This window comes from Lagenorhynchus albirostris, chromosome 5, assembly GCF_949774975.1.
Source record: "Lagenorhynchus albirostris chromosome 5, mLagAlb1.1, whole genome shotgun sequence".
Lineage (NCBI taxonomy): Eukaryota > Metazoa > Chordata > Mammalia > Artiodactyla > Delphinidae > Lagenorhynchus > Lagenorhynchus albirostris.
In genome coordinates, this window is record NC_083099.1 from 118,298,259 (window position 1) to 118,586,616 (window position 288,358).

At 34.4% G+C, this 288,358-nt stretch overlaps 1 long non-coding RNA gene across 3 annotated transcripts; it reads left to right on the top strand.

Annotated features, from left to right (window-relative positions):
* The first annotated feature begins 26,267 nt into the window (after positions 1 to 26,267).
* Positions 26,268 to 232,362, top strand: LOC132520674 (uncharacterized). Of its 3 annotated transcripts, none has more exons than XR_009540599.1 (3): positions 26,268 to 26,343; positions 97,260 to 97,336; positions 175,881 to 175,924. It is a non-coding gene; the product is annotated as an uncharacterized LOC132520674 (long non-coding RNA). The 3 variants fall into 3 exon arrangements; XR_009540598.1 differs by lacking the exons at positions 26,268 to 26,343; positions 97,260 to 97,336 and adding exons at positions 121,064 to 121,148; positions 232,300 to 232,362; XR_009540600.1 differs by lacking the exons at positions 26,268 to 26,343; positions 97,260 to 97,336 and adding exons at positions 121,153 to 121,262; positions 232,300 to 232,360.
* The last annotated feature ends 55,996 nt before the right edge of the window (positions 232,363 to 288,358 follow it).

Genomic DNA, 288,358 nt, shown 5'->3' on the forward strand with positions numbered 1-288,358 from the left:
TTACAGCAGTTATTTGAATAACCATTCAGTTTCTTTTGTAATGTGTTGTAATAAATGCACATCTCCTAAATGAAGAACACTCATGAGGACACAAAACTCAAACATAAACTATGTTTAGATGCTGCATTTCAGTTGGTTACTCCATAGGATTAAACAAAGTTCTTTTTCTCTTCTCTTCTCTTTTTTTTTTTTTTTTTTTGTAGAAAATAAATTCCCCAAAGTAAAATGCAGTTTGTTCCTTTTTCACCTTATTGGTGGATATCCAATATATTCTCTTGTTAGCAGTTTTAAATATATAGAATGTGAAATATTAATAAGTTTGAGACTGACTTCTAGGTTTAAAAATGAGAAAGTATTATAAAAGTTACTTTGGGAACATAATTTTTCTTTTTGATTCATCCTGTCTTATCATAGACTCTGGAGAGTACAATAGGATGGGGTTTTCTTTCTTGAGTATTCTAAGTGTACACAGAAAACACAAGAGAGGAACTAGAACTCTGGTAATACTGTGAGCCACATCCATGGGCATTTGAATCCTATAGTAAAAAAAACAAAACAAAAAAAAAACAAACAGAAAAAACTAATAAATCCAGTCTGCTTCTCACATAATCATACTTGACAACCATAGAGACACTGCTGGGGCTAGCACGGGTATCAGTTAGCATCTTTGACTGCTCTGGCTCAAGAAGTCTTTTATAACTGTAATCGGTTTCTTCATCACTCCAAGCTGTGCCAACACCCCTAATTAGCCATAGTCTCATTTTAAAAATTAAAAACAATCCACATGCAATAACATCAACAACAAGAAGTACCCACAGCCATATAACTACGTTCTTTGTGTGAACTCACACTACATACAAGTTGCATTCAGTTCCTAGCCTCTGAACTATAAGGGCCATACATGGGGTTAATCAACTGCCCCAATGGGAGGTGCACACACAATTAGGATGACCAGATCCCACTCTGGTGCTACCAGACTTTGGTAGTGTTTGTTATATTTTACTGTGTTTTTTTTCAGTGATGTGCTTGTTCATATCAGCCTCACTGTCTTACTGCTAATTGTACAACCCACTAACTAAGGCAAGCAGCAATAAATGGAATTTAAAAATGATTAGCTTGGTGCTCTGTGGCGACCTAGATGGGTGGGATGGGGGACAGGGGAGGGAGGTCCAAGAGGAAGGGGATATAGGTATACATGTAGCTGATTCACTTCATTGTACAGCAGAAACTAACCAACATTGTCAAGCAATTTTACTCCAATATAAAAAAAAAGATCAGAGGTAGAACATATTTACTCCAAGTTAGTTTTAGTTTATGTTGCTCAAATAAGTTTCACATTCCATGAAAATTGTCCTTTTCCAGGGGTTACCTTCCTGAAGCCCTTCAGAAAGTGGGCAATGACTACATTAAAAAACATAACCCATGATAAAACAACGTGATAATGTGCTTGAGGTGCTTTAAATTTTACTTAATTTAGAATGTAGAGAGTAACAATTTTCTGTCTTGTAATATATGCATACATGTCTAAAGACATATACTAGCCTTCCTATAATATTCACCTTTCCTGGGGCATTATTCTGTGTTGAGTCATATGAATGGCTGTGTTGAGCCATACCGCAATCTGTAACTTTGATAAATTTTTCTAATATCAAATACAGGCCTCAACAAGTAAAACGTGGATAAAACAGATTCATGAATGCATGCCCTGTGTCTTACCTGGGGGCAGGCAGCCATCACTTCCTGCTCCAGGTGCCTAATGTTTGCAGGTGAAATGAAACTGTGTATGTTTTGCCCTTTGTTCCATTTGGCCTATTGTTTTTATTTGCAAATATGATTGAATTGAAAACTCATTTGCTCTGGAATCCAGGAGTAATCTCCAACTAATGATTATTTTGCAAATTACCTATCCATCTGTTAGCTAAGAAAATAACTTTTCTTTTTAACAGCAAAGTCTGGCTACTTAAGATTTTATCTCCAAGGATGAACATAGAAAAAGATCAAGCTCTAAATCACTCTTTGGGTGTATCTTCTAATTCTCTCTTTAAATTACTTAGGATGAGATGTGACATTTATAGTTTGTCATATTATTCAATGTCTCATTTTAAAAAAATAATTTTAAATAAAATAAAAAATCATAAAGATATTAGGCACTAAAATGTGCTATAATCTTGCATTATTGAAATATAAAAGAGTAAAATTATGTAGAGTATCTCTGGAGGTACATATCTTTCATAAGGTGTCACGTGGCCATGGAAGGAAGCTGTGTGAAGACAGAGCAGTCACCTATATCTAATTAAGTTGCAAAATGATACAGAGAAAGTTTACTAGAATGAAGAAAAAAATCTGCCTTTTTGGAAACTGCATTAAAAACTTAATTTGCTTTTCAAATACAGACTTTTGTTCTGGGGATAACTTCTAACAAGCTCAAGATGTGGACTATTCAATGAATTATTACAACATATAGCCTAGAGTATGGCCACATTGTAAACTGTCAAAGGTACAGAAACAGCCGAGCAGGCCATGTGATTTTAGTTAACACACTCAGAGTGAAGTGAATGTAGGCAATTCTTAAACTTGATTTTTACATGTGCAGTTTTGTTCTTTGGTTTCTTTCTTCCTTTCTCTGATCGATTCCCAGGCAAAGCCAGAGTTCTTCAGGAGAAGGCTGAGATTATAACAATGTCAGCCTTTGCTTTTAGCAGAGTGATGAGGTTATCAATAATGCATTGGAGATCTCAGGAACCTTGTACATACGGACATCACAGCTGACCAGCATTTATTGTAGGACTTGCAGATTTGAGCTGAGATGTCACCACATCTGCTTTTGAGCCAGCCATCGATGCATTCTCAAGAAATCTTGGGGGCGTAGGGAGAGCTGTAGAGATTATGTAACTGAAACACTGCATTTGAGGAGGTGATTCAGGGGTGAGAATACATCTATGAAATTGCTTTTTTAAAGAAGCCTATTCAATACTCCTCTAATAACCTTCTGCCTCCCCAGTTCCCTTCTAACGTTTATAAGTTTTGTTGTTTCTCTGACAAGCTTATTCATATCCTAACAGCTTGCCTGGCAGCAGGGTTCATGTTCTGTACTTGGGCTTTCTGGTCACGGTGGTGACTGAGAGTAATAGAGAGGAGGAATAAGAGAGTGTGGAAATGCAAAGCTGTCTCTTGTTACATTTTATCGATCTCATTCTGGTGTCATTCAATTAAGACAGAAATGTGATGGATAGTCTCTGCACAGATTCCTGGGTTGCTCTCCATCCTTTGCAGATAAAGCTTTTGTGTTTTATTTTTGAGTGGGGGAGGGGTGAGGAAAGGGCATGGGCAAATGGGAGAAATCAAAGATGCTATGTGATCTGAATTACAAATCAATGTCTCTCCAAGGGTGCTCCAAAATGTCAAACATACTATGTTTATATTTTCACTTATTTTCTCATACACAGAATACTTCTGTTGATGTATTGGATAGGTTACTAGAATTTAAGGTAGGGCTAATTCTTGCTTATTATTTTCAAAGACTGAGGAACTATCATCATCCTCCTGCCAGCTCAAGATAATTAAAAATGAGCAACATGGAAAAAGACTTGAGTCAACTCATGCCATCTTTGAAGTCTGAGAAAATGAAAAATTCTCTTCTCATTTTTTTTTTTATGGACCTGTGATTCTAGGTTGTCCTTTTGGCAAATATATTTTAAAGACAAAAATAGTACATAAAGGGTTTTTTTGATAATAAATAAATCATTCTTATTATCGCCTATGCTACAAAGAAGTATGCTGTCGTGAGTTAGATATCAGAATTTAGTACTACAATATAAATTCTGATCCTTACTCCTGGTGACATGCTTCCCCTTAACTACATCACTCCCTCATATTTGCTGCCACTATTATAATGACAGTGATGGTAGTTCATGGATGTGAGAAGCTGTAAAACCAATAACTCATGTATGCAAAGTGTTTTATTTTTTTAAAGAATTAAAATAATTAGTGCAAACAGATATCATAAAAGCAGGTTACACTAAGCAAACTCTCTTGGTTCCTCCCAAAGCAATACCAGATTTAAAATGAGCATTCATGATTTTCTAATCAAGGTTACAGCTTCTGATAATTAATGCACACTGAAAGGCAGTGTGGAATAAAAATATAAGCAGGACTTTTAATATCAGACAAATATGTTAATGTCCAGGCTCCCCTAGGTATTTGGCATGAGACCTTGGATAAGATACCTACAACCTCTAGTTTAAAACTTAATTACTTTATCTGAAAAATAACCAAACAGAATTACCAGATTAAGTATATGGAAATGTCTACTCCATTCTTATCCTATGTACTTGGCACACAGGAGGTATCAAACACGTTTACTTTCATCCTGAATCCCCCTATATGGTTTTGACACTGAGTAATTTGATCCTCTAATAAGCTTGCTCAGTCATTAGGAATGTAAACTAAGAAAAGTCCAAAGTGGTTGGACCCTACCATACCACTTTGAGTCCAAAATTTTTTCCAGATCCTAATTCATAGAAGCTAATTTACCAATCTGTGATATTTTATTAAAGAAATTCCCAATTGTTCACTAGAAGTTTGTCCTAAAACTTTCTTTGTGAAAGGAACTCTGTGTATTAGATCTTAATGCAAGTTGTATTTGTCAAAGATGTTTTAACTATCATGTTTTAACCTTAAAGTTAAAGAGCAGCAGTAAACTAAAGCAGTTATTTACTAATTTCATAAAGGTTAAGGGCACCCGGAAATGATTTATTTGGGGATTTAACTGATAGTTAACATCATAACACACTCAGTAAGCTAAAAAACACAAAATCTTGTATTGCTGGCGCATGCGTAGCCTTATAGGCATTGTTAAAAGTTAAATGTATGTATGTGTGATGGGATTTGACTCTCTTCATTTTCACTCCCTTCTGAGATCATGCATGCTTAAATAGAGTGTTTAAAGAAAATCATCTTCATGAATCAAGGCTTACCACAAATACACATCAAGGTGTAATTGGCATTTATTAAAGACAAGTACATCTATAAAGGATAGGTAGTAAGAAAAATATATTTTTCTCCATGAACAAAACATAGTGAGTAACTAGATTCTTTCTGGTGAAAGGAAAGTTTTATCCTAAACTTTGCACTTTTTTTTTTTCATTTATCTGCTTTGTGTGTGCAGCCTCTTATATCCTTTCTGAAAACTACCAACGCTTTGCTTGAAGGTATAATGAACTAACAGATTCCTACAGTCTCACACAATCATTGTGCATTGAATCAGCATTACACGGGAATATATGTATTTGTGTATTTGGATGGGTGACTAAGACAGTCAATTAACTCATTTCATAGACGGTACGAGAAGTGCTCCTTGATGTCCTAGGGTAATGATCAGTTTTCCCCCCAGTAAGGTAGGAATTACCATGCTGTGTTTGGTCATTCTCAATCACCCTTTGAGGTATTTCAGGTCCAATTCGGGGGATGGAGTGCTTTTCTACTTTCCTGGGTCCAAGGAGGTGCTACTGAAAAACAACTTTCGAAGTTGCACCACATTCCATGGCTGACCGACAGAATTAAAGTATTTCAGAAGGTAGACTTTTAAAAAAATTACAAGTAATTATAATTTACAGAAGCAGAGACCCCTGTACTGAGATCTTACCTTATGCATTATAACTTTCCATGTTCAATTCCATGAGAGCATATAACCTAAGCCTTGTGGCAATATTGCCTCCTCTTAAATTCTTAAAGAACTGCAATTTACAAGATAGTTAAGCACCAGTGGCCAAGGACATTTTTTTTCTTTAAAAAATTCTTTGCTGCCTTCAGCTAAATTGAATTCCTCGTTGTTGTTGTTTACCTTCTACTTCTTTATAGGCTCTCTTTTTTATTAGAACGTGAGCACTGTGAAGTAAAAAAACAATTGCAAATGATCAAAGAATATCTGTTAAAGTAATCATGCTGACAGTACTAAGGGTGTCCTCAGGAAGCAAGAATGTTGCTGTATTGTCTCCATTCCTATTTTATGATCATTAAAGGGATTTCAAGGAAGATGCCACCCTTAGTCCTTGGCTGTCCCTTCTCTTCAACACTCACACTTAACATTACAGATTACGGAACAGGAATCTACTCTATAAGCATGCAGTTTGAAGCATCTGTTCTACATTTGTTACTGAACTCACATGATGTTCTGGGCATTTTGTTGATTGCAGGGTGTGAACAGTTTCAAATTGATACCTATATACAAAGTAATACTAATGTTTATCATCATTTTGTGTCTATTGTTAGATTTTTCAGGATCTGATCGGTATCTCTCTCTCTTGGTCTATCTTCTTTTTCCTGGTTCTTAGAGAAACCTTAACCTTTATGCATGGCTTTCTGGCTGTAACAACATGTTTTAGAATGCTTCTTCAGCAAGCAGTCCATGACCACATAACTCAAATAAATCATTCTTTTCCAACTTAAAAAGTCTTTCCTAATAGTATTTTTGTTAATGTTCCAGACTAAGACAACTCCAAATTGCTGTTCTCCAGCTGAAACTCTGTTTCAGTTAAATCCATTTTCTAGGTTGGCTCATTCTCATTCACGCTCGGTTTCTTTTTCTCTTTTATTTTTCATGCTTTACTCATCACCTCTTCTCTAATTATGTTGGCAACTCTTTGGAAACGTAAAATTAGAGTTTTAGACTTGGCATGAACCCGAGGCCCACTAAGGTCATAATTGCTCATATTAAAGAGAAAATTTAGAAAATGTCCTAGCCTTGTGAAAAAACCTAGATGCCTTTTTAAAGAATCAACACTATCATCTTATCTTGGAGTTTGCAGACAATTCCTCGTCCTATTTATCTTTCTGTTCATGGTGCCTAGCACACAGGAGGGGGTCAGTGAATGCCTGTTGAAATAGCTGTGAATCTTTATACCGTATTTGAAGATATTTTTAACACAAGATGAGTTAAATTTTATCTTCCCAAACACAGATGTGGTAATTATGCATTTTTCTGATCATGAACAGGAGTTTGAATGTTTTATAACTATGTCTTGATAATTCTTCATCGAGATTCTATTGCTCTAGAGGAAAGAATCAGGGCCCTATTTTTTCTGTTTCCCCTCAGACCATTTCTAGACAATTAGTATTAGCATTAATATTTTCATGATTTTTATATTAGAAGATGCAAACTTGTTTGCTGAGTATGATTCTCTTTGAGAACTCCTGGTGGTTTGCTACACATGGGAATGTGACAAGCTATTTTGATAGTGGAATTTTGAGAAATATTATGCTAAGGATATAAGATATACACCCAAAGCACACACATTAAAACATACTAGAGAAGAAAAATAGAAATCTTCCATGTTGACAAAGCTTCTCACTGTACTCTCACCAAGGTCTTTTACCATCTCTCTCACCAAAATCTAATTTTGCCTTGTAGGTTTTTCTGTTTTGTTTTGTTTTCAGTCACTAATGAGAATAATATCAGCTATTTGGCTGTCCACTTGAATTACTCAGTTTAGTATTGAACCAGATTGGTCTCTGACCACTAGGCACAGCACGCATCCTAAAAGATGGACTTATAACAGATTGAATCAAAAGTGTGGGAAAGGGAGGGGGAATTATCTGGACATGCTGTGTGACTTGAGAAAAATAATTTTGGTGTTTCTATACATAATTGGAGAAGTCTTAAAATATAGACATGTACTTCTTGCCTCATTTCTGTCATGTTAGATATTTCATGGTTTTTTGTTTTTTTTTTCCCCAGTGAAACAGGTTCATAAAGATGAAAGCTCGCTCACTATTTTAGGCTGAACCTTGAAAAGGATTTGCACCTCAGTTGGGCATAAGTGTTCCAGGGCTCTGTTGTATTTGGTCAAAAACATATTTGATCATTTTATCCAAAGGTTATAAAGTCCTCTAAGCTTAACTCTTACAAATTCAAGTTTATAAGAGACTTTTTGATAGAAAAAAGCAAACTACCATGGATATATAGACACATATACTATGTTTGCTGGTCAAAGATTTTCTTCTCAGTATAATAGACAATTTGGGAAACGATATTAGTGTTTGTATGAAGCTTACAGATTATAAAATCAAAATAAATAGTGTACATTAACCCTAATGATATACCAGATAATTATGACCTGAAGTTCCAGTCAGGTGGCGAGGAGTCCTCAACTTGGTTGGGGAAGAGTTTCCTTCAAATGGACTCTGTTATCGCCTCCCTTTTTAGTATTCATTTAGATCATTCACCATTTATAGATGAAATAAATCATAAGAATGCTGATGTAGCTGATGTAGCTCAGTAACTTTGAAAAGTAAAACTCCAAAGAACAAACCAGTCGCCAACAAATCAAAGCATTTCACTGGCACAGATGTATATTTTGATCCTTTTTGTTTGTTTGCCTACTTGTCTGTTTTTGATTTAAGCAGGTAGCAGTTTACCTAGCAAAGTTTCAAATACAAAATAAACTTGGATTAGATTATCTGTAATATTGCTGCCGGAGTTTATGATTTCACAAATATATAACAAAAGTCACCAAACAACTATACTATTTTGTGTCCTTTCTGAATTTTGGAAAGTAGACTTTCTGATTTTCTTTTAATCAGCAGAAACGAATCAAAGGCCTCTTATGTGAGCACTATGGTCAGCAAAGGGTGATTATGAGTGTACAGAAGTCATCACTCTTAAGAAGCTTGCAATGCTCCTAGGGAGAAAGCACCTAGAAATAAAAGGAAAGCTAAGAATTGTAAGTTGGTTCTAAGTGCTCAAGAAGGGTTACAAGGGATACCTTCTTCAGACTTAAGAAAGATTTGGGCTCTTTTTTAATGTGACCTGGAGCCGTCAGAGAAGGCTTTTGGAATAGATCTGTTTTGAAAATTGTTCTGAAAGAAAATTAGAGATGGAAAAACCACCACCACCAACAACAAAATCTCAGCGAACTGTATTTCTGTTCCCAACCTCAGGACCATGGGAAAACACACATTTTACATGGAGAAAATGGGCCTATTAACAATTGCCCCTGGGCATCATAGAGATGATCTATGAGCAAAAAGAAGATTAATATTCATTGCATGTTGCTTCTCTGGCTGGACTTAATCACTGGTTTGATGATCCAAATCAAACTATGTGTCCCAATGAATAATTATGTAAATATAATATAAAATGGTAGGGGCACTTGTGTATTTGTGGGTGAGTGGATATGAATAGAGACACGTTTTTTCACCTCTTGCATAAATATCTCCCTCTCTCTCTCTCTCTCTCTTTATATATATATATATATATATATATATATATATATATATATATATATATATATATATATATCTGCCAAAAACTTTTAGGTCTTTTCTGATTTAGTTGAAATGTTACAGCCTCAAGATGGTACGGAGACATGTATAATATGCCATAAGAAGTAATAATGTGTATGAAACATGCTTCATTTCCCACTTATCTACTTCTAAAGTCCTGCTCCTTTCCAATTTTCCTTGTCTCAGTCAATGGTGCCAACATCCACCAAGTACCTCAAGCATAAAACCAAGGTGTGATCTTGGATTTCTCTCTTTTTCTGATACCCACATCTCTTCCATCAGCAAGTCCTGCCAACTAACTCTGTTCCAGTATAGCCACTCGCCCCTAGCTCCAAAGCCTCCAGTCTTCCTTGAGTCACTGTCATCTCTTGTGGAGGCTGTTGCAGTGGTCTCTAACTGGTATTTCTGTTTCCACTCTTCCCCCTAGAGTTAATTTTCCAAGCGACAGTCAAGGTGATTTTTCAAAGCCCTCCAGTAACTTCTCAGAAAAGAAAAAATCCCAACTCCTTACCCTTGCCTGCTTGAGCCTGCATGATGAGATCTCTCCCTATACGCTGACTTCACCTCCTACTACTTTCCCACTTGTGCATTCTGTCCTCGTGATGCTGGCATTCATGGAGTTCCTCTAAAATGCCATGCTCCTTCTAGCCTGGAACACTCTTTCACACAACCTTCATATGAATTTCTCCTTACTACATTCAGACCACTACTAAACTATAACTTCCTCAGAAAGGCCTCTGACCTCCCAACCACTACTTCCAACTCATTACTCTCTATTCCCTTACCCTAATTTGTTTTATGTCATTAATACTTGTCAATACCTAGACTAATGTTATATATTTGTTTATTGTCTCTTTCCTGGATGTAAGCTCCATAAGAGCAAATAATGTCTCTCTTGCTCATCTGTAGCATCTAGGAGAATTCAGGGCACATCAGAATTATTCTATTAGTATTTGTTGAATAAATTTGTTAAAGAAAGTGGAGCATAGTTTGCAAGACTTCATCTAAGTGAGAAATTGTTCTATAGCCAGGAAAACCTGGATTTAAATCTCAGTTTGGACTCATGCATAACTTCTGGATTGGGGGAAATCACCAAACACTTGAGTTTTCTTTTGCAAAAATGAGAATAACTTTACCTATCAGGATAATTTGTAGAGAGGATTAGAGGTAATGAGCAGTATAAACACAATAGTTGGCCAATACAGATGTTTACTAATAATAGTAATAATAATGGTGATGATGATAAATATAAGAGTAACATGAACGTTCCCTGAATTCTGGCCAGTCTCTCACCAAAGAAGCAAAAACCCAAAAATACCCACCCTTCAGTTTATTATCAGGCACTTCTATTAGGCACTTGAATATGCACCCTTGGGAAATAGAATAAGAACCAAAGCTTAAATAGTTTAAAGTCATATGGGACAAAACAATGAAAAATACACAAGAGAGAACAATCTTACACTGGAAAAGAAATTGATCCAATGACCTAATGTATCTTTTTACTATTTCTAGGCAGAGCATGTATGTTTAATTCATAGAATTCTTCACTGCTTCTGTGTTGGAATACACTTAGATGAAAATTGCATTCCTATCAACAAAATTGGATTAAAAAAACCTCACACACCAAAGATTTCAGTATTGAAAAGTTTTTCTATACAATATATTAAAGTTCATTGACTAGATTAATCCCCACTTGCACTTTGTGTGAATTATAAAAAGGTGCCCTTTCCTCTATGCAGAGGCCACATGCACATTTGCAGGTGTAATTGGACTCGTGCTTGTGGTTTGGTAAGCAGAGTATGAGCTGGATTTCAGCTTCACTCGCTCCCTAGCCAGTGTCCTTTTTAGAGAACCCCACCCAAACAACCATAGGCAGGGGCCCTGTAAATATTAGACAATGAATACGATGACAGAATAGGATTCTGAATAAGGTGAACTGAAGATAGGTCCATGGTTTCAGCTCAGTTACGCTCTCCTTCAACTGGAAATTTGAACAGTCTGCTGAATAAATGAGACATATGGTTTCTATAACAGGAAGACAATTATAATCATGTCCTATTTAATTATAGCTCACTGATTATTGTTAATTCAAATTCTAAAAAAAAAAAAATGCTATTACCCAAGTAGCATGTTTGTGAATTTTTTTGTTGTTGTTGTTGCATTGGTTCTTAGTTGCAGCAGGCAGGCTCCTTAGTTGTGGCAGGGGGGCTCCTTAGTTGCGGCAGGTGGGCTCCTTAGTTGCAGCTCGCAGGATCCTTAGTCATGGCTCACTGGCTCCTTAGTTGCTGCTAGCGAGCTCCTTAGTTGCGGCATGCGGACTCTTAGTTGCGGCATGCATGTGGGATCTAGTTCCTGGACCAGGGATCGAACCTGGGCCCCCTGCATTAAGAGTGTGGAGTCTTAACCACTGCGCCACCAGGGAAGTCCCATTTGTGAATATTTTAAGGCTAAAACATATTTGGATAAATTTGTTGTGGTAAGGAGGTCAGGGTAGGAAAGGGAGGAGTTGATCAGGAACTGAATTTGAGTCATCCCTCTGCTTAGAGAGTACCTTCAAGCTCAGTTTAATTCTGTTGATCTTTATTGAGCATCCACTCCTCTGATGGAGAATACAGTTGTTAACAGTTTCAGACCTTATGAAAGCAACACCTGGGAGCACAGTATCTGTATATGTATCAGGGTACAGTCATATCAATGCCTTAACAAAGAATGCAGGTCAAAGGAAGAAAAGTCTACATACTAACAGGTAGATCAGAAAAGTTTTATGGGTGAAGCAGTCTTTCATTTGGAACCTTTCAAGGCCAAGACCACTCTGTCTTGTTAATGTTAACATCCTAGTTGTCGACATTAAGGCTGGTCCTTTGAACAACTGGAAAAACAAAAATGTTCAGCTGGAGGGAAACAACATGAACAAAGGCAGAGATGAAAAAACAAAGGTACAGCTTCTTCAGGGAACAGTAGACAATTCATTCTGGCGTGAGGGCAGGGAACATACCTGGAAAGAAGGGCTTGAGTTGAGCTCAACAAGATACAAAGGAGTCATGATTTAAACTAGATTCTATAAGAGTTTGCTTTTTTCTGTTTTCCTTTCTTTTTCAAAGTAATATATTTTCCTTGAAGGCTTTCGAACATGACCAGGTCTATAACTTATAATGAATGCTTTGTCTTATGTATGTAGAATGGATCACTTGAGTGAGGGAAAGTGAGGATGGTATTTAGGAAAAAAATTCTTGTGTAAGGCCTTGGAGAAGCAATAAGGACTTAACGTGAGATAAAAGTGAAGATAATGAAGATGAAGGCTTGGCATCATGTCGGAACTGTTCAGAAGAAAGAAAAAATGGAGAAGAAAGAGTTAATGAGGATTCTGAAATTTTGTACCTAAGTAAACAGAAAAATGATTTTGTGATGAACAGATTGGGTAAAGCTAAAAACCATCCTTGAGCTCAGTTAATTTATAAAATAAATTTTTTCTTAAGAACAAGGGCAAGAAGGTCTACAATGTTGAGCAAGTTTGCCTTTAGATTTATTGTGGATTCTTAGCTCCTTTATAGTTCTTTAAGATAATATTAATTCCTATTTATTCATTAAACTTCAAGACATTTTATGTAGTCATATATTTATTCACATATTCCTGTTTTATTTCAGATAATTTAATCAGATTTGATTTGCAAATGTAAGTGAACTCATACATTTAATCAAGAATAAGTAAGACATAATACTGAATTAAAGCCCTTTAATGCTCATATTTGAATATCTGTCTTTTTCAGATATCATGTATACATATTTCCCTTTTAACTCTGCTGTAGCAATGATGATTTACTTTTTAGCTTTTTTTTTTTTTTTTTTTTTGCGGTACGCGGTCCTCTCTCTGTCGTGGCCTCTCCCGTTGTGGAGCGCAGGCTCCGGATGCGCAGGCTCAGCGGCCATGGCTCACGGGCCCAGCCGCTCCGCAGCATGTGGGATCCTCCCGGACCGGGGCACGAACCCGTGTCCCCTACATCGGCAGGCGGACTCTCAACCACTGCACCACCAGGGAAGCCCATACTTTTTAGCTTTTTATTTTGAGATAATTTTAGGCCTAGAGAAATGTTACAAAATAGTGCATAGAGTTTCCATATATCCTTGACCCTGCTTCCCCTAACATTAACATTAATATCTTATATAGCCATAGTTCAATTATCAAAACCAAGAAACTAACATTGGTACTGCTAATTGATCTTAATGCTATTAGTCTCTCAATAATTTTTATAAAAAATTAAAATGTATATAGAAAGAAGAATATTATAGCCGACTATTTATATGCTCTGAATGCTATTTTAAGCTTTTAACAAATGAGAGCTAATATGATGGACTATATACACTGTTAGCCAATAGTTATGAACACAACCTATCGCAGATGATCCTAGCACTCTATAATGCACAGTTTTTATGCTATTTATTTAGGGTTCCAACAAACAATTTTGACCGATTTTAGCTGACATAAATGTTTGCAAATAATAGAAGTTTGCAAAAACCAAAAGTTAAAAAAAAAGAAAAGAAAACAGAGTATTGCCGGATGTAAAATGTCCAGTTTACTAGTGGCCAGGAACACCATCAAGGAGATGGTTAAGACAGTGGAAACACATCAGTGGGCAATTAAGGATTGATGGAAATTATTTGACATTATTAAGAGCATTATTCATATCCCTGGAGCCTAGGAGGAGTGGCCAAAAATCTGTAAGGAAAAGAAAATGAGGTTTATGTTTGGTGAGGACTTTTATATCCATCTTTTGGCCTAGAATTGACCTACTCCAGTGAGACTTCCAGCCTTATTTCACCACCCAGCCTTGTTAAATATCTTCATCCACCCAAATGCTCAAGCCAAAAACCCAGAAGTCATCCTTGACCTCTCTTTCTGTAATTTCGCAAGTCTGATTCATCAATGAGTGCTATTACTTTTACCTCATAAATGTATTTTTTTTTTTTTTTTTTTTTGCGGTACGCAGGCCTCTCACTGTTGCGGCCTCTCCTGTTGCGGAGCACTGGCTCCAGACACGCAGGCTCAGCGGCCATGGCTCACGGGCCCAGCCATCCGCGGTATGTGGGATCTTCCCGGACCGGGGCACGAACCCGTGTCCCCTGCATCGGCAGGCGGACTCTCAACCACTGCGCCACCAGGGAAGCCCTCATAAATGTATTTTTAAACCATCTCATTCTGTTCATCTTAACTGCTACCACCCCAGAATGTGGCTCTCTCCTCTCATACCAGAACTATTGCAATAACACCCCAATTTTTTTCTTGGAATTTATCCTTATCCCTCTCTATCCTCTTCCCCATAAATAAGCTGGATTTATATTTTTAAATCATAAATCTCATCATGCCACCCCTCCCTTAAGATTTTTCGAAGTCTTTCCACTGCACACAGATTAAAAACCTTCTTTTTAAAAAAAGACCCACAATACATCCAGATAATGGAATACTATTCAATGCTAAAAAGAAATGAGCTATCAAGCCATGAAAATGCATAGAGGAAACTTAAATGCATGTTACTAAGTGAAAGGAGCCAATCTGAAAAGGCTGTATACTGTATAATTTTGACCTTATGGCATTCTGGAAAAGATTAAACTATGGAAACAGTAAAAAGATCCGTGGTTGCCAGGGGCGAGGGATGAATAGGTGGAGCACAGAGGATTTTAGGGTAGTGAAGCTATTCTATATTTTGATACTATAGTATGTATAATGACATGTATCCACCATTATAGCATCATACTATAGTATCACACATATACTATATATATCATATATATCATATAGTATGATACTATAATGGTGGATAGAAGTTGTTATACATTTGTCCAAACCCATAGAATGCTCAACACAAAGAGTGAATCCTAATGAACTTCCAGTGATAATAATGTGTTAATGTAGGTCCATCAATTGTAAAAAATGTCCCACTCTGGTGAGTGATGTTGATAATGAGGGAATCTGTGCATGTGGAAGCAGGAAGTATTGGGAAATCTCTGTACCCTCCTCTCAGTTTTTCTGTGAACCTATAACTGCTCTAAAATATAAAGTCTGTTTTTAAAAATGTCCTAAAGGCATTGCATCAACTGGCTGCAGCCTATCCATCTAAACTCATCCCTCCTTTTGCCCAGATGGGATCTGCTGCAGGTAAGATGTCCATGGCCCAGGAAGCAAAAGGGAGAACCTTCTCTCCTTCCCCACCTAGGGCTTGCATTTCTCCTTTAGCATCTTTCTAAGGGCAGTTTCTAAAGCATAGGAACAAAGTTGCAGTAGGGAGAAGAAAGAGTTATCAGGAAGTTCTAATTTGACTGTTATTGTATTAAAGGGGCTTCCCACTGTCTAATGTGGGTAGTTGTCTTAAGCTCATAGGGTGCTTTTGGACGTGTGTCAGACGTCCCCATTGGGAACATTCAACTGCACTTCCTGTGTATGGGGTAATAGATTTTTCTCTCTTAGCTGCACCATCGTCAGCTTGCATTTTTGGGGATCTATTTCACACACACTCTCGTGGTCTCCACCTCCTCCTTCCAGGTGCTCCTCTAGGCAGCTTCTCTTCATGCTGGAACTGCATTGTTCCATGGGCCATATTCACGCATTTTTTGCAGGAACAAACTCTGGAAATTCAAGCAAATATCAACATTGTAGAAAGCTCTCCTTTAATCTGACACTAGGGCAGCTAGCTCATCCATGTGAGCTATTTATCCATGTGAGCTAAATTGTGGACAATTTATATTGTCCAGCTAGGAGTCAAAGGCAATTTCACTCTGTCTCCAAACTTCAGCTCTCCAAGTGTTCCTACAGAAATTCCCTCACTAAAATTGATTGGAGGGCTTCCCTGGTGGCGCAGTGGTTGAGAGTCCGCCTGCCGATGCAGGGGACACGGGTTCGTGCCCTGGTCCGGGAAGATCCCACGTGCCGCGGAGCGGCTAGGCCCGTGAGCCATGGCCACTGAGCCTGCACGTCCGGAGCCTGTGCTCCGCAACGGGAGAGGCCACAACAGTGAGAGGCCCGCGTACTGAAAAAAAAAAAAAAAAAAAAATTGATTGGAGAGGCAGAGACAGTGCTCCCCAAAGAAATCTTTTTCAGAAAACTCTCTCATAACTCCTCATTCCGAGTCTTTTCAGTGTGTTCAGAGTCACCTACTTTGATATTCCTACAAGGAGGTCTGTCTCAAAACTTACTTTGTGGTCTATTTCATATGTAGTTACCTCAGTAAAAACCTTTTAATGTAGTGAATTGATATTTACATAAAATAGATAAGATCTTATATAAGGTGACAATTTTAATTCTCTGGTTTTTAATTTGATTTATCAAATTGGACATTTAAAAGGCATTTCAGTATATAAAGAGAAGTATAGATGACATATTGAAAAACTTTTTAATGGAAACCAAAATATTGAATGCATTTATAAAAGTATACTCTTGACATTAGGTGAAAAATTCTACAGGTAAGCGTATTAAGCATTCCCTGTAGCATTATTTTCATCTTTTACATGGTTTAATATAAATCTGTAGGAAGGGGTGAATCTAGATATTATTCTTTTAAGAGGTGAAAGATATTTGTTTGTTGAGAAATTCACTAAAGGGAAGCCCCAATTAAAAATGTCAACTATAGCAATTCCATGGTAATTTTAAAGCATGTTGCTATTAATCATGTGTTTTAATATCTAGAATTTACAGTCCTGTAATGATTTATCTTTAAGGGGCTGATAGAGTACAATAAAACTTGTGATTAAGTATCTCAGTCAGCAGAAACACCTTGTAATTTAGCTTAATAGTAGTGTTTTATTAATTTCAAAGTTGTGGTTTTGGTCATAGCTTACTAATATTGATTCCAACTGCTTATCCAATATTTAGAGCTCCTTTTGGTTTTAATGAACATATTTTATCTTTCCAAAATCGATCTAATCAGTTAAAAAATTCTTAAAACTTAAATGACATATTAATTGAATATTCCTGGTTATTGTTCAGTAGAAAATAAAATCATATTTATTTGTAACATAAAGAAGTAATCTATATATGTGTGCTATTCAATTCATCAGTTAATAAACTGAAAATACCTGATTCAATCTTTTGAATGTGTTGTGATGCCCTTAAAATTTTCAGTTGAATATTTAAACAGCTGATACAATTAAATAAAATAATCTCATTGGTGAACTATTTTACCATGTGAATAGTCAAGCTCATAGGATGCATGTTCTTGATAGAGAATGTTACATATCTTGGCTTCCAGAAGCAGATGCCTTACCTGATAGCCAAAATAACCCAAGTTAGCACTTGCTTTTAGGAAGATACTTGTTTCATTAGCTCCTGGGAACAAAACCCATAAACTAATATCCCAAGTGTGCAGTTTTCAGTTAAGAACATTTAGGAAGCCTGAATTATTCCCTAAATGATACAGGATTGTTCTTTTGATATTGTTAACAACTGCTGCTTAATACATTAGGTTATAAGTGATGGTCCCAGAATTTAGGGAGGTTAAAAAAATTTCATATTGCAATGTCTCATTCCGGAGAGAGTCTACTGCAGGAGGCAACCACTACTCTGGGAATAAGATCCAAACTCCTCCCCATGCGCTTGTAAGTTCTCGAGTGGTGAGTTCCCTGCTCCTCCATTCCAGCTGGCCTCAGGTCCCTCCTCCTCTGATCTCTGGCTGTGCTCTAGTAGCCCTGATCTCTATTTATTGCTTCAAATATGCTGCATATCTTTCTGCCTTGGGCCCTTCACATTCTAGTGGAGAAAGTAAATGCTGTTCTTCCCATGACTAGGTCATTCTCATTTTCTAAATCTCATATCACACATCGCCTCTGGAGACCTTTCCTCTTGGCCTTTCCTGACTACCTTCTCCATGTAGGAACTTTCTGCTCCTTGTCACTTTCATTATTCTCCATCATAGCATATAATCACTTTTTAAAACTTTGTAATTACATATTTAGCATCTGGAACATTGCTAAATAGATATGCAACGAATATTTGTTGAATGGATAATGTCCTCAAAACCTGGGAAAGCACAAAGGCAATAAAAAAATGTTAGTTGACTAAATGAATGGATTTAAGACCAAAAGACTACTTGATATAAAATATTGTCAATATCCATTTCACTTTATGAGTTATTTCAGAAATGATTTTTTTGACAACAGACCTCTATTAAATGATTCACATCCCCAAAGAACAGTTACCAGTTTACTGAAAGTTTTCATGGCTTATCATATTAATCTTTCAAACTGTATATAACTTTTTTTGGTCTGAATCTATGGAAGAAATAACACTCTCTAGAAATACTGTCATGTTCCAACTTTTAATCAGCTTTTTTTAAGTAAAATATGAGCTTAAATTTCAATTTATTTTCCATTTTCAAAACAACGTTTCACAAATACACGCAACTGAAGAGTAGTGGCTTTTGATAGCAAAGACTATAATACTCCGAATATCTCAATTGTATTTTTCAAATCAGGTAGAAATTGAGAAGTGTGTAAGCCAGTGCACTAGGCTCCTAGAAACAGATTTGAACTTGAGGCTTTACTTTGAGGAATAATATTGACTAAGATATATTTTTTACTAAAACCACAGTGACACATATTTTCTTTGATTAGAGAACAGTATAGCTGATAGATTGGGTTACACCTACAGTCCAGATTAACAATGAAAGCATATAAAGTTTTTTTTGCCCACTTAGGATATATTTATTATATTTATATGTAAAATTTGAAATTTATCAAGTGCATAAATTTTATCAAAATGTAATTCATCCAGTGTAAAGGTAATGGTAAATTATAGTGATTAGATTTCTTTAAAATCTCTTCAATATATAAAGTATCATTGGATATATTTAAACTGAACTTCCATGGACAAATTTTAATGTAGAAAGGAAAAATAAATTACATTTTAGCCCTATTTGTTTTTCAAATGTTAAAGAAAAATGAAGAAACAAAGGAAATACAGTTAGTGATACTGATCTTCCTTTAGCAAATCCTGCATTCCAGATAAACTTGGATAGAATGTGAAGGATGAGCCCATTTCTGACTTGAATATGAAACTTAAAATACATAAAATATTAACTACTGTGTCAGGATGCAAGTTTAAAAGCCATAGTTTTTAGGAACCCCCATATGACTTCAGGAACATTTAAAAACAACATGAGAGTTAAAACCAAAGCTAATAAACATATACAAATCAGCACACAAGGGTTTTTAGTTTGCTTGCCCACATTTAAACATAAAGTGATTCTCATCTTCCTTTTATGTTTTGACCCACCTACTTGAAATGACTTTTTAAGAAATTGTATTGTGAATGGCCCAAGCTAATTGTCACTCTAAAATGGCTCTAAAATGCCTTAGTCCATCCTGGTGCCTTTCTTCTGAATTGCTGTCTGAGGCTTGGCCTACCTAACTTTTACCTTCCCATTTCGAATTTGCTCCAAGTTCGTGGGGACCCAGAGCGTGATTTTTGCAAGTCATCTTTGGGTGTGGTGCCTGCTCAGTCTGAAAAAGGTAGCCTGGCAGGTAGATAAGAAAGAAGGGGAATAGAGTTAGATGTTCTCAGTGGTGAAGGCCATCAAGCACAAGGAAACACAACTCAACAGTAGCCCCACTCAAAGCTATTTAAGACTATCAGAAATTGAGTTCTGGAGGTGAAGAAGAATGTCTTCTAGGCAGTGACAGTCTGGAAACTTTGACTTTGGGTTCATTGGCCTGAACTTGTTTATGCAAGAAATATAGCGCAAAAGATACCCCTTTCTGGTCAGAAATATTTAGGACCCCTTAAAACATAAGAGAGTACCTTCACATCTCAGACCTTATTTACAGGCTGTGTTGGAGGAAAGCCCAGCTTTAGGAACAACTTTCTATCACTAGAAAGGGAATTTTATTAATCATAGTGACAATAAAATCATCACTGGCTGGTGACAGAGAAGCATGTCCTCATAATATTTTGCAGAAAAAAAAATATTGAAACAAAATTTGAATTGTATTTTCCTTAGTGGAGAAAACTTTCCCAAAGTCCAAAATGTCAGGGTCATGTAATTTGCATAAATGACATAGTGTTTTGATAAAACAACCAAAAATTATTTGATTTAAATTTGAGTTACCCTTTTATGTGTACCTTTTATATGGAACAGGTAGAATACATTTGAATAACAAATATGTTTTAAAAATTATACCAGAGAGAATTGTAAATTGTGCTCTTTATGAAGAGATTCATTTATCATATATTTGAGGAAATCAGGAGATATGTAAATTGAAATGCTTGAAACTGATGTGTAAAAGGAAAATATCCTCACTTATAAAATAAAGGAAAAATAATTCATTCAACTACCAATAGTGTTGGTGTACAGTGGCTTATCTTGTGCTTTCAAATAATTTATGAACGTAAAGATTATCTTAGTTTTGATATTTAAAAATAATTGAAATGATGGTTCTATTATATGTAAATGGAATACACAATTGGCACGTTTCTTTTGTTTACTGAGCTATGCTTTGTGCAAGAGAACTCCTAAAAGCAAATATTTTGGTAATTTTGAGGCAAGATAAAGTTTATCAGAATTAAGTCGTTTATTGAGAGATGAGAGGAAGGTGGCATTTGTACTAAGGATTTCATATACTAATTTCAAGGTAGAAGTTTTGCTGTGCATAAATTTTTGGGGGGAATATCAAAATGGTTTTATAGTAATGTCTTGCTCACATTATAGTCAATGAGAAAGAATCCTTTTTTGTAAGGTTTTCATTGTTTAAAAAGAATGATTTTTTTTAATGCAACTTTGACAAAGATTGTACTATGAATTTTTGGTTGTATCCTATGTTGCAGTACCAGTTTAGGCATGTTTGCTTTAAATGACCATGTACACTAATTAGAAAGAAAACAATTCACCAGGAGCTATATCAAATACAGCCCTGCAAATGGTATGAGCTTTTTCCAAGGATCCATATTGTCTTTGGACTTGGCTGTTGTATTATACTTTAAATGGCATTGATTGTGTGGTTGTAATGAAAGTAACAGATTGATTTCTATCCAGTGTTACAAACAGTAAATAGAAAAAAGTTCCTGTCTTGACCTGCATTCATAACCGATGGGATTTGCTGGCTTTAGACCCAATCCTTAATAAGAGATAAGATGCAAATGTAATAAAACTGGCTTCAAAGTTTAAGGATCTTTTCAATGCTCATCAAAGATGTTTCTTTTTTGCATTTAGATGTGTTGTATTGATTAGATCACAATCACCTAGGAAATGTTACATTCTTTAAATGCTATTCATAATTTATCATGTAATTAGCATTCATATGTGCCTTTATAAACACATTAAGATTATTGAAGTGGAGGTTATAACATAGTGGTATAGTTTTTAATTGTCTTTAAAATTGAATTGCCTTTTTTGGTTATTTAAGTGAATGATGATGGTTTACTTTAGATTTGACTGATTATTTTTGGTTAATAAAAATTTTTGGCTGTGGAGTAAATTTTTACATTCCAATATAATAGGTAAAGTGTAATATTAGTATATTGTAGTAGTGCATTGTAGCAGTATTTTTTCTGGAGGACTATTCCTGCTGAATATTCATTCAGATTTATAATTGTATTATTTATTAAAATATGAAATACTTGTTTCCAATAGTGAACTCTTAGTCTTTTCGCCTCATTCTTTTCTTGATAATTTAGAAGATAAGCAAACATGAATATTATAATTGCAATTTTTACTCTGGTAGTCAGGATTTTATAAGACGTTTCCCCTATTCACCCTTTGTAAATAAAACTCAGGCCCACAAAACAAAGAATTTAAAATACAAAGTACAGTTGGGAACTTCACTTTGCTATAAATGAAGGAATGAAAAAAAAAAAGGATAAAAAAGTAACAATTCATTTGTAAGCAACAGTTTCTTCACACATTATGTGACTTTCTTTTGGATTTGTTTTATGTTTTGGGTAAAACAGTTTAGTATAATGATGCTTAGATGAGATAAAACAAAAGAAAACAAAATTAAAAAAAAAAAAAAAAACTAACACATCCGACTGCCGATGTTTCTCAGTTGTAGCTTCCAAGAGCTCTGTATTCTTCCCAGCCCACTTGATACCCTGCAGGTTGTGGCAGACAATTCACAGGAAAAGCTTAGACATCGAGCTTGCATGCTTCTTGACTCCATTTTAAACCTTTTGTTCACACCAGGGTGGCATTTTTTCACACTGCATGTGGCAGTTTTGACTCCTATCCAACTTGTCGTATAAAATCAAAGTCTGTGATTTTTTTTTTACATTCACAGGACTGCTTCCTGAACTGTACTGCTGTTTGTGTCTTTCCTAGCGATTGGTGCAGAAGTTTATAGCAAAATGTGTTTTAGGGAGGGGGAGGAAGAAGAGAGCAATATGAAAAATGTCCTGGCCTAAAACACAGGAAATAAATTTTGAATAAGACAGAGGTTGACTCTGCAGAGATAGTACATGAAAATCAAATACACTTATCACTATTTTAATTATTTTTTGCAGTATACAAGTTACAAGTTGTATATATATACAAGTTAATTAAAAATATATTTAATGATATCACTTTCAGGTTGCAAATGACGTTTTTTAAAAAGCTGTCATGTGATTGCAAAAGAAAAATCTCATTCTCAAATTAATATAATTATTTTCTTATTATTTTATAATATTCAATGAGTACAAATGAATTTTACTTTTAGATATCATCATTCAACATACCTTACTATTTGATTTTAAGTTTAATCATGAATAAAATAAAACCTATTAAAAAAATTATACTATGGAACACAACATTTAAATAATTTCTGTATCAGCTTTATCATTCTTAGTTTTCTTCTTTCCCCTTTGCTTAATTAAAAATATCATTTTAGTCCTCATTAATTTCCTTCATAATTTCAAATAATAAATTACACAGATATTTCAAATGAATTATATAAAGTCATACTTATGAAATAATAGCAGAAGTAGAAAATTTTACCAAATGCAAAAGTTGTGTGCCTTGGCATGTTTCTACAGAGTAATTATTAAGAAAGATATGAAAACTATGAATAGGAAATTTCTGTACATGATCTGGCAATAGTAAATATATATATATATAGTTATACTTGTCCTTTGGAATTCTTATTTTGTTTAAAGATTATCTTTTATTTGTATTAAGTATATAAAAATATTCTAAAAATATTCCATAAACATGAAATAATCCCTAGAAATATTTCAATATTAATTTTGTAGAGGGTATAAGGAAAGATTTCCATTTTAATCAACAGATAAATAATGACTATAAGATTTCCTATATTTTCTGAACTTATACAGTAGTCACATTCTTTTATTTTTAAATTACTATATTTTGAACAGTAACAATTCGATCACAACATAAGGAGAAATGAAAATTCAGTTAATAGAAGGAAATATTTAATGCAGTAATAAGTATTTCTTAACAGTGTTAACAAATTTTAAGGTAAAAAATCTTATTGCAAATTTTATTAAATTTTTAGCTACAAAGCCAACTTAATTAATTGAAATAACTTTAGTTAATTCAAGTTGTATACTTGATATATTATAAAGAACAATGTTATTTTAAGAAAAAATATATAAAAGGAGTAGCTGTAGATTATAGTTTTTATTCCTTCTTCTAGGGAATACCTACATAATTTTAGTGCATCTAAATTATTCATTAAAGTATTCGAAGTACGAAATGTATCTGTTATATTGAAAAAGACCTCAATTTAGAATTTAGATTTTTCTTTCACTTTCTGGAACAACAAACTGTGATTGACAAGAACATAGCAGAGAAATAGCACTTTATTGTAAGTTCTGTAATAGTAGATTACTAGCGGACAGAACAACCCCTTGCTTTTCCTTTTACAGATAGAAAACTACTTTAACTACAACTCCTATAAAGTATTTGAAAATAAAGCAAAAAAGAAAAAATATTTCAGGAATAAGTAAATCCAAATTGTTGGTGTAAATAAAATGCTATTTAAAACAAACAAGATGCAATGGATTTAGTAGTCTGGAATTTTCTTGTGATGCATAGATATTTTATCAAGCACAATTTTTTTTTAATCTGTCTTTAGTTAATTAAAATCTGTCCTCATTAGAAAAAGAAAGAAAATAAAAAGTATTTATACTTGAATACAAAAGTTTTATAAAGATCAAATAAAATTCTGTCATTAGAAACAAATGACTGAAAACAAATAAAATATCCAAATAAACACATACCTATTTAATTGAAATTTGTACTAAGTCCTAATTTAAAACCTAATGGCATCTGGAAATCTAATAAACCATTTGAAATTAAGAATATGGAAAAGAGAAAAATAATCATCATCTAAAGAAATTTTTTATGAAATAAAATTTACCTACTTTTGCAGCTCATGTTTGTTGAAAAAAACGTATGACTTTATTTCATGTGCATGCCAAAGAAGGTAGAAATATATTTAACTCATCATTTTTCATTATCTAGCAAGAAAACTCCAACTTTTATTGCTTTAAGTTTCTTATTTCCTACCCTCCCCGCCTACTCCCTCTGTTTCTTCAGACGCTCTTCTGTCCAGCATTGCTTCTGTTTGAGGTGAACAAAGTAAGACTCCCAAGCAGACACACTCAAAATAACCACCACCCAGCTGAAGAGAAATAGGTTTTCTGCCTTTGACTTGTCCTTATATGTTAATAAAATCAGCTCATACATTCTGCCACCAAATTCAGCTTGGAAGTAATCCTCTGCTACTTAAGGCTGAATGAAAAGAGTACTCATTGTGAATTATGTTTCATCTGTCACAATAACCTTCTTTATTCTGTCATGGACCTCCCCTTTGCCTGTGGCAATTAGAGAAAATAGGTATGCCTTGAAGTATGAGATAGTGGATTCTTAAAACAAAACAAAAACTGATACACACAGACAATGCTTGCTAAGCAACATATTGAAAAAAAGCATATGAAGCATTTTGAAGTGATTCTGATTTTTTTAAGGACTCAGTAAAATAATACATTTTAGAATAAGCAGGTGGGATTGTGGCTGTCGGTTATTGTTAACATCAGTTATTGATGAAAAGCAATGAATTAGAATTGCATTAAAAATTAAATGTCAACATATTTTTGTATTGTATACTTTCTAATTAAATCATGCCATAAGATACATATTACAAATATATGGTATTTATTTAAAATACCAAATGAGAGTAATAAATTTATGTGCCTTTTAGTATATTTCAGTACTCCAGACTAACATTTTCACAAATTTTTAAAAGGAGAAAAACAAAGAAAAATTTTTCCCTTAACAGAGCTTAACAAATATTTTATTTAACTTAAAATCAATGTGATTATTTGATTTACTTACTCTTACAAATCACTGAAATTACCTTGAGGCAGTTCAAGTTCACCTTTCTGGAATTAAATCTGTTAAATGATAGACATCATCTAATCATCTTCTTGAAAAGATACCTCAACTTTTTGGCTTAACAGGATACAGTTATATCACTTCTAGTTACAAATGAGTTAAGCTAGATCTTAAGCTACAAAAGACAAAAAAAAAAAAAAAAAGAAAAAAAACAAACATAGTTGACAAAAAAGAAAATGCTCCTTCTCGTACCAAAAGAAAGTCACTGCTGATGAAGTAATTCAAAAGTCATCATAACAGTTGCTAAAATTGAAGCACATAAACAATTTAAGCTATCAAGAAATTCATAAAGTCTGAAGAAAAAATTCTTGAGACTAAAAGGAAAACCTTTTGGCCCACTGCACAGGTTGGGCACAAAAGTGCTTGCTAAGCTATCTATTTCACACATGCAACGACAGAAGGTTCGATATTCATTCGATCGATGAGTGAAAAGGCACAATGGCAAAATCAGACAGACTTCTTTTGAAATACAGATCTCCAATGTCCCCCTACAGTCTACAGATGCACGGCTGGTGGCGTGGCTCAGACGGAGCAAGGGTTACATCAAGGCTGTTCTCTGGACCGTGCAAACAGTCTAGACCAATGACCTGCAGCATCATGCCCTTTGAAGAAGAGGCAAGTTCGGTCATGATGAAGAAAAATCAAGGCGTACCCCTTTTAACAATAGGGAGCAGCTCGAGGCTGCAAAGAGGTAAGCAGGGGTAAGAAAAAAACGGCATCTGCTTCCATGGTTACAGGCCAACTATGAGAACCTTGCTTTTCAAGGGAGTCTGTTCTCAGGCTCCCTCACAGGGTATGTCATGCATTATAAGCAAAGGCAGGTTGAGCTGAAATCCGCATAGTTATTTCAGAGTAAAATGATACGGAGCACATGGCTGGCAGAAAAAAAAAAGTCACATGACTATTAAGAACCAGACTTGGGCTATTTCAAAATAGAATTTTTTTTCTTATGCCAGTTTAAGTAAAGACAATAAATTTGTATAAAACAAACAGTGATGATAAACATGATTTTCATTTCTCAGGCTCTTATGTAAGTAGAGGTCAAGGGTCAAGATAATACCTCCCACACCATGGCAGGACCATACAGCCTATTGTTAAAATAACTTTATGATGGATATCATTTAAAAATATTTCCATTTTTTTGCTGGACTATAAGGTAGAATATATGATCTTGTGAATATCTTTCTCTGTTCTGATTCTCTTTGATTTCCTGCCCTGGATCTTCCCATGTTTACGTTCATTTCTGTGGTTAGACCTCGTGAGGAAAGGTAGGAGGTTTGGTGAGAAACTTCCTCGGTGTGGCAGTGAAAGCTAAGAAAGTGTGGAGTTTCCTCTGCCTTTATAAATATAGTGAATTCAAATCTATGTCAAAATCATGAGCCTTTGATAGTAGTTCTATTTCTAATTCATGCATTTATATTTTATTCATTGCTTGATACATCGATGAGTCTATAGATTTTTTTTTCTTTTCCTGTGAGATGGTTAGTTGTTAAAGTTGAATTTTGTGATATGATACACTAGCAGCTAATGCTATTTGAATAAAAATTTGACAAATATAAAATGCAGCATATTCTGTAATATTAAGGATCAGTCTACTATAATAACTATGAAAAATGCAGACATATGAATAATTAACATAGATAAAACATTCCTGTAACAATGTGCCATAACTGAATATTAGAAGAGCTCATATTTGGTTTTCTTCCAGTGATGTACAATTAACTCTAGATGTCCCATGCGGTTTATCCTCGGAACAATTTTTGTTTGCAAGTGTGTTTTTAAAATTAGGGAATAAAAAAGGAAAGAAGGTTCCAAAGGGCAAGGTATAAAACAACTTTCATTACATTTATTTTTCAGAAGTTATGTATGTTATTATAAATGAGCACCATATGGTCTTGTTGTACGCAGATATTCATTTCAAATACTTACCTTGAAAGAAAATTACCTTGTAGCTTTGTGAAAGCAATTAAGTGTTGGTGATCATGATAGCAACAATTTTGTGCTCCCAACTGAGAAATCAGACGGTAATTTTCTGATGTGTTCCTCCGTACTGATGGTGTGTTTTAAGCTAGGTTCACGACTAAAGGTATGCATGTGGTTTTGTTTCTTTCAATGTGATGAGATACATTAATTTCTGTGCTTGCATGGTGAGGAACTCATATAGGGTAAAAAATGAACTACTGAAGTGTTACTATTTTAGTATATAAAAATCCATACACTATTAAAAACAGTGAACACATTATCTTAAGCAGTCATGTTGTAGTTTCTTTAAATAATTTACATACTGCTAAGATAATTCACCATCAGAGTTTCTTTGATGAAACAACAGATCATACCTGCTGCCAAAGGTCAAGTGCCAGCTATTTCTTCTGTGGAAAATCTACCTCTCAGTTCTCCAAAGGAAAACAACAAAAAAGCAAATGCACAAAGGTTTACGTATTGCATGATAATTTGTGGGTTGTGGTTAAAGGAAAGAGAGGCTATTGCATGGAATCTGTTGCAAAATAGCTGGATTCTTGGGGGGTTTTTTGGTTTGTTTTTCAGTTAACATTGAACCATTAGTCTTGCTCTTTTGTTTTTCAAAACATACTCAATTTTATGAATATTTATGTGTGTACATAAATTACACTAACTTGCCAAATGTGGATATATGTTAAACACTTGGAGATATTCTCATAAACTCAGATGGATAGTTATTAAAATGCTATTACTTTAACACATAAATATGCAGATAGACATTTAATATTGAGTACTTATGGGGAAAAAGGACAGCTTCTTTCCTTAAGAAAGATTCTCTATATCTGAGTATTAAATATCTGAGTCCATATTACATATGTCCATACTACATGTAGTTTGCAACAAAAACTCCACTTATAGAAAAAGGCATATTAGATTTAAACATTCCCTAGAATTAAACGTTAGAATAATTAGTATACGCTGCCCTCCCCACTACAAAATCAAAAAAAGAAGGACTAAAATTGGCCTTGCCTAACGGAGACTTACTCATGTAAGTGAAATAAAAGGACTGAAATTTTCAGTGCTTTGAACATAGTAGATGCTCAACAAAATATCTCTCTAATAAATGAATAAACCTGTAATTGCACTGAAGAATCAATTACCTAAGTATAATTCAATCTCATGAAATGAGGAACAGAAACTTCTCTACTTACGTGTGTATGGTTTTTTTTTTACCTTTTTCTTATGACCTTTCTATACAAATAAGTACTTTTTGTCAATAATCTGAGATTACTGAATGCCTACTATATGTCCAGTGAGACTTGAAGTGTGTAACCAGAGCCACATTTCCCTAATGGGATTCTATGAAACACTACTATTCTGAAAGATGTTACTAGATGTTCTGGGACAAACAAAAATCCAGAAGTCAAATAGATATGAGAGGGGTACCATATTAAACGATGTTAAATAGATTTCTCATATAAAATACTTCTCAGGGCATTCAGAAAACGAAGTATATAGTGTATCCGTAAGAGGAGCGTATACTTGACACTACTTTCCAAAGTTATTTAATCAACTTTGTTCATAAAATAGTTATTAACGTAATATGACCTAATTTCAAAGATATGCCAAAGCTGGCTAAAACCAGCTTGGATGAGCCAATTGTTAACTATCTCTTCCTAAATTCCGTTTTTAAGAGACATCATTTTCTTGCTTGAAATCAGCTATGGCAGAAGTATTTGCATCATAGAAATCATCAGATCAGAGCCTTTTTTTCCTTTTTTTCAGAACTGGTTGTTAAACATTTACTGGCACACCATTATCTAATTTCTTCTCTCACTCCATCTCTGTAGGTAAGTTATGACCACTAACAGGTCAATAGGTTCAGAAGTTTTCTATTTATCAACCTGTCTAAAATACAAAACTTTTTAAATCAATTATGAAGACTAGACATAAAAGAGATAGGCAGCCATGGAAAATAATAGACACTCCATTTTTTCTTTAAAGTTTTTATATCAGGAAGTAGTATAGTTTATCTGTCTGCTTCTCTAATTTAGCTGAGTAAACATCTATGTATATATTCCTTTATACTTTTTCTAACAAAATATTTATATAGTCTGATATATAATTGTCTAATCATTTCTGAGTGCCTGACAACAAATTTCTGAAAATTGCCAGACAGTTTTTAAATGTGTCTCTTAGACTTGCTTCATTATCATCCAATTTTTATAAAACTGAGACAAGGTATCATGAAGTAATTTATACTTTTGTATTGAATATCATTTAATTTCAGGCATTTTATCAGTCGTATTAACCCACTTGATCTCTTGAGTGAGATTATTAGGAGGAAACAAAAATGCAAAATCTATGAGTAGAGATATTGAAATACACGTTTTTGACAGACAAGCCACTTAGTTCCCATTTGATATTTTACCTGTTAAATTACTGTGAGTAGGTTATAGCTGAAATCTTTAAATATTGGGTGGATTACAAGTATAGATATTTGGTTAAATAATATATGACTTAGAATCATAAATTGATTAGTCTTTGGCTTTATTGCTTGAAGAATGGGTTCTACGGTAACAGGTTTTGAAGGGTTTCTGGGATCTACTTTGTGACAATAAGTAGGATGATTTATAGTATGGTTCTAATTTACCTTTCCAATCACATGCACCCAAAACACTATGCACTTCAGCTTATATGGCTCTCAAATTAGTTAATTAATCTGAGTGTCTATTTTGGGGCCACGTATTATGCTATTCATTGGAAATCCAAACATGATTAATACATGGTCTCTGCCCCTCTGGAGCCCACAATCAAGTATGAAAAGAAAGCAACTAAAATGTGCTGGTATCATGAGGGAAAACCATCTGAATATAACTCTGTCTACTTTAGATCTAACATGCATCTATATCATGAATGCCAAGAATTCTACGAACTTAATCCCAGCATCTCATAGACTTTCTATATTCTACTCTCATCACATAATATGTGTCACAGAGAGCTTCATATTCACAAATATAATTATAAACAGTACACTCAAGATTGCCAGGACATGATTCTTAATATATAACCAAGTAAAGAGTAAGTGGAAACAGATAAATTACAGTAACTAGCTGTACATTCTATTTATAAAAACTAGGAAGTAGTATACACAAAGTCAAGATGCTCAGAGAATATTCTGCCATTATCATAAGATAAACATCATTATCATAAGATATCAGACATTCAACTTAGACAATATTGTGTGTGTGTGTGTGTGTATATGAAAAGAAATATGTGTTGAATACTCATTGAATAAGATATTTCTTGTAGTTGAAAAAAATCATTTGAACATACTAATATCATGCTTCTGAGAAATCGAAAGCTAATCGAAAGTTCTCAAAGGTTTTACTTTGTTATCGTATCAACCATATTGGACATAATACACAATTTTAGCATTGGAAAATTCTCTTCCCTATGCCACATAATATGGAACTCTTTTCTCCTTCAAATATACTTCACAATTGTGAAAACATATTAATGCAAAATATTTACACATGAAAGGTTTCCAAGTGACTTATTTAATATAAGGTATTTAATGAAAATACTTTTGATTTTTGATAGATAATTTATTAGCACTATCTATAAAGTTATAAGCACTATTATCTTTTAATTTTAGAAGGAAAACTTGTCCTTTTATATGTTTTTTAAGAAGCTGTCTTGCTTTTTTATAACAAAAAAGTTGTTTTTTAAAAATTTCTATCTATAGAATTTAATTCATCTTTCCGGACCTAGCTCAACTCTCCTCCCTTTTGTAAGTTTTTTCCTTCTTTCTGGAACATCTTCACTTCCCACCTTTCCCTCCTTTTTATCCACTCACGTTCTCTTTCCTTCTGTTCCCTTTATATTTTTGCTGAGGCAAAAAAAGAAAAATAGATGGCAATGGGAACCTTTTAAAACACATGCAAGTAGCACAGGGAGATCAGCTCGGTGCTTTGTGACCACCTAGAGAGGTGGGATAGGGAGGGTGGGAGGGAGGGAGATGCAAGAGGGAAGAGATATGGGGACATATGTATATGTATAACTGATTTACTTTGTTATAAAGCAGAAACTGACACACCATTGTAAAGCAATTATACTCTGATAAAGATGTTAAAAAAATAATAATAAAATAAAATGAAGTAGTAAAATAAAATAAAAATACATGCAGGAATCTTCACACTCCAAAGCTGTAGTAATTGAGTATAAAACTCAGCTCTGAACTTTCAATCACTTTTTAAAAAATGATTTGTCTCTATCTTAAAAATGCAAAATAAAATAACCTCTCGCCCTTCTGAAAGGGGAGATGAACTTCCTGCTCTTGTCCATTCTTTGATCTGAGGCATGAGGGGTACATGTGTTTATTATAAGCCGTGTTTAGGCTCCATTACTGCCTTGCTTTCCAAAAAGTAGTGTTTGTTATTACTAACATAAGATCACCAAAAGCAATTTCCCTTAATTAGCATGTCACAGACTTCATATTTTCATTGAACATCAAAACCATTCTACTTAGCTATTGTATGTGTGTGTATGTGTTAACCCCCAGATGTTAGCATGTGTTGAAACAGGCATCTTTCAATACCTTGTTTTTACAGATGGCTGCCAACTATTGTGCTTGCTATATTACTTTGTGTTCCCTTTGGTATTTTTTTTTCTCAAAGACATGATAGAATCCCTAATATGCCCAACAGACTGCTCAGATTTGTGTTAATTAAAAAGAGACTTTCTTTAAATATATGTTTTTCTTTAAGGGCCATGTTCATGAACCTAAACTATGTTCCTAATTTATATTTATTATAATACTGAGTATTATTTATAATAATTAATAATAGTAATTTGTTTCTCTCCAAGGGTAACATTTCTATATGATGATTCTGTTGCTATATATTTATGTATATATCTCCTATATTATGCTATATATATATACCTATATTTATATCTATGAAGGCATACAGATCTATATTCAATTTTGTATCAGGTAAGCTGTTAACTTTAAGATTACTTCAAATCACCAGGGGATATTGTTAATATTCAGATTCTGATTCAGGTGTCTGGAATGGAGTCTGAGATTTTGCATTTCTAATAAGACCCCAAGGGTGACAATGCTGCTGGCCTGTGGAACACAGTGTCAAGGAGTTAGAGAACTCCTAAAAAGGACTTCAAGCTTTGACTTTGACCCTGATTCTGATCTTAACCTAGATACTTAATCCTTTTGATCTTGTTCCTTATTTATAAAATTGGTGGAATCTTGTTTCTCCTGCCTTTTCATGGACTTGTTCTGTGGTTCAAATTAAATTAATTTAAAGAGTGCTTTATAACAAAAGAGCACAGGAAGAGGTAATACAGACAGATATTTCCTCTTATCCTTTGAATATTATACTGTAAACAAATGACCTAATTTCTGTTGTTGTCTGCCCATTTGGATTGAAACGATGGACCTAGTTTTAAGGTTATCTTCTAATACTTCCTTGTTCTCATATATTCTTCTCTTTTTGTTCATTTAGTCATGTATTAATCCAACAGATATTTATTGAGTAGCTACTGTGTACCGTGCATTGTGCCAGCCTCTGAACATAACAATTGACTCCTTCCACTTCTACTTTTCTTCATTCTCTCAAATAATTTTTTTTACTGATTTCAGTCTATGGTTTATTTTTCTCTTATCTTTCTTTGTCCCTTCAATAGAGTGCTGGGATCATTAATCTGAAGGTTATTTTTTTTTCTCTTTGAATAAATTTTATCCAGGTCCACAAATATTTGTTAATTCTCCACTATGTGGCAGATTCTCTGCAAAAGGAATATAAAATTGAAGAATTTACAGAAGGGACAGTCCCTTATCAAATCATTTGTATTCTACTTGGGGAATGGAATATTTAATAATTCCTTAAATAACTATATTACAAGACAGAATGTTACTAGTGTCATCAGACTTTGAAGAATGCTATGTGAAAGGAGAAAAATCAGAGCTGGCTTGAGGGCTTTGCAAAGTCTTCTTAAAGATGGCTAAATTGTGACAGAAAGAAATGAGAGATAGAAGAGGGTAGATATTAAAGATGGAGCAAATCGTACCTTCTCCCTCTTTGCTATTGTTCATGTTGAATGACTTAAATAATCTGGCAAGGGTAAAAAGATCTTAAAATATTTGTTTAGGTATGTATGAGGTAAAGCTGGAAATTCTCATAGAACTCACACTGTGATGGCCTTGAACGACAGCTACCAGAGTCTGAAATGGTTTGGGGGTTGTTAAGGAATCTTTGAAAGTTAATGTTACTGTTGGCTTTCCTGCCACTCATTCGAAGTCAACCTTTAATTCAGTGTGTGGAATTTAAACACAAATCAACTGTATGAACTCAGTTCATATAGAGCAGATTGGCAACCTCCTGGTAATCTTTTGCGAGTTTTCAGCAGACCAGCATGGCATCATGGGCATGGTGTAATGGACTGTGTGAGGACACCTGGCTGCTAGGTAAGCCCTGTTCACTAACTTGCTAGTCTGTTGACCTTAGAGAAGGAATTCACTTCTGTGAGTCTTAGGCTCTTTTTCTTAATGATTGAAATAATAAACTCCGCTTATTTTCGGAGGTCATGGTGAGAGATAAATATGGTAAATAAACTTGAAAACATAAACTTTGAAAGTATAAAGCTCTGTACAAATATAAGCATTCCCCCTTGAATTTTTTCTGTTCCTTCCTATCCCTCTTTGGGTTGAGGTATTGGAGGAAGTGATCCTTTCTTCCTCCTTTAAATGAAATACCATCTTTTTACTCCATCGTTTTAGGACTCACTCTGCGCTTTTTGAGAACACATCTAACAATTGACTTGTTTTACCTGTTCTTTTTTAAAACCCTAAAATCATCCACAAAGCTGCTCTTTCTCTTTTATCCTGTAATGAGTTTTTATTTATGTGCAGACTATACTAATTGCATTATTATTATGACCTTAGTTTTTATATCACCTCTTGATATATCCACCACTGACTGGCCACAGCACCCCCCATGGGGTCACTCATCATCCTCCTTGATTTGCTTTATGGCACTTTTCATTACCTTAACTTACTTTCTTCTTGTATTTACTTATATATTGTATGTCTCTTGAGTCAATAAGATTTTATTAGTTCATTATGTGACATGACAGTGTGATATGAACTGGTGATAGGAACATAGAATCTGAACCAATGTGTATGTCCTTAAGGAGACAGACAGTAATAAATATTGATAATAATATCTATATTTGTGTATAAATATCAGGTGTTTAAAAAGAAGAATGTGCTACAAAGAATAGAGCAAGCTGAAGGATTAAACAGGAAAAGTTGTTATGCCATTCTGTGTTACACAGATACTCAGGGCAGGGTCCCGATTAGGTGCTACTTATTCAACGACCGGAAGGAAGTAAGGGAGCGAGACAAGAACACATGTAGGCAAAAAGGGTTCCAAGCAGTGAGAAGTGAAAGTGTTTTTTTGTCTCTCTCTCACTCTTCCTTTTTTTCCTTCCTCCCTCCCTCCCTCCCTTCCTCCCTCCCTCTTTCTTTCCTCCCTCTTTTCTTCCTCTTCCTGCTACTTTTCTCTTCCTTCTTCTTCATTTCTTCCCTGCTTACTTTCGTGTCTGCTTTCCTTCCTCTTTCTCTTCTTTCTCCTCCTTCCTTTCTTCCTTGCTTGCTTTTCTTCTTTCCTTCCTTCATCTGTCCTTCCCTCCTTCATTGTTTTCTTTCTTTCTCTCCTTCCTTCTTTCTTTCCCTTTCTTTTATAACATTATAACTACGTATTTGTTGTTTATAAATAAAGCTGTTGAGAAACATTTACCAGCACGTCTCTGAGGAGCCATTTGAAGATCATTGCAGCAGTCCCAGTGAGAGATGATGGTGGCTTAGACCAGGGTGGTAGTGAAGGAAGACATAGGAAGTGGGCAGGTTCTGGAAGCAATCTTCAAAGGAAGCACTGACAAACAGCTTTGCTGAATGATTGAGAAAATGGTTGAGAAAATGATGCACCAAGGGTGCCTTCTGGGTTTTTAACCTAAGTAATCAAAAGTATAGCTGCCATGGATTGAAATGGAAATGGCTTCAAGAAGAACAGTTTTGGGAGTGAGTGTGAATAATTTGGTTTTGCGCACATAAAGATTGAGATGTTTATTAGGTCCATCCAAATGGAGGTGTCTTGTAGAAAGTTGGATATTTGAGTCTGACACTCAGGAAAGGAATCTGGATTAAAGATATCAATTTGAGTATTATCTGTAAAGAGAATGGTATCCCCCCATTCTTCATAATCTAAATGGGGACTATTTGCATATCAGTTTTTCAAGGTTTTCATGCAGAGTAGAAAAGCCATGTCATTACATAGCTATTGCATCTTGTTGAGACTGCTGAGTCAGATGTTCTCTTGATACATTTGTTTTATACTATAATGTCAGCAACTAAGTAAAATTTGCTATGAATTGATTGAAGCCCTATTTGCTTTTTTTCCCAATTCAATTTCATACTTATGCTTCTTGCTTCTTAGAACTGATCAACTATAGTCATCACTTCTCAAAATCTGGTTCCAGGACTCAGAACTGCCTGCATCAGAATTAAATGGGTCTATTTTAAAATGTAGAATCCTGCACTCAAATACTAAGTCATGTTAGTCCAGCGGCCTAGGAATCTGCATTGTTATTAGCATGCAGGTGAAGATTTAGCCACTCCTGCTATAGTGTGTAAATAAAAGTATAGTATCTTTTTAATCTTTTTTTAGACTCTCTCACTGCAAAATTTTTTTTTAATGATTTTTTTATATTTGTATAGTTAAACCTGCCCACTCATATTCTAGGTTGCTTAGATTAGAATAGAATTGATTTCAATCATAAAGATTAAATCATTAGTTAAGCAACTTAATAGCAAAACTAAATTTAATCATTCCTTCTTTTTTCTTTCAAAAAGTGTAATTTTAGGATATACTGCAGCTTTAGGATATACTATTCAGACAAAAACTTGGTTTCAATGGTAGATATTGAATTGCTGTGGTAATTTTAAAGGGTTGTTAAATATTTCTGATCCTCCCTTGTTCTGGGCACATAACAGAATTGTATTGTATTTCCTAAACCCCTTGTGATTTAAGTGTGCACAGAAAAGGAGTAGAGGCCAATAAGTATTATACTTAGTGCCAGAATATTTAATAGCCAGTGTTCCTTTATCCTTCTCGTATCTTTCCCTGTACTTGAGATGGAGGCTGCCCTGTTATCCTACTTACCTGAGTTACTACAATTAGCAGAAGCTCATCTGCTAACCTGCAATAACACAGTGTGAATGGGAAATGCAACTTTGCAATTTTAAGCCACTAGGATGGGGATTGATTACTGCAGCACAATCTACTTTCTCTAGCAGAACTGAGTTACTTGGGCATGAGTTATCTCCCATTCAATAGGCTGATATTGTGAATTGACTTAAGCTAATTTATTCTTCAACAACCGTCAGGGATTTTTGCCAGTATACATCTCTTCTCTTATAACTATGATACCAGAGAGTTTATTTAAAAAACAAACAAAAACCAAAGTAAGTTACAAACCAATTTCTGCAAATGTACACATTTTTATTAACAGTCAGGTACAAAATCCATCAAACAGCCCGTTCCAATAATCTGGGGGTGGTTTCCCCTTGTCCTTTTCAGCATGTCATCCAGCACACAGTAGGAAAAGTTCGCTGATGCATGACACAACATCTTCTGGTGTCAGGAGAATGAGCCTTGTAGTAGTACCAGGTGAAGGAGTCACCTTCTAAGTTAAGGGATGGGTAACAAATTCAATAGGATCCTAAATCTAGGGTGTCAAAGATTTTAGCCTCTTGGCCTTATACTGGCACTTTTATACTTTGCTCACAATGAGGAGATGATTACCCAGTTCTAGCCAGTCATACATCTTGATCACCATTGTGTCACCAGTGAAAAATTGTCAAAACTTTCCGTAAATCACCAACCCCCCACGTATAATTTCACAGAGCAATATTTGGAAATTCCAAGCATTTGTCACAGTTACCCCTGGAGTGCAAACTATAGATTGGACACTTTAAATCTTAACCAACTTGAGAGTGATTCCCTAACTAGAATTCTTCAAATCTTAACTAATTTTTCTAGTTTGTAAATTAAAGGCAAACTAACGTACTTCATACCATACTTACTGGAGCATTTTAAAGTAAATTACAGGCACCAATAGAATTAATTATGGATTTTAGTTTTTCCCCCCATGTTCTACTAAGAGTACAAAAAACATAAAACTGACCAGAAGCGTACAGTATTTTACTTAACAAATGTAAATCTATTAGTACATGATTTTTAATAGTTTACGTTAGACTTTGCCAATATTTTTGTTATTCATCTTGGTTCCAAACAGATTAAGAATTATTTGTAGTTATTTAAATGAAAAATATATAATTAAACTGTTTACATATTGTGTAGAGTTTTTTAAACAAAAAATAGACTACATTGACTTAATATGAAAATCTTGAAATATTGGGTTATAAATTTAGATTCTGCTGCCTTCTTTCTGCATGCTCATGGTCTGGAAAGGAGACTAGCCTCCTTAATGTTTTAGTTTCCAAATATTTTGCCAACTATGAATGAACTAGGTCAAAGGTGGAAAGCATTCTTTCTACAGCCTACATGAATATTCTGCTGTTTGAAAAACTGGACTAGCCCATCAATCATGTTAATACTGTAGATTCTCACAGAGTTGAAATATAGCCTGTAAAACCTTATCTTATGTAAGCATATGTTTTCCAAAATCTTCAGCTCATTTCAAATTATTTTAGTTACTGCTATGGATAAATAATTTCTGGATGCCTAGGACAGCAAATAATATTGGTAAGAAAATTAATTGTAAATAGAACATATAAAATGACTTATTTTAAAACACTTCTAAAAAACTTAGAATAGTTTTAAATATTAAACTTTTAGACATTAGACTTATTTTTGATGATATATTTTAATATTAACATTTAAAAATAAAACTGTATTTAAAATGTAGCATTCTACTAATAACCCCTGTGATTCAAAAAAACATTTTTAGTATAGAATTAGAAATATTAAACAAGTTAATTGGTGGTGTTTTGCAGGTTCACCCATATGACAATCTTTTGTCTCTAAAATATTTGTGGTATTTTGGAAACAACTATAACAATAAAAATAGCAAGAGCACAATTTGACTTCAAAGTCAATTTATGTAAACTTAACTTTGGCTGGACCTGTTTAATATTTTTGCTAACTTTAATCCCTGTGAATTTTGATGTTTGGAAGTTGTACATTTCCAAATTTATTTATTTATTTATTTAATAAAAAACATTTTAATGATTAATGTTTAAACATTATTTAACATTGTGGGTATATCCAGATGAGCTAAAGCACACTTTGACTGCACACTATTGAATGTTATAGTTTCTGTATTGAAATATGTAAAGACATTCACAAACTAGTACCTAGGAAGACATGCATTTAAGCAGACCTACAATGAATTGGATTGATTATTCCTAGCAATGTACTTTATTGATATTATTGATATTGTTATTGTGCAGTAATTTTTATGGAATCCAAGAGGATGACTACTTTTCTATAGGGAAGGTGGTTCCAGTTGACAGCATGTAAACTGCAATATTTAAATTTTTTAAACTCCCATTTATAAAAAGACATTTTGGCTTTAAGATTTTTTTAAATAAGTGTAAATTGAACACTTCGTATGTTAGTTCAGGGAAATTTTTTAAATTTCAGTTTTGTTGAGGTATAATTGACATAAAATTATAAGATATTTAAGATATACATCATGATGATTTGATATGTGTATACACTGTAGGATTTCCCCATCTAGTTGATAAACACATCCATCTTCTCACATATTTATCTCATATTTATTTATTTATTTTTTGGTGAGAACATTTAAATTGTGCTATCTTAGCAAAGTTCATGGGAAGTTTTAATGATGACCATATCCTCCTTTATTCATTTTCCTTTCAGGTTATTGATCATTAAAATGCCATTGTAAAGGGATGACTCAGAAATAACAGTAAGTTGAAAGACATATCATTTTAATATTGTACTATAACATATCATACCATATGTGATGATTTTTTTCCTTCTAATTTTGTACACTAGTGTAGGGCATAGAATGTGACAAGAACCCCTAGACCTTAAAGTATATTTTTCTGTGAAGCCAAAATATTTTTTAACTAAACTCTGCTGGTCAGTAATTTTTGGATTTGGCAAGTTTCAGTGCAGTCCTGTTTTTGAGAAAAGTCAACAAAAGTATTTCCCTTCTAATTCAATATTCTTTTTTCCCTTAAACAGTTTTTCCTTTTGGTGCAAATACTTATGAACTCAGTATTTTGACAGTAACAATAATATATTCTGTGTTTTTTTTTTTTTTTTTTTCTGTACTGAAAGTAATGTTTATGCTGGATTTAAACTTTTGTCAGACAGATCTACTTATTAAACCAAATGAAATAGGTATGATAAGAACGCTTTCTTTGTTTTATTGAATTACATGAGCCTTGTTAGTAATACACTTACATCTAATATTTATATATTACCATTGCTGTTTCAAGCTATGAATCTTAATGTTTCATATTTTAATAAACTATTTTGATCAGCCACATATTTTCTTCTGAAATGGACATACATCATATGCAATGGACTGGAGGAATTATTTTGCCTTTTCTCATGATTCATTAGAATAAATAAAAATTTCTGTTCTGGAAAAATTATCAACCAATACTTTAATGAAGTGCTATTTTAATGCAACAGATTTACTTCCTCTCCTGACATTAAGATATACTTTTTTGCTTATAACATTTACTACCCAAAGATAGCTGATACAAAAAAATACTGAATAAAGACAGCCTCAGGAATAAAACACAGGAAAATAATGTTAAATTAAAAACGACTTGTGAATTAAAATATACATATATGTGTGTATTCACATACAAATACACACGCATAGAGATATATAATAATATATCATCATATATTTACAGGTATGTAATTATATATTATGTAAGTATATAATAATATATAATTGATTTAAATAAATTATATAAGTATATATAAGTAAATTATGTAAGTATATATAAATATTTAAATCTATATAATTATACAGATAGATAATTGTAAAAGCAATATGTAGTAAAACTCAAAACAGATTCATGTAAGAGAAAGTTGCTAACCCTTTCCACTTCTCGGTCTCCCTCCTGTCCCTGGGGTAGCCAATGCCAAAGCTGGTGTGTGTTCCTCTACCTCACTCCTGTGAGCTTCCCCACGCTCAGAAAGCACAGATGCACATTTTTATGTCTTTTTTATCAGAAAGGTTTATTTTTTCTTTTATTGTTTGTTTTTATAAACAAACTACCAAGAACATTGCTCTTTAGCTTGTTTTTTCAAAGGTGTCCCTTTAAGTTAATATATGTAATATTCCATATTATGGTGCACTAACTTTTAGTTAAAGAAAATAAAAATCTGGATGTTTAGTGTCCTCCTTCTATCACAGCCCTAGATTAGAAGGCATAGATACTGCCATAAATGGCAAATCTCACTGATATTTTAACTCCAAAACAGATAGCCAAATGAAAATGACTTGAGGCCTATATTAGAGCAGGATATCAAGATTTAAGAAGCGAATAGTTATTCAGTAAACAATGAGTTCTTGAACTGATTTATTGTACATGTGATCTGGTGTTATCCATCTCCAACAATATATGATCCCCAAAGCAGAATACATGCTGCTTTGCTATGATGTAATGGTTGCATTCTTCAGACACTACATTTGATGAAAAAAAAAAAATCACAATATAAAACCATGTTTCAGTAGAAAGAAATGAGTTAGGGGATGGATTTGCTAATTTTACTAACTTCCATCGGTGGTTTAAATTCAGGATTCTCTTTATATCAAGATTAGGCATAATGAAGAGAGCAAACATAAATTAAGCCATGGACTTATATAAATGAACATAAATTTAAAAAAACATAATAATATCTGAGAGTAAATAACTTTACTTATATAAAACACAATTAGCAATTTTGTTTAGAATGGCACAGGTCATCAGAAAGCTATATATATATCATATAAAATATCATAATACATGTCATATATATTCATCATTTTTATACATTACATATCTGCTGATGATACTGATGTTATACTGATGTTATGTCTATTATATACTTATTTATTTTTATATATTATACTGATATAGTATACTCACCATGCTGATAGGTGCATCTGACTTTGCCCCCTTAAATTTTGTGTAGAAAAGATATTTTTATTTTACAAAATTTAAATACTAACACAACAGCATTACAAAGCTAGAATGTGCATTTAAGAAGTTTCTTAACTAACAAGTTTTTAAAAGTCTCTACGTAAGGGTGTGTTGTGTGTGTGAGTGTGTGTTCATCACTGAGCCTAGATTTGGAGCTAACAGTGTGGGTCAGGCAGTTTAAGCCCAGCCGACTGTGAAGAGAAACTTGATAAGAGTGATTCAATTCAATCCATCAATGTTTACTGAGCACTTGCTATGCACTAGGTAATCTTCTAAATGGTAGAGTTACAGTAGTGAACACAAGTTCAGGCAAGCATAGCTTTTACATTCTAGTGGTAGTGATGGGGCAGAAGGGGGGCAGGCATTAAACCAACAACCAAATAAAAAAAATGTTATACTGTTTTTGATAGTGTCAAATAATGGGAAGAAAAATAAAGTTGGGTGGGAGGTCAGGGAGAGGATATCTTCTATTTTAGGTTGGGGAAGGCTTTTCTGAGTTGGTAGCATCTGAGGAGAGACTTGAAAAAGTGACGGAGTACGCTTACCATAAGTTTTCTGGGAAACAGCATCTCAGGCAGAGGGAAGAGTCAGAATTAAGTTCCCAAGGAAAGAGGATTGTTTTTGGAGAGCACTGTCTCCAAGGAGAAAGCACATATTTGAGCAATACCAATGAGGCCAATGGGATGGGGCAAAGTCTTGTAAGCTCTTGTTGGCCATGTTAAGCATATTGGGGTTTTCTTCTAAGTCAAATGGGAAGCTGTTTTGATCAGAGATGTGAATTGACTTACATTTTTAAGAGTGTGCTTTGCTCTGTGAAGAATAGCCTGAGCGAAGGGTGGGAAATCATTTAAACACTTACAGTACTTCGAAAGAGTGGACTTATATCCACTTGGTGCTTTTAAACAGAATGATCTGAATACCATAATGTTTGATTTACACTGTATTTCGTATTCATAATAGAATAGAATAATATTTGTAAAATCTTTAAAACAATATTGGCATACAGTAAGTTCTATGTAAATACTCTTATCTTCATCCTCTTTGTCATCATCATCATTACTGGCATGATCAAAAGGCATAATAGATGCCCTTAGGGAAAATGATAGTTCCCTCCAATGTTTTTACAAGTATGACCCTCTATTCCTCACTAGAATCAAACAGAAAGGATTTTGGGGTGTACTATACCACACAGAATTGTTTAAGAATAATATGTATAACATCCAATACTTTATATTCATTTTGAATTTACCTCGTAAATTATAACTAAAACCTCATTTTTTAAAATAACAGCTAAAATAAACCTGCTTGCATTATTTCTATTTACATTTTAAAAATTAAGTCTTAAACTTTTATGAAAATATCATCTGAAAACCTAAATATGTACATTCATTCTAAGCTGACTTTTTTGAGCACCAGTTAATTCTTAGATATGACTGTCTTCTGTGTATTGATGTTTTGTATAATTTTTTTCACTACTTGGCCTAAATTGATATAGATGACACACACACATACACAACCTGCATAACATTAGCTGTACACGTTAAAATCCAAGGCTTAGTATGTGGAGAGAAGCATAGTATCAAAAATAATATTTTTGTTTCTTCTTCAACTTATCAGTTCTTTAGTTTCCTGAGGACTGCTTTTTAACAAAGGGTACACAAATCTGTTTTGTGTGGTTTTTAAATTTTTGGTGCGTAATTTTTTTGTTTTGTTCTTTGGGTGGGCTTTGTTTGTTTGTTTGTTTTAGACTGGAAACATGATGAATAGTGCTAATTTTAACTTGAGTTTCAAACACTCACTGAGTGATATTTTAAGACCTACACCTTTGATATGGTAACAAAATAAACTAACAAAATAGGCCAATAAGCCAAATGGAGAAATGCTGGTACAGATAAAATGTTTTAGTTTTCTGATCTAGGTCTGGCAACCCAATTTATATACTTTAGAAACTTAGGTATATTTACCTATCCTGGTGTGTAAATAAACTGGATAATTGCAATATAGTCCACATTTTGTGCATTAAACTAGAAGAAAAAAACATGGAACATATAAAATCATAAAAGATATTAGTAATGCTCAGAAATATAAACTAACGCTAGGAGTATGTCTTTTAGTAAACATTTCCGATTTAATGATATATAAATTTGCATACCTAAGGCCAGATCTGAAATAGTCTAATGGTGAAATTCAATCTGGTTTCAGCTAACTTACATATGATTAACTAATAAAAGTTGACACTGAGCTCACTTTGTATTTTAACTATAAAACGTATGTTGCAAAAGTTAGTGTGACATATGTCAAACCCCTCAAAATATATGTATCAATATTTACATAGTATTCCTTCATAAATCTTTATGGAATGATCTTGAAATTAAATTACTGGTCTTTAGAAAGTTAATAGGACAATATCTAAACAGAGTTGAGATCTCAGACATAAAAACATAAGTTCTGATCTATTTGCCTTTGGCCTAGCACCAAAGTACCTTCTGAAAGAGTCACCATAGAAAGCTGTTTGTGTGTCTTTTCATCCTGCTACCAAGTAAGCATACATAGCTCAGTTGATGTCTAGAAGCTGTTAGATTGTGCAAGCAAAGACAAGGGTTCTGCTTTTCTTGCTAACAGTATAAGTTGCCATTGTTTAACCTCTAGATCTGGCCCTGGAACAGAGTTTGGTCATCAGTACTCAATCTGGGGGGAAAAAAGGGCAGAGTAGTGGTGGGAGAGGGATATACAGAGAAAGAAGGCAAAGGCTCAAGTGAGCGCCAGCTGCAAGAAAAGAATTAGCCTCTGTGACAGGAAGCATCAGATCCTGAGCGCCCATCTTGGGCCGTGTGTACATCCAGTGTTTAAATAGAAGATTTTTTTTCATACTACATAGTACCTAAATGGGAACCAACTATAGTAGTCTGGATGACCAAAGGAACCAAATTTAAAAAGAAAAATTAAAAATCCTGCCTTTGTAAGACTCTTATGGAGATCCCAGTTTGATCTTCAAACTGGCCCCTTCCTCAGGAATTTTCAAGGATATATCTGACTAGTCTTGTTTTTCACTATGTGGGGTTGCGTAAAACCTAACTAACTCCCAGTAGATGCAGCTTCACTCTGCGAGGAAGCAAGGAAGCAATCTAGAGCAGGGCTCTATGCAAAGTGCGCCACTGGGCAGGCCCTTTGCCTATCAGAACTGTCTAATACTAATCAGAAAACATATAAGAATTGACAGTAAGCATTAGAAATTTTTATAAAGATTTGACAGAAGTATTTTGTGTCTGTTGACTCAAATAATAGCATATGCATGTTTTAATGTTTTATAATTTAATTTTCCCAGATACTCATTTTATTGTCCATGACTATTTGGGAAAAACAGCTAGCTGTCTGGCTCTTCACCACAGTTACTTAGAGAAGCACTGGGCTAGCACTTGCAGTTTAACACAGATCATTACAGGACAAGTCTGAAGAATAGTAAGATCTGTTGTATATCTACTTCCTTGAAGCATCAGGACTAAAATGAGGCTGCATAATTGTATCCCCAAAGGACTTTATCTTTTTTTTTTTTGAAGTTTAGAATTTTATTTATTTTTTTATACAGCAGGTTCTTATTAATTATCCATTTTATACATATTAGGGACTTTATCTTTTGATTAATGAAATCCTTCCTTTCCTTAAGATAATTGTTAAATATTTATGTGAAAACATTCTGAATGCAAGAAGTCATATTTAAACACTAAATAAAATGCCAATAGAATTGCATTTATAAAATCCTATTATCATTTTACTATAAACCCATTTTTTCTCCTTGCTGTTATTGTTTCACTTCATAATATGGTATTTGCATATGATGCTCTTCAAATATTCAGTAGCAAAAAACTTAGTAAAATATGAATCTATCAACCCAATATGTGATTTCTCATGAAAATCTTGAATTTCTGCATTTAAAAATTATACACACATAGTCTTTGATAGAGAAAAAAATAGATCAAAACTCCTTAAAAACTAGAAGAGTAAAATGAGTTATTGACAGTTATGCTAACAAAGTATCTTATTTTAGCAACCACCTGTCTATTTTCAAACACTTAGCTGTAGAAATCATTCATAATAGCTGATTCTTATAGCTGGGGTAAGAGTTATGCAAACAAGACTGCTTTTAATCTTGAAAAACAAACATAACGAAATTTAAACATAGACATCAATAGAGAAAAGTATTCTCAAATTTGTCACTAAGTCATTGCTCCCTATATTAAGCCCAGCAATGCCCGAAACCCTAACACAAAGAGTCACTGTCTGCTGTGCGTGTGGCAAGCTTGCAGTCGCTTTATACAATGTATTATTAAGTTGCCGTTGCTGCCACCTAGTGGGAAGAAATAGTACCTGTCATGTGTAAATCCTAAAGTTCTAGGAGGAAAGGGAAGGCCACTGTTTGTGATTTGTCTGTATCCTAAGAAGTAAAATAGCAAACTGGAAGACACAGCCTCATGGATATTGAAACATGATAGACTCCTATTCACTGAATAAGTTAAAGAGGTTTGTGGGGAGAAAAAATGGTGGGTAGGGACACATGCATCTGTAAGATTCATTTTGCAACCAAAATTAAACATAAAATGTTATTTCTCACTGAATGCAGTGAGGTGATCTGAACCAAGGCATTTTTATTACTTGTACACTTATTTTCATTTTACCTATTGAAATGTAAATTAATTGCATATGCTCATTAAGTCTTGAAAATGAATACAGTTGAGATTTGCTCTTCTCAAACTTTAAGGTACATACCAAAGCATCTGGGAATCTTGTTACAACGCAGATTCAGACTCTGTTGGCCTGGGGGTAGGGCCTGAAATTCTGCGTTTCTAACAGCCCTCAGGTGATGCCCACATTGCTGTTTATGATCAGGCTATACTTTGAGCAGTGATAGCCATTGAGTAGTTTCTCAAAGGGGAAGAGTTCAGAAATGAAGCAAGTTCCCCACAGAGTATACTTCACTGTGTATTATCTTGTTACAATGTAGTAGAGCAGCTCATTCAACAACCTAAAGAGTCAAATTGCCAGATTCATTTCTTGACATTGTTGCTTACCTACTATGTATGTAACCTTGGGCGAGACACATCTCTAAGCCTCCATTCACCATCTGTAAAATAAAAAGCATTCATACTAGCACCCCATGGTGCTCATAAGGAATAAATGAGCTAAAAAATAATCTCATAATGAGCCATATGAAATTGCCATTTTTATAGATAAAAAACAAGCATCCGACAATTTTATACAGTTAACACCAAATATTGCTTAACTATTTTATGTATAGTAGTTTGTATCTATTAATCCTATAATCTCCCATCCCCCTTTGGTAACAATAAATTTGTTTTCTACATATGTGAGTCTGTTTCTGTTTTGAATATAGATGGATAAACAATAAGGAGCTACTGTATAGCACAAGGAATTATATTCAGTATCATGTAATAACCTATAATGGAATATAATCTGCAAAAAAAAAAACACCTGAATTACTATGCTGTACTCCTGAACCCTATGCAATATTGTAAATCAACTATACTTCAATTTAAAAAAAAAACACAGAAAAACTAAATATATAAATTATGTAACATAATGTCTAGCACCCAGTGGCCAATAAATGTTAGTATCAGCAACAAGTGTCAGAGAGTACATTTATGGACACCTGAATATATTCACACCCTAAAAAGTTTAATTCAATAAAAAGAGAATTTTGAAATTTCCGTAAAAGAAGCCTGATATAAATCTGTGAAAGGTGTTATCTTGAGGTTTCATCCAAGGATAAAATAAATTCGTGAATTATTCTGTAAGGAAATCCAGTTGAGTATGGTAAAAGGAAAGAATTGCTCTAGATAAAGAAGTATTGGGATTATTTACTTTTGCCTTTTTGTATTACCTGGAGCCAAGCCTAGAATGGAAGGTAATGCATTTATTTTTTAGAGCAGTTTTAGGTTCACAGAAAAATTGAGAGGAAGGTATAGAAAGTTCCCATATGCCCCCGACCCTCACACATGCATAGCCCCCCCATTTTCCATTCCCACATCAGAATGGTACATTTGCTGTTGTGCCTCCATTGCCACATCATTATAAGACAAAGCCCATAGTTTATATTAGTGTTTACTCTTGGTGCCGTGCATTCTCTAGGTTTGGACAAATGTATAATGACCTGAATCCACCATTATAGTATCATACAGAATCATTTCACTATCCTAAAAGTCCTCAGTACTCCACCTTAACTCCTTGGAAATCATTGATCTCTTTTTTGTCGCCATAGTTTTGTCTTTTCCAGAATGTCATATATGTAGTTGGAGTCATACAGTATGCAACCTTTTCAGATGGGCCTCTTACACAGAGAAATATATATATATATATTTTATGGCTTCATAGCTCATTTCTGTTTAGCACTGAATAATAGTATATTGACTGGATGTACCACAGTTTGTTTATCTGGGTAACGTACTTTTACTCAACATCAAATTCATATCATGCGGCACATATACATAAAGTGTGAGGACAAAAAGGGCAAAGATTTAATATTTAATTTAAATGTAATAATATTATAAGCCTATTGTGGGGAAAATAGGCCATGAAAATACCTATTGTTTTCTAAATTATTAGAGCAAATCATATTTTACGTATTTGAATTCTCTGTCATGTCTTTCTTATGCTATAAATATTTTACATGATTTAATAAGGTATGTTATATTCCTTAGTTGTATGCTGAATTATAATAATATGTGGTAAATAATTCATATTTATAAAGTTTTGCTCCAAAAATAAGAAGATTTTAGCATTGTGATTGGATAAAAGGACAATAACTTCTATCCATTTGGATTGAAAACAGTTCTTTCTTTTGAGCAAAGCTAGTGTCATTGCTTATACAAGTAGATATTTCCTAATTTTGACCCTCAGGTTTTAAGATTGCCTGAAGTTTATTTATTTTGGCTTTTATAAAGTATTGTTCAGAGAAGCATGTAAAGAATTTAAAAATTTAAAATTGTAAGTTAGAGTCAGATGTTATTAACTTTAATTGATGTTAACAGGTGTTGATTTATATATGCTATCAAGTGAGAGATAACGTATTTTAATTTTCTTTCTGAAAATTCCCTTTCTCTAAAATTTGAGAATTTGAAATCTTTTCAACCTTTTAATGTATAGAAAAGATGAGTTATAAATCCAGTTTTATAATGAAAATAATTTCTATTACCATGGAGTTTAAAGATTAATGTTCTAAGTTGCAGAGACAGTGGCAAGAAGAATGTAAGCCAGTGTAATCTATTCAGTGTGGACTGCCTAATGCAGTTAAAGAATAAAATTATTAGACTATATTTATTGGATGATGAAATTCAAGTGGATGTTATATAAAAAGATCAGGGGATTACTGAATTCTATTCCCCAAAGATGCAATACCATTTTTCTGTTGTAGAAAAAAAAAAAAAAAAAGGTTAACATATTCTGGATACAAGAATATGTTACAAGCATACAACATGTTTTCAAAAGAATTGAAAGCAGGAACTTGAACAGGTATTTGTTTACCTATGTTCACAGCAGCATTATTCACAATAGCTAAAATGTGGAAGCAATCCAAATGTTCATTGATAAATGTGTGGAAAAACAAAATGTGCATATGCATATGCTGGAATAGACTTAGAAAGGAATGAAATTCTGATACATACGATAGCACGGAGGATCCTTATTTCCTATGCTAAGTGAAATAAGCCAGACACAGAAGGACAGATATTGTATGATTCCAATTGTATGAGGTATCTAAGATAGTCAAATACATAAATAAAGACAAAGTAGACAGTGGTTACTAGTGGCTGGAGGAATGAGGAAATGGGGAGTTATTGTTTAATGGTTACAGAGTTTCAGTTTGGGATGATGGAAAAGGTCTGGAGATATGCAGTGGTGTTGGTTGCACAACAATGTGAATATACTTAATGCCACTGAACTGTCTATTTAAAATGTCAAATTCTATAATATTATGTTTATTTTAGCACAATAAAAAAATTCTAGAAAAGGCTATCAAACTCCCAGGCATCATACTGCATAAAAATATTTTTTAGGAACCATACAATTAGTCAAAAAAGAAAAATAATTAGTCTGGCCTCATACCTGTATTCCTAAATTTGCAGGGGAATTTATGTTTGCCACATCTTAAGTTTTTTTAAAAAGCAAGTGATTTGGTGAATTACTGTTAGGTTTGTCTACAAAAGTCAAGCTTCTTTAGTCTGATAGGATAAAGAATTAGAGTGAATATAATCACACACAAAAAGAAATGTGGAAATAAGGTAAGTAAGCATCTATCTGTATTCCCTCAGGCAATGTTAATTAGCACTCAGTGTCTTAGTTTCCTCTTTATAAAATTGGTCATTGTGGGAATTACAGGAGAATTAAAGGTACCTATCATCGTCTTAGACACAGAGTAAGTTCTCAATGATGGGTGGTTATCATTGGTTTTTCTCTGTTGTGATTGTTGTTGTTGCTTGAGCTTTCAAGATGTAAAGTTATAAATTTGATATAAATAACAAAATTTCAACTAAACACTGTTCTATAAATATGTGGAGTATGGAGGCATAAAATTGGGCTTTACGACCATACAAATATGTTAAAATAGATTAGAAACAAGTATAAATGCTAGAGGGTCACACCTTCCCTTTCCCACACCCCCCAGTACTATTAGAGAAAGAGAATTAATAATAGTATCACCAAAATAGTCTATACAAGCATTTTCAGCTTACCAAACACTTTCATATGTGACTTCACCCTCACATCAACCCATCCAAAATTCCTATGACAAAAAGTTTAAAAATTCTAAAACAGAGATTGTGACTGGCAAAGTCACAAAGTAATGACACAAAGTCCAAGTCCAGCCCCTTCCTTCATGCCTTGCTGCATATTGCAGAGTTAGGCATGGATCACGTATTGGACATCTTACGCTTTCATCATATTGGATTCTTAATCCATGTGTTTATTCAAGAAAAAAAAATGGTGACGAAGAATACATTAATCCACAACTTACAGTGTCTTCAGTCAGAAATTCTTGGACATAGGTGCTCAAGTCAATTGATAGTCATACTTTTTTCTTAACATCTTTATTGGGGTATAATTGCTTTACAATGTTGTGTTAGTTTCTGCTGTACAACAAAGTGAATCAGCTGAACATATACATATATCCCCATATCTCCTCCCTCTTGAGCCTCCCTATCCCACCCCTCTAGGTGGTCACAAAGTACCCAGCTGATCTCCCTGTGCTATGCAGCTGCTTCCCACTAGCTAGCTATTTTACATTTGGTAGTGTACATGTGTCCATGCCACTGTCTCACTTCGTCCAAGCTTACCCTTCCCCCTCCCCATGTCCTCAAGTCCTTTCTCTACATCTGCATCTTTATTCCTGTCCTGCCCCTAGGTTCATCAGAACCTTTTTTTTTTTTTTTTTTTTTAGATTCCATATATATGTGTTAGCATACGGTATTTGTTTTTCTCTTCCTGATTTACCTCACTCTGTATGACAGACTCTAGGTCCATCCACCTTGCTACAAATAACTCAATATCATTTCTTTTTATGGCTTAGTAATATTCCATTGTATATATGTGCCACATCTTCTTTATCCATTCATCTGTCGATGGACACTTAGGTTGCTTCCGTGTCCTGGCTATTGTAAATAGAGCTGCAATGAACATTGTGGTACATGACTCTTTTTGAATTATGGTTTTCTCAAGGTATATGCCCAGTAGTGGGAGTGCTGGGTCATATGGTAGTTCTATTTTTAGTTTTTTAAGGAACCTCCATACTGTTCTCCATAGTGGCTGTATCAATTTACATTCCTACCAACAATGCAGGAGAGTTCCCTTTTCTCCACACCCTCTCCAGCATTTATTGTTTGTAGATTTTTTGATGATGGCCATTCTTTTCTTCAGCAGCCTCAGTTTTGACGTTCCTATGGGGCAGATACTCTAAATTTCTGTAGAAATTTAGATAGAATAATTTTTATCCTTAAGTCTTAAAGAGTATCAGTAATAAATCTGGTAGCAGGAGTTGAACTGCATACCTCTTACAATGCCACCATGGAGAGACTTAACCATGCTTACACAATTTTTCATACCTCCTTTTTAAATTTTTTCTATGCACATATATTTTCCTCATACAAATTTGTTTATACAGTCCATTAATTGTCTTCCTATTCCAGTTACCTAAATTTCAGTAGATTTTTTGTTTCTATTTACCAACATTTTGCTTTGTGGAGGTGTATGTAGATATTTACTCCCATGGCTCCTTCTGAAATTATCCATGTTTGGTCAGTGCTCTGAGCTAAAACTCTGATCGTTAGCCTTACTTCACTTTAGAAAACAGATTGGTTTGGTTTTATGTGGAAACATTGTATAATTGGATTGCTGTGTTAATATAACATTACTACAGAGCAATGGTTTAAGACCACATTTATTGTATAAAAGTTTATTATATTTATTTTCATTCTTCTTTACAGGGTTAGAATTATTTTTTTAGTATTGGTGTATAGAGAGCATGCCCTTTGTTTTGTTAATTGCTATATGCCACTTTAAAGTTTATTATTCCCCCAAAGGAAATGGCAACTTTGTTCTTTAAAAAGACCTATGTAAAACCCAAATGACTTAACTTGCTTTTAGAGTACTATATTTTCCAGATGGATAGTGTGAAAAACCTGCACCTGTATAGCAAACTTGTTTTAGGTAACAACTCCAGGGACCAGCAAAACTTGGCCGCCTAAGAAAGATGTATAGTTAACTAAAAATTGAACAAAAACTGTCCTTGAAATTTAGAATACATTTAAAGCAGCTGTATAAATCATCAACCATCTGTGTAGCTGATGCCAGAAAGAAAAAAAAAGAGTAAAAGATTAGCTTGAAAAATGGACATTAGGAAAGATCTTAAGGAATAAAACATGCAAGTAAAATTTATTTCTTCAGATTACTGACGATGTAAAATACTACTAGGTAGTTTGCTAATTATATGGCACTGGGACAATAACAAGGGTAAAGGAGCGTGTTGTCACTCAATAGGTTTTTAAATAATATATTTGTTGCCTGAATGGTAAATGTTTATTGTGAAAAATGGAAAATGCAGATAAATAAGAAATAAGAGAAATTATTCACAATCCCAGTTTTGAATATAAACTATGCACATTTTGATATATAAATTTTCCTACATTTTTCTATGCATATATACATTTTTAGATATGTCAATTGAATTCTTCTGTAATTAACATTTTAACATATTGGAAATAACTTTTCATGTCAACAGTTTTTGATAATTTTGAGTATTAATTTTTAATAAGCAATGTACTTAACATTTAAGAGTTTAGCTCCTCCCTGTTGATTTTCTCAAAATACCTGTTTGGCAATGACAGGAAACAACATTCCGACCCAGTGTTTCCTATTAGCTCCACACAAGCTCCTAGCGTGCAGTCCAGGTGACTGTGGGTATAACTTTTGCGCCTGGCGTCTGTGTTTAAGCCCTGTGGCCTCAAGCATATTCTAGAACTAGTACAGACAGATGAGACTGGGCATGCTGGGGAGCTGAGACCAGGCTGAGGTATAGAATGAAGAAGGATATGGGAATAGGCTGGATTCAGCAGCAAGTGAACAGGGCTAGGAAATACTTCGATCTAGGGAGGGTGGGCTCAGGAACAGGTCTCAAAGATTGGAGAAGCATTAATTGTCAGAGTAAGCAGCACTTCCATAAACTAGAGGATAATTAAGACTAGGATCTAAGAAACTGTGATATGGATAAGGTTATAAAATCAATTTCAAAATGACATACATTGACATATTTTAATTCTACTAATATTTATAAATCATGGGATGATTTTTATCCTTAGCTTCAAACAGTTTATAATCTACATGATGTAATAAGACATGATTGTCAAGTGCTACAGTACAAGGCAGTATATAAGCCATGTGGGCCAAGAATAAGTGCTACAGGAGGTCATATAGAGGAAAGGATACCTCTGACTTTGGTCTAGAAATTTATGATGATAATAGCAGCTGATATTGACAAGTATTTCAGAGACTTGATCTAATTTTATCCTCACAACAACACTTTGAGATAAGTTGTTATTATCAGGAAGACAGTGTGTACAGTGGTTACAGTCTCGGAGCCAGAATGTCTAGGATTGAATCCCAGCCACTTACTGTTGTGGCTTTTGGCAATTTATTTAACTCTGTGTTTCAGTTTTCTCATCTATAGAAAAGAAATAATGACAGTATCAACCTCGTAGAGTTGTTGTAAAGACTAAATGTGTTAATAGACATAAACTACTTAGAACTAATAATGATAGTTATTTATATTAGTTCCATCTTTGTGATAAAAAAATTAAAGTTTGGACAATTTAGATAATATACTCAAGTTATGCAGACAGTAAATGGTGGAGCCAGAGGTGAAATCCAACTCTGCTCTCTTGTGAATCTGAGTTCTTTAATTTAACCACTTTGATGCCTCAGATTTTAAGCATGAAAAGAATGAGTCAAAGGTTAAGAATTTTGATCATGGCTGACTGGAATTATTAGTGAAATAGGGCAGAGACTAAGTAAGGTTTTTTTGTTGCTATTGTTGTTGTTTTTGGAAGGAGGAAAGGTTCAATTTGAAATGTCTTGAATTGGAACTGGTGCTGAGGCATTCAGGGTGAAATGTGTAACTCTTAGCTGGAAATCCTGGACTACACTCTGGACTGAGCAGGAGTGGAAATTGAGATTAGGGAGAAATATCTACGTAGAGTTAACAGTGAATGCTGTGAGAGTAGATAAGATTGACAGGGAGATAATATTTTAAAAAGCCAAAAAAAAAAAAAAAAGAAAAATGAAGGCCAATGTCAGAAGTCATTGACTTTTAACTGTGGGGAAGAGAAGATACTAAAGGATACACAGGCAAAGTTGACAGTGTTCAACTGGAGATAATGATAGTCTATTTTCATGGAAGAACAAATTGAAGAATTTCAATAAGGATAGAGTGGGACCTCCCAACTATGTCGGCGGAAAGGAAAGGCACTTCCAGTGTGTTGATCCTGAAATTGCTCATGAGTTTCAGGCCTCAGAGGTTTTGAAGACTCTGACATGCTTTTGTTTTTGTTTTTTCTTTCTGGGGTGAGGGGATATGGGATGGGTGGGCAGAGAAGCATTTTTAGAGCACTCAAACATGCTAAGTTCCTCTTTATTTTGGTCCTTCCTAGGGCTGATTGTAATTTATTTTTCTATGGTTATCTTGAGCCATGTCAGGGTTATCTGCAACTGTGATGTGCTGTTCTGGAGTTATCATATTTTTCCTCTTTCAGACCACACTTTCTGGGAAATACTAGAGATATGGAAGCAGAGGGACGTGAGCAGAGAGCTTTATAACCCATGCTTTTACACTAGCCTAATGTGACTATTCAAATTTAACTTGATTAAAATAAAATAAAATGTAAAATTCAGCTTCTCATTTGTATTCTACACACTTCAGATTTTTAATAACCAGATGAGGCTTTTGACTATTTCAATTTCATGAAGAATTGTAGAATATTTCCATCATATCAGAGAGTTCTGTTGGACAGTGTTGCTTTAGACAGTGTATGTCTTAAGATTTCTGTGATTTTTAAACAATCTGGCAGTCATAAGACTAGTTTTTACATTTTGAAGATTTTCAAACTAAATAAACAGCAATAATAAACAATAATTAACAACAACAAATATTTTTCTTCACATTTTTTTTACTAGTTGTTCTTGTCATCTATGATCAAAATTTATCTTTATCTCACTCATTTCATATATAAAATTTTAACTTTCAAAAAAAAAACCTTTCTGTTTTGTATCATAGCCAGAAGATGGTCACATACCAATATCTTGAGCAGTCTATCAGTGTGATGATATAGAAATCATATTTAAAATCTAATTCATATCTCAGAAATAAAATGACTATTGAGTATAAGATTTTTTTTCTTTATGAATTATTAACCTAAAATTTCTAAACTTGGATTACATAATTATTGTTTGATTTCATTTGAAAATGTAAACGTTAACTAGAACTTCTATAAGATAAATATGATTTTTCCTATTCTATATATATATATATATATTTTTTTTTTTTTTTTTTTTTTTTTTTTTTTTTTTTTTTTGCGTTATGCGGGCCTCTCACTGCTGTGGCCTCTCCCATTGCGGAGCACAGGCTCCGGACGCGCAGGCTCAGCGGCCATGGCTCACGGGCCCAGCCGCTCCGCGGCATGTGGGATCCTCCCGGACCGGGGCACGAACCCGCGTCCCCTGCATCGACAGGCGGACTCCCAACCACTGCACCACCAGGGAAGTCCCTCACATGTTATTTTACCTTCACTAGTGTTCTATCACTGTGGCTTTAATATCAGCCAAATTCAGTTCCAGGTGCTTGATGTTGAAAACTTGAATTTAGAATCACGTGATGTGTATCTAAAGAAACTGTTAGATTTTCCTTATAAGAGAAGATACCTCTGAAGTTTTAAACATTTTCCTGAATGTTGCTAAATCCATTTTGGAATTTTACTATGGCTAATAATGTCATTAAATATCGGGTGGTAGTAGTATTAGCATGACCTTTAATTTTAGATAATTTTGGGGTAAAAATATCATTCCCATGCAGCTAGGAAATTTTGAGTTTGGAGACAGCTTGGTTTGGTGAAAAGAACATCAATTTCAGTGTCAGACTGCTTGTGGGTGGACAGATCCAATGCTAGCACTACCACTTACTAGCTATAGACTCTCAAGTAATTCAATTTCTCTGAGCCTCAGTTTCCTCAAGTAGAAAATAAAAAAGCTTTATTGCCAGACTGCAAAAATCTCAAATGAGAAAATGCTAAAAAACTTTCACTGTCAGTGGTAGAGTAGGATCTTAATAAATATCAGCTGCCTCTTCTTCTCATCTCTGCCTTATTCCAAACTGTAATAGTCTTATAACACCATCTTAATTTTTAATGCAAACAGATTCAGAATTTTACTATCATCCAATTCATCCATGGTCATTCAGTCAGTTCCTGTGTAGTTTGTAGAATCATAGCAGCTTAGACTCGGAAAGGCCTTAAATATCATCTAGTCTAATCATTACCTAAAGGCAAATAGTCTTTCAAATTATATTTGAGTATTTCTAATACTGAGAACTCTACTTCACTAACAAACCCATTATAATTTTCAGAAATTTAACTTATATGATGGCCCACAGATTCTAAATAAATATTTTAGACCCTCAGACTGGACACTAGAGAAAGTAACCTGACCATTTCATCTTTAAAGGGGTAGTCACTGACCACAGGAACCCAGAAAAGCAGCCTGTGAGAAGTGGCACCAACACAAGTTACAACTGTACTAATTTAAAAAGATACTGTCTGCACCTTAAGTTCTCTTCCACTTCTCTTCCCTAACCATGGGCCAGCATAGTGAGTGGGGAAAAGGAGCTCAAGGTGTGAATTCTGGAAAGAAGTAACTATATATACCCTTCCCTCTTTTCTCTACCACAGCAATTTCTGAGCCTGAGTGAAGCCCAGCTAGAAGGGATGAAAGTATTAGACTGCTCTGTAAAGTTTAATGCAGGAAGTTGTCTACAATATCTGTGGCTCTTCCCAAGACTGTTTTTCAGGAAGAAAGCATGTATATTCAGAGTAGCATGAATGAAAGACATTGGCTAAAAAAATAAAGTTGGTTTATTTTGGACTTCAGTCCCTACCAAGTCCAGCTTTTTCAATAAACCTGTTCACAAAATTTTATTTTAGACACCATGCACATTTTCCTTGCCATTATACTTAATGCAACATTGAAAATCTTAAAAGAAATGGGTACTGGTTTTGAAATATTCATGTGTATACAGACGTTTTGATTGAGGCAAAAATGCTTAATGAAATCAAACCTTCCAGACTTTAAATTGCAATCCAAGTCACATGAATACGAATGAGCTTAAAAATAATATTGCATATGTATAAAACGTCAAATAAGGGGAATATAAATCAGCAGCTATACTTGTATCTGTTTAATTTTAAGCCATGATAAAAGAATTGCTCTGCTGAAGCTCATTAACACACTACTAAAAAACAAACCGAAAAAAAAAAAAAAAAAAAAAACCGTAACTTTTTTTCCATTTTATGTAACACTTTATTTTGCCTGATTATGTGTTCTCATAAAATAGACCTCTGTGACTTATATAAATGTTGAAAAGAGTTATTTCTGAGAAATATTATTGGCAATAAGAAATTGGCGTAGGTAAACTATTTTAGAATCACTAGGGGCCCATATGGGTATCAAATTATATCACCGTGTAAATACATAACATATACATTTGATTTCATAGCTCTGTTGTTATTGTTCTGTTTCTTGTGTACATAACCTAATACATTCTTTGCTCACATTCTCCAGTTTCCTGATTCCCTTCTCTTGATTTTCTGGAAGATTTAGATAAATTGAATGTTATTAGTGGTAGTGATCTAATTAGAATGTTTTTATGAATTCCGTAAAACATTATGTTGCTAAGGGTAAATTATTCAGAACATGATGCAGGCCAAAAAAAAAAAAATCCCTTCAACTCCAAATTTTCTCTCAATCATATTGGGCTATAAGTGGTATTTTGATATTTATAAATATTAGTTATGAATATAAGATTTAGAGTTGGTAACTAAATCATAATATTTAGCAATATGAAAGATCCACTAGCTTATTTTAAGATTAATCAGCACAGTTCTGTTGTCAAGTATATGCTAAAATAAATATGAATTTGAAACCAAAAGTGCATGAAGAAATCAGCTAAAAGTGCCAGACTTAGGAAGAAATGATTAAATACATGATGAATATTTATAGAATTTTTATTTTATATTAACAAGGACTGAGACCAAATGTGTAGTTTCGTCTTTGTAGTGAATATTGTCTTTTAATTTATTTACATGTAATATTATGGGGAAGTTCTAAAACCTTAATCAGTCTTCAAGAGGGGTAAAAGAAAGGTATTCAAAAGCAGATTTGAATAAATATTTCATATTTACTGTTTTGAAGCCTTTGTAGTGAGATCCATAAAGCTGTGTCACCCAGAATACTTATTACTAAAATTTGCCCAGTAGCAGTAGATTGATATTAACAGGGAAAAAATAAATGTAATCCATTTCTCAAGACACTAAAATATGCCGAATGAGGCAAAAAAAGTAAAATAATTTTGAAAATGTTAAATACTGAAATGTAAGTTAATTTTATCTTAGTCATCATCACCATTGTTATTGAAGAAAGGCAGATTTTGTATAACAGATTTATTTTAGTTTAGATTAAAAGCTGCTTCCTGTCATATGAACTGACTCTTGTATCTACTTTTCTGAGACATTATTGACTGAAACATGTTGATTACATTTTGTAGTAACTCAATTACAAGATTCATAGCTGATAAAGCCTTAATGTAGTTTATAATTTTATAATATGAACTGACAGTTCTCTAGTGCTAGGCAGTTTCCAAAATGCTTTCATAAGCATGATCTCTTTCGAGTTCTACAACAATCTCTGCAGTAGGAAATAGTATCCCTCTTTTAGAGATGAAAAAAATTAAGTTTCAGAGACATGAAAGCACTTAGCTATTAGATGGCTGAATCAGAACTCAATTCATGTCAAGAGAGAGAGTCAGTCAAGGTTAAGAGTCTGGACACTGGAGTCAGAAGGTCTGAGTTCAAATTCAAAATTTCCCTTTTACTAGTTGTGAGCTCTTGGGGAATTACAAAATCTCTTTGTGTCTCAGTTTCCTTAATTATTTAAATGGGGCTAATATACATATTTTCCTTGTAAGGTTGTTGTGATGATTAAATGAGTTGGCACCTGAAAAGTGCTTTGAATTTTTATATATTTTTATTGGACACCACTAAAAATCTGTTGCTTGTTGTTGGTTAGTACCAATTCAACCTTGAGATTCTAAATTGCAGTTATTTGATGTACTGGTCAGAACTCTTTCAGCTTTAGTGAGAGACATCTCACTTAAAGTAGCTTAAGCAAAAAAAAAAAAAAAAAAAACGGTGAATTACTAGACCTCTGAGTTGGGAGACTTGCTGTAGTAACTCATACATTCAGATTCAGGAAGACCTGAATCTCAGGTGAGATGGCACTGGAGACTCAGTTCTTCCCCGATCTATAATCTCCATTTTTCATTTCTGCTGTCTCTGATTTGCCTCATGGGTTTGCCTCATTCTCTTCTACAGTAAATAGGCTTTATTCTTGCCTATCACAGGGAAAGATTCAGATTGGTTCTGCTTAACTTTTTTGCCCACGCTTTTTCTTCTACCAATTATTGCCAGGGAAACAGGGAGGTCTGTGTCATATGTGCTCCTCTGTGTTAGGGGATTGGTTTGTTATTCAGAGCAATTGAATGGAAAAAAATATGCTGGTCAGAAAAAGAAAAAGAAAAAAGAAAAAAAAAGATATGAAAAATTGCACTATATCTGACTTCTTAAAAATCAGGAAAAAAACCTCTCGTAAATCACTAAACACTAAATACACTCTGTAAGGTTTTCATAAGGTCCTCTTTTCACTTTAGATGATGATTATGCCATAATACCATCATGCTTGCTAGCACCAGGCAGAGGCCTCTGAACCTCGCCCGGCCTTTTGGTGAAGGAGAGGATATTTGCTTGTACAACTCCATATTAGCCTACAAACTAATGACGGTCTGACATCAAAAACGGATCAGTGTGGATATGCAGCCATCTAATTAATGACATATTTACCAGACATTCATATGTGGTACTAAGATGACAGCAGAAGTTTTATTCGGATAATTGCACAAAATAAGTTTACAAACCTAACTGTAGTAGTTACTTCGTTAGTTTGTCACCAAGGTAGCACCCCTATATCACCTTTGAGTAAGAATTCTTGTTGTTAAAATACTTAAAAGTCACGAGGTTTAATTTTCAAAGTGTGAAATTTGAAAAAAAGTATTTGCCAGCCCCTCCAGCACCTCTGTAGTTTCTGGGTGATACTTTGCAAACCCCCAATTTATGTAGATTTCAGGGGAGGCTGAATTACAGATCTGTTGAATTAAAGAGTTAATTTGGAATAGTTAAAACGCCACTTCAAAGAAAAAGAACTGTATATTTAACAATACAATTATTTTAAGTTGACCCAGACTTCAAGTTTTTCCTCACTGTACACCTGGTTTAATGCTTAAACACTATTTCTGCTCTGTACTTGGTATGAATTCCTCCTTTTCTTGCATTACCTAAGTTCTGAAGTTATCCTCTATATCCAAACTTGAAATCATCACCCTTACCCCAAACCTTCTCTTTCTCCTAGTATTTCTAACTCAGTAGTTGCCCAAGTTTGAAGCCTAGATGACATCCTTGACCTCCTTCTCAACTCCTTAATCTATATTTAATGTTGATTGAATCTGACTCCTAGTGGCCCTTCATTTTTACTATGTATTTATATTATTACTTTTATTCCTCTACATTAGGCCACCATCTCTCTGGTGAATTACTGAAATGATCATTTTTTTAGTTTCCTTGTTTTCAGCCTTGCCTTCCCTTATCTACTCTCCATATTTCAACACAGTGATCTTTCTCAAATGTAATTCTCATCATGCTGACAACTGTCAATGGCTCCATTACACTTAGAATGAAGCTTTATTTCTTGACTTGGGATACTAGGCCCTTCGTGGTTGGTTCCTATTTATCTCTGTAGCAGCATTATCCTCTGGATCTGAATTCTTTCAAGAAACAGTCCAAATAGTGCTTAAACATTGGTTGGGATGTTTAGTTCTTGTGATCTTCATTCCATAGGATCTTCAGACTAAAGAATCTCAATGTTATGCAGATAGTAGCATCTTAACAAACCAATTTACAATGAATCTATAATGGTTAATAAAGCTCTTTAATATAAAATATACCTACTTTAACATATTTAGAGAACTCCATTGATTAATTTCCATGACATTATGTTACCTGGTATAAAATAGGAATTCTTTTTGCCTGGTAGAAGAATGCTGATGAGTATTAATATATAGCTATAAAATATACAATTGGTGCTTGATTAAATTACTTCTTTTTATGGTCATTTCCTTTTGTTGCAACTGAGAAGTCCTCGCATTTGCTTCCATTTCTTATCATAGTTAATATTAATTACTGCTTTGAGATACAGAACTTTCCAAGGAAAATATTTCCAAATAATAATTATACTATAGTATTCATGCTATTTTTGTTTTCTTGTCATATATACAGCAGCCATTAAGTGCAGTGTCTGGAGATACACTGTCAAGTTGACGTTTTGATAATTTAGAATAGTCTGTCCATTTCCTGAAGTAGGAAGACTAGTACACGACCAGTTTGTATTAAACATAGGACTCAATTCTATTTTTCTGTGAAGTTTCAGTGTAATGATCTTTCTCACTGATCATTAGTAATCACTCATGTCCTCCTGCATTTCTCCTGGTCCTTGTATAGACAAACATGCTTTTCATGTAAATATAGAAAATATTCAACTTCTCTGAATCTTTCACTGTTGATTCCTTGGAAAATGAAGGCTGATGACTGAATGCAGCCACAAGACATGTATGGATAAAATACACTTTCTGCTTGCTTAGCTTCACTATTGTGCCCTATACCTTGTGATGGTGTATAGAGACTTCACAGCACAAGATTTTCCCAGCTCCAAGTACAGATCATTCTTTACTCGTTTAGCTGTATTGCTTAGAAACGTTAAAACTCATCTCTAATGACACTTGTTTGGTATTTTAAAGTTTAGGATGATTGATAAATGAACTGTTAACAATAACTCATATCAAATATAAAAAAAAGATATTCAAAAAGGTATTGTATTGTTTCTGATCTCATGTAACCAGTTTCATTTGAGACATAATAAAGTTTGTTGGTAACCAGTAAGAGCTATTTCAAAACTTATATTTTAAAGTGTTTTGGAGAAAAAGGAAGAAAAGCCAGGAAAGAAAATTAACAGTGTCTTGGGTACTGTTATTAGCGGATTTTTTTTCTTTAGAGTATGTTTCACTAATTAATGATTTTTCCCCCTATGTTTCTGGTGAAAGATAACCAAAGTGCAAGGTTTTGAAGCATTATAAAATAAAATAAAATTATTGTGAAGAATTTTAAAACATAGAACTACCCATAATTTCATCAATTAGAAAAAAAATATTAATTTTGTATTTTATTCATTCCAAACTTTTTTACAAGTAAATATTTTACACTTAATGGAAAAAAATGGGGAATATATTATCCTTTTGTACCTAATATAATTACATGAATATTGTTGAAATTTTATTTTATTGGCTATATAATAATATAATCTAATACTTAAGGGTCTATCACCATTTATTTTATCATACTCCAATTGTTGAAAATATTGTGTATTTCCAGTTTTCACTATTACAAATAACACTTCAATAAACATGTGCACATAATGTCTAAATTCTGCTTCTTTAACATAGTTTAGTAATACTTGAAAAGGAAATTAATATTTCAGAGGTAAAGTTGTCAATATCTTTCTTCTGAAGAACATTAAGTGTATATAGTCAAGAAAGCTCAAATTGCGACCCCAGTACAAGTACTATGATATATTTACATTTCATTTTTCCATTTAATATTTTCTTTATGTCACATAAAGCAGACCTTAATTTTTATGTAGGTACTATAAAGGTGATGCTCTGTTGTTGGTATAAAGAGATCCTAGAGTTGAGATAATTGACTCTAGGTACTGTCTTCTTGATTATAGCTTGTATGATTCATGTCCGCAGTTGATTGGTTAGATCGTTCAGAACTGCTCCCAAAATTTACATAAGAGATTGGCTTCATTTAATTTGTTCCAGAATTTCTCAGAGTATCTCTAGTACTTTTTTTAAAAACAAGATTCTATTATGTATCTTCTAAATAGAATGCCTATATAAATAAGTTCAATTTAAAATATATTAACAATATGGCTGATATCGCTTTATTCTTAAAAGAATCAGAAGAATTTTGATGACATCACTTAATAGGATAGAATCAATCAATCTAGTACATAACAAGTTCTATTATTGGATAGTTGTATTTGGAAACAGTTGCAGAATACAGAAATTCCACTTCTGAAATTGGTACTATTAACATTTCCATTTAAAAGTTGATTTGAGTACAGGGTAGACATTCCTAGCTATTGATTAAGCATTCTAGAATCCATTAGTTTTTCTAGAGGAGAATAATTCTTAATTTAAGAAGGAGTTATGACAAAATGATGTACATTTTATAAAAATACTTGTGCCCTGTGGTTGGAAGAGTGATACTCGTGCGTTTATAAATATACAAGAACATAGATATGGTTGAAGCAGAGGAAGCAAAAGGAAGACTAATAGGACAGATGGTCAGAGAGGTAACAGGTGATGTCTTGTAAGGTCTCAGCTATTTTAAGGATGTGGCTTTTTAATTCTGAATGAGTTGGTACACCACTAGAAGTTTTGAACAGAGAACTGACATAATATGATTTACATTTTAACAGCTTTACTTTAGCTTCTGAGTTAAGAGTAAGAAGTAGGGAAGGATGGAAATTGGATGACCTGTTGGAAGGCCACTTCAACAAACAACATGTAAGATGGTGGCACATTGACCCCGGTTGTTAGTGTAGAGGTACTGAGAAGTGACAAATAAATTTTGGAGATAGAGCCAAAAGTTTTGCGGATGCATTGGGTGGAGTTAGGGATGATCCACATCTTTAGCCTGAGCAACTGGCTGAACATTTCATCATGTCAATATGGAATTGCAATCATCTAAGTTGAGGATGGATACCATGGACCAGGTTTTGGGGAGAAGAGCATGATTCAGATTTGAACATATTAGGATATGTAGCAATGTTTAGTTGGCATTGTATTTGAAGTTTGGAATTTAGGGGAAAGGTCCATGCTGGAGATATGTATTTGGATTTTGTCAGTATGTGGAGATTATTGAAAGCCATAAACTGAATCTGATTATCATCATAAGTCTCAGGAAATAGTAAATAAACATAAAGAAAAAAAATTGTTGTATGTAATCATATAGTTTTATTAAACAGACAATTAGGGAAAACAGGTTTTGAAAAAGTATTTATACTATTCTAGATTCTGTGCCATTATTATATTGTTCCATAATCTGACATGGATTTATAATAAATGTTAACATAAAGGAGATATCAAAAACAATGGTAAAATTTAGAATAATATTATTTGAGTTAGTCAAGTTTTTTTTCCTGTATCTTCTGCATTAGTGTGGAGGTAATGACGTAATTTTCAAACTTCACGTTTTTAGTCTTGCTTTCCTAACTTTCCTATGTGCAACACAATCCTATCTGTAATATCTGTGAGCCAATGCAGTCTTCCCCAACTAGGGTGGAAATGTATATATGAAGATCCTCTCAACCCACATGTTTAACCTCCTTTCCTAACCCAGCTTAACCCTCACCTCTGTAACAGATCTCTGTGTAGCTGAAAATATCACTGGTGCAATGACTGGCTATTCCTCTACTACAATTATCAAAGTTAGAGAGACTCTTTAGTTTCATGGTGTTTGGCCCTTAAACTTAATCCATATTTTTTGTGTTTGGCTGAGAATACTATGTGAATTTTCCCCCCTTTTTTATTATTAGATGTTGAATATAAAAGCCCAGGACTAACACAGATATGCCCAATATTATTTAGTTGGTTTGTAGCTATAACCTTACTTCTAAAGTGCTTTCAGATATATCTCCTCATTGAACGCTCATAAAAAATCTATGTGAGGGAGGCAGGGCATATTTATACACTGCAAAAAACTGAGGTTCCAGTTGTTTGGACCTATTTGAGATACAGAGCTGCATAATGAAATAAGAACCCAGGCCTTACTGCTTCTACTAAATATATATGGGGGTTTATGTGTGGTGGATGCAAGCACACATGTACATTTGTGAATGTGTATATATTTCAATATATATCCATGTGGTTATATCTCCTCCTGGCAAGACAGATGGTAATATATATAATGAAATGTGTCAAAAGAAAAAATTATATATGGTATCTGCTTATATAAGAACAAACAAAACGTGTGCAATTGTCTATAAAAAAAGAAATTGTTTATGGTTTTTAATTAGCATTCAAATGAATTGAGATTATGTTAGATGATAAATTTTGTTCCTTTAAGTTTTAATAGCTCAACTGTTAGTATTTTATATTACTCTGGAATCTTATATTAGTAAGCCTACCTATTTAGTCATTAAAATCAACATAATTATTTAGAAGATGCAGAATTAATAAAATAACCAACTTTGGCAAGTTATATTGAAGTATTTACTTAAAAAACAAGGTTTAAAGATGTGTGTTTAAAAAGTGATGGATGACATCAGCTGTAACTGTAAACAAAACTAGTCTTTACAGAGTTACCTATGAAATGTGGCCATTCACCTGAAATCCTATTTGATAATTCAAGAATAATATTCAACCTAAATTTATATTTCATTTGCATTAAGTAAAAAGCTCAAAATGTGCATTTTATTCAACTCTGTGGTATAACTCTCTTTTTTGAAAACTACCACTTGCTTCGATAGTTAATCATGTGCATTCCACAGTTGACTGACTTTTGAGACCACTTGCACTTTTGAGATGGGAAGTAATAGTATTTTGTTTCAAGGGTCCTTTTATGTTATGAATGAATCTAATGTCTTTGAAGAGTGGTAGTGTCTTACATAGTTGAAAAAGGGAAAGAAGTCTAAGATTGGCTCCTCAAATTTAATCTAATGCAAATGAGATTTCTTATTTAGTTTTGTGTAAACAGAACTACGTATGTAATTAGTGTTGAGCAGCATATGGAATCCATCAGGAATGTGTTTTTATATATGCATCTCAAGGACACCAGGGGAATTTTGCTTACAAATATATATTTTAATATAACTTGCTGCTACTGACTGCAATGTCTTAAAATATTTCACAGATGTCTGTTTCTTCATGTGTTTTAATAATATTTTCCCCAAACATTGAACTTGATGTTTTGAACTCTGCTTGGCTGTCACTTGGCCTATACCCTTGTTAAATAATTTTAAAATGTTTAGTACTATTTTATTTATTATATCTGTAAGTGAGCGTATGCTAGCTCCGTTCCTGACACTCCATGTGCATTCAACAGATGTTTGCGTGCAGGAGGAAGGGGTGAACTCTTGTAAAGCTTGAAAATTCTCCTCTAAAAACAGCTTCATTGTGTGGATTCTTATAGCTCTAGAATTTCAAAAACACTTTGTCCTTAATCAGTTTTGGACATTAGGTTTTTAGCTTGGGCACCAGGTCCCTCCCATTCCCATATTATTCCATTTTATTGGAACTTGACTGTGCTGTATTTATGTATTTGTGAAATATGAAAAAATATTATCTAGGAATCATATGATTAATATATAAATACATGTCAATTGGAGGTTAGGATAACACCCTTTTGATTGTGGAGGAATATGATAGCCATTGGTTGATTTGGTAAAGGGTTTGAGATGTAATAAAAATAAAATAAAAGATTACAAGATTACTCTATGTATTACTATACATAGAGTAATACATACATAGAGTATAGAGTATTTAAAATGTATTATAAATACATTTTCTATAAATAAATAAAAAGATTATCCAAATTTAGATAATAGATTCCAGATAAATTATATACAGATCACACCCTAATAATTTTGTAAAACAGATTCATTGTCTAAAATGAATCAATGCTACCTCACTTATCACTTTGTCATGTAAAGGTCACCCCTAGCAATGGAGTCATCTTCCAGGTATGCAAATGACTAACTTACTAGAGTGTACACAGTCTTTTGTAGGACCTAGATTTTAAGGAAGCAAGAGATGAGACGAGACTGTCCCTTGAGTCCCAGCCTTGTGTATGTTCCTGTGAGTATGTACCTGTAATGAAGAGTATAAGAAAGGGGAAGGGTTGTAAAGAGATCACAATTAAGAGTGTGTTATTTTTCCATCCAATTGACACTAAGTATTAGGTTGTGGATTCTAAGGAGTCTTGGAAGAATGTCTTGATAATTTAAAGATGTCACAGGTTTCCTTGAATAAAGGAAAGGTTTTGGGTCACCATTCTTTCCTTTTTTCTGTTGAGCTTGATGAGTGAATAGTTCTTTGTCTTTCTATAACCTCGGGTAATGTAAGCAGAAACTCAAATTCTGACAGAAAGATGAGAATTTATGATATTTTTCTTTGTTTAAAGTTGTATTCATAATGTTTACATGAATCAGTAACCTTGAGGAAAGTAGTGTTGCCATCATTGGGGGGAGTGGGAGAGTAAAGCTGGAAATAATCCTAAGACAAGGTTTTTTCCCCTAGGTTTTCTTAAACCACTATATGTTTACACATCTTTATGTAAAAAAGTAAATTTAGGAAGTTAATAACACAATTAACACCATAAACTAAAGGTGATAGTAAGAATGTTCGAATCTGGATTGAGTCTAATCTTAGACACTTAAACTCTGGGATTTGAGTGACAACTCTCAGGTGGCTGAAATAAATGAAGAAAACAGGAACAGTGCCAGTTAAAACACTGGAAGAAACCCAGAATTCAATCCTTTAATGATGTGATTAATATTGCAGGGCATGTTATTGTGATATATTTTACATCAGAGTGCTAAATATATTTGATCATTTGCAATGATCTTCTCTGCCATCATTTTATAAAATATTCATGTTTGAAAGATTCATTTCATCATACATATTTGTCTGTTCTGTAAACTTTGAATCCATTAATTAGGATGGCTAGTTTTGAACAATCTTTTTGTTTTTCAGTTAATAGTACTTTCTAGCATAAATTTCATCTAAACTAAGAAATAAATCCAAACTCCAAAATAATACATTCAGAAAGATTATGCTTTTTAGAATCCAAATGTATGTTTTGCAATCAAATTTGATATTAATTTACAAATGAAATTTTGAATGTGGAAAATATTTAGGTTTAAAAGGTATTCACTATTTTCTAGGTCTCATAATTTTTTGTCAATATTCAATTTCAAAGAAAACTAAACAATTTGAAATGACGGTTTAAAATATAAATGCAAAATATTTGCTATATAAGTAATTAGCACACCAGATTAAAATTATTTTACAACTTGTAGTTTGCATTCTTAATTCTGTAATTGTAAGAGTTCTTATGATGTATCATTCTTATAGTGAGTCATATAGAAGGCATTTATAGTATAAGACTCACTTTTAGTCCATGCATTATAATGTATAGAGCTATCATTTTAATGAAGGCTAAAAATAAGAAAGTTTAGATACCTAACGAAAGATGTCCACATACAAAAAGAATCATCAGCTGCTTCTTCTTAAATGAGAACTTCACATTTTCAAAAAAACAAGTTTTCTTTCTGTATAAGAGTTTTGTTTCTTCTCGATTACAAAAGAAATTGGATGACTATCATCTGGAAAATAAGTTAAAATGGAGGAGTGGCTCTGCCAATACAATATCAGAAAAATAAAGGACCTGTTTTATTCCACAAGTGAATTGAAATACAAGAGTATATTAATATAGAAATATAATTTTACCACAGTCCTATTACTCTCTGAATTGGAGTATCTAAAACAAATTGGGGGATCCCTATCTATTTATAAGAATATAGGAAGATTGATTCTGGAAGAGGATCGCCTCTTTACTGATATGTTCTGCATAGATTAAAGAATAATTTAGTCATGGATAATATTTAATGATTGCAATGCTGTGTGTTGAATATAAAACATCACTATTTTACAAATTAAAAACTTTATAAATTCAATTTATAAAATCAGCTATTGCCGGCACCTTCAATAACAAAGCCTTAATTACTTATTGAGATTGATTAAATTTAGTTGAGCTCTTAATCTTGATCATTCTGGCAACTTGATTTTGGTGAATATTTTGAGAAAAAAATTCATTCAAATTACACCATGAATTTCAGGTACTGATAATTAGTAATATTTCAATATACTCTTGAGGTGTTCTTGAATACTCTTAGAGCTGATGATAGCTAGGTTGGTGGATAGGATACTAGAAATTACTTATTCATCAGAGTAAATCTGGCATTGAAACATAACGTAATGAAATGCTGAGTAAGTCAACTCATGACTCCAAATGTCCTCAATTATAAAATAATAGTCTTGCATTTCACAGTCATTCAGCCTCATTTCAATTCTTGTATAATCATTTTGGGGAGTGGTGATTTTATTAAATTGGCATGTAAAACAAAGAATTTAGAATGTCTTCCACAGAAGCTTTCAATTTAGCTCAAGGCAGGCATTGAATATACACATAAAATGTAATTCAATGTCTGTGTTAAATCTAGAGACTCAAATCTTGTATGTCCCAGAAGTGTATGGACCTATGACTCATGTATTGTCAAATTCTGAACCACAGTAATGCTTTGTATCAACTGGTAGCTGCAGAAGTGTTCCCTGTGGTCTCTGGATGGAAGAGGCAATCAAACAACTGGGTCTGAACAGTCTTCTAAGAAACAAATCAAGGAGCCTCATTAGCAAGGCTGTTGGTTGCCTTTTACATTATCTTTAGAATGAACAAAACCCTTGGGCCTGATTGGCAGTTTCTTCTTTACCTCCCTCCACTTCAAGGCTTTCCACAAAACAATTCCCAAAAGCCCCAAATGTATTCCTCATGCAGAAAGATGACTGGAAAAACCTTTGCAAGCTTCATACAGAAAAAGACAAGAATTGTAAAACCATTAACCGGTCATAACTAAAGTATTAGGAATATAGTGAAACTCTCCTTCACCAAACTGAAAGGCCATATGAAAAAATTTTATGTACTTGTAGATATCTTTTTTATTTATGACATATAAATTCAAGTCTTTCAAGGAAAAAATTCAGTCAAGTGAGATCCATTGGTAGTTTGAGTTCAAAGTCAGTGAGCAAATGGAAATCATTGCAGCATCTCTTTCATTTCCCTAGTGGACATTAGACCACTCAGAACGTGTCACATAATTTACAGTCCCTTGATAGTAATTGAATATACACATTGAGAGTGCACTGGCAGAACACTTAAGGAAGATTGAGTATATGAGGACCTGCTTATGTTATTTTTGGCTCTACCCTGGTTTTTGCTTTCAATTTTTTTTTTCTTGAGATTAATTTCAATTTGGTTCTTCCATCCTATCCAAACAAAAGCTTTGGGAAAAGAGATTAGCAGCATCAAAGACATTGTGATTTTTAGTTTCAGAGACATTATGATGTAATGACAGAAGGACAAAATTTACCATAAGTAACTTACCATAAGTAATTTTTAACCTGCAAGAGTAGTAGAATTAAGCAATCAATGAGAAAGGTGACTTTTGAGCTGTTTCCTAAATATAGAGTGGGATTTTCTAAATTTTAACTTAATATTTCTATTTTAATATTTAATATATCCATTAATATGGAAATGAGATAACTTTGTAGTTAAAAGTGTGAGATATAAAATTTTTTTCTTTTTAACACTAATAATTCTAAATCTTTGTATTTTTTTGTGTTCTAATACATTTAAAATTTTTAGTCATATTTTATAGAAAGTCATTCTTTAAATGGTTTGTTTGCCATGCAACATGGAATCTTCCTGGGTAGTAACTTTGAATATTTAAGAGGCTACAGATAAAGTAGTAAGGGTTTCAACTTGATTTTATAAAGACTCCCAAGTATTCCAAACATGTAATAGGGAAATGGGACCTGACAAAAATGGCTATTTGAAAAACAGTTTTTATTTTCTTTTTTTCTCCCCATTCCTTCTCCATCTCTCTCTCCATGTCCCTGCCCCTCTTCTTTTTTTTCCTTGTAGTGTGTTATATCCACCAAAGATCGTCCAATCGACCTCTATTTTCTCACACGTGTGAGTCAAACTTGATGTCACACTCATGGAGACCAAGTTATTTTTTTCTGACCACTAAGATTACTTTCATAAATTGCGTTTTTCATTTGATTGAGACAAAGATGTGGAATTAATGATAGTTAATAATAAAGTGTTCATCAGTGAATATTTTCCCATGCTGAGGCTAATTTAGAACATATGCAAGTAATTTAATTAATAACAACTTAAATTTATTTGAATATTTGTAAGGGAAAATTCCTCTATGCTAAGATATTTACAGGCCTTTCAATTTCAAGAATACTATATACATAAAAGATTTCTTTTTAAAGACACAGTATTCCTTTTTCCTTTTCTGCTACTTAATAGGTTGATAATCATGTGTTCAACGGTAATTTTTTGCCTTTGGAGATAAGACAAAACAAGATGAAAACACAGACCCTTAAGATTAAGAGATTACAAAAGCAATCTTATTTCATTTACCTATTTACTTTCTCCATTATCTTTATTGCTTACTTTCACTTTACTCTTGTTTTTTTTTTTTCTGATCTCCCTTACCCTTCTTATCTTTAAAATCTTGCTTAATCTTTTTTCCTTCTAAGTCAACCTTTCTATTTTTCCTTCTACTCAAGTTTTTTGTGATTCTTGTTAAACTTTTGTCTCCAAACCAAACTGTATATAGTATTGTATGTGACATAGTACCATATTAAATAATTTTACACATACTTGCTTTCCATAACGTATTGATGTTTCTATGGTAGTTGAAAGGTGTTGTTAGTGATATTTGTCAGTAAAGATTTATGATTTTGTGCATGCTATTCATATAGCATTTATATAATAAAAAAATAAGACTAGAAAGTTCTGAGAAAATGTCATCACCCCCTCAAACATTTTTTTTTTAAACAAAACCAAATTCTCCTTTTTAATCATGTTCATTTTGCCTTGGTCGGGCTGACATCACACATTACTGTCTTTAATAAAATATTAATGTATAATGCACACTATAAAGTTGAAAAGTAGTCCCCGTCTCCCTCTCTCCTATCTTTGGAAAAACTGTGCTACCTTATTTGTAGAGATTTGCAGTGAAAATCAAAGATGGAGTAGACTTTAAACTAAGTCAGTATTTCCATCCTATTTCCTGTTACTTACATTAGACAGATTGACTCTTTCCATAAAGCCATGATGATGAGCCAAAGGGGAATCATGCAGAAGTGGGTAATACAAATCCTAAATATAAAATATCCATAAAAAAATAAACTTTTGTTCAGATAAAACAAAAATAAACTATATTTTATCAACTATTTTATATTTATGTAAAAAGAAAAAAAATAAGAAAAAAGTTACAGGTATTTTTAGCACAATGATATGATGCCTAAAGTCTTTTGTTAATGATGTCAACTTTGTTGAATGGAAAACACTGAACTGACAAGTGACTCTGTTTCAGTCAAATCCTACGTTCTACTAAAATGTTGTGTCACTCTCCGATTACTCGGACCTTCTTCTCTAATCTATTACAAAATATGGAGACTCTCAGGAAGAAACTAAGAGAGAGTAATAATAGCACATTAGATGAAAGGCAAGGGCAGGCTTCCAAACATTTTGTAGAGTAAAGCTTCAGTTAACTCTGATTGAATCAGTTCACAAATCTCAAATGCACAAATGAACATATTATTTTTTTATTTTTTGTGTTGAAGTATAGTTGATTTAAAATGTGTTAATTTCTGCTGTACAGCAAAGTGATTCAGTTATACATATATATGCATTTTTATATTCTTTGTCATTACGGTTTATCATAGGATATTGTATATAGTTCTCTGTGCTATATAGTAGAAACTTGTTGTTTATTCATTCTATATATAAAAGCTTACATCTGCTTTTATCACAAATGAACATTTTTATACTAGATTTCTTCTACCAAGCCAAACCTATACATCATATATACAATCTTTGTTAATAGTAGAATATGTGAAAATATGAAGCAGGGTTCATGAAGGAGAACCTAAATGCAACAAGAAAAGCAAAACCAAAAATAAAATATGGAGCACAATAGTAGACATTACTATGGCAACACCTGGTTCCTAGTAAGAAGTTAGTGACCACTGAGATTTTTCTGAGCACCCATATGCTTTTGTTCTTTCACTCACCTAATCAATAAATATTTACTGAGTATATATCACTCTAGATGATGGGAATTAACTGATCATGGTTCCATGCTCTTGTCTTATGATGCTAAATGTATTTGCAAAATAACAGAAGAAAATCACCCAGGGACTAAAATTATTTTTCAGTTATTAATTCTTTTTGTAGTACATGTGAAGTGAAGGGGTCAATGTTATTGTCATGTAATGTTATTTGCATTAAGATTCCTAAAAGCAGGGAATTTAATTCGAAGATCTATGGGAGAGAATGCCTCACTCTCAACTTAGTGGCATGGCTTATTTTTTTCACTTTGTCTAAATATAGCTTTTTTCTTGTAGTGGTAATCAGAAACAGTATAAGCACAGACACTGCATTATCAGCTTTAATTTGGGCATGGTCATGCTTCAGGGAATTAAGTGGCTATAAATTATAGCAGTATTTTAACACTTGTGTAAAGACCTATGATATGTGCTCGTCTGTTCTACAATTTTAAATTTCACAGGAAAAGTGGTTGAATAAGAGTTACATATAACCCTATGAGCCTGAATTTTTGGTATTCAAATATGTGGGAATGCGGAGTGAACGTATTCTAATCAATATACCATCATTCACCTCTTCCTGTCCACTTTGCTACTGATTGGCAATTTTCTCTTCTAGATGCTGAAAATCACCTACTGAGTCCTATGAAAGACTGTTAGGGGCTCAGAGACATGAGGTATCAGGTCTACTACCCACTGTTTCATGCTTCTCATCACTATTAGCATAAGTGATCTTTCCGGAGAGCACTGAGGCTTATTAAGCAAAACTCAGTTCTCTGAAACTACAGGTAAAGGACATACAGGCATAATTGAGGTGAAGTATTGGGTTACGGACAGACACCTCACCTGGAACTTAAGAGAGTGTTTTGGATCCTAAATGGTAACCTTCAAGACATTGTGTGTAGAATATGCCATACACACACACACACACACACACACACACACACACGTTACATAAAGTTAAGTGTTTCATCCTAGAAATAAAAGTAAAAAATAATAATTTTAGTGATAAATCAGAAAATTCAAAGCTAAGTAAACACTTTCAGTAATAAACTTATAATGTTTCAGGTACTCTTTAGATAACTAACTTTATTTTCACAACAACTATATATTTGGTAGTAGCATCATTGTCATCTACAGATAAGGAAACTAAGAAACAGGGAGATTAAGTAATATAGGTAAGTATACACAACTTGTGTTAAATTAATTAAACAAGGAAACCATTAGACTGAGGTGGCTTTAAAGCCTAGATAAGCAAACCAAAACCTAAGCCTGAAATGCCTCAGGGTTAGGAAATTAAAACCCAAGGACAACCAATCACAAGCAGTCAATTAAGCTTTCCCAAATAAGGCAAACTTCTTGAGCCACAGTCAAGCAAATGATTTCCTTTCTTTGCTCTGCACCTTCTCTATAAAAGTCTTTCCCTAGCTCATGTCCATGGAGTGCTTCTAACAACTTCCTGTTTGGAGGTCCCCGATTAATTCAAATTTATTCTTAAAAATTTTAATATGCCTCAGTTTGTCTTTTAGCACTACTAATGCAAGACCAGAATTTAAACCTGAATAATCTGATTCCAAAATCTGTATGCCTAATCACCACTGCCTGACAGTTCAACCTTATAGTGAAATATGAGTCTTTATATTAAAGTGGTTGAATGACCTAAGACAAATACTATGCTTAAAGAATTTGCATACTAGGGTGAAAATGAAAAATAATTTGAATATCCATGAAATCTGTGGATATAACTACAAGATTCAAGACCTTGAGTAAAGTAAATGAAATAAAAATAATTATATTTAAGAAAGATGATTCTAATAAATTTAGACTATAAAAGAAGGAAATCACTGGGAAATATTTAACAGAAAAGGGAAAGTTCATACTAGAAGTTCATCAAATAAACAATTCTCTATCTCAAGAACAAATTATACAGGCACACAGAAAGGTAAAAAGAGTAACAAGATACTAAATTGGCTACAATCAGAGACCTGAAAGTCAAATTGAAAAGCCACAAAGAGTGGAATCCAAGCCAGAACCTGAAGGAAAAAATAGCACAGTGAGAAAGACTTGGCAAAAAGCTAAATGAGAAAGGTGATGCAACCATAACTAAGGCATAGTCATAGCACACATATCCACACCAAAAACAAAGAAACCTTAATACAGCAATAACAAATTATCTATCTGCTAAAATTAGTTGGTGTACAGCCTCAATTATTTACACCCTAATTTAGAAATTATCAAAGCTGAAATGATATTGCATTGAAATTTACTTTTTTTTTTAATTTATTTTTTTAAAATTTTGGCTGCGTTGGGTCTTTGTTGCTACACGTGGGCTTTCTCTAGTTGTGGTGAGCAGGGGCTACTCTTCCTTGCAGTGCACAGGCTTCTCATTGTGGTGCCTTCTCCTGTTGCGGAGCACGGGCTCTATATGCGTGGGCTCAGTAGCTGTGGCATGTGGGCTCAGTAGTTGTGGCTCACGGGCTCTAGAGCACAGGCTCAGTAGTTGTGGTGCATGGGCTTAGTTGCTCCGCAGCATGTGGCATCTTCCCGGACCAGGGCCCGAACCCGTGTTCCCTGTGTTGGCAGGCGGATTCTCAACCACTGCTCCACCAGGGAAGTCCCTGAAATTTACTTTGACTTAGCAAAACTTTTGTCATCCTAAGAAAAAAAAAAGTAAGGTAAACATTTAAGAAGAGACTTTAAATATTCTAGGAAACCTATTTAAGAATTAACAGTTGGTATGCAAATTAAAACTGAATGAACTACTTAATTAACAGATTCTCATTTGTTAAGCTGAAGTCAAGTGATAAGTTTAATGAAAAGCACATCTATACTGGAGCAGGGAAACTCTATTTGCGTCTTTTCATTAAATCAGACAGAACCTAATCAATGAATATGTGTGACGTATTGCTGTATAAATCTGATTATATGCTTCCTGGGTTTGCTAAAATGCTGAACATTTTATTCTGATCTTATACTGTAACAATTGAAGAGCAAGAATGGCTGTCTATAATTCAAATTCAATTGTCTTTAAATTCTAATCTCTAAATAGTCTCTCTTAAATAGAAGCCATTGATTCAGTGATCTATAGTTAAATCAGTGACATTCAATCAATATCAGAGTTTAAGGGTTTAACCAGGAGTTCTCCAATAAGTTCATGTCAAGTACACATCTTGTAAACCGCCCTGTCTATATTTTTAAATTATTTCAAAATGTTGAATTTGCAATCTCTGTGATTCTACAGGTCTTAGGCATGAGAATTTGCCTGGGGGAATGGGGGAAGGAGAGCATGAACCTTGGTAACTAAAAAAATATGATGCTCCAGGTTTGTTTTTCCTCACCTAACATTTTTCTCTTTGGCATGATGAAGGGCAGATCAACGTTGATTGTAAAAACAAACACAATTAGCGCTAAAGCAGCATATGTTAACACTGCTGCAGCCCGATGATGAATGAGCTGTAAGTGATGCCAACACCTGTTCTTGACTATGGTGCGTGACACCCAATCCCAGTGGAGTAATGAGTGTGCAGACACATTGGTGCACATTTCATCGATTACAGTGGTTTATGGAGGAGTTCTGGTAGCATCCTCTCTCTCTCTCTCTCTCTCTCTCTCTCTCTCTCGCTCTGATTACTTCTCTGTTCGTTCATGTATTCATGCATAACTTCACAGTCGGCATTGAGGTATGTATATTCAGATATAAGTGAATATAAGATACATGGGACAATACTAGGTTACCCCAAGTCCTGGGTGACTAGAAGTATGCTTCTAAATCAAAATAGTCAACTTTAAATCACCATTGTTAAGTTATCTTATTTGGGTCTGAAGTTGATTGAAATTATCAGGCATCTCAACTAGATTGATTCTGAGAATGGCTGAAGGGGTTATTAAGTTGCACTGTTTTATAAAGACAATCTTAAAACAAAATGAGAGTAGCTGAACATATGTGATAGTGTGTTATAATTACTATATAAAATACTTTACATAAGCATGAAAATTTCTATGTAATGTGTCAAATAACTATATAGTTTTGATATTATCTTCCAGTATTATTTCAGCAAAGAATAAATGATGTATCTATGTGGAACTTTAATACCACGTAATGATCTTTGTAATGTTACATATGGTTCCATGTCCCATAAGAAAATTCTGTTAATAGGGCTAAATAATGTGAATTACTTATTCTGTCCTTAATTTTTACCTCATTTTATTTCTGGTCACCCCCCTTTCTCTTTGCTTTGAAACCTAGACAAAAGTTTCTTTCTTGTCCTAAAAATAATTCCTTTACCTGTAGTTAGATCATCCCTACCTGGAGGGACTCATATTTATATGACTTCTTCCTATTTTTTAAACTCTGTTTTTACTTTCCAACTGACACTTTTGCTCTGTCTCTAAATTTATTCAGAGCTTTCCATTCTTAAAGAGAATTTTGTTTCCAATTCTTGCTCCTACTTTTGATATTTCTAAAAAAAATTTTATTGAAGTGTAGTTGATTTGCAATGTGTTAATTTCTGCTATACAGCAAAGTGACTCAGTTATACAAATATATTCTTTTTTGTATTCTTTTCCATTATGGTTTATCACATAGCCCAGCCAATAAGACCCTGCTTGACCTGACCCTGCTTATTTCTCCGAGCTCATCAGCAACCATGTCTCACCTAGCTCATTCCTGCCTCTGACACTTGTTATTCCCCCTTGCAATGCTTTTCCCTTGAATTCTCACTTGGCTGACATCTTCTAATCATTCAGGCTCTGTTGAAATATCCTTTTCTCAAAGACATCTTCTTTGATTCACCTCCTTTCCTCGACTCTTATATTCCTGCTTTATTTTCTTCATATCACTATCTGAAATTATCTTCTCAATATATTTGTTTACTTGCTTATTATCATCTATATTCCACTAGAACCAAGTTCCATGATGACCGAGACGTTGCCTGTCTGATTCATCATTTGGGCTCACTGCTTGGTACATTATAAATTATTATTAGCTATCTGTTAAAATGCATTCATAAATGAGGCTAGAGGCAGTAGCCATATCACAAAGAGCTTTGTATATCATGTTGTAGAGACAGAATTGTATCCCAAAGGCTACAGAAACCATCAAGAGATGGTAAGTAGAAGACTGGCATTTAAGAAAACTTTAGAAGACGTACCTGAGTTAGCACTTGAAGAGCAGGTGAAATTTGAAAGAAGGGAGAGGTACATTCAAATGAGACATCCTAGAATGATAAGATGGTCAATGATACCATAGGGATGATGTGTGTTTGGGATATAGTGAGTGAGTAGATGAGTTTACTTACTGCAGAAGTTTCCCTTAAGCTAGTAGTGGTAGAAACACTGAAATGGTGGAGATGAATCACAGCGTGCTATTTTGCTTGGCAATATGATTTGGAATTGTATTCTAACAAGTGCTGTTCTTTGAAAAGTGGAGATCAACTGGAAATCAACATGATAGAAATCAGAAGAAAAATCATCCTTGACATGTCAAAATCCTTCTGTTTCTTTAGAGCCCAGCTTAAGGACCAAATCCTTCATATGTCCCTTTCTTATGAGAGTAATAGAAGGATATTCCTAGATGCAGTCTGGTCCATTCCTTTCATTTTACAAGAACTCAGACCCAAGGAGATAGTGACATCCCCCAGATCACAGATAATTAATTTAGAGTTAAGACCTGTAACATATATTCAGAGGATAATATTCTTAAACTGAACTCCCCAAATTTAAGCCAGCGTTCAAATTTTTTTTTAAACAGTCCCATTTCCCATCTAAAATTTCTCAATAAAAGTTATAGCAACAGTTTCAAAACTGCTTTACTGTGTGATTTTGAATTTTATTATATACTAGGCATTCTTTCTGTGATAAACCTAATAAGCATCTTATTCATAGAGGAAATATAGGGATATTAATCTAGGCATATCTGTCAAACTAAAGTATCTTTGCCTTTTTAAAATCTTTATGGGGATAATAAATAGTTCTTCTGATAACAAATACTGGCTATGGAAAATTGTTAGGACCCACCCACACTGTGTAAACAAATATTACAAAACCAACGTTAATGTTTATATTTGCAATTTTTAAAATTTTATTGGAATACATGTGAAATATAGAGTAAGAAAAGATTCAAAATACAACATTCTTCCATTTCATTTAAGGGAGAAAAAAAGGACATATAAAAAGCACTATTACAAAAACAAAGGGCTTTTGGATATATTTATTAAGTGTAAAGGAATTTCTTGACAATGAACGTCTGCATGTCCTCTAACCAGCAGTGTCCAATATAAATTTATACAATCTATAATGTATTCTAATGCTCAATTTAAATTCTCATGCAAAAGAGCTAAATGGATTAATTAAAGACATCAAAAAATCTCTTAAGTTTAAAACAAATGATGACCACAAGTTATTTGAAATCTTTCCTTTAAACTATCATTTTAATTAAAGATTAAAAAAAAATTGTTTTCCAAGTTTGCTCTGTTTCATCAGTTTGTTATTTGGTCCTTCATTTATTTTTTTCCCAAGGGTATATAGTTATGGTTTTAAATTTAATTTGGGGCTTCTGAGTTTCTTTGCTACATTAACACAGTAGTTGTAGGCATGTGATAATCAGTATGCAAAGGTTGGAACTCTTTTGAAAAGATTGAAAATCCCTTTATAAAAATTTCCTTTGGAGAAAAAAATGATTATGCCGGTTTTAATAGCATGAAGTGAATGCCTCTTCTTTCTTCTGTTTAGTGTGATTCTCCCTTTCTTCAGTGTCATTTTTGCTAAGTGCAAAAACAGTACAACTGCCTTAGTCAGTTTGCGCTGCTATAACAAAATACCAAAGACTGGGTGGTTTGAACAGCAGTCATTTGTTTTTCAAAGTTCTGGAGGCTGAGAAGTCCAAGATCAAGATGCTAGCAGACTCAGTGCCTGGGGAGGCCCTCTTACTGGTTTGCAGGCAGGTGCCTTCCTTCTGTATCCTCACCTGATGGAGAGAGAGAGAGGGCTCTTCATCTTCTTTTAAAGACACTAATCACATCCTCAAGGGCTCCATGCTCAGGACGTTATTTAAACCTAATTACCTCACAAAGACCCCGCCTCCAAATACCATCAACAAGATGATTAGGGCTTCAACATATAAATGAGGAAGGAGGTAGTTTGGACAAATATTCAGCCTATAGCAAGAACTAAGCACATAAAGTTTTCTAAGTGTTTTGGATTTTTCTTCCAGTTTGAACTTTATGTGAGGTGTCAAACCTTGTCCCCAAGAGCCTGAGGACTTTGCCACTAAGTGACATGGTGACACAGAAGGAGTGAGGACAGGCTCAGCCTACTCTGGGTCTGATTCTAATGGAACACTTTTGCTTTTATCCTTTTTTATATTGGGATTGGGATTTATATTGGGATTTCTAGTAACATATTATTTAAGCAAAGAGTTCTATTATTCAAGTTAAATGAAACAAACATTTGAAAACCACTGGTGTAGCCGGACTTACAAGAACTAGGCAGTAGTGCCTCAACTGGGATCCGATCTGTCCAGCTTTTCCATCCAAGGCTGTGTGATCTTGGGCTCATCTTAGAAGCTCTAGAAGCCTATATCTTTCCCTTTAATCAGACTCTCTCATAGAGCTGCTAGAGGTGTAAATGTCTATGCACTTCAGATTGACCTAAAGAAGTCTGCAAGGTGGGTATTTGTAAACCCTGGCATTTTAGCCATTTCATCAGTCCTTTATTTTTGTAAGGCAAATGACTGTGATGAAAATGAAAATGGAACTGAGTCCATCATTATTTTAGTATGTGGCCTGACACAGAATAGATGCTAAATAAACATTTTGTAAATGTATTTTAAAAATGAACAAATGCGGTGGCAGTAAAAATGGAGAGTGGGGAATAAATATAGACTTCTGGACTTAAAATGTCACTGATAGTTGGATATCCCCAAATGGCTAAGAGGTGCTTTCTTGCTATCTCACAGGCTTCTATTCCAGGGGTATCACAGTTGCCAAGAGGTTAACAGGCTCCCTTGGGTTTTGGCAGTAGAGAGAGGATGTGTTGGGGAAAATGGCCCTTGAGCTGAGCCCTTTTGGAGCTGCTGTAGAGGATCTGTTTACCTACTGGTTAAATATGAGTGGGGAAAGAGCAACGACTTCGATAAACCAGGACAATGGTATGAAGTTTGGATATACCTGAAAAATGTCTTAGACTATTCAGTGTGCATCAAGGGAGTTTTCCATCTAGCTGATAATTTTTACTGCCACATATAGCGTAAGGGATATCCATTCTCAGAGGAGACATATCTGTCTTTTGTGGGCCAGGTCAGTGTGTCATAACCCTAGGAGTACTTCTGAGATGGTAATTGGCTTTCTGGCCCTTTCCTGGGAGTAGAATCTCCTCCAAACTCTGGCCTTTGTTCTTCTGTCCTCTGTTTGGCGTTCTGCCTCACTTGCAACTGAAAGAGTGAGTATCTTCCTTAAGCCCCAGCCTCTGATTTCAACATGTGTCCTAACTATTCCTCCTACTTCTTTGTCAGTTGTATTGATTCTATATTGCGGGCAACCAAATCATTCATATTTTAAGCCCTTTCCATGACAACATCACATCAGATAAAACTAAGGTCTGAGAACTTGTGGTTTTTAAGTCCTAAAGTGGCATGAGCTTTGAACCTCATATTGTATAGAATATATCATATTCACCTTCTTGATAATTTAATCCGCAACAGTAGACACTATACCAGACATTACTAAATCATTCCTATTTTTGGTTGCATGTTACTTCTGCTTAATGCTACAGTCTAAGTTATCTTCCACTTTTCTCCTTTTCCAAGTCCATATAGCTGTTTTGGAGTTAAATTCATTATTCACTAGGATTCTAAGTAAAATTCTCTCCCCCAAATAACAGCATATATCCATTGTATCACATTTTTATCTTTACCTTTGCAGGTTCTCATCAAAGTCTTCTAACAGCCATTGGTGGCTGGTATCATCACCATCGATATTTTATAGATGAGGTAAAGGAGACCTAGGGAGTTTGGATGGCTTATCCCATATTCTTCTGATAACAAATATTAGCTATCGAAAGTTACTTGGGGCCACCTATGCTATGTAACCAACTGTCGCAGCATCAGGGTTTTCTATTCACATTTTTAATCTTTATTTTATTGGAACATCTGTGGAATATAAGGTAACAAAAGGCTCAAAATAGAACTTAGCAGAGTGAAGATGAGACTGTTCATCAGCTCTAAAGAGCATTCGGGTGCCCCGTCTTCTTCTGCTGCTCAAGCAACATTTCCCTGATAACTGACCAGCTCACTCTCACTTTCAAAGAGCCAGTTCTTTCCCCAGAAGAAAAAAGATCTTTCAGTATAATTTTCTACACTGACTACCTGTCTTTTTCCATATTTAGATATAATTTGTGCTGCTAAATAAGGTTGCCCCCTAGCCCTTCAGACTAAACTCTGAATTTCAAACAGACACTTTGTTTATAACTGCTGTAAGTCATCAGTTCTGAGGATAAAGAGACTGGTTATTTTAAGTACAAAAAAATTTGGTAAACAGACAAGAGAGAACTTTTCCTTCTTTACTTAATGCCCATGGACGAAACCTCAGGATGCTGCCATTTGAATTTCACTGCCATTCTGTCATAGCCTTCACCAGATGAGCTTTCTGAGCTTGTCGGTGAATGAAGATTGGCACCCCAAGGTCGTAACCACCAGGCCCGCAGATGGCGGACTGCCAGCACCACTTCTGAGGTGCCCAGGGTTTGCGGGACTCGACTGCTTTCCATTCCTCCTCCTTAGTGGGTTTCCTCCTTCACCACCTCTGAGAAAGCCACAGTGTCCAAAAGAAGGAAGCGGTCCAGCATCAACAGTCAGGGGCCTCTGCAGCCTCTCACCACTTTCCCTCCACCCTACCCTCAATCTGTGAGTCAAGGATACAGAATTCAAAAAAAAAATCTTCCACTAGACCAAGTCCTGCCTATGCTTTTGGCTTTTCTACATGCTGTTACCTTTTTGGAGAAAATATTCCTTTCTTATCCCATTTCCCCCTTTTCACCCTGCTCCCAAACTTGTGTCCTTCCAAGTGGTGAACCAAAGCTATGTAGTATGTGTTAACCCATGACTTCGTCTATCACAGCATTATCTCGCCTTGCTTCAGAGAAAGAAAACCACTTGCTCACATAAAATACGTGTGTACCAGTTAGCATTCTTTGTGATTTTTTAATATGCATTGCATGATAGGATGATAGGTATATAGGTGTGTGTGTGTGTGTGTGTGTGTATATATATATATATATCCACAAAATGTGTATACAAATATATATGTGTGTATACACACACTATACATGCAAATATATAAATTCATATTCATCTTTGATTGTGTTAGGTGAACAGCTATTTTAGCCTTCCCTTCCAGAGTCTAACTTGTGGTAACATTTTTGATTCCATGACAGAATTATAACAGTCTGCCTATTTAGTTCAATGTCATTCCAGTTGTTGAGTGAATGGCACTATTCTTTTTTTTTTAATAAATTTATTTATTTATTTATTTATTTATTTATGGCTGTGTTGGGTCTTTGTTGCTGCGCACAGGCTTTCTCTAGTTGCAGCGAGCGGGGGCTACTCTTCGTTGTGGTCTGCGGGCTTCTCATTGCAGTGGCTTCTCTTGTTGTGGAGCACCGGCTCCAGGCACGTGGGCTCAGTAGTTGCAGTAAGTGGGCTCTAGAGTGCAGGCTCAGTAGTTGTGGTGCACGGGCTTAGTTGCTCTGCGGCATGTGAGATCTTGCCGGACCAGGGCTCAAACCCATGTCCCCTGCATTGGCAGGCAGGTTCTTAACCACTGAGCTGCCAGGGAAGTCTGAGAACGGCACTATTCTGACTTCATGCTGGTGATTTGAAGGTTTAACAATAACTCAGCTACACCAACTGTTTTATTCTGTTTATTTTGTATTACCTCAGAACTAGAAATTGGAAATTTATAAAGGCTAAGAGATAATAGAGAGGGATGTGATAACCATTTCTGGATACATGAATATGTGAATCCCTAGTATGGAGAGACTGGGTAAGATGAAGCCAGGAAGTGTGCTTAGAAAGAATGGAATAAAATTTAGAGGCAAAGTCTGAATCCTTCCACCTGTTAGGAAGAGGTCAGGAATTAAAAGGCCCTTGAACGCGTTTCTTCTATATAGTTCAGATGTAGCCTAAGAAAGTTGCAGTAAATCTCAGAACAAAGAATGTTATCCTAAAATAAATACTGAGGGAGAGACTGAATAAATGTATAGGTCTTAGTGGAGGTAACAATAGGAAATATTTGAGCGAACACTATATTATAGGTAATACTATTAGGCTTGGGAAGTACCAGGATGACTAAAATATTGTTCTAACCCTGAGAAAGCTCACATTCTGGTGTGGGAGAAAGAAATAAATCATCACAATCCAGACATATGACCCAAATTCTTGAAAATATTGCACAAGAGCCATTAACTTGCTTGGGAAAGTGTGTGTGACGGGAGGAGCTGGGGCAGCACCCTGAAGAAGATTTCCCTTCCTCTAGATGCCAGAATTCGATGGTTTTCTTAACCAGACTTTTTTCTTATAAATGCAATTCAGAACAGCTATTTCTGCTTCTGCCTCCAAATCCTGATTGCTACTAATTTTAAATACTTTTCCTAGAACATCATTGTTCTCTCAGCTATTATTTACGTATTATTTCTCTTGGCTTCTATCCAATTTCTGTTTTCTTCTACCCATTAAAAGCAAAAGGTGATAGCTTATCAAATAATTTATTTTTGAAAACACTTGCAGAGATTTAAACAGTTCTATATACTTTTCTATCTTCATATTTATGATTTCTATTCATTTTCAGGGTGATTACATTTTTCAAGTTATTGACTTATGTGTATCCTAGAGAATATGTAATTTAATTCTCCCAACCTTATTAATGAAAACTGTTCTTGGTAATATTGTTTGATGAAGGCAGTCAAGACATACTTTTGTCAAAGCATTGTTGAATTAGAAGTTCTTGTGGAACATGTGGCATACTTATCCAGGAATAACATTTATTCTGCCAACATCTGTAAGAGGAATTTTTTTACTTTGTCCAAACACTCTGAACCCCAGTATGGAAAACATCATTGAGGTGGATTTGTATACAAAAAAATAGAAAAAGATAGTTGAGGGAAAAAAACAAAACAAAACAGTAGGCTATATTATTTAAAGTTTTCTAAATAGTTAAGCATACATGAACTTTCTTTAATTGCAACTGATTTAAAGTTACATACCCTCTATGTAGTCCTAATTTTACTACCAATTCCTCCATTTAGAGTATTGATGAAATATTTAGCCAGGAGTTGCTGAGACACACACACACCCTCCCACACACATACACAGGCACACAGCTCATTGTTTCCTATAGATAGCTACGTGAAACTTGTTTCAGTGTTCCCAGATGGTCCTCTTTCTATGCCTAATGCCAGTTCTTGTGCTATGGTAATTTCCATTGAACTGACCATTTGCTTGCATATAAGTTGATATATTTGATATATTCATTGCAGAAAATTCTCTCTGACTGCAATTGCTCAAAACACATTAATTGTATTTTGGTTTGTTTGGTGTCTTTTATTCCTATTAGCTACTAGAAGAAAAATCCATTTATGTGCAATTTAAAGAGGACTGTCTCTTTTTCAGAGCTTCTAACTAACTTTTTACAGCAGCTGTCGGAGCCATGAAGCAGGAGTGATAACAGACATGAGAGGGTATATATCATAACTGCCTTGAAAATTAGAGGGAAAAAACCTCCATGTTCTAAGTGAAAAATCTTCCCACATTACCTAGGAAATAATCAGAGGGTAAATGACTTCTACATCTGGATAATTCATGTCCATATAAGTGTATATTCAACTAATTTAACTTTCTGAAAATCTAACATGACTATAGATTTTACCCTCTCAATTTTTATTGAAATGCTCTCAATTAGATATTATCTGTCAAAAATAATGACAATAAAAATAAAGGTTTAATACAAATCAGGCACTGTTGTAAATATTTTATATCTAAGAACATAATATAGAACCCAGATGATACCTAGTGAAGTATACTAAATGTATTGTGCTAAGTAATGTGACAAGTAGTTTGATGAATTAAAAATAATATTTTAAACAAAGTTTTCATCTTTAAAACTAATATTTTTTATTATTGTCAAACAATTCTAATTTTGGGGGGTTATTATTGACTAATTAGTTTAGTTTAAATACTAAACTCTAGTTTCTAAGCTGAAATCTGTGTCAGTTCAGAGGACATGGCTATCCTTTGTGGCTAGGCTTTTCTATTCTAAAACCATGCCCATTTGTGTAACTAAGGACCCTTCTATTTAAAAAGAACAATTACTACAAGATGGAGTGCTTAAAGTGGAGTGAACTGTAGTGCTTCGTGCCTGATTGCTGCCATGTCTTAAACAAGAGATATTAAAAGAAATAAATGCCAGGTGGTCTCACGAGGACATTTTGACTTACGCTTTTGAACCTTTGGTACCCACATAACAAAACGGCTGGTGGCTTTGATGTTGTTTCAACATGAGAAAATCCACAATTTTATTGTTTGCAAATGTTAGCCTCTTCCTCAAATACCCATTTTCTCTAATTATGAAGAATTCTTCCACAGGGAAATAGTCTTTTTATAAACTGCAAATTAAAATTTAGTATGTTTTTAGGATAATACCTCTGAACAGTAGAGCAGTGGAGAAAATTCTAAAGACTCTTTTCATTATTTTTCCCCTAAATCAAGACTTTGGCTACATAGAATTTAAAACATTTGGTTAGGAGAAAGTTAATAATAGTAATGTGTACTCATACTTTGTTCATAAAGTGCCTTTTAAGATAAATTTGTAGTTTACATTGACTAAATGTATTTATTTTCAGGGATAGACTTTCACCAAGGGTTTTGATTCCAGTTATCTGAAATACATGTATACAAAGTATAGATGGTATTTTTGTTAATTTATATTAAAATAGCCATTATAAAATGGTTCTTAAATAATTTCTTTTAAAAGTACACATTGTAAGGTAACCTACAGACTGGGAGAAAATATTTGCAAATGATGTGACCGACAAGGGATCAATTTCCAAAACATACAAACAGCTCATACAGCTCAATATCAAAAAACAAAAACCCAATCAAAAAATAACCAGAAGATCTAAATAGATATTTCTCTAAAGAAGACATACAGATAGCCAACGGGCACATGAAAAGATGCTCAGCATCACTGATTCTTAGAGAAATGCAAATCCAAACTATAGTGAGGTATCACCTCACTCCAGTCAGAATACCCATCATCAAAAAGTCTACAAATAAATGCTGGAGAGGATGTGAAGAAAAAGGAACCCTCCTACACTGTTGGTGGGAATGTAAATTGGTGCAGCCACTCTGGAGAACAGTATGGAGGCTCCTTAAAAAACTAAAAATAGAGTTACCATATGATCCAAGAGTCCCACTCCTGGGCATATATCCATAAAATATGAAAGCTCGAATTTGAAAAGTTACATGCACTCCAATGTTCAAAGCAACACTATTTACAATAGGCAAGACTTGGAAGCAAACCAGATGTCCATCAACAGAAGAATGGATAAAGAAGAAGTGGTATATGTATATAATGGAATAGTACTAACCCATAAAATATTGTCATTTGTAGCAACATGGATGGACCTAGGGATTATCTTACTAAGTGAAGTAAATCAGAGAAAGACAAATGTTATATGATACTACTTATATGTGGAAACTAAAAAATGATACAAATGAACTTATTTATAAAACAGAAACAGACTAACAGGCATAGCAAACTAATTTATGGTTACTAATGGGGGAAGAGGGGGGAATAAATGAGGAGTTTGGGATTAACAGATATACACTACTGTATATAAATAGATCAACAACAAGAACCTACTGTATAGCACAGGGCACTCTATTCAATATCTTGTAATAACCTATAATGGGAAAGAATCTGAAAAAAGAACATATATATATATATATAACTGAATCACTTTGCTGTACACCTGCAACTAACACAACATTGTAAATCAACTATACTTCAATTTTAAAAAAAAACTCATTAAAAGCACACATTGTAAATGGATAAATGGTAAGAGTTTGAAGTAAGAACAAATTGTAAATGATTTTTTCTTTTTTTTTTTTGGTTAGCCTAGGTGAATAAGTATATAGCTGCTAAAACTTTAAAGAAATACAAATTTTTAAGTAAAGGACTCCTTTTCCATCATAAAAGAAGAGGTGTCAAGTGATAGATAATTTGCATTTTACGGAATTGCTTTCCTCCCCCCAAATAGATGGGTTAACATACACCAAAGAAAACGATCTCCTCTGTTCCAACAAATATTTAGTATGTAGCTAAAAGTTGTTTTATTGAAATTGTTTTTAATGGGAGATTACAAATGCTACCTTTCTGATTAGGACAAGAACAGGGACTTTCAGTATCAAAGCAAGTTTTTCTAAATTGTGTTCTGCCTAGAATTAGAACAGATATATCTAGGACAGATTTATTATTCTCTCTGGAATACAAACATATGATCTAAAATTTGACATTATCTCTTTTAACTTCGCCTTCCTCTCCTAAAATACCCTCTCTCCTATGTATGACGCAGGTAGCTTCCAAATGACTGTTTATCCATAAAGATTTCGCAATGTACCATACTGTTTTACCATTAAGTATTTACACATCTCTATGCTAAACCTTGTGGTTGGGAAGCACTTTTAATAATATGTATTAGTACATAGAGACATGTATTTTAATCTTTTTTGTTTTCTTATTTTTGTTCTTCCTTTCCTTCCTTCCGTGTTTCTTTTTCTCTTCTTTCTTTCCTTCTTTTTTAAATTTTTTAATTGTTGACTTTTCAGTTAGCATCCCAAGGAATTCTGTTTCTGTGAATTTATTCTGTATTTTTTTATTTGCTTTGCTTCTCGGTAAGTCTTTTTTAGATACACTAACATTTTTGTTGTTTGACTTGAATTTTTCATGTTGAAAGTTGACCCAAATGTGATATATTAAAGTTATAAAATTAAACTTGCATTCAGTGAAATTGTATGTATGGATATTACATTTTTTTAAATGCCATAAAACTTAATATAGCTTCATTCATTCTACAGTAGCCTTTAAAAATGCATTCTTTAATTAAAAAGAGAACATTTTAAATATGCCAATTAAAATGTTAAGCATCCTAAAACCTTAAGATGTCTAAATAATATTCAAGACAGTTTACATATTTTAAATTGCCGTAACTCTTCTCAAATTAATCATGGTTTAAAAGTAGCCTTTGTACTACTTTCTCTTTCATACTTTGGTATGAAATTTTCACTACTGATAAATGTTTTACCATTTTAATTTGATTTCTCAGGTTGTCAGAATATTGCAGCCCTGAACAATATTCAGATTAGTCTCAAAAACTCTTTTCTAAGGAGGTGATGTATGAAAGTAAATGTAATTACTCAGATTTTAGATTTAATTGGTAGAAACATGTATTGGAATGAAACAGGAAAAAAAGGCTGCCATTTTATGACCACTATGTTGCCATTCCAAACACAAGTACGTTAAATATCATTATTTCAAGTAACTATATATTCTTGTGATTTGAGTGTTAAACTTCATAAATTCTCCTATAGAAAAAAATAGTATGCCTCCGGTAATGATTACTCACCATTTGTTGGAAAAAGGCATCATATTTCATGTACTTTAATTACTGTAGGGATTTTTACTCCTAGTAAAAAAAATCAAAATGCCCTTAGGGTTCTAATATAATCACTTGTCACTCACTGTACTATTGACAGCCCAAATGCTGACTCACTTTATTATTGTTTTTTTCAAGGTATTTTGTTTTTGTTTTTTACATGTTACATGAGCATTTGCTCATCACATTACATATTTTATTATGTTTTATTAATTGCCCAATATTCTATCATCTGCTATATCAGCATTTAATCATTGTTATTGAACCATTAAAGGCTTTTGAGAAGATAATTATTTGACAAAGCGCACCCAATGGCAGAATTATCTGTGTTCACAGAAGAGATTTTTTTTATGATGGTGGTGTTTCATTCATTTAATTTATTGAGCACCTATTATGTGCCAGGTACTTTACTGGGAGCTGGCAATACAGAACTAAAAGAAAAAGATGAAACTCCCTGGCATCGTGGAGTCTACATTTTAACAAAGGAAGTGGGTAGTGAACAATATAAGCAGGTAAATCACACAGTGTGTTAAATAATGAAAAATAATAAAGAGGAAAAAATAAAGCAAGAAAGTAGGGGCAGTACAGAAATGTCAGAGATGGGATAAAAATTGTAGGCAGGGTAGCCAGTGAGGGGCCTTACTAAGGCACTAACTCTTGAGTAAAATCTTGGAAAAATGTGAGGTGCTAGTAGTGTGTATCAGGGAGGAGATCCAGGCAAGAGGAACAGAAGGTTGATCCTTCACTAGTGGTGGCTGCCCACCGAAGGTTTGTACTTATCTTTCAAGTTAAGGAGTAGGAAGCAAGAAACAAACACTCGTTGCTCTGACAAGAAAGAAGGCCTCACTTTGCTTTAACAGAACTGTTGTTTCTGTGTTCTAAATAACATTACCTTATATTTATCTAAGAATTCCAGGATTTTGAAATAAAGTATTATTCCATTCTGACGGTCAAACTTTTACTGAAAGCTTTTTCTAGATACTATGACAAATAATATTTCTTCCACATGAGTTTGCTTGGTATCCTAGAGAGTGAAGATTAACTAAAATGGTGAGGAAAAAAAAATGTGTAATAGCAACCTGGAGAGAGTTGGAGTGACCTTAGATGCATTCTTAGTAGAAGCAAGAACAATCAAATCCAGTATTTACCTCAAGACTCAGATAATTCCAAAACATTTTGCTTTCTAAATAGAGGAGGCTGTCCCAATTAAGTAAATTATAATCTGTATGGGAGGACTTGATTATAGAAAAAGTTTACTTTTTTTTTTCAACACTAGTAAATCCCCCAAACAAAAAATTATATTAAAATATACATTATGCTTTTTTTTTTTTGAAGGGTGTGTAGTGTCTGTCATATGTTTGGCAATTCTGATCAAACACTTGAGAAAAGATAATCTTACTTTTTGTTAATTAAGGTGACTATAAACCAAAAATAATTATGATTATGTAAGCAGCCTAATTAAAGGGCAAAAAACCCCTTAATTAACATATGTCTGATTAAGAAATATAATGGCAGATATAAGTGGCTTTAACCTCAATCCCTGCTACAACCACAAAATACTTAGTTCTCAAATAAACAATCTGATGACTATACATTGACATTGTGAAATGACATATTGTTTTTGGTTGAGTATCATTTCTGCTGATCCTGACCCTAATGCTGGACATTAACATGCTTCCACTTCTCAAGCTACAGAACTGTAATACGATGTGCATAGAAATCTCCACTCTTTTTAAGATCCAACTACACGAAATTACTAAACAGTTCCAAAGTATTGATGTTATATAATTATATTGTATGGATGTAACGTGTTATGGCTGCCTTGTAGTAGGACCTAGAGATCTGTGAGGTAATGTTGATCTTAAAATAAAGTGGGCCATTATTTTACCGGCAAAATAAGTTTATTTGGGAAAAGGAGAGCACTGCAATTCAGGACAAGCAACATATGGTGAACCATAGGCATGTCTGGAAAACAGAGGAGAGGGGCTTGCTTTTATAGAGGAAAAAAGGAAATTGGGGAGGGCTGTGGCAGTTCTTCATTGGCTGCATGTGGGGGAAGCTTGCTATTGCTGGGTCAGGAAATCTTTCTTCCTGCTGGGATCTGCAAGCTGGGGTGAGTGATATGCATGAGAGCTCCTCCCAGGACTTCCAAGCTCCACTTTAAATGAAATTTATTTATTTTCACAGTACATAAATATTTCCAAACTGCTACTAGATGTCTTGTATTTTATTTTCTTTGAAATTTATCTAGCGGTTTGTGTTCCTGACTTTCTCTTGCAGTGTTTCTTTTGTTTTAGTGTTAACATCATCACTTAAGTGACCACAACATCATCATTTAAGTGACCATTTCAAATGATTTAACCATATTATAAGAGCAATAAAATTCAGATTTCCCATTAACAAAATAGCTTTCCCCCAAAGAAGGTGACAAGAAAGGACATATCTGTTCATGATTGTTTTTCTCCCCACTAATTTCTATTTTAAAAGAAGAGACGTTTTCCCAAGGAAAGAAAATTTTCCAATAGATGATATTAATTTTAAAAGTTGACATTACAGTAACTACAGGGATCAGAAATGAAGCTGTTTTGGAAAAGCTCCTCTTTCCTCATAGACATTTCATTAAGCCATTCCATCAAGTGTGTGATAGGCTTAAAATTAGGTGAAGCAGAGATGCATCTGGTGCAGTTTTCAAATGTAGAACACTTGTATCACTAGATTTCTATTGGGATTTGTGTAACAATGCATCTTAACTCTCTCCTCTTAAATGCCATATTTCTCATTAGCATTTTCAAGGTTCTGATAACTCCTGTAGCCAAAAAAATCTGATTAACCTTCCTTAATCCAATGTTTACCAAACTTATTGGCTGAGGGAACACGTTTTCATATCAGACCAATTAACATATTCTGGGACTAGTGTTTCACAGAGCAAATACAGTTAAAATACCTTAGCAGTTGCTGCTAGAATGAAATCCATATCCAATTAACAAAGAGGTTTTCAGTTTTGTAAAACTCAGTGAACAGTTTAATACTGGCCTAGGAACCTGTTGGGCAATCTGAATTATTGATCTTTTAGAAGTGGGCAGTGGATAGTAATTGACTACTTAGAAAACAATACACTCAACATATTTTAAGATCCAGCATCTTTGGAATTTGCCAGTACTGCTTTGGAGTGGGCAACTAAAATGCATATTTCATATTTCGGGTTCTATGAAAATATGCTGAATTTAGGGAAAGAAGTGTATTGAGCAACATTTAATGGAACTGTTCTTAAATGCGAGATGGGTTAGTGTTTACACAACACATAATTTTCTGGGAGCTCCAAGGCTCTCTAAGCCCTAACTGACTTGTTCACATCCTATCACTCAGTGAACTTCCAACTCTGGAGCTCCTTGCCCTCTCACTTGAATTAGAGAATCAAAACAATCCTGTCATTTTCTATCCCATGACTTTGCTTAGGCTTTTTCTTTTCTACAAAATGCCTCTCTCCTTTATGCCTCAATCACTACCCATCAGAATTCTCTGCTGCCTTCAAACTAACTTGCCTCCCTGTTACCTTTCCTCATCTTGTCCTTGATGGACAACTATTTGTCCAAGCCTCTGTGAGGTTATCCAAATTATTCCTTTTTTCCTATGTCTCAACAGGACTTTGCTTGCCTCTTTGTTATAACACATTCTATGAAATACTGAGAAATGTGTAATAGTCCACCAACATTGATGAGGCACTTTTAGTAGTCAGAGACCATGTTTTACCTATGATAGTGTCTTGCACAGAGTAGATACTCAAAATTGGGTGGCATGGCAACCTCAAAATTGGCCTTGATCATCTTTTTTACATTAGGAAAGTCACATGAAAACTCCGATTGAAAATCACATTCTGCGTTTCTATTTATTAGTCTTCTACTGAAATGTACAGGTTACTCCAGTGTGAACAAGGAATTTCTTTCTTTAGGACCCAGGCGTTTTGCTATATTTTATTATAGTCACTTAATTCTGCACACTTTACAGCTGGTTGAAGTTTTTTAAAAAAATTCAAAAGAGGTATGATACATACAGCTACATAGTCAAATTTTGGTCTCTTATTCCCACTGGATGTTGTTCTTCACCCATTTCTTTTCATAGTTAGAAATTGTCTTTTTTAACTTTTTACATTTAAATAATTTCAGACTTACAAAAGAGTTTGAAAAATACTACAAAAATTCCCTTGTAATTTTCAACCAACTTCCCCAAATGTTAACATCTTACATAGCAAGGATACAATTATTAAAAACAGAAAGTTAACACTGAAACAATTCTATTACCTGCTCTATAGACCTAGTCATGTTTCTTTAGTTGTTTCACTAAGGTCCATTTTTTTGGTTTAGGATCCAATCTTCAAATCTCCTTGGTCTCCTCCAATCTGGCGTCTCCTTAGTCTTTCTTTGCGCATCATGACATCATGATCTTGATACTTACAAAAAGCATGTGTGCCAGTTATTTTGTAGGATAGCAATGTCAGGTTATCTGATGTGTAAGCAGTGATTATATCTTTGAGAAATGTATTCGCAGTCTTAGGAATATTTGTGAGGATTGTTTGGGTGGAAAACATTTGTTTCTCCAAATGTTTTGTTGAATCATATAGCCTTATTTTCCATGTGGTAAGAGTGGCTATTTTAGAGTTTTTTAAAGAAGGCAGCAAATGTCTTATTTTTCTTCTTTGCAGGTGTTTTGTCCCGTATAATTCCTTTGAAACATTTATAATGAGTTTGTTCCTGAGCTCTGTAAGTCTCTGTTGACATGAATATGCATCTTTTATTAAAAATATTTTTAAATATGAAAGTTTTTTTTTTTTAAATCACACTCAGTATATGTTTTCTTTCTTAGTAATCGGTAGGTAGGTAGTACTGGACAACTCAATATACTGAGATTTCATTGGTTGAAGTGATCTACTCATTGCCCAGGCTGGAAAATCTTAGGCTTGATAGATGCACCTCTTCAGTGAATATCACAGAGAAGCCACATTTGAAATGTACTATTTTAAATTGATATTGCTAAAGATTTTTTTATGTATGTGCTTCCTCCTTTTCTAATGTTGCTTACTCTCTGGAAAACTTTCCCACCCTGCTTTTTCGATAGCTTCTGCACTAATTTTGACCATTTCCTGCATTGATCAATTTACTCTAACCAATTGGAAGTCTGGTTTCCCTCCACACCACTTCACTGAAACTGCTCCTTTAAAGAGTGCAGATGACTTTCTAAAAGTGAAACCTGCTACTTGTGTGCATCCTTTAACAATGTTGGCTACTCTGTTCTTTCATGAAATGCTTACCTTCTCGTGATATCTTAGATACATTCTCTCTTGGTTCTCCTGCTGCTTCCCAGAATGTTTCTTCTTATTCTCATCTTCTTACTTGTGTTTACATATTGGTGTTCCATAGGTTTATTGTTTAACCATGCTCTGCATATGCTCTGGGTTATCTCAAATGCTCCCAAAGCTTTAGTTATCACCTTTATGCAGGTGACTCAATCTTTGCCTCTAATTTGGATATCCATCCTGAGCTTTAGATCAGAATTTCCCATAGATACTTCAAACTCAATTAGTTCTCAAACAAAAATCATTGATTCCTCCTTTAACATGAACTTCTTATGTCTCCTACACCTATTCCTAGACTTGGGCTGAGGTTAAACCCACTCATTAGGCTCTTCCATCACACTTTGTCCTCTGCCTCCTAACCCATAGTATTCTTAATCTGGATGGCTCTCCTTCTCTCTTTCCATGTTTGTACATGCTTATTTTTCTTTTAGGTACAGTTCAAATTCTACTTCAGTGATGCCTACCACAATCAATTCAAAAATAATTTGATTCTCATGTTTATAGTTACTTTATTGTTTCATGTTTTATCATTAGTTGTAGACATGTCGGCATTGCTTTCTTCCCTGGAGTATAAATACTTCAAGTGATGTCAGTGGTCCTCATAAGCTAGCCCAGTGCCTTACTTACATACTGATTTGTTGAACTGACTTGAAGTGAATCACTCCTGGTTGTTGTTGTCATTATGGTTGTTTGTTTTATTTTGTTTAGCCAGCATGTTTTATTTTGTTAACAGCATGCTCCTCCCAGGTATGATAATGTCACACTGTAACACAGAGGCCATTGGTATTTCTTTTTCATTCATTCATCCATAATAGGGACAGGAATAATTAGAATGAAAGCAGCTGGGACTCCCTAGAAAATAATACACTCCATCTCAGTCACTCAGAGAAATATCTTGGGCAGTTACTAAATTAAAACTGTTTTTAGCAAACCCAGTGTGCTGAGGTGGGAAACACAATCACGTTACTTGCAATTTACTGTTGCTCCCTTAGTGATCTACAGATCAAAAAGTATCTGTTCTGACACCACTTCTGAAACTTAATGCTGTGTTTAATTTATCTAATTAGGACCTCTTAGCACCTCAAATAGGTACTTTAAAAAACACCACCACCACCCAGCTGTTAGCCTAGGGACAAAAGAATAAATGCAAATTTAACGCTTTTCAAAGGTGAATCTGCACATTTTGATGTCTTGACAGCATTCAATAAAAATCAAGTGTTCTTAGAGACAATATACTAATTTGTTGATTGTTTCTGGACCTCAATAAATATTGAAAATAGTTCTTAAAACTGATCATTATTTGGGTAAATATTTGTGTGGATATGCGTAAGTATAATCTTTATAACATAAACTACTTTTCAGGAGTTTGTCGCTGCTTCTGAGACAAAGAACTCTTGATGTCAAGATTTGAAGAGAGAAGAAATGAAATACAGAATATGGTAAGCGACTTGCAGATAGACTATTTCAGCCTCATCTAATCTAATGCTCCATTGTGTAGTTTTCATTTGTAAGTTGCATACATATAAATACATACTTATGGTAGTCACTGTTGCAAACAGTTGTGAAATATGACCACAGTTGAATCAAACTTTGTCCACTTTTATAAGCTTATTTTGATAAACTTGGTGTAGCAGACACTTGGCTATCAACCATGGTGGGAGACTTTAACTTTTCAATTTCTTGAAATTTGGTTATACTTAAGTTATTCAGATTATTCAACAGTGATATGCAACAGCTAAATAAATATTTCTTGATGCTTAAAGGGCTTTTTTATTAGTTTACAAAAGCAAGTTAGTTTTACTGAGTTTATAAGAATCTCTAGTGTTTTGGCTTGTTCTCTTTTCTTGTTGTGTTTTCTGTAATGGATAAGAGTTATTTTCTCTTCTCATCCTATTCAGAAGACCCTCTCTAGGGCTTCTCAGGGGATAAATTATAGAGCAGTAGTCTCCAAACTTTTTGGCACCAGGGACTGGTTTAGTGGAAGACAATTTTTCCATGGACCGGGGGTGGGGGGAGATGGTTTGGGGATGATTCAAGTGCATTACATTAATTGTGCACTTTATTTATATTATTATTACATTGTAATATATAATGAAATAATTATATAACTCATCATAATGCAGAATCAGTGGGAGCTCTGAGCTTGTTTTCTTGCAGCTAGATGGTCCTATCTGGGGGTGATGGGAGACAGTGACACCTGAAGTGTGTTGCTTATGTCCAGTCTACTCCATAAGATGCAACTTAATTGTCACTTGTCACTCACTGATAGGGTTTTGATATAAGTCTGCAAGCAATTGATTTGTTATGGTCTCTGTGCAGTCAAACCTCTCTGCTAATGATAATCTGTATTTGCAGCTGCTCCCCAGCACTAGCATCACTGCCCCAGCTCCACCTCAGATCATCAGGCATTAGATTCTCATAAGGAGCACACAACCTAGATTCCTTGCATGTGCAGTTCACAGTAGCATTCAAGTTCCTATGAGAATCTAATGCCGCTGCTGATCTGACAGGAGGCGGAGCTCAGGCAGTAATGTGAGAGATGGGGAGCAGCTGTAAATACAGATGAAGCTTCCTTGCTAGCCCGCTGCTCACTTCCTGCTGTGTGGCCCGTTTCTTAACAGGCCATGGACCGGTAGCAGTCTGTGGCCCAGGGGTTGGGGTCCCCTGTTATAGAGGGTTGAAAGAACAAAGGAAAGATAAAGGAAGAGAGTTCCAGAGTCATTTTTGGAGCACAAGTAGAGACATGCTGCTGGCATTGTACTCTGTCCATCCCCATGCCATCCAGTGCCCAAGAAAATGTTGCAAGTTTATGGTGACATGGTGGCATGAACTAGATTTTTCCTGCTAGTCGATTTTCAGAAACCATTAGTAGATCCTACTTTATTTAGTTAGGGCCATTCTTTTAGACTAGAACTTCTTAAATTGGGATCAGAAAGTAAGCTTTATATAAGATTATCAGTAATCCCTCTGAAATTATATGCAGTGTATTGTGTATAGTATATTCTTTTTTCTATGGAGATGACCAATGGGTTTTATCAATTTTTAAAGGATCTTGATGACATAAAAAGTTTTTATCCAGCATAGTTATATTAATTTAGAACAGATGTGATTAAAATAAAAAATTTGAAGGAAGTGTGGAGTTTTTCTCTATATATTTTTACTAATATTCCAGGTGGTGTTGGCTGTAAAATTTGCACCCTCGTAACTCCTTTTTAATTATAAATGTTTTTAGAGGAATAAAAACTATTCAAGAGTTTTGTTGGTACTTTCCCTTTCGTCATTCTCTAAAATTTGAACCAAATTTGAATAGTTATTCTTGCAAATAGGAAAAATATACAACTCCATTCGTATTCCTTTTATACTCACTTTACAAACCCTTGCATAGACTTTTAGTTATTCTATGACTAAATGTATATTTTTAAAAGTCATCTATTATTTTTAGATATTCTTCCGGTATTGGACCCTGTTATATGAATATTGATCATTATCGCCTCCAGGGTTTTGTTCTGTTTTTGTTTGTTTCATTTGTTTGTTTTTGCTCACAGTTATAAGTAGGAAAACTATTTCTGACCTGGTCATAATTTTTCTTTATCTTAGCTGGAAACTCTAAAAAGTATTTTCTCTGTTTCCTGCATCGTATATCTATCCCTGCTAACGTGGACATTGCCTCCCACTTCCATTTACACTCATGAAGATATTAATTCTCTGGTATTCCAGCAGCCTATTTTATTTTCACTAAACTCTATTAACAGGTTCTCAGCCTGTGGCTATACCAAATGATAACTAATTTTATCTTTTCCAAAAGATATACAAGTTGTAGAGGAATAGTCCAGATATTTTGGTAATTTTTTTGGTGGGGGAGGGGAGAGATTATCCTGGCTTCTGATGAGCCTGAGAAGGCTTCCCATGCCAGCCCATGTCTCCATTTGATAGTGAGTGTGTTTCCCACCTAGAAGATATCTGAAGCCTATTCGCTTTAGTCATTGTACCAGAAGTGTTTTTTCTTCTCTTAGTGAATCATGTTTCCAGAAGAAAAGTTGAAATTTGATAAGATCAACGTAGAAAGCCAAAAGTTGCTCTGAGTTATGGTGTTATTTCTCAGCCAGAGGCTTGTCTCTTCTGCCCAGCTGCAAAATTTCTCTGTACACAGGGGTCTCTTTAGTGCCAAAGGGGATAAGCAAAAGAGGATGAAAATACATCTGCTGTTGCATGGATGACCCCAATCACACTGACTCCTTCAGCAAGTTTTCCTTAGAATCCTTGGAGGAAGCTTTGCCTAACCACCTATCCCAACATTCAGGATTTACTTTTAAGATGGTCAGTTAATATTTCTTGAATATAAACTATTGGCTAGAGTAACAGGAAACTTGAGTTTATTAAACTTATACATACTTAACTATGGTCTACAGGGTATTTTAAACTCAGCCATTTGGCTTCAGATCTACTTTCTTACCCCCCAAAATATACAGCGTGAAATGTATGAGAAGTAATTGGATATAGCATCTTTTCCAAGTCCTCAATATCTTATTTCTTCCAGATAATAGGGAAAAAAATATACAGTATTCCCATGATTAAACATACTAGACATAGCTATAAGCTTGAATTTCTAGGAAAATTAAACAAAAGTGGTAATGAGTTGGAACTTAGGCCCCTAAATACCTAAGGTAATATATATTAATGTGTGAAAACCTAACTTGAGAAAGGGACAACAAATTATGGAATATTTAAATGACTTATGAGACACCATACTATGGAAAAACAAGTAACTTTAAAAAATATATGGTAGGACTATGAATGACAGCTTTGGTGGTGAAATGGTGAACTAACTACATACAGATTGATGGGAAGTTCTGACTTGGAAAGTTTTCCGTAATGTATTTTGGGGAAAAAAGTGAAATCAATCAAGTTATAGCATAATATGTATGGTAAAACCTCTTTTCTCACAGAAAAAAAAACCTATATCAATCATGTTATAGCACATATACATATGTACAAACTATAATTTTAGTCCATTTGTTTTACAAAAACAAGACAAGTCAGCGTACATTGGTTCATGCAGTGAAAATGTCTTGAAAACACACACAGGTTAGTAGTTATATCGGGGAACAGAATGATAAAAGAAGGAAAGCCATCTTATTTTATGCTTTTCGTACTTCTATATTACTAGATATTTTTAACCTGAAGAAAGTATTACTTTTATAATTTAAAAGTCAGGTATGATATTTACTGAACAATTGTTCAAATGTTTCTTTTGCATGGCTTGCTATTTGGTGGCATTCCATTTAGTAGTGTTAATTGGAAAGTCCCAAACAATTTTTTCAACAGAAATGAATGAAGTAAGATTGGGTTTGTGCTATGTTCTTAGATTATATAAAGCTTTATTCTGGTACGAATCTGTGTTGTATTTTTCTCTTCCTATTTCACCGTGGTTAGAGTGACTCATTTATTCTTTGACCTGCTGGTTTGGATTCCTGAGACATTACTTCCCATCAATCTGTATGTAGTTAGTTCACCATTTCACCACCAAAGCTGTCATTCATAAATTTGCCAAAGCCTGACTTGAATGTCCCTACCATGACTCTGGATCACCCCTTAGAGGAAGTGATCTCGAACTAACACTACTTCTTATTGCTCCTCCTGGCTACAGTGTCTCATTCACCAGCCTTCATTCAGGTTAAGCTAAAATACTCTCAGAAATTGATTTGTTTTCCATGCAAGGCAAGATTTCAACATGGTCTAAATCCCACTTATTGGTCCTATACCTACCTTCCCTTGGGGACTGAGCTTAAAATAGTTACAATATTCATATATAACTTCCTTTTTGGTATAAGGAACATGCATTTTATATATATATATATATATATATATATATATATATATATATATATTCCTGGAGGAGTAGATGGTAGTCATACAGTGGTTTTAAATACAGTTTACCTACTATGTTATCCTGGGAAAGTTCCTAAATACCCCATACCTTAGTTTTCTGCTTCTGTTAAAAGCAAATATATAAAAATATCTAATCCATAATATTGTTTTGAAAATTAAATGAATTATTATATGCAAAGTACTTAGAATAGCATCTGATACAGAAAAGCATGAAATAAATATAAATTAGTTTAGAGAAAAACATAAACCATGGTATTCCTTATTAATGAATATTTTAAATGAATAATTAGTAATAGTATTTATGATATATATGGATGTGCTTTGCATTGATGTCCTATTGCAAATATAAGTAAGTAAAGACATTCTGATAAATAGAAGCTGTTTATGACAGGTTACGTATTTTAGTAATAATAATAATAATGATAATGATAATAAATGTAGCTCATTGTGATTCTTCCAAATGCACTATACACATCTTAAATAGGTGACAGATTACTAAAGTGGAAAATATAGACTTAAATCTTAGTTCAATAAGTATTTTTCTAATTATAGATTTTTTAAAAAGTCATCAGCAGAAGAGAATATTAAGAGTATAAATATTGCCAGCATTGGTGAATGAGGAAGTTGAATTTGCCTTGGGAAAGACAGTGATTGCCTTAGTTTAATCCCTATTTGGATGCCAATTTATGGATAAGTGACTATACAAAAAGGGAGCCACATTACTGAGCCAGTAAAGAGAGAGAGGGAGAAAGGAGTGTGGGGGCGGGGAGGGAGGAAAGGAGAGAGGAAAGAGAAAGAATGAAAGGAAGGAAATGTAGGAAGGAGGGAGAGAGAGAGAGAAGGAAGGAAGGAAGAGAGGAAAGAAGGGAGGGAGGGAGAGAGGAAGGAGGGCAAGCAATGGAAGAAATTTGAGTATAAACAAAAGGTACTCAGAAGGTTTCCAGTTTAATACATCTCCTTTGTATATTCCACAAATTAGACTGTCAAGAACTCAGCTTCTCTCGGAACTTTAGGCTATTAGCCATTTACAACTTACTTCGAATTAATTTAATCAGATTATCAGATTAGGATTTTGCTTAGAGCCTGCCAAAATCAGCCAGCCTGAGGAAAATGGGGTTTTGATTGAAAAGTGGAACTGACAGGAAGCTTGATTTTGAAACACAGGCTGCTGCTCCAGGAGGAGGGGATGCGGGTATTCAGCAGGGTGAGGAGAGCCTGGGGCAGCCAGAGGGCAGCTTGAGGGCCCTGGATGCCTGAGGGCTGATTAAGAGAGTTTACCAAGAGGTGAGAAGTTTCCCAAGACAAACAGCATACTTTGCACTTTGGCTAAGGTCCCTAGTGGCAGTACACATTCTTGATATCTGCTCTCATTACATTTAATCACAGTGATATTACTTGTGAGATTTAGAGGTACCACCTTCTCTGAGAGGACAGCTGAAGGTTATGAGTTTATACCTGCATGTCTGTTGAGTTTTATGTCCCACTGGTTTTGCTTATAAACTAAAATGTATTATATTTTAGACCTTTGCTCCAAGAGGCTAATGTAACATTAATCATGTTTTTAGCAGACTTGAGATTTTAACCCTAAATCCTCGTTAGCATTTCATATGTCATGTTTCACATGGGCCTTGTGAAGTGTAGACTAGATATATCAGAACTGAAACAGGCTTTTCGTTCCCACTTTTGAGCATTTCAGGCTTCTTCTGAAGGTTATAAATTTGAAATGCAATCTGTGTCATGCTGTGGGAAATACTGTGGTGAGAGGTCTGGCCAGATGAAAGTGCAAGTCTGTTTGCCATCAATGCCTTTTTCCTGAGAGACCTACATTCCATTTCAATAAATTTGTCTCTCTTCAAGTTTTAACAAAAAGTTATTATTAGAATACATATATGTGTATCACATATATATGTATATAAAGTGTTAGGATATCAAATTGTTTTTATTACCATGACTACATTGTTTTAGATGACAGAAAAATTGTACTAATGTAAACATTTAAGAAGTTAAATTTCCATGAACCCAAAGCAGGTTCTTTCGAAAATAAAGTGGGAAAGATTGCATTCAAGTTAAAGAAACTTGTATTAATTTCCTAGCGCTGTCATGACAAAGTACCACAATCTGGGTGTCTTTAAACAACAGAAATTTATTCTCTCACAGTTCTGGAGGCTAGAAGTTCGAAATCAAGGTGTTAGCAGGACCTCTCCCTCTGAATGCTCTGTTGCAAGCTTTTCTGTTAGCTTCTGGTAGTTGCCAGAAATCTTTGGTGGTTCTTAGTTTGTAGAGGCATCACTCCAATCTACCTGCACTGCACAATGGTGTTGTCCTTGTAAATTTGATTCTTTATATGGCTGTCATCCCTCTATGTGTCTGTCATAAGTCTCCTCTCCTCTCCTTATAAGGCCACTCGTCACACTGGATTAAAGACCCCCCTTACTACAGTGTGATGATCTTAACTAATTACTTCTGCAATGACCCTATTTCAAAATAAGTTCACATTCACAGGTACCTGGGGTTATGACCTGGACTTAGCTTTGTGGTGGACACAATTCAACCCACAAAAACTTCAAACATAGGAATAAACCAGATGACAAACATATACTTAAACCATTATAAAGGAACAAATGTTCCAAATAAGAAAATCACTTAAAATTGAGTGTTAAATTATTCATTTATCATATTATTCTCAAGTCTCTTAATGAGAGTATGAAATGACTCAAAAATGTTGTCTACTCTCCAGAATGTAGTTTCTTCCTGTATGTGAATTTGTATTTATTCTGAAACAGGAAGGATGGGGGTAGGGCACGACCTTTGAAAGAATAATATAGCCACAGTACAAGACAAAGACTGGTTAGAACCAACTGGGTCCAAAATGGCGGAAGATTCAACTTCCAGTGGACCTTGAGCCTCATTATACACTCATTGTAATACATTAGCATGCTAATTGACACACCCACCAGCGCCATGACAGTTCTGAGGACCACCCTAAAAGGTCAAAAAGTGGGCAGTGGCCCAATTCCTGGAAATCCTTGCCCCTTCCCCCAAATAATTGGAATAATCCTCCCACTTAGCCTATGAAATTACCAGCCCATAAAAATTAACCATGCCATATTTCGAGGCTCTCTCTCACCTTCTGAAATGGCCTACACTCTGTCTGTGGTGTGTGTTACTCTCTAAATAAATCCACTTTTTACCTATCACTTTTTCTCCAAATTCTTTTGTCGTGACGAAGAAAGAACTTCACATTCACCAGGAACATATTGGCGAAGGCAGCCAGGAGAATTTGGTAAGCCTCAGCCTCTCTCCTCCCTTGGGCTTGAGAGGCGCCACCTTCCCGCTGTTACTCTTTCTCTTGAGAGGCATGGCCTTACTTCCAGCCGTCTCCATCTCTCTCTCGCCCTCTCTCCCTTTCTTATAGTCTGTCTCGTTTTCGGACCTATTGCCACAAAAATGTGGGCACAGGACGAGCATAACACTGCCCCCTCTCCGCGGCTACCCTCATAGGCTTATTATTGGTCCACCTATGCCTAACTGTCCTTGTCTCAACTTGGCATCCTTACCTCACTCTTACTTTCCACTTTATTTCGCACCTTACTCTGCTGGAAATGGGGAAAAAGAAACCTGCCAGGCATTTTCCAGCCATGCCACTAAGTCTTCCACTTCTTACTGTTTGTTACATATGCGCAGGGCACGTCAGGGAAAGTTTCTAGCCACCCTCACAGGCAGCTAGGGACCCGAACCATAGGATCTTTGCCCTCTGGGTTTGCCTTATCACCATTTAATTAACTGTTAAGAGGTCCAATTGTGTAAAAATATGAAATACAGCCTTACTTAGATTTTGTGCCATGGTTACAGCGGCTGCAATCCCTTGGGGAGGCAGTTTGTGTGTATACCCCCCTTCATATTAGGAGGGGGATGGTCCTGCACCATGTGGTTGGGACTCGTGGTGGTGGGACCATTGTTCACCGCCTGCCTCCTGGTGTTGGGCTGGGCCTCTCCAGGGTCTGCCCTCACCCCATCCTGCTCTGTTAGAGTAGAGCGGGTGACTCAAGGTGGATGGGTCATACACATGGCTGCACCCCAGGGATACTTGCCTAGGCCATGACCCACATTTGCTGTGCTTGCCTTTCCGGGGTCACGCAATTGGGAGCGTCCTTCCAGGGTCGCAGGGCCCTCCATCCCCCTAACTACAGTCACGGTGCCTCCGCTTCAGCAGCCATATCTGCCCCTGCACCCAGCCCTACTGCCAGCTGGCCAGAGCATGTTTGGGAAGGGGGTAGGGGGAGCATGGCACTGAGAACTCAGGGGTGCCACCCACAAAAGGGAAGGGAAATGAGAGGTTTTCTTCTTTTTCACAAACCATCTCCCTTAACGGCCAGTGCCTGTTTTCTGAAACTTATCACCTTTTTAGAAAAAAAGGCTGGGATTTTGTGTTAGAACCATGAGGATGTCCAGGGGAACATATCCCAGAACACAGGGATTAATCTATAGAATCTATAGAGAAACCTTCAGGGAAGTCACTCATCCTGGCTACCATGGATGCCAGGATAGGACATGGGCCCCAGGATGCTGGGGCCAACAGAACTGCTACACAGGGGAGGAGCTGACCCCCATTTACCCTCCCTGAAAACCAAAGCCAAGGCACATTTTTGGCTGGGCTATGTATTGTACAAGACGTGGACAGTCCAACCCAAAATATTCCCCCAGAAACTGAAAAACTTATAGATCCGCAGGTCTGGGATCAGGGAATCCCAGGGAAGGCAAAGTAGCTCATTTTCTTTCATAACATATAAACTTAAGGTCGATGAGGCCTGGCCAGAAAATGGGAGCCTCAACTATAATGCCATCCTACACTTAGACATCTTTTGCAAAAGGCAGGGGAAATGGACAGAAGTTCCTTATGTACAGGCTTTTATGGCCCTAAGAGAAAACCCGGAGCTATGCAAGTCCTATGTTAGGGGACCTTGCCGGCTGAGACCCATTTGGGCTACACAAAAGCCCTCTCTAGTGGCACCCGTGGAAGAACAGAAACCCCTGACAGAAGACCCAAATACTTTCGAGGGACACATTGTATTTGCAACCCACTTCATCAGCCAATCACCCCCTGACATCTGTTGGAAGCTTCAAAAGGTTGCCATGGGGCCCCACACCCCTCCTAACCTTCTTATTGACACAGCTTTCAGTGTTATTAACGATAAAGACCAGGCTGAGGAGGAAAAGAAGGAACAGCATAGCTTCAGGAAGGAATGACAGCAAGCCAGGCTTTTGGCAGCTATCATGAGAAGACCCAACCCACTTCCTTGTCACCCCAAAAGTACTCCCAGAAGATCTCCACCAGGAAAGGGAGCCAGTTTCAGCTGTGGGAGTCCTGAACACTGGAGCAAGGAATGCTCAGGAAACAGGTCCCAGCCTTCACCCAAAACGCTATGCCAACTCGGCAAGAAGATGGGCCACTGGAAGAGGGAAAGCCCCCAGCTCTGAAGGGAGCAAGGAAATTCCCCTGTGTCAATCATGGCAGTGGCTGATTGACGGGACCCGGGACCACCCAAGGCTCCCAAGAAGACAGTCATCACACAGGAGGAACCACAGGTGATCACTGACGTGGCAGGTAACCTTGTCCAATTTCTAGTGGACACGGGAGCCACTTACCCTGTCCTGACTTCTCACGCTGGGCCCCTTGCCCCTAAAACCTGCTCTGTTGTTGGGGTCGAAGGAAAGCCAAAACTAAAACATTTCGCCACTCCTCTAACTTGCACCTGGAGAAACACTCTTATAACTCACAAGTTTCTTGTCATGCCTGAATGCCCCAGCCCATTATTGGGAAGGGATTTTCTCTCAGCCTTGGGGGCAGCTCTCACCCTCCCTGAAAACCAAAGCCAAGGCACATTTTTGGCTGGACTATGTATTGTACAAGACACGGACAGTCCAACCCAAAATATTCCCCCAGAAACTGAAAAACTTATAGATCTGCAGGTCTGGGATCAGGGAATCCCAGGGAAGGCAAAGCTTGTCACTCTTATAAAAATCACCTTAAAGGAAACTAATAACTTCCCTTCCAGGTGCTAATACTCCATAAACCAGAGGGTCAATAAGGCCTCCAACCCCTAATCTCAAAATTCATTAAATACGGGCTTTTGATGCCATGCCAATCTCCCTGTAATATTCCAATCCTACCTAGTCTTCTCTGGGAACCCTCATTGCCACCATCCTTTTAAAATGCAAATTTCAAAGAGGGGAAAGTAATTTAGAACTTGACTTGTCAAGAATAAAAGTAAAAATCCTAAGTGTCTTTTCTGTAAACATTAGTAAAAAGTAGCCATCTAGATAGGTGACCTTGATTTGTTCCATCTGCCAGGAGCCCAGTTTGAATCCAGCCCCTTATAACTGATGGGTTTTACGTTGACTTAGGGCTAAAATTTTGAAATGGGAACTTTGAGGTTTCTGTGTCTGTGTATTTGTTTGTATCTATGTGTGTTGTAACTGTATGATATTGCCAAAATTAATTCGTAAAAGAGCTCTATTGAATTGGCTTAAGGGAAATTAAGTGCTTATATAAATACAGGAATATAAATCTGGCCAGAATGAATTTCAGGTTCATGTCATCTGGGAAATAGTCAATACTAAACTAATATCTGGTATTGAAGGTGGCTTAAGCTTGTTGGTCTGATTAATATAGACATGTCTTTAGAGTCATCAATGTTAAGTATAATACATCTATTGCAGCTAGGTTTACTAGAGGTCAAATAAGACCTCATTCTATCCATTACAAATTTGTCAACGAGAAATGTAACTTGTTATGAAAAAAACTTTTAAGGAAAAAAGTGCAATGAGAAAAGCTTTGGGTAAACTTTTTAAAAATAATTATGTTTTAAAAATGTCTGTCTAAATTAGTCTCTCCAGATTCTGGTAACTTGAAATTCTAGAGTTGTGCTAAATTAAGTTAAATGATGAAAGTTTATTAAATAACTAGGTCATTTCCAAATAAAATAAGATACTGAAACATTAATTGCTGAACACTGGCTTCCTTTTACAGAGAAACAAAAGGTTTAGGACTATTAATAAATATGTTTGGTGTCACACTGAGATATTTTCTATAAGAAAGCACATTTTAAAAAAATTATTATTTGGATTTATGTTTACCAATCTACAGAGTACTGATATCAATGACAGTGCATGGTTGCTTAAGGAAAGTAGGATGTGTGTTTTCAGTAAAGAAAGTATGAGGAATGGAATTGCATCTTATAATATTAAGGGAAAAGGAAGTTGGCTGTCTCTGGATGGCTGTTTCTGGATGGAAAAATAAAGTGATGGATACAGAAAGTGATGAAAAGTTGTGGATAGGAACTGTGAGAAGAAAAAGTTTTGTGCATGGTTAATATTGACTAAGTTTAAAATGAATTTAATTGAGTAAACAAATTTTAAAAGTAAGCTGGTGCAAAACCTGAATTTGGCCTTTCTCTCTGTTAAAAGGACAAGCTTCTTAAAATGTTGAACTGCCTTTAGTAACAGGTTTTAAACTCTTTATCTTTTAAGTGATCTGTTCTGCATTTGTCTTTGAAATCTTTTATTGTCACTTTGGCTAAGTAAATAACTATTTTTTTCACAGTGACCTATGATCCTATCTGACTGTTTTAAACCCTTTTGATATTTTTTTGACAAAACTTCCTAAGTCAAATTAAATTACATGTGAAGTACTGTCAAATGAGTAATAAATCTTCTTAGGTTATATTGTATGGCAAATGTTACTAATACAGATATTCTAGAAATTATATGGAGTTCCTAAAATTCTGACATGTCATGGTAAAGTATTATCAGTCATAATTCTAGTTATTATCTTAAAATATTGTATGTCACAACAGTAACCAAGTTTCTTTATCAATTACACTGTAATCAGATGTTTAACCATGGCTTTTAAGTCTTTTGTCATTTATAGATAGTTTTGTACTCTGATGCTGTTACAAAAAGTGCTTCATCATCAAGAAAATTCATAGGAAGGCTATGGTAGCAGTTATAACAGTCCCACATCAAGATGATGGCTATGTGAGGATTCTAGCCCATACCAAATGAAAACAAGGAGCTGTCCTGCCTCTGAGGCCTCTAGATCAGGCATCCAGAGTTTTTACTCCCTGACAGGCAGTGTCCATCCCCCTATTCAACCTTGAAGCGGTTACAGAAGATGGACTGTCACCCTTCTGTTTCCCATAAAAATACGGGAGTAAAATCTCTGAGGGGGAAATGAAATAGGAGGGAAGGGGGCAGGGCACAACCTTTAAAAGAATGATATAGCCATAGTACTTGACAAAGACTGGTTAAAGCCAACTGGGTCCAAAATGGCGGAAGATTCGACTTCCAGGGGACCTTGAGCCTCATTATACGCTTATTGTAATACATTAGCATATGCTAATGACACACCCACCATCACCGTGACAGTTCTGAGGACAACCCTAAAAGGTCAAAAAGTGTGCAGTGGCCCAATTCCTGGAAATCCTCGCCCCTTCCCCCAAATAATTGGAATAATCCTCCCACTCATTAGCCTACGAAATTATCAGCCCATAAAAACTAACCATGCCATATTTCGAGGCTCTCTCTCACCTTCTCAAATGGCCCACACTCTGTCTGTGGAGTGTGTTTCTCTCAAGGTCTCTCGCCTTCCTAGATGGCCCACGCTCTGTCTGTGGAGTGTGTTCTCTCTAAATAAATCCACTTTTTACCTATCACTTCATCTCCAAATTCTTTTGCGGCAAAGAAAGAACCTCAAATTCAATGGGAACAATTCCATAAGCTTAAATTGGCTATTTTAAATTAACCTGTAAACATCTATATTTTCTATGTAATTCAAGATTTCTGCTTTACTTAACATTAAATGTTCCACTCAGTAATTTTCTCATTAAGTAATTCATAACATTTAGGAGTGCCTATTCAGTGCCAAGGATGGTATGGGTTACTGAGATTGAAATGAGGGAAGCATAGTCCCCTGTTCTTAAAGTCTTGGGAAATGGATAAAAGCAAATTATAATAGATTTAGAAGTATGTATTGTACTATGGCAAGGCATAGAAAGAATGCTGAATTAGATTTTGGTCAGAAAACAGTCTGGAAAGTCTTCCTATTACAACTTATACCCATGCTGTCTCCAAATAGAAGATAGGCAAGCAAAGTGCTAGAAGGAAGCACATTACCGCAAGTGCCCAGACTAAGGAGAGAGAGCATAACAATGAAACCTAGGTTTGTGCATGGATAGTATAATGTGGATAATTTACAAAAGATGTTATCAGAGAGCTAAACAATGATTACATCACAAAGAAGACAGAGTGAGTGCCTATTGTATAATGTGCACTCAATAAATGTTTCCTTAGAGACAGTACAGACAGTGATCAGGAACTAAAGTTCTGGCATCAGATTGTTTGGGTTTAATCCTGCTCTTCCATTTATTTGAACCTAACTTAGTAGAATTAGTGCTCAATACATTTTAGTTATTAACTGTTTCTCTTTATTTAAGATCATTATTGGTTGACTTTGAAGCACATAAGAGGCGCATTCATAGGAACTATTTTTTTTAACATCTTTATTGGAGTATAATTGCTTTACAACGGTGTGTTAGTTTCTGCTTTATGACAAAGTGAATCAGTTATACATATACATATGTCCCCATATCTCTTCCCTCTTGTGTACATTCATAGGAACTTGATGTTAAATGTTATAAATTGGGGTTTTCTCAGGAAATAATTGCATCTGCAAACTTTTTATTATATCTTCTCACTGATCATCATGGTGCTCTACATATTTTTTTCTGTGGAAAAAGAAACAGTAAGTGAAAGAATTTTTTGTAATTCTGGCACAATATCACAAATTGGTAAATAATTAATTATTGTTAGCAAGTATTGGAGTACAACACATCACTATTGTTTGAAGTGGTCATCCAACATTGTGGTATGAAGAATGCAGCATGACAAACATTTCTTAGTATAGGGAAAGGAGGAGAAAAAGAAGTAGAATATCTTAGGGAAGATTTCTGAGTCCAAATACAGTTTTGGGTCTAGCTTGAGTAGGAAAGGCCTCTATACTAAATTCTTTTTTTTAAACTTATTTTTGTTTTTTCCAGCTTTATTGAGGTATGATTAACAAGAAAACTACACATATTAAGGTATAAAACATGGTGTTTTGATATAAGCATACCTTGTGTAATGGTTACCACACTCAGTCAAGCTAATTAGCACATCCATCACTTTACATAGTTACCTGTGTGTGTGTGTGTGTGTGTGTGTGTGTGTTTATGTGTGTGTCGAGAACACTTAAAATTTACTCGCCTAGAAAATTTCAGATATACAATGAACTAAGGATAGTTACCATGCTGTACATTAGATATCTAGAGCTTATTCATGTTATAACTAAAAGTTTGTACCCTTTGACCAACATCTCCACATTTCTCCCACATCCTCAGTCCCTGGCAACCACTATTCTACTCTCTGTTTTTCTGAGTTTGACTTTTTTAGATTCCACATACAAGTGAGAACACCAAGTATTTGTCTTTCTATGTGTGGTTTATTTCACTTAGAATAATGTCCTCTAAATCTGTACACACTTTCAGAAAAGGCAGGATTTCCTTCCTTTTAAGGCTGATTAATATTCCATTATGTATTATGTATATATTTCTTTATCCATTCATCCACTGATGGACACTTAATTTTGATTCAACTGTTAGTCAGCCAGCATGTCTTATGCAATTTTCTTAAGAATAATATAATCTCTTAGTTTTTGGCCATTTAAGATGTCTTTCTGTTGCCTTTACACATGAAATGAAATTTGGCTAGCTTACAAGTTATGATACTTTCCATTTGTATTAAATAAAAGTAAACTCTAAATGGCTTAAACAATAAGGAAATTTACTGGTTCACATAACTGAAAACAGTCATAGGTAGGGTAAGATGAAATCTGGGTTTTAATAATATCATCAAGGTGCTAGTTACTATTTCACATTATTTTGTGATGTCGCTTTTATCCCAAAGCTTGGTTCTGTCGTAGTTATTAAAAGGTGACTCTTAGATATAGTTGCCTCCTTTTCACATAAGAGACTAGATCAATTATGGTCATGTGGTCCAGCTCACTCTGAACCAATATCTGTGGTTGGAGGAATGCAGTACATCGATTGGTTTATGTCTGGTTTTCACCTAATTCTATTGGATTAAGACAGTCATAGTTCACCTTTGATCCCTATGGTTGGACCTAAATCCTTTTATTCAAAAACGAATATACCCCAATGTTACATGGATATTATTAATTTTTCATTTTGTAAATAATGTGGACAGACTATTTTTATTCCTATGTAGATACACACACACACACACACACACACACACACATACACTTTCCTTTTCAGTTTTGATAGTGGTAAGATCTGTCCTTTAAAATAATAATTAAAATTTTTCTTTGCTAGAGTGATCTAGGTCTGTATCTTCCTCCAATAATTTTGCTAAGCACGTGGTGAATTATTTAATTTAGCATTAGGCTTGAGGAAGTTCTATTCTATCTTTGATTTTTTTAAAATTTGTTCTAACACTTCAGGAACATTAATTATTCATGAATTATCATTTTAATTTTAATTATTTCTATAGATCAGTTTCTATTTCATGATTTTTTTCTTTTGCTTTCCTAGAACAAAATAGATGTTTTTGATCTGCCCACTAAAGTTTCTTTTTGTTGTTGTTGTTAAGAACTTTTGTCGTCATTTATACTTTATATTCCATGCTTTTCCAGTTGTCCCAGTGTTTTACTCAGGAACTGTTGAGATATCGTGAGATCTCTTCTGACTTCCGGCATGTGAGAATGGTTGACTATTAAACAGAGTAGCAGCAAGTTAAAGGGAAAAGAATAAATATGGTTTTAGGAATGGAGATTGGGATGCTGATGGACATTTAGGAAATGGGATCTGGAGCACTATATAGAGGTGTCTGTGCTGAAGATTTGGAGGTTATCAACCTATTTGTAAAAATCAAGTAGATTTCTGAGTAGAGCGAGAAAAGAAAAAGGTAGCTGAGGAGGTAATCTTGAGTAACACGTTTAAACAGTTGAAAACAAAATCAGATATATGGGAAGAAAAAAAAATATTGGGGAGACAATGTTATGGAAATCAAAAGAGTAGTTTTATTACTTTAATACATATTTCTCAAGACTTGCTTTCTGGACATTGCTTCCACACCTAAGAAAGTATTGGGTAACATACCATGAGGTGTTTAATCATTTTTTCTATCTAAAATATTTTTCTAGTGAATATTTTAGTAAAATTTTAATTTTAGAACAATTTTATATCTACAAAATTATTGGAAAGATGGTACAAAAAAGATTTCCTGTATACCCCACACCTAGTTTCTCAATATAGTAGTGTGGTATATTTGTCACAATTGGTCAAACACAATTGATACATTATTACCAACTAAAGTCCATACTTTATTCAGATTTCCTTAGGTTTTTCCCTAATGCCCCCTTTTTTGGTTGTTGTTCCAGGATCCCATCCAGGATACCATATTGCATTAATAGTCATGTCTCCTTAATGTATTCTTGGTTGTGACAGTTTCTCAGACTTTCCTCATTTCTAATGACCTTGACAATTTTGAGGTTTACTGATCAGTTGTTCCATAGAATATCTCTCAACTGGAATTTGTCTGATGTTTTTCTTATGCTTAGACTGAAATGATACATTTTGGGAAGGAAGACCACGAAGGTACATTGCCATTTTCATCACATAATATCAAAATTGAATGTTACTAAAAATAACATCACTATTGATGTTACTGTTGATCACCTGGCTTGCAGAAGTGCTTGTCAGCTTTCTCCACTATAAACTTATTATCTTTTTCTCTCTTTTTCAATATTGTGCTCTTTGGAAGGAAGTCACTATGCTCAGCCCACACAAGGAGTGGGCAGATTTGCTCCACCTCTTTAAGGATGGAATATATATTCATTAATTTATATCAGTATGTATTCATGGACTCTTATTTTGTACTTTGGGTTGTAATCCAATACTACTTCTTTTACTTTGTTGTTCAAATTGTTTCAACTTTGGCCATCGAGACCTCTTTCAATTGGCTCCTGAATCCCTTTAATGTATCTTCATCATTATTTACTTTTTATTTTTGGCACTAATTTACTTTTTGGCACTATAAGATGCCTCAGGCCCATTTTGCCTATTTACTGCTGAGTCCTAGAATCAGGTAATTCTCCAAGGAGCCCTAGTTCCTTTTATTGAAGAATGGTATTAGAAACCAAGATCTGTGTGATGGTTGTGCTCATTTGTACTGGAGACATTGCATCCTGGGCCCTCTCCACCAACAAAGCAGCAGTTTGTAGTTTTCCACATATATGTATTGTACATATTTTGTTATATTTATGCCTAAGTATTTAATTGTTTGATACTATTATTGATGGTATTTTTAAAATTTCAAATTCTATATTTTTACTAGCTTTATTGAGACATAATTGACATATAATATTATACAAATTTAAAGTGTACAATGTGTTGATTTGACACACTTTTATATTGCAGTCTGATTACTACTGCAGTGTTAGTTAACACTCCATCACATCACATAATTATTGTTTCTTTTCTGTGCTGAGAACATTTAAGATCAATTTTCTTAACAATTTTCATGTGTTACAATACAATACTGTTAACCATATCACAATGCTGTACATTAGAACCCCAGAACTTATTCATCTGCTAACGGTAAATTGGCTTTTGTATATTAACCTCGTACCCTGAAGCCTTGCTATAGTTGCTTTTTTATAAAAAAAATTGTTTGGAATTTTTCTATATAGACAATCCTATCATCAATGAATAGCAACTGTTTTATTCTTTTCCAATATTTATCCTTTTATTTCCATTTCTTTTCTTATGACACCAGCTAGGACTTCCTATGTGATGTTGAATAGGAGTGGTGAATGGGAACATCCTTGCCTTGTTTCTGGTCTTAGGGGGAAAGTGTCTAGTTACTCATTGATTATGTTAGCTGTAGGTTTCTGTAGATGGTTCTCCATTGATTTGGAGAAGTTCTTCTCTACTCCTAGTTTGCTGAGTATTTTTATTATGATTGAGTATTGGATTTTCTCAAATGGTATTTCTTCTGTGTCAGTTAATATGATCACATGATTTACCCCCTTTAGTCTGTTGATACAGTGGATTATATTGATTGATTTTTCAGGTGTTGAACCAACCTTGCATACATGGAATAAATACCACTTGGTTGTAGTGTATAATTCTTTTCATACGTTGTTGAATTCAACTTGTTAATATTTCAGTGAGGTTTTGTTTTGTGTCTATGTTCATGAGAGATACAAGTTTGTGATTTTTTTTCTTATATCTAGTTTTAGCATTAGAGTAATGCTTGGCTCACTGAATGAGTTAGATAGTGTCCCTCTGCTTTTAATTATTTATTTTTTTTGAAAGAGGCTGTGGAGAATTGATATTATTTCTTCCTTTAATGTTTGGTAGAAATCACTTGTGAAACCATTTGCATCTGGTGATTTCTTTAAGGAAAGGTTATTAGTTATTAATTCAATTTATTTATACATATAGGGCTATTCATGTTATCTGTTTCTCCTTGTGTGTATTTAGATTGTTCTTAATCCTTCTGAAACTATAAAATATACTTGATAAAATTTGAAAATGCCTACAGAGATTGCCTCAAAAAAGCAGATTTATAGATCTAGAAAATAGAATGAAGCAGCAAATGGCTTAAATTAAAAAAAAATTTACAGTGGGAATGTGAAGTCAGTTTCAAAATTTTAATCAGATCAGTTAGAATAGTTCATCATCTTTCTATTACTTAAATATTTTTGTCTGTTTGTATGTGTGCTATGAGTCTGTGTGCCTCATCATTTGTTACCCCAGGTAAGAAATTAATTTTTTTTTCTATTTTGATAATAGTATATTGTGTTATGTTTTATTTTAAATCTTTACACGGAAATATTTACTTAGTCATTTAAGATCATTTTCCTTATAATAACTTGAGTCATTCCATTCACTGATCACATTTAATTTACATTTAACATTTATCTGAAGTTGCTTCTCAATGTTTTATGGATATTCTCATTAGGAAACAGGTGTCCAAAGTACTGTGTTATTGACTTTGGAGTAATAATGGGCTTTTGTGCACAATGATGATGTCTTGGATTTTATTTTTTAACTGTGGGGATTTCAAGAGATACGTGATCTTTTTGGTCTCAACTAGCGTGGAAAATAATGGAACTGCTTACCAAAAAAATAAGAGAAACTAGCAATCATAATTTCACAGAAATAATGATGTCTTTAGGCACTTTAAGACAATGACATCATGAAGCTGTTGGGTGACCAAAAATATATTAGTTTTTACAATACAGTAACTTGTTTATTAAAAGTAGTTGAACATGTGATAATTATCAATATTGTCATAACATTCTATGACATTTATTAAACCACTTAATTACCTAATGCCTCAGCATTCTGAAGTGCTCAACAAAAACAGTGCCATTTTCTTTAGAATTGACTGTTCAGCTATCAGTTTGCTTACTAGACAGAAACATCTGTTTTTTCATCCCACACAACACTTAGCCCAGTGGTCCCCCCACCAAACACACACACGAAGTCAGCATTAAATAGAATTTTTGAGAGGATAGGTGAATCAAAAAATGAATGAATGCTCACCTCCACATCAGCTGGTGGGTAAAACAGCATGTCATTGCTTTGGTAACGTCAGTCATCTTTTCCTTACTTCTTCTGGTCAGGTATATTACTTGGATATTGGCTTCTTCTTTCTCCTTCTACCAACTCTACATGGAGATATCATTGATTCTTACATAGAGGTTGATAACCTAATCAACAAAGCAACTAAATAATCATATTCATGGGTTCTGCCCAACTTCTGGGGTAGTATACAAGTGTTTACCAGGGAGTGGGAATCTTAGGGCTGTCTTAGAATTCTGCCTGACACAACAGCAAAAGTATTCCTACTCTAATCCATTTCCCATAATTATCTTGCTGCTTCCAACGTTATGTAAGTGGAATGTCCATTCTTAACTATCTGGACAAAGATGGCTTCCTTTGGGGATATTCTGATTAACCCCTTGATTTATTCTATCTTTGATTATTTTCAGTCTCACCTCCTTTGCTTTTATCCAGACTTTCTTGCAAGGCACACACATTTCTTTTCCTTCTTCCGTTAGAGTCTATTGCCTTTGTAAAAGTTATTTGAACTCTCCCCTTAGAAAGACTAACCTTTTATATTTCCACCTCTTGATAGGAAATTTTTATCTAGCATCAGGCCTCAACTGTAAGTTGTCCATGGATCAAAACTATCTTGCAAAATCAGAAGTCTACATTCCATTTTTTATTGTCCTAAAGGAAAAGCTAAGCACCTATTTATTCCATAATTATTTTCAAAGTCTATGCCTGTTAATTGTGCACACAGCATTTTATTATGTACCAGACAATGGCTTAAGCATGGTATTCCTGTTCAAAACATGAAAATGAGAAGTATCATGAAAGAATGGCAACTGTGTCATATTTTTCTTCATTCTTAACACCATGTACAGCTTTTATATAAAACTCTGGCACACATGTAGTTCTTCCTTTTCCTGGAAAATGCAAATAATGTATACTCCCTTCATAAATTACATGCTCTATTGAATAAAGTCAAACACCTGAGTATAGAAACAAATTGTAATCAACGATAAGATAATTTTTCACTCCTTTCTATTTAGACATTGTATTAGTTTTCTCAGGTTGCCATAAAAAATGCCACAGTCTGGATGGCTTCAAAAACAGAAATTTATTTCTCACAATTCTGGCAGCTAGAAGTTCAAGATCAAGGTGCCTGCAGGGTTGGTTCCTCATGAATCTCTTTCCTTGACTGCAGGTGGACTTCTCCCTGTGTCTTTACATGGTCTTCCCTCTGTGTGTATCTGTGTCCTAATCTCTTCTTGTAAGGACACTAATTGTATTGCATTAGGGCCCACCCTAATGACCTCATTTAACTAAATGATCTCTTAATAGTTCACATCTCCAAATACTGTCACATTCTGAGGTTCTGAGAATTAGGACTTCAATATGTGAATTTCGAGGGAGGGGAACACAATTCAGCCCAAAATATTCGTGATGTGAACTAACTGCTTTGTGCACAAGTGTCTAAGGAGAAGATAGCAGTGCAGAATGCAGTGTAAGAGAAGTAATTACTGAGATGAACAAATGTTACTACAGGGCCACCATTTTATAGCTACTGCAGAAGTACATGGAGCTGTGTAATTCTGGGTGATAATTTTCTCGGTAGATTGTAATAGACTATTCAGAGAAACCTGTTGAATATTTTCTTGGATTGAAAGAAAGAGGCACAAAAGAAACCATTTCCCAACATTTTACTTGATTCCATGAGAATTTTTAGCAGCTAATTATACTCTGCTATGTAGGAAGCCAGATCCAATGGGAATCTTTTGGGTTAATATGTGTATTACTTTCAGGATGAGATAATAACTCACCTGTTATACAATATTATCAATATTATCTTGACATGCATTTTTAATGAATTGGTTCTTTCAGTTTATGTGCACTCATCAAACCTAATAGTTCAACCTCTCTATAAGTATCTTCACCTCTTTCTATCTGAGAAAATAACATTTTATTATAAAATGACAATTTTTGTAACTTTGATCTCATTTCTAAGATAAGAAAACAAACATTATTTTGGGGGCAGAAATAGAAACAAAGTAAACTCTCTGTTAAAGCAAAAGAAAAACTTTTTGAAACTATCCCTGGACGTACTTTTACAGTATATCAGAAATATTTCTTTTTTGGTCATCTTCTGACTGCAGTGTGAACCAAATTAGTTATGTTAAAAAACATGAAAGTCTTACTGGCTACTTGACCTAAATGAAGAGACATCCTTCTACCCGCAAGCAACAACAGAAACTAAAATCCCTCTGTCTTCTCTCTCCATTGTTGTCCATAATGAGGAATTTGGTCAGGAGTAAGAATAACTCAGTTATAGTCCATGTTATCACACTCCTCTCGACTTCTCTACCTCTTCCACGTGTTGAATGACTTCCTGACTTATTTTCTGCATATATGTAATGTTTGTCTCCTATCTTGGGTGCAATAGCTCTTGGTTATCAGATCTCTTCTCCCTGATACATCAGATAATTTTGACTATTATTTAAATTGTGCTTCTCCTGACTAACTTCTCTTTAGTTTCCTTTTCACTTTAGACTACCAATGGGCATGTTTTAATCTTTTACAATTCAGGATTTATTTTCACATTCAGCCTAATAGCTGAATAAGCTTAGAAATTTAGGAAAGATAAATTGGACCACTTTGTACTTTTCCATATAAGGAAAACAAACTACTTGTGTGCTTAGATGTTGCTTCTGGAGGAACTTTCCAGAGCATTAGGCAGTAATTACCAACTCTCAGAATGATGAGTCTCTGATCCTGTGATACCAACTTTCCACCTAGGTAGGGCCAAAGACATTTGGATTGGGTTGAATGGGTACCATCTTTGTTCTTAGAAGTGCTTGGTATAAGTCTTGTTATTGTTACACACAAGGGTTATTTTAGTGTTAATTTGAATACATCAGAAGAATTTATGTTAGAATTTCAAAGAAATATATGAATCTCTATAGTCTTCAAATCTCAATTTTCCTCTGTGATATAAAATATCACTCTTCTTTAAATAGATCGCAAAATTATTCCAAAATACAAGATCCAAACGCTGAACAACAAACAGTTCATATTTACCACGAGGAATAGGGTTAAATTTTGCTCTCCAATGACAAATCCCAATCCAGAACAGATTTTAGCCAGGCAGCTAGCAGAGCTCGCTGGGTGAACTGCACAAGCCATGTTGGGTGCAGAGCTCAGAGCCGGAAAGCAAACAGCTGCTGTAGCCTGATTTGAGTTAAAATAGTGTGAGTGTTTAGTCTGGCGCACGGCTTCAGGGGAGATTGGCAGCTGGGTCAAACAAAGTCCTTCCATTGGCTCTCTTCCCAGGCAGCTTCTGCTAGTATTTAGGTACTAGTGCAGTGTAGGGCCCTTTCTCAGGCAAAACCTAACATCTGACCGCACCCTCTTTGCTTTTTCCAAAAAAAAAAAAAAAAAAAAAAAAAAGAAAAAAAGCTTCTTTTTCCTTCTTTCGTTAAGATAAATTCTCCAGTAGACAACCTCTCCCACTAATTGTGTATTAGCAATGTATTTTATCTTGAGAGCTGGCACTGGGCTCTCAACGTGGTGTGGAAGGCAGCCTGTTACAGTGCTGGATTCATAAAAGGCCCTTTATGGTTTGTGAAAGAATATCTGTGTGCTTAGGCAGGAAACTTTTTGATCTGCAGAAAAGCCAGAAGACATCTAGGTAAGGCTGCGTATCAAATCTACTTTTTTGGGGAAAAGTTGGGCAGTGAGAATGATTCATCACAAGCGACGTGAGTTTGGAGTATGCCTGTTTACTTTTGTAGAAGTTTAAAAGGTACTATTTGTTTGCTTATTTTTTGTTTGTTTATTTAAATCTTAAGGGAATACTGTAGTCTGCATTTTTAAGATTTTGTTTTCTGCTGTTGAACTGATTATACTGGATATAGGGTTTTATTATATAGCAAAATCTTTGTAAACTGCCGTAGAAAGAAAGTGTATTTAGAAGGGAAATTGACAAGTTTTAAAGAGTAATTGTACAATCATTTGAGGACAGAGGAACGCTGCATTAGACTAACAAGGGTTTAATTACCAAAAAAAGTTTAATGTTGCTTTGGAAGGAATATTAAGTAAGTTGTCTTTGTCTCTTACTTTTTAATTTTAGTCGCTGATTTAGCCTGTTGGGTCACATTTTTTGTTAGTGCTGAAGGCTGCCATGAATCCCTAATGAGGCCCCTTTGCACATGATTTTGGCACTTGGCCAAAATCAACTTCCCAGCGGCAAGCTTTCTCTAAAGAACCTGGAGCAAAAAAAAAAAATTTTTTTATTAGGAATCATGTCTGAGAGCTTCCATAACCAGTTGTGTAGGCATGTCAAAATGACTTTATACAGTAAATATGAAACAAACATTAAAAAAAATTTCCTTATATTGTTGCTTTGAGAATTATGAATTCCTGCTTGTGGCCACCTAAAATACGTTATAACAAGAACAATCTTAAAGAAGAAGGTTTACTGATTTTTTTGTTTTTCTCAGCAGACCAGAGTAGGGATGGTCATCACACTGAGAAGTATACAGTACGAAAGGGTTATTCAAAACACTTCAGGATAAATAACAGATGAATTCTTAAAACTGTTAATCTCTGTAAGTAATACTCAGTGAACAGTAAGTAATGAAGTTTTCTAGAAGTTTCGCTGTGTGCACAATTCAGCTTAACCTTTTTAAAATGGGATTTTTGTATATTTTAAATATCATAGTATTTGGGATTCTAAAAAATGTTGGCACTTTTTGTATAATTTTAAAAGTGTATTAACACCCTGATGGTATTTATAACAAATGTTTTAAAAGTGCTTGATATATAAACATGACTGAATAACTTAAAATAATTGTATTTAATTGCTGTTTTGCAATAAAAATGATGATTTTTTTTTATGAAAGAAAGGTCAAAGTCACTTTCATCTAATTTTCAGAACTGTCAGTTTTTATTTTATTTAACTGGATTTTATCATGTAAGCCGATACCTTACTTTATACTCCAGTATTTTAAGAGTTAAATTCACAGGTTGCAATGAAATACCTTAGTAATCAGATATTAACAACCTCAGATTTTATGTAACCATTTTCAGCAATATATTTAGACATTAAAAATAGACACACTGCTGTGTATTTAAAAGCAGAAAAGTAGGATCTCTGTTGCCCTGTTTTTTTTTTAAGAAATCCTATTATACTAAATGCTATTTTGCCTTATATGTTAGTCTGTGGTAATCTAGAGTGAAACTTTATTTTTCACTTTACAATAATCATATTTCTTTTAAAAATATTGATGAGAGCCTGATTTATTCTTTAAAGAAACATGAGTTAGAGCTGTCTTACTAGGTATGTTTTTCATTTATTTATCACTATGTTTATCTTCTCTTTTTTATTATACAGTATAAAAGATTGCTAATTGGGGTCATAGAAAAAAATGAAAATTAACTTTAAATAAATTTTAGCATTAGAAAATGCATCTGATTTCTTTCAGATCAAATAAATATATATATAATTTATGTATATATAAAATATTTTTTGGTATTTCTGTATTTACATTGCTGTTAGTTGCACTGAGGCATGGAGTGTTTGAAGTTACCCTATCAGTCAGCATTAAAATACAGAGATGCTATAAATTGGGAAAGGGCAGTACATATCTGCTATTTATAGATATTTACCTGGATAAGTTCTGTACTTCCATGTGAGTTCGCAGTTGAATTCTCATTTAATGTAATCTTCAATATTCTTAAAAAAAAAGTTAATATATGTTCGATATTTCAAAATTTGCATAAAGCAGGAACATTTTTATCATTTACTATCATCAAACAGGTGCAGGAAAAATAAGATAGCTTGCTTATTCAGCAGGGTTCTTGCTTAAAACATTATTTTTGAATTCTATTTTTATTTTAATCTTAGCTCTCATACATACAATATTGTCTTCTGTTTCCATTTTTTATTTTTTAATTAAGTATTTTGCTTACTTGAAATTGACAGAATGTTTCTCTAAAATATACTGAAAAATGTTTCAGCTGATGATTTTAGCTGTTGTTGTGGGGTTTTTTGGTTAATTAGAGGCCATAGCAAAATAAATGCCATAAAATATCGAACTTTTAAAGTACACAGATATGTTAGTTTGTGAGTTCCGAAGAAATTTAATTGTATAAAATTACTGACAAACACTTTTGAGTTGAGGGAGAAACAAATAAGTAGTGAGAAAAATTTAAGTTATACACATTAGCTAAATTTACTAAGAAATTTACTGTCTTTTGCTATAGCTATGAATTGTAATTGCGTATTTCAAAAGTGTAGGCTTTTTAGCAGACTTATTAGCTAATTTTCCTTTAGGAACCATAAATGCAAAACACTGATTACATTTTTTCACTGAGTTGACATTTTAAAACAATATTCAGGATACAATTACTTTCAAAAAGAAAAATATTTTGATATTTTTGTTAAATTTATTTGCAAAGAACAGTTGGAATAATTTGCTTTATTCAGCATTTTCCCCAAGTTTTTGGAAATACTAAAACCTATTCCACTTTACCATAGGGAAACTACTTCACTCTTCAGAGAAAGTGAATTTCATTTGTAGTTGTCAATTTAGATTATGGGCCTTTACCGTTTTAAGTGTGACAGTGTTTTGGTTTGTTTCAATTATGCAACAGGCATAAAATGCTTTCTTCCCCCCCCCATTTAAAAGAACTCTTAAATAATTAAGTATAAAATTTAATTCTTGTTAAAAAGGAAAACTTTAAAACTGCAGTGTTTTATCCACGATTTTTAAAATGTGAGAAATGTTACAACAGGGCATTTTGGATGAGCATTTTATCATTTAAATGAAATGCTTTGTTTTAAATGGTAAATTCCAGCAATGAGATAAATGTATCGCTGCATTAGATAGAATATAAGTATTGAATTTTGACACAACTTCAGTGACCTCTGCCATAAAAGATTGGTATATGTGGGATGATCTTGGATTTGCAATAACAAACGTAGATGGTGAAGCACGTGAGAAACCGACCTTTGTTGTTTTGGAGGAATTATGTGCTAAAAGTCAAGAGATACTTTTCATGTAAACTGCTGATAAATATTTTGTCATTTAATTAGTAAAATAAATCTTGAACATTAAAGAATTAATTACAATTTAAAAAATGCATTCGTAAGACTTTTTCCACAGAAATAACTGTATTGTATTATTCTTTTATGAGATGAACAACTGTCATATTTCCACGCAGCTAATATTTAACTATAAATTAGATAACCAAGTAATTTTTTAAATGTTATGCTTTGATTTAAACACAGTTAATAGTGAATAAAAATAATGTTCTCTGGTTTTGACTTTTTCATATAAAAGAATGGTTGATTTGCACTTGTTGCATTTTTTACTTAATAATGGTTTAATTTTTAAATTATCATAAAGTAAATATTGCTATTTGATATCGTTTTTAAACATGGTAGGGTTTATTTTATAAGCGACCTGACCTAGTATATATTTAAACAATGGTTATTTATATTTAGCTGTATGGTCTTTCAGAATCAAGATCAGCAAAAGGCCTCTTTTTTGGTGCTCAAAATTTTTTCTAAAAAACTTGTTTTTAGTTTTCTCTTGTTTATGTGTCCAGGTATGTCTGCCAACCTGAGTATCTGCCTACATCCTGAGATATCTGTCTTGTGAGCATTAGGCCGGAAAGTGTAGTAGTAGGCTCTAAGTTTATTCTTATTCCATATTCCACTGAATAAATGAAGATTTTAAGTTTCTTATTGAAATCTAGTCTATATATGAGTCAGTATAAAGATCACATCAAATCTGATGATTTTGATATTTTGAAGCACTGAATATCCTGTGTAAGTTAGTGGTCATTTACATGTTTGTGTAGTGATTCTAAATATATGATCATTATTAGTTTTAAAGATTTACTAATTTATAGGAAATATAGAATGCCATCATTTGCTTAAAAATTATTATTTATTAATTTTATAATTGCTTCCACTTTGCTATTATTGAAATGTTACATAATAGTTCTCCTTAAAAATATCATGAGACTAAGTCGTGCCTTGCTTTCCATTTCTCCCATTAACTTTAGAGGTCATAATGTGTGTGTTGGGGGGTGCCTGAAAATATTTCAAAAAATTTTTTCTTTCCTGTGATTATCAACTACGATTTGCAGAGATTTTGAAAGTAATGATTGTGTATTTTTTTAATGTTTATGTAAATGTGAGGAATACATGGGCTTTCTGTGGACTTCAGTTTAAAAAACTAAAATAGAAAATAAGATGAAGATTAATGACATGGTGTATTTTTATAGCAACTAATTACAACTTGCTATTCATACATAAACAACAAACTGGAAAGATACCCAGTGGGCTCTGAGAGCAGCCTTCACTTAAGAACTGCTGGGAAAGTGGTGGCAAAGGGATGATTTTGGTCCAGTCTGTATGATCTATGGTGTTTCAGACCCGTGCAATCATTTCCCTGTTGAAATCCTCTAGTCTTGCTTCAGAGCCCCCATAACACTAATCTCAGAAATTTTTACAGAGAGGGGTTGCAGAACACACTCTTTCTTGTTGTTCACTGGAGGGTCTGTGATTGGGGTTTCTTTGGCAAAGGCAGTGTTCTTCTCTGTATAGTGGTTTAAAAAAACAAAATCACAGTTTGGGTAGGTCAGCTCAATCAGTTGGCCAAATCAGCATAATAACCAAGCCAACTCAGCCTTAACAAGGATAATTAGTTTTTCATTCTTGCCTAAACCTGGGCACTTTCCTGAAGAATGCGGACAGTTGTGCATGAAAGGTTGAGTTGCTGAAAACTGTACAACATGCATTTTCTACTTGTGAATTAATAAACTGTGTTTTGTGATCAAAATAGTTTATATCAATATTCGTTGTGTGTGCAAAATATTTAAACAGTGAAAGAGCAATCTTCCTGAAATTAAATATGTGGGATTAGCTTTATTATAATTTTATTTGAGATGTCATCTGAAAATTACTTTTTAAAAGCATACTTTAAGTTTTTTTCTATTACATTCTTCATAAGGCATAATAATTTAGATATGAATTTTTTGCTAGTGGAGCAGTTTTTGAAAATTATATGTATGTTGCCAGTGCTTATTCTGTAGGATTCTAACCTGATCACATGTTCTTTCCTCTCCATTCCTAGGGTTCATTCATAAATATTCTCTGGAGGGATTTTTTTTTTTTGACAACAGCCAATTTTAGATACATTCAGGGAGCGTGACAGTTAAAAAGTTGATGCACAGAAAATCTCTGTTCAAATGTGATTTAGCTATTTCTAAAACATGTTCGATTGTCAGGAAATGAATCAACAAGGATGTAGAAATAAAGGACGATTTGTAATTTTGGTAGATGAAACAGAGCAATAATCAGTTCAGAATATTTATAGAATGATAACATTTTTCTATTGACATATTTTGTGCCAAAAATTTAATTTAGAAACTGCTATTTGTTACTAGAAGCCAGTAATTGACTTTGGTAATCAACAGTTCAAAATGTCTGATATAAGACAAAAGGCTTATTGAATGAATTGGTCTTAGATAAAATGTTAGGCTATTACGCTACCTCATATCTTGAATTTGTTTTAATTTTCAATACCCAAATCATTAAATAAGAATGTAGGAGTATTTGCATATTTCCTACTTTCAGAATTAGCCAGTCTACCTAATGAAAATTGTTCCCTCCTCTTAGATAAGTTAACAACTTAAGAGTAATCAAATATCTTACAGTTTCCATTTTCCATTTTAATGCCTACTCAAGATGAAACTTGTAGTAGCTAAGTCACATAAAAGTCTGGATTAATAGTGAGATGAGATTATGTAGCCCAAAATGAAATTATATATATAAAGCACAGGCATTTACTAGCATTTCTGTGGTCAGATATACAAGTTGCATTGAAGGTAGAGCTTCTCCTTTCTCACTTGAGGAAAGTGCAATCAAAAGTAATTTACAGATGTGCAAAATGTACAGCTGTGCTCTCCTAAATTTCACAGAAGAGCTAAATTGTAATGGATTTAAATTGGATTGGAAGCATCATTACTAGGTTTACTAGTTAAAGGCAAGTAATACCTATGAGTACTTGGAATGATGTATGTCTAAGTGGCAGCAGAACCATTAATGTATTGGAAATTACAACCAGACCAAAACATGCAGCAGGTTTTGTGAAAATCAATTAAGTGTGTAGATCCCCTCTATGTACTCTATGCCTTTATGCCATTTACATTATATACTCCCTGGCAACATGCAAAATGATCCAAGTACAGCTGAAATATGTGTTTATGTGTGTGTGCATGTTCACAAGATGATGTGTGTGTGTGTGTGTGTGTGTGTGTGTAAGAGATCTTTATGTTTTCTTTCCCTAGTGGTAAGGAAAATATCAAGAGTAGGATGTAAGTACCTTGGTAAAAATAGGGAACACTAGTAAACTGGCTTTGTCTATTGGATTATAAGCAATGACCATGAACATACATCTCTGGAAAATCAGCTTTTTTAAAAAAATCCATGCATTTCACTTGGAGCTACTTATATACTCAATAGCGATAAACTACTGTCATTAATATTATCTGAGCAGGTAAAGACCTTTATTTTATTGAAGTATAGTTGATTTACAATATTGTACTACTTTCAGGTGTACAGCAAAGTGATCCAGTTTTACAGTTATATATATACATTTTTTTTCAGATTATTTTCCACTATAGGTTATTACAAGATATTGAATATTGTTCCCTGTGTTGTACAGTAAATCCTTGTTGCTTATCTATTTTATATATAGAAGTATGTATCTTTAATCCCATACTCTTAATATATCCATCCCCCCACTTCTCCCTTGGTAACTATAAGTTTGTTTTCTATGTCTGTGAGTAGTCTGTTTCTATTTTGTAAATAGATTAATTCTTATCCTTTTTTAAGATTCCACATGTAAGTGATAGCATATGATATTTGTCTTCCTCTGTCTGACTTATTTCACTTAGTATGATAATCTCTAGGTATATCCATGTTGCTACAAATGGCATTATTTCATTCTTTTTATGGCTGAGTAGTATTCCATTGTGAGTGAGTGTGTCTGTGTGTATACACACACACACACACACACACACACACACACACACCACTTCTTCTTTATCCATTCATCTGTTGATGGACACTTAGGTTGCTTCCATGTCTTGGCTATTGTATATAGTGCTGCTGTGAACCTTGGGGTTCATATTGGAATTAGAGTTTTTTTGTTTTCCAAATATATGCTCAGGACTGGAATTGCTGGATCTATTTTTAGGTTTTTAAGAACCTCCATACTGTTTTCCACAGTGGTCACATCAATTTACATTTTTCACAAACAGTGTAGGAGTGTTCCATTTTCTCCACACCCTCTCCAGCATTAGTATTTGTAAGCTTTTTGATAATGGCCATTCTGACTGGTGTGAGGTGATACCTCACTGTGGTTTTGATTTGCATTTCTCTAATAATTAGCAATGTTGAGCATCTTTTCATGTGCCTGTTGGCCATCTGTATATCTTCTTTGAAGAAATGTCTGCTTAGGTCTTCTGCCCAGTTTTTGATTGGGTTGTTTGTTTTTCTGGTATTAAGTTGTATGGGCTGTTTGTATATTGCAAATTAACCCCTTGTTGGTTGCTTCCTTTGCAAGTATTTTCTCCCATTCTGTAGGTTGTCTTTTTGGTTTGTTGATTGTTTCCTTTGTTGTGCAAAAAGTCTTAAGTTTGATTAGGTCTCATTTGTTTTTTGGGGGATTTTTTGCTTTTATTTCTTTTGCCTTGGAAGACTGATCTAAGAAAATATTGGTAAGATTTATGTCAGAAAATGATTTGCCTGTGTTCTCTTCTAGGAGTTTTATTGTGTCATGTCTTATATTTAAGTCTTTAAGCCATTTTAAGTTTATTTTTGTGTATGGTGTGAGGGAGTGTTCTAACTTCATCAATTTACATGTAGCTGTCCCGCTTTCCCAACACCACTTGCTAAAGAGACTTTTATCCATTGTATTTTCTTGCCTCCTTTGTCAAGGATTAATTGACTGTAGGTGTATGGGTTTATTTCTGGGCTCTCTATTCTGTTCCATTGATCTGTGCGTCCGTTTTTGAGCCAATACCATGATGTTTTGGATGTGTAGCTTTGTAGTATTGTCTGCAGTCTGGGAGGGTTATATCTCCAGCTTTGTTCTTTTTTTAAAAAAACTTTTTATTTTATATTGAAGTATATCCGTTTAACAATATTGTGATAGTTTCAGGTGCACAGAAAAGTGACTCAGGCATACGTATACATGTATCCATTCTCCCCCAAACTCCCCTCCCTTCCAGGCTGCCACATAACATTGAGAAGAGTTCCCTATGCTACACAGTAGGTCCTTGTTGGCTATCCATTTTAAATACAGCAGTGTGTACATGTCAATCCCAAACTCCCTAACTATCCTGTCCCCCCATCCTTCCCCCCTGATAACCATAATTTCACTCTCTAAGTCTGTGAGTCTGTTTCTGTTTTATAAATAAGTTCATTTGTATCATTTCTTTTTAGATTCTGCATATAAGCAATATCATATGAAATTTCTCTTTCTCTGTCTGACCTACTTCACTCAATATGAGAATCTCTAGGTCCGTCCATGTTACTGCAAATGGCATTACTTCATTCTTTTTACTGGCTGAGTAATATTCCATTGTATATATGTACCACATCTTCTTTATCCATTCCTATGTTGATGGACATTTACGTTGTTTCCATGTCTTGGCTATTGTAAACAGTGCTACAATGAACATTGGGGTGTATGTATCCTTTCAGACCATGTTCTTCTCTGGATATATACCCAGGAGTGGGATTGCAGGGTCATATGGTAGTTCTATTTTTAGTTCCAGCTTTGTTCTTTTTCCTCAGGATTGCTTTGGCAATTCTGGGTTGGTAAAGATGTGTTCTTGAACAAGTTTCCTTAGGCTTGAAATAGACTTCTTTTCTTTGCCAAACTTTTCTAAAACTCTTCTGGGAAGGTGTGTTGATGGTTGAAGGAAGAAGGGGAAATGGAAGGTGAATGATTGCATGGTTGCATTTGGCCAGGGAATTAAAGGGCTTTTACCCTGTGTAAGCTCAGAGATTTATTATAATCAATCCATCAGTATTTCAACAATAATTTGCTTTTCTAAGAGTTTTACTAAAATAACTGCAAAAAATTGACCTGGGAGGTAATTAGAAAACTGACTCATTGGTTAGGAGTATGCTGATGGAACCCTTTATCTATTCTGCCTACAACATTGTTTTCAAGTGATTGACTCCTGCCATTGAAAGTGTTATACATGATCAGTTATTGATGCAGTGGTTCAGATCTTGTGCAGAGGTCTTCATATATCTCATCTCCCTTAATCCTTTAACTAACCATGAAAGGTGGGGATAATTATCCCTATTGTACGGATGAGAGTTCTTAGAGTGCTTAAGTAATTTTCTTAGAGTTCCTGGTCTAGTAAGTGTCCATGTTAGGATTTGAACCTGTGTTAATGGTGCTTCCAGTCCATGCTATTTTCCATTGCACTATAAATTTAATGATTTTGACTTTGAGAGTATGAGGAACATTAAATATAATCCTCTGATTTAAAAGCTCTTTTTTTTAACAGTTGAAGAAACAAAGTTCTGAAAGTATTAAAAATCAGTCATAGATGGAGAATAGTGAGAGATATTTTATATAATAGGTATTTTTTAATATATGAATTACATTTAATATTGTTTAAGTTAAGCAATAGCCAGTGACCAATAAAACACTTTTGATCATAAGAGTTTTTCTCCAGAAAGAAATGATGATGTATATGGGTAACGATTGCATTTCTAGTATGAGGCTGTTTTGCACATCAGTGGCTTAAAATATTAAGAGCTGTGGAATAGTACAATAGGGGGAAAACATTCTCTCAGTCAGGAAATTTCACTAGCTTGTTTTGTTAACATATATGTTATTATAACCAAAAAGGTACAGGAATTGGAGAGGCGCACTGATTTTTCACTGTGGTCATCAATAACACCCAGTGCCCCTGAGCAGAGCACTATCGTGGCATTCCACAGAAGCGGAGACTCAGAACACTTCCCATAGTGCTTCACTGCTCTGAAGTAGGTGTTGCCACTAGATGATGGCATCTCTTTAAAATTCAGTTTGTCCATATCACAGGCTGTGTAGAAAGAAACTTGAACTATATTATAGACCACTTGTTAGTAAAAGTTTTAAAATTAGATTTCTAACTTCTGTTGATAAGAGTAAGACTTAAAAGAAATGAGGATATGGGCATAAAATACATTTTATAAAATTGTTAATCTACTTCAGTTAAGTTTTATGTAATGCTGGATATTATTTTTCAAAATATCTTGGTGAACATTGAAAAATTTGGTCCAAAATCACTTTTCCAACACTCAGATATTTGATTTATTGTCTTTTAGAGCTGTGATCATTGAATGCTCTTTCTTTAACTTCCTTATTTTCTCCAGGAGAAAATGGTGACTTAGAGGGAAAAAAAATGTTTTTTCTGCTCATAGTAATAATACGAGTGCCTGGAAAGTTGGCTTTGAATATAAATCTCCCTTCAAGTTTTGTATTCCTTTCTTTACATAAGGACCTCATTTATATCCAGCTAGCAAATGTTCTGTTTTCCTCTTTTTAAAACATTAGTGGTATGGAAACAGAATAGAAGGGGGATTTAGCTTCATTATTAAATGTGAAAAAGACTAATAAAACATATATATAATCGAATATAACCTTGCCATGAATTATTGTTTCTGTAAAGTCACATTATTAAAAGTTTCTAGTTTATAATTTCATCCTTGATTTATATCCTAGATCACTCTGATCCTTTAATGAGTTTTGTTGAAATGTTCACTTAGCATCCTTTCTGAAAAATTGAAGATAGTCCTTTGAATTTTTTATTTCTTTATGAGATTAAAAGTTTTTTTTTGTTAAATGGAGATATTTAACATACATGATTCTTAACCATACAGCTGGGTGAATGTTTTACATATGTGTAAATATATGTAATCATATGCATACATGTAATCTCTCAGATCAGGATTTAGAAATTTCCAGCATCCCAGCAGACTATTTCATGCCCTATTGACTTCTATCGCCATAGATTAGGTTTACCAGTTTTTGATTTCATATAAATAGAATCACACAGCACATATACATTTTTGTCTGGCTTATGTTACTCATCATTTTGTCCATGTGATTTTCCCCATTTGCATATATCAATAGGTTGTTCCTTTTTATTGTGGTGTAGTATTTTTTATGTGAATATAGCAAAATTCATTTATTAATTCTACACTTATTGGTTGTTTCCAGCTGTCTTTACATAATTTTTAAAATGTAGATCTGGTGTCAAAAAGGTAGAAGTCAGTTTTTCTCTCTAGTAGATAAAATATGAAATAGAATCACTTTAATTAAACCAGTAAAGGCAGTGATTGCTTTATATAACTGACTCATGCATATTTGAACCACATGACACAAGGACTCAGCATCACTATTATTAATGGAAATATTTTCTGAAACTGAGAACTAGTATGTATTATTTTAGGTAGATGCTACATAAGTATTTGAAAATATTTAAACCTTTAACCATTATTCTTTTGCTTTTGTTATTTATTACATATATGTAGCTATAATTATAGGTTGGCCCACATATGCATCTTTTTAAACTCAATTATCAATCTTTTTAAACTCAATTATCAATTTTTTAAAGTCCTTATGGATTGCTGAAATTTTATGGTGTAGAAAAAATTTAAACCATTGTCTTTGGCAAAGAATAATTTGGAATGATTCTGAACATATTTAACCTCATAATTTCATATATGAACAAAATAAGATCCAATATTTTGACACTAAGGATATATATTTGTTTGAAAGTAATGCAAATAGTTTTAGAGAGATTTTTGTTACCATTTTCTGTCATTTTTTTTTTTTTGGTTCCAGGGTTCCTATCATTCTATATTCAAATTTAAGATGACTTACTCTACTAGGAAAACACAAACGTTACCAATAAAAATTGAAAAGTTCTTTGTTGTAGAATAAAATAAGATTAAATTGTTGTTTAGATGTTATTAAACAACTCACCTATTGAGTTATTTACTAGCCTCTACTGAGTACATCCCGCAGTGCTAATGAATATATTTGTTACATTGTCTTTATTGGTAAATAATCTGGGATTTTCATTTGGTATTATTTACACACTAATAAGCAACTGCTTTAAATAAAATAAATAACATTAAAGTAATGTATTCAAATGTAGTTTACAAAGCCCGTTCACATAATACACACATTAACTTTGGCAGGGAGAAGATATCGCACTTCCCCAACCCAAACAGTGAAATAATTAGTATCCTATAGTTAGTAAAGAATGATCTATGAACTGTACTAGGATTTTTTTCCCACTCTAATTCTGTTATCTCTTATTATAAGAAACTACATCTCTGTAAATAATGGAACCCTATTTAAGAGGCCCAGGGAGAATTGTTTACTGCATTTTTCCAAAATATTTTTTTAAAACTGGTTTTATTTATATTTATTGCACTACAAAATTCCCTTATAATATGGAAATTTATCCTCAATAAATAATAATTTGTTTTTACAGGTCTTTCAGGGATTATATTTTAAAGACACTTTAGCCTCTAAAAACAGTAGTACCACTTTCTAATATTTTTGTTTTTATACAACCAGTCCAAATTTGGCTGAGGTCGGTGATGCTTTTTATTATTTTTGACAACTATACAATGCCCAATAATGATTCTATTCTTGATACCAGCTGGCAGTAACCTTCTCTCTCAGATGAGTTCATAGATGGCCTGTTCACCATGCAAACATGTAATGGACACTCCAAAATTCCACTGCTGTGCTTCTGCTTAATTAGGTGTAGTTTCATCTAATAGGAAGAGAAAACCAACTTCCTGCAATGCTTTTTTTTCCAGAATTTTATTTTAGATATTAAATACATTTTTAAAACTGTGAAATATCTGAAAGCCTCTGAGAAAACAAAGTAATGCAGACATTTTAAAAATACTAGTTTGCCTTATTACTATGTTATGTATCTTTGGCTTTGCAAAAATATGGTTGACTTCAAAATACTGTCCTCTTTAACATCCTTTAACTCAGGATGTCACCTTGTAGCGATTGGCCTTTACTGACCCATGAAAATGGATGGAGTTATTCTGATCTCACTATGGAGAAGGTCAAGTTCACAGCTTGGATTTGAGAACAGCAGAAGGAATCACCTTAGAGGAAGAAGCTGATTTTAAAAAAGCAAATGTTTATTTACATTGAGTCCATTAGAAATAGGTAGATATCAGGAAGGAAACAACTGCAGAATTACTTCAGGATATTTTTAAAGTGCCTCTACTTAGGTATCCTTGTCTAAATATGCTAGCTTTATAGCCATTTCCTCATGAAGAATGCATCAACTTTTCTCTAGACCCATTTTTTTTTTCAGTTAACACATGCCTATTTTCTTGCTGTAATATTTAAGCAATTTTATCTTAAAGATTTCATAATACTTCATCTGTCCTTATTTCTGTTGTTTTGCAATTCTGTTTGCTTTAATAGAGCTGCTATAAAAAGCAACCATGGTAATCAGAAATAAATATTATAATTCACAAAACTAACATGGCTTACAGAGATACAAGTTAAAATATAGTAGAATATATGCATATATTTATTATTATAAGTTCATCTCAGTAAATATATATGTATATGCATACATATACATTTTACTATAAATATATACCGTAAATACATTTATATTATATATATTACAGATAAATATATATTTATAGTAGAATGTATATGTATGTGTATCTATTTACATATACACATTTATTTACTGAGGTGAACTTAATTCCTGAAAATTATTTTATGCTTTGAAAATTTTATCTGGAATAGTCTAAATCTTGGGTTATCTTGGGTGGGTATAAAAGGTCTCCAAGAGAAAACAGCAATAAATATGACTTTTTATTAATAGTAATTCATTTTGAAACTATAATATTTATATTCTGAAAACACTATTTTTTTATTTGTTAGTTTGATATAGAGCAAGAAGCAGCACATTAATACGTTATCATTTTTCCCAATATTATAGTTTTTTGTTAAAAGAAACTGAATTTACATTTAAGTACAATGAACAAAGAAAAGAGCTCAATGTTTTTATTTTGTCCAGACTTATTGTGAAATTAGTCTAAATAATTTCTAATTAAAGTACAAAATTTCTAATCAATAACATGTTTTAAATGCACAGAACTTAACTGTCTATAATAGCTGTTTTGCTGTAATCATAGTTATGTGTATAATTTATCAATAAGTTTTCTTTTGAAGGGAGGGGATATATCTGATATTTCTTTGATTTTTTTCTTGTCTTGTTTGTAAGAAGTTCTAGTTTATAGAAAACTAAATGGCAATTCTGGCTGATACAGGCCATAATGATACCCAAACTCAAAAAGAAAATTGCCATATGTAGAAGATTGTCTTGCTGCCCTGTCCAAACTAGTTATTCCTTATTCATTGTAAGACCTAATGTTCATTGATAGGAAATAACATTCTATTCTGATGCATGACTAATTTGTCATTTGAGTTGTGTTAAAAAAATCAATAAAATTCAAGCCATAAAGGATTAAAGAGTTATAGATTATCTCATCCTTTTGCACCATTTTGATTACAAAATTTTTTTAAAAAGTCTTTTTAAAGGAAATGTTGCAGAATTAACTGCTAACCTTTAAACCTGTGGTGTTCTTCCAGTTTCTGGTGGGTGCTAGCTATTCAGTAAATGATTCAAGGAAGGAAAAGACGAACAAAGGGCATGGTATATGCATTGAGCATAGTAATATCTGCCTTCTCCCTAGAATAATAAAAATCAATCTGCAATCAGAGTGGTTCATCAGTTACCTATCTTCCATGTAACGAACACACATTTCTATACCCTTATTAAAAAGATATTTGTAGGTACCTCTGTCCCCATGAAGATTATAACTTGGTTGAAAATATTAAACAGAAATGAGCCACATAAGAAAAATAGAAAATAGGCTAAATTGACTGAGCTAGTGGATTTTTTAAAAAATCATATGCTTGGGTTTCCCTGGTGGCGCAGTAGTTGAAAGTCCGCCTCCCTATGCAGGGGACGTGGGTTCGTGCCCTGGTCCGGGAAGATCCCACATGCGCAGAGCGGCTAGGCGCGAGAGCCATGGCCACTGAGCCTGCGCGTCCGGAGCCTGTGCTCCGCAACAGGAGAGGCCACAACAGTGAGAGGCCCGTGTACCGGAAAAAAAAAAAAAAATCATATGCTTTACTTAAAAGAAAGAATAACCAAATCAATGCCAGTAACAATCTCTTTGAACAACTTTCTATGAAAAATAGACTTTGAAATTCCATATGAGCCTATTCGAAAGATAACTGAATTTTACAAGACCATTAGTTGATATTCTGTATGAAAACTACCCTGATAATATATTGGGAACCCTACTTTTATATCTGTTGTAGAACAGGAATTGACATATAATTAACAAATACATGTTGAATGAATGAGTAAACAATCCTAGTAATATGAGTATTTGTTTCTCCAACTGGGTTTCCCCTTCTCAACATGGTTCATTTTCTTAAAGACTAAGAAGATTCTTAAAGCTGTTTCTGGAGTGCTTATCTTTCAATGATTCAGTTACTTGGCAGAGGACTGGCATCTAGTTAAAACTTACATATTCAGAGAAATCACTCTAATTCCCATTTTGTAGTATTATCAGCCAATGAAATTGATAATTTCAGAGGATCTTTAAGTGTGGGAACTTATAATCCTTGTGGCTTTATCTGGTCCGTGAAAGAACGAAGGCTTACCAAGGGTTTAATAATTAAAGTAATATTCAATTATTAATAAATTTTGATGTTTAGTGAGGATACATACAGAAATATTATAATAAATTTGTTTGGCACCTATGTTATAATACCTTTTAATTAGTGTAGTAAATGGAGCAGTATTTTTCCTCTTGATGTAATGATAACTTCTAAATACTACAGTTCATAGGTATCCTGATTCTCCTATTCATGGCTGTTGACTTTGGCTCTCTGTATGCCAAATTATCACTAGAAAATTTCTTTACTAATCATCAAGAAGGTTTAATCAAAATCAGTTTGTTTAGTTACCAGCAAATGTACCCTTAGGAGTATGGGAGAAGCCAAGTTTATAATGATTGAATTATTTTATTATGTATTATGAACACAGATACAAAACACACGATCTTTCCCCCTCCTCTCTCTTCCCCCAAATAATAAATTGAAGAGAATTGGGAGCAAATAATTTTTTACAGCAAAAATATTTTCAAAATCATTACTAACACCTACTACTAGTACCTCTTGGAGTCTGTACTGGGCTTCTCCTGGAACAGTATTGTTAGAAGAATGGGTGCTGGAGTCAGACTGCCTGATTCAAACCCACGTCTGCCACTTGCTAGTTATCAAATCTGGGAAAAAGTACTTTCCTTACCTTCCTTTTCTTGTTTGTAACTTGGTAATAATAACACAACTTGATTTTTGAAGTATTTGTTAAATTAAAAAATAATAACATCCCTTCCAATTAAGTGACGATGTATAGAACTTAATCCAGATGTGGGAGTGAACATGAATGAAATGGGAAAGGAGGCATGCCTTTGGAGATGTTAGTCTTCCTTAATATAATGTCATTGAAAAAAGCATCATAGTAGCCAGTGTACTGCCATCATGGAAGTCAAAACAGAGAACAGAGTGGCAGGTTTCTAAGAATATTGAAAAGTGAGAAATGTTGCCTGCTTCAGTTTTTTCTTTTTTTGTTTTTTTTAAATCAGCATTAAGTGGAGGGTATGCCAGCCTTACCTTCCATTTATATTTTATTTTGAAACATGTCATCAAAGAACCATAATCATCTTAATTACACCAGAGTAAAACTTCAAAGAATCCACTTCACTCATATTATAGGTTCACATAAGAAAGAGCAATTAATTTAAAATCCAAGTTTTATATATTCCCAGGTTTCCAGTTGGGAGATGACGAAATATACGTTCTCAACTCTCTTATTTCTCTCTGGAATCAATTGTCGCTTTCTTTTGGTCTTGTTTTCTGAAGTAACTGGTTATTTTGATTACCTTCAAAAGGCTGAATGGTGTTCACAATTATCTCCTTTCTCCTTCTGACTCTAATTCTATTGTTTAGTAAATTAAGGGAAAGGAATGCCAGATGAAATGAAGCCTGGTATGATTTTTAAGGTTTGGAAAGGAAATCAGTATTAACTTAATTGTTGTCTTTTATGTACAGGTTTGAATATTTATATTTGGAATAGCCTTTGAGCTTAATTCATCTGTTTAGACATGAAATATAGTTCCAAGTCAAGCTAACCAATCTTTCATTAAGATGTATTAGTGTCAGTGTATCTTGCCCTGCTTAAAAATATCTTTTTATACTTTCTGTTTTGAACTATTTAATTTTTTTAAACTTTAGTGAGTTTTCAGTGTGGAAAGTCTTATTTGTCTCTAATCTAACCTCTTTATACAAAGTCTAATAAGTCCATTTTAAGAGCAAAATTGACCTTCTTTAGATGACTAGCTATTAGTGGGGAACACAGCACCTAACCTATTCTTATCTAAATCTCAGAAATGTTTCCTATCTCGGATCTCTTGCATTGCAGATATTGAAAGCATCAATGCTTCTATTCTCTAAAATTTTCACAAAAATATCAGACCTGATAGTGTGATTTTTTTTTCCTTTTTACCTCAAGATCTAACTAGAAACATAAATCAGAAAAAACTAACTGAAAGAAAAAGTTTGAAAAAAAGAAAAAGAAAATGAATTGATGCTTTGGGAAAGGAAATGATTTGGTGGTAGAGTGTAGATTAGATTAAAGCAACCAGGTTTCAGAAACTAGAGTGTTGAAGTTCAATAAAAGATGCCCAGAATTCTTGAGTGCAGTAAAACACATGTATAGCAGAGGGCCTTCTGTAGAATCTGGATGTTGCTTGGTTTAACAAAAAAGTGAAAAATATCCTTCAGTGGATCTAGCAATTTCTGAGAACATCTGTATGTTACCCATCCAAAGTAATAAGGAGCTGAAATCATCTATCACTACCTACTGCCACTTACTTCATTTTCATAACATCCTTCTAACTATGTCTCATCAGGAAATTAAATTTCTATCACACAGGTTGAAGGTTATTTACAAAACAGACTTCCACTGTGCTAGTTCATCCTGCATATTGCAGCTAGATTATTACAGCCAGATTATTGCAGCCATTTTCCAACTGATCTCCAAGATTTTATTCCTTCGATTATGTACTCTTTTTCTTTTTCCTGAAGTTTCCTTCAAAAATTAAGATCACATCTCTACTTTTCTAAGAGTCTTATGACTCTGTTGCCTGAAGTTTGTTTCCTCCCCACAAACTTGCATATTGAGTATCATTAACTGGTTATTAATACTAAATTGATCTTGGAGAAACTTTCTGTGAGAAAACATTTCTTGGTATTGTTTTGTAAGTTAAAATACATAAGCACCTTAAATGGCTCAATAGAAATTTTGCAGAAAGATTCTGAAAGATTTCTTTTTCTCCCCACTTTTTTTTAATTGAAGTATAGTTCATGTACAATATCATATAAGTTACAGGTGTGCAATATAAAGATTCTGAAAAATCTTAAGAGGTACATGGAAATAGGTGAAGAATAGAGCTGATAGAGAAAAGTGATGGCCTTCTGCAGGGCAAGACACATTATGTAGAGTTTAATTTTTCTTAACCTGCCTTATTGAATAAACTGAACGTTTTCAGAAATTCCATCTTTTAAAATATGACCACCACAATTAATATTTAAGACAATAGCTCTACATATAAGCCATGTATTAGGTCTCTGAGGTCATTGCTTGACTAAACAGATAGCTTTGAAAATTTCAGAAAATCTCTTCAGAGTCAACTTCTATAAGCTTGGCAATCTGCATTTAAAGATTGAAAAGAATGAGAAAGTGATTTTGTTTCATTACCAAAACATAAAAATTATATGCTGTGGTTTTATTTTTTTTTGAACAAGAGTTTAAGTAAGGAGGTAAAATTCTCATTATTTCAGTAACTATTTTCTAGTTGTTAACTACTCCCTGAAGATATTATATTACTAAATTGTTTTAGCACCAATAGCTACCAATGTAATATAATAAGATATTTGAACTCACTGTACAAATAACATCCAGAACGTTTTTAAATTAATTTTTAAAAATCAGTTGAGTTTGTTTCTAAAGTATTTTGTTGGTGGCCATGATAAAATATTGACAATAATGGATTTAAAATAAATGAATATTCTAATTAATAATAGAAGTCAGACTTCCAAAAAAATTATTGGAAGATAAAGTTTTTGAAATTTTTTATGGCAGTAAAAGAGTAAAATGAAAAAAAGAGAGAAACACAGGTCCGTAGTATTAAACATCTATAAAAATCACTATTTGAACTTTCTTGTTACTTTACTGTCCTGGACTATCACATTTATATATTGAAATGCTCAATATAGTTTTTATGTTATTGGGGGGGGAAATGGTGTTCTTCAGAAATTGTACTTGCTACAAGCAAAAAAATTAAAAAGTAACTTCAGTAAGAACGAACTGGAATAATGAGAAATTTCTGTATCATGGTCAAAATAATGCCATTACCTCCTGCAAGATTGCTGCAGTGATTTTTGAAAGCTATACAAGTTGTTTTATCTGATTTTGGCTATCGAAGGCTTTTTCTATCTAAAAGCAGTTGTGGTAATATACAAATGTAGAATAACTTGTGAGTTATATTTTAGATCTAAAACTATATGTATTTAATGGTATGACCAAGTTCATGTTTGGGAAAGCATCACCTGAAAATTGGGTTTTTAGTATTTTAAGTATCGTCAATTGAACTAAGAGGTGACATTTTTCCTGTTTACTTACATTATAGTTTGTATGCTCTATTCAAAAGCAAAAACTCAAAATTCCCAGTTTTAAATGTTACCATAGCTTCATATACCAAAGAAAATAGTTTACTTAATTGAGTTTCAAATCTTGAGCTGGATTTAGTATTATCCAGTATTATCATAGTTTAGTGATTATGTATATTTTTCATTGATAGTTAAACATACACACAAAGTATATTTTCTTTTTTAAAAAATGCAAAAGCTGCTTTAACATAAAATATGAACAGTTGAGCAAAGCATGATAAAAATACTTACTTGGAAGGATTGGGAATTGAGCAAGCACAGTGTATTTTTTGCCCCAGAGGTGGCAGTGGGAAAAGGTCTGTTTACCCGAGCTCTCCTGCTTCCAAATGAGGTCTGATGATTTTAGTTTGATGAATGACTTCAGGGAGCTATGATGCCCACCACACTGCCCAATGTCTTGGCCCAAACAACAAATCAGCTCATAGGTCTCCATTAATGTGCTGCTGGAAAGGATGTGGATTGGTTGGGGATGTATACAGGGAAAAGTTATTTCTGAAGATGGTATTTTTTATAAAAAAATATTTTAACTGTGCTTCTCCCCTGCTTAAATACTTCCAAGGTAAAGACTATTATTTCTTATTTATGTCTATCCAGAGTCTTGTATATAAAGGTTCCTTTCCTCATAAATGTTTGTAAAATAAAATTTGATGTTAGTAGCAAGAATGAACTTTTTGCTTCTTGTTGCTTGCAGGGTTAAGGCAAAACTCATGGGACAAGTCTGGTTTTATGTCTTTTGTTTGTTTGGGGTGGGGGGTTGTTTTGTTTTTCTTTTTTGTCTTTTTGATGAGCTGTGGTATAATAGAAAAAAAGCCAGCAAGCGAGCAAGAGAGCGATGGTAAAGAGGACAGGAACTAGGGGAAAGTTGTTTGTCCATCCTTTCCATGTCAGCTTCACATTTAAGGCCTTTGCCACTCCTCTTTAGCGTATGATTCAGTTAGTGTGGAACTCTCACCAGGTTTTCCTAGCACCATATGTTTGTATATACTATTCTACATCATGAAAAATTCTTCCCTTCTTTTCTATCTGAAAATTGTCTGCTGGTCCTCCAATATTCTGACATCTCCTTTGAAAAATCCTCGCTTACTCCCCCAGGCAGAGTTTGATTGTTCTTTTCTGGGATGGTACATATCTCTATCACAATGCTTTTCACAGTGCCTTACAAATATTCATTTACATACATGTCTGCTCTCAGGCTAAACTGTCAGCTCCGTACAGCAAGGCATATTTCTTATTCATTTCTGTATTCCCACCACCTTCTATTATGCCTTTCATAGTTGGCATTTGATGAAAGGCTGATTAATCTTTCTAAGCATTAAACTAGTCTTTTAGAACAATAATGTATTTGCCATGCAGTGATATATGATCCTGAAGAGTAGTTTATGCTCTCTGCTGCCTTTTTTTTCTCTATAAAACTACATAATAAAGAAAAAATGCACCAAATTTAAGAACAAGGTTTGTTTGAAAAGTGCTAATTTGGGTAACTTGAATAAAATAGCTAAAGTAGTATGAATATCATATTAAGATAAATTGAGATTATAAATAATTTTTTCCACACTGCTTCTCAGTTTTTCCTAGACAATAGAATATTAAAGTAGAAAAATCATTAGAGGGTATCTTATTCAATTACACTATAAATGTATATTGAATAAATAAAGGAATGAATGAAGCTGAGAAATGTTAACTGACACACTCAAGTCACATCTTTTAGTGTCGATGCTAGGATTGGAGCGCAGATCACAATGTCAAGTGAAAAGTAAAACCCTGACTTTAAAAATGCTGTGATTTTTTTAAACTTTTTATTTTCCAATAATTTTAGACCTATAGAAAAGTTGCAGAAATAACACAGAGAGGACATGTACAGACCCTCCCTTAGTTTTCTCTATTGTTAACAACTTATGTATTGATAATTACAGTATAATTATAGAACCTGGGAAATTAACATCAAATTCAGGATCCCACATTACCATTTTTTGGTGGGTCCCTTTGTCTCCTCAATATTTTATAGTTTCTCTGTCTTAACTTTTTTATGACCGTGAAGGGGACTCATCAGTTATTTTGTAGAATGACCTTCAATTTGGGCTTGTCCGGTGTTTTCTCATGAGTATATTGGGATTATGCATTTTGGACAAGAGGAAGTGTTATGCCCTACTCAGTGCATCATATCAGGGGATACATGATGTCAATTGATCTTATTATTGACAAGGTTAACCATAATCTCTTGAGGAACGTGGTGTTGGCCAGGTTTTTCCAATGTAAGGTTACTATTTTCCCCTTCATTATATAACTATATATTTATTTATATATATATTTATTTTTATGTATATATCTCGGAATAGATACTTTTAAACTGGGCAAATATCCTGTTTTCCTTCAATCTTTTGCCCACTGATTGTAACGTTTTTTGGTAGATTTTATCTGTAACAATTGTTACTATTGCGTTTGCTTAATGTGATTTTGTATGTCCCTCATTCCTTCTACATTTATTAATTGGAATTCTTCAAAAGAAGAGATGTTCCTTCTTCCCCATTTGTTTGCTTATTCAGTTATACATTTACATTAGTGTGGACATGGGTATCTATTTATTGTAGTACTTATAATTCAATACTATCATTGTGTAGTTTATTCAAATTATTCCAGCATTGGTTATTGGGGATCTTTTTCAGGTTGGCTTATTGTCTATTTGATATGTCCCATCCTTTTTTGAGGACTTACTTATTTTTTGGCAACACAAGATATTCCAGACTCACCTTGTGTTTTTCCTGCTCAGCCCTGAAATAAGCCACTTGTCCAAGGAGTTCTTGTTCCTTTTATTGGAGAATGGATTTAGAAACCAAGATCTCAGTGCCAGCTATATGTATTGCTAACAGGGTGTTATTATTTCTAGTCCTTTATTTTTTTGTGGTACGCGGGCCTCTCACTGTTGTGGCCTCTCCCGTTGCGGGGCACAGGCTCACAGGCCCAGCTGCTCCGCGGCATGTGGGATCTTTCCGGACCGGGGCACGAACCCGTGTCCCCTGCATTAGCAGGCGGACTCTCAACCACTGCGCCACCAGGGAAGCCCTATTTCTAGTCCTTTTTAATGGACAGTGTTAGGGAATATGTGTATATATACTAATCCATGCATAGACATTCATCCATATTTATTTCTACATCAATCTGTTTCTAAATATATGAACAATTATGAATTAATATTGATATCTCTGATTCTAACACAACAGCGTTCTCTCTAGCCTCCAGCCTTTCCTTATTTGTAAATCTTCCTCTAATAGAGAAAAATGTGGCTCTCATTATCTATAGTATATTTACTTATTTGTTCAGTCCTGGTATGCACATCAAGTAATTACAAAGTTGATAACCCTTACCCCTGTGGGGAATTGACTTACTAATCAGAGTAAAGTAATCCTGTACAATTATTTTTGCCCCACAGTATCTCAAAATATTTTTTTTCCAAAGCTACTTTGGTTCATCATTTTATTTTCCATTCCATTCAATGTGGTTGTGTTATTCATTTATAACATAACTAGGTTCATTTGTTACTCATATGTTTACCTCATATACTGGGGTTATTTAATTTTTTAATTAATTTTTCTAAATTTTATTTTTTATTAAATTTGCCATGGTTCTAAAAGGCAAAACTATCAAAAATGTTATACTTGGAGAAGTGTTGCTCCCACTACATCCTTACTACCAGGTTTCCCATTCCTCCCTTCTTCCCACTCTTTCTCTCCCATTCCGTGTAGGTAACCGCCTTTTTTCGTTTCTGGTTTACCCTTTCTGTATTTCTTTTGCAGATATGTAAATGAACAGATACATGTTTATTTTCTTGTATCTTTTTCTTTCTTATAAGAAAGGTAGCTACTATTGCTAGTCTTTTGTAACTTGCTTCCTTATTTAACAAATCTCTCTGAAAACCACTTTGACTCAGTTCATAGAGATCTTCCTCCTTCTCTTATACAGCTGCCTAGTAACTTCTTGTGTAGCTCTAACATAATAAAGTCAATGACTTTCCTGTGCATGAACAGTAGGTGGTTTCCAATATTTTGCAAAAAAAACCAATGCTGCAGTGAATAACTTTGTGCACACATATTTTCTAATTGCTGGAGATGTCATGAGGGTAGAGTCCTAGAAGTGGGATTGCTGAATCAGTAGGTGATTGATTGCATATGTAGTTTTTGTTAGGTATTGTCCAATTTATCTCTAGAATTGTATTTGATTTAGAAACACATTTCCTAATATATGGAAAAAGAGGAATTTATTCACGTTTTCTTCTGGTACTTATATGGTTTCATTTAAAAAATCTAGGTCCTTAATTCATTTAGAGTTTATTGTGGTGTGTGCTATGAGATATGGACCTAATTTTATCTATTTCCAAATGGCCACCCAGTTGTCCCAGCACCTATTATTAAAAGTTTATCTTTACTTCAGTAATTTGAGATGCCACTTTTAACGTGCCAAATTTCAGACTGTTTCTCGTTGTTGCAGTCCACTTTTCTGGATTATTTGTCTACCTTTGTGCCAGTACTACTTGTTTTAATTATAGAGGCTTTATAGTATATTTTAATCTAGTAGGGCTGGTCCCCCTTACAGTTTTTCTTATGTAGTGTTTCTCTGGCTAGTCTTTTATATTTGCTTTGAAAATGGACTTTAATATCAAGTTGTCTAACTCCATAAAATAGCTTGCTGGTGTTTTTATTGAGATTTTATTGAGTTTTAAAATTAACTTAGGAAAAGCTCACATCTTTTTAATGTTGAGTTGTCTCAACAAGATCGGGGTATGTTTTTTCATTTTTTCAAGTCTACTTTTATGTCTTTAAAGGGTATTTTTTAATTTTTTTAAATGTTCCACATTGTTAAATTAATTCCTAAGTATTTAATCTCCTTTATTGTTTTTGTAAATGGTTTTCCTCTATCATTATATCCTTTATTTATTTATTGGTATATTAAGGCTATTTATTTTTGTATGTTCATATTATATCATGATACTTACTGGAGTCTATTTGTTTGAATTAGCTTTATCATCCATTCTCTGAGGTTTTCCTTGTATTCTATCATGTTACCTGCAAATAGATAGTTTTGTTCCTTCCTTAACTGTGTTTGTGCCACTAATTAATTTCTGTCATCTAATTGCATTAGCTAATATCTTGAGTGCATTACTGAATAGTAGGATAAATAGTGGGCATGCTTACTTTGTTCCCAATTTTAGTGAAGATGCTTCTACTTTTTCCTCATTAAATAAGATAATGGATTTTGGATAAAGTAACCCTTAATTCCTATTTTTTTTGCACTTTATTTAAACATGAATGAGTCTTCAAGTTTGTCAAAGCTGTTTTCAGCTTCTATAGAGATAAATTTTCCTTAGATCTATGACATAATATGTGATAGCAGTAGATTTATAAATATTGAAGTGATTTTCCATTTCTAAAATAAAGCCCATATGGTCCTGGTGCATTATTTTCTTAATATGGTATTGGATTCTGTTTGTTAATAGTTTATGTAGTTTTCTTGCATTAATTATGAGTGATGTTATTCTTTTCTTTCTTCATAATGTATTTATATTTTAGGTGTCATTGTTATGCTTGTTTCATAAAAGGAATTATGAATTTTTAATTTCTTCTCAATGCACTGGAATAACTTCTAGGGTCTTTAGATTATATGGTCATAGAAAGTAGGTAAAAACTCCCCTGTCAAAACATCAGGACCTGGGGCTTTTTGTGGAGTAATTTCTAGAATAGTTTCAGTGTTTTTTCCTGTGGAAATTGGACTAAGATTTGTAATTCACATGTAATTAATTTGGTAATATATATCTATCTAAGTTTTCAAATTTATTTGAATAGAGCTCTGCAAAGCAGTCCTGTGCGTGTGTCTGTGCATGCATGTGTACATGCATGCATGTATGTGTTTTAATTTCTTTGGTTTCAGTAGTTATTTCCCTTCTGTCATTTCTTACTTTATATCATTTCCTTCCTATACTTTCTGCTTTTGCTTGATCAGATTAGCTAGTACTTTTTCTCTCATTATTTTAAAAAACAAGATTTTAATTTATTAATTAGATCTACTTTTTTATTATTCTCTGATCATTTACTTTTTTTTTTTGTGGTACGCGGGCCTCTCACTGCCGTGGCCTCTCCCGTTGCGGAGCACAGGCTCCAGACGCACAGGCTCAGCGGCCATGGCTCACGGGCCCAGCCGCTCCGCGGCATGTGGGATCCTCCTCGGACCAGGGCACAAACCCGTGTCCCCTGCATCGGCAGGCGGACCCTCAACCACTGCGCCACCAGGGAAGCCCTGATCATTTACTTTTATTTTTTCCATCATTGTGATACTTTTTGTTTTATATTTACTTTTTCTAGTTCTTTGAGCAGAGAATTTAATTCATTTACTTTCATTCTTTCTTTGTTATTAAAGTATTTAGTGCAATGATCTTCCTTTTATCAGATATATAGTGTTTTCATTGTCACTTTTTTATTTCTATAATTTCAGTTTGTGTTTCCCCTTTTAACCAAGAGTTATTTAATGAAAAGGTGTTTTTTTGTTTTTTTACATCCAAGTGGAAGGACTCCCTTGTTTGTTTTTTAAATATAAATATATAATTTCTTATTTTATGGCCTTATAATTATGGAGTATTATTTATAATACTTTTACTTTATGGAAGTTACTGATATTTTCTGTGCAATTTAATATGTGATCAATTTTTGTTAACATTCTCACCTGAGAAGAAAGTGTATTCTTTATTCTTAGAGGTATATATACATTCATAAGACGTTGGTTAAGGTAAATATACATTCATAAGACGTTGGTTATGTTGGTTAAATCTTCTATCTCCTCTCTAGCTTTTTTGTTCACTTGTTCTGTCTTGTACTTAGAGTGCCATAATAAAGTCTTTTATTATTAGTGTTTTTCTCTTCTTGCATCTCTTGTAGATTTTGCCTCATAAATGCAATGTTTTGATTTCTTTAGACCTTTTTCAGCTGCCTGAATTCATGGATGATTCATAAACTTTTCTCATTGAATGAAATGGCAAGATGCATTGGAATTACCTTATTGCTCTGCATAAAAATAAGATTCCATCGATTCTTTAATATATAAATCTCCTTGACAGAATTCAGAACACATGCATCTTACCTCAAAGTGAATTTTATACCAATTCTATACCAGACAATACAATGAGAATTGTCTGTGTATATCATATAAAACACTTTGTCTCAAAAATAAATTTTTTTTAATTGTAATATTTAGCATTGAATACTTTAGCCCATCAAACTATTGATATTTCATGAAAGTTAGCCCCGTGGTGCCCAAACTTGACTGTGCATCATGTTAAGAGCTTGTCACATAGATGCATATGCCCTACCAATGGAATTTTGGTTCAGCATATCTGGATGTGGTCTGAGACCCAGAAACAGAAAATCCAGAACTAGATAGGGGAACCAGTGATGTAGTCCTCTCATTTTGCAAGGGTTCCTCTTAAGCAATATTTAATTCCTCACTAACTCACTTTGATATTCAGATGCATTCATATCTATTATGTTGCTTTGTTGGTAAATGTCCCCCTTCTGGACCTTTGGCATTATGACATATATTCAACCATTTAAAACATACTTAGCTTGACAATAGGCAGTATTAAGACATTCCTGGATAAAATATAAAAATTTCCTTAAATCTATTACTCTTATCTTCCCAGACAAAAAAAAGTCAGAGGAACTGTACTAGCGTCTGAACTAACAGCCTTAAATAAAGCTGAAGGATGTGATTATTTAACAAATTTGTTCACCATAAAAAAGAAAGGAAAAACTTTGTACGCCATAGGTATCTGGGCACTTAGTAAAGACTGTGAGTGATAAGAAATATACAAAGAAGGAACATGAAAAGAGATTATTTGGAAAATTATGCAGCAAAACTATGACCATTGAGCTCATTCAAGCAACAGAAATATTAGAAGCCAAGCTCTAATCGTTTGGGGTTTTCCTGGACTTCGAAACAACTAACATCACTTCATAAAGTCAGGTAGGGGAATATTCTGTAAAGTCTTTGTTCTGAGTTTTTAATTGTTTTGCTAAAGCCTCAGGCTCACTTTCAACTGAATTGTTAGACTGAAGTCTCATCCAAACTGACAAAATAAGCAGCGAATCTCTGCAATTCTCTACAAAGTACAAAGGAAAAGAATAGGTTATATAACTGACTACATTGCATTTGGCTGGTAGTTTTTCTGTTCAGCTGGTAGGTGAATTACTTATCGTCGCCTTCGATTGCAAAATAGATGCAGTGTAGTAATTCAGAGGTTATTCATATATCCTTTAAGATTGATACTGTGTGTTTACATATTGCACACTGACAATCATTTTCACAAAATTATTGTGAAAGCATTGGTCTTACATTTTTATGTGGTGAAATAGAGACAGAGAGGGAATGCTCTGCCTCAGGCTGTCAGTGTGAATCTCTGAGATGACTGGAGGCTGGGAAAGAAGTTCAAGCCTGTCTTCATTTACCAGGCCAAGATTACTCTACCAAACCAATTTTCAATTTAGATATAAATGTAGTCTTTGATTTCCCTTCATAATATGTGTAAACACATAGAGCCACCTTTGTCCTTATTTCAGGGTTCCTCACCTTCTGCTATTGGAGGCGAAGCAAAAGTCAGGAGAATTCAACTAATTTGAAAAATGACCAAATTATGATTGCCCTGGAGCAGGGCACAGTGTGAGTTTATCAGTGAGTCCTTTTATAGCCTCTGATAATGTTTCTATCTCCTGAATCCATCCTCTGCTAATATTCCTATATCTTCCAAAGCAACTCTATGGAGGAATTAATCAGCAAGATTGTTCTTTTGCAATGGAAGCACCTTAATTCATTGAAGTTAAAGCAAATTTTGTCAGTTTTTACTCCAACTCAAAAGATGAAAAATACCATAAGAGAGTCATACATAACAGATGTTAATATTAAACAAAAGAAGAACTACAAGATCTTTCCATCTTTTGAAAGATAACAAGGTGTCCAACCACTATTTTATTACAGTTCTTGACTATAAATAAGACTAAAGCAGAATCAATAAAATTATTTTACTTAAGAGGTACTCATGCATCTCCAAGAATATTTAAATATCCATTGACATACAGATGTTTGGCTATTCAACAGATGCCTTCCACTGATACATGCGATACTTTTAGTGATATACGCAAACAAAATTGCATTTACTTCAGAGTTTTGAATGTGTCAAAAATGCCCTGGTATATTGCTTAGTAGTTACAGGTAGTAAACGATTATTTGCACAATTATTGATTTGAGATAAGATCATTGTCATCAGATCCTGGTTCAAAGAAAGTAAACACTATAGTTATACTAATAATATACACATTTTAAACAGTATTTAAGGGACCAATTGTTTTAAACAATGTTCTTGGTGCAAAGACCCCCTGATAATGACTTTTATCCCCATCACTTCTTTTAGAAACAAACATTGTAGGCAAGAAGATATTATATAAGATTTTAAGCAACTTTGCAACAAAATTTGGTCATGTAAGAATTATTCTTGTGACATTAGTTTGGTTAATAGATGTTCCAGATTTACAATAAGCAGTGTCTGTTAGAAAAAATGTTTTAGAGTTTTTAATTTTACCAAAAGAAGAAAGGAGAATTTTAGTGATTAAGTTCTGCTGGATAATGCTTAATTAGTTGTGTGATTGTAATAACGATGCTAAGAATAGTAATGTAGCAGTTACCATGTTTTCAATATTTGCTTTGTACCAGGCACATTGCTATACACTTTACAGTTACACAACTACTGTTATCTTGGGCATTTTGTGTAAGCAGAAGCCACTCTCAGAAAAACTAGGTAACTTCTCCAAGGTTAGACTTATTCATAATTTATACTCATTTCTACAAATGTCTTCTCTCCGTGGTTAAGCTAAATCTTTGAAGAACTGCCTGGATCATGCAATGTAATCATGATACAATGTTACAAGAGTAGTACCAACTCTTTGGGCTTTCTGGATAATAGTAATGATATTAAACTGTACTTGGGGAAATCATTTGACCCTGGGTGTAACTGGGTCCAATGTAATTGTGAAGTTCTTTATAATGGGCTTTGATTGTATCTGGTTTTCTGCTTTGCTGCAGTGACAGGACTGTGTGTTTGATGAGAGTCACATTGGTATAGCTATAAATGTGATACTACAGATGATTTCATATGTAACACATGAGACAATTATTTAATGAACAATGACTATAGCATTCTACATTGCCTTTTATTGAGAGTTGCATAAGAAAAACTCTTTTGTATTCCATGAGCTGATGATAGAGTAATTATATAGTATTTTTTTGCAATGGGAAGATTATGAAACTTTCATTATATAAAAACTAAAGAGATGACAATATAAAATTCAGTAAAGATGCCACCTACTCCACATTTCCATACACATGACTATTTTTTCCAATGTTCTCTTTTTGTCTAATTGCACTACAGGAAAGTCTGAACGTTCATTGAATTAGGTAAATTAAATGTGGCTCCTGGTTTCTACCTTTCATTTTAACTCAAGTTTTTCAGACAAATTGTGGTTTTAAAGTCCTTAGCTCAGAGCTTTAATAAAAAAACAAACAAACAACAACAACAAAAAAATTTGGGAAAACATTTATATGCCCCAAATTTATTGAGTACCAGCTCTGGGCCAGATACCTTACTTGAGACTTGAGGACAGAAATAAATGATTTAGTCTATTAGTTGAGATATACAAATTAATACATCATTATTCACAGCTTTTTTACATGAAGTTCATAGCCTCTGTATAAGTCTATGAATACCTTTCAGGGGATTCTTGAAATCTTAAAATTATATGCAAATCATTGTGGGTCTGTGGATATGTACACTTTACTAGGGAGGCGTTCATGGATTTCATCAGGTTCTCCAAAGTTTCATAATGTAAACAAAGTTAGGAATTATTAATCCTCATCTTCCTTGGCAATGTTAACTAGTTTTAGTGGTATAGTTTTTAATATGTAAAGAAATTTTGGTTCAAAAGTACTGTGACTTGCTTAATATCAAGTATCTTTTTAATGGCAAGTTTAGAATAAGAATAATAAATTGTCTTTTGACATAATCCAGAGTTGCTTCCCACCATGTATTTATTTCATTAATATTATCTGAATTTTTGTTTAAACTCTAAAATGTTGGCTAGCCATATAGCCTGAACCATTTTTTTCCTACATTCTCTTCATCTGTTAAATGGAAACATGGGCTTTCATATGCCTCCATGTTTAATAGGGGAAAATTCCAAGCCAGTATTAGACATCCAAACTCTAATTTAGTTTTTATTTCTGCTCAATTTTTGTAAGAAGTGAATGATCACCAGAATTTTTTCGATGTAATTTCCTGGAGGAGACCTAACCTGAGAGTGTTGTCCATCCAAGTCACAATATCTTTGATGTCTAATAATCTTTGTTCATCATAAAGATAAATTACAAAGGAAAGATTCCATTTACTTCATCTATTCTCTGCCAACTAGGACAAGGGCATAACTGAACAGAGTTTTAGATATTTCAACAGGATTGGGCCAGATGTTCTGGTTAGATAAGTAAACCAGATAGCAGGGTTAGTCTGCGGAGCCCATTCTCCATGCATTCTCATAGTCATCAGTGGTTTGCTTTGCCTTTTTCGTTTGTTTGTTTGCTTAGCATTAAGATTTGGTTTCACCATCAGGAAAATGGTGTTTATCAGTGTAAATCATAACAACTTAGTGCTTTCTTATAAGACCTCAGAGTGTCACTTTTATCAATACAATATATAAACACACATTGGTTATTTATAATCCTTCTGTGAAAGCTGCATTAAAGATTTTACTTGTTTTTAGTTGAAAAGTTAGAAGACATGATCTTTTCAAAAAAGATAATGTGTGTTCCTATTTCGTCATTATGAAGAGTAAAGTTCATGTTACATTTCATGTACTTATCTAACATTTTACCACCCTAGGGACTGAAACATAGAAGGAAATTAGGTCAGACTTAGCCTTTATAAAGGCATTTTTACTCTGACACACCACTGGGTGGAGTACATTGCTAGCCCAGAATCTAATGTTACTGTATTGTAGGGTGTTTCTGTGCCAGATGAGAGAAACTCCTAATCAATGTTGAGGTTTTGTGTATTGTTTTAAAAATCTGGGCATGTTTAATAAAGGCTAAATATTAGAATATAATACCAACATTGAATATGCCCTGGCATTATAACTTTCAAGATTCAATCCATCTTCTCTACACCCATGGGAGATAAGGTTTGATACCCTGCCTAGAAAACTCAAAGAATTATTTGGAAGAAGGCCATTTTATGTTCTCTTCAAAAGAGCAGCTGCAGTTTGGGCTGAATTAGTGCTTTAACTCTACTTGGAAAAGCATAAAGCTTATTTTTGATAATGGAATCAAACTGTACCCAGATATTGAATTTGACTTTTCATTTGATGTTGCTCTGATACAGTTTATATTGGAGCTGAGCCCTAATCTTATAATAAAATGAACTGTCAGATGCTCTGTGGGACTATCGTTGTCAATAGCATTTACCTGAATTTGGCCTTCAGAACTTTAAGGATGAGAATGATTTCCTAGTAGGTGTTGGTTCTGTATGATTTTCAATTTCCCCCATTCCTCTCTTATCTCTCTAATTCTTTCTTTCTAATGCTGGGAAAATGAAATTTACCGATCAAGTCTAAAAATCTCCAACCTCACAAATTTACTGTGCCTCAAACTTTGCAGTCTAATAAAATTACAAGATTTCTATAAAACTATTTAGAATCTATAATTCTAAATATATGGGTGCATATCTCAAGTAAGTATTTTATGTTCCTTGTAAGAGAGGATTCTCACTTTGACAATTCCTTTCTCTTTGTTTCTTTTATTCCTTTAATTTCATTTTCCTGCTCACATTACACTTCCTCATTTCTTCTAAGCTTTCAGCTCTCAAACCTCAGCCTATAGCTTTCATGCTTCTGAAGCAGCCCTCATTCTCCATTTTCTATTCTAAAATGAATTCTTTCGACTGTGTTTGTTAATAATGTCATATTTTCACTTCACTTAAATTTTCTTTCCAGTGCTATTACAGATTCTTTATTTCTCCTTTCCTCCTCACCCCTCCCTACCCCCACCCAAGTATAGCATCTCATCTATTTCTCTATATGAAGCTATGGTTTACCCAAGGGAGGGACTTTCTCATGCATGCAGCTCAGTGCTATGATGATTTCAATGGTGCCAGCATATTTTAACCACATCATTATCATGTAGTCTCAAAGCCTTGCTCGCTGAAAACACCATCTTTAAAAGGATTTCATTTCCATTAATCAATTTTAAAACTTGAGATTCAAGCACATAATGCATTTATTAGAATGTCCCCTACTTGTTCCCACATTCATTTCATTCTCTTGACTATCTAAGAAAAAGGAATTGTGCAGGAGTCTTTTCTCTCTCCATGCTTACCTCTCCTTTCTATATCCCACCGAGCCCCTCCAAGTCTATTCTTCCATACAGTAGTTAAATCAGAGCATGCGGCAGGACCGCATTGTGTGAACTGGTGGCCACACAAGTACTTTGTATTCACTGGAGGTTTAAAAGTACAGCAGCTGCATATAAATATGCATAGTTGAGAGATTCATGATGGTGCCACCTCATTCTAGTGCTGGTTGGCTGCAGTGCAGGCACTACAAATCAATGAACATTTTCCCCATCCATCAGCTGCTCGCTTGCAAGCAGACAAAACACTTACAATGCCAGAAACCCACAGAGAGCTCCTTAGTGAACGAAACCTCACTGTCACAAGATTCAAAATAGCCCTATCCCTCCCACCCTGAATCTCCACAGTTCTCGACCTCAAATGTCTTTTTTATCCAATGTGGATCGCAAGCACTTAAAAAATAACATGAGAAAAGAAAGAGAAAAAAAAAGGAGCAATGATAAATCAGGGTTGGAGGGTCCTCACGTTACACTTGTCATAAAACAAAGGACTCTTTGAGCATTAACCTTTTAGAGAATAAAATAAAGATGGATTTGCTTATGTTGACTATACTGCTTTATAGCTGTAGGGTGTGAGTGTTGAAGCATTTAATTATGCAAAGCATTGTGCCATGCTCTGGCAGACATTTGTAATTTATCCATAGTTATTTGATGACTTTGGGTGTTGAAGGAGTTATAATATGCTGATATGAGAAAAATAAATCATAGGTATATTTAATAAGTAGAAATCATGTTTTCTCCCATTGATTGAACAATTTTTGCAGAGGGCTCAGGTATATTTATATTGTCAACCATTCAATCCATGTAGAAATTTTAATAAAAGCTTAATTCCATTTAATAAAATTTCCTGTGAAATATATTAATGAACCAAATGTATATTTCTTGGTGAAAAGGTATACATTCATTACATCTAGAGAACAAATCTATTTTTCATTTTTAGATAGATAACATTAGCAACAAAAATAGTTTATTCTTGTGTAGAGTGAGTACTTAGCTATTCATCAGTTTATAACACTTTCTGACAACTTGCCAATCAACTTACCAATAAGAGCAATAATCAATTAGATTTCTCATTCATTTTTTCAACTATTTGTCAAATACTTACTGTAGCACTATGCAACATAAAATAATATATGATAATATCTATAGTCCCTGTTTTGAAGATGTGAATATTCTTGTTAGGGAGACAAGAAATACAGTTATACAGGGCTTCCCTGGTGGCGCAGTGGTTGAGAGTCCGCCTGCCGATGCAGGGGACACGGGTTCGTGCCCCGGTCCGGGAAGATCCCACATGCCGCGGAGCGGCTGGGCTTGTGAGCCTGTGCCCTGCAACGGGAGAGGGCACAACAGTGAGAGGCCCACGTACTGCAAAAAAAAAAAAAAAAAGAAAGAAATACTGTTATACAAATGACCATGTAACTTTCAAATTTCAAAGAAGTCTAGTTGGGGTTTGGCATGTTCAAGATATTTAGTAAATATTTGGTAAGTATATATGACATATTGATTTAAAACTTATCTAGCTGATTAATATGTTTGCTTACCATATTGCAGGAAGGGTAGAAACAAATACAGTCAAGGTAGTTATAATCGTCCATAACTATGGGTCAGAGAAGCTGACTTAGCCCATGTTTTGTTTGCTTGTAAGCAGCAAAACCAAAATTCAATCCCCTATCTGCTTAACTCCAGAGTCCATCCACTCACTTCCACTGTGCCATGTTGAATTACAAGACAGGATGTGATAATTGCTCTAGTGGATCAGAGGAGGTAAAGATCACTTCCAGCTGGGATGACCAAAGAAGACATCATTAAGAAGGAGTAGCATTTGAGCAAAAACCTTTGAAGAACAGGCACAGCAACAAAGCAGAAACTACAGACAGGGGTGAACACCGGTGAAACCTTATGACTCTGGAAAACAAGTTGCCAGATAGACAAAGGACATCTCTTTCAGTGAAATGGGTGCTGTAAATAATACCACTTTTAGAGAATTGCCAACAGGACTCCTCACTTATTAGAAGTGGAATCCACAAAGTGATTTATATTTCAGATTTCAAAAGGAAGTCAAACTGTCTGGATCCCCGTTTCTTCATTTCTAAAGTAAGGATTTGAACAAAATAACCAATGAAGACTCCTCTTGGGGGTTCTGTTTTGTAATGCTTTTATTTTCATTTTTCTCAGAATACAAAACAAAAATGCTAGAAGTAGCTGATTCAGTGTATACTAGTTATATAACCTGTGTATATGTAATTATTCTTAGAATACAAAGCATATCTAGATATTCAGATATCTATATGTCTATATCTATATATAAATAAGTTATTTGCATTTAATTGGCTAATCTAAGCTCTAAATTTAATTTCAAGAGAGCTTTTTTTTTTTTTTTTGGGCCATGATGTTTCCCCATTTTGCTTCCCATTAGTGTTGGAATGCAAACTAATTCTAGAAACAATTTAATCAATACTTAAAGAGAAAGTGAACATATATTAAGTACATGATAAATACAAAATTTGGGGATTATGCACTCTTTCATAATATCTGTTTCTGTATTTCAACTATTGGAGAAGATACAGAGATTGGAATATTAGATATTAAATCATCAATAAAAAGACCTTTTTGCAGTCTTAAATGTTTTGAGTAGATTCGTATATTTTCCACTTATCTAGCCTATAACTCAGACAATGCTCAAAGCAATATTTTGGCAATGTTTATCAAATATGTATCAATGATATATATACGTATATATCAGATGAATATATTGTGTGTGTGCACACGCATGCATGCATGTAAACAAGTTAAGGGAACATGAGAACTTAAAAGAATGATACAGTACTTACTTTTTCCTGACTTCAAATCTTTTTTTTCTTTCTGTCAACATTTTCCCCTAATTTTCCTTCCCAAACAAGAAAAGAGAACAAAGAGAGAAGTGTTTTGTTTGAATTTAGGGTGAGAATAAAATCAAACATCATTTTTCTCATAATTTTTGCAAAGGCTATTAAAGGGATATTAGTGGGGAGCTCTTCCTTGAATAGAATTACCCTGGATGGAATTCCATCCTGCCATTGTTGCTGCTAAGCACATTCAGGGGGAACTGGATGTTGTGAGAGTCTCAGACTCTCATTTTCCATCTCACTGTTTCTCTTATGTCCTAAGGTAGTATGTTTTGGTAAATACTTATTTGATTCCAATCTATTTGAGTTGAATTTATTAGGTTTGTTTTAGTGATTTGAATTAAACTGAACCCCACTCGTAGCGAACAATGCAATGCTTTGATCATTTTCATTCTGGTTCTGATCTTAAGTGGGATAGTTTAAGCTTATTTTGGTTAAATCAGTTTATGGTCAAATTGGCTAATCTTCTTAACAAATATTTACTGAGCACCAACTACATTCATTAGCACTCAGTCTTGTTACAAAGAAAGGACACATAACAAGATTTCTAACCTTGACGGCTTATATTTTATGTTGAGAAATAGTATTAAATCCTTGAAAACTTAACCAATTTATTAAACTCTTACATACATGAATGCTAAATGAGTGATAAGATATACAAAGGCCTTTGGAAGTTCAGAGACCAGGAACTTACATTAAGTCCTGGCTTTGTAACTAGGCAGTTTTGGCACCGCTTTCTAATGGGAGAAAACTCTCTAGATAAATTTGCCCTCTGTTGCATGCTGAGCAGATTCAAGTTGAAAACCGCTGCTCCAGGCAGTGAAAATAGTTGAAACAATTTGTGCAGATAATCACTTAATAAAAAGTAGATGAAACCGGAGCAATGGGTAGATTGCAGTAAAATTTACTATCATAACATGAAAAAAATGTCCCTTCAGAAGAGAAAGGGTATGATCTTAAGTTAGAAGAACTTTAGTTTTATAAATGCCTTTCTGGTGGGAAGCATGAGTTACTTTTCAGTAAAATCATTGGTTTTTGTCAAATAAAATTGTCAAACTTATACCATGTAATAAATTAAGAACAAACATTATTTAGTAATTTCAAAACCAGTCATGGAATTGAATACTTATATTTCAAGAAAAAAGAATATGAATAAATACCAAAAATGTACAACAACATCTTAAGGCTGGAACTTGAATAGTATGTTAACCTAATAACCCTTAAGTCTTCCCATTTTTCTTCGTTACCATCTATATAATCACCTATTTAAGTAAGCAGCAGGTCTAGTAATGTGTTAGGTTGGAACCAACATTCAGATGTGCATTGCTTCAAGTTAGTCCATTTACACTCTCAGTGAACTTGGAAATCTGTTTCAAATCATATAAATCTCAGATTTCTCAGCAACAACATGTAAAATAATAATTGTTACCAAACCTACCTTCCAGAATTGTGAGGGCTCTGTAGGAAGTAAATGAGTATACTCTAAAAGTGATGCAGCCCACATTTGAGACATTGTCATTGCTGTTATATTACCTGCTTTGTTCTGTGATAATTTTCTTCTAATGTTCAAAAAGTCAAGTATGTTTTAAATTCTACCTTTTAATAAATTTCCTGTAGACAGAAATTGTGTTATTTCTTGTCTTTTCTTCTCTTATAAAATTGATAAAAATTTTGTCTGATATACACATTTATTATTTTAATCAGTAGCTGGAGGAGAGGTGAATGCATATTAAAAATAATTATAAAATCTGTCACTAGAAAAACTGCAATTGTGGACAAAATAATGAGAAAACTACTTCTAAATTAATGATTAGAGTGTAATGTGTGAGCTTTTTAATCGATTATTGAGTGCTGGATTCCAAAACCATGTTATTTCTTAAAATCTAAGTCTGCTGAAGAGGAATAAAAACAAATGTCTTAAGATTAAAAAACTAATTTTATATTGAAAACTTACTATTGAGTCCACAATAAAGTGCTACATGGCAGGAATATTATTAGCTAAACAAACATAAATTTGGCTAAAAAATTTAATTTTGACCAAATTGACATTTCATTGTCAGTGTTCATGCACTGTATATTCAGTTTCAAATAAAATTCTGGCCACCCAAAAACACCTAGGTAACAGGACATCCTCTCATCTACAAAGTGATTTGTTTATTTCTTCTTAAGCTGTTTGGGTCCAGATAGTGATTTGAAATGTTATTCATCTCTGATTTGAAAAATATTGGGTTGTTCTTAATTTGCCATTTCCTAACTCACTCACTGGTTCTCATAGACAAAGCCAAGAAATTTCTCCCTGTGTAGTCAAGGTAATGCTTTGGGCTTTAGAATAAGATCTAGAAAGTTCAGATTCTAACTCTACCACATTATGCCTAGGGCCAGTTATTTAATCTCTAAGGTTCCTGCTCTGTGAGAATGGAGATATCATTTTTTTCCAAATTTCATGTATTGGTGAAAGAGGATATGTATAGCAGAAATGAACTAGCTTGATACCTACCCCTTGCTGAATACTTAGTAATTATTAGTGTTGCTATTCATCCAGTCATTAGGTATTTATCTGTCAAGTACTGTGCTAGGAAGTGAGGGTGTGAAGATGGATGTGACACATTCTCAGCCCTTAAGGAATGTTCAGTATGGTGGATGAGAGAGAGATGGGACAGACCAAAGAGGTAGGCAATTATAACGCAGTATAAGTATGCTGAAGGGTAAGCAGAAAGAGCTAATGAAACATAAAAACGTCTAACTCAGATTTAAGAAAAGAGAGCTACTTGAGTATTCGTTGAATCATTCAGACAAGTATTTATTTAGGGCCTACTATATACTAGTCATTGCCCAAAAAGCTAGAGATATGGTGAGAAGAAAAACAGATATTGCGTGTTCTGTGGGGAAGATATCTTGTGGGAGAAGACAGTATTCTAATAATTACTACAATAAATATAAAATCACAACTATAACAGTTGCTACTAACTATAACAGTTGCTACTAACCAGCAGTTGCTACTGATCACAACTATAACAGTTGCTACTCTCAACTGAGGGTGATTTTGCTCCTCCCAAGAGACAATTGGCAATATCTGGAGATTTTTTGAGTTGTCCCAACCGAGGGAGTGCTACTGTCATGTAATGGGTAGAGGCCACGGATACTGCTTAACGTTCTACAACACATAGTATAGGACCCCACAATAAAGAAATATCTAGGTCAAAATGCCCATTGTGCCAAGGTTGGGAAATCCTGAAGTAATTCCACCACTCTTTATAGAATATAAGCCCATGATGGCGGGGGTGCTTCTATTTTTTTACACTGACATAAGCCCAGTGCCTAGAAACATGCCTGTCATATAATAGGTACAGACGTCCCTCAGTATCCACCGGAGATTGGTTTCAAGATCCACCACGGATACCAAAATCCACGGATGTTTTGGTCCCTTAGTCACCCCCGTATCCATGGGTTCTGCATGGGCAGATTCTGCATCCATGGATTCCAGAATCGTAAGCATACTATGCAGTCCGCAGTTGGTTGAACCCACAGATGCAGAACCCGGGGATACAGAGGGTCACTGCACTTAGTAAATATCTGTTGGGTAAATGAATTAGCTGTGACTGACTACCTGAAAAAGTGAATAGCATATTCAAAAGTCTGGGCTTAGAGTAAGTAGTTTATAGTTTATGTTAAGAAGCTGAAAGGAGGCTAATGAGTCTGGAATCAAAGCAAGCAAAAGGATGGTTCCATTGATAAAACCAATGAGAATGGGCTTATAGATATTTAAAATCTAGTTGCAAGTCTTGATCACTTTTTATGTAAAACCTAAATTGTTCCTCCTGAAATTTCATACAGTTTCTTTTTATTCTGCTCTCACTGGAGAACACATTATACACGTTTAAGTAAATCCAACCCTTTTTTTTTGGTCAAAGAAGTCTAAAATATTCTCAGCCTATCATTTTCATCTTTGCTGATTTCTGTTTTCAAGGTCCTCAGAATTGTGGTCTAGATCAAGAACGCCAGACAAGAATCAATTAATGACTTAGACAATTTTATGTGTGAGAACAGATAACTCTGGGAGGGATTGGGTTCCTTAGAGTGGTAGTTCTTGAGGGTGTGCGTAGGATGCTGGGGCAGAAATAGGATGGATATTTCAAAAAAGCTGCACAACTGTCTATTCCTGCCATTTGCATCCAACCAAAAAAGTGGAACATTACTTTATTGGGTGATGTGCTTTGACTCCCTGGATGAGGCAGTGTCTACCCTTTAGCAGCTCTCCCAGCTCCCTGTCTATCATTTCTTAATGATGCCTACATTATAAATATTTTTCTTTCTCCTTTACCAGTGGGGAAAGAGTTAAACAGTTTGTGAAGTAAGCATGGTAAAAATAATACTGATAGTGATTACATTTGTGAAAATCTTAGAACATATAGTGGATCAGCAAAAGCACCAACATATTACAAGCTTGCACTCTCTCTCTCTCTCTCTCTCTCTCTCTCTGTAATAATATATTCTAAGCAGTTCATCCCATCTATGATTACCTGAACTGCTTCAGCTTTCCTTAATCAAGCAGGAAAATGTGCCCTACTGTGTGCATACATGTACACACACACATTTTCGCCAGTCACTGCTCCTAAGGGCACAGTAGTAGCCCTCCGCATTTGAAGGCAAAGGGATGTCTGGGAGTACATGGGGAGTGTAAGTGAGGAAGGGAAGGAGAGACTAGGGGGCATGCAGCTGGGTGTGTTCATCTCTACTCATTTCAGCTTCCATTCTATTTGAAAAAGGGAGAGTGTAGCTAAAAAACAGGCATAATTAACAAACCATTTAAATATTTTAGCCATTTAAAAAAAATCTATATATTTATTTTTGGCCGTGGCATGCAGGATCTTATTTCCCCGACCAGGGATGGAACCAGAGTCCCCTGCAGTGGAAGCACAGAGTCTCAACCACTGGACCTCCAGGAAAGTCTCCTTAGCCAATTTACATCAAATCATGCACGTGATATCCAATATTCTTATTTTTGAAATTGTGTTACTATATACTTTTGTATAGTTTATACAATTGTATTATGCATCTAAATAGCTGATTAACAAAATTAACAAATAATTAACAAAATTCAATTACTCCAAGTTCAACTTGTAAAATTGTGTAATTCTTTTGTTATCTGAGTGTACCACCCTTTTAACATTGATGTAACTGAAGAACTTAGAGAGTCATAAACTGAAATTTTAGAAAAAGTACCTAAAACCTAGCAGAGGCATTCCTGGGGTCTCTTTCCATGTGCCAGTGGAACAGTGGAAAACCCATATCAATCTATTGCCCACCTTGAAGCTTTTCTAGTACAGACGAAAAGTTTCATTTTTCTGGTGGATGAAGGAACTTCAGGAGTAATTGTGTCTACATCATGACATTTATTGAAGTAGACTAAATCAAGAATGGGGGCCATGGTCTGTGGGCTGAGCAATCCTCACTCCCATGTAGGACAGTAATTCTTATCCCCATCTGAGCATCAGAATCACCCTGGGGACCTTTCAGAATGCACGTGCCTTGGACCCATTCCTGGATATTCTGCTTCAGTAGGTCTAGAGTGAAGCGTTGGCATGTATATTTTGAAAAGACTCCTGGGTAGGTCCTGTGTACTTTGTGGATTAGAAATCACCAATCTAGGGTTTTCTTCCCACAGTCATGCTATGAGGGTCCCTAATATTTGGAGAGTTCTCTACTGGACAGAATGTTAAGAGACTCCATTCTTTAGGACAGTGACGTACCACCCTATGATTTTTGGATGTAGACTAACCTAACTTGTCCTGAGTTTCTTCCCACATTTTTACTTGTGATTAACGCTTTATCACAAAAGCAAAGCCCTACATGTTTTGCCCGTGTTTAAATAATATTTCAAAGAGAATTTCTTGTAGTGTAAAATATCTCCAACTACTAATTTATTTTAAAAGATTCCTTTTTAAGTAATATAGATTAATAAATCCTGTATGCTTCTTTGAGAAATAATAATTTAGAGAAATATTTTCAAAAGACAGTGATAATGAAGGAAATAACAATAGGTATAAATAACAAATAAATGCATAATAGTTTTCCCTTATAGAACACCTTTATATCTAGTGTCTAACCCATTAGATTATAGACATTCTGAAGCTCACATGTATTTTAATTAAAATGTGATTCATCCTTCTATATATTTAAAATAATATAGAAATGACCTATTTTTGAATTAGTATTTCACTTTTATGTTATATGTACAAGGAAGAAATCATAGCCTTGCTTTTATTTATTCAATAAACATAAGAAAACCTTTATCAGGTAATTTTAAAATATAATTTCTGCCTTTATAATGCTACTGAAACTACTCCGCTACTATGAACACCTGATGAGGTTTAGTTGCAGATCCAAGGGACACATGTAGTTCTTACTTTATTGGACTTATCGATGCATTTGACTTGGACCACCATGCTGTTTGAAACTTTATTGACTTCTGTGACTCTCCCCATTCTTCTCCTTCTAATTTTTCACTATTCCTCCTCTCTATGTCCAGGAACACTATTATCTATCATTCTTGAATTTCTTGTCCCTACACTCTACATAGTGTTTCTAGGTAGCAAACTGATTCTCATAATTTCAACTCTTACTAGTAGGAGTTTCCCCAATTTTTATCTCCAGCGAAATGACTTCTCACCTGAGTCACATATTCACTGCCCTCTAGGTGGCTCTACCAGTATCTTAAATTTCGAAGCCACATCTCAGCATTTCCTCTTCAAATCTGCTGTAACTCTTAACACCTGCTATCCAAGGTGATGGCATCGGAATGAACCAGTTTCCAAGCTGAAATTTAAGTCACCTGTGACTCCTTCAACATCATCTCCCATACCTGACCCCTTCTAATATGGCCTTCTAAATATTTCTTTCTCTTTTTTTTTTTTTTGGCTGTGTCAAGCAGCTTGTGGGATTTTAGTTCCCTGACCAGGGATTAAACCCAGGCCCTAAGCAGTGAGAGCGTGGAGTCTTAACCACTGGACTGCCAGGGAATTCTTAAATATTTCTTGAAACTTTCCTTCCTCTCCCTGTGTATTCCCACTGCTCTGGTTTAGGACTCTCATCATTCCTCTTTTGAACTGTTACAAAACCCTCTTAATTTGTTTCACCATTCCAATTCTTGCCTGAGCAACCTACAATTAAATAAAAACCTTAACATATTACCCCTCACATACACTGAAGGGCATCAACTATGTATAACAGGAATAGCAAATATGCCATCAACGCCATGACTCCGTTGCAACTATGGAAATTTTAGTAACTAAAATATTCAAATTTAATAAATCCGAATATTCATCCAGAATCCTTCTCAAAACAGAAACCAAGCCACCCAGTTACGTCATAAAAGCTTTGGCAATAAGAGTAAATTCACTTGCCATGTTGATTAGGATAAACCCCTTTGTACGACACAAGTTCATCCATGATCTGGCGTTTGTCAAATTCTCCAATTTCATCTCCATCCACTCCCTGCCTTATATTCTATGTAATGCTTCAGTGATAGTCTTTTCTTTCTTAACCATACTGTTTCTTCTTTCTGGGCTTTTGCTTATGCTGACCTCTGTGTCTGGAGGCTTTCTCTTCACACCTCCAACTTTTTGCCAATTTCAATTCCAGTTAATTCTTTCCTGTCCTTGTGGAGCCAGCCTAGTCTGTACCTTGTCCTGACTCCAGTGAGAGATGATGACTCTAATGTTCCTGTAGTATCCTGTGCATATTTCTACCACTGTCTGTCATTGCTCTTATTTTTCTTGATTATAATTTTTTCCAATTATGTGTTTGTCCAGATGATAGGAGTCTTGAAACAGAAACGCAGTTTTATTATTACTCTTTGCAATCTGGGGACAACTTAAACAGTAACTAGCACATAATCAAACATTATATAAGATGAATTAATTAATTTTAAAAGTATTGCTGCAAATGGGGAAAAGTAGGTACATATAGGAAAGGTTTTCATCTTTTTTACAGCAAAAGTCATCAACTTCTGACATGTACTCTCCAGCCTCATAATGTCCACCCCAGTTCACATAATTAATTCATGTTGTCAGGTTGCTATAGGAATTAGAGTTTCAGACATCTGTCTAAATGCCAGAAACACTAAATACATTTTCCATAAAAATGTATATTTAAATGATCACTGCATTAATGACTTCAGAGAAAACAAACTTTTGGTTTTTTTGCAAATTGCCTCTAAATATCTAAATTCTGGGGTTTTGTCATGAATTATTATTATGTATCATACATCAAAGTTATATATATTTTCTGTTTATTTGTCTTTGCCCATATTTAAAAGAACACATATTGACTTGATTATCGGTGCAATGTAAGTACTATTTATTCATCTCATCAACATGCTGTGCCTTTATATGGTTGCAGAACATCTAACAGAAGTAAGTGTTTCAAGGTAGTTTTTATAACATAATTCATACTACTTTTCTGGTCTTCTTAGTCATAAACTGAAGATATAACTTTGCCTTCAGTGAAATTAGCTATAAGAGCTCTATTTAGCCTGGAGAAAATTTCTATTAAAATCCACTTTAATATGGCAATAGATTTTTAGGGTCCTCAGTCAAAAAATTTTGTTCTCTTGAATTTTACTTGTATGTTTCTTTTGTAAAACTAAACAGAAATGACTCTATGCTAATACAGTATTTCCATATTATCTGAGTCTAAATTCTTGATCAAGGTGTGTGTGTGTGCACATTGTAAAGAATGTGAGAAGAAAGAGACAGAGGAAGAAAAGGGTCAGTTTCAAAATACAAATGCCATGTCATTTGATCCAATAATACATGAGCTTTCAAGCTGGAACTTAGGTGAACTGGATCTCATATTTTACATGGAATGTTTTGAGAATCATGAGACAGCTATATGAAATATTTCCACTTGATTCACCAAAACATCAGTAAATAGTGCAAAGTAGTTTTCTCTTTGGTGTCTGAATATTATCTGGTGACTCCTAGTTTTGGAATGTGTTGAAATAAAATTGTTTGTCTTAAAATATGAGACAATATGTGCACTGGCCAGTTCACAGAGATGAATGGGAGGCTCTCCAGACATATCATAAAAAATTGCAGGGAAAAATATCTGTATGACAAATAGAAATAGTTCCCTTTTTATCCTTGTTTCAAGTTAGCTAGGGAAACCAACTTCATTTACAGGAAAATGGAGAAGGAAAATCTGGCCAAGGAAATGACTGATTCTGGGCTTTCATAAGTATGTGTTTATGTGTGGGAGTACAGATAGGAATCATTTCCTCTGAATGATGTTGTAGCCCAATTCATTCATTCACTAGTGTTTCCTGAGCACTTACTACATGCCAGGGATGAGAATTGACCCCACCTCACAGAGCTTACTTACAGTTTAGAGGCAGAGAGAGGCAGATTATTCAATAGTCACACAAACAAAAGTAAAATGTTAACTGTCAGAATTGCTGAGAAGGAGTGCAGAGGAATAAACAGGGTAGTGGGGGAAGCCTGTCTGAGGAAGTAACACATCAGTTGACATTTGGAGGATGGTTAAATGTTAACTGGGCAAACAGAAAGGGAAGAGAGCTATGCAGTATCTTTGTTATGAAGACACACATTCTTATAAAAGTTAAAAGTCACACATAGAAAACATACCCACTGACCTCAGACTGTTATTGGTATCTGAGGTGGTATGGAGGGGAAATGAAATATGTTGGGTAGACCTGCGGCTACAATAAGATATTTATTTAGCTTACATTCTAAACAGGGGAACAGATAATAAACATTTTGGCAAATAAATATATGTTAGATAGTAATAAATGTTATGAAAAATGAAGCAAAACAAGAAGATGGAACAGTTAGGGAGGGATGCCACTTCAGATTGGGTGGTAAGGGAAGACTTTTCTTAGCAGATCCCTGAATGAAGAGAGATAGTGAGCTATGCCCTATTTTATTAATTTCAAGAGCTAGATAAAAAGATGACTTTGGCAAAATGGTAATGCCTATTTAATCTGGGTTGGAGATTTAGAACCTGTTTTATAATTCTTGATAATTCTGTACATTTGTATTTTGAAGTATTAAAAAAGTCATTATATAACGTATATGTTTTTAGTCTATGAGAGGGAGGCTGGTGTCTGCAAGGTCCTGGAAGAATCTAGGTTAGCACCAACAGTATGGTAGGAGTTTCATGTGCGACAAGCCTGGAGAAGTGGGTGGGTGCTAAACCAGCAAGTCCTTGTAGACTCTGTTGAGAATGTCGGTTTTTATTCTAAGACCAATGGGAAGACATTTAAGCCTGAGTAGGAGTAACAAGATTGGATCTATGATTTGAAGAATTTAAGAATTTCCATTTAGTCAAGAAATTTTAAACTGGCATCTACCATTTGCTAGGTATGGGAAGAATAGTGGTGATAGATCTTTATACTTAAAGAACTTGAAGTATAGAGATGGGTGAAATTTTTGCTATCATCTGTAGATGAACTCACTGGCTAGATAGTTTGAGATCTCCCAGTAAACTGCATGTTCTGCACCTTCAGCAACCTGCGTGTTATCATCTTTGGCAAAGGTTGGGCAATCACCTTGATCTCAATGGCTTTGAGAATTTTGGTAACTCACTAATTCATTTATTGTGGAGAAAAAATTTGTTTTTGTGTAATCAAGTATCTTCCTATATGCCGTTTTACCAGTTTTCTGTTGTATCCGTGCAATGTTTATGATCCTTTCCTAAATTAAGAAGTCCTGGGCAAAGGACAGAAGAACCACGTGAGGGGCATGTTCCTTGCTAAAACATATATATATATATATATATATATATATATATATATATATATATATATATATATGTGTATAGCTGATTCACTTTGTTATAAAGCAGAAACGAACACACCATTGTAAAGCAATTATACTCCAATAAATATGTTAAAAAAAATCACCGCTTTGGAGTGTCATTTGAGGATTGGAACTTTACAGATTTTGCCAAAAAGGGGATTTAAAATTCAAGTATCAGTGAAGAATAAACTTATAGTATTTTGGAGGTAGGGTATGTCTTCTGTCTAAGGAACATTAAGTGATTCACTACTACTGAAGACCTGGAAGAAGTGATAAAGATGAACTCTTGATGAAAATATATGAGTATATGGAAGGATGCCAAACAATTCCAAAAATTGGTTTAAGATCTTTTGAGCACTTGCTTCTGACTTTCGTATTTCCCAATGATTTACATCATTCCTCTGGTGTTTATTATTTTCCACAAAAGTTAACTAATATACCTCTCAAGACAAATGAGGTTCGTTGTTTGCCACGGAGCACATGTTGGTGTTAGTCAAACTTGGTCCTTGATCCATTCTCTTTAGTTGTGTACAAAACAGGGCTACCAAGTTACTCCATCATCTCAAGTGATTTATTGACTGAGGCATACATTTATTGGCAACTAAGATTTTATCTAAGTAACTCAAATTGACACCATATAGAATCAGCTACCTTATATTCATCATAAAACAAGAGCAGTTTCTTTCTGGAACTTGGGAGGCTATTAAATCTTAATCTTTGGAACATCTAAAATTCAGTTATAATACTATGAAAAAAATAATTGTGCCCAGACTATAATATCTATAGATGAATTCTGAGGAAAAATAATGTATAACTAATAATGACATTTGCTTTTAAGATAATCATGGGTAATATAAGCAATTAACTGAATCATACATATTTTTATGCAAATGCCAAAACATTGGTGGAATTGCATAAAGTCTGACATATAACTTTTTATGTTGCCATGTTAGAATTGATGAAATTGATTTGTTTGAATGTGGCAAGGGAACAAAATGAAGGATAAAATAAGCTTATTTATGAAAGAGAGTTGAAATTTATTTATGAAATCAGAAAATGAGGGAACTTGATTTTCAATTCTTTTGTATTTGTTACTACATAGGTTCAACCTCAAGGAAAAAAAAAAAAACAGAATTGCATCTCCAGTTTGGAAAGCCTTTGCTTCACTTTTCTAACTCAAAGTTTAAAGCGGTATGATACAGTAGAAAAACAAACGGATTCAGAGTCTGCTAACTTGAGATTTAGTGCCGTCTTTCTCAGTAGCAATGAGATGAAGTTACATAAGGATCATATAACTGTTTTGTCTTCCCTTTCCTGAATAACACCTACTTCATAACTTTTGTAAGAGTGGCAGTAAGTAATTAGGGAACATGCTTTAAAGAATTTTAACACATGGCAGAAACATATAGCATTAAAGTTATTATACTAGATATTAAAGATTGAGAGAGTTGACCTGATGGTGGATGGAGCCTTATGTTTCATCTTCAGAGGGTCAGTAAGGTGGAGCTGCAGGAATTGGGCTTTGGAGCGACAGGGACCCAAATCAAAACCCTGCCTTTGCCCTTTATAGTCTTTCTGAGGTTAGGAAGTCATTTAATCCTCTTAAGTATCCATTTCCTTATCCATAAATGGAAATAATGAATTTTAACTAATATGTGTAAATGACCTAGGATGGTGTCCAAAGCTAAATGAAGCTCATTAATTTCCTTTCTGGTGCATTTTCTTTAATCACTGTGTTCTTTTCAGATATTTATCTATAATATTTTTGCAATCAATTATGTGCTGCAAAAATTTGAAAAGTGTACTTGTTATCCCATTTTACAGCAAGATCACATGGTGACATGAAGGAAGATCTCAGGCTCAAACGTTTCTAATACCATAAGAGCAAGGTGATAGCTGAGAGCCTCCAGGAATCAGTGTGATTTCTTCTTTTTGTTCTTTTCCTTCCTGATCTTCCTAATCTTCCCACCTTATCTAAAATCTTAACAACAGCTCCTCACTTTCCCATTTCCCTGCTTTCTTTATCTTCATGGCATTTATAGCCATCTGTTATGTTCCATATTTATGTATAAATTAGTTTATTATTTTTGGTAGTATATAAACTCTGTGTGAACAGGAATTTATTATTTTGGATGTAACCTTCCCTTAGTTAAAATTACTAATTATTTTGTATTTCCCAAAATAAAAGTTGGGATATTTTAGGAATAAAATACTGTGCATTTAATTTGTTGCAAAAGAAAATATATTTAAAGAGAGTGTGTATGTCCTTTTAATAAATGATTTAAAACTTACTTTGTCATGTATATAATAAGCATAGCTAAAAATTATGCATCCTAAAACGGTGTGATTTTTAAAATACAGCACATTTTCCGTGTATGGAGATTTTTACTGCAGAAAGGTATCTAACATAACAATCTGACAATCTGTCATTGGGATGCCACCACTGCTTTTCCCAGATCAACTGACAAGACCTCAGCCGGGTTCTTACAGGTTACTTAAGAATACTTCTAGAGCCATCCTTGGCCATGAAGTTACTGTTGGAACTATTCTTAAACCATGCTATCACCATGCAAGGAAGCTGCAGGTTTTGAAAAATCAGGAGTGGGATTATAATGATTTAGACCTTCTTACTGTTAGGTAGTGAAGGTGATTATAATACTATAAAAGCACTGGGTCTTACACCCTTTTGTGAGAAGGATCTGTGTGCCATTAATTAAACCACAACTTCTACTATTAGATATTATTAAAGAGACCAAACCCAAGAGACTAACGATAACCCTCACCCTACTGTGGACTTGGATTCAACGTGTAGAATTGAGTTATTCCAATTATAGTGTATAGAAGAGAAAATAAGTCATGTAAAAGGCTAGGCAGAAACAATACATTTATTTCTTATGAACAAAAATTTATGCTTTACAAATAATGTCAGAAATTTCGTATTTTAAAATGGCGATTTATTTTTTAATCTTGTGTTATTCTTCTATGTTGACCATATAGAAGAACATGCGTTTTCAAGTAAAAATATTCTACTAGTAGACATCATATAATATGAAGGGGAGCTGGAAGTGAGCCTCAAAGCTCAAAATGTGAATGCTTTCATGCCCACTATTCCTAAATAATAATTATTATTAAATAATTATTATTAATTATTGTAAATATTGTAGTATACATCTTAATTCGTCTATATATCTGTAAAATAAGACGACTTATCTAGATAATCAAAAAACTTTTAACCAGTTGGCCTACAGGTAATACTATACTATCAAATTCTATTTTAATAAATATGTGAAGTATAATTATATGTTCATTATAAGAAGCATGCGTATTTTGTGTTAGAGGTGTAAAGTGTACACATTATAAAGTTGGTTGTTCCTATGTACTTCTGTAGAAATGCTAAGGTCTAAATTTGCTCTTCTTCAAATGCATTCAGCAACTTTGCGGAATATACACTTGTTGTGACATCATATTCTGATGAAAGAACTAAACGAAACGAAAGCTGGGAACGAAAGCTTAGATAATATTTTATACAATATTTTAAATTCTCTTGGTTGTTCAAACTGCATTTTTCTAAAACAGGATATCTTTTAAGTGTTTTTGGTAGCATCTTTAATAAGCAGTAGTCTCTCAGTGGAAGAAGAGAGCAGAGAACAAGAGAGTTTCTAATTTGTATTAAAAATAGTAATTTGACATTTACTTCTTAGTCCTTCTCCAACTGTCTACAAAATCTTGCCTTGCACACTATGGTAATCTTGCCTTAAATTGGCAGTGATTTGTACCATGTATGTCACTTTGAAACTTGTATTCATGTTTATTTACATAACCCTGATATTAGAGATATTTAAAAAGCCAAAACTCTAATCTGAAGTCAAGGATATTTGAGAACATAAAATACATAATGGATTAGAAGTATGTATTTCAGTGTTTAACCATATTTGCTTGTGTACAATATCATTGTGTCCATCCACAATACTGTGTGTGTATTTATATTTATGTAACTGTAAGAGTGCTGAACTATGATTATATAGCTTCTTATAGAAAAATGTAGAAACATTTTATACTTTAATGATTACTGAAATTTCAAAGAACATATTTCCTTGTAATTCCTTCTGTGACTTTATTTCTCTTAAATATGTTTGGGTTAAGTTGCTTAAACTTTGGCTCACAAAAAATTTTTTTTCTCAGAATTCTTTCTTCATGATTTAAGCAGAATTGAAAAACTGGAGCAATAAAATCCAACAAATACATCTTATTACTTAATAATGCTTTATCTTCTTAGGGACACTAGCTGCTTTGGCTAGATAAACTTCAAACTCTCCAAATGTTTGAATTTCACATTTTGGAAACACTTTTTATTTAATGTCTTTTTTATATCCAATATAACTTTTAAACTTATGACATTCATCCTTTGACATTCTGCAAAGGAAACATGAATTAATCATTGAGTTTGTCCGGCAAGGGGAGCAGCATCTTACACTGATACTGTGAGCACACACAAGCTGTGCCTGAGATTATAGCACAAGAAAACATCCCAACAGCTATTGCACTGCTGCTTGCTCAATTCCCAGTCTCCTGAAATTCTAGGCCTTGATAGTACAGGGGTGGACTCTATGCTTATGTAATGTTGACTTTGTTATTGCACTTTCTGAAAATATAGAGGTTACTGTTAATAGCAATGCAAACTGGGCCAGGGGTTGCGGTCCATCTTTTGAAAACATTTACAGGAAATGGTTTAATAAACCATTGTTATTGTTACAAAAATTATATTTTATTAATTAAGAATCACAAATGATTGTAAATATATAAGTATTTTTTTAATGAAGTCTAGCTGGAAAGCAGATGATTTCATTACTGCCTACAATAATACAGATCAGCCTAGAAAGGGGGAGCATTTGTTAAAGAGCAGTGTTAGACTTTCTTTGAAAGCTGCCCAGAAAACAGATTTTATGTGAAGTAACTACTGTGCGGTTTCTCTCATACCCTGCCTGTAGTGTTAATGACTGCTTTTGTCAGCTTTGTAGCTCTTTTTTCCTTGATTTCTTTTTTTTTCCCTACTTTCTCTCACTGATTTGTAAGCAGTTTAAGGCTAGAACCCTGTCATTTAACTCTTTGTTACAGTGGTTCTCCGTATCCATGGGTCTGCATCCATGGATTCAACCAACCGTGGTTGGGAAAATATTCAAAAAAAAGAAAAATTCTAGAAAGTTCCAAAAAGCAAAACCTGAATTTCCTATGCAGACAACTATTTATGTAGCATTTACATTGTATTTACAACTATTTACATAGCATTTACATTGTATTAGGTATTCTAATGATCTAGAGATGATTTAAAGTATACGGAAGGAGAGAAATAGGTGAGGGAGATTAAGAGGTACAGACTTCCAGTTACAAAATAAATGAGTCACAGGTATAAAATGGACTGTGGGGGGAATATAGTCAATAATTATGTAATATCTTTGTATGGTGACAGATGATAACTAGACTTATCATGGTGATCATTTTGAAATGTATAGAAATATCAAATCACTTTGCTGTGTACCAGCAACTAGTGTAGTGCTGTAGGTCAATTATACTTCAAAACAAACAAGCAAACAAACTCATAGAAAAAGAGATCAGATTTATGGTTACCAGAGGTGGGGGGTTTAGGGAGGGGAAATTAGAGGAAGGCAGTCAAATGTCAAACTTCCAGTTATAAGATAAATAAGTACTAGGGATGTTATGTACAACCTGATAAATATAATTAACATTGCTATATGTTATACATGCAAGTTATTAAGAGAGTAAATCCTAAGAGTTCTCATCACAAAGAAAAAAATTTTTTTCTATTTTTTTTATTTTGGTGTCTATATGAAATGATGGCTGTTCACTAAACATACTGTGAAAATCATTTCATAATGTAGGTAAATCAAATCATTATGCTGTATACCTTAAACTTATGTAGTGATATATGTCAATTATACCTCAGTAAAACAGGAAGGAAAAATTTAAAGTATATTGGAGGATGTGTATGTGTTATATGCAAACACTGCACCATTTTATATAAGGGACTTGAGCATGCGGGGATTTGCGTATCCATGGGGAAGGGGTAGAACTAATCCCCTGTAGATACCAAGGGAGGACTGTATCTCCCTTCACCAAGGAATGGAGTTTTGAATGAGGTAGATACAATAAATGTTGATGCTGTAGGTCCTTTATGCAGGTAGAAGTATGAAGCTTCATCAAGAAGATGGAACTTATCCAGAGAAGAATACACAATTCCACTCCCTCTACTCCTTTCCAATCTTGGTAGTTACAAAGGATTAAGTAACTTAATGCTGTGGGATAATGATGGGTCTGGGAGATGGAAATTCTACCCTTAGTTCTGCCATGAGCTAGCCATGGGATCTTGCTTTGTTTTGCAAAGTGAGGATGTTGGACCAGTTGATTTTTAAATTACCTCCTAGTTCTAAGATTAATTCTTTTCTAATGAAGAGCACTAGAATATCCTTACAGTAATTCCCTATGCCAGGTAATAACTCTCTTAAAACTCTGGAACGTAGGACTTGATTTCACTACAAGCTGAAATCTTGTGATCATATCCACAAAATGGACTACAATTTTAGTACCTGTATTTTTTTTAATTTTATTTTATTTTTGTGGTACGTGGGCCTCTCACTGTCGCAGCCTCTCCCGTTGTGCAGCACAGGCTCTGGATGCGCAGGCTCAGCAGCCATGGCTCACGGGCCCAGCCGCTCCGCACCATGTGGGATCTTCCTGTGTCCCCTGCATCGGCAGGTGGACTCTCAACCACTGCGCCACCAGGGAAGCCCTAGTACCTGTATTTTTAATGATATAAAAAGATGTTATTAAATCTAGAAGTGTTTTTAAATTTTTTTGTTGTTTTTAGGTTGTTGTTCTAGGTTTTAGGTTGTGGTTTTGCTTCATTTTAGTAATATGGCATGACTTTACATTTTTCTTTTCACCTTTACCAACTGTCAATAGTAAAATTTCTAAATTGGCTAATAGTTGTGAACTACAAGAGTCTTAATCACAATTTCCACGTACTACAGACAGTAAAAAGTTCTCAATCCACATATATATTTTATTCTAATACTTGTGTGCCCTTCAGTGTTGCCAGAATCATTTGTGGATGGAACAATTGATGCCTTGCCATGGTAAATAGACTAACCCCCAGCAAACAGACCACTAACACTTAATGTTAATAATAATGCTAAAATAATAATGCTTAAAATCCTGCTATTTTATTATCCTCTATGTCATCTATTTTCCATTTGTTTCTTAGGGTATCCTTGAAGGTTAATCAGAGAACCACTCACATGCCTCAAGGTAGGAAAAAGAACCCTTTTTTTGATTATAAAATATTTTGTATTTGTTTTAGCTATGTTTTAATACTTCACTCCCTTTGTTAGATATAGATAGAATTGATGTTGCTTATTCTGAAAACCTGAAAAATATTATGTCTACTTACCTGTTAAACTTGAAATCATCCAACACATAGTGTTTAGTCATCAGTTTGAATTTTTCTTCCATACTATTACATACTACTACAGTTTATTATATCTTTTAGAGTTTATGTTTTACTGCAGATAGAATTTATTCAATATTTTATATTTTTGTATTACCTTTTTCATAATTTTAGGGTAGTTTGACATTACCATATACTATTTCCATGTATCAGGAAGATAATTATATAATATATACTCTTAGGTATACTAATATATGCAATATATTGTTAGAAACTGAGATTCTCTAGCCTACCATAATTTCATAGCTTTCTTCTTATTTTAAAACTGTAATTTTTGAAGAAACCACCAAAGTAACCATAAGTATAATTAGCTATCATGATTTAGTAAACTAAATGTTAATTTGGAAGAATTTACTTCAGTATTAGCTTTTCTTAATAAGAGTGCCAGAAAATGTGGCCCTTTTCTTGGCTAGGATGTATGTGAAGATAAATTTAGAATTTCTAGTCTAGTAAATAACTTCTCTGATAATAGCTTAATTGTAGCTATTTCTAACCAAATTGTTTAATTGTGATAAATCACATGCAAATTGTTCAGATGTAGGTCAACCTCTCACTCCTTCATTCTAGCACCTCTTTTCTAATTCAAGACAAACTGCTCAATGCCTAAAAGAGGTAGAATGGTACAGATTAAAAACATAAGACAAAAACCAAACAATAATAACATAAAAATCAATAGTGGGCTAGGAGCCACAAAGATAGCAAGGCAGGTTGCATTTATTTTACCTTAGCTGATGATCTCTTATGCTGTGTTTTCACACTATCATTTGCTCACTGCTCATGAGATTTGTGGGTGACAAATCATGGTGCCTCTAGGATGCTAAGTTTCCTCATCTGTATTTATTTTTGGTGATCTGGTTGAGTGACACAAGTGGGACTCAGTGATGGGAAAGAATGCCTTGTGTGGCTCTGGGGAGGCCAACTGAGCTATATTGCAGTTGTATAAGGTCTGGAAATCCTTTATTTTCCTAACTGCTACATTCTAGTTCTAATCTATAGTTGCCTTTGTGATGGGTCATTGTATCACTTTCTGATGAACAGCTGAGATTTTATGAATTCTATTTAATCATTATATGTTGTCTACTATACTTTGAAAGAAAAATTTTTATCTTCAGTTTCTAAAGCATCAAAAAATGATAAAGCAGATTCATGAGTTTGTTATATTTGCTGTCTTTTACCTCTAGGTGATTATCGCTGATACTTTTGGTATATTGACAGAAAATAGTGAGCATTCCTGGTTATTGACAAAAAATTATTTTGGCCTTAGTGCTAATAAAATTAGAAATCTGCCTTACTATAAACATAATTTTTAAAATTATCTTCATTGGAATTTTATTTAAGAATTTGAATTTATATTTTCATATAACTTATGATTTTAACATTTTCTAACATTTGTTTTGAGTTAAATTTTTCATTCTTGAAAAATTACTGAATGAAATTACTGACTTAAAAAGTGCCAATGATTTTTCTAATTCTTAGAATGGGGAAAATAGATGGTGTATACTTCGTATTTCTTTCAATATAAATACTTTTGTTGTTTGAATTATTTAAAATTAAAAGTTAGAGAATTATACTAAATAGAAAGTGATATTTCCCTCAAAGTTAGCTACTAATAAAGTTTGGGTGTTTATTCTTCCAGATTCCTTCTTTATATACATAAACATCAATATCAATCTATGCACATAATGCTTTCATACCATATGCATGATTCTGTGTTTCTTTAACATTTTAATTATGAAATTTTTTCTAAGTCAATATATGTTACCTATTTCATCCTTTTTAATGGCTGCATTTTAGACACATTTTTGATGTACCATGATTTATTTAACAGGCCCTCTAAACTTCTTTTTAATAGAATTTTATAATAGAATGAAAGCAGGCCTTCCTTAATTACATTTTTGGCAGGCATACAAAAGGGTAATTCCCATTTGTATGTTGAATTAGGAAATTAAGGAGTGAAGGAAAAGTGTTACAGTAAAGAGGCATAAAAAGTATTAGGTAAGTGCACATAAATGGTCAGCGGAAAGAAAAGGGAATAATATAGATGTTCATGGAACCGTGTTTTAGATATGTAAAAGTAAAATTCTGATATTTTTTCCAGGTTCACACCACATGATACACCTTCCATAGCTTTCAAAGAGACATTTCCCTTCATCCTCAGTCTCAGCAGTCTTACATCTTTTTAACGCTTTGAGGAAAAATAGATCTCATCACACATGTTATGTCACAATATAAAAATTCATCTCGCATTTATCTTTTTTTTCTCTACTTGCTGTTAACTCTTAGAGGGTAATGACTGTGGGCTACTCATATCTGAACTTAGTAGGTGCTAAATTGGATTGAAGTGTGAAAAGGGGGAGAAATCAGGTAGAAATGTTTTATCTTACCAGAAGAAGAAGGTTCCACTATCTGCCTATTATCTCTGGAGCAAATACAGTAATAATTAATTATTCTGATGAATGGGATACAAAGGATATAAACACATGATTTTTGATATATAATGAAAGTTCTTTTAAACTGAATTTTAATGATTCTTAGAGGCACTCATGCTTAAAATCAGACCTACAAGTTAAGTGTTTCAGAAAAATATTTATAAATTTATGAAAAAATATTTGTATAGTACTGAGTTTATTTATACATTACCTCATATGGATCTAAAAACACTTTGTCAGCTTTAAAGTATTATACACATGTAAGACATTATTTTTATTGGTAAGACAGTAAGAAAGTTGGCTCCGTGGATTTAAAGTATGGATGGTTATTTACAAAATAGAAGTAATATATAAAAGAAGCAGTTCTTTATGTGAATTCTGTTAGAAGAAAGGGAATATTGCTTTTAATACTTGTATATAATGCAAATTGCTACTCATGCCATTTAAATGAATCTTTGACATTATCTCAACCAGCAAAAGTAGAGTTATTAATAGTTTGAATTATGCCTGAAAGAACCTTTGATTTCACATTAGTCTGAATTCAATAGTAGTGTTAATTTAAAATATCTGAACATATGTATCAATTTCTTTTTTTTAACAGGAAAATGAAAAATTAGTGGGTGTAAAAGTCTCTTTTGAAACTGAATGTAATACCTACTGCATAATAGCTTTTCTCCTCATCTGACTTGCAGAAGTCACTAGCCCCAAACTCTGATTTTACATACATTTTACTGGACAAATCAGGAAGGAAGAAAGGATCTTGGTCAGTCTTCTAAATACATTTTTGAGCTTGTTTTGCTGACCTTTGCTTGACCAGAGCTTGAACCTTAGTATTTCAGATGTATATTTTTACATTGTCTTTGCTCTCAAAGCTCTCCAGTCGTTGTTATCTATTTGGCTAGGGTTGTAAATTCAAGTATTTTTGGGACCCATGAATATAACAAAAGTGGGTATAACAGGCCAGTATTGTACAATAGGGAGTGGTGTGGATTGAGGAACAGATGATCACATGCTCAACATCCAGGGGCTGCTTCTGCTCATTGCAGTCAAATATTCTAACTAACTGTATGTTCCAGTAGCCACAACTTCTAAAGGTAAAGGGAACTAAATATTGGAATTTCTATGTGAAGTCTCACAGTTTTTGAATATGGGCTCAGATTTTAAATGTTGGGGAAAAAAAGAAAACCATGAAAAGCAATTATGACGTGCCCTAGATAAGCAATTTGCTACCTTTGCATAGATACCTTGTAAATATTTTCTCAATCAATGAGTGAATTATAAATCTCAATAAGATATAGGGAAATTAAAGAGCACTCTAACCCTTGTTCTCCCATGTCCATTGGAAATTTCATATAATTCTTTAAGGAGGGTCATAGCCATTAGCAACAAATATGGAGACCTACCAGATAAGCCTTTTCAGTCTATCTCTGGATTCCAGAAAGGGGAAAGTGAACCTTTGTTAAAATATAGTATGATATGCAAAAGAATGATGGTTAAGAGACATCTTTTTTGAACACATTTTTGTCTTACCCCCAAATTCATCATGCTATTAATTTATTACCATTTTTTCTTTCTTTTTTTGTGGTACGCGGGCCTCTCACTGTTGTGGCCTCTCCCGTTGCGGAGCACAGGCTCCGGATGCGCAGACTCAGCAGCCATGGCTCACGGGACCAGCCGCTCCGCGGCATGTGGGATCTTCCCGGACCAGGGCACGAACCCACATCCCCTGCATCAGCAGGCGGACTCTCAACCACTGCACCAGCAGGGAAGCCCTACCATCTTTTCTTTAATTCAAGCCTTCTGCAAATCTTTTGTCATTTATTAATTTTAAAGAAAATGGTGAATTAAAATAATGAATCAAAGGGAAGTCAAACCCAAGGGAAAAATAAAAATCACACATTGCAAATCTTGACACATAATCATTAATGAATAAACATGGATCCAATGGACTCTGTTTTATCTTTTGACCTTCAAGATTTACTTTTTTTTTGAGATCTCTTCTGCTTTCCTTCTGGACAAACTCACCCTTCCTTCTTTTATTTCAGTCCCTTATATCACCACACATTTCACTGCATTTAATGGTACCTAATTACGGTTGCTCTCATGTCTCTCTTCCCAAGTAGACTTGAGAATCTCAAGGCCAGAAACTATCTTTTAAAGATCATAAACTTATAGAAAACTTGCAGGTACAGTACAGAGAACTTTTTCCACTGAACTGTTTGAAAGTAAATTTTCAACCTAATGCCCCATTACCCTCAAGTACTTTAGGGTGTGTCTCCTTACAAACAAGAACATTTTCCACACAACCACAATAAAATAGTCAATATCAGGTACTAAGGACTGAATTGTGCCCCCACCCCCCATTCATATGTTGAAGCCCTAACCTGCAGTGTAACAGTATTTGGAGAAGGGAATTTGGGGAGCTAAGTAAGATTAGATGAGGTAATAAGCATGGTGCTCTCATAGTGGGATTAGTGCCCTTATAGGAAGAGATGCCATAGAGTTTGTTTACTTTCTCTGCCATGTGAGAGCAAAGCAAGCAAGAAAGTTCTCACTGAGGAGAAACTGGTTATCGCCTTGATCTTCGACTTGCCAGCCTCCAAATCTGTGAAAAGTAAATTCCTGTTGCTTGAGCCACACAGTTGATCACAGTTTATTAAGGCAGCTGGAGCTGACTAATACATCAGGAAATTAACATCGATACATCACTACTGTCTAATCCCCATTCAAGTTTCACCAGTTGTCCAAATAAATTTCAACTATTGTTCTTTGGAGTGTAAGAATTTGTTTCCAAATGATGTGCCTCGTTCGATAGTTTCATTTTATTAGTCTCCATGAGTGTAGAAAAGTTCCACAGACTTCCCTTGACTTTCATGACCCTGATGCTTTTGAAGATTACATTACAGTTGTTTTGTAGTACAGCCTTTACTTTGGATTTGTCTGATGCAGGGACCATATTTTATGCAAATTTGGATCCTAGCATCTAGGACAGTGTCTGCATATAGATGATGTTCAATAAATGCTAGTTGAGGAAAGAATTAGTGATTGAAAAACTCTGACTCTGAATCACTTGCATAATGCTAATAGCAACAATTTCAAAACTTTAAAGAGAAAAATGTAAAGCATGTCCAAAATAAGAAAAAAACACAAATTCTCGTGTCTTCTGGTACTGCTATTGAGATCTGTTCTTTAACTCATTTAGTGAGCATACGTACACTGGCTATTATGTAAGTTAATACCAGTTTCTTTAGAGCAGTGCTTCTCAAAGCATGTTTTGTGGACTGCTTCCAGTTCACACACTGTTTCTGGTTCATGATGACCTAAGTAGAGAAATTGGTGATAAGCATTTAGAAGACCTTTTTAGTATTTTGGCAAAGTGGCTCTATTTCTGCTGAATCTAATAATTCTAAAGTGATATTAGTAGATATATTTTATCTGATTTTCTTTTTTATTCCATTTATCTAGTAATTAATTTACATTATATTTGCCATATTATTGATCCACAATGAATTAGAAGTTTAAAATGGGTCACTTATCACAGTTCATGGTCATTCCCATCAGAGTAAAGTGCAACTAAAGTGGGCTAGAACTTGGTGGGATTTGACCTTGCACCTGAAGAATGGGTAAAATCTTACTAGTTTAAAAGTTAGAGAAATGGATAATTCAGGCTTAACAAAGTGTAAGAATAAGCCTGTGTGTATTTGCATTATGTGTGTGCAAGTGTGCTCTTATTTGCTTGCTTGTGTGTATTGGATGGGTATTACTGAATGGAAGACAAGAATTTAAAAGACAGTAAGACCTCATGATTCTAATACTGAGTGGTAGCAACTCTTCCTGCGTCTGATTGCACTGCATGCCAAAAGAGTAGCATTGTCCTCTATAGAACATTGTCATGTTTTCCCTTTCCTTTCTGAAAATGTTCTTTCCCTTGAGCACCAGAGATTTAGAATTCCCATTGCTGGCAAAATACCAATAAGCTGCTCTGACCAAGAAAGTGGCCAGTGCTGCTATTACCACTTGTAGATGACAGAGCTTATGCACAGATTTCCAAATATTTAAATGGAAAAAGGAGAGATGTAATTAGAAAAGAGGAAAAATGATGAGAGAAAGAATAGAGTGAATATAAGAAATACTGATAGGGGGCTTCCCTGGTGGCACAGTGGTTAAGAATCTGCCTGCCAGTGCAGGGGACACAGCTTCGAGCCCTGGTCCGGGAAGATCCCACATGCCGTGGAGCAACTGGGCCTGTGTGCCACAGCTGCTGAGCCTACGCTCTAGAGCCCACGTACCACAACTACTGAAGCCCATGCGCCTAGAGCTCACGTTCCGCAATTAGAGAAACTACTGCAATGAGAAGCCCACGCACCGCAACGAAGAGTAGCCCCGCTCGCTGTAACCAGAGAAAGCCTGCACGCAGCAACAAAGACCCAACGCAGCCAAAAATAAATTAAATAAATAAATTGAAAAAAAAGAAATACTGATGGGGAAAAAGAACCAAAAAGGAAGGATGTATGATTGCATCAAGATTAACTTACACTGGCGGCTTTCAAGGGCAATAACATTCAGTTCAGTTCAAAACATGTTTATTAAGAAACTGTCATGGACCAGACACTAGACTCGGGGAATGAAAAGAAGAATAAGACACAAGAACTTGCCCTAGAATGACTTCAGTGTTTTGGGTAAGACAGATAAGCAAACCTGATTTCAATGTAGTGATTGAGACATTCATTGGGATATTCACAGGTACAGAGGAAAGGATGATCGTCTAGCCTCCCAGGCTTCTCTGAAGAGATTATGCGTATGAAAGGTCTTGATGAAAACTAAAACAAATTGATAAAAACAGGATGGGAAAGAAGCACAACTTGATAATCAGCACTCAATCTAGGAGCTGGTACATTGTTGGTGCTGAATAAATAGTTGTTGAATGAATGAACAATTTAATTAATTAGAATGAACTGACAAACTAGAGGTAAATGCAACTCTAGAAAGAGGAACTAGAAAGAATCGTGGAAGCATAACATAGCAGTGGTGAGTCAGGGAGAGCAGAAGATCTGCAGTCCTCCATGGTGGAGTAAAAATTGTGTGACAGAGACATATGAGTTGAGAATGGAGACATAAGTAGAAGGCAGGTAATGGAGACATTTCTCTGCAGTACTAAGGCCCCAGGCTTTATCTATGAGTAATAGGGACGTGACATTGGGATATTTGTATTGTAGTTTGATTGTAGATGACTAAGTGTGGGGAAGACAAGACAGACACAGTGATACTAGTTAGGAGGCCAGCTCACTGGTCTTGACAAGAAAAGACAAAGATCTAAGATACAGCAATGAAGGAAGGGATGGAGAATGAGGAAGGGGCAGGTACACAGATTCAGGAGTCACTTGAGAAATAAAATCGGTGACATGTTTCACTGCTTTGATGGGTAGTGTAGAGGGAGATGGATAAATCACAGTGTGAAGGAAAAGGGTGAAAGCTTGGACAATTCCTATATTTATGACTTGAGTTTCTGGATGAATGATGATATCCTAAATTGAGCTAAGGTATATGGGAGGACAAATAAGTATTTGGAAAATAGGGAGAGACATCAAAATGAATCCATTAAATTGAGGGGCCTGTTGAGGAAGAGAGAGGGTCAAAACTGGAGAAATGTATGTACATATTTTTATATATGTATATATAAATATATATGTATTATGTAATATTACAGGTATACATATATAGCAAGGGTTTAATGTGTCAATTCTGTCTGCACAGGATCATGTAAAACTACTTTCTCATTAATTTATTGCTGTCAAATTAACTTACTGCTTGAATATATCATTTGAAACTCTAGTAGTTCACTCCAAATTTCAAAACGTACCACAGAGAAAATGCTGTAACTTAAAACTGGTTCCAGACTTATGAAAACATCATGTGTCTCCGCAACCAAAGCCAAGAGGAGAACTGTGCCAATTCATGCCTGAACCTCTTTCAGTTTAATTACCTGGATTATTGAGGCAGAAACAAGCTTTGTGCCTAATTCACCCTTATAATTGCCTTAGTTCTCTGCTTTGCCTTTCTTGTGGGTGTATTTCCATGTTCCACTATTATTAGAAAGGAAAATACACTTCCTTTTTAGGTGGCTCCAGAAAAAATCATTTAAAACATACTTTACAGTTCAGAGAATTAACATTTTATCAGCCTCTGTATCTAGAGAGTAATATACTGAGCAAAGGGAAGAGCGTTGACCAGTAGTCACCTCATTGTCATCATGTGACAGTTCAGTTACCTCTTACTCTTTTTTTTACAACCAACCCCAGTGACTCAGTCATATCAGTAGTGATCTTTGAGCATCTCCCAATTTGAGATGTCCAAAGACCAAATAGATTCTTGAACTCTCCATATGTTTGAGTCAGTGTTATAAAGGTTAGGTCTCCAGTCAATACACACACCTGCAGGGAAACTCAAAATGGATTAGTCAACAGGAAGAGAATGCTTACCCTTCAGTCTCTCAACCACAAATTCAGCTTTTCCACATAGCAGTCCAAAACCTAAGAACTTCAACTAAATGGAGACATTAACAGCACAGACGTCATTACATCCCTAATATTTCACTCATAATACCTACTCAGTAATTTTTTTCAACTCAGTTAATGGAAAACCCAGAATGGTAAGGTCATACATGAATAAATTATGATTCTCTCAGATTACCATTTTGGATTATCTTTTATGAAAGAAGTAGACAAAATTTATGTAATGCCACTCCTTTTCCCCTGGACACAGTCTGTGAGAACGAGTATTTTTAGTAATCAGTTTCACCTATCTATCTTAAATATACAGACTCCAAAATGTACAAATCTAAGTTGAGTGTTAAAACTCAGAAATATTTAACAGTCCAAGTTCACAAAGTATGTGGGCAGCCTCTCATCTTTTATTGTCATCCATTCAAGTGTTTATTCATATGCTGATTTCGTCAATAAGTACTGAGCACATGCTCTGTACTAGGCACTGTATTAGGCTTTGCAGACTCATAGGCATAAGTCAGATTGTCTGTCTTCAGAGGGATGCACACAGATGTAAAAGTACAGAGGATAGCTTTTTAACCTTAATCTGTCCCAGAAACCTCAGGTATGGCTTCCCAGAAAACGGGATATGAAGGTAGAGATTTGAAGAGTCTGGCAGACTGACAAGATGAATAAAGGAGTTCCAGTTACATTAAACAAATATCAATGGCAGGAAAAACGCATTTGAGGAATAAACCATGTGATGTTGAGAAACACAGAGGATAGGTGGGGGAGGAATAAGACAAGTAGGCATGTGCCAGATCACAAGAGCTTTGAATGCAATGCTAATAACTTTGAATTAAATTCTAAAGATGGTGAAGAACAAATGAATAAATATTAAGAATGGGCATGAATTGACCAGATTTACGTTTTAGAATGATCTCTGGAAGTTTTTGCAACTATGAAAGCTAAGTAAATGGATCAAGTAAGAAAAATCAGTAAAGAGGAGAGTGATCAATGAATAGAAGAATAAGAAGAAGGTAACTGTGTAGGTTATCCAAGAGCTATTTTAGATATCAGATTGACCACTCATGTGAGGGAGGTTAACATGAGCTGGAAATCTTGGATGACTCTCAAAGTTTGCAAGAAAGTTTGGGTAGATAAAGGTGCCATTAGCTCACTACAAAGAAGAGGTTTGGAGAACAGACAATGAGTTCAGTTATGAACATGTTGAGAGGTTGATGTGTGTTAGGTACATTCAGTTAGTTATGCAGGTTGACTGTTGAATAGATAGAGAGAAACTTAGACTAGAGCTAAACTGGAGGTAGTGATTTGAGTATAATCCATATAGAGGTGGAAGGTAATTCACTGATGTAAGTGAAAGAGTCCAGCGGTATACCTATGGCAGGAAGTGAACATAGCTTCAAACCATGGTGAGCCAGTAGAGTACGTGAAATTATAAATGCAGGACTGATATGACGAAAGTCTTATCCGAAATCTTAATGTCTTTGAATATTAATGTGGGATGGCTTCTTTCAAAAGATGCCTTGTATTTTGAAAAACAAGGATCCAAATTCTAAGAAAAATCTTTCCCAAATAAATAGAAGAGCACCCAAATCTTGAAATATGTTCCATTTCTGTAAATCTTATTTTTAAACAATCCACTTTGTTTCAACTCAGAAGTAATTAAACTAATCCTGTTCACATATGAGCACAAAAACATGATCAAGGATTACTCAGCACTCAGGATCCCACTTTTTCCTATCAGATTTTTTGTTTTTCTTATTATAGCACCCAACTCACTTAAAGAAGAACAACCTTCTCAAAGTGTGATGTTTTCAATATCTAACTCACTCAGCTATGGCAGTATTTTCATACATTAGTTCATCAGAAAGAATGCCAATGATATAAAAATAAATGGGAGTAAAAATAAATTAAATATTTGACTTAATAACATATGCTTAATTCCTGTTTTGTTTAATGTCGCCTTCACATGAATTAGTGTAATCTAAAAGAATGATTTCATTTTCTACACTGTAAAACAAAGTTACAGAAAGTTTAAATGACCACAGGAAACATAGTCTAGGAAGGCTTGTTTTTCCTTTGAGAATTAAATAGGCTTTAGACAGCTATTAAATCTTCTATAAAATATGTTTAAGACAACATTTTAGCCAAGTTAATATTTGACTTTTAATTATTCCTATACACATTAGTGAGATCTTTGTGGGATCAGTATTAGTAAAAAAATATGAGGTTGAATGCCATAAAGATGAATCAATTCCATAGTCTTTTTCCAATTCTTAAAGTCTTTTAGGATTCATTATTACTCAGATTTTACTATACTTCATTATCATCATTAAGATATTTTTCAAGCAAATCAGTTAACTTTTATCAAAACCAGATATAAAACCTAATTACTTAGTTTGATAATAACTTTTTTTCTAATTTATGTTGTCAGAAAATGTATATCATTTTCATCAGATTGTCATAATTGCCATTTTAAAATATATATATTGGGCCATGCATGTCCAAGTCATAAATAAACAGATAAAGCCTTTATAACACTCATTTGTCATACTAAAAACAATTTTTTAGAAATTGGCTTCACAAACAAAAATAATATTTTATCATTTAAGATAATTTGAAGATCAGTCATTACTCATGAACACATTGGATGGGTTGATTCTTTGTTAACCCACATCCTCACCGCTTGTTCCCCTTCTGACTCCATGCCTCCTCTCTCTTTGATGGAATATTTTCTTGACCAGACAGAGCCACATATAACTCTGACCTGTGTGTTGTTAATAAATATCAAGAGAAGTTGGAATGCTTCCAAAAAAGAACTTTAAAAAGAAAAAACTTTCTAAAGGGGAAACACAAAAACAAAATTCCCTTCCTCACTTCTCAACTATCATATGTTGTTTGTAAGTGTATGACTTTGAGGGTTGCAAGAGGACACGGCAGGGGTGAGGGGAAGGTGGGACAATGTGCTTGTTTGAAGGACTGTTGAAAAAATTATGCCATACAAGACTAGTATTTTCATGAGTTTCTTGATGTAATATATAATTAAAATAAGGGTTTGCTTATTTTAATATTGCTCCAATCTACTTTTAGCAAGAGGCTTGTATCCAATTTTATGGAGTATATTTTTAATTTAGTGTCTAAAAATAAATCCTTCCTTAAGTTTAACTACTAACATATTTTTCCAGCTTAGGATTTCATGAGCAAAGAAAGTTTGTATTTTTAGCGTCAATAACCCATTAGAATATAAAGTTTTTGTTATCTTGGGTTTAAAATAAGGAATTCATGTATTCATGGAGGTAAAAAAAATTAAGAACACTTTTGACAAAAAGTTGCATTAAGAAAAAGAAATGTTCTCCTTGTAACAATTAGACCTTTTCTCTTATAGCCAACGAATTAGATCTTGACTTTTTTAAAGGAAGCATTTTTGAGATGTTTATTTTCTCATATATCAACTTACATAGACATCTTTCTTCTTGGGCACTTTCATTCCATTCAACTTGGTCTAACTCCTTCTTTTCCAGATCTGTGGATAGCTTCTCCTTACTCCTTTGAGATTACCATTATTTTAATGAAAAGATATCCTTCATTTTTTCCTCTTGTATTTTTCTTTTCTCTATACCTTACAAAAATTGGCCTCACCGTCTTCTCCAACATAGCTCCAACTCTTTCTTCAGTCTTCTTCCTACCTTCCCTTAGCTATCCCCACCCTGCGTGCCCCTACCCTTGCCTCAGTATTGCCTGGTCAAGGCCCCCCTTAGGCATATCCACACTCTCTATGGAACTCTCACTCTATGAATAAACATCAAGCAGAGCAATGCATTGCATTTATTGATTATCAAACTCTCCCTAATATTTTATAAACTGAATTGTATTTATATTCCCAGAAGCATGCTAGATGATGACAGATAGTTCTAGTTGCCCAACAGTTGTTTATTATATGAATGAATAATTCCATCATCCAGAAAAAAACAGATATTTGTATTTTTAAGCTAGTTCCTTCAGATATTGTTTAGTTTCCATGCAGTATTTTTTTAACTGACACCTAAACACACTCTGCCTGGTTTTAGCACTGTTATGTATTAATTCAATAAGTATTTTCTCATGAAAATTAAGGTTCTTTGTATGTAAAATTTTTAACATAGCTCAATATTTTATTTCATATACATATCATTTTATAGACATTTATCTATATTTTAATTTTTCCTCTGGATACATGTCTATAAATTAAATTATTATAATCCTGCAAGTTTAGATTTTTTGATACATTTTGGGAAACTATTTTCCAGAAAGATAGCACCAATTTATATTTCCATGAGAAATTTATGAGACTTCCAAATTCACTGCTTTCTTACCAGTACTGGAAAGTCCAGTGGTATTTAATGTTTGCTAATTAGATAAGCATAAAAAATTTTAATTTGTCATTTTAAAATATTTTTTCATTTATGCTAGTTAATGGATAAAGTTAAATGTTTAGCACCATTTTCATAAGAGTCTTCTGACTTCCAGTCTTCCCACTTACTACCTCTAATCCACTACTGCCTTATAGCACAGTCCTGCCCATGTTGTGCAGAGAATATCAGTGATTCCAAGTTATTCACAAAACAACTTCCAAATTGGTCATCCAGATTCAGATTACTATCCTCTTTACAGTCTACTCCCAACCTCCTTTCTCTTCATAAAATTTCTTACCTCTCCCATACACACCCTGTAATTGTGTCCAGCTGGTATACTTTCCAATCCCCTTCCTCCTATAAATTTTATCCTCCCAGTTCTACCAGTTGAAATCCTACCTATGGTTTAATATTTGGTAAATATGCCCGAACATTTTTGTGAGATCCCTGTCTATCTAATATTACATTTAGTTTTCCATTTTCTTGTCCTAGATGTTCAATTTTACTGAAAAGTCCCAATGCTGACATTTCAAAAGACCTTTGAAAACATGTCCTACTGTTGTAAGATTTAATTATAAAACAGTAGACCTTGTTAAAATCTTGTGTTTTAAAATAACCTCAGGTCTACATATCTAGAATTTCCCAGAAATGTTTGTCAAATTTTGGTTTCTGAGTCTTTGAAAAATAGCATAAAGATATATAAATAATAAGTATTTGAACCAATTAAGATAATTTAAAACAATCTACATATGGTGGTTATGTTCTATATAAGTATATATTTAAGTTTAATTCAAAAATTATGCAGACTAACTTTGCTTAATTGTCACCAAATTGTAGTCATTAAATCCTATTTATTTTGTATTTATTTATACATGTGTTTCATTTTTGATAATCTGCCTTCCATTCAGCCAAACACATGTTTTTTTCCCAAAGAAAAAAATAAGAGCATAATAATCAAGATATGCACTTGGTTTACAAATTAATTATTCATGGAAAAATAGACCAATTGATTTGATAATCAGTTCTATTGGCTTGTATTTAGGGCTGTAACTTCAAACTCTAGAAAATAAATCAAGGATATTTTCTTCCATCTGTTAATATCACCTGTCTCATTTAGATATATATTTAAATTTATATTTGCATTTATAGGTATATTTATATCTTACTTAGCATCGTGGTTGCACACAGTAATCAGGAAATTACAGTGGTCCTTTTAATAACCAGTGGTAGGTCCAATTATAAAACTATATGTAGGAAATCAATCAGTAATTTTTAAATTCTTTAGGTTTTTCTTTTTAAGTAATTATCTGGAATACGCTTGCTATTGCTCTAGTCTAGATGGAATTTGAATTTTTTGTGGTTTTATTAATTTATGATCATGGACTCAAAGAAAGTATAGTTATTGCTTTAGGTGAAATTAGAGTGAAAAGTAGCATAGATAATATTCTCAGGTCAAATATTGAGTTATCAGGATCCACATTTATTAATGACTTTGATATAAATGTAATTGTCAATTAACTCTGTTGGAGAGAATTGATGTTTTTTATAGTATTCAGTTTATTTCATCTAAAATAAATAAAATGTCTTTGTGGCCAAAAAAAAAAATTACTTTGGTTTCCTGGTTAGGCATTTTATTTCCAGAATCTTCAAACACCTCAGTCACACAAAGTACAATTCCAGTAGTCTTGAGACCACACAAATAGTACAATGTTTAATACTTGCTTTAACAAAATAGAGGTATTAGCACTCACAATTTTGATTCTTTACATATTGACTGGACTCTTTAAGGCAAAAGATCAAAGACCCTTTTTAAAAAGAAAAAAAGGAAACCTCCATGGTAGAAAAATGTGGAAAAGCTGAGCTTGAAATTAAATCCTAAACCTTATAGGTTGGCTTTTCAACAGTCCAAACTTCAGTTTTTTGCTTTTGCTCCCATTTGAAACAAAACTAAGTGCTATGTGTTGCTAGCTTTTTTGGTTTCTTTGTTAACAGCATTTTCTCTTTTTAATCAGCCTGTCTCCTGCTTTTATTATTTTCTTTGATCTGTTCTCTTTTAATTTTCCTCTCTTTCTACATAGTCCTTTATTTTCTGTCACCCCTTTTCTTCATCCTCCTGTAAATCTTCATACTTGAATCTATTGATTAGACCTTATAGCAATAGAATACTTTTATCTGCTTGGAATAAGCATGCATAGACAAAACTGTGACATATTCTCAGTACTTTTGTCCCACTTCCACTATTTTTATAATCTATGAAGCTATAGTAGATGAAATTTGAGAAAATATTCTCAACATATAAATTCCATCTCTTGTAATTCTCAGTGCCAATTTGGAGTATTGTTCATCTATATGCTTCTCTGGCTAACTCTCTGGCTAGTTCTCTGGCTAGGTGGCACCAAACCACAGTACTTCAGACCACACAATGTACTTCATCAACACTTTAGTTAAACTGGCCTTTTTGTTTTGTTTTCATCCTATAGCCAAAAACAGAAGAAAACATACCCCACTAAAAATATTATAATTTTTAACTTTTTGGTTGGTAGTTTTGGCATCAAGTGCATAAGCTTTAATCATAGAAATGCCTTTCTTGTAGAAGGGTAGAGTATGCCAACAACTAGAGCAAATCAAATTTAAAAAAATTCTCAAGACGAACAGGGCATTCACGCAGACACTGTGGCAAGGAGGCTGGCACTTACTCATCTAAAGGACAGTGTCTTTTGGCCAAGGCTACCCTCCTCTTTGCTTTGACACTTGGAAATGGTAACTGAGTTCCTAAGACAAAACTAAACATTATGCTTCTTAATGTGACGAGAGTATGAAATAGAACTCACAAACTGGAATTCATGAATATAATTATGTTGCAATATTGCTGGAAAACAACAGACGCATGACTATACTAAGTCAATGATTTGAGTGTAAGGCACCAGTACGTTTAATTTATTAAAGGGATGATTTGGGTGTAGTCAATTCCAGAGAAATGGATGCCTTCGATTACTGAACTTGGGCTTTCATTAAAAGTCTGCAGAGCGAGACGTAGGTTAAGAAAGGAGACTCTTAAGCGTCGTGTCATTAATTGTTGAGATTTTTCTCAAGGCATATGAAACAAAGAAATACTGGTATAAATTCTACTCTCTTTGATGTTGATTTGGAAATAGTTATTTTAGAAAATTTAGAGCAGGTAAAATAGAAATAGAATTTTAATTTTTTAAATTGAAGTATAGTTGATTTACTATGTTGTGTTAATTTCTGCTGTACAGCAAAGGATTCAGTTATACATATATATACTTTTTAATTAGAATTTTAAATTCAACACCAAAGTAATTTGAAGAAGTAAAATGAAAACATATTTTAGATTGTGGAGTTTTCCTAGTTTATTTCTGTGTTTGCTGAGTTTTCCCTATGCAGTAGAATTGTATAAAAGATAAACAGTAACCCTGTATTCTACAAAGAAATCAGACAACACACCTTTTTTTTGGTGATTGTTGTTCTTTGAAAATGCCTTATTTGAATTTGAAGTGAGAACAATATCATATTTCTGGGAATAATCCTACAGTCCTAAAATGAACAAATGTATAGAAATAAATTTGTTATCACAGCTCTCCTCTTTACTTTGCACATTTATATTATACAGAGCAGAAAAACACATCCCACTAGTTTCCCCAGACCACCCCATGACTTTGACCTTTCCCGTCTATATCCTACAAGCTCTCAGATTTCTCAATCTCTATCCCTATGTGTTTAGAACAATCTCCTAAGCTGCATTTCTTTTCAGAGCACTAGATATCTTACTATTACTATTAGAAATATGAATAAAATATGCATTATCAATCTTATAAAATATTATTAATATTATCTATGTGATATCAATATTCATTATGACCCCCTCTTCAAAGATGATAATATATATGCAAAGGTGCTAAGGTAGGCAGATCCGACCCTCCAACAAGAAGGGACAGGGTAGAGATGTGTGAACAAAGAAGTAATGAGATCCAGGGAAATTAGAAATCTCATCTAGGAGAGCTTCTACTGGACCCCTTGTTGTTGCTTTAGTTGGTAGGGATAAATTACCAGTGATCCCTGTGTTTTTAAAATAATTAATGTCAAAATAGAATTGTTGTACCTTTTGACTTTAGAATGTCACTTCTTTGTAAGTCTATAAAAACTCGACAAGAATCCCGATGGGAGCTTATTTCTAGAATTATAAACAGCATTGAAAGAAACAGACAAAATACCAAACAATTTTTTACAAAAGGACAAAAGCTTTCAAAATGGTTAAATTTATATAATATTCACTAGTGCAATTTAATAAGAATTGATCACCCCTGAGGTGTGTGTCATTTTTACTGATCATAGAGCTTGAAAAACTTTCATTGCTGGATTATTTAGTTTAAAAGAATGAAAACAACCAGAAAGAAAATAAAATCCCTTCAGAAATCCAAAAATTACTTTAATAAAGAATTATTAAAGGTGCATTTGTTACTAAGTTCCCTTATACTATTAATACAGATGTGCTGACTTTTGAGGAAATGGGAAAAAGCCTTAAATAGTATGTAGTATTTGGGGGTTTGTGTCTACATTTTTGAGCAGGAATACACTTTGGGGTTGGCATAAATTGTTATTTACATGTCTTCTCATGGTTCTGAAATACTGTGCTACATATATCTGGAAATTCAGAAGTTTTATATACAAGAGTTTTACCTTTTAAAAGTCAGTGCCATGTGACAAATTTTAACTTGCATAAATAGCAAAGAAAAAAAAATTCTGTTATGGCTTAAAAACCATTTCCATTACAAGAAAAGCAAGAAGAAAATGTTTTATGAATTCTGAAGTGAGCAGATATGTAATGCTTTAATTTTTTACTGCTTTATAAATGTCCACTACAATTGATCAATAATTTATAAGTGCTTGCTGTATTTTAGTACAGTTTTCATCATAAAGTAAAAGATACCAAAGGAATTAACATTGTACCTCTCTTCAAATAGGTTATGATATAATTATGGAAATGTATCTGAAACACATGAAATAACTTTGAATGATAAAAGCTTTATTACCAGAAAGTGTTATTAGAGATAGAGGAGTTGAGAGGAGACGGGGCCTAATGACGGTGGCAATAAGAGAGGGCTTCATAAAGCATCAGGATTATAATATTGACTGTGTAGAATTTTGTTAATGAAACAAGGGTAAAAGTGGAAGGCATTTTATATGGGGTGAATCTGATGAATGAAAAAATGCAGTTTCCAATGGATGTCACCTTTAATGAGACAGTGAGAGGATGATCCAGAAGTATTTGTTGGTGAACCTCAGTAAATTAATTTAGATTAGACTGATGGAAACAGTTTATGTATGGTCTTGACATCTAGATAGAAAAGTTTGTGTTTGGTGTGGTTTGAATAGAACTCTATAACTGATTTTTAAGCAAAGTTATAATATGATGACAGTAGCATTTAAAATGGATTAGTCTGGAAGTGGTATGTAATATGTGGGTGACAGTTGAAGTGTGGAAAGAAAGGCGAGAGGCATCCTGGAGTCATGAAAGTCCACAGGAAACAGTTGCAGTGTTGCAGGTGTGGAATGAGTGATAAGCTTTTAGCTTTAGGTGGTGGCAATTAAGATAGCATGAAAAGGGAGGATACCTGACACATTTAAATTACAATAACACTATATATCTATATTCTAATCTTTTAACTACTCTCATATGTTTGATCTGAAGGTTGTTGGTTTAGTACTGTGAGCAAAATATGTTTTCGTTAATGCATTTCTTATCTCTTAGTTAAAGGCCTTATTAAAAATCCACATTGTCCTGTCTATACAAAGGTAGTACAACATAGTATTATGTCTCCACTAAGAGCATGTACTTTTAATTATTTGCCAACAATGGCAGTAGAATTTGCTGAACCAAATATATGCTCTCAATCTATCCCCATGGTGACCAACAGCCAGGACTTTTGAGATTGTTGGCAAGAGTTAGTGACCCAATGATGACTTATGACTGAAGTCTATAGCTATGAAACAGAAGGTAGCAGGTACATAATGCATACCAGCTCCAAATAGTATCATAAATGCCATTTACTGAGCAGAGAGCCGATCCACCATGTGTAATATGGAGGGTAAGCTGGCTGCCAGAAAGATGGTAAAAAAAGTTAAACAGAATTTCTTTTTGAGCTCTATATCTTAAGAAAGCCTTCTAACTTTTCACTAATTCTGTAAATTATCAGAATCCAGGCTCCAACTTAGACTAATAGCGTATTTAATGAAGATATGAGATTGATGCTTATATGAATCTTATGAATAACAAAGGAGTACATTTTCCATTTTTAAAATAGTTTTTTCACTTTTAAAATAGCAATTCATACTGTTTTTGTCAATTAGAATGCCATTTAGAGGTCATTTATGAGATGGAATTCAGCAATACAAGTATGAGAATTCTTTCCATAAAGCGGGAAATTTTCTTTCCTGCCCATTGGAAGGATAATATCCATTTTGTAATTAGAGGGTGAACATTAGAAACAGTGTTTTACTGTTGTCATTGCTACTGTTGTTGTTTTGTTTGATTTAATTTTTATTTTTTAATTTCTATTTTTTATTGAGGTAAAGCTGATTTACAATGTTTCAGGTATACAGCAAAGTAATTCAGATAGATAGATAGATAGATAGATAGATAGATAGATAGATAGACAGATAGATAGATAGAGATCTATTCTTTTTCAGATTATTTTCCCATATAGGTTATTACAAGATATTGAATATAGTTCCCTGTGCTATACAGTAGGTCCTTGTTTTTTATCTATTTTATACATAGTAGTCTGTATCTGTTAATTCCAAATTCCAAATTTATCACGTCCCTCCCTTTCCCCTTTGGTAATCATAAGTTTGTTTTCTATGTCTGTGAGTCTATATCTGTTTTGTAAATAAGTTCGTTTGTACCATTTTTTTAGATTCCCCATATAAGTGATAGCATATGATATTTGTCTTTGTCTGATTTACTTCACTTAGTATGATAATTTCTAGGTCCATTCATGTTGCTGCAAATAGCAATATTCCATTCTTTTTATGGCTGAGTAATATTCCATTGTATATATATACCACATCTTCTTTATCCATTTATCTGTCAGTGGACATTTAGGTTGCTTCCATGTCTTGGCTATTGTAAATAGTGCTGCCATGAGCAATGGGGTGCATGTATCTTTTCAAGTTCAAGTTTTCTCTGGATATATGCACAAGAGTGGGATTGATGGATCATATGGTAATTCTATTTTTAGTTTTTTAAGGAACCTCCATATTGTTCTCTACAATGGTTGTACCAATCTACATTCCCACCAACAGTGTAAGAGGGTTCCCTTTTCTCCACACCCTCTCCATCATTTATTGTTTGAGGACTTTTTAATGATGGGGAGGGTTCCCTTTTCTCCACACCCTCTCCATCATTTATTGTTTGAGGACTTTTTAATGATGGTCATTCTGACTGGTGTGAGGTGATACCTTATTGTAGTTCTGATTTGCATTTCTCTAGTAATTAGTGATGTTGAGCATATTTTCATGTTATTTTTGGCCAAAAAATATATGTATGTCTTCTTTGGAGAAATGCCTATTTAGATCTTCTGCCCATTTTTCAGCTGGGTTGTTTGTTTTTTGTTGTTGAGTTGTAAGAGCTGTTTGTATATTGGAAATTAATCCTCTGTCAGTTTGCAAATATTTTCTCCCATTCTGTAGGTTTTCTTTTTGTTTTGTTTATGGTTTCCTTTACTGTGCAAAAGCTTTTAAGTTTCATTAGGTCCCATTTGTTTAGTTTTGTTTTTGCTTCCATTACTCTTAAGAGACAAATCAAAAAAAATATTGCTGTAATTTATGTCAAAGAGTGTCCTGCCTATGTTTTCCTCTAGGAGTTTTATGGTATCTGGTCTAACAGTCTTACATTTAGGTCTATAGTCCATTTTGAATTTAATTTTGTATATGGTGTTAGGGAATGTTCTAATTTCGTTCTTTTACTTGTAACTGTCAAGTTTTCCCAGCATCACTTATTGAAAAGACTGTCTTTTCTTCATTGTATATTCTTGACTCCTTTGTCATATATTAATTGACCATAAGTATATGGGTTTATTTTTGGGCTTTCTATCCTGTTCCATTGATCTATGTATCTGTTTTTGTGCTAGTACCATACTGTTTTGATTACTGTAGCTTTGTAGTCTAATCTGAAGTCAAGGAACATGATACTTCCATTCTTCTTTCTCAAGATTGCTTTGGCTATTCAGGGTCTTTTGAGTTTCTGTACAAATTTAAAAATGTTTTGCTCCAGTTCTGTGAAAAATGCCATTGGTAATTTGTTAGGGATTGCATTGAATCTGTAGATTGCCTTGGGTAATGTTCATTTTAACAATATTTATTCTTCCAATCCAAGAACACAGTATATTATTCCATCTGTTTGTGTGGTCTTCAATTTCTTTCATCAGCATCTTATAGCTTTGGAGTACAGGTCTTTTGCCTCCTTAGGTAGGTTTATTCCTAGGTATTTTATTCTTTTTGATGTGATGTTAAATGGGGTAACTTCCTTGATTTCATTTTCTAATATTTCATTGTTACTGTATAGAAATGCAAAAGATATTAATTTTGTATCCTGCAACTTTACCTAATTCATTGATGTGCTCTAGTAGTTTTCTGGTGGCACCTTTAGGATTTTCTATGCATAATATCATGTCATCTGTAAACAGTGACAGTTTTACTTCTTACTTTCCAATTTCTGATTGCTGTGGCTAAGACTTACAAAACTATGTTGAGTAAAAGCAGCAAGAGTGGGCATCCTTGTCTTGTTCCTGGTCTTAGAGGGAATGCTTTCAGATTTTCACCATTGATTATGATGTTAGCTGTGGGTTTGTCATATATGTACTTTATTATGTTGAGGTATGTTCCCTCTATGTCCACTTTCTGTATTGTTTGATTTTAGAATTGAAACCATTCTATACTGGCTTTTTCCTAAACAACCTCTAACCTGACTAAGGGGGTCAATACAGGATGGTTTTGACATATCAGTGTTATATACATTGTATCTGAAACCTGGTCAATTCAATTTACCCTGCTGTTTTAACTAATTTTCTCATATCAACAAATTGACAATTAAGTGACCCAAATAAGTTGTTTTGATAGCTTAAGAAATTGCTTTTAATATGCGTTTTCCCCTTAGACATTTATACAACTTTATACCAAATCTCTGTGTATCTATTTTTGCCATTTCTAACTCCCTAAAAACTGTTATTTATATAACAGATATTCAATCAGTTATATTGTTGCAACCCATAACCCATGACTCACATGCATTACTGTATATTACTTCTACATCTCAGTCATGGAAGAATTCTAGAGATATAAGTAAAGTATTGTGTGAATTTTATATAATAAGGCAAGTATTTTTTAGGACTTTTTGAACCTTGCGATTGCAACTTCTATTTTGGAAAGTAATTAGTGACCCATATTTGAAAATTTCTAGGAATTTTCTCTGGGCAATACTAGCCTTTCACTTTTTAAAGTGATGGATAAAACTTCCCTTTCTGAGTTATACTTTTCTGAAGCAAAAAAGTATTAGAACTTTGGTATCAGCTGACAGGTAGCCTAATTCCCCTTGGCTCTAAAATGCCTAAAAAAGCTTGAGGGATGTGGGGGAATCGATTTAAAGCATATAGAGAGTTCACTGTTTACAGCCAGTTTATCTGTCCTTTTCCCACAGATGTAGTGATAATTAAAACTTACTCATCAATATGGGGATTGCTTACTTAATAAAGAAAAGAAAATAATCCTTCCTTGTTAATGATGAAGAGAAAGTATAAATAGTTTAGATGGGAACATCAAGCTGATAGAAGTGAAATTATGCCAGAATCATGGAGAGGGAAAGCATCACAAGCTTCTTATAACACCAAAAATAGCAAATGAGGAATAAAAAGTACAGCAGTGGTTAATAAGTGTTTTGATATTTTTGATGACTTCAGGAAAAGAACACTATTGAGTAGACAAGTATAAAACATATTTAAGATATTAAATCAAAATGTAAAGACCAAGAATTGATTGTAACAGATTGTACCATATTAAAAGGAAAAAAATAGAGATAAAGCCTTAAAATCGGTCTATTTTTTAAAAGCCTAACTATGCTGAATTAATACAAGTCAAGCTGGGATAGGTTCAAACCAGGGATTTGAAATTCTTACTCTAAAATATGAGCATGAAGTTTATCTGAAAATTGCTCATGTAAATAATTTATTTCCATGCAAAAAGTTCATATAATTTTTTGAAAAAGTTAGTGTGAGAAACTATATCTAAATTTCACAAGTTAGAACGTTTTGTATTATATTTCAATTTCTGTTCAGAGAATAAAGAATCTTATTCACTTTTTAAGCTTTAAAAAACACAAATCTCCCCATTGTCTTATAAGTATAGAACAAAATAGGAAAAAGGAATTTCTGGAATTCCATGGCATTTTCTGCCTTTGATTAACCACTTATAATGTAGTGTAGGTCTTGCAAGCATCTTAATCATTGTGGAGAAACCAGTTAATTTTTTTGTTCTTCTGCTTATTTATTTATTAATATATCTTAACAATATAATTAATAATAAAATGTATTTGCTAATCACAAGATGTATGTTCTCAAGACACTGTTAGTAATCATGTTTTACTAAAAATGATTTTACTAGATTTATTTCACTTACTGCTGTTTTTCTTTTTTCAAGAAATTTTATCTTCTGGCATGAAAGAATTGTGCCCATCAGTCTGTGTATAATAGGAAGAGAGAATGCAGAGGAGAGAAATAAAAGGACAGTGAGTGAAGGAAAAGTGGAATGTAAAGATCTTTGGGAAGAGATTAGAGAACTGCCCTATAAATCAGAGAAATTGGTAGTCAAAACCAAGAGCACTGATCAAAATCATGTTGCAGAAGTAACCATAGAATACTGGATATCAGTGGGAGAGCTTATATATGCCACTGGACATTTGTACATGTGTGAGTGGTGTGTGTGTGTGTGTGTGTGTGTGTGTGTGTATGTGTGTGTGTGATATGGGGGATAAGGAGGAGGGAGGCATTGGTGTACTTTTTATTCTGGATCCATTTTCTATTTAGATGCAGTTACAATGGTATTAAGATTTCTGGGAAAAAAAGACATTTTTAAAAAAATTTCTGCAAATATATTTAATACAACACATTCAAGTCTGTCCTAAATACATTTTAATATAATTTGTCAACCTATAATTCTTCAAGAATTGGAATCAGTGGTTGACAATAATTGTTCATCTGTGGTTAATTAGCTCAGTTAGTTGAATCATAGCACTAATAAGGCTTTGGCCTCATATGGGCCAGTGTGGTCCAGCGAGGTTTGCTCTCTTCTTGAGCCACAGACTACAGTTCAAACCCAGGCCAACTATCTCACAGTTGCGTGCCACTGACCATAAAGAAACTGGGCAAGAGAAAGTAAATCTACCAATATGCCTGGAAATGATTGTCAACCGTACACATTATCTGCTTGTTAATATTTATCAGTAATGTTCATGTGTGAAGAGAAGCATCACTTAGGCACTCAGTACTGCTACAAAAGGATACAAAGGAAACTGTCTGTGGCCTCAAATGGCACATGAAGGAATAAATAATACTTAAAGTTATCTAAGGAGCCCATGGAAAATGAACTAATTCATAACTAAGTATTGAATCTATCTCAACTTGCAAGTGAAGCAAAATTCCAAGGGTGATTTTTGTTCAGTAGATCGTAAGGGCCCTTAAGAGATCTGATAGAAATGCAGCCTACAGGCTCCTTTCAATTCTGAACCAACTGTGAAATAAGACAAAGGAAGAGGAAGAGGAGACAGATGGCAGGCCAAAATATCACATTTGTGTTGAATAAAGACTATATTGGAGGATTTAGCTTGGACCTATAGATATACAGACTTTTTCATAGTAACCTCAGAATCAGAGAAACTTATTCACCCATTTGTACTAGAAAAGCAAGGTCTCCTCTGTGGGATGGGACCATTTTATTGCCTGATAGCTCTTTTTGCAGTAAGGTCATCCCCAAAGAAAATAGGACAGCAAAGGGGATTGATTTATTCATGGACATTTTTTCTTGCAAACATATCAATCAGATTAGGTCACTGGAAAGACTGAGTAAGAGGAGAGAGGCCTGGATTGTTTATAGGAAAAAAAAAAAACACATCAGGAATTGAAAAGAATTCCTGCCACCCCCACCCTACACAAAATCTTTTAAATTGAATAACTAGCTAGCATAAAATAAAAAGCAGGGAAGATGCCAGAAACTTCAACTTACACTATGTGTACATTGTGGTGGAAAAATAGTTGTAAACTTTTTGAGAATTGATGTAGCTCTGTAGTGTGGTGGTCCTTCCTGATGGTCTCCCAAAATTCTGAGGGTGGATGGTTCACATGATGTCTGCCAGATTGTGGTCATAAACATGATTGGAGAGAAATGCCTCGATTGGAAAAATATACATACCGTGATGAAAAGTCATATTCAAAGCAAATATTTTGGTGAAATAATTCAATTTACTGGCTCATTATCATTTTTTTAAACATCTTTATTGGAGTATAAAGTGCTTTAAAATGTGTTAGTTTCTGCTGTATGAAAAAGTGAATCAGCTATACGTATTCATATATCCCCATACACCCTCCCTCTTGCATCTCCCTCCCACCTTCCCTATCCCACCACTCTAGGTGGTCACAAAGCACCTAGTTGATCTCCCTGTGTGATGCACCTGCTTCCCACTAGCCATCTATTTTACATTTGGTAGTGTATATATGTCCATGACACTCTCTCACTTCGTCCTAGCTTACCCTTCCCCCTCCCCGTGTCCTCAAGTCCATTATATACGCCTGTGTCTTTATTCCTGTCCTGCCTGTAGGTTCATCAGAACCTTTTTTTTTCTTTCAAATTCATTTATGTGTTAACATACAGTATTTGCTTTACTCTTTCTGACTTACTTCACTCTGTATAACATACTCGATGTCCATTCACCTCACTACGAATAACTCAATTCTGTTTCTTTTTATGGTTGAGTAATATTCCATTATATATATGCCCCATCTTCCCTATCCATTCATCTGTCGATGTACACTTAGTTTGCTTCCATGTCCTGGCTATTGCAAATAGAGCTACAATGAACATTGTGGTACATGACTCTTTTTGAATTATGGTTTTCTCAGGGAATATGCCCAGTAGTGGGATTGCTGGGTCATATAGTAGTTCTATTTTTAGTTTTTTAAGGAACCCCCAGACTGTTCTCCATAGTGGCTGTATCAATTTACATTCCCACCACCAGTGCAAGTGGGTTCCCTTTCCTCCAAACCCTCAACAGTGCAAGAGGGTTCCTTTTTCTCCAAACCCTCTCCAGCAGTTATGGTTTGTAGATTTTTTGATAATGACCATTCTGACTGGTGTGAGGTGATACCTCATTGTAGTTTTGATTTGCATTTCTCTAATGAGTAGTGATGTTGAACATCTTTTCATGTGTTTGTTGGCAATCTGTAAATCTTCTTTGGAGAAATGTCTGTTTAGGTGTTCTGCCCATTTTTGGATTGGGTTGTTTTTTTGATATTGAGCTGCATATACTGCTTGTATATTTTGGAGATTAATCCTTTGTCAGTTGCTTCATTTGAAAATATTTTCTCCCATTCTGAGGGTTGTTTTTTTCATCTTATTTATGGTTTCCTTTGCTGTGCAAAAGCTTTTAAGTTTCATTAGGTCACGTTTGTTTATTTGTGTTTTTATTTCCATTTCTCTAGGAGGTGGTTCAAAAAGGATCTTGCTGTGATTTATGTCATAGAGTGTTCTGCCTATGTTTTCCTCTAAGAGTTTTATAGTGTCTGGCATTACATTTAGATCTTTAATCCATTTTGAGTTTATTTTTGTATATGGTGTTAGGCAGTGTTCTATCCTCATTCTTTTATGTGTAGCTGTCCAGTTTTCCCAGCATCACTTATTGAAGAGGCTGTCTTTTCTCCATTGTATATTCTTGCCTCCTTTATCAAAGATAAGGTGACCATATGTGCAGGGGTTTATCTCTGAGTTTTCTATCCTGTTCCATTGATCTATATTTCTGTTTTTGTGCCAGTACTATACTGTCTTGATTACTGTAGCTTTGTAGTATAATCTGAAGTCAGGAGCCTGATTTCTCCAGCTCCCTTTGTCTTTCTCAAGATTGCTTGGGCTATTTGAGGTGTCTTGTGTTTCCATACAAATTGTGAATATTTTTTTTCTATTTATGTAAAAAATGCCATTGGTAGTTTGATAGGGATTGAATCTATAGGTTGCTTTGGGTAGTATAGTCATTTTCAGAATGTTGATTCTTCCAGTCCAAGCACCTGGTATATCTCTCCATCTGTTTATATCACCTTTAATTTCTTTCATCACTGTCTGATAGTTTTCTGCATACAGGTCTTTTGTCTCCTTAGGTAGGTTTATCCCTAGGTATTTTATTCTTTTTGTGGCAATGGTAAATGGGAGTGTTTCCTTAATCCCCCTTTCAGATTTTTCATCATTAGTGTAAAGGAATGCAAAATATTTCTGTGAATTAATTTTGTATCCTGCTACTTTGTCAAATTTATTGATTAGCTCCAGTAGTTTTTTGGTAGCATCTTTAGGATTCTCTATGTATAGTATCATGTCATCTGCAAACAGTGACTGCTTTACTTCTTCTTTTCTGATTTGGATTACTTTTATTTCTTTTTCTTCTCTTATTGCTGTGGCTAAAGCTTCCAAAACTGTGTGGAATAATAGTGGTGAGAGTGGGCAACCTTGTCTTGTTCCTGATCTTAAAGGAAATACTTGCAGTTTTTCACCATTGAGAACAATGTTGGCTGTGGGTTTTTCATATATGGCCTGTGTTATGTTGAGGAAGTTCCCTCTATGCCTAGTTTCTGGAGAGTTTTATCATAAATGGATGTTGAATTTTGTCGAAAGCTTTTTCTTCATCTTTTGAGATAATCATATGGTTTTTATCCTTCAATTTGTTAATATGGTGTATCACATTGATTAATTTTTTTATATTGAAGAATCCTTGCATTCCTGGGATAAACCCCACTTGATCATAGTGTGTGATCCTTTTAATGTGACAATGGATTCTGTTTGCTAGTATTTTGTTGAGGATTTTTGCATCTATGTTGTTCAATGGTATTGGCCTGTAGTTTTCTTTTTCTATGACACCTTTGTCTGGTTTTGGTATCAGGGTGATGGTGGCCTTGTAGAATGAGTTTGGGAGTGTTCCTCCCTCTGCTATATTTTGGATGAGTTTGAGAAGGATAGGACTTACCTCTTCTCTAAATGTTTGATAGAATTCACCTGTAAAGCCATATGGTCCTGGGCTTCTGTTTGTTGGAAGATTTGTAATCACAGTTTCAATTTCAGTGCTTGTGATTGGTCTGTTTATATTTTCTGTGACTTCCTGATTCAGTCTTGGAAGGTTGTGCTTTTCTAAGAATTTGTCCATTTCTTCCATGTTGTCCATTTTATTGGTATATAGTTGCTTGTAGTAATCTCTCATGATCCTTAGTATTTCTGCAGTGTCAGTTGTTACTTCTCCGTTCTCATTTCTAATTCTGTTGATTTGAGTCTTCTTTCTCTTTTCTTGATGAGTCTGGCTAATGGTTTATCAATTTTTATATCTTCTCAAAGAATGAGCTTTTAGTTTTATTGATCTTTACTATTGTTTTCTTCATTTCTTTTTCATTGATTTCTGATCTGATATTTAGTATTTCTTTCCTTCTGCTAAGTTTGGTGTCTTTTTGTTCTTTCTCTAATTGCTTTAGGTGTAAGGTTAGGCTGTTTATTTGTGATTTTTCTTGTTTCTTGAAGTAGGATTTTATTGCTATAAACTTCCCTCTTAGAACTGCTTTTGCTGCATCCTATAGGTTTCGGGTCATTGTGTTTTCATTGTCATTTGTTTCTAGGTATTTTTTGTTTCCTCTTTGATTTCTTCAGTAATCTCTTGGTTATTTAGCAGTGTATTGTTTAGCCTCCATGTGTTTTTTTTTTTTTTACAGTTTTTTTCCTGTAACTGATATCTAGTCTCATAGCATTGTGGTCGGAAAAGATACTTGATACGATTTCCATTTTCTTAAATTTACCAAGGCTTGATTTGTGACCCAAGATATGATCTATCCTGGAGAATGTTCCATGAACACTTGAGAAGAAAGTGTATTCTGTTGTTTTTGGATGGGATGTCTTATAAATATCAATTAAGTCCATCTTGTTTAATATGTCATTTAAAGCTTGTGTTTCCTTATTTATTTTCATTTTGGATGATCTGTCCATTGGTGAAGGTGGGGTGTTAAAGTCCCCTACTATGGTTGTGTTACTGTCAATTTCCCTTTTTATGGCTGTTAGCATTTGCCTATGTATTGAGGTGCTCCTATATTGGGTGCATAAATGTTTACAATTGTTACATCTTCTTCTTAGATTGATCCCTTGATCATTATGTAGTGTCCTTCTTTGTCTCTTGTAATAGTCTTTACTTTAAAGTCTATTTTGTCTGATATGAAAATTGCTAGTCCAGTTTCCTTTTGATTTCCATTTGTATGGAATATCTTTTTCCATCCCCTCACTTTCAGTCTGTATGTGTCCCTAGGTCTGAAGTGAAGACAACAGGTCTTGTTTATGTATCCATTCAACCAGTCTATGTCTTGTTTTTTTTTTTTTTCTGGTGGTACGTGGGCCTTTCACTGTTGTAGCCTCTCCCGTTGCGGAGCACAGGCTCCAGACATGCAGGTTCAGCGGCCATGGCTCACGGGCCCAGCTGCTCTGTGGCATGTGGGATCCTCCCGGACCGGGGCACGAACCCGCGTCCCCTGCATCAGCAGGCAGACTCTCAACCACCGCACCACCAGGGAAGCACCAGTCTATGTCTTTTGGTTAGAGCATTTAATCCATTTACACTTAAGATAATTATCGATATGTATGTTCCTATTACCATTTTCTTAATTGTTTGGGGTTTGTTATTGTAGGTGTTTTCCTTCTCTTGTGTTTCCTGCCTAGACTAGTTCCTTTAGCATTTGTTATAAAGTTGGTTTGGTGCTGCTGAATTCTCTTAGCTGTTGCTTGTCTGTAAAGTTTTTAATTTTTCCTTTGAATCTGAATGAGATCCTTGCTGGGTAGAGTAATCTTGGTTGTAGATTTTTCCTTTTCATCACTTTAAATATGTCTGCCAATCCATTCTTGCAGAGTTTCTGCTGAAAGATCAGCTGTTAACCTTATGGGGATTCCCTTGTATGTTACTTATTGCTTTACCCTTGCTGCTTTTAATATTTTTTCTTTGTATTTAATTTTTGATAGTTTGATTAATGTGTCTTGGCATGTTTCTCCTTGGATTTATCCTGTATGGGACTCTCTGTGCTTCCTGGACTTGATTGACTATTTCCTTTCCCATATTAGGGAAGTTTTCAACTAAAATCTCTTCAAATATTTTCTCAGTCCCTTTCTTTTTCTCTTCTTCTTCTGGGACCCCTATAATTCGAATGTTGGTGTGCTTACTGTTGTCCCAGAGGCTCTGAGACTGTCCTCAATTATTTTCATTCTTTTTTCTTTATTCTGCTTTGCAGTAGTTATTTCCACTATTTTATATTGCAGGTCACTTATCCGTTCTTCTGTCTCAGTTATTCTGCTATTGCTTCCTTCTAGAGAATTTTTAATTTCAATTATTGTGCTGTTCATCATTGTTTGTTTGCATTTTAGTTCTTTTAGGTCCTTGTTAAACACTTCTTATATTTTCTCCATTCTATTTCCAAGATTTTGGATAATCTTTACTCTCATTACTCTGAATTCTTTTTCAGGTAGACTGTCTATTTTCTCTTCATTTGTTTGGTCTGGTGGATTTTTACCTTGCTTCTTCATCTGCTGCATATTTCTCTGTCTTCTCATTTTGTTTAAATTACCATGTTTGGGTTCTCCTTTTCGCAGTCTGCAGTTTCATCATTTCCGTTGTTTCTGGTGTCTGCCCCCAGTGGGTCAGGTTTGATCAGTGGGTTGTGCAGCCTTCCTGGTGGAGGGGACCGATGCCTGCATTCTGGTGGGTGGGGCTGGATCTTGTCTTCCTGGTGGGCAGGGCTGCATCTGGTGGTCTTCTTTGGGGTGCCTTTGAACTTAGTATGATTTTAGGCAGCCTCTCTGCTAACAGGTGGGGTTGTGTTCCTGTCTTGCTAGTTGTTTGGCATGGGGCATCCATCACTGGAGATTGCTGACCTTTGGGTATAGCTGGGTCTTAGTGTTGAGACAGAGATCTCTGGGAGAGCTCTCGCCAATTGATATTATGTTGTGGCCGGGAGGTCTCTGGTGCACCAATGTCCTGAACTCAGCTCTCCCACCTCAGAAGCTCAGACCTGACACCAGGTTGGAGCAGCAAGACCCTGTCAGACACACAGCTCAGAAGAGAAGTGTGAAAAAAAGAAAGAAAAAAATAATAAATAAATAAATAAATAAAATTATTAAAATAAACATTTAATAATAATAATAAAAGAAGAGAGCAACGAAACCAATAAACAAATCCACCCATGAAAACAAGCACTAAAAACTAAACTAAGATATTCATAAAAGTCAGAAACAAATCAGTCACAGATAACTCACTCCAAGTCTACAGTTGCTTAAGTCCACCGCCTCAATTTTGGGGTAATTTGTTGTCTATTCAGGTATTCTAGAGATGTAGGGTACATCAGGTTAATTGTGGGGATTTAATCCACTGCTCCTGAGGCTGCTGGGGGAAATTTCCCTTTCTCTTCTTTGTTCACACAGCTCCTGGGGTTCAGCGTTCGTTTTGGCCCCACCTCTGCATTGTAGATCTCCCTCAGGCATCTGTTCCTGCCCAGACAGAACGGAGTTAAAGCAGCAGCTCATTAGGGGGCTCTTGCTCATTCAGGCCAGGGGGAGAGAGGGGGTACGGTAGTTATAATTGGAATGTGGGGCGAGCCTGTGGCGGCAGAGGCCAGTGTGATGTTGCAACAGCCTGAGGAGGGCCGTGTGTTCTCCCTGGGAACTTGACCCTGGATCATGGGACCCTGGCAATGGCGGGCTGCACAGGGTCACGGTGTGGGGGATGGTGTGTGGATAGTGACCTGTGCTTGCACACAGGATTCTTGGTGGCTGCAGCAGCAACGTTAGCATTTCATGCCAGTCTCTGGTATCCGCGCTAATAGCCGTGGCTCGCACCCATCTCTAGAGCTCGTTTAGGCAGTGCTCTGAATCCCCTCTCCTCACGCACACCAAAACAATGGTCTCTTGCCTCTTAAATAGTCCAGACATTTTCCCAGACCCCCTCCCGGCTACCTGTGGCACACTAGCCCCCTTCAGGCTCTGTTCATCAGCCAACCCCAGTCCTCTCCCTGGGATCTGACCTCCAAAGCCCAAGCCTCAGCTCCCAGACCCGACCCACACCAGCGGGGGAGCAAACAAGCCTCTCAGGCTGGTGAGTGCTGGTTGGCACCAATCCTCTGTGTGGGAATCTCTCTGCTTTGCCCTCTGCACCCCTGTTGCTGTGCTCTCCTCTGTGGCTCTGAAGCTTCCCCTCCACCCACCCCATATCTCCACCAGTGAAGGGGCTTCCTAGTGTGTGGAAACTTTTCCTCCTTCACAGCTCCCTCCCAGAGGTGCAGGTCCCAACCCTATTCTTTTGTTTCTGTTTTTTCTTTTTTCTTTGGCCCTACTCAGGTACATGAGGAGTTTCTTGCCTTTGGGGAAGTCTGAAGTCTTCTTCCAGTGTTCAGTAGGTGTTCTGTAGGAGTTGTTCCACATGTAGATGTATTTTTGATGTATTTGTGGTGAGGAAGGTAATCTCCATGTCTTTTTCTTCCGCCATCTTGAAGGTCCCTCTTACTGGCTCTTTATCATTAATGATAAACTCAATGTAACTTTATTCTAATGAGATATGCCATAAATCTTTTATTTTTTCTTTTTGATTTTACTACTTTTTGTTTTGGTTTGGCTTTTCTTCCAGTTTTACTGAGATATAATTGACATGCAGCATGGTATAAGTTTAAGGTGTACTGCATAATGATTTTACTTACATACATCATTAAATGATTACCACAGTAAGTTTAGTGAACATCCATCACCTCATATAGATACAAAATTAAAGATGTACAAAAAAATAATTTTTTTTGTGATGAGAACTCAGGATTTACTCTCTTAACTTTCATGTATAACATATAGCTGTGCTAATTATACTTATGCTGTACATTACATCCCTAGTCCTTATTTATATTATAACTGGAAGTTTGTACCTTTTGACTACCTTCATCCGATGCCCCTTCCCCCAACCCCCTGCCTCTGGTTGCCACAAATCTGATCTCTTTTTCTATGAATTTGTTTGTTTGTTTGTTTTGGAAGTATAATTGACCTAAAACACTATGTTAGTTCCTGTTACACAACATTAGTGATGTGGTATTTCTATGCATTTCAAAATGATCCCACCATAAACCTAGTCACAATATGTCACTGTCAAAGATATTACATAGTTATTGACTATATTCCTCACACTGTACATTTCATACATATGACTCATTTATTTTGCAACTGAAAGTTTGTACCTCCCAGTCTACGTCACTTATTTCTTTTCCTACCCCCACCTCCCTCCCCTCTGGAAACCACCTGTTTGTTCTCTGTATCTGTAACTCTGTTTCTGTTTTATTATATTCATTTATTTTGTTTTTTAGATTCCACATCTAAGTGAACTCATACAGTTTTTGTCTGAAGGTACTGATATATCTTTGAAATACCATGTGGCATGTTCCCTTTTGGGGATTCATAATACCATGATGCATTTCAGCTCTTTAACATTTGACTCTCTTCTAGCATTTCCCATACTTTTGATGAGAAACACTATTGTAACCAGTGTTTGGTAAATTTAAGATGGGGAAACACTCATTTAAATTATGGTGTAGATTTACTATCTACCAAATTCTTTGTGGTAAGATTTTATGGTGTCTAATTTACAACTAACAATGAGGAGAGAATTTATCCTCAAATTATGTTGTTAAAAGAAAATGCATGGCATACCAAGTGGAAAGAGCGTTTTCATGTTGTAGAACTAGTAAGCTGTTTTGCATTTATACTCTGTTGCCATCTATAAAGACTCTAGGAATATGTTTGCATTGTAATGATTATTTTGAGCGTAAATGACTATAGATATATTAAAGATTTTTATAAGGCAAACTTCACATTTTTTCAGAATATTACTTTGGTCATTGAAAATATTCCATTTAAATTTCCACATAAAATTGCAATTATTTTTTCCAAGGAGAAAAACCACCTTGGAAAATTAACTTGGTTATACAAGTGAGAACAACTCAATATTCATTAATTTGACGAATATTTGGAGCACCTCTTTTGTGCCTGGCACTCTTCAAAACACCAGTGATACAGCAGTCAACACAAGGATAGACAAATATCCTTGCCCTCATAGAGTTTACATTCTAATGAGAGAAGCCTACTCCTCCACCACTTCTCAAATATTTTGCAGTAAATACCTCTCCAAATTTAAATAAATAATAATGTTTGTCAATATAGGATTAAAAGCCCCCCAAAGCCCCCCAGTAAATAATAAAGAGGTAGGAGGATTTGGGTTGTTTGAACACAATTTGTTTACTCTATTTTCAAAAAGGTAGATTATAAGATTATACCAATACAAAACCTTCTGTGCATTTTAGAACCCACAGAAAGCTTTTATGAAACAAGTAATTCAATATTACTCTTTTGATCCCTCTTGGAGCATTTTTCCCTTCTGTTTTCTTTCTGATCTCAAGAAAATTTCTAATAATCAATGCATCTTTGTCACCTTTTCTACCTAATTTATCTGCATTCTATGACTGAATATAACTGAATTTTCAGTCATTAAAACAAGACTAAATTAACTATATTAATTTCATGATTCAAACTCTATAACTTCTATGCTTGTCATAATACTTTTACTACAAGTGGCAAATAAGTGGTTTCATGATAACCATTAAGTGTGAACTTTTACTTTCTCTCTAAACTCCATACTTTTTAAACTATTCTGAAATAATATAGATTAGAACAGAAAATAGTTTATGACCCTAGTAAAGAAAAACTCTGATAATAAACTTAAGTTCATAATTTTCCATCACAATACTAAGTTATAGTTACACTTTAAATACATACCATGCAGTCTTTTAGGAAAATTGTATTTTTTTTATGGATTTCCTATATTTCTAATTTGCCTTAAGTGAACCTGTACTACAGATTAATGAATATTTTAAAAATGAAATATCAGACAACACTGTATATATTAAGTAAATAAAATTTTATTTAATTATGATAAAGTGGATGTTTTATTTGAAAATCTTTACAAGTCCTGCATATTATTTATGGTTTACAAAAAAGTTTAACCTGAGTTTATATGCTGATATTAATTAGATTTCAGTCTCAGTCTCAGTCTCAAGTCTCCATGTAAAGTGGATATATGGATTTTTGTGAAATCTGATTCACAGTCATTTAAGTTAATAACATGCTCTTTAATACTATGTGCAGTCCTATTATTCTTTATATATTTAATTTGATCTTTGGAGATGTTATTAAAATGGTTCGACTATATTTGTAATGAATAAATTTTAATTGTGAAGATTCAAAATTGTATGGAAAAAAATCTATAAGAAAATACTTTTTTAAAAACTAGGCCTTTTCTTGATGAAAATAATCATAAAAAACATCTCAGTATGTTTACTTATCATGTTAATAAAACTGGATGACAGTCTAATTTAACTTGAATTCTTACCAATTGGTTTTTTTTTTCAGAAGTTATCACGAAACGGAGCTCTAAACGTTCCTCACATTCTTCATGTTCTTCTTTGCATAAAGCAAACAGTCCAAATAATCAGAATTCACTAAACTCAAAACTATTTGCTTTTACTTATTTTCAGTGAATTTTAGCCCATCCTCAAAAAGACCCAAAAAACAAAAAACCCAATGTCTAGTGGTCTAAACAAGACTCAAAAATATTCAATACAATTTTAATGGTAAAATAATTTTATATTCTATGCCTCCTCCTATCCCACTACCCCCACGGTGGGCAGGAGGTGGGAGAAGGGAGAAAAAAGGGAGAGAGAGACAGACGGAGACAGAGACAGAAACAAACAGAGAGAGAAAGAGAGGGAGAAACAGGAAGAAAAAATACAAGCTAAAAGATTTACTCTTCAAAAAAACAGCGTGTTTAGTGAAAAGAAAAAATTGGCCTTGGATAAGAATCAGATGACCTGGGTTTCTGGGTTTTATATCCCAGATATATTACTTTAAGCAAGGATGCTAATCACTCTGACCTTCAGTTCATTGATGGGTAGATGAGAATAATAACACCAGCCCTATTTAGTTTTTAAAGAAGTGAAGATTATCAAATGATATATGTAAAATACAGCATCATATAAATGTACAATAGTGGTAGCAGCATTGATGTTTATAAGAAACGTTACTGGGAAATATTGCTAGATAGCTTTTTGTTATTTTCAACTGGGCCTAAAGTTTTGAGGCTTAAAATGACTATAATAGCTAACATTATTTAATGTTCATTATGTGTAGACATGCTCTTACCCCTGTAGGTGAATTTATGTATTTAATCCTTTCAACAATCTAAGGAGTAATTATTATCTTTATTCCTATCACAAAAGAGAGGAAAGTGAACATAGATTGATTAAATGACTTTAATCAGGGTCACAGTGCCAAAAGGGCTTCAGATTATCTGGTCTACCCCGTCTCAACAGGGCAGTATCTTCTGTGGGATTCATCTGCACATTTTTCCAGCCTCTGTTGAAACATACCTGAGTAACCGAGATGTGGATGATGTGTTCACTGTGGTGAGAAGGCCTCCTTCTATAGTAACTCCCCAGTCTTTAAAAAGCACTTCCTTGAATTAAGTGGATGCTTATTTCCTTATTACAGCAAACATAAATATCTAGAACTGTAGAAAGAAAACTACTTCAATAATTCACTACTCCTATTAAAAGAAAGGAATTTCAATAATAATTTGGACAAATGATAGTGAAGGGCATAGGAAGGGTCAAGTTCTAAAGTAAGTTATTAAATATCATGATGGGACCTTATAACTGCATTCTTAGATGCTTGTTATTATGTATATGGGGAAAGACATTTTGTAGTTATAATCTAAGCAATAAACCTTTTGAAATGAAACATATTGACCATGCTTGCTCAACATATGTAGGAAATTCTTGCATATACACATACACATGTTAACATTTCATAAACTCAGACTGAATAGTTAAATAGATCCATTTTCCACACCCTGGAAATGTATCTCCTAGGAACCACCATTATCAAATTCAGATAATACAGTTAAACACAGTGATCATTGATGGATTGTTTGTGAAGTGAATAAAGCAAATGAAGTCAAATAGTCAATTCTGACCCCAACTCTGACTATAGTCTAAGCTATGCTTTCTAAAGCAAGTTTTATTCTAGTTATTAGATTATTTTTAATATATTCAGCATATCTAAATGTTACTTTTAATTTTGCTGATCTTTTTCTCTTTTCTGTCTTAAAATAACAAATAGATGCTCCTTTTCTTTAAAATTGAAAACAGTGTCATATAAAGAATAGTTTTAATTATTTAACTGTAAGTAAATAACAGTACACACACATACACACACACACACACACACGTGTTCTCTTTTCATATAATTTCCTATTTTCAAATAAGAAAACACACATTTGGACAAGCAATGCATGGAGTTTGTTCGGTAGAAATCAATTTCAAAAGTATTTTGAAAATAGTCAAGTGTATAATCTACCTTTTAGCCTACTTGAACTATTTAATCAAACAAAATATGCAGCTAACAATGATTTTATTCAGGTACGTGCATTATACCTGAACTTTATCTTTTTCTTTTCTATCTTTGGTGCAGAGTTGTATATGTTATTGTCTATGGACTAAAATCGATACTGCACCAAACACTAACTTTTTTTGCCACCTTCTAGATGCTATCACACTGAACGCCAGACAAAGCTTTGCAATACACATCCCATAAAGTATATGATTTTTGTAACATTAAAGCACAGAATGAATTTTGAAATATGTCATAGAATTGTTCTTAATGTCCAGATTTTTACTTAACCATCAATGTCTAGGTGCACATAAAGCTCTTCTAAATTTTCTTTACACTGCTTCTCACTCAATCCTCTCTTTACACCTGTTCTCAGTCATAATCCGCCTTTAAAGGTACATATGACTTAACTGTTACAATGTGTTGGAGGAAAATCATTTAGTCTTATGTTAACTTTTTGACATATTTTATTATTTGTACTAGATTTTAAGCTTTTTGAAGATGTAGGACTACTTCTTGCATAGCAGCTTACACATGTGCAGTATTCGTTATTCATTAAATGTTAAAGGAGTAATGCCTTGATTATTTGTTTTTATTTTAGCCACATCAGATTAAATTCAGTAAATAAAGAGTTGGCATAGACCCTGACCAACCAATAGACAACTGACATCCCTACAAGGAAACAAAAGTATATGAAGTTGTTGAAACTCAAATTATTATATATATATATATATATATATATATATATATGACCTGTAATATAAAATATAAATATAAGGAGCAAAACATCATGTAGTTTAGGGATGAATAACCAAATTATATCTTTGAAAAACTGTATTGACCTTACACTCAGTGCAATAGACTACCTAGGCACTTAATGTTATGGCAAGTTAAAGGAGCACATTCTTTTTTCTTTTAATAGATTTAATTTTCTTAGAAAAGCTTTAGGTTTACAGCAAAATGGAGAAGAAGGAAGGTATGGAGATTTCCCACATGATCCATGTCCCCATGCATGCGTAGACTCCCCCATTATCAACATCCCCCAGGAGAGGGGTACATTTGTTACAATTGATGAACCTACTTTAATACATCATTATCACCAAAGTCCATGAAGTTTACATTAGGATTCACTCTTGATGTTGTCCATTCTATGGGTTTGGACAACTGCGTGACATCTATCACCATTCAGATCCTCTGTGCTCTGCCTAATCATCCCTTCCTTCCCCCTAACCTGCTGCCGTAAACATGTGTGTAGGTTTTTGTGTAGTGGCAAATGTTTTCAACTCCTTTGAGTAAATACCAAGGAGTATGATTGCTGGATCACGTGGTAAGGATATGTTTAATTTTGTGAGAAATTGCCAAACTGTCTTCCAATGTGGCTGTACCATTTGCATTCCCACCAGGAATGAATGAGAATTCCAGTTGCTCCACAACCTTGTCGGCACTTGGCGGTGTCAGTATTTCAAATTTTGGCCATTCTGATTAGTGTATAGTAGTATATCATTGTTCTTTCAGTTTGTATTTCCCTGATAACATATGACGTGGAACATCTTTTCATATGTTTATTTGACATCTGTATATCTTCTTTAGTGAAGCATCTGTTAAGGTCTTTGGCTCATTGTTTAATCAGGTTGTTTGTTCCTTACTGTTGAGCTTTAAGAGTTCTTTATATATCTTGGATCAATCCTTTATCAGGTCTTTCACAAATATTTTATCCCAGTCTTTGGCTTGTCTTTTCATTCTCTTGCATATTCTTTTTTCTGAAAAACTATCTTGCTCTATTACAGAACTGGGACACTATATTCAATCAAAGTTTAATTACCAAGGCCCATAATAATGATGCCAAGAAAACTAAATATACCTAGAAAACTAAAATTATGATAATATATTCTGTTTAGTAAGTAAAATAAGCAATGTGTTCTAAACATATATGCTTATATTTAAAAAAATATTTTCCTGTTAATAAAGTTCCATTACTGAAAAAATAATTTGTGGGATATTCCATTCTCTGATAATGCAATATAAAATATATTGTCCTGTAATATATTTTATAGCTAAAGAATTGGGGAACAATAGAAGAAAGAACTGATTAAAGTGGGTTCAATTCATGTACAAATCACTTCCCATTTTATTTTTTGTAGTTACACATGGTGTTTTATGAAATGAAAAATGCTTTTAATTTATGAAGTTAACATTAATGAAATTATCCTTGCACTACTTACAAAATGAAGGTTGTTGATAAACAAAAACCTATGTTGTCACTCATACTAGTATGCTAATAGAGAAGAGTTTGCATGCAAAATATGAACAGTAAGTTCCTTGTGCAGACCATGAGATGATTCCAACTGTAAGTATCCCAAAGAATTTTCATTTGGTTCTAGAGAGATAAAGAAGATGTAAAAACTGATGTAGTTGGACCAATGGCCATCAATGTGGGACTAATCTGAAGCATCCCCATTATAAATCTGGAATAAATTTAACACAATTGACTACAGATGGCAGCATATGAATAATCCATGTTTTGCTAATTCTGCCCACTCTTGTTCAACCACAGTCCTTTTAAGGAGAATCTGTCATCACACATACAGAAGATATGCAGACCTGGAAGATGACACTACACCAGCACAACCACAAGTTAGTGGGGACGTTGAGGGTAATTTTATCTGAAATCAAAATTATTTTAAAGTATCAGTAATTGAGAGTACATGCATGAGGGTAAAGTCAGGTCATATGTGACTTTTCAAAAGTAGAATGTGCTATCTATAATTGAGAACAGACAGTGGAAAAAGATGTGGTGAAGAGAAAACCGAGGTGCACTTCCTTATATGCAGTTAGATACTTAAGTATGTTATAGAATGGATTGCCTCTGCCCTTCTGGGATGACATTAATTAATAATTATTCTATTTTTTTATTCTTCAAACACTTTATAAATTACATGTGGAAATCACTTGAGTATATTCATTTCACTGCAGAGAAACATTCCTATCAAATAATTCACTGGCTAAAAGGAAATAATGAACAGGCTTTTCCAGTTCTGAGTGTCATGACCTTCCCAATAGTACTCCCAACATTGCCTCAGTCCTAGGATCAGGTCTTGACTGCACACCTTTGGCTGGTGCTCTGCTCGCTTCCAAAGGCTTTACCGCTTACTTCTGGGAACGCAACTGGTAAAGTCATGTGAACATTTGATATTGAGTCAAGGGACCCATCGTGGTGCTTACCATTAAGTAGAAAGCAATGTCTTGGCTATTTATGACTTTGTTCCTTAACTTTTCTAATAAAAACTTCCATTTTACTAAACAGAGATTCTTACAGCCCTTCATTGTCATGAAATCCGAAATTAGTTAACATATAAGGCACAGCTACTAAGTGACTGTGCCTTATATGTTAAGCAAGAAAGATGCCAGACTTACAAGATTGCCACACTTAATACGTGAGCCTCACTTGTATGTGAACCAGGAAATAAAATATCATGCATATTTATGGTAAATGCTCATTTTAAAGTCAAATTAATACAAGTAACAGTTTTACCTGTCTGCAACATTTTTAGCTACGCAATTTTATTAATTTTAAACTTGATATGATTTATCTTCTCCAACATTTAATACAGTACTGGAACTGATTAAAAGTCCCATAGAAGGAGAGCATTGATGACATACACATAACATACACATCAGTTTATTTAAGGGCCTTGTAATCTGGTTTGTATACTTCCAGAGGGGATGATCTTGGTACCCAAAATTCTTAAACCAGCCGAAGCCTGAAAGAATCTGCTAATTACTTGTGGGCCAAATCTCTAGATCTGAGAAGGCCCAGATATCCGAAAGCAGCAAAAGAGGCATTTTTTAATTAGTTAGAAAAGACTTATATACTGAAAATTGCAAATATTTAGTTTCTGTGTTTTGGAAAAATAAAAATTGAAATGTATAATTCCATAGTCACTGCAAAAGTAATGGTTAAAAAACTCTAAGCCACTTAAAACACCAGTGTTACCACACACTTAAAAACAACTCTTTTCCCCAATGTGGAAGTGTTATACCAGCAAAGATAACCATACATGTATGAACTTCTTCATGCTCCTCAAGGTTGTATTAGAGATATTAGTCTTAAAGTCATCAACTGAATCAATTCACATAAATTGCTTAGCACCAGACCTATAACTTGAGAGTGCTCAATAAGTATTAATACTTTTCTATAGCTATTAAAGAGTTTTAACATGACTTTTAAGTATATGTATTAACTAGATAAGTAATGATGAAGCCTCATTTTACTTTATGGTCAATATTTTAAGAAATCTTGTTTATTTAAAACTTCTCATTTCAATTAAAATGTTTTTATCGCCTCCCCTCTGATAGAAAGATAATTAATGGTCATAATTTCTTAATGAGTCTTGGTGATCATAAGGGTAAAAATAATAAATGATTTAATTTTTGCATTAATTGTTTGAAGTCAGTTAATTTAAAAAAAGCCTTTGTTCTCCATCTATTCATTCTAATTTTCTAAAGAAACTCAGACAATATTGTCTGAAGACTCCTGAATGTTCTTCGTTTATATAATTTAATAACTGTGTTTTATGGTGTCTTTAAGCATATTTTTGTAGAAAAAATTCTTATTTTTCCTGAAAATAATAATCCCATTAGAAGCCTTCTCTTTTAAAACCCACATGGTCTCAATGGAGTATTTTGACTTCAAGAATATGCAAGTTATTACTTACTATTCTTACTCCCATCTAGGCTTTGCTTTTAAATTTCACATTGTGCTTGACATAGTTTTATATTTTTCTGACTTAAGATTAATTCTGTTAAAAGATAAACTGAGGCATATTAGACATTTTAAGCATTTATTTGAGTAAAAACTGATTTGAATCTGGCAGCACCAAACGGAAAGTGGTTAGAAGCTCTCAGAAGGGCTTTAATGACAGGAAATATGGGATAGACTTTTTACAGAGAAGACAGAGAAGCAAAGCCAGGAAATTATTTGATTGGCTATACCTTAATCAGTTGCCTAATTTGGGAAAGTTTGTTGGCTGTTTGTGATCGGTTGTCCTTAGGTTTCAATTTCTTATCCTTGAGGCATTTCAGGCTTAGGTTTTGGTTTGCTCACAAAGGCTACTAAGGCACTAAAGCCACCTCATCTAATGCCCTTCTTGTGTGATTTGTTTAACAATTTCAATCTACTTTTTATTGTCATGAGCTATTTATGTTTTCTGCTTTTTAATACCATTTGTGCTCATCATCACCACCCCCTCCACCTTGCCAACCACCATCATGCAAGTGTCAAGGAGGAAAATAAACTTTCCTATGCCCTTCTAGGTTCTTCTGGCTGGTCTAAGAATTAAATTAATGTGAGACATAATGTGAGACAGGTTAACAGGGTGAAATAAAAATTAGTTTTGTATGTACGGGAACCTCACAAACATGAGAAGTTCAAAGACAGAAAGGTAAAGTGAGGTATATATGCCATCTTGAGCTAAGGAATGGGATAGGTGCCTGGGCTTCCAAGGATAGGAAGGTCATTCACAGGACAGTAAGAAGAACAGATGTTCAGTAATTAGATGTTTACTCTGCCATATAGGTGAGGCCACTAAGATAAAATTTATCTCTGATGATAACTTTTTCTGGGAAAAATCCCCAATTTAAATTCTTCTCGTTAAGGGAGGGGTAGTAGTTTCTCTTGAGCCAGCAGGTCCTCAACTGCCATTAGTTCAAAATAATCCATGTGTCAAAGTGGTACATCTTGGGGAGATCTGTTCTGAACCCCTACAAAAGTAATACCTATAACCACAACATACCACACTGTTTCTTTTTATTCTTTTCTTTTCTTTTTTTTTTTTTTTTGTGGTACGCGGGCCTCTCACTGTTGTGGCCTCTCCCATTGTGGAGCACAGGCTCCGGACGCCCAGGCTCAGTGGCCATGGCTCACGGGTCCAGCCGCTTTGCGGCAGGTGGGATCTTCCCAGACCGGGACACGAACCCGTGTCCCCTGCATCGTCAGGCGGACTCTCAACCACTGCGCCACCAGGGAAGCCCCACACTGTTTCTTATAGCCTTTTTATTTATGTTTTTTAAAAACTTTCTGGTCTAAACAAATTTGAATCTTTCAAATAATTTGCTTCATGTAGTTTCTTCTCTTAAAGATTCTCAAGGCCCATATCATCAAAGAGGCCCTGTAAAAGAAAGTATTTTTTTCTCACTAAAATTATGAAGAAAATTAAACAAAAGGTAGTATGGGGAAGATAACTTTATCCAGTTTTTGATTTTGTCCCAAGCTTCACATTTCAGCAGTAAAACTTCTGTTTGTATCCTCTGACAACACAAGAAAGGAAAATGTAGATGGAGGGACAGTGAGGGGGAATTCCTAAATGGCAGCAGTTAGTATCGTTTGAAATATAGAAAATGTTCAAGAAGAAAATAAAAAGGAAGCAAAACTGAAACATAAGACAACAGAAGATTTCAAAAATTGTAATTTAGCTCAGAGGTCAGCAAACTGTAGCTGGCAGGCCAAATCCAGGACCTATTTTTGTACATTCTACTTGCTAAGAATGTTTTTTACATTTGTACATGTTTGAAAAAACAAACATATTTTGTATGTGAAAACTGATGAATTAAAACTGTGTTGTCCATAATAAAATTTTATTGGAACACTGCCACATTCTTTAATTTATGTATTGTCTGGACTGTTTTCATACTGCAATAGCAGAGTCAAGCAGTTATAACAAAGACCATATGACATGCAGCACCTAAGGCATTTATTATCTAGCCCTTTAGAAAAGTCTGCTGACCCCTGATTTAGAACATTTCCCCAAGCTAATTTTCCTAGCTGATCAAATCATTGTTTATTGAATAGCATTCTGGGATTTCAAGTCCAAATAAACCAATAAGCAGCTAGTTTGTTCAGATTTTTCCAGGAGCATTTTCTTTAGAATAACACAAGGACAGTGCAAACAACCGTGAAAGCAGTTGCTTTGGTGTATTTGTTACTAAAATAATAAATAAATAAATAAACTGCTTATTTTGAGATAACTCATATACAGTTCTAAGACATAAAACAGAGAGATACCATGTATTATTTACCCAGTTACCACTTGAAAATAATAGTATGAAATCACAACCTAAATATTAACATGAATACACTTAAGGTACAGAATATTTCCATCACCATAAAGGATTCTTCATGTTGCCCTTTTATACCTACACCTGCTTGCCTCCCACTTCCACCCTCACCTTAACCCCTTAACCACTAATCTGTTTTCCATTTCTATAGTTTTATCATTTAAAAGATTTGGAAATGGAATCATAAAGAATGTAAGCTTTGGGGATTGGCCTCTTTCATTCAGCATAATTCTCGGTTGTGGTGTGTGTCAATAGCTTGTTCCTCTTTATTGCTGAGTAGTACCCCATGGTATGGATTTATCAGTTTGTTTGACTACTTATCACTTGAAGAACATCTGGGTTGTTTCCAGTTTCAAGTTATTATGGAAAAAGCTGCTATAAACATTCATGTACAGGTTTTTGCATGAACATAAATTTTCATTTCTTTGGGATAAATGCCCAAGAGGAAAATTGCTGGGTCATGTGGTAAACAAATGTGTAGTTTTTGAAAGAATATGCCAAATAGTTTTTCAGAGTTGCTGCACCATTTTACATTCCCATCAACAATAATATGAATGATCCAATATCCTCACCAACGTTTAGTGTTGTCATTAAATTTTTAGTTTTAGCTCTTCTACTAGAAGTGTAGTAATATCTCATTGTGGTTTTAATTTGCATTTTCCTAATGGCTAATAATGTTCAACATCCTTTAATGTGCTTATTTATCTATATATCTTTTGGATGAAATGTCTCTTCTTTGTTTTGCCAATTTTCTATTTGGATTATTTGATTCTTTTACTGTTGAGTTGTGAGAGTTCTTGATATTTACTAGATACTGGTTCTTTGTCAGATATGTGGTTTGAAAATATTTCCTTTCAATCTGTAACTTGTCTTTTCATACACTTAATTGGACCTTTTATGGAGCAAAAGATTTTAAATTTGATGAGGACCAATCTATCCATTTTTCTTTATGGATTATGATTTTGCTGTCAATTCTAGGAACTCTGCCTAGCTCCAGATCCCAAAGAATGTGTTCTATGTTATTTTCTAGAAGTTTTGTAGTTTTATGTTTACATTTAAGTTAATTTTTTGATTTATTTTTAGTTGTTTCTAATTAATTAAAATAATAAAAAGAATAAAAAAGAATAAATTACTAAATAAAATACATAAATTGAGTTTTAAAATTTTGAGTTAATATAAGATACATATCAAAGTATTCTCTTTCTTTTTTTTTTTTGATTGGTAGATGTTTAATTACTCCAGTATCATTTGTTGAAAAGTTTATCTTTCCTCCATCGAGTTGTTTTTGCATCTTTGTCAAAAATCAATTAGGCATGTATATATGGGTTTATTTCTATATTCCCTGTTCTGTTTCATCGATCGATGTGTCTATTTCTTTGCCAATGCCACACAGTTTTTTTTTTTTGAGCCACACAGTTTTGATTATGATCAAACAGTAATCTAATATTGTATTTATTATTAATATATTATTATGTAGATATATAACCTTATACCTAATGTTAGTATATTAAGTAATATACTATTATATAATGAGTCTTGAAATTGGATAATTCCTACCAATATTTTTTTTTCCAACATTGTTTTAGGTATTCTAGTTCCTTTGCAATTCCATATGAAGTTTGGAATAATATTATCTGTCTCTACAAAAAAATCTTGCTGGAATTTTGATAGGAATTGTGTTAAACCTATATATCAATTTTGGAAGAATTAACATCTCATCTATATTGAGACTTGCAATCTGTGAACATATGTTTCTCCAAATCTCTTAGGTTTCTTTCATCAGCATCTTTATAATCTTCAGCATACAAGTTTTGTACATTTATTTTAGATCTATACCTAAGTATATCATTTTGAGTGATTTTCATTAGTACTGTATTTGTATCTTTCATTTTCTTTTTCCTTTTTTTTAAATATACTTTGTTACCCTAGCTAGGAAAGAACTTACAGCACTAAGTTGAATAAGAATAGTGAGAGTGATTATTGCTTATTGCTGATTTTAGGGAACAGCATTTAGTCTTTCCCATTAAGTGTAATGTTGACTATAGGGTTTTTTGGTAGAAGATCTTTATCAAATTGAGGACATGCCCTTTATTCCTAATTGTAAGATTGTTTTCAATCAGGAATGGAGGCTGGATTTTTTTCAAATTCTTCTTTAATATCCATTCATATTTTCATGTGATTTTTTGTTTCTTTAGCCTGTTAATATGATGGATTATATTGATTTTGGAATATTGAACTAGACTTGCATCCCTGGAATACATCTCAACTGTCGTAGTGTATAATTCCTTTTATATATTGCTGAATTTCATCTGCTAATATTTTTTTTAAGAATTTTTAAGTCCATTTTCTTAAGGGATATTGGTCTATACTTCTTTTTTCTACTGTTTCTGTCTGGGTTTATTATCAAAAAGATATTAGTTTTATAAAATAAATTAGGAATTGTTCCCTTTTCTATTCTCTAAAAAAAATGTATAATTTGCATTAAATCTGTTTAAATATTTGTTAGAATTATTCAATGTAACTGTCTAAGCCTGGAGATTTCTTTTTGAGGGAGTTTTTAAATTATAAAGTCAATTTTTAAAAATAGCTATAGGGCTATTCAAATGATCTAATTTATATTGGGTGAGTTGTGGTAATTTGTGTTTTTGAAGAAATGGTCCATTTTATCTAACTTGTCTAGGTTCTGTGTTTAGTGTTTGTAGCTTTCCATTATTGTTTTTTGTCTGCAAGGGTCTATAGTGACATATCCCGTTTCATTACAGAAATTGGTAATTTGTGCCTTCTCTCTTTTTTATTTGCCAGTCTTGCAGGAGATTTGCCAAGTTATCTTCTGTTATATTTCCCTTATTGGTTTCTAGTTTGATTCCATTTTGTTCAGAAAACACACTCTGTATGATTCCACTTACTTCTAATTTGTGGACATTTGCTTTATGGACCAGGATATGGCCTATCTTGGAATATGTTTTGGGGCACTTGAAAAGAATGTATATTCTGCTATTGTTGGATCGTATGCTGTAAAAATGTCAGTTAGATCCTGTTGGTTGATGATGATGACTCTATATCTGTGCTAATTTTCTGTGTAGTTATTCTATCAATTGTTGAGAGAGGTGCATTGAAGTTTACAACTATAACCATGGATTTGTCTGTTTTTCTTGTCTATTACCAGTTTTCACACTATACAGTTAACAGCTCTTTTGCTTGGTGTATACACATTCAGGGTTGTTATGCCTTCTAGTTGGCCTGTCTTTTTTATTTTTTAATCATTTTATGATGTTTGTCTCTGAGAATTTGCTTTGAAGTCTCTTTTATTTGATATTAATATCACTTTCTTTGATTAATGTTTGCATGATATATGTAGTTTCCATCATTCTACTTTCAACCTGTGTATATTATTGTGTTTGAATTGAGTTCCTTGTAGAGAGCATATAATTGAGACATGATTTTTTTTTTTTTTTTTTTTTTTTTTTTTTTGCATTACGCGGGCGTCTCACAGCTGTGGCCTCTCCCGTTGCGGAGCACAGGCTCCGGACGCGCAGGCTCAGCGGCCATGGCTCACGGGCCTAGCTGCTCCGTGGTATGTGGGATCTTCCTGGACCGGGGCACGAACCCGTGTCCCCTGCATTGGCAGGCAGACTCTCAACCACTGCGCCACCAGGGAAGCCCGAGCCATGATTTTGTTTTTCACTCTACTGTGCAGGTCTCTGCACTTTAATTAGTATATTCAGACAATTTACATTTAATTTAGTTATTGATATGTTATGGTTTAAGTCTGCCATTTTATTCTTTGTTTTCTGTATTTTCTCTCTGTTTTTCATTTCTCCTACCTTGCTGTGGGTTACTTGAACAATTTTTAGAATTTTGACTTACCTAGTATTTTCCAGTGTAGTTTTTTTTTAGTAGTTGCTTTATATATTAAATTATATATACTGATGTCTTCATTTTGCCAATTCAGGTGAAGTATGTAAACTTTACCTCCTTTTTTTGTACCTTTATCCTTATCCATTTATGATATAATTTTCTTAAATATTTCCTCTACATAAATTTAGAACTGCATCAGATAGTGCTAAATTTTTATTTTCACCATCAACCATAATTTAGAGAACTCCAGAGAAGGAAAGTCTATTATTTTTACTCATTTTATCCTACTGAATTCTTTCTTCTTTTCTGAAGTTGTTCCAAGGTTCTTCTTTTATCATTTCCTTTCTGTTTAGACAACTTCCTTAGCCATTCTTTTAGGGTAGGTTTACTGTTGAAAATTATCTTAGTGTCTGTCAGATACTGTTTTGATTTCCCCTTCATTCCTGGAGGATATTTTCCATAGATATCGGATCCTGGGTTAACAGTGCTTTTCTTTCAGCCTTTAAAAATGTTGTGCCCCTTCCTTCTGGCCACCATAGTTTCTGATGAGACACTCACTTGTCAGAATTGTTTTGCCCCTATAGGTAAGGTTATGTTTTTCTCTTGTTGCTCTCAAGATTTTTTTCTTTAGTTTTCAGAAGTTTGACTAAGATGTGTTTTGGTGTGGATTTCTTTGGGTATTTCCTGCTTGTGGTTTGCTTAACTTCTTGAATCTGTATGCCTTCTGCTAAATTTGGAGAGTTTCCAGTCATTATTTCTTTGAGCATGTTTTATAACTTGCCCTTTTTATCCTTTCTTTCTGGGATTCCAGTGGCATAAATATTTTATCTTTTCTTATAGTTCCATAGTTGCATAAGTCTCCATTACCTTATTTTTTTTTAAGCATATTTTCTTTGTGTGGTTCAGTTTGGGTAATTTCTATTGTTCTAGCTTTCAGTTCACTGATTCTTTCCTTTGCCCCCTCCATTTTTTTTTATTAGTTATTGTATTTTCTACTTATAAAATTTCCATCTGGTTATTTTTTATATCTTCTATTTCTTTGCTAAGACTTTTAATTTTTTTAAATTTATTTCAACCATGTTCATAATTACTCATTGAAGCACTTTTGTGATGGCTGCTTTAAAATCTTTGTGAGGTAACTGTGATATCTCTATCATCTTGGTGTTCACATGCATTGATTGTCTTTTTACATTAAGTTTGAGATCTTCTTGCTTCTCTGCATGAAAAATTATTCTCAGTTGAAACCTGGACATTTGGGTATTATGTTATGAGACTCTGGATCTTATTTAAACCTTCTGGTTTAGCTAGCTTCCTCTGACACTAATCCAGCAGGAAAAGGGGGAGTACAGCCTTGTCACTGCCAGGTGTATGTAGATGTACAGGCTTCCCCCTTGTGGCCACCACTGACACCTGACTGGGAGGGCTCCTTGTTACTGCAAGGAAGGGCTCAGAGTTCCTCTTCCCCAGCAGGCCTCCATTGATACCTTCCCGGCTGGGAGGGGTTGGAGTGGTTTGCTACTGCTCCCTTCATGGCCTTTGCTGGTTTACAGGTTGAGGGATAATGGGGTTGTCTTATGACTACTGGGAAGTTTCTAATGTCCTGACTCTCCACTAAGCTGTCTGACACCACTTTAGTGGGAGGAAGAAGCTTGCCTCATTACTTTTGGGTTGGAGTGGGTGTTCAGCTTCGCCATGAAGTTTCCACTGAAGCTGCATTTGGGAAGGAGGGCCCTTGTTATCCCCTGACAAGGACGAAAGAACCAATTTCCTACTCAGACTTTCCTACACTGCCCTGGGGCTGGGGAGAGCAGGTTGGGGCATTTTGTTCTAGCCTAGCAAGGGTGGCACTAGGCTCCCCACTCTGTCTTTGCAGGTATGTGGTGCGTGTTTGTGTGGTGTTGACTGGAGCAAAGTGTTACTGTCCCCGTGTTTTCCATCTTTCTAGCCTGCTGCTTTCCTGGTGTTTGGCTACTTCTTCAGATCCAAGTTTTGGATATATGAGGCAAAATTAAAATGCAGGGAACTCACCACCATGTTGTTCCTTGGGTCCTAGAGTCCCTAATTGGACTGTCTTCTCTCCATCTTTCAGAGTCTCCTTACCTTTGTTTTATATACAATGTCCAGGTTTTTTTCATTGTACTTAGCAGGAAGATTTAGGAAAAACTACATCTACTCCATCTCCCTGGAAGTGAACATCTGCCATGTCCATTTTTTGTTTTTAATTGGCAAGGCAATATATAATTTTCAAATTAGGTTCTTTAAGTAATCAAACAGAACTATGAAAAGCTTATAATTGTATTTTGTATTAAAAAGAGAAAATTTAAAATAGCAAAATGACAGAAAGCGTCTCTATCTGTAAGCTATTTTTTATATCCATTTTACTTCCACTTTCTAATTCCTATCACTTTGTTTCTTGACTAGCAATAAATGCTCGTTTAGGACCTACAACCCTTCTCTTTAGATGTGAGCTTTTCTCACTTAAAAGTTCTTACTGAATGAGTCCCACATGGGGGCATATCCATTTGATTCATTGCTGTTCCCCTATGTCTACCAGAAGGCCTGGCCACATACTACTACTTAATAATATCTACTGAATAAGTAAATGAGAACTCAAAATTTAATTTTTTTCTTTCTGTGAGAGCTTATCTACTTTCCTCTTACTGTGCTGAAGCATGGGGCATATGTGTGTGCCATGCTCAATTCTCCACCAAGCACTCTAAGGCTTAAGACATTAGCAAAATTTGTCCAGAATTTTGCAATCAAGAAAAAAGCATTTTTAATTTCAGTACATATGTAAGTTTTGTTTTATGGTTTACAATTGTTTGTATTCTGAATTACAAATGGAGAGGACACCAGGATGTTTCCCACGCATGTGTGTGTACACATTCACTCCTACCATTCCTCAAGAAAGCGACCCAAGGACCATGACTCAAAAAAGACTGTAGACCTTTTCCAGGATATTTCCTTGGTCCCTGATTTTTTTTTTGATGGTTTTCTTTTATTAAGCAAGTCATGGTTTGATTATTTTTTTGAATTTTTGTCAGGTATTGTGCAGTGTGTGTGTGTGTGTGTGTGTGTGTGTGTGTGTGTCTATACATGGAGGAGGGATAACATTAGTCCATAATTTTGTAAGGCACTGAATATAATTGAAAAACTTTTGGTAACATAGTTATAAAGATTCCCTCATTGTTGAAAAATTGAAACATTTTTAAATGCAGATAGGAGAACATGATTCTTTTTAGTACTACTGAGTATATTTGGCTTAAATACTTATAAGACTTGCTTTACCGCTTGGCTTTAGATTCTGCTTAAGGAAATGGTGAAAGATTTAACTCACTGTACTTTTGTTAGAAGGTATGGAAATGTTTGTCCACTGGAACTTTCGTCGTCTGCTAGAATGGCAATTCATTCAGCAGAGGGAACCATTTCATTTTAATGCCTAAGAGCTGTTGATATATTTCCTGCATCTTTCAAAGGCATCTTTCATGCCACACAGGAAAACTGTAGCTTGTGAAGGAACAGAAAGATCACTTCTTACATGAGTCAATCTCAGCAAAGTTGCACAGCAGCTGTGCTAGGTACTGATGAGGATTACCACAGGACCCAGTTGCAGGGGTTTGTGTGGTTGAGGAGACAGCTGGCTCCCTCAGGGGACCACTTTGAAGGAGATTGCAGCAATAATGCATCCCCACTGTTGCTAGTGGATATTGTGGCCATGTAGTACAAAACTGGTGCCAGATAAAATCAGAAAGTAATAAAAAGCAAGACGAAACTCAGAGATTTTAAATCTTAATGTGAGGGACTAAAACAAATGTCCTGGGCTTGTTGCATTCACTCATAAGGAAAAGGAGACAGAGGAAGAGATGCCTTTAAACTCAGAAAACTTACAGAGACTTCAATCTTTTCATTTGAGAACCATTTGGGTGTGTTGTGAAATAAAGTTGCAGAGTAGGCATGTTCAGACCTTTATTTGCTACATTTAGTAGGAAAGATTCTCCGCCCCCCCCTCCCCCTTTAACTACAAGAAGCCAGAGTTTTCCGTGCAAACTGAAGCAGGCATTGCAAGAATCAGATTCACTTTGGACGACTCTTCACATTCCAAGTCATCATTGCATTAGGCAGCACAATTCCATCTCTGGTTGATGGGCAGAAAAAGTGGGCAGCTTGCCAGGTAGACGTTTCCATGACTCCCAGCCCCCAAAGGTGATGCGTTTTTCAGCTAATTCAATGAAGAGTGGGCTGAACTTTGGGTCTAAACGAGACAATAGCTGCCTTCGCAGTATCAGCAGAATGGGTGATGGGAACGCACTCTACATTTGGCAGAGAATCATGTGACCTTACGACTGAGATTTTGTGATGGTGCCAACGGAGACTTGGAAAGCAGCAACCGTCCTGACTTTTTTCTTCTTTTTTAGCATGGCTCAGAAAATGGTGGATCTTAGTACTTGACTTTAGCCAGACTCAGCAAGAGACTGAGCTTTGCAGCACAACTTCGCCTTTATTCTGGGTTTTTGGCAGGCCACCAGGAGGCTGTCCCTTTCACGCCTGATAAATTCTGCTGCTTATCTCTAAATAGGGGGGAAAAAAAAGAAAGAACATATAAACAGAATATTGAGGCATAACAAGTGAATCCTAAAATTGTATGTGCTTTTTGTTTTTTGCTTTTTCTTACTGCTGATTTTTTTTTTAATGTTAATACCCTTTCTGCTTGCTGAAGAATCCAAGTAGTTTTGTTTTGTTGTTGTTGTTGTTGTTTTATAATGAACAGGCATTTGAACTGGGCAAACAGGACGACAGCAGCAGTGAGCATGAGATCATTGCTGCAGTGTAGCAAATTGGCACCCTGCCTTCTCACCCTTTTGGTTCAGGAGACAAACGTGTGCAATCCTCATTTCTAAAGTCAGCACAGCCTGGAAGGATTCCTGGTCTCTCCCACCTTCTACCATTCTGCTGCCAGGGACGGCAAGGATTGGTGCAGCTTCTGCGCAGTGCTTTGTGCCTGGAATACCGAGAAGGAAGAAAAAGAAGACAAGCACCCTTGTCCTTTTTTCCAAGAAATAACAGGATCCATGAAGAAAAAAAAATCTGAGTTTGTCTTACTCCATGCAACAGTGCTGAAAAAAAAAAAAAAGAGAGAGAGAGAGACGCTACTGCTCAAAAACAAAAACAAACAAACAAAAATCCAAACCAAAACAAACCAAAAAAAAAAAAAAAGCAAACATTGGCTTGTATAACTACAGAGACATCGCGCTTTGTAAAGCAGCTTTGTAAGGCAGCATAAGCAAATGAGCCTTCTTTATATGTATATTTCAAAAATATGGCATAATAAGCAATATATTGCACTTGGTGAAATCGCACCTTTCATATCAGGTATAACTTTTTTTGTTGTTTCTTTTTAAGTCTACTGTTATATAAAAGGGGATACTTGAACTTTCAGTTTACTCTTTTATAGCTCATCACCCACCTTACTCTTATTAACTTTTTCCTTTTGCTCTCTTGCTCTAATCCTGACTAGAATAGAAACTTTAGTAAAAATAGAAAAATCTCTATGAAAAAGACGATACCTGTTTTTATTTTTGTTATACATAGAAGTTTTGAAAAAACATTAACATGTTATCTGTGCTTTTTGTGTACAGTATTAGTTTTTGCTGTCTAAGAAGAGTGAGTGTTTAGCCCTAGTTGGTAAAGAAACTAAATCTTTCATGTGCTGTGACTCATAATTTGAAATGTGAGAGAAGAAACTTTTTGAACTTCTAGAAAAGGGTTGTATTAGAATATGTATTAAACTTCTCTGATAACTGAAATTTAGTTTAGGGGAAGTTATATTTAAATTACTCACCAGGATTTCGGTATACCAGAAAAAGGGATGAAAAGATCATTTTCTCAGTTGCTAAGTAGAAAAAAGCTTTTTCCACAATAATACTGACTTTTAAAATATATTTTAAAGAAGAATTTGTCTTACAGCTGTTACTGAGAGCGTTGGAAAAATCCATTAAGTATTTTAGTGGAGAAAGTACATATAAACTTATATGTTTAAAGCAATGTTTTGGCTTAGCAGATAAATGCATTGCATTCTAATTATTTTGTCTGTTTGTAGAAGTAAATTGCTAAGCAGTTTAAGAATTTTATTATAAAAACCCAGTTTTGCCTGGTTCAGTGGGAAAGGATTAACTGATGTATTGCACCTATTTTAATTTTTATTAAAACTGTTTCTAAACACGTTTAAAAATTGTTAAAGAGAGAAAATGCTTCTGAAATATACAGCTTATATAAATAAAGACTATAATTTGCATGTTAAGAATTGATACTATATTTTCCATGAAAAGAATAAACTTTAAGCAAACTGTTGTGCTTTAAAATCGTATTTTATTATAATAAAAATATATAGGGTATACAGTGAAAAATACTATAGAACCGATGAATTCTACCTTCTTATTTGTTATTCTACAAAGAATTGTGGGAAATTACAAATACCCTATATACTGATAACATTCAAGTAAAACGTTTTATTAAGTTTATTGGTGATTGTTCACTAATTATTTAAAAAGTAGCTCTTGTTCCTTTATGCTGCCTCAGCTAATGGAACATCAACTTTCACAGGCTTAATTAACATTTATAAACCTGTTTTCATGTTTCAAGATCCTTTAGTTGAAAAACATTATTTTAAATGTTATTTTTAGGAGCCATTAATCTCTACACTCTTAATTATCTTATTAAGCTCCATGCCAAATCCAAATCTCTTTTCAGCTTTCACTAGTTCATTGTGCAAAACCTAGTCCCTTCTTTAACAGCCATGCCTCCTTTCACTTTCAAAACTGTTACTGTGAAAACAACACCAACCAAAATGAACGCATAAATGCAAACTATGAAACCATATTATATGTCATATGAGTAGCCTTGGGTGGGGCTCCATGAGTCTTCCAAGCCTTTAAAAAAAATACATTAAAAGGTTTTGCCCATTTTGATATTGTGTTTTCTTCTCGATCGTCTACCTTCATTCCCACCATCCACCCAGATGCTCCTCCTAAACAGCAGTTGTCTGATATTTCTCCCTTTGTGGTTGTTTTAGGGAAAAACTTAAAATGGATATGAGAAGTGAAGAAAGTGATCATAGGAGAAAATCATCTCAGGTAAAAATAAAAAGCAAAAGAGCAATTAATGTTTAAATCTTTTAAAGAAAAAATAATTTTGACTGTGTTTAGTTATAAGAATTTGTTTCATACTCTTTATGGATCTAGCTGTTGGAACTGTCACTGATGGTTTAAGGATTTATAATATTACCTACTTTTGTGAAAAATTTTTCTCTCAGTTTGTGATCAATGTACAGTTCGGTTCCCTCTGAATATAGATCTATATATCCATTCCTATAACATAGGTGAAATACAGTTGAATAGAAAGTAATTTAGGAAAAAGAAAAATTATATTTTGTCATTTGTCATACTATAAAAAAGGAAGTGAAATCTAGGGAAAGAGAATAAAGTCATGCTTTTTCTTTTTTATGATCTAATAAGAGAATGAAACCAAAATATACATTCTTATAGTTAAGATGAAATGCAGAACAAATATTGCCTTTTATTTCATGTCTAAATTTATGAATATATGTTGAAATATTTTTACTACATTTGAATTCATGATTATTGACTTTTTTTACTGTAGTTTTTAATAAGTATGGGAATAGTTAGAAAACATAATAGTAAAAATTATATAGACCACATTATCTATAGTTTATAAAAAACATTTTATTTATTTCAAAACATGCAAAAACACTAATTAATTTTTATGTAGTAATATTAGTTTTCACAATGAAGATATAATTAAAAATGCTAAATATTGTGGATATGTGTGAAACGATTAATAATGTACAACTTTTAATTTTGTTGCCCCTGAGCCTGGAATCTTAAAAAACGTGTACGTGACTGGTTTTATGTTTACTCTTTGTGTGTTTGCTTATTGTCTGGTGGTTTAAAATTTTTTTTTTAATAACAATTTATTTTGCCCAACCTGTTGACCAGATGAGAGTTGTATGCAGCCATATAGTATGTTTTGAGTATATATTTTTTGAACAATAAGTTTAAATATATTGTGTTTAAGAAACAAGATATCCTCTTTTAGGCAATAGACCTGGAGTTTAAATGTTAGCGCGTGGTGGTAGTAATAATGCTATTAATGTGTCATTAATTTTTGTTTTCTGATATTAATTTCTCCAAATATTGTTCATTTCAGTATTATTCCAACTACAGACACATATGTATATTTAAGAATTTAAATAACTTCCTGTGTTCTTTGCCTAATCAATAAAATCTTACTTGTTTTATGAGAAAGTTATATTACCAATTCCTTGAAACCACTAACTGAGGTTTTATAAGAGTTAAAACAAGCAGTCTAACTCTTACACAATTAGCTTAATAGTTAATTTGGTCTTAATTATAGGCTTATAATACTATATTCATGCCTCAAAATTACGTAATTCATACATGCATGTATGGATTCTTTTTTATTTTCTTTTAAAATTCATCATTAATTAGAATAGTCTAATTCCAAAATATTCAACCTGAAAACAAAAGTAATCTGTGAAAACTCTTTCACTATACTATTTTTAAAATTCTCATGTATATAACCTGTATTTAGTGTAGAATATTTATGAAGCCCTTTAAGTGGGAATATGCATACTTAGAGAATTTCAGCATTTAAATACTTATGCTAAGGGATTGATATTATTATTTTGGTCTCCTAACTTCATCATACATTTACAACAAATTCTGCATTATGAGGGAGCCCATGTGAGACGTTGCCCATTGGCATAAACCCGTAGATCCGATCTTGTGGTGAAGTGGACCGCACAAGCTCGCTTCTATGGGTCTGTGTCAGTGTGGTAATCTGACAAAATGCTGTACACAATGCAGTTAAATAATATTTCAATCAAACTCCTGTTAAACTCTAGTTGTTTACTTTTGAAGTGACTATATTTTCCTTTGGTTTTCATGTATATATATAGATATATATATAAATCCTCACCTGTCTTATGAGGCAGGCTTCAGTTGTTGACCACTTGGAAGGGCTCATAGCACAGCCATTGAAGTTTAAATCCAAGTATATTAAATTGCTTAAGAAATTTGAATTTTTTATAGCAAGGTTTGCACCAAGCTCTGAATAGATCCTGTTCAGAAACTTCTGTTCACATTCCAGTGGTTAGTGCAATTCATCAACTTTAATAAGAAAATTAAAGGCTATAACTGGATTTTGTGTCCCTATTGAGCCTAGTTCTCTTTATAAATGAAGCTGAATGATACTGACTTTTAATATTATTAATTGCTGGTGGAATTACTCCATGAGAGATGTCAGAAGACATTTTATATGACCTATGCTGGAAACCCAAGAGGTTAGGGTAGTCCTAGTAGATACATATTAAGTTTATTGGTAAAATGTTAGAATATTATATCTACATCCTTGCCAAGTCCTTAGGTATATGGCTGCCATATTTGGAGGAGCTGACTGAAGATATGATAAGGAGTTTGAAGCAACATTGGAAGCTGTGTGCATCCGGGTTGAGGTAGTAGGTTGTATGGTTTAGAGTTACACCCTGGGAGTTAACTGTACAACCTTCTAGCTTTCCTTGGAGCACACTTGAGCCATCGAGGAATTCTTCATCATTTTAATCTAATCGAGCTAATTTCTGTGCAAGAAGGTTATGTGTCATGAGTATTTTAGATAATTAAAATTATCCTTTGTCCGTAAATATTAGATTATTATATTTGCATCTGCTTATAAACTCTGGCAAGATGGTATTTCTGATAGGTTGTTACTCTATGATTAAACATTTTTAAGAATTGGTGAGTAGTGACAAACTGCATTTATATTGCAGCTTTCATCATCCATAGATTCACAAAATTTGGCACTTAATTTTGCAAACTTGTCATTGGTCTTTCTATTTTTATTGGCTACTTAGACACTACAGTTAAAAAAAGAAGTCTGCTAGTGTCAATGACTTTCACAGCACATTGTCTGAGTCTTTCTTATGACACATCACTTTCTCCCTTATGTTATGGCTATCTATGTGCTTGTTTATTTTTTTTCCATACTAGACTGTAAGCCCCTTGAGGGCAAAGTCCATGCCTTATTTTTCATTGTATCCCCTGCAACGCCTTACACATAATAAGATCTATTTATTTATTGGATGAATGAATGGAGATCTCACCCTGTGATGAGTTTCTATGGAATATTTGAACGAATTACAACAGTGGTCATAAATCTGAGTCTTTTTTAATTTGTCCTAAAACTTACCTAAATTTAATTCACAGAATGCTGTGCAACAGCAACATACTTGACTTGTTTTTTGACTGTGTTGAGTATGTCTACTCGTCATAGACATATGATTTAATTTCAGACTGCTTTTTCTCTAGAATAAAAATAATGGACCAAGTTCATTTTTATTAATAAGTTCATTACAGTTTATAATCTTACATTTTGATTATGTAGATTTCTTTTGACTTTTTAAAGTCCTTGATTTCCAGATGAATGATTTTCCTTTCAGCATGTCTTATAAATCAGCTTTTTGTATACTGTATACTTTCCTTATCTTTTACTTTTAATTTTTCTACAGCTATATCTGTTGAGTAAAACAGGAACAACTAAACCAGAAACGTATTAAGAAATTAATAACAAATAAGTATATGAAGTATAATTTGAGGATTACATTTTTGCTTGCAGGAAAGGCACCTACAATATTCTGTCTGTACAAAGCAAATTGGTCTCTTTGGAGTCCATTAGCTTCGTGCCAACTTTAATGGCAGTGAATGGTGTAATTTATATAGATTGTTTTTCAGTCACAGAATTAAATAGCTGTAGATATTATACCTTATTTAAACTCCCAGCATGAAACATTGAATACATAAGAAAAGGTTTTTAGATACAATTATATGTTAAGAACTATAAGATCCTGGCTATGTGGTGATGAGATTTCTATAGAACACTCTGGCATCCAGATGTCTCAGAATCTAGAATTTACCAACAATGGCAGTGAAGAAGGAACTTTCGAATTACCAAGGGGAAGAACACATGAGCCTTAGAAGGCTTGAATACCAGTGAGTTCAAGCAAAATTATTTGACTGCTATGCAGAAGTTAGAAACTAGTAGTCTCTGAGAAAGAAAAGTCTTTTCAAGGACTAATCAAGAGATAATGAACAAGGGTCAGGTGACATAGACAAGAGAGTGAGAAAAAGAGGGTTAGAAGAAACAGACAACTGAGTGGTAAACAATTACATCTTGTAAATAGTTTAGCCCTTGAGAGCCTAGTTTCCCTTGCATGTGTATGTGTGCATGTGTGTATCCCAATACTCTGTGTACAGATTTGGAGACCAAGTCATGTACACATTGAGGTCCGAAAAAAATACTATTTCCAATAAATGCCTGTTTCCATACAGTGCAATAGAGTTAAATATATCGCAGAAGTCAACTATGATGTGCAGTTTAAGGATAATTTTATAAAAATACTATGACAGATGTATAGAATATCTAAAGTGAACTGGTATAAAAGAGTACCTGAAAAGTGACAAAGATGTAGCTATGATCCACTGTGTTAGTCTTGCAGAAATCATAACTCTGAAGGGCAGAGGATAAAATTAGCCTCAATGAAGAAAATAAAGAGAATACTATGTGGGAGAATTATGCTTTCACTAGTGATTAATAGTAAATTTTGCTCTTCCAGGTCCTTTATTTATGTGAAAAAAATGGCAAATGACAAATATATAAACTGACAAGATTATTTTTAAAGAAGCTAAGTTTCAGGACCACTGCTGGTGTCTATATCTAGAAATAGTTAAATTATGACTAAGAAACCATGGAGAAACTTTGTACATTTAGAAAGTTAGCATTCAACTGGAGAGCAACTATGTAGATGGAATAATTCCTTTAAGAATTTTAAGCAGTCAAGTTTTACTCTGTTCCAAGGTTTCCACATTTGGTAACAAAGGAAGTGTGAAAATTCAGGAAACAAACATCAGCAAATCATATTTTACTTAACTAATATCTCTTTTGGTATTTTGGGACACTAAACTTAGGTTCATAGTGGCTGATTGACCTTACATGCTTTGTGGAATGAGGCAGGAAGGAGTGAGAGTAGGAAGGAAAGAGGGAGAAAGGAAGGAAAAGAAGGAAAGGAAAGGAAAGGAAAACAAACTGCAAAGCAATTGATTGGACCTTACCAGAAAAGTCTAACTTAGTTCATAATAATAGCTCATAATATTATGAACTAAATTGGCCAAAGTAACTATGAGGGAATCAGATAAATCGCTTGGCAATTGGACTGAGTCTTCTTGAAAACAATCCAGCAGTTCATGAACTATGTTATTAGAATAAATGAGTCACTTTCTGTAAATAATCATTTTGTTTCTCTTATTCCCTATTACCAAACGCTGACTCATGAGCCTAGGTGATTCCCCAAATGATGTGATTCAGGATTCTGCTCCCCTGAGCATTATTTCACACCCGTATCTAGTTTCTCTTCTCAGAATATAGGAATAACTCTTGAGGCCACTGATGTTGGCTATACCCACAACAGCCCCCTAAAAGACCCCTAGGGAACACCCGTGAAAATCATTAAGTGAAGATTCTGACATAATCAAAAGAGCATTTATCTATCACTTGCTTACCAATTCCTGTCATCCACTACTACTTCCAAGCAAACCTGCTACCAGTTGATATCATGTTCTTCAAGATCCATGTATATCACCTCTTCATCCACAAAGCTTTTTCTCTTTCTCTAAAAGGGAATTTCTCCATTTTAAATCCTCCTAGCCCTTGCAGCTTTTATTCCCACAGGGTTTTCTCTAACTTCCAATAGTAGTGAATCCAAATGCCCCAAGGGAATGTGACCTGTGACTGACCTTTGTACCTCCTGCAGTATACATATAGTTTTTAACTATTGGATTGAGTTGAACTTTAAATCATTTATAGGCAATCGAACTTACACACATCTTAAACTATGCTTCAGCAGTAAAATCCTGTGTTATTCAAGACATTTCTATACTCTCCAGAATATATCATTATGGGATGAGGAGGGGTTTTTTTGTTTGTTTGTTTTTAACCCTGTCTTGATTAACAGACCAGCCTTGATTAAGCCTGTCATATGCCATTGAAGCTTATTTATGAAACTAACTAATCTCTATTATTTTTAATAAATCTAAGCCCCTTACATACAGAAATATGTATTTTCGAAACTCACAACTCTTACCATAGTGCTCAGCTTATAGGGTGAATTGAAGAACTCTCTGGTGAATAAATAGAATTTTTTTAGTGAAATAAAAACATTATGTGATACAGTGGAATAATTTTATATTTAAGTGGACTTCTTCCAACTTTTAAAATTTGGTATTTAAGAGAAATTAGGAACATCACTTTTAACTATTATGAAATCTGTTTGATGGTGGTTCTTAATTTTTAAGTTGGCGTTGTCTGTGTGTGCCTTCATTTGTAACCTCACTCTAGGCTATGCAGAATGTGTGAGTTAAATAAACTACCAATGTTTCTTCCCCACACCTATCTGATCCCTCTTAAATCCCAACTTTGTTACTTTTCACTGTGAACTCTTGGAGCACCTACTTGACTCCAATCATACTCAGCCTTGCATTTCCCCTTACTTTTTATATGTTTAGATAGCAAGTAATAAAGTTAGATTGTAAGCCGTATAGTTCATGTATACTTTTACGTAGTAGGCACTTAAGTAGTACTTGATGGAAAGTAAAAATAAAATCTAGAATTATAAATGGTAAGAACCTTAGAAATCAATTGGCCCACTTTCCAGGTGACCAAACTGAGTCCCAGAATGTTTAATGATTTTGCAGGGGTCAATCCACTAGCTATGGACATAGCCCAGATTTCTATCCAGGCCAGTGATCTATCCAAGAAAACATATTTTATGTTTGCTATCGATGGATTTTTGAGTAGTAATTTTTGAGTAATTAATCTTAATTAATTAACTGATTGAAATGAGATAAGGTTTTACTACTGAAAGACTACAAATAACACTATCTTCAGATAAAAATATGATAAGTATATAATTAATATTATTTAAAATCAACTCCATATCCATTTAATTCTTTCTTTTCAAGTACCAGTGCACTCTTATTCTTCTAGGCATAGAGAGGAATTTACCCTCCAGCTCCACTGTGATACTTCTCCTCCTTCCAGAATCATTCTTTCCTTCCAGAATCATCCTCTTCCAGACAGGAATTTACCCTCCAGTTCCACTGTGATACTTCTTCTCCTTCCAGAATCATTCTCTAGAAGTATGGCCTAGCAGTTCGTGGTATATCTTAAGTGAAAAGGGAAGAACTATGAATTGGTTAACCTCTTAGCATTGTGTCGCTTAGGAGAATGGATATTAATATGAAATGGTAGCCATAACTAAGTCTAGCTTTAGAGCTCAATTACCTATGCCCCCCATGAGATATGCAAGGTAACATGTTGTAAAACACCTTACCAGGGGTCATGAACTTAAATAACTTCGGAGTCTAGGCTGTGTAATAAGCCAGACTTAAAGACAAGAGGAAGTGAATGAGGACTGTGGTAGACCAAAGAAACCACGCTTACTTTCAAGATATTCCAAAATGACTTCAGCAGTCACTCTAAATTTGGCCCCCAGAGTCAGCCAGTTCTCCATCTTTGGTATGAAGGTATCACACAGTAAAGCAAAATTGCAGTAAAACTGTTTTTTTTCTGATGAGCCTAACCACATCTTCTCTTCTGGTTGAACTAGATAATTTGGAGTATCTTTGATACTTTCAGGTAATTCTAAGGAGTATAAAGAAAGGTAAATTATGGCACACTTACATGCTTATGCTGTTATTTCAAATAAACATGTATGATTCATGATAGTCTAAATATTTCCTTGAATGTAATTGACTAATGAAAAATATTCATTGGTCAAGCAACAACTACCAATTACAATATTATTTTGATGCTATTTTAATGAACAAAATGTAGTAGTAGAAATTGTAGTAGTCTTAGTAGTAGTATGTAGACTTTCATTTGCATCTAAATCTAGATGTACAAAGCAATGAAATTCTTATACTTCTTATTTCTCAACTAATTAATGTTATAGATAAATGGGTAGATAGCATTTTCAAGTCAGAAAAGAATCAAAAAGTTAAATAGAGTGAACACAATTAAAGTTGAGTGTTCTTGTCTCCATATAAAGTCTTAGACACTCAGGCAACTGGGTAGACTTCAAGAGTAAAGTAATAATATTGCTGTTAGTTATATTTTGTGTTATAATTAAAAGACCAGTTATGCATAAATCTGGAATTAGATCAGGTTCCTGTTCATAAGTTTTTCAATATAATTTAATCCAATGAAAAATTTGGCAAATAGAAATGACACAATCATTTGTGAGTTTGAAAATGCTGAGTTTATAGTAATAAAGAAAACATGTGTTTGCAATTTTGCTATGCGTAGTAGAAGCCTTCTTATTTAATACAATTGGGATCAGTAGTTGAGTAAATTCACAAAGACTTTTAAAGAAACAGTTCTTAAAATTAATACATGCATACGGTACATATTTTGTTTAAATTTTAAAACTTGATTATACGTTTATTTGCCAGTATTTTTAATTTGGCAAATAAAAATGATACAATCAATTGTGAAAATGCTGAGTTTATAGTAATGAAGAAGGCATGTGTTTGCAGTTTTGCTCTGTGTAGTAGAAGCCTTCCTATTTAATACAATGGGGATCAGTAGTTGAGTAAATTCACAAAGACTTAACAAAACAGTTCTTAAAATTAATACACGCATACTGTGCATATTTTGTTTAAATTTTAAAACTTGATTATATGCTTATTTGCCAGTATTTGCCAGTATGTTTATGTAAGCCAAGACCTGTTTCTGAGTTTGGGTTGCTGATTATAGATTTTAGTCACCTTTCCTTTCTGTAAATCCCATAATGCATCATTTTTGATTTCTAATTTTGATTGCTTATATGTCTTTAAGTGCAAATCTAATACAAAGAAATCTGAAAGGAGATTCCTATTTTTCTCTATGATTTTTTTCTAATGTTGTCTTACCTACATTTTATACTATAATAATTTTTAAAGTGACAATTTTATTGTCTTTCCAAAATTTTCAGGTTTAGAACACCTCTCATTCTTTTACACTCATATTTAAATTGGTTTAGATAATATTTAATTAAATTATACAATTTTATATTAAGCCAACGGACATAAACTGGTTTGGGAACAAACAAAACTGATTGCCAGCAAGCATACACATCTCTTGGTGGGATTAAAAATACTTGGGTGTTCTAGAACTTTCTGAGGTGATGGAAATGTTCTCTGCACTGTCCAAAACAATAGCCACTAGCCATATGTGGTTACTGTGACTGAAGAACTGAATTTTAAATTTAGTTAATTAAAATTTAAATAGCTACATGTGGCTAGTAGCTAGTATATTGGACAGTACAGCTCTAGAAAGTACTTTACTTGCTTTTAGCATGCTGATGGCATCTGTAGAAAATGTCAGATAATCTGTAAAGTGGTGAATGGTTAAGAGTACTTTCTCTGTAGTTGAATTAAGATTTAGGGGAAGAATGGCTTGGGAAACTCAAACTGGTTTGGAATTCATTTTTGTTTTGTTTTTAATTTGTTTGTTTATTTTGATCCTATTTGAGTATAGATTTAGTTCGATGGAATTTTAAAACTTTATTCAAAAAAAGCAGCCAAAACATTAGAAACTACAGAGGTTTGCAGTTTTTTTCTGAAGCATTCGATCAACACAAACCTAATTAGAAAGTAAAGACATTACTTCTCACATTGCCCTGCCATCCCCCCAGAAAAGTGTTCTTAATTTAGGATCCTAGATCCATAAGGAGCCATGGAATAAACTTGTTCAGTCTCTGTGCCCTTTGAAAATATTTATAATGCTTTAAAGGTATGCGGATGTGTTTATTTTACTGAGGAAAAAGTCCTAGCTCTTGTCAGATTATCATGGGAGTCCATGATTTCCTGAAAAAGTTAAGAATAACTTTGGTTATTTGTTTAATACTTTTTAAGGTGCCAGAAGTTGATTAATTAGTACATTCTAATAGAATTGTAAGACTTCTCTTACAAATATTGTAAATCTATCTACCTATCCATCCATATATATGTTTCAAATTATATAGTTTATATATGTTATTAATATTGAAATTTTAATTAAACTTTGTACATATATAATTTATATGTAATTTAATTAATACTATATGTATAATTTAATTAATTAGCTAAACCTCTGGAATGTGGTTGAAAAAAGAGAGAGAATAGCTTCATTTCTTGGAAAGATTCAATAAAATTGAATAGCTAAAATCCCTGTCATATTAAATTTGAAATTTCAACTGTAAATTATTACAAAAAATCATAAAAATGTAGATTGAACCATCTCTGTTTCTTGTATCAGTACCTTTACGTGTTCTTGCTTAAGAATGGACTGGGTCCACTGAAATGGCACACCATGGGTACAATTTATGAAACCTGAAAACACCATTGCCAGTCCCATACTCAATGAAAGGACTTGTCTCACATGAAAATATTGGAAAAATTAGAAAATTATACTTTATATATATTTTTTAGAGAAGATGTTGGGGGTAGGAGTTTATTAATTTATTTTTGCTGTGTTGGGTCTTCATTTCTGTGCAAGGGCTTTCTCGAGTTGTGGCAAGTGGGGGCCACTCTTCATCGCGGTGCGCGGGCCTCTCACTGTCGCGGCCTCTTTTGTTGCGGAGCACAGGCTCCAGACGTGCAGGCTCAGTAGTTGTGGCTCACGGGCCTAGTTGCTCTGTGGCATATGGAATCCTCCCAGACCAGGGCTCAAACCCGTGTCCCCTGCATTAGCAGGCAGATTCTCAACCACTGTGCCACCAGGGAAGCCCTATACTTTATATGTTTTAAGAAAAATTAGGATATTTATGTTTTAATGTATATTTGTGCTTCCCTTTCTATTATTTTTGTTTAATACGTTAACTACTGAGCCCAAACCCATCAAGTAGGATGGCCTCTACTCTAATAGTATCAGTCCTCTTTTAAAAGTGAGAAAAGCCACAGTCAGGTTTATATAGTTCCCTACAATCACATAAATGGTAAATCCTAGCACTGGAACAAATGTGTCTTACATCAGAGGGGTTCATTTGAACTGTTTTGCTATAACGCTTCCAGTGACAGAGGCTTAGCAATTCGGGAACAGTTGGTCCCCACAGTAAAAGTTTGAAAGTAAGATTTGCTCTACTTAGAATGAAAATACAGCTTCGCTAGTTAGCTGACCAGCCCTTTTTGTGCCTCCAGAGACTTCTTAGACCAGTGTTTCTTTCATTGAACAGCAAAAGTTCAATGGGCTCTTTTCCGTTTCTGATTTTTTAAAACATAGAATAACATGAGGTTGTCGGACCTACCTAAAAATAACAAATATATTTACTTCTAACTGGGAATTTACCAGCTCAGTGTGGTAAACAGTTTATTTAATGATAAAGAGAAACATGGAGCGGCATCTATTACATAAATAATTACTTCTGTTTTTAAAGTCTTCAGAACATAGGAGTACAATAAACCTTACTCACAGGCTACTTGAGAGAGCTTATTGCAATTTGGGACGTATCTAACAGTGTTCCTTACATCGTCTGGGGACTCAGAGCAACCTCCTGTTTCTTTCTACCTCTTCTAATACTATTAGCTTGAAGCTTGTTTATTTTTCCCTGCCTTGCTCTGAGTTTTAAGACCTCTTAGAACAGTGGTTTCTCAACTTCACTGCTTGAAGACCTGCAGTGGGGAGGGGAAAGTGGGGCAAGAGGTGGGTGTAGTTCGAAAAAGTCCTCCGTGTTATTCAGATTTTCCATCTGCGTTGTCACCTATTCCGGAAGACATCCGTTTTGTGATAGTATTTCAGAGGCCTCAGAAAGGTCACTCCTGCTCCAAAATAGCTTGGTCTTTGATTGCACAGTAAGCTTAGAGCACAGTTTTTAGACTGTTCCCCATTCTGCAGTAATAAGGAGATTGAGCTCCAGCCCTGGAGTCTGGCACACCTGAATTTATAACAAGTCTGAGTCAACTACCACTACAAAAGCTGATTTTTCCATCAGTGCCTCGTGACCTTCATCTGTAAAGTGAAAATTATGGCACTAATACTGCAAGGTTTTCGTGAAGATGAAAAGATTATATATATGGCATGTAGCAGGCATGGTGCCTAGTAGATAATAGGAATTGAAAGAAATATAATTATTATGGCCATCATTGTACATATTAAATGGTGCAGGGTACTGTTTATTTATTAAACATCCCACAGATTCAGTGCTGTGGAGTTTACCCTGGTGGAGCCACAGCAAACACTGAGAGGAGGTGGTTTTCTCTGAGTCCTCCCCCTTGATTCCTGAGCACCGTGGCTTTGCCGCCTGGCTTTGCTGATTTGAAGAGGTCACATTTCAGATGGTCTTCTCACTGGCAGATCATGGTAGACAAGAAGTCTCACCTTTTTCTTCTGGGAAAGGAAATAGTCCATCTTCCTATGTCTGAAGTTGTCTTTTCCTTTTTGGCTCATTTTTACTTTGAAAACAGGCAGTTTGTCACTACTGCGATAAGTTGCTTAAGTGCCTTAGTTTTCCCATCTGTAAAATAGGGTTAACAACCCCTTCCTGTAATACTTCTCCAGACTCTTGAGAAAATAAAACTATGTAATGTGAATAAAGAAAAAAATGTAGCATCAGCATTCCCACAAATAGAAAATTAACCATTTAAACTTACCTACAGGAAATTTTGTAGACTTCCAGGGAAGGGGAAGTAGCAAAGTCTTCTTAAGCTATTCATTCCCAGGGAGAAGATGTCTCTCTCAATACCTCTCATTGTCACTGTCTCTTTCTCTGTCTCTGTCTGTCTGTCTCTCTCTTTCTCTCTCTCTCTCCTTCTGTGTCTTCCCTTTTGTCTCTTGTGTTCTGTTTGTATTACTGCTCATGAGTTCCTTTCTCAGATCTAGCCAAGTGCTAAAAGTAAGAATGTTATATTTATGAGCTAAATGAATGAATTATTGATTAATCAAATCAGTTAATGAGAGCAGCTACAGAAATGTAGATTTTAGTTCATAAGAAACTAGAAGGTATTAGCTACAGTGTAATTAATATATTAATAGTTGGTTAATCTTCGTGATCATCTTGGACAGGTGATGCCATAGGAAGCTAAGTCAGTCCTGTAACTTCTTCCCAACAGGTTTCTTTTTTTATAAAGCTGATCATTTCAGTATGAGCTAGGGCATGCCCACCTTTCCTGTGTGATGAGATCGATTTGCATTAAACATTTCTCACCGAAAACTAGGTGGGTCCCTATGTTTCATGATTAAATTAATGTTTGGTTAATCTATAAAAACTTAAGTTCAGTTTGCCATGCTAGTCCAGTGAAAGCATATTCAGTAATTTTATTGCAACCAATTTTCATTTTAGATAATAGACAGGAGGTTTTTGAACTGAGTTCAAAAGTTTGTGAGGTTTCAAACATGGTTCTTTGTCCCTCTTTGCCTCAAGCTGGATACAGTGCTATGTCAGGGTATTGGATGGTTTCCCGAAGCAGGATAACTTCCAGGGAGGAAGCAACATAGGCATCTAAAGTTCAATGGTGTCATGCATGTAGGGTCTGATATCCATTAACTATTGCTCTGATCATGTCCCACAAATCTACAGAAAGCCCACATCGCCTTCCTGGGTCCTGGATGAGGGCCTAAATACTCTCCAGAAAATAGCATCTTTACCTACTTGGCCCTAAGCACCTATTATTCCATTCATGGTGGTGTCAGAGATTTCAGAAGCTGAGATAGTGACCTTGCCCATTTTCAGATGCTGACTGTTAAAATGATGACTTTGAAAGTGCTGTGGCTTTTAGAGTAGGTGTTTTCAGACTAGGTGGATGATTGTTGGGTGCAGGGAAGGTGGACCTTCTTTCTTTGTTTAGATAGGTTCATTACAAAGCATGGGCTTTATATATAGGGCTGTTAGATTTAGCAAGTAAAACTATGGGATGCCGAGTTAAATCTGAATTTTAGATAGATGATGAATAATTTTTTAGTATCATTATGTTCATTACTTCATGTTGTTTCCATTGTTTGTCTGAATTCAAATTTGACTTCACCACTTACATTTTTTTTTAACATCTTTATTGGAGTATGATTTCTTTACAATGGTGTGTTAGTTTCTGCTTTATAACAAAGTGAATCAGTTATATATATACATATGTTCCCATATCTCTTCCCTCTTGCGTCTCCCTCCCTCCCACCCTCCCTATCCCACCCCTCTAGGTGGTCACAAAGCACCGAGCTGATCTCCCTGTGCTATGCGGCTGCTTCCCACTAGCTATCTATTTTATGTTTGGTAGTGTATATATGTCCATGCCACTCTCTCACTTTGTCACAGCTTACCCTTCCCCCTCCCCATATCCTCAAGTCCATTCTCTAGTAGGTCTGTGTCTTTATTCCTGTCTTAATCCTAGGTTCTTCATGACATTTTTTTCTTAAATTCCATATATATGTGTTAGCATACAGTATTTGTCTTTCACTTTCTGACTTACTTCACTCTGTATGACAGACTCTAGGTCCATCCACCTCATTACAAATAGCTCAATTTTGTTTCTTTTTATGGCTGAGTAATATTCCATTGTATATATGTGCCACAACTTCTTTATCCATTCATCTGTTAATGGGCACTTAGGTTGTTTCCATCTCCTGGCTATTATAAATAGAGCTGCAATGAATATTTTGGTACATGACTCTTTTTGAATTATGGTTTTCTCAAGGTATATGCCCAGTAGTGGGATTGCTAGGTCATATGGTAGTTCTATTTGCAGTTTTTTAAGGAACCTCCATCCTGTTCTCCATAGTGGCTGTATCAATTAACATTCCTACCAAAAGTGCAAGAGGGTTCCCTTTTCTCCACAACCTCTCCAGCATTTATTGTTTCTAGATTTTTTGATGATGGCCATTCTGACTGGTATGAGATGATATCTCATTATAGTTTTGATTTGCATTTCTCTAATGATTAATGATGTTGAGTATTCTTTCATGTGTTTGTTGGCAGTCTGTATATCTTTTTTGGAGAAATTTAGGTCTTCTGCCCATTTTTGGATTGGGTTGTTTGTTTTTTTGTTATTGAGCTGCATGAGCTGCTTCTAAATTTTGGAGATTAATCCTTTGTCAGTTGCTTCATTTGCAAATATTTTCTCCCATTCTGAGGGTTGTCTTTTGGTCTTGTTTATGGTTTCCTTTGCTGTGCAAAAGCTTTGAAGTTTCATTAGGTCCCATTATTTGGCAACTCATTTTGCCAAATGAGCATTTTCCATAATAAAGTGTCTTATCCCATTTCTCCATATATTCTCCACTCATTAAATAAGGAAGTAGAAGCTTATAAAGAGACCAGAATAAGATTTATGTCATGAGATAGTGGAGAAAAGCATACAAAAATAATATAATAATTTATATTAAAATAATAGAAAATTTGAGATAAACTTTTTTTCCTAAATGTTAGGGTCATGCAAAATAAGTATTAGGCCATATTACTTTACATGATTAAACAAAGTAGTTTAGCAAGTGACATTTAATAAATAGAAGCCAGTTAATAACTTCAGCATAAAATTCAGTGGATAAAAATTTTGTTATAATGTCAAAGCAACATTACCTGGTGCATTCTGTGACATTCTAAGCCATCTTTGCATTAGTAATGACAGATTTTGTTTTGTGGTTTTTGTGAGGTTTTTGAGAGCTCTGGAGGGCAAGTTTTCCAGAAAATGAACATTCTGGTGAAAGCAATTTCACTTCTCAGTGAATGTAAAACGTTGCTTGCTTTGCACATTATCTGTTGCTGTCAGTTACTTTAGAATCTTTGTTAGCTTTTCAAACATCGTTTGCCATCACGATAAATCTTCTACACATAGCTCATGCTATGCTGTGTCTGGGTTTGCCCTAGACTTGGAGAATATTTCACATGGGGCCTCTTAGAGTTGGGTGATGCCGACTGCCACACGCACTGTGTACACACCACAATCATCCTTTCTCACTGACTGATTTCTTCCTTCCCCACCATCCTGACTGCCTCCAGCTCAATGGCTCCCACCCTTTCCAGTTTGGCTCAGACCCCCACCAGAGCCAAGCTTCCCAGCTGGGTCTTTCTCCCCACACTCATCAGCCCCAAGTTCCTTTCTATTCTGGCAACCTTGGGCAGAGAATCAAGGACCTGGAGGCTTTCAAAGTGTCACCCATCAAGTCACACGAGGCACACATATGCTTGTCCATGTGTTCACACGCAATGAATCTTTTCATTTAATGAGGCAATTTGTCCTGTCCACTTGGCCCGTTTCCTTTATTTTATACAGAAGGACGTAAGTACATAAAGATCAGAAGATTGTTTTCAAAGTCACATAGTACTTACAAGTCAAGGTTGGAACCCTGATCCTTTCATTAAATCAATCTTTTCAGAGAATTAAGTTCTTCCTCTGTCATATGGGATCATATGGCCAAAGAATGATGTTTTGTGAGAATTAAACAAAAACCTAAAGTATCTAGCTGAACTGCTTATAATGGGCTTTCAGAAAATATTTGTTTCTTCCTACTATTTTCACTAAACAATTTTTTAGAATTTATGAGTAAAATTTATTAGAAGACCTGGCTTTGGTTGGGGCTAAGAATTCCATTCATTCCCAGATCTCTGCCTAGCTTGCTTTTTGACACTGAAATTTATTTAACCTTTCTGTTCCTGTACATAGTTCTCTGTCATACAATAATGTTCTGTCATTATATGATTCTATAATTTTTCTATTTTAAAGTTTGCCTCATTAATTAGCCTATAGTTGTTAACTCAATAAGTATTTTCAAATGAATAAACACGAGTGAATGGCAGTGTCCAGTGCTGTTATTTTCCAGCTGTTAAAGACACATCTGAAAGTAATATAGGTATTACATGGTTTCCATAATAGTTTGAAGTAAACCATGGGTTATTTTAAAGTAACTGGATTTATAAAAATTGTCCCTTATATCTAAGTTAGATATTTACTCAGTTTTCACAATATTTCACATTGACCCTCACTGAAACCTCTCACTTTGTCACTTCCAGAAGCTCCCTCACTTCTAAGTCGTTCTGTAAGTCAAGGAGTAGTGTGCATTTCGTAAAAGTTTCATTATCTTGTATACAGAATAAAGTTTAAATTCCTCAGCAGGACAGGAGGAACTTTACAGTCTGTTACCAATGTACCAGCATAAATCTATGTCAGGCTACACTTCCATCTCCTGACACTATTTCTTTCCAGGTCATACCCACTCACCACTGCCTTATATTCAGCCACCCTGGGGCTCCATGCCCAAGGGGAGCTCAAGCTCTGTAACGGAAGGCAGTAAAGTACATAAGCACAGGCTCTGGAATGAAGCAGCCGGAGTGTAAATGTGGGCTTATCATTTTGTAGCTGTGGAGTCCGTCTCTATAAACCTTACTTGTGTTGTCTAAAAACTAGGGTAATAATACAGCATAGAGCTCCTGTAGCATTAAATGAAACAGCATAATTTAAATTATGTTATAAATTGTTACTGGGAATGCAGTAAGTAGAAGCTGATGTAATATGATAAAGATGAATGTGAAAGTCTTTGCTGATTTTGTTCCTTTTGTCTAAAAGTTTTTAAATTATTTTTATTTCTGGCAAAATTGCGTTCATTCTTTGAGATCTGCTTTTCCCCTATATTCACATTTATATGTAATGAATAATGCTTAAGTTGCATGTTCTGGCCTTTTCACTCTCATATTTTTTTAATTGACATTGTATCCTTTTCTATTCTTTAGTCTGTAACTTAAAAAAAAATCAGTCATAGGTAATAAGAGTGACAGGAACTTGGACAATCATTTCCTCTAATATCCTCATTTAATAACTAAGAAAACTGAAGCTCAAACTTTTTTTGAAATTAATTGTATAATGTCTGCCTCCCTAGTAGTCTGTGAATTTCCAAAAAGTAGAAAACTACGTGTGTCTGATCAGTTTAGTATCCACAGTGATTGGCACAAGGTGGACCTATAACGATGGATATTTCCAGAATAAGTGAATGCTGTGGAACTACTCCTGGCCAAACTTCTGAATTCTAGGTTAGTGCTTTTGTGCTATACTGTATTTCTTCTTATTCAAACTTCATCTTATTTTACAGATTCATTTACTGAAAATCTCTCTTGAAAGTTGTTGATCATCCTGGAGTGGCCCATAGAGGGCTTATCTTTATAAGATCCAGGAAATCTTCTGGTTCTATGATACAGTCACTTAATTTGCTTTGGAGTTGTGACAATGCATACTTCCAGGGATAGGCCCAGGGAAAAGCGAAGCTGAAGCAGGATTATTTTTCCTAGTGAAGTTTATCTGGACATGTGGATCTTCTACCCTTGACCTCAAGCCCAGTGGTCCTTTCTTTTGCCTAACAGTTGGTTGTTTCAGCTTTGGCTTCATAACAATGTCTACTTTGTGGCAGTCTGCAGACTACTTGTATGCTTGTTACCTTGTTTCTATTCCATAATAACCCAAGGAGAAGCAGGGAAGTTATTAGGATCCATGTTTTGCAGATGAGGAAACTAAGGTTTGGTTTGAATTCAGGTTTCCTTTCTCCCATCCTGCTGTTTACACTACACGATTTTGCCTCTCATTGCTTGGTCTGGGCTGCCTTAGACCTATGGCTGAGCTATTCTACACTAGTAGAATATTCTATACTTACATACTCACTTATTCTACACCAGTAAGAGAAAACTAATATTCTCCCACGTACATTCCAATAAAGTTCCAAGAACAGCCATGGGCTATACACCCATTGAGTCCCCATGCTACAGGTCCCTTTAGTTCCTGAAAATAAACAGCTGGCTAGTTCAGATTACAGTTTAGGGATTCTCAATCTGTGTTTAGTAATTAGCTCTTAAACTGAGCAATAACCTTCAATGAGTCTTTCACTTCCCTGCTCAGGGAGAGAGAGAACAACAAACAGAGATAGAACGTGCTCCAGTATCAGGTTGTCAGATTTGGAATAGTTTGCTAGAACTGTGCTTCAGATGCTTCATCTGTAAAGTGATGCCCAACCTCAAAGGTTGTGGAGAAGGCTGAATGAAATAAATGGAACAGAACAGTGCTTGACTCGTAGTGAGGGCTCAGTAACTATTAACTCCTAGTCATTATTATTATTATTCATTACTTTGTGGACATTAAAAGCAACAGTTTCATCCAGTCGGAGTTGGTCATTGAAAATAGTATTATATTTTTCTTTATTCAAGTAAAAACAAATTCCTTTTAAAATAAGAAATGAAGGGTTTGGAATTAATTTTTTTGTGTACAATGAGGTGATTTCAGTTCCCTCTATTTTCAGTTTAAGCATCTTTGTCAGTTTTGACCATGGTAGAAAGTGAACACATCCCCTCTAGCATTACTGGCCTCGCACTGGGAATGCATAGAACCTTATGTTGAAAGTACAATTGCAAGTGCCAGATCCTCTCTTGATATTTGCTTGAAATTCATCCCTTTAGGGTTATGTGTTAATAATGAAGGTTGGAAATATGCTGTAAGCATTCAAGTTTGATTTAGACATAGGTTGATATTGTTTGCTGTAATATGTTTAACATTCCAAGACTCCTTTCTGATTTATTTTATCACATCTACCATAAAACTAACAATTATTAATCACTCCCATTTTTCTATGAAATCAGCTAGAACACAACAAAGCAGAATATTAATATAGCTTGGCAAATGATAGAATTTCAGAGCTCCTTCTCCTAAGAAAATGGAAAATATTCAGTGCAGGCCATTGTCAGTAAAAAGGAAATCTGTCCCTACAAGGTTATCTCATATAAATATTAATATTCCTTATATGGCCATTACTTCCAGCATTTCATTTTCCAAATGCACTTTTTACAAACATGTAATATTATGGTCCATTACCAACCACTAATGGAGAATTTTATGACTAACTTTTGCACCAAAAATGATTATTTGCTGTGTGAGGATAAATTTGCAAAACAAGATATGGTAGCATTTAAATGGCCACTTATTTTTAGAAGAAGACTGCCCTGACTGTGTCCTAACACTTAGATTACCATCTCATGGCATCATTATCTCCAGGCCCAGATGGGCGTCTCTTGCACTTAAGGAGCATAAGGGAAGACAATTTGATTAAAATAGGCTGTTTCTTATCATTAGGAAATTTGGGGATGGAAAAATAACAACTTGTGTAATAAATACTATATGGTTTGAAGCCATGTTCATATTCCAAGGTAAGTAGCAATTCAGTTTTTTCAGGAACCAGGAAGGCACCAGATTTTCCTACTGTATGCTCTTTTCAGGAAGAATAGTGGGTATAATTGATAAGTCAAAATGAGCAAAGTGAACTGTTGCATTACAGTGTGAATATGATGAGAATTATTCCATAGGTCATTTCCTCTCCTGAGCCCATAAAACTGTTCTTTTAAACATATTTACACTCCAAATTTCTAGAAAAATACCAAAGGATCCCCTGTTGTAATAACCTCATAATTCTTTCTATCTCAGTTTTATTTGATATGTTGGATAGCTGGATCTTTTAATATTATTTTTTAAATGTCTTCCTTTATTGATGTTCCTATAATCCATTTCAAACACTGAAATCTGAGGATAATTATAAACAACGATTCAGTAAAACATATAATTTACATTTGTATTTTAAATAGTGCTCGAGGAGATTTGGTTCTTAGTCTAGAATTCATATACTGGAATCAAAGGTGATAATGTGGAAGTTTTTTTTTTTAATTTTAACTTCTAGGACTTACCCATACTTAAATTAACTTTAAGTATATATAACTAATCTCCACTGAAAGCTCTTTCAAATATTGTTTCCGTGTTATTTAAAGTGTAAATGAGGAGAATAAAGAAGATAATGGTTAAGAAAAATAGAAGTTAAGCGACACGCCTGAAGCCACAAAACTAGTTCATAACTACACCAAGAATTCAACCTTGATGTTTTTTGTTTGGTCATGTTCTTTTCACTACTCTTTTAAAGAAGTCAGTGTTTTATTTAACACAACTGACCTTAGTACATGGTTTAATTTTGTCAGCACAAAATACACTTCACAATATTATGGTGTTTACATGAAACATACAAAATATAAATGCTAATATGACACCTAGTATGTGATGATTAATCACAAATAGCAGTGTAATGTGGCAAAATTCATTAAATTGATAATTCTTTCAACATATTTCCATGAAAAGTATTCTTTTTACCTTAAAGAAGTCAAGTAATACCAATAATTAATGAGAAGTGAAACCACTCAGTGGTAAAATGCTTTCAGGTTTTTAAAGCTAATTTACTTATATGCAATACATTTAGGAACACTATTAAGGATTTTTTGCATTGTGAAGATGGGATTTTGCTATTTCTTCTGATAGAACATTTACCAAATCACAAAAGTGATAAGTAAGCTTATAAGTTAGGAAATTCTTGGAATGTAGTTCCGAAGAGAAAACTTCCTACATGATGGAAGAAAAAACTAATTTAACTGAGATATTTTTCAGTACAGTTTGGAAATTGATGAACCGTACAAGATTACAAAAGGTTGTCGGCATGATCTTTGGAACAAGACTAAGACATGAGGAATTGAAGGCAGCCCCCCACCCTTACATACATAGCATCATCCCTCTCACTCCTCCCTCCTGGTCTTTTCATCTCCTCCATTGCCTGAAATATTTACCTGTCATGCATCAACCTTAGATATTGCATTCTCTAAGAATCCTCCTTAGATACCTTAAAGCTGTGGTAAAGATTCTCCAGTGTGCTCCTTAGCATCCTGTAATTTGCCCAGACTTTGTCACAGTGTGTTATTGCAGTTGCCCATTTATCTGGCAGTATCTCCCACCAGACTTTCAATGCCATGAGGAAAGGAGCTGGATGTTCCATTACCTAGCCCAGTGTTTCACACATAGTAAGTGGATCAGCTCGGACTGAGCTAAAGGATCCCAAAGTTAACCAAGTGCCATGCAACTCTTTATGACTTACACACACAGGATCTCTTTTGAGGCTCTATACAACTCCTTATTTCACCCATATTACAGATGAGGAAGGTAAGATTCAAGGGGGCTAAGAGCTAAGAGGTCATGCACCATAAATGGAAGAATGAGGGAATCCCACACATTCTCTCTCCTCACTAATTCTTTCATTTTATGGATTTATGCTGAGCATCCTCTACTTGCCAGACATTATGTCAGAACTTGGGATCCAAAGATTAATAGGTTAAGATCCCTGAAGCTCTCTGCCTGGTCAGAAAAATAGGCTATAAACAGTAATTATAATACAATATGATAAGGGTTTCGACAGAACAATGTACTCTTGTGCTTTGGGATTTCCAAAGAAGTAATAAAAAACCATGCATATTCACTTGCTCTATTTTATTTTATTTTTAAAGTTCTTTTATTACATTCTTATGTCTGAATGTTTAGTACATAACCAATCTACTTCAGAAAAAGGTAAGCAAAAGCCTATGCAAATTAATGAAAGTTTAAATATTGCAATACTATTTCTAAACTAGTTTTCATTATTGTTCATATTACACATTAATTTGAATATCAAAAAGAAGTCTATATAAAGCCTAACCCATGATAGTTTTAAATGGCTTGCTTAGGAAAATCACTTTCATCATCATTTATGTAACTTGGAATCCTAATATAATTCTCAAGAGAGAATTATCACAAGCATATTAACAGGAATAGATGAGTGGAAGAACTGGGGTAGGAGTGCAATATGGCGTGAAGATGGCTTCAGCTGAGTCAGGAACTCGCAAGACTGTTCTAGAAAGCAGCTGTGTGCCTGAGTTTTGATCAGAAGTTTATCTGCTGTTTTGAAAAATCTTTTAAAGAAAAACTAGTTGAGTGGAGGAAAAGACTTACTTCCCTTTTCTTAGTTTTTTAAATTATTTTTCAGAGAAAAGAAAGCAACCATGAAAACGAATGGTATTTAATAAAGACAATTAAAATATTTTACTGAAGGAATGAAAAATAGGTAATTGTCAATAAATATTTAGCATGAGTCTATTTGCTGTATTACTAATCTAGAGGAAAAGGGCCTTGCCTTATTTACCTGTGTATTTCCCATGCTAAGTATGGTGTCTTGCTCATGGTTGAAAAGCTTCCACCAAGATGAGATGATTCTCTCAACTTCATTCTTTAAAAATAGAATAAACAAAACAAAAATTGAAGACATCCAAATGAAATGTGGATAAAATGTAGCTCTGCTTTGAAAGCCCAATTTCAGAAACCTATGAGCAGTCCTTTGTCAGTGATTAAGAGCTAGGGAATTCACTGAGTATTTCAAAATAATACCTGTGTCCTACTGATGCAGCCAAACCACTGAAAATGGGTAGATGCCAATAAGGGGGCAGTCACCTCTTCCCAGCATCTAAAGAATGCACATTCAACACATTCCAGGAACAACTCCCCCGCTGGTGACTTTGCTCAGCGCAGTGTCTATCCACCTCAAACTGCATTGTGCAAAAATTAATCGGGAAGAAAGAGATGCCTTTCTGGAATTGTCAAGTTGCTCCACACTGGTGACCCTTTCCCTTGTAAGTCAGTAAGAAACCCACTGCAAAAAGGGGAAAAGTGTGTATCCAAAAGTTTCTGGTAAAGGGAGTGGAAAGGACTGCAGGGATAAAAACAGTAACCCACCTAGATCTTGGTAGATTTTTTTTTTTTCCTTTTAGTCACTCTTTATAATTCTTTGGTTGAAGCGCCATCTGACCACCCTCAACTGAATGCTCCTGTTTTCCCAGTGTAAGAATGGAGGAGAAGGTGTTTCATTGTAGACTAAGGCCACCCCACCTGTGGCTTAATAATGTGAATGGCTTCAGTAAACAGAAAACCCATCCCTTACCAGTGTTCACAAACCATCCAATTGCTGTTAACAAACCAAGCCTGTCAGGAAATTCATTCCACCCTTGATAACCAGAAGCAGTAAATCAGCAAAGTGAATTAATTGTACTATGTCACTGGTTTTTACTGCTATGTAGATACCTATGGATCCCCCTCAAGGGACACCTAAATCTCATGTATGTGGTGATGACTTGCTCCCAGTTCTTGTATTTTCTGTCAGTACCTATTGTTCTTAGTAAAGTGCTCGTAAAACTTTAGCAAGATTCTAAAATTAAAAAATGAGCCTTCGGGCTTCCCTGGTGGCTCAGTGATTGAGAGTCCACCTGCCGATGCAGGGGACGCGGATTCGTGCCCCGGTCCGGGAGGATCCCACATGCCACGGAGCGGCTGGGCCTGTGAGCCATGGCCGCTGAACCTGCGTGTCTGGAGCCTGTGCTCCGCAACGGGAGAGGCCCGCGTACCAAAAAAAAAAAAAAAAAAAAGAGCCCCACATAACTAAAATTTCTACTGTAAAATAGCAAGATAATTGTAGTGAGGTCTAGTAATTATCTGTGTTAAGTATGATTTCTCTGTAAATCATACCTTTTTTTCTTACATAGGCCTATGCAATCATACGTCATAAAACATATTGGGTCACTTTTTCACCAGATAGGTATTATGCTTCTATCTTTTTTGAAAAATAATTCTGTTCTAGCTTCATATACTAGTGGGAACTTAATTTAACATTTACTTTTCATTATGATCATATATTAACTTGAGGTCATAATTCTTTTTTTTCCATAATTCCTCTCTTTTCTAAATTATAGATGTAGGAGGATGAAAGTGTGTTTTATCTCAGAACAAATCCTGGAGATATATCAGTCTTGCTTTTAAAAGACCAATCATTTATGTAAATATTTATAAAATATTCTAAAAAATGGCTTTTATCACTGCTTGTCATGTTATTTTTTATTGAAAGTGAATATTATACTAATTCTAGTTGACTCAGATTTTTAAGACAATACATTCTAGTCTATCCTTCATATGGGAAATGGTTAATAAGACAGGTTATTTTTATGGGACCAAAAGTTAGAAAGAAATAGCTGTATTTCTTTTTTTTTTAATTTTTTTTTATTTTTTTATTTATTTTTATTTTTTTACATCTTTATTGGGGTATAATTGCTTTATAATGGTGTGTTAGTTTCTGCTTTATAACAAAGTGAATCAGTCATACATAAACATATGTTCCCATATGTCTTCCCTGTTGCGTCTCCCTCCCTCCCACCAGCTGTATTTCTTTATGCCATTCCACCAAGTAGAAAATACATGTCCTTGGATTTTACCTGCATGGTGTTTTCCTAAGACTGAAGTTACTAATTCTTGGTTTTGGGGCGCATGTTTCAAATTCTTGGCATTTTGATTTTTATCATTCTCAGGTAGAATAAATTTGTTCTTAGGTGTCTTGCCTTCACTAATTTTCTACAGAAAATATAATAAGTGACAGTACAAGCTCTCTAATGAGAATTTATCTACTTTTGTTGGTCAATTGAGAGGCATCAATAATTAGGAGAGGATGTATCTGCAAAATTGTGAATAACATTTTGGTGTTGAAACCAACGAGGCTTGTTAGTCTAATATGTCCCCTATATGCCACTCTAGGCAACACTTATTCCTTACTATTCATACCTACAATCTTGTTTTCCCATTTCTACTTGATTTTCTACCTTCAGATCCCGTGTGTGTGTGTTTGCGTGTGTGTAACATGATGGCTTTTTGAAAAGTAATGTAGATAGGAGAGATAAACTGGGGAGTAAGTACAATGATTAAGCTGTATTTTAAGTGTGCTAAGTACCATACTATAACATCAAGACTTACCGTATATGTTCAAAATTGAACATTAAAATGAATATACATTTTTATATAATAAAAATTCATCTTAAAGTTATGCCTATGGAAAAATGCATAAAATATTAAATATAATTAGTCAGGAAAGGGTCACATTCAATAGTGAATTGTATCCTGCACCGTTAGACTATGATGTCTCTGGTTAAATATTTTGTAACCTAAATTCATGAGATGTACCTTTTTTAAATCTTAGTTACTTCCATCAAATGATTTGAGTGTGGATCCCACTTAGTCATTGTTTTTTGTTCTTACTGGCAACATTTTAATTTAAAAGTTCTTATAAAAAATACAGATGATCATGTTTCTAGGGTTTTTGAGATGATTCTGAGCTTCTTGCCTATGTTAAATACCATGAGTTTATAATATCTAATATCATTTGTCAAAAAAGCAAATTTATTATTTTTCTTTTTCTCAACAAAATCTTTAAGGGGAGAATTAATGTATCCACCTTGCCCTGTTCTCTTCCTTAGTAACTGACAACCTTTGTAAAAACTAACTTTAATATCTAAGGAATGGAACATCATGGATCCATGTTGCAAAGTGGTCAATTAAAAAGCTTTTTTTCCTGAACCCAGCAAATTTCATTCCTTATCCCTTGAATCAAGCTTAATGTACACTGAAAAATAAAGCTTTACTTTGAATTATTAAAATTACTGTAAGATCACCATTTTTTTTTTCAGATTTCCATGGTCTTCAAGACTCTAAGGGGTTTACTCTGAGACCACTTAACCAAACCTTAACATTTTTGGTGTTCTTATTTTCTCACTGGCTATCAACACCATACCATCATCAATAACAGAAGGTTTTCCTTAAACAAAATAATTATAATATCTTCAACATTGCTCACTAATATTTTTCCTATAGGAAAAAAATCCTCCCCTATATATTTATAGGCAACTTTTGATCCCATATTTGGTCTAGATTAGCCTCTCTGCTAATTTTCATGTTCAGTTGGATGAAGGGATGACTTCAAGTTTTATATTTCTTGGAAACTAAGAAAAAGTGAGTATCCCACATAAGAAAATCAAATTTACTATACTTATTTCCTTTGTGCTGCTGACTCACACATGTTGCATGCATGGCAACCTTCTGCAATGAAACTGGTTAATTTATATGCGAGGCCTCTCTTTCAATCTTGTAAAAGGTATCTAAATATTTGATAATGCATTGTCCACACCTAGGGTTCCAAAACATAGACTCAATTAACTGTATGAATCCAGTCTCGGAAGAGAGGTAAATTAAAAAGCATTTAAAAATTGTTTTGAGGAATGCATTGCTGCAAGGTGGCACAGCCATGTAAACATGACACCACCATCTTATGGAATGTACAAAAAAGGGGTGGCTTTTGTGCCAAATAAACATTCTTCAATTAACGCTGCACAATATGTAGTGTGAACGTTCATAGTCTGTGTTTATCCATCCTGAGGCTGCTACTTTTAATGCCTCAAAAACTGTTGCCTGTGTATATTCTCCTTCTGGTGGATCTTGGTGGGGAAGATCTGATCACAGACACATTTTACCCTTGAATCTAAAAAGCTGAACTAAAACCAAATGAATATGAGATAAACAAATTAAGTGTGTCCTATAAACAGAAGTTAGAGAGGACTACAAGAAAACCAATGGCATAATAAACTCTTTGTATTTGACCATATAATACTTACTTTGAATTCCATAGTTAGGATACTCATATATAAAATGTTTCCTACTCAGTATGTTTTTACTCATAGTTTTGAGGGAAAATGTTGTTTATTGTGAAGCTTTGGAAAAACATTTTGACACCCATTATCTATTTGCAGGGAAAGGATAGGTCTTCAAAGTGAAATAGGCCGTGTTACCTGATTTCTCCCTTTTGCTACTGAAAGATTTACTCTCACATTGTTTTGTCTGTACTACTCTTATTTTTTTTAATTAATGCTCATTACTTTTCATTAGTTTTATATTTTTAATAAAATATAACACCTTAATTTTGAATAGCTATGAATACCTTTATGTGTTATTCTTCAAAGAGGCTGATGTTCAAATAATTATAATGGTTCTATTTATTATACATTTATACATATTCTGAAGACAAAAAAAATGCTTATCTTTGGCATGGCTTAAATTGTTTTGCCCCCATTTTTTCAGGAGTATTAATATTTCTTAGAGCAACCAAAATTCACATTACATCAGCAAGTATACAGACTTCAATGTTGGGTGATTAGGCTTTAGTGGGAGGGCATTTCCTGAATGTTTTATTAATGACTCTATTTCATGGATTTTTATTTTCCAGTGTCTGTACCTGAATTACTTTTTCTTTGCTTGTATTAGCCTCAGCTTCATAAAATGATGTTCAAATGGTTAAATAGTTCTTTGAAGCTCAGATTTTGACTTGTTTAGTTCTACCAACATGATTTATTCCAACTAAATATTATCCCACCCCCCTCTTAGCTGCCTGTTATGTGGTAGTAGCAGAGGTTGGTCCAGTCTCATGCAGGAGAAACAAGGATGGATTTGGCAGATAATCTGGTCAGTGAGGCTATGTCAAGTGATGGCTCTTAGAACATTGTTGAAATCACAGGTTGTTCCAAAATAGCTAGGGTGATGCTTTTTAAACTGTGGGAAACTGGCCTTCATCTTGATGCATATATTACCTCCTTCATCATTGCTAGCATTTTTTTCCACTTGTTATTTTTACTGGAGGAGAGACATAATATTAGCCTTATTATATTCCCTTATGTGTAAAAATACAATATGTACATATTACCTAAATCATATAAGATCCATTCTTCAATAGAAATTTTAAAGTCAGTTGTTATTTCCTAATAATTTTTCTGAAAATTTTTAAATAATAGGTAAAGCTAATAGGTAGTGGTCTCCTTGGTGTAGACTCTTAACTAGAACTAAGCAATGCTCTCTGATAACCAGACTTCAAGGTATAAAAATGTTTTTCATTATCAGAAACATTGTTAGTATGACTTAAAGCTCCAAACTGTTATTACATTTATGAAATTCAATTCTCTGGTTACTTCTTTCATATTCAAGTTATCTTCACTTAGAGCATGTTATTGTAGCACTTGGAGAAGACGAAGATTTACTTGGCTCCAGTCTCAACTAGAAAATGCAATGAAAATTCATGTGATGAATTTTGCATGTATAAGTAGAAAGAAGTTTTATTGTTTGAAAACAATAAAGCATATTTTTTATGCTTTTTTATTATTTAGGTCAAGCATATTTTTTTAATTGCTGTAATAAATAGAATCAACATTGGTTTACAAAACAAGTGCTAAACTACAACCAACTACACTCCAAATGAAGACAACTGGGTAAAATTAATAAAGTATTTTCTAAAAGTCATTGCTAAAGTTTCAAAGGAAAAAGAGACAGTTGCAAAATCACCAGGTCTGGTGAATGAACCAGTTGGAAGTGTGATTAAAAGCCAACGGAAATTATAGAAATGGCAGCAAAAAAGCATCCTGCATGTAGGTAGAAATAGAGGTACACTCGCTGGTCAAGAGTAGGATTTCTGTTATCACGTGGCTGCATTAGTGGTTGGCAATACACACTAGAAGGCAGAGGTTTCACGTTTCTTAATGCATCTGCCCAGTGGATAAGTAACAGGTGATATGGAGGTTGTTCAGTAAACCCCACGAAGATATAAACTGGAATGTGAAAGAAACATGTTTGAACCTCATGTTGTTCAATTTTGAAGCCCTTAGTAATTTCATCGTTTTTTTTTAAATATATCATTGTTTTTTCTCCTGAAGAACAGGCCGTTCTATGACTTTTCTTTACTGTCTTCATATTTTTAAAAATAGTATCTAACGCATTCTGTACTTAACCTCAAGGAAAATTTTACAGGGTTTCTTTAAATCCTTAACTCAGTGTTTTACAAGGTAGGGCAAACCATTCTGAAGAAAGAAACACAAAATTCCAGACATGTTTGAGGTGTGTAAAAACTCTAAAGTACCTGGATCCTGAAGAATTGGAGGCAACAGCTTAGGTAGCTGTCCAGAAAATTTGGAAGGTCAAAAACCTCTTTGGTTAGAAAGTCTACCTCTTTGATTTGTTCAAGATAGACTTTTTTTTTTTTTTTTTGGCTGCGTTGGGTCTTCGTTGCTGTGCGCAGGCTTTCTCTAGTTGTGGCGAGCAGGGGCTACTCTTCATTGTGGTGTGTGGGATTCTCATTGCAGTGGCTTCTCTTGTTGTGGAGCAAAGGCTCTAGGTGCACGGGCTCAGTAGTTGTGGCTCACAGGCTTAGTTGCTCCACAGCATGCGGGATTTTCCCAGACCAGGGCTTGAACCCGTGTCCCCTGCATCGGCAGGCAGATTCCCAGCTACTGCGCCACCAGGAAAGCCCCAAGATAGCCTTTTTTGTGAAAAGAGTTTTGACTGTAAAGAGTGAATGAATAAATGAATAAGCATTTTTTATTAAACAAGCTCGGCTTTGTTTCATTGCTGCTGTTCCTTTGTTTTTGTAATGTATGCTTCTAATTCATGCAATACCCAAGGTGTTTTTCTTCTCTTTAAGAAATAACCCTTAGTGAAATACTTCCACTTCTAAACAGTATGACACACACACACACATATATATATATATATATGTATATGTATATATGTATGTATATATATATTTGAAATTTTCTTTTAGTTAACAGAAATCTATGTAGGAGTGTTGTCTGGAATATTGATAAAATTTTTTCCAAATACCCTCAAGTCTATCTGAACAGGAAATGAAGAGTACTCAGCGTAGAAATTTACCTTCTATTTCCCCACACTATTGATTTTTTTTCTAAATAATGAATAAAAGGGAGAAGACACTTTAAAAATTATCCAGGGTATATGGGCATGTACTACTACTCACTTTACAGTTATAAAAAGTTGGCTATCTGCAGTTGGGATAAATTATTGCAGTCACAAGTCAGCTTCCTTTAAAACTAGCTTGGATTATTTGAGAATCCACCCAATGGATCCTCTCCTACCCTACTGAGAAAGTCCCTCACTACTACCGCTCTTCAGACAGAAAGATCACGGTTCATGGAAGAAACCAGGAAAAGAATCTCTGTATATTACATTTCCCTGACTTGTTCACTCACTTCCTTTTCCTCCTCATAAGAAGTAGATGTGTTTTTAGGGTCTATGTGCAAGTTGTTATTTTCAAAATTATTATAAGGTCATCTATTCAAAGGAGTCTGAAGTGCCTTTCATATTTTTAATTGCTTTTGTAAATCAAACTTTAGGAAGGGACTTGTGAATTGAGATAGCATTATTACAATTTGGAATTTTTATTTATCTGATTCTTCCTCTTAGAATAACAGTGCCCTCAGACCCTGAAAAGTCCACTAGTTGTTACTATTTCTTTTTACCCTACTAAATCTTATGTACCTCAATTAAAGGGAAATGTTTAGACTTTTCCCTTTACTCTTTGCTCTGCTTCACATCTTTAAAACCCAGCAACTTTGACACCATGTTCCAGGTGCATCAAGCCAAGTTTAAACATAGAAATGAATTGGGAACATTTTTTTTGTTTCATTTAACAAAATTTGATTTTAAAGTAGCAGGTAAAATAACCTCAAATCAAACTGTTACATGAACATGTTATTTTGCATTGATATGGCACTTTTTGTTTAAAGTGGGCTTAGTTGTGAAATTAACATTCCAATCCAATGTGGTAGCTTGATGCTTTTTCAAATTGGGCAACCAAAACCTTGAAGTGTTAAATAGCCTGTCGGTAGTTGCACAATGAACATAGCAGAGAAAATTAGAACTCATTTTCTAAGTTTCAGTGTATTTTTTCATCTGCATTTCTTTCATATATTAAATTTTCAAATTAGGAGTGGTATGTGCTTTCAAAATTAATTTAGACCTCTCAAAAACACTTGTCCTATGATACAGTTAGCTTTTCTGTGATTTAAGTGCTTATTTTCAGAAGGTTAAAAATGTTAGAAATGTGAATGAAATAGAAACACAAATAAAAGTCTCCAAATTGATAGATTTCTTGTTTAGATAAAATCCTCATGGGAGATTTGGTACAAACTTTGATATTCTACAAACTGACTTTATTCCTTGGAATACACATAATGGTGTATTGCTAAATACTCTTTTATCGTGTAACTTGAAAATACCTCATGAGAGAAAATAGAATATTTTGTTGATATGTCCTTTGAACATTAAAGTATTCAGTGGCTATTCTCAAAGTCTACTAGATAAAGAAAAGTCTTAAATTTAGCTGATTTTTTTAGCTAACTGATGTGTAGTCAGATCAGAAATAGATGAACAACAAAATAGTTGGGTAATGAACCAATGGAAAAAATGAATGAAACTTACAAGCAAAGGCTTTCAAGAAATCAAATTAGATATTACGGTTGTATGTTTGATATGTTGTAAAATTCAAACAAAAATGGAAAAAAATCTCTAGGCCACCAATTATTCAGTTATGCCCAAGTTACTCAGCTGTTTTAAATCATAACTTTCCCACTTCTGCAATGTTACACAAAGGAAGAAATTCAATAGGGAACAAGACACATGGAGAAAAGTATTGATTTCAACACTATTTGTAACATCCCCAAATTAGAACCCCAGAGATTCTCAGCAATTGGGAAACAGTTAAACACACTATGGTACTTTCCCGGAATGAAATTTTATACAGCTACTTAAATTATTAATTAGACAAATAGTAACATGCGATTAAGGGAAGAGCATGAGCTTTGGGATTGAACAGACCTATGTTTGAATCCTTCTGCCACTTCCAAAATTCTCAGAATACAGAGGGACTTCTAGAATCTCTGTGCCTAGAAGTTCTTCCTTACCTGATGGAGACTACCTATTTTGTTGGGTAGTGAGATCCAAATTCAAAAGTCTACTCTCAGAGAGGGCAGTTTAATTTTGAGCTGGTGCTGTGACAATACACTTAAGAAAGAGATGAACTTCAGAATTAGATAAGCCAGGATCAACTTCTAGCCATTTACTAGTGGTTTGATATTGGGTACATTACTTTACTTTCTTTGAACCTCAGATTCCCTGTCAACAAATTGCAAATAAGGATATCACTTACCTCATGGAGTCATTGTGATGATAAAATAAAATGGCATGATCTATACTAGCACCAGACTAGATAGGAATTAGGTGTTGAATAAATGGTAATTATTTGTATTACTGTTGGTGGGTCATTATACTAATCAAAAAAACAACCCTACTCAAAAAGATTTTAATTGTTCATTTTTGACTAACTTATTTTCAATATAATATTAAAGACCCTCTGTAACTGTGCTCCAATTCAACTGCTTGGCCATTTTTCCTAATAACATTCCTTGCATAAGCCAGTTGTACCTCTCTCACCTGGTCGTTTCCCAAATGTTGTATGAATTGCCCCCCTTTAAGCCTTACCTCTTTCTCTGCCCTCAGACCCGATGTCTTTTCTCTCTGACGTTGCCTTCTCTAACAATTCTTCTCATCCTTCAAGGCTCAACTCAAGTGGAGTTGTTGGTAGTCTCTCTCCCCTATGTTTTTACACAGTTTCTTTAAAACAGCATGCTTCCCATTTTCCCTGCATTATAATTTTGTTTGTGTCTGACACTTCCACTACATACTAGGCTGTTTTAGGACAGAGACCATTTTTCCCCACATGTTATTAATTTTTTTAGCAACTTAGTCTCTTGTACACAGTGGAAGGTCACAAACTGTATGTCAAATTCAAGACCGACTGAAGCTCTAGAAATAACCTTGTGTAACCCTTCTTGATGGGTAAGTGCCATTTGAAGTACCCATTTGAATGTGATTTTTCTAACTTTTACATATCAAATTTTCATTTATATGAGATTGGTCCTGTAAAGGCAAAAAGTATTGGAATACCTGACCCCAAATCACTTTTTTTCCACTCTAATTTTAATTAATTACACAGATATAAGAATTATTGGTACAAGTTACATGGGTATCATACTCTTTCTGTCTAGGCTAATTCATGGTCATAGCCTCTATGTAATCCACAAACTCTATCCCTGGCTTGCTTACAACAGTGCCTGTAGTATTGTGGGAATTTTTTACTACTTAGAAGTATGGAAAGATAAATGCATTCATTAACATGGTATATTTGGAAGACTTGTAAATCCTCTGCAAAGAAAATAGACTTGAGATTTCAAACATGCTTTATAATTGTTTCTTTGGAAATAAAGAAATTTTAGGTCTTTAAAACTGATTTACTACAAGGGTGGTGAAATTGGGAGAAAGAAAAAGCCAAAAGCCTTGACATGAATGTCAGCTCATCTTGAAAGAGTTCTTAATTTCAGTCTAATTAAAATAATTTTTTTTAGCTACCTGGTCTATAACTTCACCCATTGATAAGTAATATCCATTAAATCTCAAAAGATAAAAGCTACCCTTGTAGATTTTTGATTTCTTCATATCTTTACAAATCTAGGAACCATTTTTACAGAACGTTGCTCTCTGAGTGACTGAAAAGATCAATTAAATTGCAAAATCTGATACATATATAAAATATATATGTGTATACGTATACATTATATACACATGTAGGTTTTTTCTTTTCCAAAGAATTTATACCCAAATTAATAGCCTATTCCTTCCTGACCTAGAGAATTTGGCTAAACCCTTGGATAAAACATTCTAAAATGGTTCACGATACTCACTTTCTGACAAGGAGTCAGTATATCTGATAATCCAATCAAAGAATCAAAATGCCTGATTATAATCTTATGACTTTTAAATATCCTATTACTTTCTCTCAGTGTTTCATATTGAATGACCCAACCCTGGTTAAAGAAGTGACTGGACCTGCCATAGTTTGACAAAGAAAACCCATCAAAATTTAAAACTATCGAGGTCAGAGTAGACTTTCAAAAGTCTTTATTCTTGATCATATGCAGTAGTGAACTTAAACTTTAAAGATAAATCCATCAGTGTTTTTCAAATCAGTAGAAGATCCAGTTCTCTTTTATCAGAAATAGAGAAGGAATCATTTAAGCATTACTTATTTTTCTTCAAATAGAAGAGACAAACTAGTTCATGTGCAATCCTAACTTGTAAGTATTATTTGATTTAGGAAGAATCTAGAATATGTGTTAAGAATCTTGTCTTATGAACCCTTTCTCTGTTTCACCCCAGCCTCACCCTCTGCCCCTGCATTCTCCTCATGTTCATCTTTATGCAACAAAACAGGACTTCTCACTCCATCCTGAATATGTATTTTTATTACTTTCTACCTTGCCAAGTTCCAAACCACTTTTAACTTTGTAATATTCTACTATTTCCCCATGGAGACTGAATGATACTTGTATACCACCACTATAAACAAAATATACATGTAAGCAAACAGCTAGTACAAGTAAATGCTGCTTTGATATTAAAAATTAATTATTAGGATTTAAAAGCCTTTATTAAATAACAAATATAATCCTTAAGCTAGTTTAATGGTAATTATATTTGAGTACCTACTTTTAAAATTTATGTTGTGATGCAACACCTAACCCCCCAAAATTAAAACTATTATCACCACACAAATTTATATGTAATATGCCTACCAAAGGATTTGGAATATTGATGAAATACCATGTCTTGCTAGTACTTAAAAAGAGTCAAGGTAATATTAACAGTGAAATAATCCTTTAGCATAGTAAGAGCAAAAATCACAAATAGACATGAAATATTTGCCTTTCTGAGACCATTTCCCTCAGTCTACCAGCTCAAAACTGGATGAGAAATCCATTCTTAGTTCTTGAGGATGAATTAGGACTGGCACACATTTGTAGAGTTCAGTAGCTCAGAGTGACACAGATAGGGCATTTTTCTATAAAGTTTTCATAGCCTGTGTTGCATGGATCACATATTAAGAATTTATTTTATAACTAAAAGGCCAGAGAAATTGTGAGAAAAGAAAATGAGTAAAAAGTTAAATCAAACTTAGATAATACAAAGTTTTAGTAAGGAATTAATTGCTTTCTATTACCTTGTAATTCTTAAAGATAATCCTCACGGCATTGAATAATTCATTATTTATTAAATTTAGTTGTTAGCTGGGCATATTCTAAGATATTACCAGTTAGAGAACACCTAAGATAAAATATCTTTAATAAGAACCCACCTGCTGAAATTGTCATGGGAAGTCTATTTTGTTTGTTTGTTATGAAAAAGTATTTGTGGAACAGTTTGTCATGCTATTGGTACAGGTGATTTTCTATGGTAGATTATGAAGATTCCTGGATATTTTTTTTCACAAACATAATAAATGTTCATTTATATAAAATATGTGTATATATGTAAATATATCGTATGTTACAGATGTCTTAAAAGTATTACACATGTGAATAAATATATAGGCATCACAGGGTCACAGGATTCTGGAATACATGTGAATTCAAGTAACAAAAATGTTTATAAATAGCACTGAAAACTTTAGTCATGTAGATTTCCTTATGAAGCATACTTTAATATTGCAGTAGAGAACAGTGTGGGAGTTGCCTAATTTTAGTTCTATTTTAAAACAATGAGAAATTTAACTGGCTGCTTAATTTTAAATGGCATATTCATAAAATTAAGCTGTGTCCATTCAAGAGTTTTTCCTATCAAGTTAACTTTCCCTGTGCTTACCAAAAACATTATCTAGTAGATTTCTGGATCGGTTGGTTCATATTTGAAAAAGGATAGATTGATTTTTAGTGGTGTTCACCCCCAAAGTGATGAAACTAAAAAAGAAAATTGGGGATTGTACATTTCAGGAGCAATAGGGTAAACATATATTGATATATTAGGATTTTTGAAATTATCTACAAAATTGTGGACATTTGATCTGGAAAGGACATTAGATCCTGATTCTACAGGGGACCTGAAGAGAGTATGTGTTTCCTCTAGATCCCACAGCCAGTTAATAACCAGCGATAGACAAGAGCCTTTTGGTTGGGTGCAATTTTCTATTGCCCTGAAATTCTTAAAGGTAATCCTCAGGACACTGAGTATTTCATTATTTATCAAATCACATTTCCAACCCTTTCGAATATTTTTCCATAGCCTGTGTATACAGTGAATGATACATAAAAATCAGTCACATGTTTACCATGTGAATGAACTTAAAACACCTTTATGTGAATTCACTACCTAGTGGGAAATTGCTACTTACTATGTGAGCACCATCTGTCATTCAGTAGGGAAAGTATACCTTATTACTATTTTTTTTCCACTCTTTTTAGTTAGAGGTACAACTCATAAAGAAGTTACTGATTATTGATCCAGTGTAATTGAAATAGCCACACATTTGGATAAGATGGCTAAATAATGAAAATAACATGTTCACCAGTATATTAACTAAGAAAAGAAAATAAAGTATATTTGTGATTTATGTTTTTTTTGTTTTGTTTTGTTTTTGGCTACGTTGGGACTTCATTGCTGCAAGCAGGCTTTCTCTAGTTGTGGCGAGCAGGGGCTACTCTTTGTTGCAGTGCGCGGGCTTCTCATTGCGGTGGCTTCTCTTGTTGCGGAGCATGGACTCTAGACACACAGGCTTCAGTAGTTGTGGAATGCAGGCTCAGTAGTTGTGGCTTATGGGCTCAGTAGTTGTGGCTCACGGGCTCTAGAGCGCAGGCTCAGTAGTTGTGGCACACGGGCTTAGTTGCTCCACGGCACGTGGGATCCTCCTGGACCAGGGCACGAACTCGTGTCTCCTGCATTGGCAGGCAAATTCTTAACCACTGCACCACCAGGGAAGTCCCATGTTTATGTTTTTTAAACACAACAAAAACTGGATTGAGAAGCTTGCCAGACATATTCATTTTCCCAAGAATATCTTTTTTACGGCTTTAGTGAAGAAAATGATGCATTTGAATCAATATATTGTGCATAATTTAAATGTCAAGGATAGAGTTACTCTTCTGGGTTTTTATTTGCTTTAAATTTATCAAACTTTTATGGAAGGCTCTTTACCACAAGGATTGGCTGCATCAGATTTTGTTTTTCAGGGAATCTTAACTTTTACCCTATGTGCAGTTATATGCTTCCAGGGTAGAGCTAAGTGGCTGCTGCTCTTGGATTTCTCTTCTTCCAGTGCCAGAATCACCTCCCTGCAGTACTGCATGTGGAACATTCCTAATCCACATTTGTTTCTCCCAGGACGCTGGTTCCTTGGGGATTTGCCTACCTAGCTTGATGGAAGTATTCCAGCTCTGCTTTCTTTAGAGTAGTATTTCTCCTTCATTTTATCTAAATAGAGGATTATATTAGTTAAACATGATTAAATTTGAGATATGAGTAGGTACATTTCTGGTATCTGGTTTTGTTACAGTTTCTTACGGCCTATGTCTCTGCATGTAACATAGTGTTTTAATGTGACCATCTTTTCGTAGCTACAACTCCTAGGAAAAAGTTTGGAAGCAAGTTGTTTCAAAGAAACAGGTATTTAAGTTCTTAATTCAATTAGTAACTCATAAAGTCTGTACTGATGAGGATGCAAACAGCCTTTATAAGCATTAATTTCATGAAATGAACATTTTGTAAAAGTGAATGTTGAGTTTGTAGATCCTTAGACAAATCTTCACCGTCGGTTGAATTTATTTAAAGAGCTTTTCTGGTCACCTTTGAACTTCAATGATTTCTCCAGATGTACAGAAGTGAACAATGTAAAAATCTTGCTGTTTCAGCAGAACTGATTCCAGCTGGCTGGGAACTGGATCTGCAAGTCATTGGTTACAGCTGTGTTTCAATTTATGTGATGGTTGAAAAATAAATTACCCGATTAGATGGCTAGAAAGAGGACTCTTTGTTTAGCCCTTGTGTGGGGACTGAAAGTGTTTATGGTGCTGTTTTCTACGCAGTCTTTGCAAAGTAAGCTGGACAAATAGACTTATTCAATGCTCCTAAGAAATGTTGCATATTCAGCTTTAATTCTTTGCTAAGGAAACTTTTTTTTTTTATAATGCTGTCATCCAGCAAATGTTTTAAAGGTCTAGCATTTAAGAGAAGCAGTAAGTTTTCTGTCCTACTGAGCACTGCATTTGGTAATTGAAAAGCTGTTTCCTTTTAGTGTGTGCTTTAAAACATGTCTTTGTCAGGCATACGAATTAAAATACATTTCTCTTAAATTCAAAGCTTTATAATAGCAAAGTATCCAAACATAAATTCTAATTTAACCCTTTTCTTTAATGGGTTATGTCTCATGGCACGTAAGAGAAAATTAAAGTAGTAAATAAAGAAATATAATCAAGCATTACTGCAGAAAATTGACATGTCTGTGGGCCACTTAGGCTATGAGGGGTTTGAATTTGTGACTATTTTTGTTGTTATCTAAGTAAAGATTACAGATAAGATACAGATACAGATAAGAGTAGGAACCGTATTAAACAGCATGTAACTTTTCAGGTTAGTAAAAGTCAAAATGCTAGTACCTCTTGGAGATTGTTACCCTCCCAAGAGAATTAACATACTAATATAAGATTGTATGAAGTTTTTTTTTAAAAAATTGTTTTCCAAGGTAGGTTTTCTTCCTAAGGTTTTTATAAAATCCTTAAAAGGGACAGAATTCTCGAGTGAACTTGAAAATGAGGCCAAGCACTTGATCAGGTGTTATAATGTCCACCAAGTTCAATAGCAATTCAGTGTGGGGAATACCCAGGAACATATCATTTTTTACCAAGATTATTCTTTAACCATTTCCTTTGTTAGACTGAGATATGTATTATGGAATTTAAGTGATGCGGAATGAATAACCGTAATGTAACCAAAAGGAAACAAAGGTGGGATTGATCTGTCTTGAATTAGCAGACACTTTTGCTGTGTCAGGCTATTTTTCTGATCAATGGAAGTATACCCTCTAACCCTTAACAAGTCAATGCAATTGCTTGGAAAGGATGGAACAAAGCATGAGAATGCAGGATACACTTGAACCTTCACAGTTCAGAAATATTTAAATGATGTTTATATTGCTTTAAGTATTTTCCCCTCCTCCCATGTAATGGTAGCTTCTTCAACATACATTGAAAACCTATATAATAAGGTTCAAGAGTATGCTGTAGTGGCATTCTTCATGAAAGAATATATTTTGAAAAGTTAAAACTTGTCTCATAGTACTTATACATCTAAAAGTGTGTTAATCAGGAAACAATCTCCATCACTTAGCATGGAGACAGCAAAGTGAAAATTAAATCTTGAAAAAAAATATGTATGATTGTGTGATATTGTTTCAAAATGAACAGAAAAAATCAGGAAATGAAATAAAAATATCTATAAAGAGAGAATATTTTATTTAAGATAACTTACCCTATCATTTGTGTTCCATTCCTACCTATCATAATCAATGGATAAAGTATTATCTTTTCCTTATGTTAAAAAGCTTACAAAATTAGCATATTTTTTCATATTGAAGAAAACTCAAAATCTAGAATAAAAGTGATTATGAGCAATCAGAATAATAATTATCCATTAATAACTTTACCTCACCTAAGTTAGGCAGCATTCAAAATGAGTATTCTTTAAAAAATCAAAAAAGGTGTTTTTAAAGTTTTTGATAGATGATAGAGATTTTTAAACCTATGATTCACCTGATTTTCTGATATCTTTTTTTTCCTCAGGCTTCTAGAACACACCTAAGTAGTTTTATGAACTGACATATTTTAGCCTGAATTTTAAATGCCTTTTTAAAGCTAAAATATGTCTATTCAATCAATTAATCCTAGATTTGTTTAAATCCGTGTAGGCTAATTTTTATCAATAAGTTGTCCAAGGAGACTGTGAGTTCATCTCCTTAGTGCATGTACCATAACAGTGTATATATATTTTTCTAAGACTTAGAAAATTACTACCTCCCTACATCTAAAATAAAAATATTTTATATATTGTTTCAAATCAATGAAAATTTAAATGTAAATAGGGTAACCCACATAGAAGATCTAATATAACATTTTAATATTGCCATATTCTGCAGCTAAGATGAAAGGTTACATTTTTTGAGATTTAATTATTAGGTGAGATATCACAGGGACATATGAAGAGGATTTATCATTAGTCTTTCTGGATATAAATGCTACTGGACAGTACTATAACTATTAAATGATGCAATTATGCATAAAAACATCTAAATAGTAGGTAGTAATGACCAACACGTGTTTCCAGTTTTACTCCCTTTCATTGCACAAAATTTTAGAGCTGAATTAGGTCGTGGTGATGAACCGAGTTATCTCTCCTAATTTTAAAGATAAGAGAACTAAGGTTCCAAGAGTGAAATGACTCATCCAAGACCATAAATTTTATTATTTACCAAATTGGCACTCGAACCAATTACCTGACTCCTAGGTTACTTCCCTTCCAACTTCTTTTGAAACTGTTGTATATAGAACATAAGGAAAATAGTACAGTTGGCCCTCCAAATCTGTGGGTCCTAAATCCACAAATTCAACCAACCGCAGATCAAAAATATTCCACCCCCCTCTCCCAAAATTCCAAATGTTTCCAAAAAGCAAAACTTGAATTTGCTGCATGGTGGCAACTATTTACATAGCATTTACATTGTATTAGGTATTATAAGTAATCTAAATATGACTTAAAGCATATGGGAAGATACGTGTCGGTTATATGTAAATACTACACCATTTTATATAAGGGGCTTGACAGCTCCTTATATAAGGATTTTGGTATCCCCGGGGGTTCTGAAACCACAGATACTGAGGGATACCTGTACTCTTCCGTAGTTTGTTAGCTAAAACATAAGTTATTATGGCTCCTTTGCCATAGTATTCAAGCTCTAAATATGACAGTAATTCTGAAGTCACTTGATCATTTCCACCTAATGTCCCATCTTAACAAGTGAAGATTAATTTTTCACTCTCTCATCTGTTAGGAAGCACATTAACAGAGCAGAAACATTCCTTTATTGTTAGAACGTATAAGCCTGCTAACTATTGAAAAATACTCTTCTGGATTGCAAGATGATTTGATATGGCATAATTTTTTTCCATGGTCTCCAAATTGCCCCTCATTATTATACCCTACCTTTCTCCTGAAAGAGAAACACTCCACCAGCATCTTCAAGACTATTTGTTCATGTGTGTGGCTGTACAACAGTCACTGTCATTGTCACTTCCCCCTCAAGACCTCCTTCAAGTTCGTATTCTTGCTCTAATTACCCCTATCTCAGACTTGCTCTCCTTCTGTCATCTCTCTGGTGTGGCTTTGAATGTGGCCCCCTTGTGGATATTGATAACAGACTGGACTGGCAAGTGGGTTACACACTTGGGGAAAGCAGTGGGGAGGAGAAGGGGAGAGGAAAATGGGGGGAGGGGGGGAGAGAGAGACTGGTATAGAGTGTTACAATCATACATTTTCTAAATAGAAGAATGAACATTAGATTTCACATGGCAGGGTCTAAAGGGTCATCCTTGAAAGGAAGAGAAATCTGTGTGATTATTTTTCCATGTTAGTTGTGATGCTCTGCACTTATATATCAAAAGAGTAAGAAAAAAGTAATTTTAGGTTGACGAATAAGCGTTTTGCCTTACAATCCAAAAGTGTCTGAGTTAAACACTGAATCATCCCCTAGTCCAAATACTAAAATACTAGAAGAAAAGATGTCAGGTTTTTTCTTGTTGAAAACCAGCTGCATCACTCACCATGAAATTTTTAAAGTAATAACATATACACTTATGTTTTACTTTATTTTCATTTTGCTTAAGATAATTAGTTCCAGAATCTGATTGATAACTCAAAATTATCTTAACAATGTCTACACACACACACACACACACACACACACACACACACACACACACACACACACACACACACCTGTTTTTCTTTAATAGAAAATTCCCAACCAGGTCATCCTAATTCACTGGCATCTGATTCTTGTCTCCCCTGCCCTTTAATTATTCTTTTCTCTTTTAAAAAAAGGAAGAAAATGGTATAACCATACTTGTTGCTCTTAACTGCAATTTTTTGCTTATATGAATAGGATTTTTAAAAATTGCTTTTTCTCTGTATTTTTGCTACTCACACTACTATTACAGCCCTTCTTTTTTGAAAATAGAAATTTGTAATATGGGTTGTTTGACACCAAAAAGAGCATGACTCTCATTTCTGGAAAGGTTAGACAAATAAGCATCTGACAGATTTATTCAGAGACTTTAGTTTGAGTATGTTTTTGTGTCTTCTGATGGTTTTGTTATCAACTACCTTAAAGTTCATTTCTGTACAACCCTTCTTCCCCTTAAGTAATCTTACATATTTCAAAACTATTAGTAAATAAAAGTATTAGATGCTCTTTAGTCAAATGGAATTCTCATATTTTAGATCTTCAAATAAATCAATATAAATTTCATCCTCTTAAAATAGACTGGAATAAAAGTATTGTGATACAGTGACCAGTTATGCTATAAACTTTCACAAGGACAGTTTAAGTTAGCACTGTCCAATAAAGCTTTCTGCAAGGTTGGAAATGTTTTATAGCTGTGTTGTCCAAAATGGTAACCACCAGCTACATGTGCTGTTATACGTTTGAAATATGGCTAGGGCAACAGAGGAACTGAATTTTTACCTTATTTAATTTTAATTTTCATAACTACATGTGGCTGGTCACACCTTATTGGAAAGTGTAGGTTAAATAAAGCAAAGAAAATATGCAAGTAATAAAAAAACAATATATTCTGCACATCCATGAATTTTGAGTCAAAGTTAGAGCTGTAGATCATTTTTTGTCCTCCATCTTCCTTATCTTAAACTTCATCAATGTTCTTAAACACAATTCCCATAATAACAATGAGTTCAAATGACCTCTCTGAGAAAAGATCGCTTGCCTTAGTAATAAGGTAGAAGGCAGGTTGTATTAAAGTATTTCAGAGCAGTCATTGCTTCCTTTAACTTAATACATCATTTGATAAACATCCAGATCTATCTTAGTTTTTTTTTTTTTAATATTTATTTATTTATTTAGGCTGCACCAGATCTTAGTTGTGGCAAGTGGGATTATTTTTTTGTTGTGACGTGCGGGATCTTCAGTTGCGTCACTTGGACTTCTTAGTTGCGGCATGCATGTGGGATCTAGTTCCCCAACCAGGGATCAAACCTGGGCCCTCTGCATTGGGAGCACAGAGTCTTACCCACTGGACCACCAGGGAAGTCCCTATCTTAGTTATTTTTTAAGTTAACGGAACAAAACTCGAGTAATCCATAAAAATAATTGATCTAGGAAGACCATACTTGCATTGCTTGCTCAAATTAAGTATAAAACAGACTGAAAAATTTACTTTGTAAAAAGTTTAGCCATAGTCAGAGTCTCATTTAGGGATGTTTTAGTATTGATGAATGGAAGTTTAGAATAAGAAGAGACCTTAAACCCATGTCTATGACAGACATAGTTGAACTGATTGATTACATCTTCTTTCAAATAAATATTGATTTAATCAAGTCTGGATTTCCAGTGGCCCAATGATGGTCTTGACAGAAGCCTGGGCACTTGAAACTGGCTCACCCCTGTCTGGATATAAATATTTTAAATGCCTGGACATTTATAATTATTATTTTTCTTCAATCCTTTATTCGTGATTTTCTAACTCGCTTGGGTAATGTTTTTATGCCTTCTATAAAGTTATGCGTGTGTCTGTCTCTGTATGTAATAAACAGAGATAGTGTGGAATAGGAAAAAGAAAGTTGTATTTGCATCTGTTGTTTCTGATTCACAGAGCTGGGAGTGAGATGCTTATGCAGGCAGTCCACAGAGCTAAGATATCAGTAGGCAGTTTGCTGTAAGCACATGTTCAATTATTAAAACAGTCGACATTTTATGTCTGATAGCCATAGCGAGGTCATAACATTAATTTATCCAGAGTATTGTGGGCAACTGTCTAGAAAAAAAAAATAGCATAAAGGACACTGATGATGCTGGAGAGAGAGAGGAAAAAAAGATGGATCTGAGCAAAGAGATTTTAAGAGATGACCAGTTTAATACACACACGTAGAACAGGAAGGATGAAGGCGGCAGGCTTCTCACTGTTACCAACAATAAGTATTTTAAGCTATGCCGTGCATGCATTAATTTCTGTTACAGTTTTTCATTAAACTCTAAGCTTGAACATTATTCTGGAATCTTTGGTTTCTGAAATCTAATTTCATATTTCATTTGTTGCTTCAGGGCTCAGTGATTCTCTGCTCTTTCCTCTCAGTCCCTTTCTTCCCCTTCTCCACCTTTCCCCTCCCTCTTCCTATTTTCTTCGTTTTCTTTTCTTCCTCCACCTCGTATTCTTTTCCTTCCTCCCTTTCTCTCTCCAGTGAGAGTGTGTACTTAATACCATGCTTCCTCCGGATGCCCACTTCTTTATTTATTTGTGGTTTTTTGTTTTGCACTTGAGTTTTTCCTTTTCTTTCCTTTCTCTTTCAAATCAGGAGCCTGTAGGAGCTGATGATAGAGATACGTAGCCTACTGCAGATGCTTCTTTCTCTCTATGGGTTGTGTGATGTTTTCTCTGGAACCTCTGCAAATGATTTTCCTTCACGTTTGTTGCCACAGTTCTGTTGCCAAACTGCTACCTTAGTTGGTCCTGCAGTGCCGCAGTGCATGCTGGGATCTGTCTGTGTCGGTAAACCGAAATTTCTCCAGCCCCAGACAGCAATAGAGTTGGCTTGAGAATTGTCGTACTTTCCTTTGTATGTATTTCTTGTATGCTGCAGAGTCACTGATGGCTAGCTCTGTCTGGCAAGTAATTCAGAAATATCGCTCGTGTAGAATGGAAAGGTAGGCAGTTTACCACATTCTATCATTAAAGGGAACAGTTGAAGAACAAAGGAACTGGATAAATACCTATATACTGCTTTTTATGTTATGAAACACTGTAGTACAAACACGACTGTGTTCAGCCAAAATTGTACTTCCTTTTGTAACAATGCACATAGTAGATTGTTTTCACATATGTACACAAATCCATATTTTACGTAAACATATATTTAATTATAATATTTATAGCCTGCAAACATTTCTTAGTCTCAAAGACTTTCACATATTCGCCAACATGGCTATTTATTATTATTTTTAAGAGTTATTAAATCGAAAAAGTAAAAAATATACTAACATCCTGTTGGTTGATTTCATTCCAGCAAGTTAGAATTTCAACACAGTTTAAGTCATATCGATGATTCAGATCCTGGCAGGTCTTGTAATTCCTGTGAAATGAGAGCACAGCTAATACAAATATTAAGCAATTATTTTTATTAAAATCAGGTTTTTTTTCGTTATTCAATAGAAATGATTGATCTATACAGATCCACCTAACTCATCTGTCTCTTGGGCTGCTTGGGGGCTTCATATAGAAGTGCAAAGGCTCTTTTTGCTCTTTCATCAGCTGGGAAGGGGGAGGATGGGGGGAATGAAGGCATAGAATAAAGTCTAGGACTGCTAAAGAATTGCTGGCATTATTTTTCTATCACGTGTGTGCCTGGCTGCCTGCTTCTTGAGGTAGTGAACCCAGGGTGAGACTGTGTCGGAGCCTGTTTCCACAACTGTATTTGGATATCTGTGTTATTGATCGGGGGGGAAAGGGGTGTGTATCCAAGTTTGAGGGGAGGGGAGGACTAACTGACTACTGGCTCACTGAAGCACAAGACAGCTTCTTCCGGAAACATGTCAAACAACTGAGACATAGCCACAGAGGAAGTAGAAAGGTGGAAAAATAAGGAGACCCTGGAAGAAATGAAGGCTTTGGGGGCTTTTCCTTTTCACTCCTTTTCTTTCTTTCCTTTTTTTTTTTCCTTCTATCATCTGACCTGCAAAGGCTAGAGTGACAGCGTCATGCAAATACTGCAGTCCCGCAGGTCTGGGAGAGGGTGGATGCTAGACTGTGAGTTAATGTTAATGATGAGCGCAGTGAAAATACCAGCCGCTGCCACCCCCTGCACACAGAAGCGCTCTGAGTCAGCATCAGATGCTTTGCCTCGCCTCTCGCTGGGTGTCTGTATGCCTGTGCGCGCGCGTGCTCGCTCGGGCATCCGTGTCTAGCCGAGGGGAGGGGGTGGCGTGTGAGTGCGTGGAGGGTAAAAGCCAGTCAGTCAGTGAGAAGCAAAGGTACGTTGGAGAGCAACTAGAATCTGACTGATTTCCATCTTTGGAGCATCAGATGTATTCCCTAAGGAGGATGGGTCTCCGTGATGGGGGTGGTATAATTATGTTAATGTCATATTTATGGAGGGGTGAGATTTTTCATTCTAATAATTGGTTGAATGCTATGGTCAAAAATTGTAAAGCCATATTCAGTTTTAACGAAAAGCATGGACTTATATCTAAGGACTGTTTTATTTTTTGCTTTTTGTGAGTGCTGCTTTTTTGTTTTAATTTTTTTAACTATTTACTATTTTAAGCCATAACTGATTCAGTATGGAAAATCAAACGATAAACAGAAAGAGATCTTATATAATGATGCATTACATCATGGAGCAGAATATTTAAAGTCTTAACAAGGCAAAGTAAAGATCTGGACAGAGGGTCGGGGGTGGTGGTTGGAAAGGGGTGTGGTACTAGGGTGGAGGAGGGGGCCAGTTAGCAAATATTTTGTTCAGTATAGCTTTCCTTGCAGCTTACTTGGAAATGGATGATTCACCTGTTCTACAGGAAAACATTCTAATTCTTTCCGTTTTTGTTTTTTCCTCCTCTTTTCCCTTTTAAGATCAACCACTTCAGAAGAACCAGATTCCACTTCTGTGGCCAGGACTTTTATGTTATGGCTGGTCCGATTGTTTTACCCTGCGTTCTATGCTACTAAACCTTGGATCATTCCTAAAGTACAAATTCTGTTCTCGAACCACAAACAAGGCTAAAAGATCGGAGGAAATTCAGTGAATATGCAGGATTGGGATTGTGTATTTTCAAAAGTATTGAGCTTTATAATGCAATTGTTTAAAAGTAGAGCCTTTTTTTTTCTTATGTTGCCAGCATTTTAAGTTACGTGTTTATTAAGAGGCATTGCTCAAATAGCTACAGAGTATGCATGGAAATATTGGCTGTCTGAATAGTTTGGAGATTCAAAGAGAAATAGCAAGCTTCAGAGGTATTAAATTATGACATGCAAAAAAGTTTTTGTTTTATTCTTAACTGCAACAGTGTATATTTAAATTAGAGTTAAAGTGTTATATGTCCTGGGCCCACCTTACAAGTTGTGCTGTGTAGATGTGTAATGGGAAGCAAAATTTCAATTAGGGTCCCATTAACTGGCATATAATCCTTCTTTAATGTAACAGAGGTTATGGTGTTGCTGTACAAATCTGCTAGAAACAGATTTTAACCCATTTTTGGTCTCTTTCTTGGATCTAATGGAATGACTCTTAACTGTACATTATCTGCATTGTTTCATACATTCTTCATTATTTTAAAGTCTGAAATTAGTCTCTAAATGGTTGTCATGAATATTCAGCTCATCCTAACTTTATATACCATATATATATTTCTGCGTATGTATTTTAATTAGTATTTAGAGGAAAAAGTTAACTGAACCCAACTGTAATTTCTAAACTAGCCTTATCACTGGAAGAAGAATTCTACCGCATCAAACCAGACTTTTCCTAGTCCCTGAGACCCTAACTTGTGAGGTATTTTAGTAACATCACAAGTCAGGCTCTTGGGACCTAGGCGGAGGGGAACCAGCAGCTTTGGACCTTATTGATTGTCTGCAGTTACCATCAGAACAAAAGAACATACATAGATTCTGCCTAGGAGAAATGAACAATGCTCTTCTTTATAATCAGCAATGTTTTCACCATGACCCACCCCCCAAAATACTATTTTCAGAAACTGTACTCTAAAGTGATGACAGAGTGCACAGGAATAGCATTTGTATTATAACAACATTTATATAAAAGCAATATAAGATATCTGTGTAAGAAGCAAAATTAAATACAAGTGTCTTTAAAATGCTTCTTTTGGTGTATTTAAGGTGGCTAGCCTAAGAGACTAACTCCTTAGTTAATAATTAAGAGAGTGGTTTATATTTGTAACTTTTTTCATATGCATAGAAATATATACATTAGCTACTTAAATAAATCCTTTATGTTTTCACCCAACTATGGCTGAGAATATGTAATGTATGGCTATAATCATGCTTGAGGCCTAGAAATAAAATCATTTGCCATCTTCTTTATTTGACCCTATTAGATTTTATACTGATTTAAGAAGAATGCTGCATTATACTTAGTATTTATTGCCAGAGTTTTCTTTAGTCTTTTTAACCAGACCACATGCTTTGTATGTCTTATTATAAGACATTATCTTGTTATAAGAGTTCGAGTTATCATAATTAGCAGAAATATAATACCTTTTAATTTTTGCATTTTACTTGGCATATATCATGGACATATGTGTGATAAATTAGTAAACACCACCTATGAAGTCAGGCTGTTCTAGTTCATCTATCGACTGAATCTGAACTGCAGACTTTTATGAGAATTTTAGTTTTATATGAGGTAACTATTCCAACTATATCATGTCACATTTGAATATTATTAGCCATTGCCATATCAAATGTGCTTTTTTGAGAGCAGAATTATACATTAAATCTATTTTTAAATTTTACAATAATGTTGCAGATAATAAGATTCAAAATGGAGATGCGAGATTTTCCATAATAGGAGAAACAAAATGATTTCATTCTTTAAACTCTATTGCTTTACAGGGGTACTATAAATTATATATATCTTCACATTTTTAAAATAAATTTCTGAATGTGTTTTAGAATACTGTAATAGAGTCTTTGTTCACCTTTGTATTGGACTTGTTAGAATTACTTATGATTTGAAGTATCACAGAATACAAATCATCCACGAGTTATATTTCCTAAAAAATTGATGTTACAATATCATAAACATATTCCTCACCTATGAAGGCACATAGAATGTGTTTAAGCATATATCCACCCTGTATCTATTCAGATTCTTTACTTATATCACCTGTTTCATTTATCTGAAATTTTAAGTGTGTGTATGTGTGTGTGTATAAACAAATGTTTTAAAACTTCAAATGAATGGAGATAATATAAACCGTAAAGTTTTGGGTAGTATTTATTTTTTACTTCTTTTAACCTTATTCTCATTGTAATCAAGCATTTTTAAAAGCATAAGTTTCTCAATACAAAGAACTCTATGTATATGTAGCTACAAGTACACAGAAACTTGATTATATTTAATAGCCACGTTTACACAGTGTATCAGAAACTACCTCTTATATAAAACAATATCACATACAGGTATATGTTTACAGACACCTGTATGTATAAGATGTTCCATCAATTTAGTTCCAAAATAATGTAAGGGATATATGTTTGTTGGCTATAGTGATATCAAATATAACTATTTCAAATGCAAGATTTTTTTATGTCATCATATTTATGAACCACAATATATATTAACTTCTGCTTCATAGTCGGAAGATACCAAAGCTAGATTTAAAATGCAATTGTGTTTATTTTCCCCAAAAACATATAAAATGTATATATTTTTACTAATCGTCATGCATTCTCTGAACCCTCTGTATGTAACCTTCCGATCTATGAACTATCTTTTCTGAGAGCGTCATTGATAAAGCTCTTCTCTTACTCCATAAAGGTGAGTAGAGCTATAAGTGGGTAACTTTGTTTATATAAATTACTTTATGCTGTATATGGATAGATGAATGCCACTTTTTTTCTGCATTTCTATCTTAGCTGTCAGGATAATATTGTTTGGGGGCTGTATAATATGATTTGGAAAATCAGATCATGCTAAGCTTAAAATAAAAGGAAGGATCTGCAACAAAGAGCAAGAAAATGATGTGTTGCATACAAAAAAAAGCAGTGATATTAACAATTCGATGGCTTCCTGGTTAGGAGACCAGCCTGAGCCAGACGCATATATTAAAGGCTGTCTGCTGCCGATGCGAGCTTGCTCAATGCGGTGGAAATGAGGAATCACCTCCTCTCTGACACCAGCTTATTTTTACATTTTAATTCTGAAATAGAGAATCACTGTTTTACATAAATATACTAACCCCTGCTTGATTCTTTTCCTTTCTCACATTGTTTGCTAATTTACTGTGAACTTCAGGTTCTATTTTTTTAAATATCGTCACTCACCTTAAACATCTATCAAATACCAATGAAGTAGTAGTTTTTCTTTTGTCTCTTTTATATCGCTCTGTTAATATTGTTATACTCATGCTTTTAACTTTTAATCTCTGTAAGGAAAACAGCAGTTTTTCAAAATGACATTTTTTAAAGCCATTTAAGGTCCATCAAGGAAGGCACTGCTGGAATTTTGCCAAATCTAAATATGATTATATTTCATTTCAGTGCTCATGGGGTCAACATCTTTCTGAGTATAGAAGTCCTTAACACTTTAGTGTTCCAGTGAAGCTGCAGATGAGGTGTAGAGATATTCTCAAGTCATTTAAGCATTAGGCTACATAAATAATGTCAAGGAAGAGGTATAGGTATCTCAGGGGAATTATAGTACAGGTTAATTACTAATGAAATTACAAAAGGTATATACTATCTTAAATTTCTTACGTTCAAATGGACATGCTGGTACGTGTGCCTAGGCTCGGTTTAATTCACCTGATAAATATTTAAATGGTTTTGCAAGTTGTCATGTTTGGATGAGTTTCGAGAAAAGCAGTACGTAAAGGGTTAGCTAACGCCCGAATTTTCTTGCCATTTACACATGCAGAGCATAGCCTACATTTCGGTAGGCAGCGAATGCAGGCATCCTTTTGATTACTTGGATTCTTTTGTTAAATTTCTTACTAGACATTTAACTTAGCACTCAGGTCCCACTGATCCTTTAGTGACTGTATTTGGAAAAGGAAAACAAAGTTCCTAATATAGAGAAGTTTTCAAATATCCTGAATGTTTGTAAGCATATGAAAAACAGACTTGTTAGTGCAGCTTTGCAAATACATAGTTAGTATGTAGAAAATTAGGTGCTATCATCATCTGTCATCTCCATCTCCGTATTTAGTTCTTTTATCTATCAGTGACCAACTATACTCTGAGGCATTATATGTATATATATTAATATACGTTAACATATGTACTTAATATATATCAATATATACACATGAATATATAAATTAATATATACGTTTTATATATTTACATATTATATATATATATCTTAATTTTTTTAAACCCTTGGTAAAAATAGTATGAAAAGTGAGACTTTGTCATAAACTTATCCACATTTTTTCAATAAATTAGCTTCTATTTTCATTGAATGTTGCTTTTTCCCCAGCTTTATCAGATGGAGTGTATTACTAGCCAATAATATTAACTTGTATGTAATGTCTTACTTGTGGAAGTTTGAAAGCAGATAGAACTTCTTTTTTTAAACATCTTTATTGGAGTATAATTGCTTTAAAATGGTGTGCTAGTTTCTGCTTTACAACAAAGTGAATCAGCTATACATATACATATATCCCCATATCTCCTCCCTCTTGCGTCTCCCTCCCACCCTCCCTATCCCACCCCTCTAGGTGGTCACAAAGCACTGAGCTGATCTCCCTGTGCTATGTGGCTGCTTCCCTCTAGCTATCTCTTTTACATTTGGTAGTGTATATATGTCCATGCCACTCTCTCACTTCATCCCAGCTTACCCTTCCCCCTCCCCATGTCCTCAAGTCCATTCTCTACATCTGAGTCTTTATTCCTGTCAAAAGCAGGTAGAACTTGAAGGTAACTGAGATTAAGTGAATTTGAGATTAAATAGTGTTATATAATCAATCAGCTGATTCCATGCATATTTTATGAAGAATTTAAAAGTGAAAAACTTTCATATGGTGAAATAAATTTTTCCTTGTATCTGATGTAAGAAATGTGATTTTAAGAGTGTTACTTTAATAATTAATTCCTGAACAAATAAAAACTAGCATAAAAATAATCATGGGCTATATCTGTTAGGTCAACTAAATAAGAATCCTAACTCCTAGGTTTCATCTCGGCCTTTTAAGGTTTCTGGGGTGCTTTGGGTTCTTTTACGTAGGTGGATTTAACCATTCCCCTTTTCTAAGAAGTTTCTTCCTCTCTGTTGGTAGGTGTCTGATGATTTGTGGGCACCAAATGGCTATTCTGTGGAGTCATCTCTCCTTGCCTTTGAATTAGTTTTCCCTTGGCCATGAGTCAACATTAATATTTTATACATCCAAATTGGTAGGTCTTTCTTGAAATTCTTCTATGTATTTTTCTGGACATATAAGTGAATTGTGAGAAATTAAATGTACTTTGTTATTTATGGTCTTTCCAGTTTTCAAACATCTTCACTAAGAGATTTGGGTGATGTTGAAACGTTAGCCAATGGAAGCACTTGGTTTTGTAGGATTTAAAAATGTAATGTCTTTCTCATGGTAGACTTCCTATTCTTAGCGGTGATGGGGGAACCGGTACGTGGCTAAGTTATTACTCTGTTAAACATCACACTGAAAACCCAGCCCGCGCATTTCGGTTTTTTTTTTTTTTTTTTTTTTTTGCGGTACGCGCGCCTCTCACCGTTGCGGCCTCCCCACAGGCTCCGGACGCGCAGGCTCAGCGGCCATGGCTCACGGGCCCAGCCGCTCTGCGGCAAGTGGGATCCTCCCGGACCGGGGCGCGAATCCGCGTCCCCTGCATCGGCAGGCGGACTCTCAACCACTGCGCTACCAGGGAAGCCCAACCCGCGCATTTCTAAAGCTTGGGGAGGATTCTACATTAGACAACATATTTTGTTGGGGGGTTACACCACAGTCGGTTCCCTTCACTTCTCTCTCTTCCTGACACCCCCTCCACCCAACATGGAGCCTTTTCAACTTCTTCAAAGAAGTGGGGAAAAAAAGTAGACTCTTTATTAATGGCAGAAAACAAACTGGCTGCTGGACTTCGGAGATAGCCTTCTAATAATAAAGCAGAGTAGGCACTGGAACAAGGAATTCTTGAACGTACTAAATATATAGGGAAGCCTATTTAAATTCACCAGAGGGGCTTAGAGGACCAGCAACAGAAAGTTTAGAATTCAATTCAAGCCATGCCAGAAAATGAAAATGTACCTTAAAAAGGATTTCTGAAACAATTGTTCAAAGACATGTCAACTTTTAAGGTTCTTTCTAGATTAATGAAATTTGTACTTTAATTTCAGCGGTGATTTTTTTTCAGTTAGAAAGGAAAAGTGATTAACAGGATATCCAAGGAACTGTGTCTTATGTTTAAAGAAAATGTGTTTTCTTTCCGTAGGGTGTGCTCTAGTGAGGTCTGCCAAGTACACTGACGAAGATCGCCCAAATATATACATGAGACAAAGAGATGATGTATTTTTTTCAGCACTTAGATGCATCATAAAATGGAAACCCTCTTCCTACTTTGGAAGAAATTTACTCAACTTGTATGTTCTCTCTAGTTCCTTTCCTCCCATTGAATTTTATGACATATTATTTTAAATAAATGTAATGAAGTAATTCTGAAAGAGTAAATTGCTAATAAATAATAGGACTATGTGTTGCTAAATTTGAGAGGTAAAAAAGATGATCCCTACCTTATCTCTTATTGACTTTAGAAAATGCTCTTTAGAAAATGCCCTTACACTTTATAAGATGTGCATCTATAAGAAGTACATCTATAAGAATGTATATTTTGTTAATCAATGTTGAGATAAAGAACTGCTTATAAAGTTTATTTAAAGGCCTTTATGACTGACTCAGGGAGGAAATTTCTAGTGGGCTTTTTCTTAATGTCTTCTTGTAAAATTAACATAGATATTAAAAAAGATTGTCATTCTTTGTCTCAAGGATTACAAGTTGTAAAGAGGATGGAAACTTGGTCTCACTAGTGACACATCTTTGTTGCCATTGAGGAAAGATTCCGCTTGAGAATGAAACCCACATGAAATTCACCAATTCATAAATACAACTTATTACCACAAAATAAACTGTTGAATCATTAATTCATCCATTCACTCATAAATGTAAATTTAACATAAAAACAGAATTCAATGAATTAAGGCTGCATAAACACATGGGACCACTATGGCCAATTAAGATGTGACCATTTAACAAAATTTGATTGACTTTCAAATGAAATGTCAGATATGTGAATATTAGTTATAGATGTTAACTATTTAATGATAAAAAGTAGTTGTTGCCTTCAATAAGTTAGATGAAGCCTGATTCATAATTTACCCAACAATTGTACTGCTTTCCACTTAAGTTTTAATGACATTTTAATATCAAGGACATTTTAGTATCAAGGACATTTTAATATCAGGCTTAATGATTGATCAGTGAAATAATCCAAGTAAATTCCTTAGGTCAGTGCCTAACACCAAGAAAGTACTCAATGAATATTAGCTTATTTCTTCCTGTTTGGATTTTAGTATTTGCTTTTGCTAAACAGACTATTTTTTTCATCACCCAAATTTACTGGGTATGCACTGTCTCAAAGGGTGAGATGCAGACACCATTAGGAAATCATTTCAGCTCCAGGGAACTCACAAATCATTTATTATAAACATCTTTATCAAGGGTTTTCTGAGTGTCAGCTATAGGAAATAAAAAGAGGAAATCTGCTCTTAAATAGCTTATGGTCTACAAAACATATCTTTCAGTTGTCCAACACTTTTTATCGTTTTTATGTGCCTTAACCTTTCATAAGTTCTGTAATTTGGAAGTTTTATTCTTTTTTATATTTTATAGATTAGCATTTTATGTAGTTTGTCCTATTTTCTAGTTGTATATGTGATAACTTATCTCTATATTTGAGTTGCTTTGGACAAGATATGGGATACTATTAGGATTTTTCACTGCTGAGATTCTGGTCACGTTATTCCCTATACTATGCAAAGGTCTGGTGATTAAGAATCATAGATAGACCATGAAAATATTAATAACTGTGGTTTATAAAAATGGCACTTCCAGAATAACTGGACCAAAATGTAGTATTTACATATGATTTCAGTCCATCTAAAAAAAAAAGCCATCATTTAATTTTTTTTTAAACATCTTTATTGGAGTATAATTGCTTTACAATAGTGTGTTAGCTTCTGCTTTATAACAAAGTGAATCAGCTATGCATATACATATGTCTCCATATCTCCTCCCTCTTGTGCCTCCCTCTCACCCTCCCATCCCACTCCTCTAGGTGGTCACAAAGCACTGTGCTATGCGGCTGCTTCCCACTAGCTATCTACTTTACGTTTGGTAGTGTATATATGTCAATGCCACTCTCTCACTTCGTCCCAGCTTACCCTTCCCCCTCCCCGTGTCCTCAAGTCCATTCTCTACTTCTGTGTCTTTATTCCTGTCTTGCCCCTAGGTTCTTCAGAACCACTTTTTTTTTTTTAAGATTCCATATATATGTGTTATCATATGGTATTTGTTTTTCTCTTTCTGACTTACTTCACTCTGTGTGACAGACTCTAGGTCCATCCACC